Source organism: Xenopus tropicalis, chromosome 3 (assembly GCF_000004195.4).
Source record: "Xenopus tropicalis strain Nigerian chromosome 3, UCB_Xtro_10.0, whole genome shotgun sequence".
NCBI classification, from domain to species: Eukaryota; Metazoa; Chordata; class Amphibia; order Anura; family Pipidae; genus Xenopus; species Xenopus tropicalis.
Genome location: NC_030679.2, coordinates 96501148 through 96759930, shown reverse-complemented (window position 1 = coordinate 96759930; position 258783 = coordinate 96501148). Strand labels below are relative to the sequence as shown.

At 38.2% G+C, this 258783-nt stretch overlaps 2 protein-coding genes and 1 long non-coding RNA gene across 5 annotated transcripts; 2 read left to right on the top strand and 1 right to left on the bottom strand.

Moving 5' to 3' along the window:
• Positions 1–34744: 34744 nt before the first annotated feature.
• otud7a (OTU deubiquitinase 7A) lies at positions 34745–172702 on the bottom strand. 3 transcript variants are annotated; one of them, XM_012970864.3, is made up of 16 exons: positions 172487–172702; positions 122976–123084; positions 109713–109843; positions 98488–98694; positions 97941–98091; positions 83092–83274; positions 81381–81599; positions 77369–77470; positions 76516–76643; positions 71730–71842; positions 61704–61831; positions 60648–60797; positions 41372–41486; positions 41101–41185; positions 40957–41007; positions 34745–38883 (listed from the first exon to the last, which is right to left on the bottom strand). In XM_012970864.3, the coding sequence occupies exons 5-16, from the start codon at positions 98023–98025 to the stop codon at positions 37456–37458; spliced, it is 2787 nt and encodes a 928-aa protein (XP_012826318.2). In that variant the 5' UTR covers positions 98026–98091; positions 98488–98694; positions 109713–109843; positions 122976–123084; positions 172487–172702; the 3' UTR covers positions 34745–37455. The 3 variants fall into 3 exon arrangements, with proteins under 3 accessions (XP_012826318.2, XP_004917978.2, XP_004917982.2); XM_004917921.4 differs by lacking the exon at positions 98488–98694 and having other exon boundaries at positions 172487–172701; XM_004917925.4 differs by lacking the exons at positions 40957–41007; positions 98488–98694 and having other exon boundaries at positions 172487–172700.
• Positions 60676–62010, top strand: LOC116409767. Its single transcript, XR_004222032.1, has 2 exons — positions 60676–60761; positions 61616–62010. It is a non-coding gene; the product is annotated as an uncharacterized LOC116409767 (long non-coding RNA).
• Positions 172703–189807: 17105 nt separating the features above from the next.
• Positions 189808–250450, top strand: LOC100486641 (proprotein convertase subtilisin/kexin type 5). The gene is made up of 16 exons (XM_002937893.5): positions 189808–190647; positions 192195–192398; positions 200014–200082; positions 200793–200835; positions 201562–201707; positions 208715–208909; positions 213196–213282; positions 215268–215469; positions 215595–215818; positions 221396–221638; positions 227292–227537; positions 233847–234042; positions 235814–236019; positions 238472–238572; positions 246394–246565; positions 248355–250450. Exons 1-16 carry the CDS (start codon positions 190470–190472, stop codon positions 248759–248761), a joined length of 2919 nt encoding a protein of 972 aa, XP_002937939.3. The 5' UTR covers positions 189808–190469; the 3' UTR covers positions 248762–250450.
• Positions 250451–258783: the final 8333 nt, after the last annotated feature.

The following is a 258783-nucleotide window of genomic DNA, read 5'->3' as shown; positions in this document are numbered from 1 at the left end:
AATCTATACAAGCACTTTTGGTTCACTTTCACACAAATAACCTCAAAAAAGGAAAAATTAAGAATTACTTTAACCTTTTCTATGCCATGGGTCTTTGACCTTGTGACAGTATACATCTATGTGATATTCTGTTGTGTGGCATGTAAATGGTTTTAATGTTCAGTGCTCCCAGGAATTGGCAGAATGTATGCTTAGTTATACCAAGTAAACTCTTGTGATCTGGCATTTTATTAATTTAACAATAAAGCTATTACAGCTGAATTCAGTGGCATTTATTAGAATGTCATGTGAATAGAGCAGGATTCAGCTGTATTCTCTACTAGAAATGGGAACATCAGGCCAGTTGTGCATGAGAACTGAGGAACTCATTGAACACTTATAATGATGCCCCAGGAAAAAAGGAAACCTGAATTTGTTTTATACTACCTGCACCTGGCTTTATCTGCATTACATGTCACATGCTTAAACTATCAGCTTCACTCATATTTGGGTACTGCACTTTGGGCTTTTATTGTGTTTCTGTATATGAAAACAATCTGCAATATGGCTAACATAGCAGGATCTATGGAGCCACACTTTACATTTTCTGGGTCTTCTCATCCATCTCATTGAGTAACTCACTAATCAAAACTGGGGTCTTACTTTTGGTAAATATTATGACCTGGTTGACAAAAAGTTATAGCAAATGGACAGAAGGGTCTAAAGAATTACCTGCCTGTGAATTTAAATCATGGGAAGTGCCCAGAGTTTAAAGGATTTTTTTTCATAGTGCTAAAGTAAGTATAATTCTTTGAAAAGATGCCTTGTGTCCCCGGACATCATTTTTATAGTTTGGTCAAAATGGCAACCACAGGGTATAAGCAAGACCTGATAAAGGGTCAGTGCTTTTTCAGCTATATAAGAGTTTGTACTTAAGCCATTTTAGGGTACAAACTGCTTTGAAAATTATAAACTAGAGCAGGTTTCTTCAGCCTGCAGCCTTCCAGCAGGAAAGCAGTTGGGATGCTGCTGAAGGACCTTGAGTTGGACAGCTATTGAGTATACATACAGGCTTATTGTAGCTAAACTCGCATAGTTGAATCACAGATGTACTGTAGGCAAACACATATTCACATGAAATCCAAATTAAAATAAAAAGCAGGATATCGCAACTACTCTGTAACTTTAACTGAAAGACTACATATATAAATGTATATATTTGATAGAACATACTATTTCTTTCTATGGCAACACTGGTTCCTTTCATTTTGCCTAAAAATAGACAAAGCATAGGTATAATTATTGCATAGCAGAAATACTGATAAAATGACCAATTCAAACACAAACTTTGCAATGTGCTTTTAGTTCCTTTATGTGCAGTGGCAAATGGGGAGCCTGTAGGGATATAACTTGTACTTGTGGAGTAGTAGGCAATCACTGAAATAGAACCCCACAACCAGATAGATTAAAATAATCAATGCGTTAAATGAATGCTATCCTACAGCTTGACACATTTACCAAAAGTACCTACTCCATAGACGCGCTGAGTAAGTGCTCTTGATAGACTATTTAGATTATTTTGATAAACTATTTTTACTGGTCTGGTAATGGGGTTCCACTTAAGTGCCTGCCTGCTATTAAACAAGTATGGGTTTCCATTCCTTAAACTGAGATCTGAAGGCAGAGTGCTTGTGCCCCCCATTTGGTGAGTATACAATAACCTGTTCTTGTTAGTGGCTTTATTTTACTATTTAGTGTAGAATTTAGTCAGAACTGAAAGAGCCTGTTCCGGTAATGTGTAATTCCACTGGCTTTGATTCTACTTGATGGATTCTTATAGGACATATAAGTTATGTACATGTTGCTCCGATGTGAAATAGTATTTTGGATCATTAATGATTATTTAGAAGTTTTCATGCCTTTGCAAAACTGTCCAGCATATATACTTTCCTAAGAGTAATATATTTTTATTTACTATAAAAATGTAGCTGTTGTACCACAGTTGTATGAGATGAATGAATAAGAATATTTGGTTGGAGAGCTGTCACTCATGTATTACTAAAAGTAATCTGGTCCCTGTAAAATGTATAGAGCTCTAAAACATGAGTGTTCATATTGCATTACCTAATTAGCCTAAGGCTATGTCACAAATGTCTTCTTATACATTCAACAATTCTAATCTGGTCATTTTGTACAAAGTAAACACAAAATTATGCGTCTGAAGCCAACCCTACTGAAAAGTATACTATAGAGCGACAGGCTGTCATTAACTGGGAGAGAACAATGTTCTTTTGCACTGATCTCCCAGAGCCATGTCCTGCTTTATATTACAAGAGGAGGCCAGGTGCATCTTTCTTGCAACACAAAAGGTAGTGAAGCCTACTAAGAATTATTTCCCTGTGAACAGACAGTAGAGATTCAAATTATTTATGAAAACTATGTTATTACAGAATACTTTTTCATAAAGGAGCAATTTGCATTTTTAGATACTGTTTCTTTTAAGCAAATCCGTCAGTTAACTAAAACTTAAAGCAAATATGAAGATAGTATGAAATATACTAGAAATATTTTTCATTTGTATTGTGCCAAGCAATGAAACCATCCCACTAACAGAAGAGCCTAAGGCTGTTTCCAAAACTGCAGGGGTTTACATAAGAGCCACTCATATTAACTTTATTTGGAGAATATGGGACCAACCATATAGGTATAGGCTATTATCAGCTGAAACACTTGCTTGTAAGATATATAGCTGCTACAGATACTTCCCCACTATTACCGACTCACATATTTAAAGCAAGGAGATGACAATCTGCATTCCTGTTGTATAGACTAATGACAGGCAAGGCAGCCAAACACTTTCAGCCCAACAGGGATTTCTGCACCAGTTCCAATTTCAAGTGCATACATGCTGTCTTACAGCTCTTTCTCACCAAAGCAAGCTACATCATATAGGGTCACATCAGTGTACCAAACTCACCCATATGACCCCCCCAGTGGTAAGAGCACACCAGAAAATGTTGTTACAGTGATTTAAAAGGAAACTTATAAGAAAGAAAAATTCTCTAGAAAAGACATTTACCATGTCACAGCTGTCTAACCAGAGATAACAAAAGGTTTCAGGCAAAGCGGATTGTCAACCTGCCACAAAGCCTTGTAGCTTCTGTCTGATTCCATGGGGCTGTGGCTTAACGCTGCTTATTAATTGGCATCTGCAGCTGTTTTAATTCACCCAAACATTACATTTTTGAGAAGACAATGATTTTATTGCAGTGATTTTTCTTCTTCAGTAAAAGAAGTATAATACTGAATTACCTCTAGAACTGCAATTCATTTTTCTACTACATGCATGGGTGGATGTTGGCCGCTGATCTGTATGGGTATATTTTCATAAAGATGGGCAGTGAGAAAATGCCATGAGCCATGGGTTAAATCTGTCCCATGTCTGGGATGCACTACATCCCCCAGCATCCCCTCAACAACCTCTGGCTTTCACTGGGATGCTGGAAGCTGTAGTGTAGCAACACCTGGAGGTTTGCAGGTTATTTATCTTGGGTGCATGTGCTCCTTACCCAATCTCATTACATTGGCCCTACCATATATACCATTATTGGCCGAAAAGCCAAACATTTAGATTAGCCCAGTCTGGCTGACCACAGGGGTGACCATATTGGCTAAAGAATCTGGTCATTTGGGCAGCCTTAGTCTAGTTTTAAAGGACAATGTTCTTAATGTGCCATTTGATCTGAGCTCTACACAGCACACACAGCTTCCATACTTGAGAGAGTGTAAACAGGGTGTCCTCATGATGTTCAAGAGGTGTTTTTATATGTAATTTTCTTGGGGTTGATGAACTCCCTTCTGCCTTACCTGAAAAATGGAAACCTTTTGCAGATGCATATTTTCCGGTCTCAAGTCACACTTTTGAAATTTCACATGAAAAATACATTTTGTTTGCTGGTTTAGAATGTGCAGTTTGAGGATGTTTTATACTTTATAATACAAATTTTTATTCTCAATTTTACCATAAAACTATTTTTAGATTTTGCAACTGCAGAGTGTAAAATAATAGCCATTATCTCACAGAGAAGCTGTAAATTCTCACTGTCTTTGTGTTAAATATGTAGCAGGCGTATTTTCGTATTATTCTCATAGTAATAATATCAGATAGTTCCTAAGGTATAGAGTTCACTATTACATCTACAAGTAAATACCATATTTGTGTAGATCTGAGACAGCTCTACTCAGATTACTGCATCAGTACCTCTGTACTCAATATGTAATGGTAAAATCTCTTTAATTATAGCCAAACACCTTCTGCAGGGTAGTAAGTGTGTTCTACAGAAATTATATATATATATATATATATTATATATACATATATCAAAGAATTTACAGCATAATAAATATATTGATTATTATGTGGGCATTGATACATAAGATTCCATAGAACTATGTCTGGGCATTTAGATACCATTTATTTATCATACAAGTGCAATGCGGTGCTATTTCAGGTTTGTTACTGCCTCTTAAAGGTAAATAAAGGCTCAGGGAAAAAGTGCTCCCAAGAGAACTGTTGCTATTTACTTTAAAATTTACATTTTTTATTTTCTGTACTTAATGTAATATTAGCAGCCTTACACTAAAAATATCATGATTTTGAAAAGCATATCTCCACCAAGGGTTAAGTGCCTGATGCAAGAAAAAATCAGTGCTTCTCTGCACAGTTTTCTCGCTAATTGTAAGAGGTTACACTTATAAGGTAAACCACGTAATGAGGAGAGAGAGCTGTGCAAAGAACTAGATCTAGTAATACTTCATGCCACTTGGAGGCCTGCCAGCCCAGTATTGAGGAGCTGCATTATTGAACATCATGATACTGGCACTGTAAAACTGCTAATATCATGCAAGCTAAAGATAATAATTGAAATAATACAAGACCATTACACTTCTTTTACTTCCCATATACATTTTTAACTTATCCTTTTTTGATTTAAAAAAAAAAAAAAAAAAAAAAAGACTTTGCTAAAGGGGTGGGGGCACCACTCTGGACTTGGGGACGCTGCAGGAGCTTACAGAGGAAAACAGACTTTTAAGAACTTTGTTTCTCAAAATTGTCTGAATTAAAAAATGTAAAGTAAAATGCAAAGTGCTCTTGGGGAAAACTCTGTGCATATTTCATTTTATCTGAGCCTTTAGACCCCTTTAAGCAAATTATTTTATAAATACTATATGAATATATATAAATATGTTTTTGCTTGATTTATCTCTTACTAAACACTCGATGCGTTGTAACACTTTAATAACAGTATTTCTCCTGCTTCAGCTTTCATGTGATTTGTCTCATAAAAAGGGAAGTTTTCATCCATCTTTGGGAATGAACCACATTAGTGACAAACGTGCGTAGCTAACTGCTGCATTCCGACAGAAAACAACCGTTGCATGCAGGAAAATAAGGACTATAGTCTGTGTAATGTTTGCTTTTCACAATGTATAATTGGTAATCTTACAGTTTTGCGGCTTTGTGGCAACTACAGTTTTAAAAAGGTTTGGATTTTGCTTTAAAAACTATTTGTGTAGCAGTCTAAATGCTTCATTTGGTTCTTTGTTTTTTTTTAATGTATAAAAAAAATCTCCCCACATTCCAATTTTTTAAATATTATGTTAACTGTTTTTAATTATTTCAGGGTTTTTTTGGGTTTGATTTTTTTTTTATATAAAATATTGTTTTGTATGCATTATACCATTCCGTATGAAAGAGAATTGCTGCAGTAGACCTAATGGTGTAAAGAAACACCATTAAATGTTATGTGAAATATTCTGTTTGTTTTTCTTTGTGGATTTATACAACTGGGAGATATTAACCTTTGCAACACGTATGTAGAATATTTACACTATCTAAGTGAAAGTTACTTTAATGGGTTAGATCAAAGGGGAAATGGAGTTGGGGGATCTCCCGCTGCAGCGTCCACTTGGAATGATGAAGAGAGCCATGAATTTATCTGTATATAGAACTTAAGATAAGTTGTGTTATGCACAATTTTGCCACTGTATGCATACATTTTAATAATAAAAGCAACAACGTTAAATGGAGCAGCTGATACAGACTGTTACTATAACAACTGCCACAAGATTGTTCAAACAAAACACTCCTACCTGGCCATAAGGGCATTAACAGACCAAGAATTCAATTTATCCATGGTTTAAGTAGAGGAAAGGACTTTTATGGTTTACTAACCTGTCCATTTTTAAAGTTAAACTAATGCATGTTGAGGCCTGAAACTTGTTGATCCTTGGGATAGAACAGCGGTTCCTTAACTTTTTAAGTTCATGGACACTTCCAGTAATTCCAGACATTTCATAGACCACCAGAAGAGCGTGCTCTTCTGCAGTTCCACAGTCATGCTACATGCTCATTGAACACCACCATTAATAAAGGTCTGCCATATAACTGTACTTTTATGTTTAATTATAACTGACAGGCATCTAATATGGTTTAATTTTATGTTAAGGTTTTGTTTTATGATAGGATATTGATCTCAAAAGCCTCTGCTGGCCATGTGCCAGTAAGAGTTTATTAAAGCACGCACAGCCTTCTTTAGTCATTTAGCTATTGCTGTAAAATAGCCTTAGGCTTTTAAACCCTCCATTTTGCAGCATTAGGAGCTGCTGATATTCTGAGGTAATGCCTAACCTTAGCTACAGGGCTGCAGAAGATCTTTACACAACCTTACACTTTCATGTTCTTCTTGGAATGTCATGAAAGAAAAAAAATAGCTCTAACTGTAACAGGAAGTAGTGTGGGAGCAAAAGATAGAAGTTTGCCCATTAACGTGTGCCCTTGGTTTGTCCTTGGAGGGGGGCATAAGCAAAGGTTTGAAACTTTGATGAGAGATTAGAGTTTATCCCAAAACACACTCTCTTTCTATTCATTCCTATGGGATTTTTAGAAGTGTATTTATCAGTGGGTGAAAGTTAGTGGTGAGTTCACCATTTAATAAACAGACTAAAAATCCCATAGCAATGAATAGAAGGTTTTTCTGCGGTAAACGCTAATCTCACATTTTGATAAATCTGCCCCTTAATGTGCTTGAGTAATGAAAGTCATAGTTACTTTCTCACAAATCATCAGTTACATCATGCTGTATGGCTAAGATTTGTGCTGTTAGATTTGTCACAGTGGTTTTAGTAAGATAACAACTCATAACAGAATTGAAAGAAAACTATACCTTCAGAATAAATACTTAACCAAGATTATATCATATTAAGTGGCCTATTAAAGAATTTTACCAAACTGGAATATACATATCAGTAAACACTGCCTTTTTACATCCTTTCCCTTGAGCCACCATTTAGTGATGGGCTGGGTGCTCCCTCAGAGATCACCAGACAGGAAATAATGCAGCTTTAACTGTAACAGGAAGTAGTGTGGGAGCAAAAGAAAGAACTTTGCAGAATTAACATGTATGTGTGCCTTGGCTTGTTTAGGTGCTGCATGAATCGCATGATCCCAGGGGGCAGCCCATATGACTTAAAATTGCAATTTTCTATTTAGGATTACCCAATGCCACATACTAATAAAAAAGTACATTTTTATGAAAATTTGAATTATAAATGTTAAATATGAGCTGTTTTGTGAGATAAATTTGTATAAATCCCTTCATTGTTTGGAGGTATAGTTTTCCTTTAGCATGATGTCTGTATCTGTTCTAACCCACACTGACTTCTGAAGTGGTTAATTTTATACATTCACCCATCATAAAGGCTAATTGCTTGCTTTCTTTAGACTGGGAGCCATAAGGAGGTATGAAACAGAGCCAAAATGTTCACTTTATACTGGGGAAATAAAGTGGTTCCAGCTGTTAAAAAAAGCGCTGCCATCTTTATCAACGTATATGAGCGTTGCATGTTACAGAACAGTTGTGATTTACTATCCTGTTTAGCCCACTCTTGTGTTTATGGGATGAATTAAGGTGTGTAGTTAATAGCATAGCTGAACGACTTGGCAATAATTTGTACAGCTGCGGGCAGCATCCCTGTTTATAATTTAGCTGAATCTCAAAGCAAATCAGCATTTATGTTTAACATATATAATAATCAGTTAAGCAGTGAATTGTTTCAAACCTAGTTCTATTAAGTTCTATATTCTATATATACCATGGGTAACAAGAGTCATGACAAGGTTGGTGGCAGTTTGTCTAAACTGGTCGATTGACAGGAGGATGTTTGTAGCAGCAGCCCAGGGCCCATAGTTGTGAGTTACTAATAAACGATTAGTACCTCTGGATAAATAACAAGACAATTGCCTTCATTTGATCAAAACTACCACCCACACCATGAAATTCTGCATGGTTCCTTTTAAAGTGATACTGACACCAGAAATTAAACCTTTTTTACATCTTTCATAACATTGTCTTTGCATGAGCTTTATAATATTGCCATAAATGTATCTCCTGAGGCTTTTACATTTCCTAGCTGATCCCCCATGTTTCTCTATGAAGGGGCGGCCATATTTGTGCAGCAGTAGGCTGTTAGCATTAGAAGCTATAACTGACAGGCTGAGAAGGGACAGTCAGGTTGGCAAAACAGTCAGGTTTAGGAATTTCAAGTAATAATTACTTACAAAAGCAGCCCTATCAGTGAAAAATGATCAACATGATCTATAGGCAACTTTTTATGTAGATTCATATTTTAAAAAGTAGTTTTTTCGTGTCAGTGTCACTTTAACGTGGTTTAAACTGTGAGCAGTGAGACACTCTTTACCCTAAAACTTCTCTCTTTGTGGTGGTGCATTTCAAACCACATTTTCTTGCTTCTTTTCCTTAAAAGGGGGCAAAAGGTATTGAATGTTGCCATATTATTCAGAGTTAGCATTGTTTTTAACTTCCTAAGCTTCCTAATATAAAGCTTCCTAATATGACATTGAGTAAAAGATCGCATATTTCTTATAAACTGTTTGATAGATAACCGCAAAAAAACTTTAAGAAAAGTTGGACTTGGTAGTAAATATGTTTCCAACAGCAACTTAAATTCCAATGTAAACATAGTTATGGTACGACTCCCCCAGAGCCACACTTGTTACCACCTAAAGGGTAAGATTGGTGGAACTCAGCATACTTCACCAATAAATTAATACTCTGCCTCCCTTAATTCAAATTTTTTTGTGTTCCTTAAAACTGCAAGCTGAGCCAGAACTATACATTCAACCATTAATATATTATACATAGAGAAAATATTCGACTGTACACTTTCACTTATGTTACAGCCCTTTGTTGAGTTTTGTTGACTGGTAGAAGATTAATACTTGTTATTCATATGAGGACCCTGGGATTCTATGTCCTACACTGTTCCCAGCCCAGCTTTATATTATGAAAATATTGTACATTTATTTCCTAAATTCTCTCTGAAGTGCTATTCTGTCTCTGTGGTTCATATGTTTCTTTGTTGGATCTTGTCGTTTAAATCCCTCTGGTAGATGCCTTTGCTGCCACTGTCTCTGCCCTGTCTCTGCCAATTGTCTTTTATGTTATGATGTATAATATTTCAGCCCTTTTTGTCACTACCTGTATATTACTAACCAATGCAGATTCAAGCCTTACCCTGTATTCACTTAACAGAGTCGCTTCTAATTTAAGACTGAAAACAACACTCACATCTTACAATAACATAGCATTATGATTTAAGCTATGGCGATAAGCCATAAAGAAGTGTGGTAAATGAGGATGCCTTCAAACCACTGAAAACATTAACTAAGAAACATTATTCACAATAACAAAAAATACACAATTCTGGACTTAAAAATAAGATGAGATGATATATCCATAAATGCTTAACTTATTATTATTATTGTGACTATCATACTATAATGCATTATAGTGAGGAACAAAGGGTGCTATGGTGGCATATGGGCTGAAGAGTGTATAATGATCTTGTGTTTATATCACGGGTGATCACATGGTGGGCTTATTACTACCGTCTGCTTGAAAACAAAAAACGAGAAGTTAATAATCCCTTGCTTTGAAACTTATGTAAATAATCAGTAACAGTTTGTGGCTGAATAAATATTTGCAAGGCATGTACATGGGTACAGGGAAAGTAATAAACTCAGAGGGGTGAATGACACATTGCACAAATAAGCAGCACGAATAAAAAAACCAAATAACCCCCCAATCATTCCAGGAAAAGAACAAGTGAATCATAGGATAGTAAAACTAAAGTGCAAAATCGAAATCAAATAAAAGTTAAATCTATTTATATTCTAAAGGTAAAGGTATCTGGAATGCTTGGGAACTGGATTTTTCCTAGATAATATGACTTTCCATAATTTGGAACAGTATACCTTAAGTCTGCTAAAAATCATTTCAACATTAATTAAATTCAAGAGGATAGTTTTTGCACCACTATGAAATCATGTAGCTTAGATACAGGGCAGTATTTACCATATATCCAGTCAAAGGCCTGCACCTAGGGCAGCATTGCTTATATAACATTAAGTATTAGGCACAGTTTTACTGATTATTTCTAAAAATTAAAATGTTTTTGTTTAAAATAGAGTCCAGGGGAGATGTTCTTCTCGTAATTCAAAGCTTTCTGGATAACGGTTTTCTAGATAATGGATCCTATACCTATTCTCCTATTAGTTTGATGGTATTGGTTTTTTACCTGCGTCTCTGGGTTCTGTACAGACCAGGTGAAGTAGTGGGTTGCTAATATGCACTTCCTGCTGTTAAGGGCTCACATGCATGGAAAATCTAAGATTACCACTTCCCTGTGGAAAGTACAGAAAAGACAGAGCTGCAGGTAGAAGGGTGATTTCAAAAATTAACTTTTAAACTACTGCTATTGTCTACAGAAGCATAGCAGTGTGAAAGTAGAGTATGCTGTTGGAACTAATGAATTTGAATGGGGGTTATATATTTTAAAGGTAGCATATAAAGGATCATTTGAGTTGACCAGGAACCCTCAGGCAAGTGGCCGCTGGTATTTCAAATACACAGAGGCCCAAACAGCCCCTCACCAGCCCAATAAATAGTTACTATCTATGGCATCTTACAGCAGCCTCTCTGGCATTGCCGGAATCTGCAGATTGGCAGTCTAGACCTGCTAGTTACGCAGTAATGGTCCACCATAACTACATGATTGGATTCCTCTTTATCTAGTACCCAGTCTACTACATCAGAGTTCAGTCCTGCACACATTTCTAAAAAAAAAATTAAAAAAAAAAAATCTTTTGCATTGCTGTCATGAATGCAATTACTCTCTACCTCTTAAGCCATAGCTTCTGCTGCCTTAAGTCAAGTGGGCTTTGAGACATTTTCAGTATTCTACAAATTGCACTGCATGTGCCAAAATGATGCTTTTGGATTAAAATCTACTTCACTGTTAACTGTAGCTTTACAAGAAGAAGGACACTTTGGTGGCAAAAGAAAGCATAACATATGCCTATAAATGAAGTGAATAGAGAGATGCTCCAACAATCACATCCTAACACACAGTTCTCCCATTCTGCACATAATTATCTGTTTGTGGGTGCAGAAGCCAACATTCTGTTTGGATGCTCCAGTCGCACAGAAGGACTTTAGCAGAACGGCAGGATCATATATCCTAGCTGCGTTCATTAACAGTTCTACCTCACATCATTGGTTTTTAATGGCCGCAGCTGTATTCAATTCCATCTTTATTGCTATTCTGACACTTTCTTTTTACCTCTTATTTTGTAATCGTAAATGTCTCTGTCTGGCAAACAGCAGTGTCTTTGTAATGAGAAGATATTGTGAGATGACCTCACTTTTGGCACGACTGGCATTTATTTCTCTGGCTATGCGTGTTACATGGTGCCTGAGTAGATTTTGTTTCCTCTGCAAAATCCAGTGTTGCATTAGCACCTTCTAAAGTTTGACTTTAATTACGTTTCATTTCCAAGAGCCGAAACCGCTGTGTTCCACGCAGTTTCACTTCACAGAAACTAACTGTCTTTATTCAGAAATATGCAAACATTTCCCTTTTTCTTGCAATAAATGTTTATTAGCAAATAATGTGTAATACTTGCAGTGACAATCTGTAGTCAGAAATTCAAGTGAATATATCAGATAATATATCATTTGCTTGGGAGGATAGCAGTTCTCTTTTCTTTAATAATATTTGCACTTTCATTCAACTCAAATATTTAAACAGCACTTCTAGTGAGGGGTTACTGTAAACAATTTAAAATGGCATGGATATTATAAATTCCTTGTCTAAACATTGAACTAGAATTTCTTGGTGAGTTTTCTTTATTTCAGAAGGCATGAAATATCTTTTTCAATTGGTTATCTTATGTAATAAAATAGATCCATCTACTCACATTACATAATTCTATATGGAAGTGTAACATAGTATGACAGACCTTTTAAGGACAAGACACACATAGATTATAGAAAAAACTTTTATAATATTATGATCATAATGCTCTCATTGCCTATAAAAATATGGGGGATTGCATCGACACAAACACGTTAAGAGCCATTTTTGTACACTTTACTGATTTCTATTCTGTGACATAAATAATATAAATACCAGAAGAGAAAAGCATCACTATAGGTAAACATTTAAACAATTTTAACCAGATTTACTAAAGGATGCAAATGTGACAAGCAAATATCTTTACCTAGCTTGGATATGTACCAGGATCTAGTCCACTAGTGGTTGTTGGTTTGTTGAAAATAGAGGAATATAGGTGTGCCATCTTAGGCTATAAAGCTCAGATGCCCCATGCTACCCTATTGTTGGGCCACCCTGACCTTGGCAGAGGGTAGGAGCACATCACAATCTCCTCCACTTGTGTTGGGAATTCTATTCAAGGCATAACTGTATCTCTTCAATGCAAAACACACAATAGTATAGATATAAAGGAAAAGAATGGAAGCGAGACAATGAAAATTTGTGTATTTTATGTTATTTAAGAAAAAAATCAGCAGCCTCCCTACACCTTACAAACATCAATAGGCAGGCACTCCGGGATTTCAGGTGTAAAGAATGGCAGAAGTTCACGAAAAATAAAGTAAAATCAAGGTATATTTATTAAACTAACACATGTTACAACAAGCCTGTTGAGGCTTGTTGTAACATGTGTTAGTTTAATAAATATACCTTGATTTTACTTTATTTTTCGAGAACTTCTGCCATTCTTTACACCTGAAATCCCGGAGTGCCTGCCTATTGATGTTTGTGATGTATCCATGATGGCTCCCTCTAGCTGAAGGTCTGGGGCATGAGCACCTGGGCCCAACTATACTACGGGTGAGATTTGATGTAAACTCTCTCTTCTTATGAGCATATGTATCCCCTTATTCTTGTCTCCCTACACCTTAAACAGAAGTACTAATGTATTCAGTATATTCCCGATATTTGCTGTCATTTCAACAAATGTCATCATAAATAGTGATGAGAGAATTTTCATGGATGGATGGATTCATGGCAAAATGACGCATTCTGCCATTGGTGAATTTCTTGCGAAACTGCAGCGAAAATTTGCTTCATCAAAAAATGTGCCAAGAAAACCACCCATTGACTTTAATGCATTTGGACTAAGAGAAAACTTGAGAGAAAATGCCAATTGACTGCATTTGGAGAAAAAAGTTGTTCATTGATTTTAATGCATTTTAACTGAGAAAAACAGCCATTGAGTTTAATGTATTTGGAGTTAGAAAAAAAGTGGTGCGCAAAAAAAAATTAGTCATGCATGCCCAAATAGGCCATAGTCATCTTTGGTTTGTTTTTTAATTGTTTTTTGGTTGTGGTGTGGTTACACAATTGCTGCCCCCTACTTTATAATTTAACAACTTTTTTATATAGGAACCGTGTGAAATGCAGTTGAGAGACAGGTAATGTTTAAACAGCTGCTGTTGCCTAGCTACAGTTTCCAGCAGCTCCAATCAGCTCAAACTGGGGGTAGGGGTAAATATTAGAAGTTGTATCTGGAGTAAGGATGATGGCTATTTTCTTACTATAATGATGGCTCTGCACCTTATAAACAATATTTACATACCAGCACTAGTTATTTTTTCCCCTCTGTTCTTGTGTTGGTTTCTCTTTTTTTTCCCCACTTCAAAAACATACATTTGTGTTAATTGTCTTCTGATAAAAATGAACTCTGTGCATGAATGTGATAGGTTCCACTGGGGTAGGGATACATATGAATTATTTAGAATCTCCACAAACCACTGCAGAATATGCAGGCACTATATTGATAAACAATAATATTGTTTTTGCTATATAGTGGGTACTATATAACAATGGTCTGTGCCCACTTATGCCTAGCAGTGCTATATATTTTGCATCTCCATATATCAGTGCCTGGGGCAACCAATTGAGTTTGGCTGTTTAGCACTTTTAGTTCAATATTGTTTGTTGTTTAGTGATGTTTAGTGTTAAAGCCCTTGAAGGCCAGTACCTGCACATATACTGTACCTTGCACCCTCCAATTACGTGACACCTTCTAGAAGATAATGCAACTTAAGGTGGCTGCCGATATCGGTCCCTTAGACCGATTCGGCAGCTAATCGGCCCGTGTATGGGCACTACCGATGGGCCTGCCCGACCGATATCTGGCCTGAAATCGGGCAGATATCGATCGGGCAGGTTAAAAAATTTAGTTGGATCGAAGGTGTATGGCCACCTTTAGTTTATTAGCTGGAAGTGGATAAGAATGCTTTGTTAGTATACAAACACATTCGCAAATGTAGCCTATGGGTGTGTTCTTGATAGTTTTGGTCTCCAAAAGTCTTTGATTTAAAAGTCTGTAGGGGAATGTTGGCTACGTATGTATCAGTGTGAGTAACATAAAAATTTTTTAAAGGTATCCACATAAAGAAATGCAAGTTTCTCATTGCCATAAAAAGTGTTTAATAAAGGTGTTTAAGGTTGTTTCTTTGATTTTGTGCTGCAAACTTTTGTTCTCCGTCTAGTAGTACTGGAAAAGCAGGTGAAATCAGTGGGGCATATTTATTTATATTTATTTAAGGGTGAAAGGACAATTTGCTTTAGAAGAACATTTGAAATCCATTGAATAGAGCTGTGGCTTTCACAAATGGTAAACTGTGGTGAACTTTTTGTTCACTCTTTTATACATATACCCCTTTGTGAGAAAAAGAAATGCATGACTATGCCAGACTGGACAGACAACAGTGCATGTTTGTGCTAGCATCGTTTGGGCTCAAGTAGACATTCATGTTTGGTGACAATGACTTTCAGTGATTTTGTGCACATGTAAAGGTTGTCTATAAAATCATTTTTGCAGTTTATTTTAGGAAGCAGTTGCTTTTATAAGACAATGAGCAGCACTCTCTAACGTTACAGAACCAGAAGTAAATATCAACTAAGGCAGAATCCTTTCCAAAATAAAACTAGAAATCATTTCAGAAACAACACTGGTGATTCACAGACATTAAATAGTTACATCCACCAACATCTGTTAAAGGGTTAGCACATAACAATGTAAGGTTGTCACATTATATTAGGGCATACTCACTATGAAGCTTTAGGAATCCCATCTGTGAGGTTATAAACCAAATGTATATGGACATGAAAACACTGACCCCTAGAAAAATAAGTGAGAACAGAATTCCATCACTGAAACAATAATAGGAGTGTTATTGCTAGGCAGTGTATGCTAAGTGTTACTGTAAGTTTTCTAAAGGAAAAACTGTTATCCAACCTTAGCTGCCATATTAATTAAAATCTATTCACTAGGGCTTTTTGATTATCTTAATTCTGACTACAACTACAACAGTTATTCTCTTTACTCATACCTAATGCTAATACAAACCTATTTCGTTTATAAAGTATGTAGCATACATGGACCAGTAAATCCTAGACAGACATTTTGGTCAAGACCCAACTCTGGCCCCATATAAGGTTCAGCATTTAGTTAGGCTTCCTTAGGTCTTAACAAATGAAACCATGGTCTTTGCAGATATAGTGGCAGATATAGCCAATACTGTAAAATGCACTTATGGTTTTCACCCTTATTGAACCTTAGCCTGCACTGTATTGAGTTTTTGAGCCACTGTTCTTGAACATAGCATCAGGCAATAAATATGGCAAAGAATCAGGGGAAAGGGATGGTCATAGTAATAAATGAGCTATTTAACACTTTTAAAACCAACTTTTTAAATGTCCCTCAGTGTTCATTTCAGCGTCACACATACCTTTAGAATGTTCAATATAGGAAAACCTAACTGGTGGCAGTCCAAAACATGTAAGCATTTGCTGTAAGTATTATTAAAAAGTTCAGTAGAGAGGGAGAAAGCTAGAGTAAAGCAAATATTGCTACTAATGATTTCCCCACATATTGTAAGAAATAGTACAAACTCAGCATTCCTCACATTCATCATCCCGTAATTGGCATTTGATCATATGCAAAAGGAAAGATTTGGGTTTATGAAGCAGTCTATAGGCTGCAGTCGTTTTGACTGATGTTTTTCGGATAATGCAAAGATCTGACAAATATGCTCGTTAGCAATAATTGCAACTGGAGGTCTGGCAAAGAGCAACTCTTCAGCATGCGTTCCATAGACTTTGTGTTTGGCAGTCTTAAGTCAGTGGAACAATAATATGATGTAATAATGGTTTGATCGTAGAGTTTAGAAAACACATCATGTATCATATGGCAAGACAATCTTTGGCACTCCGTCTGTTGCAGAACTGCAACCATCGCGTCCTCCCCAGCTATTAAAGGGATGCTCCTGCAGCAGCCTAAGAACCAAAAGTTGCTTATGTGTTCCATATGCGTTTAATTATTCTTCCAATATGAGGAGTGGAACATTGCTTAGTTTTAGCTAGAAAATCTGTTGTAAGGTGCTGGTCATGCTTATAGAACAGTGTTTTAGGATGCCTATATGAGTGTGTTTAAATCTGCATATAATGTGCACAACTGGCCGTATAAGTCTCGTGAGTGTCTAGATTGTACTTATGTAGATTTATATAAGGCTTCAAATTTATCTTTCCATGTTAGTGTCTTCAGAAAGTATTCTTATTGTACAGACATGGTCTTTTCTCCACTATAGCTTTTTTAATGTATTTTGTATTGCATATAGATTATATATTGTGAAAATGTCTATTGCTAATAAAGAAATATAGACAAAATGGTTACCCATATTGTTCTGTATGCATGCTTATAAATGTTTGATTTTGAAATAAAGTTTCTTACAAAGTAGAAATACATGCATCTTGTGTCTGTCTGACGTTCTGCTTTGCTATAAAAGGAGACAAAAAGGTGCCAGTTAGTGATGAGTGAAACGTTTTGTCAGGTTTCGCCAAGAAAAAACGCCCATAGACTTCAATGGGCGCCAAAAAAAGGTGCGGTAAAAAAAGGCACAGTATCTGCGAAAAGCGCATTTTGACTTACATGCGTTTTGTAAATTTTTTCCAATTCACAAATTTTTCAGAGAAACAGACCAGATTTGCTCATTACTACTGCCAAGAAATATATAGGCAGGAATTACAGAAGAAACCATTCAGAATTCAGATATCTACTTGGAAGATCCTTTTAAAGGATGGTATATGAATGTGATGTAGTGGTCATTTCTTGTTAATGTAATCAGAAAATATATGTGTACAATGTATCAGAAAACCTTTTTTTCTTCAACCTTGTACTGTACATCTCCTTCAAAAGACCTAAGATTAGATGTCTGGCAAGCAACTTGGGAAATACTGGCAATTGTAGCGACTTGCGCTTCTTGCCAGGGCTGTATTTATATATAGGCACTCGAGGGCCTGTGCGACAGCTTTAGAGGGGGTGGCCCTGTTGTGCCTATAGATTCGGTAAAATCTTTTTTTAAACAATAAAAAAATCACTACAAGACCTGGTGGGGTGCGGAGGGCCAGCGCCAGATTTTACTTTGTGGCCCCAAAAGTCTGCCTCATTTTCTGCCCCCACCCCCCAAGGATCGCGGCCATGCACATCCTTTCCAGTCAGCACTAGGGACAAGACACACTGAAGTTTATGCGCGTCCTGTCCCCAGTGCTCTGTACGTGAGCATATTTTACTTGCGGCTGGTCAGCATGCCACCCCTAAATTTATGCCGCCCTAGGCCCGGGCCTTTGTGGTGCCGCCACAAATACAGGCCTACAGAGGGGGGTGTGTGGCTAAAGTGACGTTGCTTCTGCCAAAGTGATGTCACAAACAGCCATTTGTGTGATGTCACTTCTGTAACCAGGAGGGCACATTTGGTCTGCTGCCTAAGGTGCCACCGTACCTAAATACAGCCCTGATTTTTGCACTTCTACAGTAAAAAGTCTCATGTATAGCTCAGCTAGCCCTGTCCAGACTGGGCCCATTCTGGCCAAAGACCTCTGATGCTCCATAATTTGAATGTCTAAATGATGTGCAAATTAGAGGACTGTAAGGGAGATGCCTACCTGCCTCCTACTCCTCAACAATATAGCAACGCCAAACGCAAGCAATGCAATATTCATCAGGGCATTTCAGGACCAACAGAGAAATTGGCCCTTATAGACTCCCCCTCAAATTATTCCTGGGTGCCCTGGGCAGAATCCATATTATATAGTGGCAACACATGTTATAGAGCTTAACAGAGATGATTCATCATTCAGTTGTACACTATGCTTAAATCTATGTATCATTAGAGCCTTCATATCTAAAGAAGGAAGGAAAGGTGTGTGATATCAGGCAGGCTTCTCTGATCAGTCTTCTTGAGTGCACATTGCTCTCTTTGTAGATGTATAAGACTGAATGCTCCCAATAACAGTGCTTAGTTGATATTTAAGTTACAGTCACACTCAGCAAATGTGTCAAGCTCCGTGAAGTACCATTGATCACAGAGGGGAATTTTCCCATAGAGCTTACTCCTAACAGAAAAGCAGGCTGTGTGATGAGGATTAAGGCTCTAGTTTGCCTTCAGAGCTGTTTTTCGATAATAAATTACTGACATATACGGATATTCTAAAGAAAAGGAGGAACGTATGCACAAGGCCATATGGTTTAACAGATGGCAGAACCATGCATTGTTTCATCCCATTCTCATTTTATATTTTATGTAACCAACAAATACAAGAAAATCTTTTTATTAATGTTGTTGGATGTTGGAAAAATGGTAGATTCCTTTTGTAATTGCTTTTATTAAAAAAAAAAAAATAATAGGAAAAGAAGGCATTTTATATATATATATATATATATATATATACAGTGGAGGAAATAATTATTTGACCCCTCACTGATTTTGTAAGTTTGTCCAATGACAAAGAAATGAAAAGTCTCAGAACAGTATCATTTCAATGGTAGGTTTATTTTAACAGTGGCAGATAGCACATCAAAAGGAAAATCGAAAAAATAACTTTAAATAAAAGATAGCAACTGATTTGCATTTCATTGAGTGAAATAAGTTTTTGAACCCCTACCAACCATTAAGAGTTCTGGGTCCCACAGAGTGGTTAGACACTTCTACTCAATTAGTCAACCTCATTAAGGACACCTGTCTTAACTAGTCACCTGTATAAAAGACACCTGTCCACAGAATCAATCAATCAAGCAGACTCCAAACTCTCCAACATGGGAAAGACCAAAGAGCTGTCCAAGGATGTCAGAGACAAAATTGTAGACCTGCACAAGGCTGGAATGGGCTACAAAACCATTAGCAAGAAGCTGGGAGAGAAGGTGACAACTCTTGGTGCGATTGTTCGAAAATGGAAGGAGCACAAAATGACCATCAATCGACCTCGCTCTGGGGCTCCACGCAAGATCTCACCTCGTGGGGTGTCAATGATTCTGAGAAAGGTGAAAAAGCATCCTAGAACTACACGGGAGGAGTTAGTTAATGACCTCAAATTAGCAGGGACCACAGTCACCAAGAAAACCATTGGAAACACATTACACCGCAATGGATTAAAATCCTGCAGGGCTCGCAAGGTCCCCCTGCTCAAGAAGGCACATGTGCAGGCCCGTCTGAAGTTTGCCAATGAACACCTGAATGATTCTGTGAGTGACTGGGAGAAGGTGCTGTGGTCTGATGAGACCAAAATAGAGCTCTTTGGCATTAACTCAACTCGCTGTGTTTGGAGGAAGAAAAATGCTGCCTATGACCCCCAAAACACCGTCCCCACCGTCAAGCATGGGGGTGGAAACATTTTGCTTTGGGGGTGTTTTTCTGCTAAGGGCACAGGACAACTTATTCGCATTAACGGGAAAATGGACGGAGCCATGTATCGTGAAATCCTGAACGACAACCTCCTTCCCTCTGCCAGGAAACTGAAAATGGGTCGTGGATGGGTGTTCCAGCACGACAATGACCCAAAACATACAGCAAAGGCAACAAAGGAGTGGCTCAAGAAGAAGCACATTAAGGTCATGGAGTGGCCTAGTCAGTCTCCGGACCTTAATCCAATAGAAAACCTATGGAGGGAGCTCAAGCTCAGAGTTGCACAGAGACAGCCTCGAAACCTTAGGGATTTAGAGATGATCTGCAAAGAGGAGTGGAGCAACATTCCTCCTAAAATGTGCGCAAACTTGGTCATCAATTACAAGAAACGTTTGACCTCTGTGCTTGCAAACAAGGGTTTTTCCACTAAGTATTTTTTTGTTAGAGGGTTCAAAAACTTATTTCACTCAATGAAATGCAAATCAGTTGCTATCTTTTATTTAAAGTTATTTTTTCGATTTTCCTTTTGATGTGCTATCTGCCACTGTTAAAATAAACCTACCATTGAAATGATACTGTTCTGAGACTTTTCATTTCTTTGTCGTTGGACAAACTTACAAAATCAGTGAGGGGTCAAATAATTATTTCCTCCACTGTATATATATATATATATATATCCATGGGATAGAATCTACAAGGGTAGAAGGGTAGATTCTGTTTTTTTTGTGGGACAGATTAAATCTGATCCTCCATGCAACACCACGTAACAGCACAAGATTTTGTAGGATCCTACAAAATCTCATCTCCATAAGCTGTAATGTCGGATCAGATAAAATTGGATAAAGTTTTTTGTTTTGCTACAGTCAATATATTTCAATTTCGAATGGATGCAACAATATTGCGTCGTGGATGCAGCATGCCGCATTCGCATCTGACAGTCGCATAGCATTGGAGAAACTTACATTTAGTTGAGCATCTGATTTTTAAATCAGTCCAGTTATATTTTGACGCACATGACTACATGTGATTTTAGTCTTTCCGACACCATCCATGAAAACGCTTACAGAATACAGCCCATGATATTGTATGTAAATAGTCTGCCAAAAGGACTGGTCGAAAGTTTCCATTCTGTCACTGAAAGAGGTGGCTGTGGCTGGCAGGTCTAGCAGCCCAGGTTTTAATATTGTATTTAAAACAATGAAGCTAACATACATGGAAGTTAAGAATTCAGGGCAGAGCATGTAATCATAGTGATGCATAGGAAATGCCGACTAATCAGTTTAATTGCACATAAGATTAAATATGTATGGATGCCATTAAAGCAGTAGTTCTTATTACCATTTTACTCTCTCTCCCCTCCAGTGTTCTGTGAAATGTGCTGTAAAACAAAGAATGATTTGTGAGGATGGCGTATCAGAAGTGCTTTAATCATGGATTCATTATTTGTATAGTGAGCCTAATTAACTTCTTTACTCCTGTTGCATTGTAACAGAACTGTACTCATATACAGAAAGGATACACCCATATACTATTGTATTTGGTCATACATGAACAAAAAGGTATTCATATTTCATTTCATGTGTGCATTTTCTCAACATGTATTTCCCAGTATTGCCCTCTATTAAGCATGCTGTGCCACAAACAATAATTGCATTTTTAAAAATTCCTCGTGGAGCAAAACATACAGTAAATGCACGTTCCATGCCTGGGAGTACATTGTTGCCTTCTTTCTAGGAAAGATCCTGTTTGTACAAGCCTTCATACGCCAACTGCTTTGGCTGAAAGTAACATAGTGTAATTTACATACCTTGACAGATCCAGATATGCATGATAATGCCGGTTTTCAGCAGGATGAAAAGGCAATTACTTTGCTATATAAGGCACAGCAAGGAGAGATAAAGGGAAATTATACTTTGCTACAAGGCTGCTGATAAATACAAATATCATATATCTTGAATCCATTAATTATGGACTGGGGCAAACATTGCATCTGTATCAACATAACCTGATTTTTTTAATGTGTGATTAGTCATTTTGATTAAAAAGATACCATTGTTAGATAATTGCCCCATTTTTAATAATATTATACCAAACTTTTCAAAACAAGCCTTAATAGACTTGGGTTTTATCACATTAGAGGTTCAGATTACATATACAGCACCTTGCAGACCCTTGACCAATTTTTTATTTTGCTTGGTAAAAAAAATCTACACTGACATTTTGTACTTTGTGATATTTTTATTTCAAAGCACAGAAACTCAAAATTAGAATTATGTGACAGTGTTTTATGGGTTTTTTTTATCTGTACTGTTATCCAGCACTGGTAAAAAATAGTTTCTCCTTCAGCAACACTAACACATTTCAAATAAACCAAATGCTGTGTAGCCATGGGTGCAGCCATTTCTACTGAATAAGGCAAAATGGCACAGGTTTAATAGTTAAGCTCCGCAGAATAGAAAATGATTTAGTTTCTTATAGAGGAAGATGGACAGGGGATCAAAAGCCTCTCCAAACGCTATGTACAGGGCAACAAAATGAAACTATCCTTCATGCAACATATCAAGATTATAGTGTGTTTGAAGGTGCTGAATAAACATATAACAATATACAAAAATATATAAACCTTATGATGTCACTGGTCCTTTAGGGAATAGCGAAATGGAACATGAGGAAATTCCCTGGGTTTTGCCGCCCATGCAATTTCCAGTTTGGCAGGTGGGCAGCAAAACTTTAATTTGCCCCTCCATTGACTTAGATGTTAATCGTCTGGGCCCTGCCCGTGCATTCACAGGTCAGGGAATGATTTGTGTTGTACGTTTTCACTGCCATGTTTCCAAGCAATAATCATCGGACACACAATTGCACTGCAGAATCCAGTTGATTACCATTCAAGTCAATGGAAGGGTAAATCCCAGCATTTTTCCACCCACCAATCTTGCTGCAAACAGTATTTGTGGATTATATTTTATTCTAAAGCAGGGATCCCCAACCTTTTTTACCTGTGAGCCACATTCAAATGTAAAAAGAGTTGGAGAGCAACATTAGCATGAAAAATGTTCCTGGGGTTACAAATAGGGGCTCTGATTGAGGATTTGGCAGCTCCTATGTGGACTAACAGCCTATATAAGAGTATGTTTGGCAGTACACCTGGTTTTTATGCAACTAAAACTTGCCCAAAAGCCAGGAATCTAAAAATAGACATCTGCTTTGAGGCCACTGAGAGTAACATCCAAGGGACCGGTGAGCAACATGTTACTCCTGAGCCACTGGTTGCGGATCACTGTTCAAAAACAAAGCATTACTGACACCTGCAGAATACAGCTTTTGCTTGTGTGTAAAAATCTTTAGCTCCAGCTTTAATGTAAGAAGTGCCTTTAAATCTGTGTAACATCAGTCCTGTGCCATATTTGTCTCTTCATATCATTAATGTCACACATCAATCCCACAGGAGACAATATGAAGCTCATGTTACACACAATTGCTCCTAGCTTCATCAGGCAGAACCAGCAATTAAACTCATCATGAATAGTCTGTTTCTGACTGCATTGATGAGGGTTGATTAGTGTAGTTTTTTGAAAAACTCTCTTTATACGTTTAACCCTATAGTTATGGTTACGGAAACAACAAGATAAAAAAGGGCTATAGAGCAAACCAAAGCTGACTAAAGGTATGCCGCAATCACGTACCTGTAGATGTCCTGCAAGCCTGCTGTTTTTTGTTAAATTAGGATTGATGTTCCTCAATGCACCCCAAAAAAACGTAATGTGTTTATTTGATACCAAAACAGATTTAGTTCGTATCAGCTCTAAATAATTTTAGAATAAAGGAATATATTGGGCAGAGCTCCTGTTTCATTACAAATCATTATGCAGCTGCAGGGAAAAGTCCTGAATATATTCAGTTACTTCTAGACTTCATGGAAATACAATATTTGTTTAGGTTTCTCGTGAGGGTTTGCAAACTGGCAATTCAAAGCGCTCTTCTAAAGTCAACACCCCAGGGTATTCCAGCAGGGGTATTCACAGACATTCAGAGGCCTTTCTGCCACATGTCTATGCCAAAGATAGCATTTTTTTTAAACATTTACAGCACTTACAGCACACGTGCAACTCCAGAAAAAATATTCCAACTTCATTCAGATTGTTTTCCAAAAAAAATATGCTTGCTAAGGTTTGCCATTTGTTTTAGTAATTGCTTGGCCATTTGGAGGATGTTTAAAAAAAATGCCTTGTTGAAGGGAAGTTTCATAATTTCCAAACTTAATACATCAAAACTCTGCAGACATTAATAATAATATTTAGATTCACAGAAGCATCAAAAGAAAAGTACAAAAAATGACAGTGAAGCTAGGTTAGTAGCTGGGTTAGTGGCTGATTGAATAAAGAGTCATTTCAGAATCACCTCTGTGTTATAAAGCTTAGCTATAGATCTTCCCATTATGTCTACCAACCAACCGCTTTATGCCCATATACCTTACTACCCTTTAAGCCTCTAAACGCAGTCTTTGCCAGGTTTGAGTCTGACATGATGACCCTTCTTGGCATGACTTCAATTCCCCTAAATGGTAAAAGATGTTTTATTTGGCTGGCTTCAGGAGAAAAACTTAAAAGGTGCTTCATTATTTCCATCTCTATCTTCTCCACAGTATTACCACCACCTGAATATCTGAATCTACAGAGTGGTAAAAAACAGACCTACTGTAACTCAAATAACCCAAAAATCATGTCATGAGCAGAGAAAGCAGTAACCCATAGCATTCAATCAGCAGGCAGCATTTACTGGTCACCTGTTTGAAAGCAGACATCTTATTGGTTGCTATAGGTTACTGCTCCTGGGCAAACTTAGTGCCCGGGGCTGCTGTCCCAGGGCCCCCACACCCCCCACGATGCCCCTGCCAGCCGCGGCACCCACAACCCCTGCAGGGGCCCCTGCCACGCCCTCCCTAACCCCCTGCAGGCCCTGCCACCCACCCGACATCCTCCCCTGAGCGTGCGTAAGTGAAACACGTCAGTGGAGGACATCGGCGGCCAGGGGAAGCGGCAACAGGGATCGGGTCTGGGCCACTGGGGCCCACCAGGTTTTTTCCCGGTGTCCTGGAGGCCCAGTCCGACCCTACATGCTCCCTCTCTGCTTTTTAGTTGGTTGAACTGGGTGAAGAATAAGAATATATACTGGAGCTGTGCATTTGCAAACTGAGCACATCTTCCATTTATTTAGCCAAGGAAGGACAATACTTTCATTTAGGTTTCCATTAGGAACAAAACATTTGAGAACCATTGATCTATGTTGGGGATTCCTCATTCTCTCACGTGCAGCGATAGAGAAAATGCTTCATTCATAGATAATGTAGGGTACATTTTCACTTACATATAAAAATAAGACCTTTAGGGAATGGGCAAACCTGAGTGCAGGAAAGGGAAAGATTTCTCTAACTTTTTCCCAGATTGTCAATAGGCATGCCTATGTGTTCTTTTCTACATAAGGTCTCATTTGCAACTACTACAGGTATGGCACCCATTATCCAGAATGCTCAGGATCTGGGGTTTTCCTGGATAAGGGATCTTTCCATAATTTGGATCTCCATGCCTTAAGTTTAGTAAAAGATTATTTAAACATTAAATAAATCCAATAGGATTGTTTTGCTTCCAATAAGGATTAGTTGTATCTTAGTTGTGATCAAATACAAGGTATTGTTTTATTATTACAGAGAAAAAGGAAATAATATCATTTTTAAAAATTAGAATTTTGCTTATAATGGAGTCTATGGGAGACAGCCTTTCTGTAATTTGGAACTTTCTGTATAATAGGTTTCCGGATAACAGATGTGATACCTGTACTATGATTCTGCTGCTGAAAGATTGATCCTGGATGAATTTATGAGTTGGCTGTGCTTTTCCAGTTCCAGAATATATTTTCAAGCAACAGGTTCTGGTAGGTGAAGTGTGATATAATACTGGCAAAACCAGCACATTCCCTTTGAACCAATGCCCAGACCCACAGGCCCTGGTGGGCTGGGGGAATCCATTTTGCTCCTTGAATAACATAATATTGTTCTTGTTTGATCAACAATTCAAAAGAATTTCATTTATTCTGATTAAGCAATTGATAACCCATACCAGTTTTTTCGACTTGTCTTTTAAATATTATTAAAGTGTATTTTGCTGCACTCAATAATTCAACACAGTTGTGACTCTGAGCATCTCTTTATAGCGCCTCTAGCAGCAGGAAATATTTAATTAGAATAGGGAAAGCCATATGGAAAATATATGTGAGCAGCCTTACTTTTGCAGATCTGGCTGGCTTTCAGTGCAATTACATTAGGCAGTAAAGCATAACCTCAGCTGAACTCTGTAGCACAGAAAAAGGGCAAGTTATCTGGCTATAAAGTATGCATACTGTAAAATGAATCTCTATTTAAACAGAAAAATATCAAAAATGTGTTGAAAAATTATACAAATTTAATAGTTACAACAATATTTAAGGTATTCTGTAACAAACTATAGGGTTGATTCACTAAAGTGCGATAAGCATTATTGCATGCTTTTTTTGCATTAACATTGACGCGAAAAATAATGCTCGATTCGCTAAAGTATTATCGCGTGTGTTAAGACGCATATTACATGCACTAAATAACGCATGATCGCAAGGTGTTAATTTTAACCCACTGCGTTAATTCTCGCATAGAAATAATACTAATGCATGATTCACAAACAAATAAGAAGCATTAGACGCGCTAAATATTGCATTAGTCTGTGCGAAAATTAACACCTACTTGGGGCAGGCGGTACTTGTAGAAAATTGTGGTTGGTGAGCTTTTGGCAACACAATATGGACTTTGCAGTGGGATTTATTCAAGTAATGTTGGCCCTAGAGTGATGCATCCTCCAGTTTGCAGGGAAATGGTCATTTGCAGAAAAGTAGTTTTACAAACGCAAAAGTTACATTAGCGTTAAATCGTGCGCTAATATAGCAAGCGGCGAAATATATTGTGCGCAGCGAGAAGTAATGCATGCGTGGAAAATAACGCAAGGAAAACGCTCATTGCAACTTAACACAAGCAACCTTGGGCCCGATTCACTAAAGTCCGAAATAAGGAGTGCTATTTATAGCATGCGTTAAAAATCTTATCACTTCTTATTTTTCGCTCGATTCACTAAAAGGACACTTGTCATAATTAAGAAGCGATGTTCTTGGCGTTATTTATCTTGTGACGACATATTTTCAAGCAATATATTACGCAGCGCACAACATATTACGCAGCACGCGATATTTTACGCAGAGCGCAAAATTTTCAGAACGGTAGTCTTCAGAAAGTAATGGTTACATGGGTAATATATTGCACGCTGCGTAATATGTTGTGCGCTGCATAATATATTGCTTGAAAATATGTCGTCACAAGATAAATAACGCCAAGAACATCGCTTCTTAATTATGACAAGTGTCCTTTTAGTGAATCGAGCGAAAAATAAGAAGTGATAAGATTTTTAACGCATGCTATAAATAGCACTCCTTATTTCGGACTTTAATGAATCGGGCCCTTTGTGTCTTAATTAACGCGAGCATCCTATAGTAAATCATGCGTTAAGTCGCAAAAAATAAGCGATAAAATTTTTACCGCATGCTATAAATAGCCCTCAAAATATCGAATTTTAGTGAATCAACCCTTATGTATTTTTAAAGTTTTAACAGAATTAATTGTTATTTTCCCCTTTAAAACGTCTCCTTTATAGAATACATATAGAATACATATAGAAGTTCTAAGCAATGCAGTTCTTATCTTCAATCATTACATACAATCTTTTTAGCGAAAGGAGTATTTGCTAGAAAACCAAGAAACAGCAGGCTGTTAAGGGGAATGAAATTAAAAGTTTGTTGGCCCAGGTGTAGTAACCCATTGCAACCAATAAGATGATGCTTTTTCAAGAGGTGACTGCTAAATGCAAGCTACTGATTGGTTGATATAGGCAACTGTATGAAAGACTGAATGCAGTTTAGAATAAATGGTTGCATCTGGCAAGAGACACACATGTCTGATACTGCTTAAAAGCATTTTTAGAATGTAGGGACTATAGCTGCTAGGTTATGTGAGTGCCATTGGCCAAAATGGTAGTGCCCCTTCTTAGGTTAGCTATTTAGTGTTTAGCAGGCAGTAGAGGTGCTGTTTGCAGCTGAGTATTCATTAAATTTATCTCTGAAAAATTAGATACTTTAGAGATACTATGTTGGCTGGAGTTTTAGAATATAGTTATTAGAATATAGTTATCAGGAGTGGGAACAAACCAATACATGAAATAACTACTGACAGAACTAACTCGGGAGACAGAAATACTTTGGGGCTAATAAAATTGTTCTGGATTGTTATTATTATTGACTATAACTTCTGGGATGCATTGAACTAATGGACTTATAAATAAACGTCAATACTGATAGTATATTGATAGGACTATTTATCCATTGGCTTAGAGTTTAGTTGGTTACCAAGGAGGCTCAGAGGTTCTCCCTCTATGTGCTACGAATTTATGCTGACTGAAGAGCTGTGTATAATTAGTATCACTGCATTACAATATTATATATATATATATATATATATATATATATTTAAACATCACCTTTCAAAGTAAGCTGTGCTCAGCCTAAAAAGAGTATAGTATGCCTTTTATGCCTGTGTTTAGATTGGAATACTGAACTAAATACTATGGTAAGGTTATTTTTGTCTAAAATGTGGTTTTAAAGGAAATGTATAATTAAAGTAACATTATCAGTGCTATGCCTATAATTACATTTTATATAATCGCTTAAGCAAAACAAACTCTTCATTCAACAGCATTTTTTTATATAAACATCGATTTCCAGATGTAAATTTAATCTATTCCTTCTTGTACATGTTAGCCTGGCTTAGCATATTAAATGTTTCACTATTTTATATCGGGATGGGCAGAGAGTGGAAGGGGTCGGGAGCTGTATAATAAGTCATAAACACGGAAAAGTGAGAGATTAGTTAAATGCATAGCAACCTTTATGAGAGATTGGAAAAATCCATTCCCACCGTCTAAAGCTCAGAGAAGTGTGCAGCAGGACTGGTCACAGTAGGAAAAGAAAATAGTACTGTGTAATAGAAACAACAATATTTTCCATAGGGTGCAGTTTAAACTGGAAAAGAAGAGCCTGTGGCATTGGCACTGCTGGTAGTTCTGTGTCCACAATATAGATTCTGTGATCAGTGGAACATACAGGGTTGAAGACTGATCAGAGACAACCAGACAATTTCTCAGATTCCTTACTGTTATACTTTCTAATCTGATTGCCCTGAACCACTTAAACTTGCCATTTGTTACAGTTGCCACTGTATTTCCCAAACCATGTTATCACTCATACAAAAATGAGACCTGTCAATGACACAGACTTTCACTTGCTTTCTCTAGTTATTTGGATTAGGCATCAAAGGCAAATACCTTTAATCAGAAGTCATATACCAACATAAAATTACATCTTCTCATACTGTCTGAGGGATTGACAATCTTAAAATTATGCCATACAAAGAAGTATGTGGAGCCCTTGAGCAGACCAGGGGTCTTAAAACCATTTAAAGAACCATTTCCAGCCCATAGGTTTACAGCTGGATAGCCCTGTCAACTATTTAGTGGAGCATACATAGTACTGGTCAAAATTTATAATCTGAAATGTTTTTAAGAAGTATCGCAAATCAACAACTTTGGGATATATGGTCACATTCTTCAGATAAATACTAAATAAGTACAGAATTAGCATCACTAAACATTTACATGGTAGCCACCCAACAAGACCCCAGAGTTTAATAAGGATCACAGGAAGGTAAATATGGTCAATATAAATATGTTGCAAAACTGGGAATATGGTTTCAGGATATAATGCAGCCAAAAGTAGTAACTAGGGGTACTTGTAGCACATTACATTTTTTACTCCAAAGGTAAGCATGTATACATACGGTGTGTATAATACATCCAACACATGCGTTAAAGCACATATTGACCATGGGGGGGCTAGACATAATATAGAATGGATGGCAGGCACATTATAAAGTCTTATGTTTTTGACCCAGGTGCAGAAGTTTGCCTCCATCTACATTATACCCAGCCTCTGCTCTACATCAGAACTATAGACCCAGCCATTCAGGGTGTGCTCAGACACATCAATTGGCACACTGTATGACAAAAGTAGCAAAAATGGCATATAAATAAAACTATAATGCAACACGGTTTCTATATTAGATAACAATTGCAAGACAGTCTGGTCTGGTTTAAAAATGAGACGCCCGGGGTGGTCTGGAATGCAGGGATCAAGCCGAAACTGCCAATCTGTACAGTCTGGCATATGCCAGAGGGGCTGTTGTAAGATTCCACATTTGCTATGTATTGGGCCTGTGGGGGCTGTTTGGACCTCTGTATACTTGAAATTCCAGGGCCTGTTTTGAACCTCAATTAGTACTTAACAGGTTTCACTTTACTTGAGGGCACTAAGATCTGGGGAATCCTAGTTGACAAATTGGTTTAGGGCCCTGCCAAATTAAAGTAATACCCTGAACACTTTTAGCCAAATGAAAATGTTTGGAGCATTCCATATTAGTATAAAACTGATGACATCATTATGAAAATAATTGAATAGGAAACTGGCTTGACATAATTTAACCATGCTCGAGTCCATCATAACTCAACAGCAGTAACTGCTTTGTTTAAACAGATTGGCTGCTAAAATGGACCAGTTTTTCTTGGGTTTTTCATGATTTAAACAGCAGGCAAAATCCCTGTTTATTGACCTCATGTTGGGTATACAGCCCCTTTAATTGCTCAGAAATAGGGACTAACGAGTTAAAGGAAAGCTGAATGATAGATATGCCAAAGTTTATATTTCTCTGATTCCGAAAGTGAGGTGACCCTCTGGATCATTATAAAGCAGGGAATGATAGAGCATAGTCACGTTTACTCTTCTTCAAAGAGACATGGTTAGGAGAAGAAAGAAGCTTATGGTTCCATGGGAGCACTAGAGAAATTGGGTCTCTGGATAAACATTTTCTCGTTCTGGCCAAGGTCAAAGAGGACACACCAAAAAGAGTTAATCTATGGTGCTAATATAAGATATTTAACATGTTACAGCTCATTTACCATCTGTACTGGGGCAAGTGCTGGAGCCCAAAAAGACACAAATAAGGGGCCATACACATATTTTTGCTTCTGTACACATGGTGCGAGTTGCCCTGCAAACAAGGAACCCCTGTAGTTAATAGCTGCCTATGGCAGAAATAAAACTATTGGCTCTCTTGTATCCTCTGGCACCCCTGCCTTGAAAAACGTAAAGGGGAATGCCAGTGGCTGGCCCATGCCCTGTAGTTTGCAGAGCTGCATTATGTAATCAAACTCTTAAGTGATCCAGGCATCAATATGGATATTTCCCTTCCAATCAACATAGGTGATAATTCCCATCCAAACATAAACAAGGGTGATGTTATTTCTCTTGATTTTACTAGATATGATACCCCCACAGAGATGACCATCTGAATATCCACCTATTGCACAACTATAATGCTTAGTGGCCAATGGGATACTGAGAGATGGAGTTGCTCACCAGATGGAGTGCCAAAGATATCCAAATTCTGGAGTAATCAAACATGTATTTAGGGGACTCAAACAGCTTATGAGGATGGATAAACTGGAACTGTGGTTGCTGGGCTGGGGAACAGATACATCAGTACAAAAACAAATGGTTTGAAAGGCAAAGGTATTGGCTAATATGTACCCTTGGCACAACAGAATTAATTTGGGACATTGGTAGAGGCACTTAACCATGACCTTCATCTGTAGCTAAATCCCAACTCCCATCAATCCCAGCTGTCAGGCCGTACTTGCAGGAATACTGGGAGTTGTCAAACAAATGACTGTAGTTTAGCATGTCTGGATTAATATTTATCAAATGATCTCATGTTACCTCATACTCGGAGTGTTTCCCAAGAATGTTTGTTACAAAAGAAAGCCATCAGACAAGCGATGTTTAATAGAAACCATTCATATATTTCAACTTTCAATAAACATTTGGAGTGCATAACAATAAATAGCATTCATAACTTACTAGACTGTTTACAAAGCTTCTCCATGTCATTGTTATTTCTACCAACGGCTCTGCAGTTAACCTACTAAAATGACAGACCCTGTATATAATAAAGGCGCAAAATATTGCTCTATAGCATATTTTGTAAATCATATAAAAATAAGTTCTATATTACAATTTAAACTTGGCTTGTAAAATTTCAACATAATACAGCCTTTATTCTACAAACAGAACACATACAAACACCTTTCGTTTATTTTCTTGACAATATACTATATTTTCTCATGATATAGTTAATTCTGTGATGTGCAAATGAACTGAGCGTAAATTACAAAACAAAAAAAATGACATTTTCATTTATTTTGTTAGTCAGTACTGGAAGTATCTTTAAGAGCTTGCCATACAGAGTGAATGACAGATGACACAGAAGTATCTGTGGGAGAATGGCTCCTTCGCTCTATAAATTCCTACATTTAAAAAGGTTTCAAACAAATTGTTTAATTCAAGTGGTTAAAGCTGAAAAGTCACTTACAGTCATGGTCAGGATTTTTGAACAGGTTTGTTTGATATAAATACATTGAGAAGATGCAAAGACACTAACTAGACCTTATGAGCTGAAGTCAAATAGTGTTCTCTCTCCTAGGTTACTGGGTTCCACCTCTGACTTCCTAGTACTGCAATTAACATGCATTTCTTTAAGCAGCAGCGCCATCTACAGGAAAGAGCAGGCACATACACAGAAACCGTTGTTTTCCCTTAGCAGCATATAGGTTCCTATTAGCGATGGGAGGCTTTAAATGCACTTCGCCACGGCTTTGATTATTCTCAGAAATATAGAAATATTCAATATTAGTCTCTAGTGGTAAAATTGCTGAGATTGTTCTAATTAAACTGCAGACCTCAAGCACTCTTGAAACGTAGAGCCATAGCACACTGCAATGCCTACTCTCTCCAGAGCATTATTCATCAGCTCTCTATACTATGCCCTTGCTAAGAATGTGTTCCAGCCTCCTTCAGACATGTATTTTTTTTTATACAATCTATACAGAGGCATCTATTTGCTTTAAATGTATATTATATAGATCTCACCCTATTGCCTTGTTGTTGAAATCATATGCCAGGCAAATAGACAACCTTTCTAAGGATTCAAAACATTAAATGCTTTTAAAACTCAAAATAATAGGCACAGTCAAAAACCACTGTGCCCTGATGATATCCCCTAGATCAGGCTTCCAGTGAGGCATGAGTGAGCTTCTTGCACCACATTTACATGTCATTTTCACTGTATTGTTTCAAATAAATAATGCCTAGGTGTTAACTATGGTCTGGGTTTGGTCAGAAAAGTCTGACCTCCTAAAAATGAATCAAGTGGAACTTACCCATTAAAAGCACAATGTGTCCTTGAAAGTCCTGTGAGTATGGCCCAGGCCATTATTTTCTTCTATGGCTCGTAAATACTATATGGTAGCTATTCAACTTTACAAAGCAGCACCACATTCATTGGGAATAAATAAATATATAAGCTGTATCCAAAAAGTGTGCTTCAGTGTATTTGTGTGATCACACTTTCTGTATACATTTGTGTTTATTTCTTTTTACAAGGCCTACTGAGGGTGGTACTATAAGGCTCATGCCACACCAGGCGTAGGGCTGATTTTTTCGGCAAGCGGAAAAACGCTTGCCGAAAAATCAGCCCTACGCCTGCTACTTGTGCCTGCACCCGAATGAATGGAATACGCTCGGGTGCAGGCACATGTAGCCGATATACGCACGAAAACGCGCGAGAATGCAAAGTCTCGCGTTTTCTTGCGTATATCGGCTACATGTGCCTGCACCCGAGCGTATTCCATTCATTCGGGTGCAGGCACAAGTAGCAGGCGTAGGGCTGAATTTTCGGCAAGCGTTTTTCCGCTTGCCGAAAAAATCAGCCCTACGCCTGGTGTGGCATGAGCCTTAAGTGCTTTACATTAGCCACTCTTCCCGTTGCTTCAGTTAATTTAGGAGTCCCCCCCCCCCAACTGTGTTTATATATATATATATAGCTTCGCACAGGACTTGTGAAAACAACCGTTATTTATTGGTAGTATAACAAGACTGACGTTTCGGCTGCTACTGCAGCCTTTCTCAAAGAAAGTATAACAAGACTGACGTTTCGGCTCAAAGAAAGGCTGCAGTAGCAGCCGAAACGTCAGTCTTGTTATACTACCAATAAATTACGGTTGTTTTCACAAGTCCTGTGCGAAGCAGCTTTCTACTCAGTGCTGCATACACATTGTGGCCTTTTACATAGAGTTGTATATTCATACACAGTATATATGTGTTCCTATGGATATTTAACAGTCTTAGCAAAAAGCAAGATCAACTTACTGTGCATTTCCCTTTACCATCCCTTAGTCACAGAAATAATACAGGAATCCCAATAAAAATAATGAGCCTTCCTTCATAGCATGGTGTTACTTCAGACAGCTGACAGAACAGAACAAGAAACATTTGCATAGCAGCTCTAAATATACAGGATCAGATTAGTAACAGAACAGACACATCCAGACTCTTCATTCACATACTTTTTTCCCTTCAGTATTTTTATGTGCAATATGTAAATTAAATAGCATTTTAGATATGAGTAACACGTTCAATATTTATTATTATGCATTTAACTTTGTCTATGAGAACATTTGATGAACTGTTCCAAAGGGGATCTGTATATTGTATGTTAGCCTTCTGTGGATCCTTAATACTTTATGCCTGATGAACAGGTGTCATTTTTAAATCTTTAACGTTTGCATTTTTTACATAAACCAGTTATCCAATAAATGGCACTCAATGCCCAATCACTAGCACTCAGTGCCCCAGAGGTAGAGGCTAGAGGTGATGCAGATGTTAGGAACTGTAGCTCACAGAGGCCAGGAGGCACAAGTCCAATATCTCTCGGCCTAAATATACTGTGAAAATTCTGGTGGAAGTGAAGGGGGGTAAAATGGTTTGATATCACTGGTTAACTGTAAAGCAAGGACTGCACTATGTAAGAATTATAATAATAATGGGCATTTTTTATTTGTAGAAATTGACTGGTTTGTGGTCTAAGGGCAGTGGGAACCATGAATCTTCTCCAGGTCTTTCAACTGACCTCTTCTCGTGAGACATATAGAAATATTTGTTTGCAGAAGCATGGGCCAATTGTATTGACAGGGTACATTTTGCTTTAGCTTCTGTCAGCGGATTCCCAACTGACTATCTAGAACAGTGACAACTCTATGTCTGTGCCAGTCACTAGAAATGAATGTTCAGTGTCAATTGCAGTACAAGCACACACAGAGATATTTATTATTACATGTAGGCTAAACATTATGACGTTTTTTGTAACTCTTGTTAGCAATGTGTATGGCTGGAACATATCAAGCAGCGCTGTTCAGACGCATCTTGTCTGGTGCTTGTCATAGGCACATTCTAAAGCAATGAACATCGTACACTGAACAGATGCTCTCAGCAAGACAAAAGGGAGTATGCAGCACACATGAGGTTCCTAAACACCTCCCTAGACTAGAGGGATATTTAGGACGATTTTGACACTGAAAGCTAATGTTTGGAATTGTCCCTGAGCCAAGCAACCAGTGCAGTTTGAGTGTGATGCTAGAGTACAATTATCATTTGCCATTCAAGCCACAGAGTAGTTGCAAGGGCCAGTGTGCATTTATAACTCAAAAATACCAAAAAGGAGGACCTACAGAACACTTGTATACTACACCATACTAAAAGGTCTTCGGTTTTAAACTTTTGAAAGGTTTACTGACTCTTTAATGAAAGGAAAAATGTATGCAGTGTCACTTGCAATGGAAATGTTATGGAAATACATGTGATTACACCTCAGTCTCTTTTGTGATACAAATGACATGCAGAGCGCTATGCAAGCCTAGAGGCCCCATATAGTTAGCTGAAACCTTAATATTAGGGAAACTGATAATTATTTTACTGACTTAGCATCTATGTGCAGGTTTCCACTTGGCACTGCCCACAGAATAGTGGCGACAAAGACTAAAAAATGGGGATTCAGGCCTACATGTGGGCTTATTTACTAAGACGTGCTAAACGTTATCACTACAGTTACCCATAGTGACTAATAGGTCTTTGCTTTCATTTTATTACTTGTAGCAATTTGATCAAAACTAGCTGCTGATTGGTTGCTACTGGCATATGGGCTGGTATTTTATAGCATCTATGTTAATCAGCCCCAGTAAGTCATTTTAATGACTAGCCTAATTACGAGTGACCTCAAAATGTTTAGCCCCCAACTATTGCTATGTTGAACTGCAGCACAGTTCTTAGCCAATCACTGGTTCAGGAGAGTCTGAAGGTGAGTCTGACATCACTGCAGAAAGTATTGCTGATCAGCCGCACAATGGCAGGGTATCTCTGCTCAAGCTATGACATAATTCCAGTATACTCGTCCTTGAAATATTTATGAGTTATATTGTAAAAAACATGCAGATTATTAGGTATGGTTTATCATGTCACTGGGCGTTTTTCTCACTATTGCATTCTGGGTATTAAAGGACACAATGGCAGTTGTGAATATGGAAACGGCTGCATTATATTCGAGTAAGATGAATCGCCCTGTTTGTCTGCTAATGACCTAATTAGTCTTGCAACACTAATTCCCCCTTCAAGGAAACACATTTTCAGGATATATTAAGCTCTGATTCATAGGGACTTTGGAATTTAAAATGGTTTCATGCAGGTATCCAGCCTTACGAGATCTTTTTCTCATTGTCGCCAGGATCCACAAAAGGGAAGACCAAATTACAAAACCCTTTAATGTAAAATGTACATGAAGTGACTAAAAAGATAGTAGAAATGTATGTTTGTGTCACATAGGAAATCAATAAAACCATGAAAGCCAAAGATCATCTCTGACTGCACAAAGCCAATAGTGATATTAGAAATATTTAATGTTTCTTTCTACTTACCTGAGTGATAGAAAAAAGTTCAGGCACCTTAGTTAATAATAACCACATTCTGACTGTGATATAAACAACCTTTCAGCTTAACACATGAACATGAGCAGGGATAAACGGAATATAAAGGTATTATTATGCCTTTACATTGTTACCAACATATTGATGCCTGCTTTTGTATCAAAACAAGCAGATGTGTCATTGCATCCCTGTCTTTAGTCTAATTTGGCTAATTTGTTCTATTACAATTAAAGTGAGTTTAGTATAGAAGTCTTGCATGTATAAAAGGATAGATCTTATGTGGTATGGGCCATTCAGTGCCTGTGAACTTTACTTTCCCTATCCCGACGCTTCAGCTCCTCTTTGTAGCAGTAAGAGCAGTAATTTTCAGTCTCAGGGCGCCCATAAAAAGAACAATTTTCTTTTTTACACCTGCTCTGATGGAGTGAATAGATTGGACAACCTGTGCTTCTGCCTCTGCTGTTTTTATCATTGTTCAACCATGTCTGAGAGGCTTCCTCATCAGCATATTCTAAGCAGTCTCGGATATCACTAGAGTTGAACCCATTTGTATATGTCTGAGATTTATGCTCCGAAGGCTTTTCATATGTAAGAGATTCCACTGTGTTCACTGTGCGTATACCCGATAACCTTGCCGGGCTATAACTTTGTGAAGATAATGACCTGTTTTGTTGGGGATATGTAGCACAAGTTTTTAAGGAGCCTATTGTTGGCTTATAAGGGTCATCTTGGAAGCTGGACGACTTGGAGTTGACATCATGTAAATGGATAACACTTTGCCTTTGGACTGGTGGTGTATGGCTATAGTGTGCAGATACTGGAATGGGGCTGCATTTTTTAGCACCATTGTTGGGTGAGGGATAGGATGTTGGGGTTGGACTGGAACGTTCTTTGAGTTTTAGAACAAGTTGTGTTGTATGGCTTTGAGGCAAGATTGGTGATGCCCTGTCCTGAGGTGAGGAATCCAGCTTATCTTTAGCAAAACCATCTTGATCTAGCTTTCGACACGATGATCCATTTAGAGAAGCTTTCTTCTCAACCTCCTTCCTTTTCTGCTCTTGCTCAGCATTAAAACGTTCCTGGGCACTGGTTAAGTAGAAACCAATCATTTCCTCATGGAACTGATGCCGGTGACTGGTAAGAAGAAGCCCTGCAAAGATAAACTTACGTTCCCCTTGCATGGCTGCTCTCAATATATTAAGGCTGAGTTTTACATCTGTGCTATATTTCCATGGGTCAGACTTATTATCTGACAGTGATCTGTTGGTTAGTTTATCAACAGGAGAAATGCTAGCTTTATCGGTGGGTGATGGAGTTGTTTTCTCAGAAGGGGACGTACTGGCAGACTGTCCTGATTCCTCTTTGCTCCCCTTCCGAGATTTGGACTTTTTAACTTTGTCAGTTGAGTCCCCGTTCTTCCCATTGCCTGAATTAGCTCGACTGATTTTACCATGAACTAATCCTCCAAGGCCCCCCATGTTCTTTTTCAACTTAATACCCAGTGTTTTACTAAAACTTCCAAGCTTATTTGCCACAGAATCAGTTCTATTCTTTTCCTTCTCCTTCCTTTGTTTTTCTTTATCTTTATCTTTCCCATTTTTTCCATTGTTGACATTAGAATTACTACAGATAGAGTCTCGATCAGAGTCCATGGAGTCCGCCAGTGACTGCACATCTTCGCCTGTGGAAGCTGTTGGAGATTCTGGTTGGGCCAAGGGTGCCTGAATGTAAAACATAATAAATACCTTTAATATTAAATAGCAGATCAGCTCAATTTCCTTTGTATCTATTCTTTCAATATGCAAGTTCCCCAACCTCTTTACTGCCATCATCCTGGATCACTTCATCTGTACAGTATTTGCCATTTCTAAACACTGTTTCATATTGTGAACACTAACCTCTCCCTGCTAATCAAGAGGCCTGTCCCATGATTTGTATAGAGCAAACCCCAGCAAGCTTTTCATGTTATCTGTTTTTCTGTTTTTTAATGAATTCCTATATTTTCTTTATAGCTTATTTAAACCACAAATACATTTTAGTTTATATGTTGGAACTTCTAATTTTTCTAATCATACTTTCCAATACAGAAGATATTGCACAGTATAAAATATAAGTGTAGAGATGACTGGGAGGGCACAAAACAAAGAATATTAATCCCATGGCCAGAAGCAGTTGCACAACTTGCAACAAAAGCTTATGGAGTATGCTACTATCCATGTTCTCTTTCTTGTTAAACCTTCCTGGGAATGTTTCTCTAATGAGAAATACAAATAAAAGTTCTTTCCATTTTTCACAATGCTTTTTTTTTTTTTTTTTTATAATAACCGTCATCCCAAAGTCACCTATGAGTGGCATCTACATGAAACAATGAGGTTTTTAAGTCATGAAAAAAAGATTTCATGTGACTCCTTCACAGCCAATAAATAAGTAGGCCAAATGCAAATGTGATCAAACTTTATTGTAAACATACTAGAATATTGACAGCTGTAGCAGCAGACTAGTGAAGAGAAATCAGTAAGAAGGAAGATATTACACAGCAAGTCTTCAAAAGATAAAATGTACAGTGCCAGCCATATGTCAACTTACACTGCCTGATTAAAATGCAATTTGTTTTATTTTGTGTCATGTCATGACTTGGGACATTGTAATTTTAGCATTACTGTTATCAATATATATAAATATTCATGAGTATAAAATAGTGCCTTTGATTGCCCAAAAAATTCTGGGTTTGGCTGCCGGTTAAAGACAATGGCGTGCATTGAAAATTTTATGTGACAAAAAGGATCCTGCTGAAAAGGGCTGAAAAGGGCTGAATCTTGCGCAAATCCTGAACCGAATCCTGGATTTGATGCATTCCTGATATATATATATAAATCATTTCTTGAATAAATAAGTGCCAACTACAGCAGATTTTAATGAAGCATTTCAGGCACATCATTTATTTGAATGCACACAGCTGTGTATACCACTGATTTCAATTAAATTAAATATGCGAGGTTGTATTCCAAATTCAAATATAGTGTATCCCATGTACTTTTTCAGTAAATGCATTATATCAAGTCATTTTTGCTACAACTGAGATAGGTAGCAAGCCAGCTAAAGAATGCTGGATAGCAGTTTAGGGTTGTATATGGGTTAATGTATACAGTGGTTATTTGTGGACTATAATTTGAAGGTGCTCTCAAAAAAGAAAGAGTTAAAGGCAGGTGAAGGAACTGGGGACTCTTTGCAGTCAATGCCCTGCTCAAATTACTGGCTGATTCTCATTGAGAGGTGCTTCAATGAGACCAATAACTCCAAGCTATTTTACACACACATATCTGTACATGATATGGTGGTAGCATAATCTTAGTTTGATTGTTAATTCATTTCAGGGCCAAGAAATTATTGTATGTCTTAGGGACAAAGGTTGCTGCCCACCCAACATTAGTAGGTGTCAAACTGTAACTATATTGGTGAATTCTTGGTTCCACTGAACAAGGGAAGGGATATAATTTGACTCACTGCACCTTTAACCTTCACATGAATCTGTAGTAGGCATTTAATCACTTTCCGACTGGAATCCAATGGGTACGTGGTTGGAAAGAGGTTATGTACTTCTAGCAGTTATCAAATGGTAAAACATAAATGTGCAGTGAGTCCATAAATTAACCAATTTCAACCCTGCAAGAAATCAATTCAATTTGCTAGTTGTCTTTACAACACCAGATATATAGCTTGGTACTGCTTGGTAAAATAACAATTTATACATGCACAAGGTTAATGTATACATGTCCCAATGCCCTAGATCTGACCTGACAATCCCCACTGCTCAGAGGCCTGGGTGCTGACCAAGATGTGTGGCCCTGATGAAAAAAAAGGTCAGGAACCAGTTGTATCAATGTCTGTCTCACTTTGATTTAATGCACATTGAGCCTTTTAAAATTGCTAGGTCTTACCCGTGTTTCAGAGGGGATGCGTATCCATGTTACATTCATGTAGCTGTGCAGAAGGTTCAGTTTGGCCTCCAGAGACAGGATCAGACTGTAAGGGGAATACATAGTGACAGTGAATGCAGTACAACTATAAACTTTACAACACAAGACAATGTTACGGGCAACATGCACTGCTGAATATGACCTTTGTGCCCTCTTAATCCTTGTCCCAACGACTTGGTGATACTGTGCATGGCTGCCGTAAGCAGGAATAGCACATTTGTACAAGTATTACCTGGCTAACTTGATGTTATCATTGTCATCCTTGCCCCATTCCCAGTCCTTCCCAGGATCAACCGCAAAGTGCAAAGGTAGAAGCTTGTGTTCTGAGTCAATTAAAGGGATGACTGCTGTGAACGAGAAGACACAAGAAGTACTTTACTGTATAGGTATAGTGTATTTTGCCTTCACTACTTGTTGCACCGCATGATACATGTTGTTGCTGGCACTCGGAGCAGTGAAAACAATCATTAGCACTTTAGCCCCAAAGCAGGTTAGCCTTCCCTTTTTATTTGCTGGGTAATCATTATATAGATAAGAACAGCATTTCTGCATCAATGCCTTATGCTGAGCCACAAAAAAATTATAAATCATTTAGAAAAAGAAAATATTGACCAACACCCTTTCCACTAAAATGTTTTGCATTCGGCACTCTTACTGACCTGCGGCTTATTGTTACATGATGAGTTTTCTTTAACACCATCAGCAACAGTTTATTGATTCACCCAGCCTGTCATAGTGGCATGCCCTTTAGTTACCGAATAAATGGAAGTTATTGGAATCCACTGATATATTGGTGGTATCAATAAAAAAACTAAAGCAGTCAGATATAACCAGCAGGCAATGTTTATTAACTGTTTAAAAATAAACCACCTAGACTTCGGGGCAGGTTTATTATAGATTAAACTAAGGAATCCAATTTCAAGATTAATAAAAACTTGCCTGACTGTCAAGAATGTTTTCCTGAGAGTCCAGAAAGTTTGAACTAACTGACATATTTATGAAACCTGCGTCAACTTGGCAGAATGTGTTCCATTGCTTTGAGCAGTCATACGCCATTCTGTTCCATTGGATGGTAGCGCGCAGAGCTGCACAGCAGGAGCACTGAACACTATTACCCGTCCAAATCTTTTCCCCACATGCGGGGAGAAAGGAGTAGCAAAATTAGTTTCCATCCCGCAATGAAACATTTAATTGCATTAAATTATTATTTTATGGGCAGAATGCATCAGTATTACATGTTAAAAATGACTGATTAATAAATCAGCTGCCGAGTGTTAAAGTCTTTGGATGCAAGTACAGGTATAGAACCCGTTATCCAGAATGCTCGGGACCAAGGGTATTCTGGATAAGAGGTCTTTCCATAATTTGAATCTCCATACCTTAAGTCTACTAAAATCAATAAAACATTAATTAAACCCAATAGGATTGTTTTGCATCCAGTATGGATTAATTAAATCTTAGTTTGGATCAATTACTAGGTACTGTTTTATTACTACAGAGAAAAGGAAATCAGTTTTAAAATTATGAATTATTTCATTAAAATGGAGTCTATGGAAGACAAGCTTTCCGTAATTCAGAGCTTTCTGGATAACAGGTTTCCTGTTATCCCATACCTGCATTCCTATAGCTAAAATACTGTAGCACAACTCTGATTATAAATGTGCATAAATAAAATAAATATTGTAGTTCCAGTAAACACCGCAAGATGGCAGAATACAGCCTTGCAAACCGGCAGCCTCTTTTATTTATGTGCATAACAAACACATCGCTATGGGGATTGCTAACTCTGACGACCATTGTGGCTGCTGACTCAAAAGGGAATGGAATCTCTCCCTTGTATTTCCCAGGTGCCGGGATGTTGTAATATTGCACTGAGCAGTTTTGCACTAATTAAAAGGATGACTTTCCCCTGCTATCATCCCCAGCACACTGTTTTAGCTTGCCCATTACTCAGCAACTTACTTCATTCATTAAATCATTTTATATATACACTTTTTTTTTTTAACATGAACAAAATAAATAGAACTTGTGCTGAAAATACATTCTGCCTATTATTTTAATTTTAAAAAATCCATATTTTTTTTAAATTATAAAGCAGTAATAGAGGATTGTTTTGCTTTAGCTGAATTAGTTTAACTAGAGATAATGAGCTCTGTATAAACAACCCACATTTTTCAGCCCTTTGTTTGACTGTTTTGTCTTACAGATAAGCAGAAGTCCATTATGCAGGGGGTTTTATGTGTGCATGGGCAACCTAATTATTAACCGTAACCAGGAAGTTGTATACACAGAGTAGCATCAATTTTCCTGTCTTAGGGTGTCTCAGGGCTCAATGCTGCAGTGAGGCACCCAAGTCAGTGCTGCCCCCTGCGCCATCAGTACCATCGCTAGTGCAGAGAAGGTAACTTTTAATTAGGAACTCTCACTTTTTAAGTTACCAGCAACGGTTTATTGTCACCCCTGGTAACTTGCAAAAAAAATGTGCCTTGTCAAGTGACTTGACTCTCCCAGGGAGACATGGAGTTGAATGTAAACTATTCATTCTTATGTATGACATTGCTCTAATAAACAATGAGGTCTGGAAGGTAATGACTTCCTCAGGGAATAGTAGTAATGACACTACATGATCAGACATTAGGAAATAAAATGCAGCATAAGCTCGAGACAGAGGAAGCTTTATTGAAGCACCTTCCACAATCACTGCCACACCCTTTCTTACACCAAAATGAATGGAGTGCAGTGTGAAACCCAGATGCATCAATAAAGAGTGTTTGATCTGTATATCCAAAGGCATTTTATCTTGTATGTGACTCGTATGTCAAAGGCAAATTCATTTTTATATTAATTAAAAATGCAAATAAAACCTGACTGGTTTAGTTCCGTGAATGCACTGTTTCTTAGGGTGTAACGCCTACTAGCTAATCTGGCAAAGCTCCTACCCCATGCATGGCACTAGCTACTGCTACTTCTAAATACATATATATATACAGATCTACAGTTCCATAACACTGTGCTCCGCTTGTTCTAATTGTGGCTCTTTCAGTAAAGGGAACAGTGTTGGACTTGGTCAGTGGGACAGCTGGAAAAATCCTGGTAGGCCCAAGCCTTCATGTGCCCTGCTGACCCAGGCCTTGCTCTCCTACCCAGACCTTCCCCTCTTTTCTGGCCAGGCCTGATCACAGTGCCAAATTAAGTATATGTATAACATTATGAATTAAGTACACACCACTGCTGTTGCATGCACGTGCATCGGGGGGGGGGGGGGGGGTGTAAGCTTGGCCACTGGTAGAAGAGCCCTTAAGTTTGCATGAAGGGCCCTTAAAGTTGCACTCCCAGTGGGCCCCAGACACCCCAGTCCAGCCCAGCCCAGAGAGGAAATGTGTGAAAAAACCCACTAGAGGGCGAGTCAGGATCTGGGAACGACAGGGCTAGGAAGGACTCACTTTTTCCCCTCCCTCCTCACCATCTAATTGTGTAGCCAGTGCATGGGAATGTGCATAAGGTCGCCCATTCTGGAACATAAACAAGATTTTGGCATGATGCCTATATTGCCTGAATAACAGTGTCCACAAAATGGTGCCTGCCTGCTTGCTGTGATTGTGAATTCCAAGACTGAAGCAAAACAAGATTTATATTATTTATATAGTATAAGTAGAGTTTATTGTGCTTGACAAACAGAATTTGGAATTATTTCTTAGGATGACAGGTCCCCTTTAAGCTTTAGTTCTCCTTTATCTGACCAACAAAACAGTGGTACTGACTGGATACAATACTTGTCATACAGTATACAGTTAAACGTCTATGTGGCAGGCATGGGCCATAATATAACCTTGAAGGGCCATATCCAGTTTATGCGCCTCCAGTTGGGCAGCCCTGTTATTTGCACGTGGAAAGCAATGTAATAAATAGTCTAAAGTTTCCCAGCATCTAGTAAGCCACAGCAACCAATCGGAGTTGTGTTTTCATGACGTCCTAGAGGCTGATTGATTGCTATGCGTTATTAGACAAGTGGCAAACTTTATACCATATTTTTACATTATAGCAAAAAAAAAAAAAAGTGGAGCCAATAAAAGGGCAACCATATGGGGGTTTTAACCTTGAAAGCAAGTAAGTTGCAGGTAAAACTTAGTCCCTTTGCTAAATGAATATTGAAGCAGTAGAATTCTTAATGAATCACATAAGTCAGTGTAGGACTGGCCAGAGGGATGACTTTGACGCAGTTGGCCAGCTTGAAGTATATTGCAATATATGGACAAACAATCCCTGTTTTGCTTAAACGGGAGGACATTTCTTAGTAGCTTAATGCACAGAATTTCTTAATGTCCTATATATATAAATAAAGGGTGAGTGCAGAGGATTTCTTGTTGTTGTTTATATGTATTTTGTGGTCACAACCTCATTGCACCCCCGCCTAATGGTTTAAACTTTAGTGGTTAAGCACAACTTTCCCTTTTTTTGCTATAGTTTATACAGGAGCAGTGGCCAGCTCCATGTAGTAGCTCCCACCCTTCCCAGCTGCAGTCAGGTGATCCCAGTGGAGCCAATAAAAGGGCAACCATATGGGAGTTTTAACCTTGAAAGCAAGAAAGTAGCAGGTAAAACTTAGTCCCTTTGCTAAATGTATATTGAAGCAGTAGAATTCTTAATGAATCGCATAAGTCAGTGTAGGAACTGGTCAGAAGGGATGACTTTGACGCAGTTGGCCAGCTTGAAGTATATTGCAATATATGGACAAACAATCCCAGTTTTGCTTAAAGGGGAGGGCATTTCTTAGTAGCTTAATTCACAGAATGTCTTAATGTCCTATATATATTGATAATGGGTGAGTGCAGAGGATCTCTTGTTGTTGTTTATATATTTTTACATTACGCCAATAAACATTACAGCATTGGGAGGATGTGAATGTGTATATACAATTTGTTACCCATTAGCCCATAATATTTACATACTGTGTGCTGCCTAATTCTTAATTATATACCTAGTATTCTTGTATAAATATACAAACCATTAAATATTAACACTGCAGAGCTAATGAAATCTGAGAGATGAGAATAAGGAACCTGTACAATTTGTGCTATGCCAAAAGGGCATTTTAGCAGTATGGCTCTGCTGTGCTATGAATGAAACGGGAGCCTCTCAGAAACAGGTGCTGCACCAGCATGACAGAAAGAGCTGACCATCCGTATCCCCAGGGCTGGTATGCAAGGAAGGAATAACATGTTGTCGCTGTCAGTGTGTGCTTGCTGTAGTCACACTGTCAACTGAAACTATGCCTCAGGCATAGAGGCGGGGCAGAGAGTTACTTAAACTTTCCATTCAGCATTCACATTCCCCTACCTTCTCACCATCTAATTGTGTAGCCAGTGCATGGGCATGGGCATCAGGTCCCCGATTCTGGCACATACACAAGTTTTGGGATGATACAAAGCTTGCCTTAATAACAGTGCCCACAAAATGGCAGCTGCCTGCTGGCTGTGATTGTATATTTCCAAAACTGAAGGAAACAAGATTTATATCATTTATATAGTATGTGAAGTTAATTTTGCTTAACAAACACAATAGAAAAGAAACTGGAATTATTTCTTAGGGTGACAGGTCCCCTTTAACGAGATTGTCAAATGCCAAAATATAGGGATTAGACAAGACTAATTAAGCACTGGAGAAATTGTAAATATGCTAGTTTTTCAGATATATAGTACCTACTTTACCATAATGTTATTATTAGGGATTGCATATGTGGCCAGAGACCCACTTCTCAACCCAACATCTCAACTAAAGCCTCCTAGGCTGCCAGTTTTGTTACAAGGCAACACTGCCTTTAATTCAGTGGCCAGTTCCTGATTTGCAGCAGAGATCAGTTTCTCCAGAATTCTGCACAGACCATAAAGGTCTTTCATATTAATTTCATCTAATCCAGCACCATTTATGTAAGTGTTTCTGCTTATAACAACTTGAGGGGGTGATTTATCAACGGTTGAGTTTTTTATTATTCAAGTTTTTTAGCGCTAAAACTCACAAAATTCGAATTATAGTTTAAAAACCTATTTTTCTGATATGTATTTCATGCAAAAAACCCAAACACTCGAATGTAAAACCTCGCCGCCTAAAAGCCTGCGAGTTTATATAGAAGTCAACGGAAGTTGTCCATATTTTCAATTCAAGATTTTTGAGTTTTTCGAGTTTATAAACTCACAAATTCAAAGTATTCATGTTTTTTTTTATTCAAACGCGTAATCCATATTAATAAATATGCAAGCATTCAAATGTTTGTGAAAGCGAGTTTATTCCAATTATAAAAACACTCTCAAATTCACAGACTGGGATTGATAAAGAAGCTCATAAGTGAAAAGTTCAACTCATTGTAGAGATACATTTGGTGGTCACAGCATTTTCACAGACACTTACTGTTAACCCTGTGTGTTGGCTAAAATTAGACTCAAAAGAGTCACATGCTTGAGGAGCGGGCCATACTAAAGCATTATTAGAACTACTAGTGGAAACACCTTTAACCTTTAATAAGTGAAAAAAGTATAGCCCTGCAGCTTGCATGGGAAAAAGTAATATTTGCTAATAATTCTACAAACACTGCAATATAAACAATATATAAGATGTATTTCTCCTATAAACAAATCCACCATAGTTACATACATAGTTGAAAAAAGACCAGAGTCCATCAAGTTCAACCCATCCAAGTAAACCCAGCACCCACAAACCTATACTTACCAATCTATACACTCACACACATAAACTATAAATACAACCACTAATACTAACTGTAGATATTAGTATCACAATAGCCTTGGATATTCTGCTTGTTCAAAAACTTATCCAGGCCCCTCTTAAAGGCATTAACAGAATCTGCCATTACCACATCACTAGGAAGGGCATTCCACAACCTCACTGCCCTCACCGTGAAAAACCACCTATGCTGCTTCAAATGGAAGCTTTTATGGGAAAGAAGAACACCCCCTATCTGCCTATAATCCCCTCTAATGTACTTGTACAGAGTAATCATGTCCCCTCGCAAGCGCCTCTTTTCCAGAGAAAACAACCCCAACCTCGACAGTCTAACCTCATAGTTTAAATCTTCCATCCCCTTTACCAGTTTAGTTGCACGTCTCTGCTCTTTCTCCAGCTCATTAATATCCTTCTTAAGGCCTGGAGCCCAAAACTGCACTGCATACTCAAGGTGAGGCCTTACCAGGGACCTATAAAGGGGCAAAATTATGTTTTCATCCCTTGAGTCAATGCCCTTTTTTAAGACAGCATTTTATTTGCTTTAGTAGCCCCAGAATGACACTGCCTGGAATTAGACAACTTGTTATCTACAAAAACCCCTTTTAGGATACCCCCAACAATCTACAATCTACCATTCAGGAGATAGTTCGCGTTTATATTATTTCTATAACTTTGCACTTGTCAACATTGAACCTCATTTTCCAGCTTGCTGTCCAGATTTCTCTGCAAAGCAGTAACATGGAACTTATAGTTTTGCACAATTTAGTGTCATCAGCAAAAATAGAAACAGTACTGTCTATGCCCACCTCCAGGTCATTAATAAAGTTAAAAAGCAAAGGACCAAGGACTGACCCCTGCGGTACTCCACTAACCACACTGGTCCAATTAGAAAATGTTCCATTTACCACCACTCTTTGTAATCTATCCTTCAGCCAGTTCTCTATCCAATTACAAATATTATGTTCTAGGCCAATATTCCTCAATTTGATCATTAACCTTCTGTGAGGTACTGTATCAAACGCTTTAGCAAAGTCCAAGTAGATGACATCAACTGCCATTCCAGCATCAAGGTTCCTGCTCACCTCCTCATAAAAGGCGACTAAATTAGTCTGGCAAGATCTGTTACGCATAAAACCATGCTGGCACAAACTTATAATATTGTGAACTGCAATGTATTCAAGTTCCCTATCCCTCATTACCCCTTCCAAGCCAAAGGTTTCCTACTACTGATGTCAGACTAACAGGCCTATAGTTTTCAGGCTGAGAGCGGGATCCCTTTTTAAATAACGCTACCACATTAGCAATTCGCCAGTCTCTCGGCACCATGCCAGACCTCAACGAATCCTGAAAAATTATGTGAAGAGGCATGGCAATCACAGCGCTCAGCTCATTTAATACCCTGGGATGAATCCCATCCAGTCCTAGACCAACATGAAAGCCTCAAGGCTAACAAGTCAACCTGTACCATCAGAAATAAATACGCGTATTTCCAAAAGAAACTAGAAAGAAATCAGCCATCATTTGCAGGAAACATACAATAAATCTGAAAGTATACTTTTACACAGTGCATGTTAGACCAGACAACACAACTGTATCAGCATATCTTCTCAAGCCTTTAGTAATGCAGAACTGATAACATTATATTGCCTGAAAATGAACAGACCTTGCTAGTTAAACTGCACCGTAGGTAAATCCTGGTAATAAAAACGAGAGAAATATTTCATATTGTGCTACTGTTGCAATCTAGCATACAGCACCCACATAGGTGCACATTTTGAGTCATTTGTAAGAGCTACACATCTAAATAAGGGAGCATGAAAGCAAATCAGTAAATAATAAATGGAGTAGTTGACAAAATCACCTTTCCAAGTGTGTGAGTGGTCATGACTGACAAGTGCCACCAAATCCTAACTGGATTGTCGGTTTGCAGCGAGAGCCCTGTGCTCTTGGCCTAACCTTTATCATAAATGAAAGAGCTGCTTTCAGCTAAGCACTAGCCAAGAGCAACGTTCTCTGCTCAATCCTTGCATCCTTGATTAGCTTTGATTTAGAAACGAGTATGGGCACATGATTGCATTTGATTTAATCAGCGCCTCACAAAAAGCTTTGTAGCCTTATCGAAGGTAAATTCAGTTTTAGTTTTATATATATATATATATATATATATATATATATATATATTTATAGATACAGATAGCCAATAAGCAGCACACCATCAGCATAGGATGATACCTGGGTGCCAGTGCAAAATTGTAATAGGCATATCAATAGAGAGTGACGGCACACACAGGAGTTTCCACACAAAGGTATCACCAGACCCCAAGGTGGGAAACTGTCCTGCCCGCAACCCCTGTGAAAGTGCGTTCAAAAGGAGGATATGTTCCCACCCAGTATCCCGTGCCTGCGAGTGCGATGACCAAGGTTTCCCCAGTGTGTTGCTAGGCAACCCACCCAGAGGTGACGAGCATATATTTATAGATATATATCTATGGGAACTGTAGATTAATAACATATATACAAAAATTGTATAAATCAAGATATCCATGGTTAATAGAACCTGTAGTGACCAGCTTTGGCTTTGGCGAAAACTAGTACAACCCCGCCTTTACATTCCTGTTGAACACTTGGGGCATATTTAATAACACTGGAGGGAAACATCACTGCTAATGTTGAGCAGCAACCAATCAGATGTTTGCTTTTGGTTTTCTAACTTGTAGGTGACCGTTCAAATCTAATTGCTGATTAGTTGCTAGGGGCAGCATCACCAGTGAAGTTTGTCTCCAATGTTAATAAATACTTCCCCTAGTATATTGTAGGGTCAGTACCAACAACAAAAGTAGAATGCACCAAGTGCACATACAGAGCACACATTCTCCATTTCCTCCCAAAAACTGGCGTTATTCTAGAATTGTGTTCAGTTAAATCTCTTATGGGCAGGACCTTCCATTTGTCTGTACATGACTTGTTTTCAAAACCCTTATGTACAGTGTTAAGGAATATGTTGGTTCTCTATAAATAATTTCTGGACACCATAGACCGGGGACTCCTGGGCCACAGTCATAAAAATGTTATTATCACAGGCTGCACAGAGCTATGAACTGGCAGCCACTCAACTCCATCTGCAATTAAAGAGCAGATAAACACAAACTGCAAAATACATTATGGTGAGCTGATAACTTATAAATTCAGGAATACATCTAATACATACATGTTGCAGGGCTGAACTGATTGCATTTAGATTAAACTACAATTTACAGTTTAGCCTTGCTAGTTGGATTTTCTAAATGTGTCCCTGAATTTTCAAGTGAACTGCTCACCCTAATATACATCAGGACTTTTGACACAACAAAGATTATTGCAGTTTGTGAAAGGTAATTACAGGCAAGTCAGATGACTGTAATCTGACAAACCTGTATTCTCTTTCAAGAATTTTCATCTTCTTATCATGTTATTCTTAGGTGCTAATAATTCTATATTATCAAAAGAAATTACAGCCATAAACCTTCCACATACAAGTATTCCTTATTGTTCTATACCCAAAGAAATAAAGCAAAGAAACGGGTTAGTATCAGCTGGGTCTACTACAAAAATGATTTCTTATATTTTTCAGTTTATGAATGCATTAGATTCATCTGCATCAGGAACTTTTACCCTCTACCTTTTGTTCCATTTATTGTCATATTTAGGTGGTAAACAATTATAGACAACCACACTTGTCTGTCAAAATGCTGCATAATAAAATCAGATTTCTGCGTTACATAAATGGGTTAAATTAAGAAATCAAGATGTAATACAAGTGTTGACTTTCAGCTTTGATTCAAGCGGTTTAACAAAAATACAGTATGTGCCATTTAAGAATTACAGACATTTTTATACATATTCCCTCTGTTTTAAGGGGCTCAAAAGTAATCAGATAACTTGACATAATCATAAATATAATGCACATTTTTACTTCTTTGAAAATCCTTTGCAGTCAATGACTACTTGAAGTATGGAACCCATGGACATGACCAAACACTGTTTGTCTTTCTGCCTTCAGTTTTGTATTTAATAGGAATAAGTCGGGTGACTGAAGATAATAGACTATTGGTGCTGCTGAGCTCACCAGTGGGTTCCTTATTTTTAAGAATCTACCGAATTGCTATTTGGACACTCATAAACTTTCTGCCATCTCTCTGATGGACTTGTTTTCTCAGTCTAATGATGGCCTGCTTTACTTGCACTTATCAGCAGGCTGACAATCCGCCCTTAGTACCTTATATTAAGATCTCAGCAACAGCTTTCAAATACAAATTCCAGCCTTAGCATTAACTCCAGACTTTTTACCTGCTTAATAGTTAAATAGCACCAGTGCAATTACACATAAAAGGTCTTGTATGCCACTTTCAAGGAAAATATATAATGTGAGATATAAACCCTTCATTAAACTGTCCCACTGTTCACCCTACTTCTCTAAAGAAGTATAAATGGGATTCCTATTGGAGGGCTATTTTGCATCTTAATGTGGCTGCTGTCGGTAGAAAGATGGGGAAATATTTGATTGAGCAATACCCCAATGTTGCTGAACTAACTACAGCTCCCAGAATGTTTTAACCCTTGACAGCATGCATACAAACTAGCAAGAATTTAAGTGTGGCTAAAGTGTACCAAACCTAAACCTTACAACAGTGCCTATGATAGACCAAACACAGTCTCATAAATGTATGAATCCTAATGTTGATATAGATTATCTTTAAAGCATCAAACATTTTCCATATTTTATCTTATGGTTTTAAAAATGCTGCCATGGAAACATCTGCAGAACCTTTTTCTTTTTTATGATGCCAGAACTTACATTAATTAACAGCAGGCATCAGTAACAACATATTCTAGGTCATATGATACAAGAGGTGTGGGCTGCAATGATGCCCAGGAGCTTAGAAGTCAAGCCAATCTGGCCTCAGAATATGTGTGGACTGAAAGTGCCTTCTGGGCCATGGGCCAGAGTATGACTCTTCTTTGGCTCTGCATCAGCCAACCTTTCTTATTTAGGCACCTTCTGAGGGTTGGCTTACACTGATGAAGAAAAAGGGGCAAAGAAAATGGGAGAGTACAGGCCATTCTGATATGGTACAGAGCAGATACTGTAGGTAGTTACACTGGTACATATTATGAGGGCCATGACATAGTTGTGATTTTCTTGTTTCTATGACAGATAATTCTGGCATTGTGACCTTGTCCCCAAGTAGTTACCTTCATTCTCTTTGTTCCATACCTTCAGAGTTTAAATACAACTATAATGTAATGGGAAGTGACTGCGTTAGTGAAAACTTAAATATCAACTAGACTTAAATATTTGCTAGATGTATAAAAAAGGAAAGGAAATAATGACTGTGGTGCTCTCGTAATTTTATGCTTTTAGACAGATTTCAACTCTCTCTGTAAACAACAAGGACTATTCCCCAAAGCCTTTTTCAAGCCTGTCACCAACAGCCTCCTACATGGGGAAGGGAACGATGATTTCTCCTCTAATCTTTTGCATATTCAAATAAAAACACAAGTCCTAGCAGATATGTGATTACCCTAATCAGCGAGATGCAGCTGTCTGCCGGCATGTACATCTTGTACAATTAGCTAGGAAAGGAATACACAGAGAAATAATACCTGTACGGAAATCCTTAACCACAGTTTGGGGGTGTGCAAAGCGAGCGTAAACCGGTTACATTTAGTTCCAATGGCAGCAAGTGTCTTTTCTCTAATTAATGTGCTGTTTTGCTATACATGTAGCTCAGGCTTTGACTACAAACAACATTTATGCACTTTGGTAGTGGCAATACTATACATGTACCACAATCATAAGCAGATTTTCAAAAATGCTAGGGGAGGCTAAGCCAAACTGTTTCTGCACTGCTCTGGAACCTTTAACATTGGGGGAAATCTTATTGCATTCCTGCAAGCTTCGGTTCTCTTGTAATCAGCTGTGCTCTGATTTGATCTTTTATCTTGTGGCTTCTTAGAGCACAGCTCTCTTGACAGACAGTAAAACTGACCAATCAAGGCACAGATGTGGGCAGGGCTGGGGAGATATAACAAATTGAAGGCACTGCAAAAATGAAGACTGATAAGAAGGATCTGCAGGCTGTAAACTTTACCTAAGAACCTCACCAACTCTGAAATTTTGCAGCACATTTCATCCCACTCCCACAGGTACTCTACTGTATAATCATCCCACTCCCACAGGTACTCTACTGTATCATCACCCCACTCCCACAGGTACTCTACTGTATCATCATCCCACTCCCACAGGTACTCTACTGTATCATCATCCCACTCCCCCAGGTACTCTACTGTATCATCATCCCACTCCCACAGGTAATATACTGTATCATCACCCCACTCCCACAGGTACTCTACTGTATCATCACCCCACTCCCACAGGTACTCTACTGTATCATCATCCCACTCCCACAGGTACTCTACTGTATCATCATCCCACTCCCACAGGTACTCTACTGTATCATCACCCCACTCCCACAGGTACTCTACTGTATCATCACCCCACTCCCACAGGTACTCTACTGTATCATCATCCCACTCCCACAGGTACTCTACTGTATCATCATCCCACTCCCACAGGTACTCTACTGTATCATCACCCCACTCCCACAGGTACTCTACTGTATCATCACCCCACTCCCACAGGTACTCTACTGTATCATCACCCCACTCCCACAGGTACTCTACTGTATCATCATCCCACTCCCACAGGTACTCTACTGTATCATCATCCCACTCCCCCAGGTACTCTACTGTATCATCATCCCACTCCCCCAGGTACTCTACTGTATCATCATCCCACTCCCCCAGGTACTCTACTGTATCATCATCCCACTCCCCCAGGTACTCTACTGTATCATCATCCCACTCCCCCAGGTACTCTACTGTATCATCATCCCACTCCCCCAGGTACTCTACTGTATCATCATCCCACTCCCCCAGGTACTCTACTGTATCATCATCCCACTCCCCCAGGTACTCTACTGTATCATCATCCCACTCCCCCAGGTACTCTACTGTATCATCATCCCACTCCCCCAGGTACTCTACTGTATCATCATCCCACTCCCACAGGTACTCTACTCTATCATCATCCCACTCCCCCAGGTACTCTACTGTATCATCATCCCACTCCCACAGGTACTCTACTGTATCATCATCCCACTCCCACAGGTACTCTACTGTATCATCATCCCACTCCCACAGGTACTCTACTGTATCATCATCCCACTCCCACAGGTACTCTACTGTATCATCATCCCACTCCCACAGGCACTATACTGTATCATCATCCCACTCCCACAGGTATTATACTGTATCATCACCCCACTCCCACAGGTATTATACTGTATCATCATCCCACTCCCACAGATATTATACTGTATCATCTCGCCACTCCCGCAGGTACTCTACTGTATCATCATCCCACTCCCACAGGTATTATACTGTATCATCACCCCACTCCCACAGGTATTATACTGTATCATCACGCCACTCCCACAGGTATTATACTGTATCATCATCCCACTCCCACAGATATTATACTGTATCATCACGCCACTCCCACAGGTACTATACTGTATCATTACCCCACTCCCACAGGTACTATACTGTATCATCATCCCACTCCCACAGGTATTATACTGTATCATCACCCCACTCCCACAGGTACTTATACTGTATCATCATCCCACTCCCACAGGTATCATACTGTATCATCACCCCACTCTCACAGGCACTATACTGTATCATCATCCCACTCCCACAGGTACTTATACTGTATCATCATCCCACTCCCACAGGTACTTATACTGTATCAATTAGGGTTTTGCTAACTGTACCCACTGAAAAGTCTTTTACTGTACATTTAAGGTGTTGAGAGAGATGGAGCGTGAAATGTATAAAAAGAAAAAGATGGTTTCCCTGGCACAAAGGTGCTGTACATTTACACTGCAAGCCTGGCGTATTAATTGGGGCCACTTCCAAGCAAAGTATATGCTTTTTTCTTAATGTGTACTTTTTTGAGTTCAGTCACATTTATGATCTGTCAGCTGACATATTTTCAAACAGCGACATGTTGAAACCTTTGAAAAAGTTTGCAGATTAAAACTACATAGCAGCTAATAACTTATTTACAGGCAAGACGCTTGTTTCAAAGTCTATCACTTGTACATGCTGCAGATAAAAGCCCAAAGACCAAATAGTGATGTGCCTTCAATATGTTTTCAGTGCGTTTCTTAGGGGCATATTCACAAAGGTGTGTAAAATGCTGTATGCCAATGTTGGTGTAAAATAAATACAGTAACAAATGGTGTTGTCCTGAGTGATGTTATAAGCACCATGCATTGCGATCAAGGAATTAAATGGCAGCTACCTGGCATATTTATAAAGCTGTCTAAATTATTTATACCAGGCTAATGCAGAAAATAATACCACTATTTTGCACCACTTCAAGCCTAGTGGAAACCATTAGATATATGTGGTGGCTCTAAATGACAATTTTGTGGCACTATGGGGCAGATTTACTAAAACTCCATCATTTCTCAATTAGTTTTTTTTTGCCAAATTTGACTAAATTAATTTTCCCTAATATTTACTAAAAAAGACGCTGTGAGAAAAGTTGTAAAAAACTCGTCTTTTTCGAATTGATGCCACGAAAATCCCGGCTTTATGGAATTGTTGCTACGACAATTCAAAAAAGTCGAAATCTCAAAAGTTTTGAGACAAAAGAAAGAACTTCATGGAAAGGTAAGGGACCTCTGTCATTGACTTCTGCAACTTTTTCTAAAAAAAAACCTGTAATAATAAAACAGTACATTGATATATATATATATAAGATATAATTAATCCTTATTGAAAACAAAACAATCCTATGGGGTTTATTTAATTTTTTAATGATTTTTAAGTTGACTTAAGGTATGGTCATCCGAATTATGGAAAAACCTCTTATCCAGAACACCCCAGGTCCTAAGAATTCTGGATAACAGGTTCCATACCTGTATTTGAAATAAAAATATGTTTCACTATTACATTCTATGATATGTGAACTCTGCAAAAGCATTTGCACAGTCTGTCACCCCTTACTTTACTTAACAAAAGGAAGGATTGGGAAGTGTGTTTTTGTAAGTTCTGACATTAAGGTTTGACAAACAGACAGGCAGTTTCCATGGTGCGATTAGGGCTTTTCTGGCACAGCAGTGATTTTTACTGAAACCTTGCTTGTAATTAGGGCATTCCCAGAAGTGGAAAGCAGTAAATAAGTGAGGGAATATCAGAGCAGTTCTGTTTGTTAGAGGAATAAAAGGACATGGTAACAGATATCTCACTAGGCAGCACTGGTAATTGTAGATAATCTGCCATTCGTACAAACTGTGCACATAAATGTCATATTTAGGCCTGTTCCACTTACAGGGAAGACCTGTGGTAATTACTCAGTCAGTTTGCTTGTCCATTCTTTAGAATTTACAGGTTAGTCGTGGTGTTTATAACCAATTAAAGCCATAGACAGGCAGCACAGACAGCACTGCATGCCTTATTTCCATAGAATCTACCAATTGTTTGTGTGCTTCAAGACATGCTCTCTTCTGTCTTACTGGAAAATACAGCACAGCTTACAGGATCAGCCTGCCCTGCGAAATAAAGCCCAAAATACAGGATCAACCTTTCTAACCTAGAGTACACATATGTACATATAGAGTGCCAGTCATAAACTGCGCCAGGAGTAGAACTAGACACATGAAGGATCGACAGTAAAGGTGGCATGTGAAAGCTGCCAACTTAATTCTTTCAAACCGAGTCAGCAGCTTACTGGACCATATATGGTGCCATCTGAGAGACCTGCCCAATCAATATCATATTGCTATAGGCTGGTGCTATTTGTCATCGGTGCAAAGATGGCCATACATTAACATATCATAATGTTTGGCAAAAATGGGCTAATGACCTGGCCAATTTTTGGGCAGATATGGGTTGGGCAGGCCTGTTGGAGGGCCCCATTTACCCTCAAATAAGCTGCCAACTCAGTCTGCATTGGCTGAATCAGTAGTTTAAATCTGCCTGTGTATTGCCACTTTTAGAAAGCAGACTGTTAGTGAAATGTAATTGAGAATGAATGATAATGTCAGGGGCAATGTACTGGAAAAAAATACCAAGGCAATCTTACAAACTGATATTCACATTTGAATATTTTATAATACATGTCCTAACAGGATGGCCTGGGGCTCTGCTACTGCCAGATCTTCCCAGCCTTCTGTAGGGACTGAAGTACCCTAACATCATAAAATAATAACTACAGCATGTAGTAACTGCTCATCATCAGATTACTGCACAGCATCCCTCACTGGCTTCATTCTAGTCCCCAACTTTGCCTGAGACAAATGCGTGCATAACACATGGCATTGCTACATCTCATGCATATTAACAGCTCTGCCTGCAAGGCAATGGAACACTGCACGTCAATGTGTGAAAATCATACAATATAGCAAGAGCAGTGGCCTTCATTTTGTTCATTTCATGCTAGCACAACATTTCTATGGGGCCATGGTTTCCTATAGAACTCTACTATTCCAGCATGAGCTCATATACATCCAGGGAGTGTACACACACACTCAGATTAAAACAGGCAATAACAAAATACTGATGGAAAGGAAGATTTTATTTTTTAAATTTCCTCCATCCATATCCTTTAAATGCTCGTATGCTGCCAGAATGTAAAGTATTTTCCAGGCTTTGAGCGATGAGTTAAGCTACAGACATTAATGGTTCTTCCGTTTCGCGGATCGTTAAGAAGGAGAACATTTCAAGTGCTCTCATTTGTTAAAGGAAGAAAGGACAGTGCTTAATTTTAATTCTGTTCGTCCATTTAAAATAATTTCTTTTCTCTTCAGATTCACATTTTTCTTTTTCTCCTACATTGCAGTCAGTTGTAGGATACGGAGAAGAAATTATACACTGCATGGCGCAAAGTTGTACATAGCCTTTTGGTGCTTTTTCCAGATGAGAGAAATCTGCCTCTATTCACATAAATAACTGTCCTATTCAGTTTGTAAAGCAGGACACTAAACTTGTCCCTTAAATTAAATGCTGCCTGCAACAGGCAGAGGGGTTGGGGGAGGCATATAGATGTTCCCCTCTTTTGTACACTAACATTTCTAGGTGCAAGTAAGGTAGCATTGGTGCTCTGCTCTGCCTGTTGACTTTGCTCTATGCACAGAGTACAATATTTTTGATTCAGTCTCGCAGAGAGCAGCATTTGCGTCGCAGAGAGCAGCATTTCCCGAGCAGCAAGTGCTTGGTTCTGTTCAGTTGTGCTTAACATACATGTTCTTAGTAGGGGCCAGCAGGGGCAACAATACTGGAGCAGTCTATACAGGGCCCTTTAAAGCAGCAGTTGTATGTAGAAAACGAGTAAAAAGACATCCAATTAATTACTTCAGGAAAGGGAGTGAGGCTAAAGAATACTTATTGTGTTTAGTCAGAAATAAACGGAAATAAACGGAGGCTACCCAAGCTGAGGCCACCAGTTATTTTTTTTTTAGTACTACCAATCATCCACTGGCAAGTGAAGGCTATCAGGGATTGTTACTAGGTAGTTTAATAGCAACTACTTTAATAAAGGTATCCCACACAGGTTTTTGTACCAGTCCTAACACCATTAAGGAGAGCCTGGTTTACATGAGCTAACATGTTGATTAAATGCAACAAGAAGTCACCTGAAATATAACTGCCTTCTATAGAGCAAGATAGACCCCCATCTTCTAAGTGGCTGTCAACTGTATAAGCAAGTCAGAATAAATCAAGCATATACATTGTAGGCACATAAGTCACATTTTTATGAGTCACAGATCAAGAGCAACCAATCAAAATAAGCATGACTGATGCATTACCATGACTAATATGCAAGCCTGCCCCATGCCTGTCGTACTGCAGAATGAAATCGAGTGACAGTACCAATACAGATAACAGATAGAAGCCTATAACTCAGTGGGCAATTCTGAGCAATTCAAAAGAAGAAACTGAAGTCCAGTTTTAAATCTATAATTTGTTTAAACATAGAAACCTATCTCCAATAGCTGAAAACAATGTAATTTGCTAGAGCAGCCTTGTTGTTTAAGTAAATGCCTCCCAAGTTTAGCTGGTGTCATCATACAAGTACGTAGCACTTGCAATAAAATATGTATGTCTTACCCTTAAAATTCTTATTCTACAAATGTTTGTAACACAGATGCCTATTAACTCAACTAGCATGTTTTAATTCAAATTACCAGACGTATGGGGTGATTTATCAATGTTCGAGTCTGATTTTTTTTTCATGATTCAAGTTTTTTTAGCGCTAAAACTAGAAAACTTCTCATTGTGGTTCAGAAACTCAAATGTCTGCTATTTATTAAGGGAAAATAATAATAATTAAGGGAAAAAAAATCTGAAAACTCGAATATGCATAAGTCCAGTTATGTTGATAACTGTTTTTTTTTTTTTTTTTTAAATAATGAGATTATCATATGAAATAAATGTAGAAATGTTGCAGCAGTTAAAAAATTTCAGAAAAAGAAAAAAGGTTTTGTGGCAATGTGATACCATTTATTAACTGATATATGTAATTATACAAGCTTTCAAGAAAAGACAGAAAAATGTCATATTTTATCTCTTAATCAGGCACCATCATGAAAATGTCTGATGAAGAAAAACGTTGCTTGAACCTACATGTACGTGGCTCAACACTGTGCCTACCCTACCTTGCTCTCGTTGTTGATCTTTCTGCTCCATGGACACAAGTGCTGAGAAATGGGCTTGATCGTAGGCCAAGACCAGGGGTGAGCAGTGACACCTATTTGGTGGGACTTCAAGAGGTAAATAAATTCCGCCAAAAGGGATAGGTGCAAATGCTGCAAAAGAGTAAGAAGAATATATTTTATACAAGGAATGATTTGGTATTATTCCTTCTAAAAGTTATGGTCAGCACTGCACAGTATATTGAAAAAATAGGTAAAGGTGCACACAAAAGTTGCAAGATTGTGGCCTATTACAAGATGCAATTTTATATATACAGAGAAAGCATTTGGCTATTTTCAAAGATCTGCAGGATAATTTTCCTGTTGTGCCATACTAACATATTTTCCTTTGAGAAAACCATTTCTCACTTTCCTCTTCTATTGCTGTTGACATTTTCAAATGTAAATCCATTTTTTTTTTTGCTTTTTATTTGCTTTCGTCTCTCCTCTGGAAGGCACTGCATAATTAGGCTAGTCTGTGGAGGAGGAAATGCTTTAAACCACATTAAAACTCAAAAGCAGCCATTTAGATGTGTCATGTAGCAAGTCAAACACAGTTTGTAGAACCAGCACATGTGCTAAACTCCTACTTCTGTAGTCCAGTGAGGAGAATTAAAGCAATTTAGTAGTGATACATGTTTCTTTTGTTATCTGACATCTCCATTCTTTTTACTTCACGGAAATGAAAGACGAATGTGCGAAAAACATGGCCTAAACTAAGTCTCATAATTGAAACTCAAAGTGGAAACACTGAAACATATAAGATCAGAGGAAAGGACAGCATGTGGCCTTGCTGAGGGGTAATTGTGTCAAAGAAAGCTGTTGAACTCTGCTGAAACATTTTCTAACACAATTCAGATTCGATTCAATTCTGTCTATTAACTATGATATAGAACATCATTTACTACATTTTTCTTTTCTTTCAAACGCAGGTCATGCACATTTGGTTCCCCTTGGCCCCTTAAAGGAGGACTACACTGATGACAAAGACTGTGTACTGAATAAAACAAGTGTGCTTACCTTCTCCCCCTGAGTCCCGGAGCATTGTATCTGCAACTACAACAATTGGTCTTCTCAAAATATGGGCCAGTACAAACACATGGAATTCCTCCAGACTCTCATACACTGGGTCTTCTGCATTGTCAACTCTGGAAGACAAAAGGAGTTTCCTTATTTATTTAATTAATTAATTACAAACAATTCATACATCAAAATATATAAAAAACATCTTCAAAATGTTGACTGATTACCGTATTGTTGCAATTTGTGGTGTAGTTATATAAGCCAACAGTGCAACTAGAACATTAAACTGGATACCTATAAAATACCCATACTATATGGATGAATATTATTTGCCCAAATTCTGACAACAAAATTACATAGAGACAGGTAAAAATGTACACTAATGTCTAACAGCTATAATGGAGATGGTGGCAATGGACTAGTAACCTGGACAATCGATTGCTAATAGCTAACAGATACCAATAAATCACAGAGAGAGCAGAGGTTGCTAGATAACAGTAACAGCTTGTTTACTATCTATAAATACTGACAACATACACTGCAATAACTGTAACTTTGAACCTAGCTAGCCGGAATAACAAATCTTTAAATCAGCTTTTAAACTCTCATGGCCTCCTTAATACCTGGCAAGGAGCCTCAGGTATCATATTTTATTCAATCCTGTCCCAAAACACTACTTACCTCAAAAAACTTTATAAAGTCCCTTTTCCCCCCAACTGTGCTATTATTATAAACCCCCCAACAACCCATTTCCCAGCTGCAGTCCTATGTTACCTACTGGCCTAATTGAGGCCCTCAGTTTGCAATCTCTTACCATAAAACAATTATATATAATGTTTACCTGAAGCCTAGGAAAAAAGCAAATGTTTATGCTCTTTGGTCAAAAAAATATTAAAAAAAACAAAAGCACAAACATAATGTAAGGATATGTGGGGGTCTTAAAGACACTAGATCCTTATAGCTACACATTACTGTCCCTTTGACACTCTCTATAAATACCCAAGTCACTCTGAGCTGCATATTCAAAAAAGTCAAAAGATGATGCAGGGTGAAAGGCACATATACAAATAAGAGGGTTAATCAATGCACATTGCCTAGACCCTCGTTTTATTAGTGCAATGCACATTGCCTAGACCCTCATTTTATTAGTGCAAGTGTACTTTCAAAAAACATGGATTTTAAGTTTATAAAGACAACATTGCCACTGTACTATGTCAAGGTAAAAGCAAAATGCATTAAAAGCCAGATTACAGGGGCTTGGTAATACAGGTGCTTACATATTTCTGCACAACATTTTCCTACTAGCATGCAAGAAATAATGTGAACACTATCCTTCTGATGACAGAACTACTCAACAAATATATTTTGACAATGCAAATCTCAATTGGTTTAAAGGAAAAGTCACCAAACAGAATAATAATTGACTCTCCTTTGCTCAGGGGACATTTGTTTTGAGCTGCATGTGCTTGTACAGCTGCATAGGAAGTGTCTGAGTGCCGGCACGCAGCGAGCCAAAATCAGCTACAATTTGGCTGCGTCTTCTCACAAAGAACCTTTATATAAATCTCTGCCCGGAAGTACCCAAAGCGATTCAGAGTAATGCAAAGCCAGGAGCTGCCTGTTTGCAATGGACTATTCATCACAAGCCTTCATTAACATAGTATTTTCTTTCGTGTAAGAACTAGTTTATCCCAAAGCAACATTAAAAGAAAACAAAATAATCCATAAGAAATTATTTATCACAGAGGGAGTACTTATAATTTGAAGAAATTAAAAATATATTCTTGCCTAACATTAACTAAATGAATCTATGATAGTTGCTGCTTACTTTTTTCAACCAAAATGAAATGTATTCCAGTAAAAGGCTCAATAAAACCCATTATATTGTGAGGTGAAGCGTTACAATATCTAATGATAATCATGCTTGTTGCCAAATATCTCTGGACCAGCAGTCCCTCTGATACCTTGTAAAACACCTGCACACCTGTGTATTTTATTTAAAAAAAAAAAAGAAGCCAAAGTACTACAGAAGGTGATTATACAGTATTGTATGTGTGCTCCACTATTGTTTGTGTGCCCTGGTATCATAGCTTGTGTGTGTGCACACTGCTGAAGGGAATATTGATTTTGACTATATTTATTAGCTGCTAATGGTGCTTCCCACCTAATGATAAACATTGTGAGAATAGTATGCTAGGGTTTATACACATGCACATCTGTAACAAAGGATTTAAAGGTATTTCTAGATGCAGCAACATGGGTAATAACAAAGTATGGGTAATAACATAAAGGGTAACAATTATAATTGCACTACAAACACAACAATAAGAACTTACACACTCATATGTTACAAGTTATGTGTGCACATTAGCTTAGAATGATAGCATAAATGAGACTGCCACTCTCTCAGACAGACATCTGCATCCTTTGAATTACCAGCTGTAAGCTGACCTACAGTGTTATGTGCCTAGTATTTTCTTATAGCCATTGAATGATGCTGAGAGGGCAGATTCAAATTGTTTCAAAGATACCCAAATGGTCTTGCAAGAAAACCATGAAAACAAAGCCAGAAAGCAAACTTGGTAAGTTTAAGGGCAGCCTGTGGGGAATACAGCCTTTTGGTTACCATTGCCTTTAAAATGGAACTGCTACCCTCGTAAAAAGGGGTTTTATGCAAACACCTTATATTCTCCTTAGAGTTGCAAAAAGATAACTTAAAAAAACAAAAACAACCTTATTGCTTGAGACTAAAAACTTGAGAAAAGCTCATTCACTAAACTAGTGTAAGCTGTACTCAACTAGGACCCTCACTGCTCACTTCCATACCTTCGTAAGGCAGTATGCAAAATAACATGCAAATATAGTTCCTATGGAAAATACCCAAATATACATTATGAGAGGCAGACAAAATGGTAACTAGCTTGTACAAACGGCTCTAAAGTTGGACAGATTAGACACGGTTGAAGGGAAGAATTAACCATTGCTCACTATATGGATGCTTTCCATTTGAAACAGGTTGGAAGAGAGAAAATGAATTACAGTGGTTTTTACCAGCTCATTAATATCATTTTGGTATCTGGTATATTAAGGCAGTGGCAGTTTTGAAAGAATGGATTTTAGCAAATGGACGGAAGGATAATAGCAAAGCTAAAGGCAATGGATAACTAAAAGCAGCTCTAGAGGCCACCAATCAGCATGATTAATCTTTTGAGCCATGCTACAGTGTTAAGACTGAGATGAAATTTTGCAGATGGCTGGTTAAAAAAACACCAACATAATAATGCCCACTTAATGCTTTCTAGTCCCCATTTAGATTCTTGGCAATCAGAGAGAACAGGTTGGGAGCAAGTATCCCATGCTATGACACCATTATGATTTTTCAGCTTTCAGACCAGATAGGAAACTTGGCTTTGCTATTTAAAAAGCTGCTAAGGCTTCCAATCAACAAGGAAATGGATTTTAAAGTGCAAGAAAGAATAGACTCTCAAATATCTATAAGACATTTATCTTCTTCCTACAGACTGAATCTAATCACTCTGGCGCTTGATGGAACATCAGAAATACCTTAGAATGTTATTACTTACCGCATTGTCATTCACAAAGCATATAAATAAGGTCATGTTTCAAGTCAACATGGCTTGCACTACCAACTCTAATCCATTTGATCCAACATGAAAAGATTTTTTTTCATAAATATTAGATATTTACATAAATATTTACCATTAGTTTTTAGAGGTTTTTGGTTCAAATAATCATTACGGGCCTTTTTCAAATTAAAAAACGTTAACAGTATTGTAACAATTTGCCTGCTTATTCTCAAGCTCTATTAGGGACTGAAACAAGCATTTATACCCAACCTCACTATAATCTGCCTTCTGCCTGTTCTCCCTCCCTATCACCAAAAATATGACAGAATCCAATAAATTATTTGAATGTCTCTTGGTTATCAGTAATTTTATTCTGAGTTGTTCCAAGCTATTTCTTTCAAAATACTTAGCAGTTATGCTGCCAACACATATGCTGCAATGGCTAACAGTTCAATTAAATATGGCTCATTGTAATGCATTATGTATGGTAAACTTGAATTTACAGTTAGACATTTGTTACCAAGATCACAGCCTTAATAAATATGTATATATAAAATGAAAAGGCGGAAAGGCCGGTTACTTTGCTACAGTGTGGGAAATCTGCACTATGATATAGGTATAAAAACAAGCTTTGCACATGAGCATAGTAACAGAAACTCCCACATTTCACCAACAAGTTCAGGTATTTCAATATACACTCATTTTATTTTATTTTCCTTATTTACTTCCTATAGGTGACAATGGGGTGAGATAATCACTTTACATAAGTAGTTGTAGGATTTTCAAGTTTAAGGTGATTCTAACACTTCTAAATCAATGCACTGGGTTTTAAGGATGAATATCTCTGGAAAAGCCATCATTCCAAGGTATAAAATGACATAGTACATACCAGCTGTGCAGGCTCTGTCCCAGTGGATAGAATAACGTGTTTTTTTGCTCATTCTGCCTGAGGCTATGATAGCGGCCATGCAACTCCTGCAATACCCGAGGAAGGTTTGTAGTTCAGCAGTAACAGAAGACTCAGGGGTTTACGGGCTTTTATTAACAATGTCCTTACAGAAGCAAAATTCATTTGCTGATACGAACGTGTTTTTACCTGACTGTTCCTAACTCTGCAACTGAGTAACATACAGAGACTATTTATAGGAATCTTAAAGTAAATTCCTCTGATGCCTTTAACACTAACACTCATTTACTAAGGAATGTTGTATGCCCCAAATTTTGATCCCAAATGACAAGTGCCATATTTTACCTCTGAAACATTAAAGGAGAAGGAAAAGTAAATATCAGTGGGGGGTAACAAATGATTGTAATCACTTACCTTTTACCCCTGGCTGGTGCTTCTATTAGGAGAAAACCTCACCAGCCGTGGTATCTGCAGCGAGTGTTTCCTCTTCCTTCTGTCTTCTGAATCCCAGGCCGGCGCATGCGCAGTGGAGCTTTTTTGTTAAAGTTTGGCTTTTCACTCTACTGCACATGCGCAAGCGCACAAAGACAGAAGAAGGAAGAGAAGACACTCGCTCAAAGTTACCCTGGGCTGGTGCGGTTTTCTTCTCACAGGAGCACCAGCCCAGGAAAAAAGGTAAGCAATTAAAGTCACTGGGGGGGGGGGGGCACCTTCTTTCTTCTCCTTTAAGGGGCCCATTTACTAAGGTTTTCTGAGAAAACTGACAAAAATTACGCCAGGTTTAAGATGGTGAGAACAACAGTAAAGGAATTGAATAGTCAGTGACAGCCTGTCCTTGACTCACTTTCAAGGGAAAGTTAATCCCATCATTATTTTCTATCTCACACAGTTTCAAGAGGAAGTTAATCCCATTACTGATTTCTATTTCACCTAGTTTCAAGGGGAAGTTAATCCCATCATTGTTTTCTATTTCACTAATTTTCAAGGGAAAGTTAATTCCATTATTTTCTATTTCACACAGCTTCAAGGGGACATTAATCCCATCCTTGTTTCTATTTCACATATTTTTCAAGGGGAAATTAATCCCAGCATTGCTTTCTATTTCACCCAGTTTCAAGGGGAAGTTAATCCATTCATTGTTTTCTATTTCACCCAGTGAAACTTAAACACATTATAGTTTTCCAAGAATGGACACCAATGCTCCTAAAATGGCTACCGGAGCAATTCCTGTTTGGGAAAAATAAAGAGAATTCACAAAAATGAATGTCCATTTAAATTTCTCAAATTTGACTAATTTTTTGGCTCAAAAAACTCATGATTTTCAGACAATGATCTTTTTTTATTCAAAAACATAGTTAAGTTTATACGAGCTTCAAGACCAGAAAAAAATCTAGTTTTAGTAAATCTGCTCCTAACACCAAGTATCAGGTGTATTGTCTGTGCAGTTTTATGCTAGTGGGATTTCAGTCAAGTAAATGATAAGCTGCACAACCACATTTGGGCAATTTGCTACTGCAAAAAAACTGGAGGATAACCGAAAGAAATGTGATAAATGCTATTATCCTGATGCACTAATATCACAGAAATCAAAATCATAAAAAGTAGTCTAGATGGCTCATTTGGCTTGTGGCTCTACATAAATATAATAATAATAATGCCTGCTAACATTTGCCAAGTTAGTGTGACACAATTGTGTGAGACTTCCCTATATAAACCCCATACCTACTTAATGCAAGATGGAAAATGTATTATCAGTTAGCATTCTGGGTGATTATATGTGACTTAATGCAGAACATTGTTCTTTTTCATTTGATGAGTAGGGTTACTGCAGTGCTGTGTTTATTTCATTTGCAGTGCAGATTCATTTGCATTTTATTTGGATTCCTGCAGTGACACAAACACTTGCTCAACTAAATAGCTAATAAAAGGTGCCTCGCCAAAAGATTTTTCTGCACTACTATCAGATACCCCCTGCAGGGCTAATGGTGAGGCATTTGCAAATTAAAATCTGTGTGCTTGCCATATATTTTAATTAAACTGATGATGAACCCATAAATATGTACAGAAAAATAAACATTTCTTATACAGAAAAAATATCTAAGCTAGTACTAAGCAAACATAGCATGCATGATATTACTGACTAGCTAAATGGCAAAAGAAATGGTAACAAAAGGAGGTTTTGTTGCCAATCTTTTTGATGTGAAATTTTGGTCTTGAGGTGAAAAATAGAAAGAAAGTAAACCCTAAAAAACAATATGGCTGGTATTTATATAATGAACATACTGCACCAACCCACCCGCATCCCTGTTACAGTAATTATCCAAAGTTGTCCAAAGCAGCTCCACATATGAGATCTTTTTAGGCCATATTTGATTATCAGAAACACAGTACATGACCAGTGTGCTCCGGGTTGCAGTTGAGAAGCTATGCTTAGGGGGTTGTACGACCATTAAAACATTAGGCACAAGCGAGGTCACGTGTCACAGAAGCTGAGGCTACAGGGTTTTTATGCTGCCATATCATGTAAATATGAATAACTTGTCAATCTGGATTACTATTGTCAGATGCACATTATTATTATGTATATAATAGGAATCACCACAGACTCCATTATCAATCTCTTGTATCTGATAAATTTGTTGACTGGGTGAAGGTTTAATACTGTCTGTCTTTTTTTAGCACAATTAGCATGTTGCAGTGGAAGACTGTGAAGCCCTGTTAAATTGGAGTTGGTACTTTTACTCCTCTTAAAGGTAGTTTGTGAGTGACAAATAATAACCCCTCTCGTTTACCTGTCAATCAGGGAACTGAAATGGGGATCAATCTTTTTTTTTTTTTGTAGGTGATCTTTTAAAATCCTAAAACCTTCTTATTTAGTACCAAAATGTCTATGTAAACTCTTATTTATATATGCTTGTAGAATATGCTGCAAGATTCAGATAAGAGGTGGCAGTGAGTGAGAGATGGTGGCTCTAAGATGTAGATCTGAGGAGTGCAGTTCCTCTCTAATAGCAGTGATCTGCTTAGTTTCTTTGTTAAAGTTGTCATAACTGTGACAGGGTTCTTCCGTTCAGGTGCATTTAGTCTTTCCTGTCTGGACACCATATACGTAAATGTAAAGATCTCAAATAGTGGTTTTATGCGCTTGCCAATGTGAATGACAATGTGAAATAGGGAAGTTTGGCCAGGTAAGTTAAAGTGGAAAAACTGATTAAGTGCATTTTGTTGGAAACATGCTTTGTTGGAAACATTAGGGCCCTAGAAAGGGGGTTGTAAGTACCTACTGTCCCAGTGAAAGTACTAAGGAAAATGGGGAGAAAACAGACCAGCTATTTGGGGTGTTTGACCGGGTAGTCAGTGGCTAAGCTTTCTTTTCTGGCATCTACTCCTTTAGTAAAGTATTTATTTTCAAACTGTGTAGATATTTATGATGTTTGCAGTATTTCATGCCTGTTCCTGGTGTATGAAGATACAACATCTCATAAACAGCCTGGGCATACCCTCATTGATATTTTCTTCAACTGGCATTTGCAAGTTATAAGCTACAACAGAACAGTATGCACTAAATCCTCATTCAGGTTGTTTCCACTATTCCATTGCCTTCCTGTCTAGGATTCATAATTTTACAATGACTGTCCCAGCCAATTCAGACTTGTAGTTAACTTATATCATAAATGAACTATGTTCCTAATGTTCTTAAACGGACCAGATAATTACAGATAATTGTACCACTGAACATTATTATAAATAAGATTAAAGTAAGCCATAAGTAAAGGGATTTCTTGCAGTGCCCCATGATGACCAGCAGAGGGCTTTGAATAGTTACTTGGCCACTGCAAGCCAGATGACAGTCTGAGTCATGTAACATACATATGGCAGTGCAAAGTAAATCAGGAGCAATTTATAATTGCCCCAGTGATATCAAATCAATGCTCTAAATGTTTCCAATTTTTTTAAACAGTTGCATAAATTATCTCTTTGGGGGCACTTTTTTTTAAAGCAGGTCCTGCTGTTAAATACAGCTTGCATCATCCTCAGTATGCCATTCATGTGTTTGGATTTATATTCACAACACAAGAGAGGGCTTGATACCCAAAGCTGGATGAGGAGGGTTGCAAGATATTATTGCTTTATAGTATATATATGTTCTGCTGCATTAGGTGCAACCCCTATGATTAACTAAAAAGAATGCTAAGCATCTAAGCAAGAGCTGTCAAACCCTGGTTTTTCTGGGACTCATTTCAGATCCACTTTTCTCAGCTTTCCATCATTATATTGCAATATGGCTGCCTGTTTTTTTTTTTAATTTTCCCTGTAGAACAGTACATGTGCATTGGTCATTCAGTGTCAGCAAGGCTTTCATGTCTTGTAATAAGCCACTCCCACAAATATCAGTGGCACTCTGAGGTTAACATTATGTAATATAGATAATATGCCCAATGTGCACAGAACCTCCGCTACTCAAGGCCATTGTCTAAGTTTAGATCTATATTATTCTAGTCACGTATAAAGTAAGTCTCAACTGGCTGCCTCTGTACTATATTTGCAATTGCAATAGTGCTTTACAGTCACATGCAGATGATGAGGATACATCATATTAAAAATTCATATTAAAAATGTGGTTTTAATACTTCATTTTAAAGAGTAAAGATCAATTTCCTGTGCATTATACAAACCAAAATCTATATGCTTGTCATGGCACACAAGGGAGAACCTTTGTTTTAATCTGCATGAAGAGCAAGAAAGGCCAAGCATTTAAAATCAGCTACGCAAACACAAAGCAAATCATATATTTAGGAATGATCAGTACAGGTTAATGTTCTTATCTGCGATGCCTAGGTATTCACAAATGAATATGTATACTACCATAATGCATACACAGAAGAAAAAGTAGGTGAAAAAAACTAAAAAAAAAATCATATCTTCAAAATCTTTAACTTGGCCACCAATAATGAAACTATATACTGGGGGATTTAAAATAGTACCGGCATTTCTAGTAACCAAACCACTATATAGTGACTGCCTATGGCATCTTACAGCAGCATTTTTCAGAATAATTTTTCAGTGATGATAGCAGTGCAGCTCACGGGGGGAAGGAATATATAAAATTAGAGAATATTACAAACCCAGAACACCCGATAAACATATTCTGTTATGTTTGGGGGGGGGGGTGGTTAGATAATTTATTAAGCTTTGCAATTGTCACTGACTACTGGGGTCAGGATCCTTCCAAAAACAGTGTTTATCACGGAATAAGAGGACGGTTACCCAAACTTTTGCACATTCCCCAATTACTATTTACTTTGTTATAATGTTTTAAAGAAGATGAATTAAAATGTAATTGTGCATTAACATTTCCAGATATGTTGGTTTTAACACACTGATTCCTGCAGCGATTTTTTTCTACTTTTCACTTACAGAATGAACTAAACATGTCATTTGGCCAGGGGTGCCCACACTTTTTCTTTCAACTGTACATGCATATTTCCGACAATAATGCTGGAGGAATTGTAAGTGCACAATACTTACCCACCACCAGAGCCTCCGTTCTTGCTGAAGTGTGTCCGGGGCTCACTAGATGCCAACTTCAGTAGTTCATTCCACTCCCGTTCCCACTCATCTTCTGTGTAAACCAACCCGGACTGTATAACAAATGATAAGCAGAGACAAGCTACAAACAATCTTTTTTATGGATTGGTAGTTAAACATCATTTAAAGGAGAATGCAAGTCACAATTTAAAAAGCATACTGCCCAATTGTCCTCCTATTGTTTAGTAAAAACGCCACACTTTTGGCTCACCTAATCAAATATTTAATCAGTCACACTTACTTCACATTTTCTAGAACAGGCAGCCATCTCTAAAAAGGTATTCTCCCTTCCTTTCCCTCCTTGCTTCATACTGCACATGTGTTTCATTCCCTCCCCCCCTCCCCTCTGCCAGATCTGCTTCTGATTGGCTGGTGGGCATGTGTAGCTCAGAACAGGAGACAGGATCAAGTTACACACATGCTCAGAGAATAGGAAGGCTGCCGCTGGCAGTCTACAGGAAGGACAGAGAGATTTCAGTGATGTCACTGTAGTCTTCACACTGCTGTAGGCTGCCAGCACCATATCTCAGAGAAGCAAGCAGGGATCTGGGAATTTAGATATGCAGTAAGTACTTAAAAAGAATGCCTTTAGACTTACTTTTAATTTATATTAACCTTTAATTGTCCTTTAAGGGAGGAATGGTTTAGGCCTTAACTGCAGATATCTGTCCCTGTTTGGCAATAGGGGTAGCATGGTGGCATTTTATAATAAATGTAAGGGACACCCCTATTATTGCAATTGCAAGCTGCTTATTTAGCTAGATAAAATGGATACAAAAAAGAATATCTGTTGCCATAGTGGAATATTTATGAAAGTAGGTTATTGAATAAATTCAGTTATGGGTCCCCTGACAAGCCAAATAACCTTGGACCAAGTATTCCTTCCCTCAGGCAGTCAGCAAATGGCTGCTAACAGCTAAGGAGTGTGGACCCCCTGTGGGACTGATATAATAATACAGTTTTGAAGTTTGAGGTCCTATGGAATCTGTTGCAGCAACATTAAGATTGAAATAAAGCTTGCAATATGCCTGCACAAAAAGAGACTGCAGGGATAGCAGTTTTTAGATGTGATGTTACACACATTCAACAGTTTCAGTCTTGCTCTGGTAAAACTTCACATGCTGTTTCAATAACACTTCTAATCTGGAATCCTGAAAAGATAACAAATCTTGCCAGAACTAATTGCACTAAATGTGGACATAGTTGGCCATACATGCACCGATATACTATGTGTTTTGTACGATTTTTAGATAGGTTAGGAAATTTCGTTCAGATAAAATCTGCGCGAGTATTGTGTATCTGTTCTCCTTGGGGACCTACAATGCATTTCCAGGAAGTCACTTTCATTGGTGTCAGCCAACTATTTCATCTTTTGAACATCCTCCGATTTGATAAATCTTACAATTTCAGTGTTTAGATCGTTGCATTTAAACGTACAATCAATATCCGAACGTTCATCTGAAAAAATCTGCATATGTATGGCCACTAGCTGTGTCTGTAACCAAAGAAATGTTGCTTTCATCTGCTGTTTCAATGTATTTGATTAACTAATAAAATGAATCTGGCCCCCAGCACAGATCCCAGGATCATTTTCCCACCAACACCACATTCCTTTTGTTAGCTCAGATGCACACACACCTGAAATAATATATTTATTTCTGTCACCATATTACTACAGTAATCGATAAGACACAGATGGGGCATTATAGTGAATGTGTTGTTTCAATTACTTGATATATTATGACTGATGCCAATAAAGAAAATGTATCTGGAAGAAGGCAAAAGTGGAAGTGTAAATGGAGTTGTATTTGTGCCTGGGACTTGCAGACATTTGAAAAAGCTGATATAAAGAAGTACTATTCTTTCCAAGGTACCACAGCACAAGAGGTATTTGAGCATTGTTGAAGGGCAGAGTAGAGTATAAAACATTCAGGTTTTACCCATTTCTTATTTAAAGTTCAAAGATGTTGTCTTTGGTCTTATTTTGAGCACCCTACTACATTTTAAAAAACAAGTCCTCATATATTTTGCAATGTTCCATGCTATGATACTGGCGCCTTTGTACGGTGGAAAAGGATAATAATATATGTGGATACTAGTGCCGTTATTTTACACTTGTAGTTTAATCTACACTTGCGTTCCTCTGTAATCTTACACTACAGAACAATGTTCAGTCAAAGACTAGAGAGATTGGACTCTTGACTAGAGTCAAAGAATATGAACTGTTATTGATCAACTGTATTACCAGTTCATGTGCAGTAGTAGAATAGGAGTTAATTTCTGTTGCTCCACTGGCAAAAAAATGAAAAAAATCAAAAACAAAAATCAAAAACAAATCATTTGCTTTATTCACCAGTCTAATATTTACCCTAAGAATACAGAAATAAACCTAATGCCCTAGGAGACAGGGCAACAATTACATTGTTTTCTGACAGTTGTTCAAAATTGTAATCTTACTAAAATGTGCGCTACATCTGTTGGCCACAAGCACATTTCTCTAGTGACTGGTAACCCCCCACCCCGAATGTTGTATTCTGGATCAGTACTGTATCCCAACCTAAAGGGGAAGTATAGGCTTCCCCTACACTGTGGGGAAGTGTACTTTGGAATATATTCCATATATAACGTGCCAGATAAAGCTGCAATTTTCAGCAAACCAATGCACTCTTGTGAGCAGAAGAAGAAAAGGCTTACATCCCCTGAATATATGCATATGTATATGGTATTCCAAGTGTATTCTATTACTTTGGGAAAGCCTTTACTTCCCCTTTATGTACAGTATGTTTATAAGGGGAACTTCAGCTACTAATAGGTGTGCTGTTCTTTATGTTCGTAGATTCCAAGGTCTGCTGCTACGTTGGTCTTTCTCCTAATCCTTGCTCTCTGTCCATAGTTCTTGCAACCATTAGAATTATTATAATAATATTCCGCTGCAGTATACATATAAACTTCATATCTAGATTGCTTATTTAGCATAGAAGAAAATCTCATCATAAGAGGAAGTTGTACTGCAATACATTACGCAGGAAATAAATAAAACCACTAAGCTATTATAAATAAAATCAATTCATGAATGAATTAGTTTTATTTACTAGGCAACTAAAGTGAAATCTGCAGTTGAATTGATTAAAATGACCACTTCATTTTGTGATTAAAATGAGCTACTGAAATGAAACAAAGACTGCCTCAAACAATGAAAGCAAATATTGCTTTATTGTTAAATTCAATTATACAAAGAATGAGTCGATTTCCACTTGTACGGCTACAGTGCTTTAAACAAGGCTTGTATTCTTTCCTAGATAAAAGGTGATATGTGTGGGCATGTGCAAATATTCACATTTAGTTGGGTTTAGTTTTCTAAAGGACAGGGTGGCACTGGAAGAAAACAATATATTATATTCATTAGGTGCTCTTGTATTGCATCCGCTTGCACAAATTATCAAGTGACAACTACCTTTAAAATTAACATTTACCCTAAAAATTTTTTTTTTTTTTTTTTATAGTGACAGGTCCCCTTTAAACATCCTGGGGTTACTTCTAAAATAGTGGGGGGTACTATATAAAACAACCATGCATGCTAATGATGAAAACGTGGGTGAAACTTTGGCTGAAAGTCAGCCTTCAACCATCCTTAAAGCCCTTTGATACAAACACATCCTAATTAGGCTGACACTTTGTAAGACTTTCCTAGAACAGTATATCTCTGACTTTGTGGCCAGCCTCCTCCCTTGTAAGATGTTCAGAGAGACACAAATGGGCACCTTGTTCAGCATATAGGGAAATGTCAGACACAACTGGACACCTTGTTCACCATATAGGGAAATGTCAGACACAAATGGACACCTTGTTCGCCATATAGGGAAATGTCAGACACAAATGGACACCTTGTTCGCCATATAGGGAAATATCAGACACAAATGGACACCTTGTTCACCATTTAGGGAAATGTCAGACACAAATGGACACCTTGTTCACCATATAGGGAAATATCAGACACAAATGGACACCTTGTTCACCATACAGTGATGAAAATGGTACTTAGACAAGGAGTCCCAATGCTGCATTACAATTGTTCTGATTGTGACTTTTTGTAAAGGCTATTTAACAATGATGTTTGCAGATACCTAGTTCTAAATTTGCATGCACAATTTAAAATTGGTGAGGCCTGCTAGTTAATTAAACAAATGAGACTTTGTTTAACAAAGAACTGAGAAGTGCTGTTCTTATTATTACATTGATGTTGTCCATCTGTGCCTGTTGTCTGATCATCCATGATCTACCTGTCTCTTTCTGAGCAATACCCTGTATTGCAAAAAATATTTCCCCTTCCTAAATTGCCCTGTGCCTAGACATTAACACCCTGCCCTCCCAATAAATGTATGACTGTATAAGGTGAAGTTCACCAGGACCTCTAGATATACTATTTTGAGGTCATAGGAGTATTCAGAAAATGCAAAGAAGCAGTTCTGCACAAACCCAACTAAAGGTAAAATACAATGGACAAATTAATGAATCTTAACCTACAAACAGGCCTATACCTATAGGCACATGCAGAGTACAAACACAGCAATTTTTCAGGCACTGTATAACGACACACAAAGAAGAGTGTAACTAACACACAGGGATGCATTTTTATGTTGAATTGAGATCAAATCAAAGCATATTTCAGTATTATATACAATTCACTTACCAGCAGAATAAGAGCAAAATAAAACTAGGTGGTTACCTCTTTGTTCTGCTGTGTCTGTTGCCACCTCCACCGTCTTTTCAGTGCTTCCCTCTCAGCTCCACTCCTCATCATGGTATAAAGGGCTTTCCTCAGAACCAGATCTCTATCATGAAATCCCCACATTCCTAGGAAAGGGAACATTAAAAACTCAGAAAACTGGCACAACCTTTTTCCCCTTGGGACAATGCTACTGTGTCCCTGCTTGGGGGCCAAAGCAGTAGACAGAGTTACTAGCCTGGGTGGGACTGGGGAGAATGCCTATTTGTTTTTCTAGACATTTCTATATCTCAAGCTCGAGAGTTTCATTGGGTGAGATTTGTCATGAAAAGTAGTCCTAAATAAACCTGAATCTATACCAGGATTATGAAAGGACAAGGAAAGCCCAATAAACATTCTTTCTTAACTAGAATTACTAAATAAAATACCTTATTAGATGCTCTTGTATTAACGTTAAATCTATTTCTTTGGTGACTAGTTATATCTCAGTTACCCATAAAGCAGCAGTCTGTACTAAAACTAAGACCACAATTCTGCTCAGTTTAATCTTGCAGGGAATAGGAGCATGCTCAGAAATCAATAGATAGAGGGAGCTTTCAAACCTACAGTCAGTGGGCAAGGTAATAGTGGCACATGCATACTAACAGCACAAATGTCATATCTGTGATGAGGGACAGAAAATGTAGCAGCACTTTAAAGCGATAGTATCAACTTTCAATATTATCTGTAAAAATTATTATAATGAGCTCCAGTAATGGCAAAATGCTGTATAAGTCAGACAGAGTCCATGATATTTAAGTACTCTGTAACAGACTGCAGTTCAGACTTTACTTAATCACTCAGCAGCTCTTACCCAAAGAGGCAGCATGTAAAAGGCAATTTCCATCTCCAGTTGTTGCTAAGGGCAGAAGACGTTTGCAACTTGAGCATGTAGTTGACCACCAGTTTAGTCTCCCTACATGGAAGAAAGAAAAACATACATTTTTATGATAATTATGTTGTTAACCATAGTCAGGAATACCTCTAAGGAGATTTTTTTTATTTTTGAGGAGAAAAATATGCAATATTACTATCATGGAAGGGGTAATAAGGGATATGTTTCCTGAATACATTGCAAAACACCATAATATGAGTGTGTTCCAACATTGTACTGCAGAGCCCTTTGCTTTTCAATTTGTTTATTAATGACCTTGACATTGTAAGTACTGTCTCTATTTTCTTGATTATACAGGTATGGGACCTGTTATCCAGAATGCTTGGAACCTGGAGTTTTCCGGATTAGGGGGTCTTTCCGTAATTTGGATCTCCATAACTTAATTCTACTAAAAATCATTTAAATATTGAATAAACCCAATAGGCTTGTTTTACCTCAAATAAGGATTAATTATATCTTATTTGGGATCAAGTACAAGGTACTGTTTTATTATTACAGAGAAAAAGGAATCATTTTTAAAAATTAGAATTATTTGCTTATAATGGAGTCTATGGAAGATTGCCTTTCCATAATTCTGAACTTTCTGGATAATGGGTTTCCGGATAAGGGATCCCATACCTGTACTAAATTGTGCAAAACTATAATTTCCGTGCAGAATGTTGCACATTGCAGAACACTTTGACTAAATTGGAAAACTGGGCAGCAAATTAGAAAATAAGTGCAAGGTTATGAACTTTGGTAGTAAAACATAAATGTAATTATACACTAAGGGGCCAATTCATGAAAGCACAAATTTTGTGTGGTTAAAATCATGATTGGAAAAATTTCGGAATAACTACAATAATTCCTGATGTGAAAAATGTCACAAAAATTCTTTTCTCGGTCATACGAAAATATTGTGGTTGCGATCCGAAAGCCACAAAATTTGTGGATCCGAACGATCGTAAACGGCGCGAAAACCTTTCTGGCTTTGAAACTTCAATGTATGATTTTGAAAGCCTTCCATAGGACTCAATGGCACACAGATCCAACCGGCCCAAAAGATAGTTACGATACCAAAGCTTGAATGAATTTCGAAATGGTTGTAGTCTTTGCGAAAAATACAACTTTCTTGCGGAAGTTAACGAAGACGCGCAAAAGTTGCGCAATTTATCGTGCTCATTACGCAAAGTTCTATAAATTTGAAAAAATATACGATTTAAAAAAAAAAAAATTGTGCTTTCATTGGGGTTATTCTTAGTTTAAAATGATTGCAGGGGAGGGGTTGCCTAATTTAAAGGGGATCGGTCACTCAAAGGAATAATTTTATTTTTACTTTTTATTTTTACCTTTCTATGATGTTAGTTGAGCAAACTAAATTTTAATTTAACTATATAAATTATTTAAATTTTTTTTCTGTCAGTCTTGAAATTCACAATCACAGCAACCAAGCAAGCAGGCGCCATTTTGTGGACACTGTTATTAAAGCAAGCGCTGCATTATCTCACATTACTATCTTGATTATGCACCACATAGGGGTCCTTATTGCCATGTCCATACTCACAGTGAACAGAGAAGGGGCATGTGAGAAGGGCATTGACATCTAGGAAGTGCAGAATGGCAAGTGAAAGTGATTGCTATGTCTGAGCCATAGAGGCACGAAAGGCAGTATGTGATTGACAGATGAAAATTTTGAATATACGTATAACAGGTATGGATGATTAATTTAAAAAAAAAAAAAAAAAAAAAGAATTTATGTTTCATGTTTCATTTTAAAAGAAACTTTATTATACAGCTTTTTATATCTGTGTGATGTGTACTCTTTAAGTGTAAGCCAATAACATTCTTCTTATATCAAATCTCCTCAAATTTCATGAGTAATTCCATCAGGCAGTGGGGTTTCTCTGTATAATGAACGCTATGTGACCTGCTAATTTTACAGTAGTTATCCTAGGGTAACTGTATTCATATTGCATTTATCTTCATCATGTAACCATTTACTGCAGACATTATACTTTGAGCTTAAAACTGAAAATTACTGTATAATTGCATGTCTGGGACAGCTGGTTCTGATGCTATGTCTCTTTACCTACCTAGTCACAAGTATTTTGTTTGTTTTTTTTTTTTAGTCAATATTTACTAATAAGATACACATAATAGGCAGAAGCTTTAATTAGGGATACGTTGATCTAGATTACATGATCATAAAACATTATAAGAGGCTGCTGTTTCTCAAGGCCCAGGAATAAGTCAGTTCAACATCTAGGGGTTTAATTAGTAGGTTAGGGTATGCGTTATCACTGGAATCTATTCTTGTAATGAAAACCCTGAAAACAACATTAGCTTGTGGCACTACTAAGCACTGTATAATAAAAAATAGATATGATAGATTTAAATAAATTTGTGCACTAAGTAAAAAAATGGTATTGCCATATTTCAGAACTTACTGAAAATATTTACATGACATTTTTTTTAAGGTGCTTCAATCTGCCATTCATTTACCTTGAAACCACAGGTCTGCCCTTCTGATCAGTGATATAGCACTATAATATGGTATTGGAGTTACCAGTCTATCTATCTATCTATCTATCTATTACATTTTCCAGTAAACACTGGGTACCTCAAATGGATTTATACATTACTGACACATATTCTTGATTCTTCCCACCAGTCTGGTCTTTTCTGAATTCTTGTAAATTATTACATAATTTAAATATGTCCCACTGGATAGATAGGTTTTTGTTACCTAAGATGGTTAGGTAAGAAAATGCTACTGAGAAAACCGATAAAGCATAAAAAAATTATTTTTGCAAGAAATCAATTTTTTGTAGGCAAGCTTAGTAAATTTCCCCCTTAGTATTGCGGGCTTAATTTCAAACTAAACAAACAGCCTGAAACCTTATATTCACCCAAACTAAACTTATGTCTACATCAGTCATGTAGATGAACACAATAACCAAACAGATACTGCCTGCTCTCATAGCTCAAAGTACTACCACCATACAATATATGACAAAGTCAGGAATTCAGGGTAACAATGACCTTCAAAAAGACTTCCAAACATAATTTTCATGTTAAACTGATGCTTATGGAATCAGTTTCCCTTCCCAGTGGTGTCTGTTAGGTAATTCATCATTTAGATCTGTCCTTGAAATACAAAATGTAATGCCACGCATGAAAGTATAAGAGAGACCATGTAACCTCACTTTACTGGTAACCCAGCATGGATGCTCAGCTGATTCTGCTGCAGGGATAGTGATCAAAATGCAACTGCAAGCAAGAAGGCTATCCAAACTAGGTCACATGAATAACTACTCCTATTTCCCAGAGGGTAGCAAGGCATTCATTGGGGTTTGTGCTTTAGAAGGTGTAAAAAAAATATCACATATATACTAAAGGATTTATTTGGAAACTATAGGAAAAAAACTAATAAACAAAATCAAACCTAGCAGTTATATGCAGCTATGGGATCCATTATCCAGAAACCCTTAAATGAGAAAGCTCAAAAATAAGGCAATGTAATTACCCACTGCGTTGTTTTCAAATAAATACTTCTTCATTTTTGTCTGGTTTGCCTACTTTTAGCTTAGCTAAGGGGTGCAATCTTATTAATGCTAATGCATGTCGACTGCAAAATGATCCAATGTTTAATGTTTTTCTTATCCTTGAGAATTGTGTTTCACATAGAAAGACCACTTATCTGGAAAACACCTGGCCCTAAGCATGCAGGATAACAGACTGCGCATCTGTGGAAATTCTGCAATTAAATTATAGGACCAGAAAATATATTCCTAATTTAAAATAAAATTATGGAAACCATGTTTTACTTAAACAATTACTTAAACAACGAATTTACTTAATTTAAGTCGGAAAGGATGATTTCTGGGATTTCTCTCTTGCTAACTTGTTTAAAGATAATCAGAAACAATTATAAATATACAAATTTGCTTACCTGCCTGTTCTAAAGCCACCATTGTTGATTGCTCAATTAAGTCCCGTTCAATAAAGCTTCTGAAGTCTTCACTATACACACTGAGGTCTGGTAGTTGGAATGTGTAGATGGGCATTTCAAGAGGAAATGGCTCGCTACTGCATTCATTGGCCACATGAAGCCGAGCAAGGGAAACAATGGCTGAGCTGGCATGGGAAATGCCTCTGGAGAGTCTCTTTTCTAGACAAAACAGGCACAGCATACTCTCATACAAGTGAATCATACTGTACAATTTCACCATTAGGATACATAGACAAAGTATATAAATATCCAGAGCCTTCTGATGGTACTATTCTGCATGAATCAAGCTCAAGCTGAGAATTTAGTTGCAATGTTTAGTTATTAAAGGACCATTTTACATTTTAAGTCTGCATATGTTTATCCAGCACCAACAAACAATTTCTAGGCAACATGTTATCATTTATATGAGAAAGAATTTCATTTTTACTATTGAGAACCATTCTTGCTATTGAGAACCATAAATGACATAGACTGCATACCACACAGTCCTTCCTGCCTCCTGTTGCGTCTATTGACACAGGGGAACCTTGTATCTACTGCCATCTCTAGACCAGGTGATAGTTCCTGTCCAGGGCTCACTCAGTGCCCTGCATCAATTGCCACAGTTCAGTTGTGCAGAAAGACTAGGGTGCACACTTCACTTGCAAAACAAACACTTAAAATTATGGCAGACAAACTGGTATGCAATTGCGGTAGCAATGGGTAAAAGCCCTTTAAGACCACCATGCAATGTTCCCTCTAAATGTTTTCATGCGCATGCACAAATGTTTAGTACAGCGCACACAGGACATTATGGTGTGCACAAAGAATTTCTTGTGAAAACGCATTTATTTTTATCTGAGTACGCAAGTTTGAAATGTGTGCGCAAAATCATTTCTTTGCGCACACAGCCAAGAAGGATTTTGAGGGAACATTGCTGGTATGACATTGGAATTCTGGGAAAAAAACAGATTTCTCTCGCACTTGTGGACATACATGAGCCCATATACATTCAAGAAGAGAACATGATTCTACATTTACTAATACCAAAATAGGCCTCAGACAGCAAACTATGGGTTAAATGCCAATTAAGTTGGGAATTACATGCCACATTAAGGTGGCCATACACTTGGCGAGGTCGCCAAGTGAGCGAATCTTCTCCCGAAATGTAAGCTAATTACAACGGCGGCAATGGGCGCAGTCGGTTAGGGGACCGCATCAACGAGCCAATGCGCCCGATCCGACTAAATCTTTTAACCTGCCCCATCGATATCTGGCCAATTTCAGGCCAGATACCGGTCAGGCATGCCCCTCGTTGCTGCCCCTACACGGGCAGATAAGCTGCCGAATCGGTCTAAGGGACCGATATCGGCAGCTGCAATCGGCCCCTGTATGGCCACCTTTAGAACACCTTTAACGTTGGGCATTCTCCACTGAACATCACATCTGTGAGTAACAATACTATACCTTTCCTGCTGAATTTTCTATTTGGGAAGTTATAGAGGAAAGCATCAACATCTGCAATAATTTCTCAAAATCACTTTTCTTGTACTAAGCAGAGACAGATTCCCCCTCCTCTGTGATCTCTTTCAATCGTTCCTACAGTAGATTGTGTATTGTTGATTGTATAGCTGAGCTGTGCAAGGTTTGTTTATGTGCTATACAGTATTACCTTGAGCAATGTCATCCTGTCTTTGGAGGTTTGGTTTCTCGATCTTGTTGACATGCTGGGTGATTTCTTTCTCCTGCTGCTTGTAGTATTTACCTTCATTAAATACTTGAGGCAAATTTGCTGTGTGCACCTGTCGAAGTTGTTCATAGTCACTTAAAGCTGCAGTGAGATCCCAGTTTTTTCCTAAAGATAAAACAATATCAAGAACACATTAGTGACCTACTTTAAGAAGCTCAAAATACTAAGACTAGCAGTATGTGTATTAGAATTCCCACTTTGTACAGATATTAATATTGTAACCAATATAAGAATGAACTCCTAGTAGCTAATAATAAAAATCTTCAGAATTGGGCCTGTCAAGGACAATTACAGGTTTTATGAGCACACACTGACTGCAGCTTGGCTTCTCAGGGTTTTATCAGTAGGGTAACCATAGAGAAAGTACTGAAGTAGAATTACCCAGTCAGCTCCTGCCTTGGACCTCTTCCTCTGATGCCTTGTTAATTTTATTCCAAATCTGGCAGGCTGTGTAATACAAGTTAAAGGAAAACTATGCTCCTAAAATGAATACTTTACCAACAAATAGGTTATATAATGATAAGTGACCTACTACAGAATCTCACCAAACTGGAATATAATATATTAGTAAATATTGCCCTTTTACATCCTTTCCCTTTATCCACCATTTAGTGATGGGCTGGGTGCTCCCTCAGAGATCACATGACCAGAAATAATGCAGCTCTAACTGTAACAGGAAGTAGTGTGGGAGCAAAAAGGCAGAACTCTGTCCATTCATTGGCTGATGGGGCCTAACATGTATGTGTGCCTTGGCTTGTTTGTGTGCAATATTAATCCTATGATCTCAGAAGGCGGTCCTTAATTCTTAAAATTGCATTTTTCTATTAAGGTGTACCCAGCACATACTACTAAAAAAGTATATTTTTATGGAAATGGTTTATTTCGATGAAGCGGGGTTTACTTGTTTGTTAGCTTGTTTGTGTAATATATTTTTTATAGAGACCTACATTGTTTGGGGGTATAGTTTTCCTTTAAATCATTTAAAAGATTTTTTTTTATAAATATCTTCTTGCTTTCGGGTGGCAAAGGGTTAATCTGAATAAGTAGTGTACAAAAATTTTAAAATGTTATATTGCACATGCACAAGACAGGTATGAAGGTGGTGTGGTGAAAAGGATCCATTTTTCATTCATTGTGAATTCCTATTGAATTAGGCTTTCGTTATCATTTACACTGGTCAAAATTAAAGAAAGGAGTAACATACAGACATATTTGTATTGAATATATCAGCAAATATTGTACAGGTATGGGATCCCTTATCTGAAAACCCGTTATCCAGAAAGGCCATCTCCCATAGACTCCATTATAAACCATTTTTTAAATTATTTCCTTTTTCTCTGTAATAATAAAACAGAACCTTATACTTGATCCCAACTAAGATATAATTCATTCTCATTGGAGGCAAAAAAAGCCTATTGGGTTTATTCAATATTTACATGATTTTTAGCAGACTTAAGTTATGGAGATTCAAATTACGGAAGAATCCCTTATCTGAAAACCCCAGGTCCCGAGCATTCTGGATGACAGGTCCCATACCTGTACCTTCTAAACAATATTTTTCTGTTTCATACATTTTTCAAAACAATATGAAAACAACTGGAATTTATCGTAATGTAAGCTCTATGGGGCAGGGACCTCCTTCCTACTGTGTCTCAAACCACATGGCACTTATATATATATATTTATTGTATTTATTTATTATATCACTTGTCCTCCCTGTGTGTAATTTTGTATTCTGTAAGATTGTACAGCGCTGCGTACCCTTGTGGCGCTTTATAAATAAAGTTATACATACATACATACAGTACATACAGTGGCTTGCGAAAGTATTCGGCCCCCTTGAACTTTTCCACATTTTGTCACATTACAGCCACAAACATGAATCAATTTTATTGGAATTCCACGTGAAAGACCAATACAAAGTGGTGTACACGTGAGAAGTGGAACGAAAATCATACATGATTCCAAACATTTTTTACAAATAAATAACTGCAAAGTGGGGTGTGCGTAATTATTCAGCCCCCTTTGGTCTGAGTGCAGTCAGTTGCCCATAGACATTGCCTGATGAGTGCTAATGACTAAATAGAGTGCCCCTGTGTGTAATCTAATGTCAGTACAAATACAGCTGCTCTGTGACGGCCTCAGAGGTTGTCTAAGAGAATATTGGGAGCAACAACACCATGAAGTCCAAAGAACACACCAGACAGGTCAGGGATAAAGTTATTGAGAAATTTAAAGCAGGCTTAGGCTACAAAAAGATTTCCAAAGCCTTGAACATCCCACGGAGCACTGTTCAAGCGATCATTCAGAAATGGAAGGAGTATGGCACAACTGTAAACCTACCAAGACAAGGCCGTCCACCTAAACTCACAGGCTGAACAAGGAGAGCGCTGATCAGAAATGCAGCCAAGAGGCCCATGGTGACTCTGGACGAGCTGCAGAGATCTACAGCTCAGGTGGGGGAATCTGTCCATAGGACAACTATTAGTCGTGCACTGCACAAAGTTGGCCTTTAAGGAAGAGTGGCAAAAAGAAAGCCATTGTTAACAGAAAACCATAAGAAGTCCCGTTTGCAGTTTGCCACAAGCCATGTGGGAGACAAACATGTGGAAGAAGGTGCTCTGGTCAGATGAGACCAAAATGGAACTTTTTGGCCAAAATGCAAAATGCTATGTGTGGCGTAAAACTAACACTGCACATCACTCTGAACACACCATCCCCACTGTCAAATATGGTGGTGGCAGCATCATGCTCTGGGGGTGCTTCTCTTCAGCAGGGACAGGGAAGCTGGTCAGAGTTGATGGGAAGATGGATGGAGCCAAATACAGGGCAATATTGGAAGAAAACCTCTTGGAGTCTGCAAAAGACTTGAGACTGGGGCGGAGGTTCACCTTCCAGCAGGACAACGACCCTAAACATAAAGCCAGGGCAACAATGGAATGGTTTAAAACAAAACATATCCATGTGTTAGAATGGCCCAGTCAAAGTCCAGATCTAAATGCAATCGAGAATCTGTGGCTAGATCTGAAAACTGCTGTTCACAAACGCTGTCCATCTAATCTGACTGAGCTGGGCTGTTTTGCAAAGAAGAATGGGCAAGGATTTCAGTCTGTAGATGTGCAAAGCTGGTAGAGACATACCCTAAAAGACTGGCAGCTGTAATTGCAGCAAAAGGTGGTTCTACAAAGTATTGACTCAGGGGGCTGAATAATTACGCACACCCCACTTTGCAGTTATTTATTTGTAAAAAATGTTTGGAATCATGTATGATTTTCGTTCCACTTCTCACGTGTACACCACTTTGTATTGGGCTTTCATGTGGAATTCCTATAAAACTGATTCATGTTTGTGGCTGTAATGTGACAAAATGTGGAAAAGTTCAAGGGGGCCGAATACTTTTGCAAGCCACTGTACAAAGTGCTAACCTGGTCAAATAAAACATTCTGATTTACTGGCATAGTAATGCACAAATTTGGTTGTTTTCTACAGAAGTGTAACAATTTCCATGTTATTATATAAGTTGACCATTGTCTGATACTTCTATAATGTATTTGCACTGAAATATTTATTTGTTTTTAAAACTTTAACTCAACTTAGTGTAATGATCTTAAACTAAATAGTGACTGCATGATTGAATTTCCATTTAGACAAGGATATTAATGGTGCCTGCCTGTTAGATAATGGTTGTATATAAATGTAAAGAAGAACCTAGTTGTATCTGCTAGTTTTGTCTCTGTTGAGAGAGTGTACCTAAAGGAGGCCATACACATGTGCAGACCGACAGCCTGAACATTCCACTTTAGGAAGTGCAGAGGAGGTGCAGTACTAATCTAGCATAGTGCAATACAAGTTGTGACATCTGTCTTTGTTTAAACCAAATATTAATTGGGTTGATGTGAAAGGAAGACAGATTGTGGTAGATATTACAGCTATTAATTTTCAACACACCAAAAAAACAAACATATTTGTTAAAAGATAAACATGAGCTAAATATGTCTATTGATACTACTTTAAATTCATAAAGCAGGACTACAGCCTGTAAAGTGTTCCTCTGGGACATTTGGGCAAACTTAGTTAGTTTTCAATCTCAATTTGCAACCTGACAAAGGGAGGTGTGTACCCCTGAAGCATTGTTTCTATTTGGTATGGTACAATAAAGCTTATACTGCAGTGAATATTGATGTGAATATTGAACCCCCTTTATCTACAGTATACACATTCATACAGAACTTTCTCTGCAATAATCTACCTTGGTTTTATGAAGAGCAGAGCTATCAGGCTGTTTGTGGCAGTAACCACAGTCTGACTTACTATTTCCACATTGCTCATATCACTGTACACAACAGTGCTTTACAGAAATATAACATTACATTTCCTATGGCTTCTTACTACTATTTAAACTATTTTCTTTGATTAAAAACCTCCGCTGTACCAGAATGAGTCATCAGTCATCTAACCTTTAGCACCCTCACAGTCATCCCCATAGGAAAGACTTAAGTGCACGGTTTACAATTAGCTTGCGGTACACCAACCTTCTCAGTCTAAAAATGTTTCCTAGCATGTAAACAAACATGTAAAATTCAAATTATCTGACACACAAAATCTAGTTACACAACAGCAAGATTTTGTAGCATCCTACAAAATCTGATCCCCACACCTTTAATGCAAGTTCGATCAGATAAAGTCAGATGGTGAGTTTTGTTCCTGCATCTACATCTGACAGTCAATGTATTTCAAAGAGAGAAAAACACCATCAGATTTTATCTTGCTGGATGCAGACGCAGCATGCAGGGTACCCTTCCCACAGGCGCATTGTGTCTATGATGGCAAAGCTTCCATGTAGTATAAATCACTTCCATGTAGTTTACTATCAGTCTCTATTTTTTAACCCATGCAACTACACCTAACTTGTAGGATACGTTCTGTCGATCCAACACATCCTACAAAATCTCCCATGTAGTTAAGCTCTATAAAAGTTATTCACATACATATTTCCAAATATGTTTTCATAAGGATTCATTTCACCCATATGGTTAATACATCCATAATGGGGCCTGACTACTAAGGTGGCCAACACTCACTCTGCCCATCAATGGATGATTTTCAGTTTGAGGTTGTCAGGCTCTGCTGGGGTTTGATCCCAGGACCTACTGGTTCTTGGCTGCTCTCTCTGACTGAGAGGGGATTGCTTTGTAATCCCTTTCACCAGTGTCCTGGGTTTCATAATATTACCCCAGCAGCCTTATTGGCTAGGTGGGGTCAGCCAATCAGGGCTGACTTTGCCCTATATAAGCCCAGCCCTCCTAACACTCAGTGCCTGAACATTGATTACATTCAGCACTGTGGCCTGACCCTAGCTGGTGTTTCCCGTTCTGGCTCCTTTGTCTTGTTCTTCTTTTCTCTGCTCCTTAGCCTTGCTTCCTTGTCCCTACTCCCTTTATCTTGTTCTTGTTTTCGCTCCTTGCTCCTCTCTCCTCAGTCCTTACTTTTTGCCTTGTCTAGCCTTGCCTGTTCTGTTTCTTTGGTCCTGCCTGATCTTGCCTTCGTCCCGTCCTGTGTCGTCTAGTCTACGTCTGCTCCTGTCCTGTCCACGCCTCCTCTGTCCCGTAACAGCCCCTGCCTGAAGGACTCACCTTCCCTTCTCCCACTCACCACAGTATTGACTCTTGACAGAGGTTTTGACAGCACTTAAATGGACTTAAAGCCATAGCAGTGTCATAAAAAAATATTTAAGAATTTAAGCACCCCAAAGTAACTTCTTATTGTTTTCAGAGCTTTGGAGACCACGCCATACTACCATTGCAATGCACATATGATATATAATTGGTCTGGTCTAGTCAGTTTTGATATATAGCCAGACAAAGAGACAGCCATGCAGTTATGGCTTAGTCTGGTTAGCTATCTCTCTACAGAGCTGTGTTTAATTAAGCAACAGCAGCCCCCTAAAATTATAAACATAATGTTTCTTTATTATGTTTATTAATTAATTCATGCCACAATAAACAGAGCAAGATGGACCAATATTTCAAGTTTGTTAACACTTCCCTAAATGATGAATACATCTCCAGGCAATCATTTTGTTGGCACGCCAGATACTGTAGAATAGAAATAGATAGAAATAGATTGTCTACATCACAGAAACCTGCTAAAATGAGCTGATGTGCGAAACTGATGTTATCTTGATCAACAGAATGACTGCTATTCTGAGGAGTTAGTTAGCAACTTCCTGATAATGACACGGAAACAAGCAGGTGTAAAGTTCCTCTGGCTTAAGGCATTTCAGAAATATAATTAGGTTTAACATAAGATTTTTCAGATGTGGTCTCCTCCACTCTTTCATGGAAACAGCTCAGATATGAAAGAATAAAAGATCTTATTAACCAAAACTAAGTACTGCTGTCATAAATTATGTGTAAAGGATGAAATAGACAAATCCTAGACATGCGTGTCGTGTTTGAAAAACTGAAGCAAAGCAGGTAAAGTTTACTTGGATTTTGTTTTAGACTATGCAGCACATTCATCAAAGTGCAAATTTTCACCAATTAAAAGCACGACTGGAAAAAATACAGACTAACCACGATAATTTCTGATGTATGATAATTGCGTGAAAATTCGCATCGTGGTCGTACGAAAATATTGTGGAACGATCCCAAATTTTCGCATCTGAACGATCAGAAACGGCGCGAAAATCTTTCTGACTTTGATCCTTCAGTGCATGAATTTGGAAGCCTGCCATAGGACTCAATGGCACTCTGCAGCTCCAACCTGACCCAAAGAAAGTCACGATAATGAAGCTTGAATGAATCCGAAACGTTCGTACTTGTTGCAACAAATACGATTTTGTTGCACAATTTGTAGCAAAGTCACGCAAATTAACGAAAATATCACACAGAATACACGAAATACGCAAAACTGTATTCGGACCTGTCGTACTTTAATGAATGTGCCCCTAAGTCTCCCTCCTGCTTTGGTATAAGCTGTGAGCCACGATTTTTGCTCAAGAGAGGAAAAAAGTTTTCACATAAATACAAATTATATAAAACATTAAATAAAGTACAGGTTAACTTTTACATACTAATTTCTTAAAGGAGGTTTTTTTTCTCCTTGAAAAAGGAGAGGCTGGCCACAGAGGTTCCTTCACATTGTTCTAAATTAACACAGTTTGCAAAGCAAACACCTCTCAAATACTATCACACTACAAATTTTCATTTTGTACAAAGTTTTTGCTTTTAGTGGTGTCATGTCAGGAATAAGGCAGCCCTATATTTAATTCCTGCCATAGGCAAACACTAAGTTTATCTCAGATCGATCCTTCAGTGTCTCTTACAATGGTGAATCATCTTCTCCCTTGCCTCTTTCTGTCGGGTTCCTCAAGGCTCTGTCCTGGGCCCCTTACTATTTTCTCTCTATACCTCCTCACTTGGCAAACTAATCAGTTCTTTTGGTTTTCAGTACCACCTCTATGCTGATGATACTCAGATCTATCTTTCCTCTCCTGATCTCAACCCAGAGCTTTTAACTCGTGTCTCTTCCTGCCTGTCCGCCATCTCCACTTGGATGTCCCAACGTTACCTTAAATTAAACCTCTCTAAGACTGAATTGGTTCTCTTTCCCCCATCCAATGCCCACATTGTTCCCAAGGTATATATAACGGTTAACAATTCTACCATCACCCCATCTTCCCAGGCCCGGTGCCTTGGGGTAATCCTTGATTCCGCCCTGTCCTTCACTCCTCATATCCAGTCACTTATCAAATCATGTTACTTTCACCTAAGAAATATTTCCAAAATACGATCATTTATCACCCAATCTGCTGCCAAAATTCTTATTCACTCTCTTATAATATCTCACCTGGACTACTGTAACTCCCTATTAATTGGCCTTCCCCTCCAAAGACTGTCCCCTCTCCAGTCCATAATGAATACTGCTGCCAGGCTCATACACCTCTCCAGCCGCTCCTCCTCTGCCATGCCACTCTGCCAGTCTCTCTGCCATGCCACTCTGCCAATCTCTGCACTGGCTTCCCCTACCATCCAGGATAAAATTCAAACTAATGACTCTCACATTCAAAGCAGTTCATAACTCGGCCCCACCCTACATCTCTGAACTCATCTCTAGGTACCATCCAACCTGCTTGTTACGCTCCTCAACTCCTCTCTCATTCCCTCCTCACACACTCGCATTCAAGACTTTGCAAGGGCTGCCCCCCTTCTATGGAATTCGCTACCACAAACTGTCAGACTTTCTCCCAATCTCTCTGCCTTCAAGAGATCTCTAAAAACGCATTTATTTAGAGAAGCTTACCCTAGTCAAGTTTAACATAACCTCAGCGTACTGCTAAAAGCAATACCCTGTGACACAACTCTAGTCAACTCTGGTCTCTCAACCCTTTCTCCTTGTAGATTGCAAGCTCTTTTGGGCAAGGCTCTCTTCACCTCTTGTATCGGTTATTGATTGCGTTATATGTTACTCTGCATGTCCAATGTATGAAACCCACTTATTGTACAGCGCTGCGGAATATGCTGGTGCTTTATAAATAAATGTTGCTGGTTGCTATGGGTTATTAGACTAGGAGAAAACTCAGAATTAGTTATTACACTACCACCTGCATCTACTATAATTTAAACATAGAATGTGATCCACAAGGAAACCTAAGCTACCAGTTGTAGATCTGCCAGCTAAATAAGTTTGCGTTGCTGAAATGGTTGTAGTACTTATATGCCATGATGTATACCAGAGAAAATCTATATCAGTTCTTAATGTGATTTACTGCCGGTGTGCATTGCACCACTTACTTCATCTGGAAGGTGCTTGAATACAAAAGAGGATGCTAAAGCATTCAGTATGAGAGATGAGCTTTTTGCCAACGCCATTAGTAGAAATTAGCAGCTGACAACATGAAAAGTACATAATGTAAAACCAGCAAATGTGTTGTCTGGAACACTGGCAAGAGCCGCTAGCCGAAAAATGCTAGATAAATCTCAGAACAGTTTACCAGTCACAAAGATACCATGGTTTATTTGTAGATTTAAGGAACAATAAGTATAATATGTCTGCCAATTTATGCATTTTAAAACTGGGAGTGTTTGGGGTATTTTGCCAATCAAGCCTTTTTTTTAGCACAAAAAAGGCTTGAGAAAGTAAAGGTTGAGCAATACACCAAGAACACATTGTTCTGTATCACATATAATATTTACACATTTACATTTCATTTGAATTTTTCCCCCTAATAGTGCCACCATACCTGCGTTTATAAAAATAAGGTTTACGTACTATATATGACTGATTACTCAGTTGTCCTTCAACATTTGTAGAATAAGTAAGTAACCTTTCTTCTAGATTTGTAAGCTAATAACATGATGATTTTCCATTGGAAAATGGAAAGAAGAATTCAAAGAACTCAATAACAGAAACATTAAAGAAAACAGCTATAATTCCATAATTTTATATTATTATACGTCACTGTACCAGGGTTCCATAACTGGGTGGTGCATGTACCAATTAAAGTACATAGCTAAATAATGCCAACTAGTTGCTTTCCTCCAACCCCCACTGTTGTTGTCCCAGTGTGTTATTTAAATACTTTTAAAACACACAAGTGGATTTTAGAATAAGACCGAGAAATAACAGTAGCACGAGACGGTAAAGGTATAAGAAAAGATAAAGTATACTTAGGGGCACATTTATCTAAGTACGATTATTTTCAATTACAAAAAATTCATATTTTTTCTACTGTCTGTATTTTTTGAAACCTATGGGAGTCCTATGGGAGGCTTTAAAAAACATGCACAGAAGGATCAAAGTCATAAAGGTTTTCCCGCCGTTTACAATATATATTTTAGGCAAGCGGAAAAACGACTTTGCCTACTACCTGTGCCTGCACCGGAATGAATGAGATATGCTCCAGTGCAGGCACATGTAGCCGAAATACGTATAAAAACATGACACTTTCTCTCGCGTTTTTATGCATATTTCGGCTACATGTGCCTGCACTCGGTGCAGGCACAGGTAGGAGGCGGCTGGCACTATTTTCGGCAAGAGCTTTTCCGCTTGCCAAAAACATATATGCCAGACGCCTCGTCTGACATTAGCCTAAACAACATAATGGATCAACCTACTTTGTGAGGTATGAAATTATGCAATTTAAGGAACTGCCCAAACCCAAGAATTTAGTAATATCAGGCAATAGAAAAGCTAACACACAGCATGTAAAATTACTGTACAAAGATTTCTTCTTTGCTTTTCTAATTATCAAAAGCAGTTCTGTCAAGAGACATTCTTCTAGAGCTGCTCCTCAATTTAACATTTGCAGGACAGAAGATCCCTCAGCCTCATGTTACCTGTGTCCCGGCAGCCTACTCTACTCCCCTGCTACCCCTCGGCCCTCCATCCTGAACCCTGGATAACAGTGAAAAAAGTTGATTTATAAACCATGGAGCAAGAGGAAGAAAGATCAGTGCTTTGAGATAGTCAGTCTCAGCAATAGCTGGGATATCCACACAAGTGTTAAATATTTTTCTGTGATGCCCTCTCTTAAACCTCCTCTACTTTATGAGGAACTCAGGTACAAGGCAGCGGTAAGAATGGGCAGGACTTGTAAGCTGTTTTTGGTAACACCCCCTCTGCCACTTATATAGGTCATTGGTTGTTTTTAGTATGTAATCTATATATTCAGTATATACATCCATGTCATGTACAGATATGAAGCCCAGGAGGAGAAATACTAGTCCCTATGGACTAGGAACACTCAGTCTTTGGTACGCAATGCTTTGACACCAACCCCCACTGCCAGCAGATCTGTAACTGTAAAATCCACTCTTTGATCAGCATTTAACAACAACCATATATTTTATTAACACCAAAAACAACTGGTACCTAAATGTAATTAATATATTCTAGGAGAAAATGTTTCATTCTAGTAGCAGGTTTATAAGACATATAAAGAAATGTAAGTTTTATGTAGCTAGCCTTATATAGGGGAAGTTATTTATTGGGTTTATTTGAATACAGCCCAGTACCTCTGCCAGAAACCATTCAGATGGAAGGCAGGCATGTAACGTCTGATATGCAGCTCTTTCAGAAGATTATTAGTTCCCATCAGAGCACAAAGCCTTTCATTTTATCCCTTCCAGTCAGCCTAGCAATTACATCAATAGCTCACAAGACACAGGAACATTTCTTAAGGACATAAAATAAAGCAATTGGCAGTTATGATTAGGAAGTTCATTTTGTAAGTACTCAGTGCCAGTCCAAAATGAAATCTGAACCACACAAAATCTGCAATGAATTTTCCCATAAAGCTGATTAACAGAGGAAACTGATGTTAAAGCAGAATGTCAGCTGCAATTCACACTCATACAGCTAGCAGAAGAATTTGCTGTAATCCTTTTACTGATTTAGAAACATCAAGCATTTACCAGGAGTCAAAAGAGGGATAAAATAAGAATTTATTTGTGGGTAAAAAATAAGGTGATGCTAACAGCATTTCATCCAGAACAGATCACTGCCAGCAATGATTTCCCTCACTCTAAAAAACAATACCCACCACATTAGAAGTAAGGAATGATTTCCACTCAAGTATACTGGAGAATATACTAAGCACAGCATCTTATAAGGCTCAAACAGATATATGGAGAATATAAAGAAAAATAGGAATAGCACATTGTTAAAGATAAAGAATAGCAAGGGTTGTACAGTACCTGAGCTCTCTGCTGGACTGGGAAATTTGTAATAGATATAGAAATTAGTTTGTCAGTGATCTGTATAATTATTCATTTATTGAGATCACATATGTCTACACCTGTAATTAAGTTTGGGCCTCCTACTTGGAGGGGGAAGAATAGGACAGTTTTACAAAGTTTTTAGAACCCTTGTAGGTGACTTAATATTTGCTGTATTAAGTTACAAGAGTAGTGGTTCGGGACACAAAAAATGGATACTACTATAAATACATACATACTAGTCACTTGAATTATGATCTTATTATGCTATTCCACTGCTTTGGAAGAACAAGCGATTAGGTGCTGGAAGGGTGGGGAAATGTGACTTATAGTGCCTATGTCCCTAAAGAGTACCCCTGTGGTTTTTCTGGAACAAACTGGCATTAATTTTGTGGGTTCACCTGACATTTCACCTACTTTTAGGTCATTTGAGAGTCACTGATACAGCCTGGGCAACCGCTTAGATATAGGCACAAAGAGAAAATTTATTTGGTGGTAAAATGATTTATTGCGGCTTCTGACATAAAATACCACAAAGCCAGTACTGCATTACAAAAACAACATCGGTACATAGTTCCTTCCTTTTTAGCATTATGTCGTTATTACATCTACATATTTAAGATGGTAAAAAAAAACACTAATGCACATTCAGCACCTCAATTGCTAAAACATACACAATTTCCAAAATAAAATCAGGAGGTGACAACAATTTAATTTGTTAAAAAGCACATGGATGCTTAACACAGAATGCAAAGAAAACCACAGCAATTATTGTGTCTTTTTGGTTGGATGTAAGGTGGAAAAAGTTTTACATTGTTTAAAAGCAACCTACAGAGAAACACTATAGGTTCTAAGTTACACCACTAAATATAATAAAGCAGGCCATCTGCTTCTGTTTGCAAACACTAGTGTTTTCTGCTGCAAAAGCAAATAGACATATGTCCTGCTCACTTCACAAGAATTTTCTGCTGATCTGAAGTCAGCATATTAGTTAGTTACAAAGCCAATGGGAGCATGCCTAGGTATGGAGCAGTCACAAATTCTAATTCCTCTGTAGCAGGAAGTGCCCAATGGGGTATTATAGGCCAAATTGTGAGTTGTGTACATGCCACCTTGTATATTGTGTATATGATTTTGGATTTATTAAAACTCACTAGGCCTCACATATAAAGTCCTGGGCAAGGTTCTAAAAAGAAATAGACACAAAGCACCATGCAACGTACAAGCCATAATTCCAATATGTTCTTTTTGTATTATTACCATATTGTGTTGTATCATATCATTGCTCTTTACTATCTTTCCATGATTCTTTCCTTTTAAAAAATTTCTACAGGTTTAACCAGCTTGCCATCTATTTGGCTCTGGGGGAATGTTATAAAAAGTAAAAGTTTAGTCACCAATAGCATCCAATCAGAAGTTTATTCAGTAAAATCAACCTATTGATTGGTTGCTAGAAGTAACTAAACCTGTAAAATGTGCACCTTTTTGTTTTACACTACTCCTAGTTTAGTTCATTCTTCAGTATTTTCCATGTGGGATAATATATTGTATGCAATACTATATCACTCCATTTTACAATAACTGGAAGCTCTATGAGAGGCTGCCACAATATAATTATATAGATGTATGTCGAGAGTAGTCTAATAGATTAGGCAGGCAAGCCATGGGGGAATACATGTGACCTAGGTTAGCAGGCATGTAAGACATACTGGCAATTCAGTCCATGCATGGAAGACCAACCACTTGAGCTATTCCTGGGGGTTGCTGAGTTTTGTCTCCTGGGCTAATGTGTTTATCTGCAATAATAGTTTTTGTAGTACAGTAACTCAGCTTGTAGTACCACTGTCTTCCCCAAAGATCATGGACTGAAACACAGCGATACACTTTTTCAGGTGTAACTGCATCTTTTGCCTGTACAAAACGATGGCCACTCTTGGATAATTAGTAGCTTAACAGGCTTCTTTGTCTGGTCTGCTCTAAGTGGCACTTTTTCAATCTGACATCAAAATGCAGTGGGTCTGGATAATTGCAGAACACCAAAGGGACCCTGTAAAGAGGCAATACCCCACTGGGGTTCGCAATCTAAGGCACTTATCACATTCAAGAGAGTAGGATCAGCTGCATCTGAAGACAATTAACCTGTCTATAGAGTTTTGGACACTATGGGGCTGATTTACTAACCCAAGAACGGGTCGAAATGAGTCCGATTGCGTTTTTTTCGTAAAGATCTGTATTTTGCGATTTTTTCGTATTTTTTGCGAATTTTTCGGCGTCTTTACGAATTTTTCGTTACCAATACAATTTTTGCGTAAAAACGCAAGTTTTTCGTAGCCATTACGAAAGTTGCGTAAAATCTAGCGATTTTTCGTAGCGTTAAAACTTGCGCAAAAAGTTTCGCTTTTTTCGTAGCGTTAAAACTTACGCGAAACTTCGCACCTTTTAAGTTTTAACGCTACGAAAAAGGCGCAACTTTTCGCGTAAGTTTTAACGCTACGGAAAAATCGCAAGATTTTACGCAACTTTCGTAAAGGCTACGAAAAACTCGCGTTTTTACGCAAAAATCGTATTGGTAACGAAAAATTCGGAAAGACGCCGAAAAAATCGCAAAACATACGAAAATGTCGCAAAATGTTCGTTTTCAAGTCGGAACTTTTCCAATTCGGGTCGGATTCGTGAGTTAGTAAATCAGCCCCTATGGGGCATATTTATTATAGTGTGGAAACCAATAATAAATGTTGGCTTACACACTGTGCTTACAGGTTAGTAGGGTTACTGCAGCTAAAAGTAGCAAAAATGCCAGGCTAGATTTTTAACTTTTATCTTCCTGTCAACATGTTTTTTTTTTTAAATAAAATCCCCCGTTTTTTAATTTTGTCCTTTGATTTATATCTGTATTCTGGCAATAAATCACAGCAAAAAATAACCATTCACAATTTACAAATGTTTGGGAGAACATCCTACGTAACAAAAAATGTACTAAGGAGATTCATATTTTCTTGTGATAAATAAAAATCTAGTGTTGCTAAACACAGGATACAATTATTTCCTTACCTTCCAGCAAGTCCCTTGCCAGACCTGGTTCAGCCCCTGTCGACCGAACAAAGTCTGACAGGACTGAGTCCATATCCAGAGTCATGTGATCATGTAGTGGCGCTGCTTTGCAAGCAGCAGGAGCAGAAGGGATAAACTAGAACACCTCCATCTACAGACAAGTAAGAAAAAAAACAGAAACTAACCATTAGCCATTTTAAAGCAATATTTTATTCTACATTATATAAATTAAGGCACCTTTTTGAAAAATCATTTTTTATATACCAGAAGCTCTTGTAACACTATAATGATATGTCTGCGTAAAACTCAAATTAAATTGATATACAGCTGTCAAAATGTAAGCAGAGTTACAGAAAACATCAAATTATGTTAAATAAAGATTGGTATAAGACATTTTCAGTTAATGCATGCATATTAATGGCAGTGAAATAATAACAATCAGCACCCAGTGAACTAACCACTAGCATCAAAGTTTCCTATAGTAGAAAAAGACAAAAATAAAGAGGAAGCCTAACAAAGGAACAGTATATGAGGGGCTGCAGCTTACCGTGGGCTGCCTGTGCCATGCTGCTCGTAGAAGAGCAACAATTCCTCCACTGTGTGACAATGACTCACTGCCCCGCTAACAGAATAGCTGATGGGATCTCACTTATTATAGCTACTAATATGCAAATACACTGTTGTTTTTCAGCAGGGCTTGGAAATTTTGATTCTTGACAGTCCTCCGTGACATTTCAAGCAAAGCGAAAACATTCTAGACAAGTGAAAAAGTGAAATGTACTTCACAAACACAAATAGTTTCTTTATTTTCTTCCACAGTAACTTGAGATAAGATCTGCTTTGTTTTCCTACATAAATATAACCAAGAAATTAAAAGTGCTTCCTATTTTTGAAAAGGAATTAACCTTTCATTTAGATTCTTTAGATGAAATGCAGGAATGTGCGAGAAAAATGTCAAAATACAGGTATAGGATCCTTTATTCAGAAATCTGTTATCCAGAAAACTCTGAAATACATAAATGTTATTTCCTATAGAGTGCATTTTAAGCAAATAATGTAATTTTTTTTAAGAATTTCCTTTTTCTCTGTAATAATAAATCTGTGCTTCATACCTGATGGTAACTAAGCTGCATGAATCCAAATTGGTTGCCAATAAAATCCTCTTTATTTAATGTTTAAATGTTTTTAGCAGATTTAAGGTACGAAGATCCAAATTACAGAAAGACCCCTTCTCCCAAAAACCCCAGACCTCAAGCATTTTGGGTAATATGTCCTGTACCTCTACACTATACTGACCCACCAAAATGTGTTTTTTTATTGCTTTCTAGTCATTTGTCAACAAACTCACATATATTTCTGACCATTGTTATCACATACAGTAACCTAGATATTACTAAATACCAATATGTGAGACTGAATTACAAATGTTCACACAAGGCTCCAGTTAGCCTAGAGCTGGCCATTAATAGAGCTTCTGTAAAGTACAGGATAAACAACAGTTTTTTGTAAATATCCATGTCTTGTAACCCACTCCAAACAAACACACTCTAAATAAACTTTATCCAACAGGTTTGTCTTTGTCACCTGAGATAGAAAGCAGTACAAAGTAACACTGGGCTCTTGCTCAACTCATTCTGTAGAACTCATTCAGCAGAGGGAAAGCTAAGCAGAGTGGTAAGTGGGAATAGTGTAAGGAATTTTGCCTTCTGAATAGAGCTGCTGTACATGCTTCCACCCACAAGCTCTTTCCAAGTAACTGAAGTACTAGCTACAGTTTCAGTACAAGCTGAAATACTCAACACATTCCAGCATAAACTGCCACCACGGTGTAAAGCCCAGCCCAACAGTCTCTGCAAATCCACTTTAAACTAAAACACAAGTTAAAAGGGCATAGCTAGAATATTTCAAAACAGATCTCAAAGCCTCCAGCATTAGGCCCAACAAGTAAGAGAAAGGTCCATACATTATTTTATGAAGGCATTTTCTTATTTATTAAAAAAAAAAACCTGAGTTTTGAAGCTGCTTGAAATACAAATCCCACCAGCACTAGCAAGACATATAGCTTCTGCTCAAACCCCAAGGAACGTATTAATTGCTGAAGTTGAAAGCACCATTGCCCTTATTCGATCACTCGTCACAGAGTTCTTTATATTTCATTAATATTCTTTGCAGGACTGTCAAATATTTTGATATCACCTTTGCAAACACCCCATTTCCAGAAAGAACAATTCAGTGTTTGTCTGTTTTCATAAGTTGAATGTTTGACTTCACATATTTTGTAACTAACATTTGCGATTTTCAATTCAATATGAAACTAATAGGGAGCAAGTGAAAGCAGGGAAAAGCCCCAGCTCAAACAAACACATATTTTTATCTACATTATTATAGTCAGGTCCATAAACATAAAGTATTGGAGTGGAAATTATATGATTGTGGCCAGAATGCAAAGACTGCCAGTTTTAACTTGAAGGTATTTACAAGTAAATTGAGTGAATGGTTTAGAAATTACAGCACTTTATATATTTAGTCTCCTCTTTTTTAAGGGACCAAAAATAATTGGAGAGTTGACTGTTGAGCTGCGCCATGGCCAGGCGTGGGCAGTTCTACCATTATTTTATTAACAATTAGGGCTTTTACCCTTGGATGCTTTGCCTTGCGCAACCACCACAGTGAAACACAGGGCAACATAAGCTCCAAATGCAGGTGGAATGCAACAGGATTGGTTTCTACCTGCATTTGGCTCGTACACGTGCCTGTGTCAGTACAGCTTAATAAGAAAGAACGGATTGCGTTTCATCCGGACCTCCCCTGTGGTGGAATGCAGAAGAACTCCACGCAGGGCAAAATGCCCCTATGTACAAGCCCTAAAGCAGGCAAAAGGTCTAGAATTGAGTGTGGAATTTGCATTTGGAGTTTCTTTCTGTGAATTCCCAATATGAAGTCCATAGAGCTGTCAATGCAAATATGGACCTCACTATACCTTAAAAATATAAAAAACAACACTCTTTTAAAACTGAATGGTCAATAATTAGTAGCAAAATAAACTAGAATTTTTAGTGTCTAAACTAGTGTCTAAATATGTTTCACATAAAGCACCAACAAATATTAGACTCTGCAAAATTTTATTCTGCATGGCACATATTTTAAAACTTGCTTTAAGGTGGAATAGCAGTTAGTGTCAAAATAACACTTTCATTACACAAACTGTGCACTAGCACATACTAACGCAAAAAGTTCTGTCTTTCACACTTCTTTCTGTTAGACCTGCATTACTTCTGGTCAGATAAGCGCATACAAACCGTCACAAAATGGTGGCTCAAGGGGTAAAAAAAAAAAAAAAGTAAAAAGAAAATATTTACTGATATGTATATGCCAATTTGGTATGATTCTTTAATAGGACACTTAGGGCCTGATTCACTAAAGTGCGATTTAACGTGCGCTATTTATAGCGTGCGTTAAAATTTTTACCGCGTCTTAATTTTGGCGATTTTTCGCACGATTCACTATAAGCATACTCGCGCTTTTTTACGAGCGATATTGCATGCGTTATTTAACTCGCGAAGACTATTTCAATGCGGTATTTGCTGGTACATGTGCTAAATTACGCCCGCGAATAGTCACCGCATATGAATGGTAGCTTAGAAATAGTGTATAAAAATTGTCGCCGCATATAAATGGTGTATATAAATATTAGCCACATATAAATGGTAGCATATAAATGGTATCATATAAATAGTAGATGCTTATAAATAGTAGCCACTAGTGATGAGCAAATGTGTTCTGGTTATCTTTAGTGAAAATTAGCAAATCTTTCGAAAGATCCACGAAACGGCAAAAATGTTGTGCGGGCAAAAAAACTGTTGCTGTGACTATTATTTTTTGACGCTTGTATAAATTTTTGTATGTGCGGTGAATTTTTGCGTGGCAAATTTTTTCAGGCGTTTCGCCATTGGCGGATTGTTTTGCGAAACGCATGAAAAAATCCGCCGCAAAAAAATTCAACGCACATCCAAAAATTCGCTGCGAATCCATGCCTGGCGAAACATTTCATCACTTGTAGCCAAATATAAATAGTCGCGCAAATGAACGCACGCCATGTTAGCCATACACGCCAATACTTGCGGAAAATTACTGTATTAAAAATGACCATTTCCCTGCAAACTGGCGGCTGCGTCACTCTAGGGGAAACACATACTTGAATAAATAACACTGTAAGTCCATATTTTATTGCAAAAAATCATTTACTGTACTTTTGTATAATTTTTCGCCTGCCTGTAGTAGGTGTTAATTTTCGCATAGCCGAATGCGATATTTAGCGCGCAAAAGTTATAGTGAATCATGCGATCATATTCTTTTCAGCACGGAAATGAACGTATGCGGTAAAACTAGCGCGAGAAATACCGCATGCGAAAATGCGACTTATCGCATGCGGTAATGCTGTAGTGAATCGCGCGCTAATTGTCGCGTCTTTTTTACCGCAAAAAAGCGTGCGATAAACTTTAGTGAATCAGGCCCTTAATATGATATGTTGTTTAAAGGAGAAAATGAAGAATGTGTCAGTGCAGGAGCGAGGCATTATGGGAACCTTCTTTACACAGCTCAGCGTTTTTTCTTCCTGCTTGGCTTCAGATCTTCTGAACAGGTGAAACATGGGGAGACTTAAGGGCACTATTGAGACAACTGCAGGTATGCCTGCAGCTTGAGATTAACTCTTTATTAGCCTTTCCTTCTCCTTTAATGTTTGTATGGCTTTTTTTCAAAAGCTCTTTTACTTTTGATGCCTACCTCAATATGCGTAGGAAAACACTCAACTCTCCCTTTTCATTGTGCAGATTTTTACACTAATAAGATTAATGAAATTCCCTAAATATTATTTATGCTAAGATGGAGAATGATTTATTATTATAATGTGCTACTTTATCTGGCTTGAGAGACTGTGGGGTTTCTGACCTTTTAGCAATACAAGAAGGCTCACAGTCTCAGACCTTATGTTTTATCAAAATGCCTGCCATAAAGTCAGATTGTAATTGTAACAGTAATGTTTACCATCTTTTCCTCCCTCGGACAGCAATACAAAAGCAAAGGGCACCAGCAAGGGATGTGTACCATAAGAATACCAGGGATAATTATTCTGTGCAGAGCAATCTTCCATTCTTGGGAAGCATAATATAGAAAGCTTGAAGGCTAGACATGGGTTTGTGCCCTTTCTTTTCAGAAACTTCAACGTTTACTTTTTAAAGTTAAACAGAATCAAGACCGGCATTTAAAAAAAAAAAAAAAAAAAAGGTACAGTTATATAAATTATACATGGTTGAATAGAAATTCTCCATCCAAAGCAACCAACTAAAGTTATAAGGATCTATAGTCATTAAAAGGGTGCCAAGTTTTGCAACTATAGAGCCCCTTTTCTCCCATTGGCCCCATTGTACTTCTTGGCAGGCCCATTCTCACAGGAGCCCAGGTAACTTAACCAGCAGGTTAAACAAAGTAGCCCTCCGATAGTTCGCTTGGAGGGAGTTTGGCACTCTTTTCTATTAAGCAGGGCAGCAGCAAATGGGACATGAGTGGATGTTTATGTAATTGCAGTCAGCAGGCTCTCACTGACTCCCACTCTGCTCTATAGATTGGAGTGCCGCCAGCCCTCCTAGGAAGAGGATAAGAGCACCTTTCTGGTTTAACCTGTATTTGAGGGTACATTTTACTGACTACAGAAACCCTTTAACATTTGGCTAAGGGGAACCAGGGTTATCTGACTGAATTACACAGTGAGGTTAGTGTGTCAGCGGGCTTGGGGGTATATCACATGGTCACAATGCTCTCTGTCCCTATGGGTTTCCATAATAGAATGGAATGTTTGCATCTGAGTCACATCTGTAGAACTCAACTGTAGAAAATGATGGAAGGAAGACCAATTTAAGTGCTGAGAGGTACAATTTATGAAGAGTTTAAGACAGATATTATTGTTTTGTGCTCTGCTCTTCTTTAGAACGGCAACTGTTTCTTTACCAAATGTAATTCTGTTGCCAGAGAACAGTAAATGCCACCTTTATACTTCACACAAATGCTTTAAAAATAGCTAAACTACATATTAACTCCATTCAATGTGAAGGTCAAAAGATAAGGGTGATTTCATGATAGATTGTTCCTGAAAACTGCCAAGCGACGCAGGCACAGCCATTTTAAAAATAACTCTCGTTGTCTTCTTGGACCTGAATGTATAATAATCACATATAAAACCATACATCGATAGAATAACAAATAGACTGTTAATATAGAGGCAAATAACACCATAAATACCATTTATTCTTCAAGTTTTCAATGGCAGATTTCTGAACAGGCTGTGGCATCTGAATTATAATTTATGGATTATTTTTCTTTAGATTGTTTAAATTAAAAATGTTCTCTTTAAACAAGAATCATTCTGAAGCTGAAATGTTTTATTCCTGGGCTCTAATTTTTATTCCTGTTCTTAATTAAACATGGTGCTTGATAACAAGAAGCAGGTTTGGTGCTGAGATATGGTATGAAGTGGAGACTTCTAGTCTGCTGCTTCCGTCCAAATAAGTCACACAGAGGAGTTTTCTGGCTCTAAAAAAGGAAACATTAGCATTTCATTCCAACCACATCTTCTTTTAATACAAAGTTATAGCTCTGTCTGCTGGAATGTAGCAGATGTGCCTTCTGGTTCATCGCGTCACTGAATTAAGCAACCTGCTTGGGGCCTTACACATGTACATATAAAATTAAACAGGATTTATATTGTAAATCTGTATAATAAACACGTAATTTCCACATTAACAGATTCATGGTAACAAGTACATGCAATAACACTTAAAATATAATTGTAGAAAAAAAATAGCACTAGGTGGAACACCATGGCTCATTTACAAACACTGACAATGTGCACAGTGCAAATTTCATTTTTTACCCACAATGCAGCATTTTCTACATAGTTCCAGAGCACTGTGGTTGCCAGAGGGCAAATCTTTTATGTCTGGGGCCCTAGAGGAACCACCTTTGTGGTCCAGCTCCAGGGCCCCCTGCGTCAATAAGGTTCACAAGAGGGGGCAGGATGGAATAGATGCTGAGCATGATAATGCTAAAATGCAAAAATACAAGGAGACTGGGGTTTTTTTGTGCAACTGGCTGCAGCAAACTTACTCAACCACAACTGCACTTAGTGGTAGTAAATGAGCCCTATAAACTAAATGTGTGTAGAAAAACTTAAATTAAAGAACTTCAGGTGTACAAGTCTTAATTCCCACATATAGCATACCTCAAGAAGCTAAAATGCACTAAAATTAAGAACAAAAATGTGTAACAAATTTAAGTAATCATCACAAAAAAAAAAAAATGAAATATAACTTTTGACTTAAGTGTGTTGCACCTGGTGACAGAGGACATCATTTGGCAAACGTATGTGGTAATGAGCCAAAGCAGGACTGTGTGTTGTGCCTGCAGTTGACAGTACCGACTGCACCAATCACCTTGTGAGTTAAATGGCCTAACTAGTGATTATGGTCATCCACATGTGCAAACATACTACTGTACTATCATCTTACCAATTCCTCTGAGAGCCAATGAAATGCTGCAGTATATCCTTGAGACAGGTAACTTAAATTCTTGATACTTTCGAGTCATTTTAATGCTTTAATACAGAACCTCTTTTTGAGGTTTTTGTTTTAGATTTTTTTGTGTGTGCAGATTTCAGGCTTCATCTATCTGTTTGCTAAGGCTTAAAGGAACAGTAACACCAAAAAATGAAAGTGTATAAAAGTAACTAAAATATAATGTGCTGCTGCCCTGCACTGGTAAAAGTTGTGTGTTTACTTCAGAAAGTCTACTATAATTTATATAAATAAGCTGCTGTGTAGCCATGGAGGCAGCCATTCAAAGGAGAAAAGGCACAGGCACATAGCAGATAACAGATAAAACACTATTGTATTCTACAGAACTTATCTGTTATCTGCTATGTAACCTGTGCCTTTTCTCCTTTTTTCCAGCTTGAATGGCTGCCCCCGTGGCTACACAGCAGCTTATAATATAAACTATAGTAGTGTTACTGTAGCAAACACACCAGTTTTACCAGTGCAGGGCAACAGTGCATTATATTTTTATTACTTTAAAGCTCTTTCATTTTTTGGTGTTACTGTTCCTTTAATAAACCTAGCAACCAAGGAAGCTGTTAGGAAGACCAAAAAATAAATGGAATCCGTTATCCAGAAAAGTCCAAGTTACAGAAAGGCCATCTACCATAGTATCCATTTTAATCAAATAATTTAAGTTTTTTTTAAAAACAGGCCCAACAGTACCTTGTACTAGATCCCAGCTAAGATATAATTAATCCTTATTGGGGACAAAACAATTCTGTTTTCTATTAAATTCTATTTAATGTTTAAATGACTTAAGGCATCGTGATCCAAATTACAGAAAGACCACTTATCCGAAAAGCCTCAGGTCCCAAGCATTCTGGATATCGGTTCCCATACCTCTAGCAGAGGGCCTGAAAAAAACAACAAAAGCTTCACAACTGAAGCTTCACAGTCAATCTGTATTTAGGTTGCTGGGCTAAGTGAACAGATTTTCAGTAGGTGGCCGGAAAGAGGCACAAAAGGAAGGCTACTAATTCAAAAATCATTAAAGAGAAAAAAAGAAGAACCAGTTGAAAGGTTGCTTATAATGGGTCCATCTGTAACACACTAAACATTTCTTTAAAGGTGAGCTTACCCTTTAACACTTTTCTGTTATGCATTTTAGTTTCTTAGCTTCTCTATAAACATGCATTTGCAAAAGTCTGTATGTCTGTACATCCATGTGTTCATGCAACAGAAATAGTAAAGACGTACGTCTGTATTTTCTATTTCCAGATCTAGATCTGGGGTGTGAAATTCACACAGTACAGTATTATGTTTCACATACTTAACTATATATCAGATTGTGCTCTCCGCGCTTCAATTCAAAACATAAATCAAACTCATTTGAGCAATATAAGGTTTAAAAAGGATAAAGACGACAGACTGTTCTATTAATTGATGATATGCTAAAATAAATTAATGACTTCCTACTGCATGAGATACACTCACGTCAGTCAGCCCCAAGGGATCTCACGTGGCTCACACAAGGCACAAATGAAAATAAAGCAAAGTAAAGCAGTAAAGTGACTACTCAGCATTACACAGCAGCACTCTACAGCTGACTGTAACAAATGCAGCCTTCTTATAAATGCCATGATTAATGTCAGCCATGTAGGGAAAACCAAAATACAGATAAGCAGAAAAAGCAGCCTCAAGTCACACTTGTACAAGCAACCATTTATTAACCACACAATAAAAAGTAATAGCGGACTGAAATGGAAGGTTGCAAAAATCAAGGAAATCTTATAAAATAACATATAGGGGCACATTTATTAATGTACGAACGCTCTGAATGCGACCTTTTCATACTAAGCATATTTTCTGCAACAATTTTGTACCTTGCGCGACTTTTCGTACTTTGCGAAAAAATTTGTGCAACAAAATCGTATTGTTGCGCCGAGTACGAAAGTTTCGGATTCATTCAAGCTTAGGTATCGTGACTTTCCTTGGGCCAGGTTGGAGCTGCACAGTGCCATTGAGTCCTATGGGAGCCTTCCAAAATCATGCACAAAAGGTTCAAGAAGGATCAAGTCGGAAAGGTTTTCCCGCTGTTTACGATCGTTCAATACGAAAATCTCATGACTTTTGGAGTGCCAATACAATATTATCGTGACTATTTCGATTTTTTCGTAAGCATTTTTGTGACATTTGCGATCATCAGAAATTATCGTATCCAATCCGAATTTTACCCATTTTGGAATTCGAACTCGTGATACCTCGAGCTAAAAGAACCCTGAAATCAGGAGGCGGTAGGTTTGGGGTTTCCCCGATTCAGTTGGTGCAGCAGTGCTCAATTCAGAACTGAAGGCATGAGCAGCTCTGAACTCAGCAAGGAGCACGTTTTAACACAAGTACCTTAATGACAGAGGTTTTACACCCAAATGACTGTGGGGAAATTTGCAGGACTGCAACTGCACTTGTGATCTTACATAACCCTATATATATTTATGTGCTGCGTTTCCTCTCTGTTGAAATGCAATTTATTATTAGACAAGACAATTAACAGTGTTCATATTATTAAGGGTATTGTGGGTTTTTAGATTTGGATACAGATGATCTCATACTTACCTCAGCTTTTGGTGAAGAATAATTATATTTAACTAGAAACAATAAAGCAGAATTCAGTTTTCCTCCAGGTCTACTAAGCAGCTGGTTTGGCTTTCTGTTCTACTGCACATAATACAAACATCCAGAGAGATGCTGCTTTAATAGCAATTATCTTTAAAAATCACTTTAAACCTCCTGAAAATGTTTAATTCATGATTAATCAAAAATTGCTTAGAATAATAGTTGCTAGTTATCCACCACCCCCTGCCCCAGAGTAATGCACCCACTCCCTTAACTGGTTCCTTGGTGAAGTGCTAATTTTGGATCTTAAAGTCCCTCTGCTTTCCATTGCACCAAGTCCAAGAATGAATTTTTCAATGGAACAAGCTGCATTACACTGTGAGCCTAAATAGGTTTTCTTTGGCTTCTCCCCTTTTGAGGATTAAACTAAGGTACTAAATTAACTTTTAGTATGTTAAAGAATGTCCTATTTCTAGTAACTTTGCAACTGGTCTTCCTTATTTTGAAGTTTTTGAATTATTTGCCTTCCTCTGCTACATATTTCCAGCTTTCTAAAAACTAGTTGGAAAGTAAAATGTTGGGCTTTTGATGCAAGGCTTGGGTTAAAGTCCCTGAGGACTAAGGTGCTAAACAGTTCAACACTGTCACAGGTTTAAAAATGGCTCCTCTGGGACAAAATCAGAGCTGTTCCATTTAGTGGAGGATGCACATTGTCCTTTATGGTTGAATGACCACTGAAGGGTCAGCCGACTTGACTTATCTGATTTATTTTTTCATTATTGACCCCTGTAGGAATGTCTATTCTGAATGTACACAGTTATGTTAATTAATAAAATGTTTGGTTTTTTTTGCCACAAGTCTCAAAGATTCTATGCATTAACGGCACTTATAACTGGCACATATAAAATGATACAGTGGAAGCTTTTTATAACCACTGTGTTCCTGGATTTTATTACAAAAATACATTTCTTACTGTGTGTAGCATTTTATATCTTATACCAGGCAACTTTGTCTGTTATAGTGCATCTTTGTCTGTTAAGTTGCATTATTGCCATACTGTGTTTGGAAATCATGTTTTTGGCACAAACAGGAAAATATATGCCCACTGTGCTTGCCAAATGATACAGCTTAAAATTCTGGAGTCTACTACAGCTAATTTGCAGCTCCCACTGTAATAAACTGCCATCACCTTTAGCAAAGTGAATCTGATAAATTCACTTAAGCATGGAATGCCCCTCTTAATGCTTCACTTTAAGCTGTATGAACTGAAGACTAATCATCAAAACTAAAGGAAACAACACAAGCTCCATTCTTCAACACAATAACAGTCACTGATAGAAACTGATCTCTCAACCAAACCAGTAACCCATGCACCCATGATATAAACCTGTAAAACGCTGCCCTGCCCGTTTCAACCTAGATCCGATAATATCAGACTTCTAATGCATACATTAAAGGAATTACAGCACATGTTAACAAATAAAATAACAGGGTCCTTGGTATTTAGTCACACTAACAATGACTAACTTTACAGCTGCATAACAATACTAATTATGTAGTCTGCACTTACCTTTATTAGAACTATGGTTGCATTAAGAACTGTTCCAATTTGGTAATATTCTGTGTAGCTGCATTCTGAGGCCCATGGTTTGTAGAATTTTTCTTTTCAAGCACAAGGAATTAGAAAGCTTCTGGAGATATCTAAGGGACAGAAAAATAAATAAATGTATGCCTTCCATATAAATACTAATATATATAATAGTTTCAATGTGTGCAGTCAATATAAACTGTTTATAAACAGTATAAATATAAATTGTTTAAATAATAATGTAAGCAGGTACCTCTTCTTTCACTTACCCCTAATTTCGTGCCATTTGCCCCCCCTCCCGTGGGTGCATGCTCAAGCGAGAGCGGGGGGGGGGGGGGCACTGGAAGATGATAAGTTAACCCAGTTCAAAAACATATGAGACTGGGGTCTGGGTGGTGATCTGAATCAAGGCATAGTATTTAGCGACTGCCCCAATTTTTATGTTGTTCTCATGAACAATCAGCTAAGACCTGATAGTATAATCAGTCAAATGTTGGAGCCTGAGACCTTTTATTTTCGGTCAAAAAACTGAAATTCACTGCAATACAGATACTGTATGCCCCATAAATGACAGGATTATGTGTGTGTAAAACAACAATGTTCACTGTGTATCAGTGAATATCCTTTATATTTTATTTTACTGTACACAGCCACTGTAAAAAATTTACAACAATTCATAAAGCACAAGAAATTAATATCATTCAGTAAATCCAAAATAGGCAAAAGACGTAATGAATATTAAAACACTTTATTCTATTCTAATGTAAAAGGAAATGGTGATAACAAGATCAAATAATGACAAAGTTACATCCTAATTCTTTTATGAGAATTGGCTCATTAGCTTTATTAAGTTTAGTCTTTACTTACCGTAGTAGTTAAGTACTTTTTTAGTTTACAATTTACAACCAACAATCAATAATCAGTCGACACATAACTGTGTACTGCAAGCGCAGCCTTACTTATACATTATTGGTCAAACATGGACCATGATGTTCAATTCTGACTTTATGTGCAACCTTGAAAAATATCAAAAATGTATTTTCTTTAATAATAGGCAAATATGTTTTTTTCCCACTGAGATATACATAAAGCAGGCTGTAATGGTGCTTTTGGATGAACATGGTATAATGCAACATGTCATTTGTTCATCATAACAGAGATCTTTATCTACAGCATATATCATCACTAAGCCAAAATATGCTATTAAAGTCAGGTTCATTTGTAGGTTTATGACTTTAATACATTTTGTTTGTTTTACAAACAAGAAGGCTTTCACAGTTGATAACCCAATAGCATCAGGTACTGCAGAGCAATACATAGGCCACTTTTATGTACTAAATAATGATAGATGCAAGAACCTCCTGAGCTTATATGCATAGAAATGTTCACTTCAAAAATGTTACTGAGAACTAAAGCTTAATAAAAGACGTAGGCTAGAAATAACGCGCATAATGTCAAAGGCTTCTGTACCAGCCCAAGGCAACCCAGCCCTTTAGCAGGGAAGATCTGTGCCCCCAAAGATTCCCCCAGTAGCTCCCCATCTTCTTTTCTGCTGAGTCACTACTGCTTACTAACAGGCTGGTGGCTGGTTGAATCAACTTGCTTTCATTTCAACTAAAAAGGGATAAGTATTCTTTACTAACTTTATCAAAACCATTGTGTTTTTTTTAACTGTTGGGTTTTATTTATTTTTTTCATAAGTAATTGTTGTTTTTGGAGCTAATTTACAAAGTTTGTGGGATCCATAGGCTTACAGCAGGTTACATTCCCTTGTAATTACCCTCAGCTTGAGGAGGGTGGGGTTTGATTAGTTCACCTTTACAGACTGCATAAATAGAACCACAGGCACTCTAGTGGAGCTTGCTCTGGTGATAGGTGCTCTGTAAGTGATTGCTCTTGAAGTGGGGGTTCTGTAAGTGGAGTTATAAACTCAGGGAGTTAAACACTAAGGGAGTTAAAAACAAGGTATTTACTACAAGTCCTTACACCTTTTTTTTTTTGTTTGTTTAACTGTTCTTGTAACTGGGAGAATGAGTTGTAGCAACATTGAAGGTCTGACACAGTGCACAGCCTGCCACATGTATGCAGTTGTGGAACAACAGTTACAAAGTGCATACCTCTGTTGTGGATGTGAGCGAATTGCCACTTTAGAGGCTCGCGTTAGAGTCCTAGAGGAACACGTCGCAACACTGCGTTCAATCAACAATCTTGAGAGGGGTCTCTTGTTAACTGAACAAGAACTAGTGGGGTCAGATAGTAGGGGGGGAGGGGAACAGCAAAAGGATGATAGGGCAGTAAGCTGGGTGACAGTTAGAAGATCTAGTGTGGGGAAAAGGAAAAGGGAGGCTGCTCCAGGGTTTGCGCATCCCAACAGATTTGCCAGATTGTGTGAAGAAGATGGGAGTGTGAACTCTGGATTGGCGGTTCTAGGTGAGGCTGATCTCTCTAACAGCCGGGAGACCAGTTTCACTAGTAGTGGTGGGGAGGAGAGCAGAGCTAGGACTAAACAGATGGTGGTTATAGGGGATTCGATCATTAGGAAAGTGGACAGGGTAATCTGTCAAGCGGATCGCTTCAACCGGACAGTTTGCTGTCTTCCTGTTGCCAGGGTTCGGCATGTGGTTGATCGGGTTGACACATTATTGGGAGGGGCTGGGCATGACCCGGCTGTCTTGGTACATATCGGTACTAACGACAAAATGAACGGTAGGTGGGGGACTTTAAAGAGTGAGTTCAGGGATCTAGGCTCTAAGATTAGGCAAAGGTCCTCCAATGTAATTTTTTCGGAAATTTTGCCGGTGCCGCGTGCAAGTTTAGGGAGACAGCGGGAGCTTAGGGAGCTAAATGCGTGGCTAAAGTCTTGGTGTAGGAAGGAAGGGTTTGGGTTCCTAGAGCACTGGGCTGACTTTTCCTTGGGGTACAATCTATACAGCCCTGACGGATTGCACCTCAATGGAAGGGGGTCTGCTGTGCTAGGGGAGAGAATGGTTAAGAGGTTGGAGGAGTGTTTAAACTAGACAAGGGGGGGGTGGGTGAGCTAGAATTCCATGGGAAAATTAGTGTAGACGGGGTAGGGGGACTAGCAAAGGGTTGTGGGGGAGGAGTGAGGGGGGCATATAGTTTATCAGATAAGGAGCTTCCGTTACAAGGAAAGCAGTCTCAAAATTGCCTTAGCTCTAATTCTCCCTTAGCTAATGTAAACATCAGAGGGAGAAGTAAAAATCTCCGCTGCATGCTGGCTAATGCGCGTAGCTTGTCGGGTAAATTAGGGGAGCTGCAAGCTATTGCATGTATTGAAAATTATGATTTAATAGGTATCACTGAGACCTGGTGGGATGATAAATGCGACTGGGCTGCGAATTTAAATGGTTATACACTTTTTAGGAGGGACAGAGAGATTAAAAAGGGTGGAGGGGTTTGTCTTTACGTAAAGTCAGACTTAAAGCCATGTAATAAAGACATTACCAATGAAAACGTCGAATCTCTTTGGGTAGAAATTTCTGTAGGGCTGAAGGTCACAAAGAAAATGATCATTGGTGTATGCTATAAACCACCCCGTATAGATGAGGGGGATGAGGCCCAGCTATTGTTGCAAATGGAGGAGGCTTCAAAACTAGGTCAAGTTGTTGTTATGGGGGACTTTAATTATCCGGACATTGACTGGAGTAATGGGGTGGCTAAGTCAGAAAAAGCTAGTAGGTTTGTAAATATGCTAAATGACAACTTTTTTATTTCAGGCAGTTCAAGAACCCACTAGGAATGACGCTATTTTGGACCTGGTGATTTCTAATAATAATGAACTCATCTCTAACATTTGTGTGGGTGAGCATTTGGGGAACAGTGATCACAACATGGTCTCCTTTGAGATAATGCTGCAGAGACAGCGCTATAAGGGAGTAACTAATACGCTCAATTTTAGACGTGCAGACTTTGCCAGTATAAGGGCATCTCTGCAATGTGTCAACTGGGAAAGGCTTTTCATGGGGTTAGACACAGAAGGAAAATGGAACATCTTTAAAACATTGCTTTGTAGGTATACACAACAGTATATCCCCCTTGTAAGCAAGGAGAGGCATCGCAAAGCAAAACCTTTATGGCTGAATAAAAGTGTTATTGTCGAGGTTGGTAAGAAAAAACGTGCTTTTAGGGCATTCAAGTTAGCTGGGACAGCAGAAACTTTCATCAGGTACAAGGAAGCAAATAAAGCATGCAAAAAAGCTATCAAGCAAGCTAAAATAGAAATGGAAAAGGATATTGCAGCTAGGAGTAAAAAGAATCCTAAATTATTTTTTAATTATGTGAATAGTAAAAAAATGAAGCAAGAAGGGGTGGGAACTTTATTATCACGGGGGGGTAAGTTGGTTGATGAGAATGGGGAAAAAGCTGAAATTTTGAACTCTTATTTTTCATCTGTCTATACATCTGAGGAGCCAGATAATGAAGGCTTCCCTTGTAATATGCCCAGTTCTAGTAATTTAGCTACTGGCGCATGGGTCACTCGGGAGGAAATTCAAAAGAGACTTGAACATGTAAAGGTAAACAAAGGTCCAGGGCCGGATGGGATTCATCCCAGGGTATTAAATGAGCTGAGCGCTGTGATTGCCAAACCTCTTCACTTAATTTTTCAGGATTCATTGAGGTCTGGCATGGTGCCAAGAGACTGGCGGATTGCTAATGTGGTGCCGTTATTTAAAAAGGGATCCCGTTCTCAGCCTGAAAACTATAGGCCTGTTAGTCTGACATCAGTAGTAGGAAAACTTTTGGAAGGGGTAATAAGGGATAGGGTACTTGAATACATTGCAGTTCACAATACTATTAGTTTGTGCCAGCATGGTTTTATGCGTAACAGATCTTGCCAGACTAATTTAGTCGCCTTTTATGAGGAGGTGAGCAGGAACCTCGATGCTGGAATGGCAGTTGATGTCATCTACTTGGACTTTGCTAAAGCGTTTGATACAGTACCTCACAGAAGGTTAATGATCAAATTAAGGAATATTGGCCTAGAACATAATATTTGTAATTGGATAGAGAACTGGCTGAAGGATAGATTACAAAGAGTGGTTGTAAATGGAACATTTTCTAATTGGACCAGTGTGGTTAGTGGAGTACCGCAGGGGTCAGTCCTTGGGCCTTTGCTTTTTAACTTGTTTATTAATGACCTGGAGGTGGGCATAGACAGTACTGTTTCTATTTTTGCTGATGACACTAAATTGTGCAAAACTATAAGTTCCATGCAGGATGCTGCTGCTTTGCAGAGCGATTTGACAAAATTAGATAACTGGGCAGCAAACTGGAAAATGAGGTTCAATGTTGATAAGTGCAAAGTTATGCACTTTGGTAGAAATAATATAAACGCAAACTATCTACTGAATGGTAGTGTGTTGGGGGTTTCCTTAATGGAGAAGGATCTAGGGGTTTTTGTTGATAACAAGTTGTCTAATGCCAGGCAGTGTCATTCTGTGGCTACTAAAGCAAATAAAGTGCTGTCTTGTATAAAAAAGGGCATTGACTCAAGGGATGAGAACATAATTTTGCCCCTTTATAGGTCCCTGGTAAGGCCTCACCTTGAGTATGCAGTGCAGTTTTGGGCTCCAGTCCTTAAGAAGGATATTAATGAGCTGGAGAGAGTGCAGAGACGTGCGACTAAACTGGTTAAGGGGATGGAAGATTTTAACTATGAGGTGAGACTGTCAAGGTTGGGGTTGTTTTCTCTGGAAAAGAGGCGCTTGCGAGGGGACATGATTACTCTGTACAAGTACATTAGAGGGGATTATAGGCAGTTGGGGGATGTTCTTTTTTCCCATAAAAACAATCAGCGCACCAGAGGTCACCCCTTTAGATTAGAGGAAAGGAGCTTCCATTTGAAGCAGTGTAGGTGGTTTTTCACGGTGAGGGCAGTGAGGTTATGGAATGCCCTTCCTAGTGATGTGGTAATGGCAGATTCTGTTAATGCCTTTAAGAGGGGCCTGGATGAGTTCTTGATCAATCAGAATATCCAAGGCTATTGTGATACTAATATCTACAGTTAGTACTAGTGGTTGTATATATAGTGTATGTATGTGAGTGTATAGATTGGTAGGTGTGGGTTAGGTGTGCTGGGTTTACTTGGATGGGTTGAACTTGATGGACACTGGTCTTTTTTCAACCCTATGTAACTATGTAACTACACATGCTCTGTGCTGTCACTTACTGAGCTTAGGGGCCAGTGCACAATATACTGTATATACAAAAATAAACGTCACAGTATTAGGCTAAAATAATACATACTATTAGTACATGGCAGTGCAATTAGCATCAAAATTTAATAATCAGCCCACTACCATCAGCTTCTATTACAGGTAAATCTTATTTTCTGCTTGATAGTTTGCAACATCCCCTAAGCTTAGCTTCACAACAACTGCCCAGAGCACATTGAGCATGTACAGTGTCACTGACACTTCAAACACAATTCAAGATGGGGAGACCTGTTACAGCTGTAAAGACCAGAATCTTGACTACTATAAATATTTTCTAATGCAAGTGAACACTGGTCAGATTTGTTTTTAGTGATACTTAGTGATAATTCCTATCATTGACAGGAATATGTCACTTTAAGGTCTTCTTAATTTGGTCCAAGTTCTCTGCTTTATAGTAATAAGCTCAAGTCTGCTTCTAGAATCACTAATCTAATTACTGAAGAAAAATTGTCACTTTTCGTTCCGGAGTATGATTTAGGAATAGATATGCTCCCCCTCTAAACACACATCAGAAATTGAAGACAAGGCACACATTTATAACAAAAAACAAAGGGGAAGGAACAAGGGCAAGAGAAAACAAAAGACAGCCAATGGGGTGCAAGAGAGAGAGAGATAGAGGAAAAGAAAAAAGAAAATGTTCTAAATAAAGGCAGTAAGAGAACAGAAGGAAAGAGATATGGCAGACACTGTATGGCAGAATATGAAAGCAGACTTGGTTAAAGAAAAACAGCTAAACGTGAAAAACAGGGAACAAGGTGACAGAAAGAGGGAACAAAAAATTAAAGATCAGTACAGAAAAAGGGGAAAGTCAGAGAGAAAGCAAAGGTATAATACAGGTACATGGAAAGGAAGTACAAATAAACTAATATTACAGCAAACACAAAAAGTAAAATTATATTTTATTAACACATTCCATGTTCATCAAACTTGTGACAATTAACTAATATATAGTATATATACTTATTATATGCTATTTTATTTGGTTTGCACCTCGCTAGAAATGAAATAAACTTTTAAAATGTAGCTCCTCCATCTTTGCATTTTGAAAATCTGTGACTGTTGCTTTTTTGAACGATATTAAAATATTATAAATATTTCTGCATGTTTGTACAGGTATAGGACCTGTTAACCAGAATGCTCAGGGCCTGGGGTTTTATGGATAAGGGGTCTTTCCGTAATTTGGATCTCCATACTTTGTCTACTAAAAAATAATTTAAACATTAAATGAACCCGATAGGATTGTTTTGTATGCAAAAAGGTTTAATTAGATGTCAGTTGATATGAACTACAAGGCTCTGTCTTATAATTACAGAGAAAAAGGAAATCATTTTAAAACATTGGAATTATTGGCTTAAAATGGAGTCTATGGGAGAAGGTCTTCCTGTAATTCAGAGCTTTCTGAATAACAGGTTTCCAGATAAAAGATCCTATACATGTAATGGCGTGCACAACAGGTACACTTGAACACATTATAAAATAAATTTAAGCAGTGGCAGTCAAATTATGTTGTTTACATTTTATCATGCAGAACATTCCCATCCCAGTGCAACTGCAGGTACACTATTAATTTAATAGATAAGCCATCTGTGTATCATATTAAAAAGTCTTATAATCATAGCAATCAACCTCAGTAGCCTCTAGCAAACTAAAATGATTCCCTATTTAGAATCTAGCTAATGATCATTTAGGTGCTAATTATCATTTCTTGGCAGAAATTAAATAGATGACAAGAAATTGTGGGGGGGGAAACTGTTTTGCTATCCACAGAGTGGGGTACAGAGCCCATTCCCAGTGCATCGCCAATGAGTTTGCTGGCAGTGCTATACAAATCAATCACAAGGCTGCTGTAACACTGTAGAATAACTCATGTACAAAGTCGTTTGCAGACATGGTACTCTCGCGCATTGTGTCTGTATGCTTTCTGCAGCACTGCACCAGTATCTGAATGAACGGCACTGCTGTTTAAAGAGGACACAGCAGCTTGTTGGCAAAGGGAAAACGGAAGCAACAACAATTGTAATGACCCATAGAGAAAGACTCTTACCGTAAATTAGCTGTTAAGAGCAATTACAGGAACAAAAAGGTACAAAGTGGCCCCTCCGGCAGCTCACCATATGCTTTAGTGCAGTGTGTGAATATACACTGAGAGTCATGATGGATTTGGAAGCAAGCTTTGCAATGAACCCAAATACCACAGCTGATATTAAGGAAAGATGTCTGGGGTTTGCATCTGAGAATAAATTGCCATTGGACCATATGTTGTGGAGACAGATACATCAGTAGTTTCTCTTAGTGCACGTGTCACAGACAAAGGGAGAAATGGACACTACATACGCAACCTGTTTACAGAGTCTTTCATTTTATATGGAAAAGAATCAAACATTAATCACTAAAACATTCAGCACACAGATCACTAATAACATCCGCAGATGTAAACAAACCCTATTGCAGCTTACATTGCAGTGCCGAAAACAACAGATTTCTGATACATAAACAGTTATGTCAAATCTAGAAGTCGACAGCTGGTTAAAATAAATAATATTGTTCAGCACAACTTTTCCTATTCTACCAACATGCACTTTCCGTTTTTACATACTGTCCCATGGAAAATGAGCACCGATGGATCCTTTCAAATTGGTTAAAAGTACAGCTATAGGAGTCATTATCTGGAAACACATTATCTAGATATCTCTGAAATACAGGAATGCCATTTCTCACAGAGTCCTTTTTGAAAAGGCAATGTTTTATTTTCCAGAGATTTGCTTTTTACAGAAGGATCCCTTCGGCATAAAACACTATAGCATTCTTTTATGACAGCAGTTGGTCTCACAAAAATGGACATAATGTGCCCTTTAGACTACTTGTGTCCAAAGTTGCTCCTTGCCTTTCCTTCTAATGGGAATCATGCAAAAGTGCACCTATTGGTGCTGGGGAACCCTGGAGCTACCACCATCTCAAACAAAATAATGCTATTTACACTTGAAGAACAAGAACAATTGTGGATTTTTGATGTATCAGTGATATGTCTCACTTCATGTCCACAGTCAAGCTGGGATTATGGAAAAAAAAAACAACATCAAAATAATATTTTGGAAAATATTAAGAAACAGTGAAAACAAAATACAGTACTTTACTGCCAACACACCAACACATAGAGCAGCATTGATTAAAGAGAAACCAAGAAACGTAGATTCTATGATGCCTTAAACACAGGGGATTAGACATAAATCACAAAGGGAATACCAACTTCTAAAACAAAGGTAGCATACATATTACCTGCTGGAGAGTAATAGTGTTACTATACTGTCTTGACAATATAAAGTGTTTCCTGAAAATGCATAAAATAGTACAGGCATAGGACCTGTTATCCAGAATGCTTAGGACCTGGGGCTTTCCAGATAAGGGATCTTTTCGGAATTTGGATCGCCATGCCTTAAGTCTACTAAAAAATAAAAACATCATTTAAACCCAATAGGATTGTTTTGCCTCCAATAAGGATTAATTATATCTTAGTTGGGATCAAGTACAAGGTTATGTTTTATTATTACAGATAAAAAGGAATGATTTTTAAAAATTAGAATTATTTGCTTATAATAGGGTCTATGGGAGATGGCCTTTCCGTAATTTGGAGCTTTCTGGATAACAGGTTTCCGGATAAGGGATCCTATACCTGTACAACATACATGTTACCTGTGGTAATATTGTTTTTTCGATAAAAAGTTTTATTTGCTAACAGAAAAGTTATTGTTCATTTTATACATAGGTACCCATTTGCTAGTACTCCTGTGAATTTGTGGCAAACAGCAGATGTCCTATGTTGCTATAGGCTAAAGATTCTAGGCATAGTCTCTGGATCTGGATTAATTTATTTCTCTGTTATAATAAAACAGTACCTTGTACCTGAATAATTAATTCTAATTAGGGATGCACTGAATCCAGGATTCGGTTCAGGATCGGCCTTTTTCAGCAGGATGCGGCTGAATCCATGATCCTGGCCAAGCCAAGTCCAAATCCTTAAAATCACGTGAGTTTTTGTCACATAAACACAGAAGTGATAGATTTTTCACCGCTCGTTGTGCTGCGGGTTCTTTTTAACCCCTTAGTTGCTTAATTTGCATATGAAAATTATGATTCGGGTTCGGTATTCGGCCAACCCTTTCACCCAGGATTCAGAGTTCGCCTGAATCCTAAAATAGTGGATTCAGTGCATCCCTTATTCTAATTGGAGGCAAAACAATCCTATTAAGTTTATTTAATGTTTAAATTATTTTTTAGGTATGGTGATTCAAATCACTGAAAGACCCCTTATCCAGAAAACCCCAGGCCAAGCATTCTGAATAATAGGTCCCTTCCAATATGTAAAAAAACAGCATTAATGCACTGGTATTAAAAATTAGTTAAATAAAGTTTGTAATTATCTGAGGATAGTTTAGGCTTTAAAACTTGGCTATGCATTTTTATAAATGCTTTGTGGGTGCTGTTATTGAGTTTGTATTCCGTGCCAAAAGTGTTAACAAAAAAGGATCCGCATTTACCGTAAAGCTAGTTAACATATTCCATTTCTCAGAGATGGATCTGTCAGACTCAAGTCTGGCAGATTAATGTGCACTTATACATAATAAATAAAGAAAATGCACACAAGTATCTTGAATTGTTCAGTACAAAGTGTGAGCAAAAGCAGAGCTCACTAAGTTAAACAGCTATGCTTATACCCAATGAAACAAACAATAAAATACAATTTTACTGGGGAAATAGCAGGCCACTTCATATCACAATGCTATAAGGCCTCACTTGCAAACACAAGTCCAAGCACAATATTGCGCCCTTTAAAAACCTAGTTGCCACCTGTCCCATTTTAAACCAAAGGTTATGGATTTTTCTGGGGATTTCTGTTCTAGAAAACTGCCCACTGGTTGCTTTGCCATGTCCCCTGATGTTACCATCATGCCGCAATATGCGATTGTCAGGATTAAGAATCCAGCACAAATGGCTAACCGTGCCCTAAATCACTGATTTCACCTGCTTTGGTGCATGCGGTGCCAATTACAGGGTACACTGATGGAGCCACGAAATAAACATTTACTTTGAGAAGTTGTTCATTCCAATGCTCACTCTGTGGTACGCATCTACCATGCAACTGACTTGTACCTAATGAACTGCAAGCAAACGTATAAAAAGGTTACCACTCTCATCATACCATGCTAGCACCAGGCTACATGTGACAAAATTGGATAATATTGGTAAAGGGGATTTGTGCTGCTTGTATTCTTCTATCCTTTCATAGTTATTTGTTCAATTTATATTTATTTTCATTGTTAGGTGGAGAATATGCACCACAAACCAAGCACATAACACATTTCAGTAGTATCAAAGACACACAGGTAGATTGTTAAACTGGGATCAGAATAGGCTGTACTTCTATACATTGTATATTTAATGAGATTTTGTGATTTTTTGAACCCACTCTTGTTTTCAAGCTGCTGTTCTAAATGGCTTTTTTACTCGTGCACTTTTCTGACTAAGCAGTTTGCAGTGCCCTACCGACACACAGCATGGCTGAGTTGTTTCTAGTAAGAAAACATGTTAGGTTGAGGAAGCACACTAATAATTTATACCTCAAAATAAAACCTCTTAGTGAAACAAATGATCAAACATCCATTACAGTCTGTAATGTCTTATTTTATTATGTATGCATACCTCCCAAAGGTCCTGATTTAGGGTAAATCACTGACAGAGGGACAGAGGTATCTGGGCATAAATACACATTGGCCGGTGGACCAGGGGCATAGCATTTTACTTTTTAAAATATAAATGTTTATGGTTTTTTTAAATGGTATATCCTACATCTGACATATCACAAGGCATTAAATTCCATACATTTGCTGCAACAACACTTTCCATAGTATTTTGGATAATGGATTTCCAGATAATGTAATGTAAACCCTTATAAGCAACTATGAGATCCATGTAATGCAACAGAACTGGGGTTTGCTTGATAAGGGAGCTTTGACTTTCTGTTATCGGGAAAACCATACCACGAGACATCTAAAGCAATCCATAGGATACCAGATACTGTATTGTTATTACAGAGACAAAGTAAATCATTAAATAACGTGCCAGAGACATGCAGCTCTCTCCTCTCTCCCCTCTCCTGCTCCCCCTCCCTCAAGACTGCTAAGAACTTACCCCCCGCCTTAGGAATGTGAATCTGAGCCAATCTGCACAAATGGGTTCTGTCCAATTCAACTCAACAGGAACAGTCTTCCTGCTTTTGAGACTGAGCAGTTCCCACAACCACTCTGCAGACTTTCATAACATGGGTGCCTGAACGCACTACCCAAACCTGCAGTTCATTTAATTGTTCAGATCATCCAAAACTTAATTGAACAAGGGCAGCTCTCTTATGTTTATTTCCTCAAGTCCTTCAGAACCAGACACACTAGTTACTGGCACTGTTTACACCTTCCCGGGATAAGAGGACTTTTCCTTTAACCCACAGCCATACACACTGTCAGCATAAACACTGATACTGTTGATTACACCACCACCTAATATCCACTTGTGTTTCCACTTAAAAAAGGTGCCATTTTTAAACAGAGAATGCATAGTTTTGTGAGTGTGCTCCTTCCTTTTCACTCCCATGATTCCTTTAATCATGGGCCACTATATATTAGAGATGCCAAACTGACACAGTAGAAGTATGTGCTGCATGCAGGGACCCCCTTCTAGTCATCCCTGTAACATACCATTTTTACCAGCTGCTGCAGATATATGTACACACATGCAATGCACAATACAGGTACATTTAAATAATCTCTGTGAGTGTCAAAGACTGACTGCTTCAGACACATGCAGTAAGGAACTTGCTCTGTCAGGGAGGCTTCTGGTTAACAATGTTTACAGAAAAAGCTTTAATTTGGAGAATAGGTAACTAAGGCTTCTAAGCAGGTAATTCAGTGAAAATGCTGAATAATACACTGGAAAGCAAAGAAACACCAACACTACTCACTTTTATTCGCTTCTGTCAGCGTAGCCAATTCCAGACATTGCTGCTGATTATGCTCAGAGGAGCAGAAGTACTGACTCCCATCCAACTACTGTTTTGAAGACTGTCTGCCCTGCAAAACAAGGGAAAACAATTTTAAGAAAACCAGATGCTACTGTGGAGAGAAGTGAATTACATATTCACAAAATATGTGTGAAAAGTAAAAATAGAGCAGCCAACCTCTCACATACAGGCTGAAAATAGCAAATGATTGCAAAAGTGGCATGGATGGTGGGTGGAAGAAAATAAAGGTTATGACACATCTTGTGGTATAAACAGGACATAGCTCATAATAAAGGCATATGGTCATTGCTACCTGAAAAACAAAACAGCTCGGATCTAGAGGGAAACATTGCAGCCTACCGCAGGCCGACTCCCACCAGCCCGTGACTGTGGCAGCCCCGATGAGCCCTGGGCACCCAGTCCAACACTGTCAGGGGCAGAGCACAAAGTTATTAAAAATATACAAGCAAGTAAATTGCAGGTAAATTTGTGATACCGGCCCCAACCTTGGATAGTATTTTACTGGGCAGTAAGGTAAAAATTGGCTATGTGGCAACCCTACCTACAACTGACGTATGCATCTTCTACAGCATCCATTTTAAGCAAATAATTCTAATTTTTAAAAATGGTTCCCTTTTTCTATAGTACCTTGTAGTTGATCCTAACTAAGCTGACTAAGCTGCATAACTCCATATTAGTGGCAAATTCCTATGGGTTTATGTTAAAATGATTTTTAGCAGTCTTAACATATGGTTATCAAAATTAAAGAAAGATCCATTATCTGGAAAACCCCAGGTCTCAAGCATTCCTTGGGTAATAGATAATTGACTTCCTGTAATTAGGAGCTTTATATGTAGCGGGTTTACAGATAAGGTATCCATGCCTTCATATATACTGTACATATATATATTTTACATGACAATACATAATTGGAACATGAAATATTTTATGTCAATTATATACAACGACTGGGCTACAGAATCTTGAATAACCAAAACCAAGTAAGAGGAAGGTTTCTTCTCTCTACTTAAAAAGTAAAGTGAAAGTATACAGTGGTGTGAAAAACTATTTGCCCCCTTCCTGATTTCTTATTCTTTTGCATGTTTGTCACACAAAATGTTTCTGATCATCAAACACATTTAACTATTAGTCAAAGATAACACAAGTAAACACAAAATGCAGTTTTTAAATGAGGGGTTTTATTATTTAGGGAGAAAAAAAATCCAAACCTACATGGCCCTGTGTGAAAAAGTAATTGCCCCCTGAACCTAATAACTGGTTGGGCCACCCTTAGCAGCAATAACTGCAATCAAGCGTTTGCGATAACTTGCAACGAGTCTTTTACAGCGCTCTGGAGGAATTTTGGCCCACTCATCTTTGCAGAATTATTGTAATTCAGCTTTATTTGAGGGTTTTCTAGCATGAACCGCCTTTTTAAGGTCATGCCACAACATCTCAATAGGATTCAGGTCAGGACTTTGACTAGGCCACTCCAAAGTCTTCATTTTGTTTTTCTTCAGCCATTCAGAGGTGGATTTGCTGGTGTGTTTTGGGTCATTGTCCTGCTGCAGCACCCAAGATCGCTTCAGCTTGAGTTGACAAACAGATGGCCGGACATTCTCCTTCAGGATTTTTTGGTAGACAGTAGAATTCATGGTTCCATCTATCACAGCAAGCCTTCCAGGTCCTGAAGCAGCAAAACAACCCCAGACCATCACACTACCACCACCATATTTTACTGTTGGTATGATGTTCTTTTTCTGAAATGCTGTGTTACTTTTACGCCAGATGTAACGGGACACGCACCTTCCAAAAAGTTCAACTTTTGTCTCGTCGGTCCACAAGGTATTTTCCCAAAAGTCTTGGCAATCATTGAGATGTTTTTTAGCAAAATTGAGACAAGCCTTAATGTTCTTTTTGCTTAAAAGTGGTTTGCGCCTTGGAAATCTGCCATGCAGGCCGTTTTTGCCCAGTCTCTTTCTTATGGTGCGTCATGAACACTGACCTTAATTGAGGCAAGTGAGGCCTGCAGTTCTTTAGATGTTGTCCTGGGGTCTTTTGTGGCCTCTCGGATGAGTTGTCTCTGCGCTCTTGGGGTAATTTTGGTCGGCCGGCCACTCCTGGGAAGGTTCACCACTGTTCCATGTTTTTGCCATTTGTGGATAATGGCTCTCACTGTGGTTCGCTGGAGTCCCAAAGCTTTAGAAATGGCTTTATAACCTTTACCAGACTGATAGATCTCAATTACTTTTGCTCTCATTTGTTCCTGAATTTCTTTGGATCTTGGCATGATGTCTAGCTTTTGAGGTGCTTTTGGTCTACTTCTCTGTGTCAGGTAGCTCCTATTTAAGTGATTTCTTGATTGGCACAGGTGTGGCAGTAATCAGGCCTGGGGGTGACTACAGAAATTGAACTCAGGTGTGATAAACCACAGTTAAGTTATTTTTTAACAAGGGGGGCAATCACTTTTTCACACAGGGCCATGTAGATTTGGAGTTTTTTTTCTCCCTTAATAACGTAAACCTTCATTTAAAAACTGCATTTTGTGTTCAATTATGTTATCTTTGACTAATAGTTAATGGTTTTTGATGATCAGAAACATTTAAGTGTGACAAACATGCAAAAGAATAAGAAATCAGGAAGGGGGCAAATAGTTTTTCACACCACTGTATATATACACACACACAATTGTTTTATGTAATAGTACAGCACCCTGCAATAGAACAAACGTGGTGCACGTCCCCAACAGGTTCCGATGTCCTTGAGCTGCACACACCAGGACTTGGCAAAAATATAATAAGTTTATTTAAGAAAAGAGATCCAACGTTTCGAGCACTAACTGTGCTCTTCCTCAGGGAAGTGCTCGAAACGTTGGATCTCTTTTCTTAAATAAACTTATTATATTTTTGCCAAGTCCTGGTGTGTGCAGCTCATTCTCTTGCTTTATATATATATATATATATATATATATATATATATATATACATATATACTCACACTATGGGCAACACACCGCTATGGCATTTACAAGGGTGCATGGTAAATGATTAAAATAGTACAAAAAAGACCAGACCAGCAAGCAACACATGGAATTATAGTGAAAAAACAAAATTTGTATTTAGGATGGCATGAATAGTCAATGTGATGTTTCGGTCAAGGCAACACATATATACAGTACATACAGTGAAACCTCAATGTTACGTACCGTCGTTTTTAGGTTTTCCCTCATTTCCCTACATTTGGATTTTACACTGATTTTTCCAAACTGGCTGCCAATCCCAGTGGCGGCCAATAAAAGAGCAGTAATTTGGGAGTTTTAACCTTGGAAAGCAAGTTGAAGGTAAAACTTAGTCCCTGTAAAAGAACATATGATGATGCAGCAGAATTCTTTAATTCTTTAAGATGAAAGTGAGTATAGACCAGACCGAGGATGACTCTGACATAGTTGGCCAGCTTGAATATAATGCGATATGTGGACAAATAAATAATAAAATAATGTCATGTTTAAAAGGTATTTTTAGTAGCTTAATGCACAGAATGTTTTAATGTCCTATATGTTCATAATGAGATAGAGAACCTTGTTATGAATGTTGTGGTTACAGCCTCGTTGCACCCCCGCCTAATCGTTTAAAATTTAGAGGTGAGCAAAACATTCCATTTTTTTTTTTTTTTTTGCTGAAGTACACACTGATATAGACTAAATGTTGTCCCTGACATTAGCCAGGAGACATCCACACAAAAAGAATAGCTACATTAATATCTTTCTTTCCTCATACATGCCCTGCAGGTTGTTTCTCCATAGAGAAAAAGGTCACTACACGCCTTGCTGAGCTACAAGAAGCATGTAAACTTTTGCTTGCGGCAGTGCCATTTACCCAAGTGCTATGAGTGCTACAGAGAAAGGAATAAGTGAAATATCCTAATTGCTCTTCTTAAGTTCTCTATACTGCCAGTCTACATAGGAGCTACCAATAACCAATGACAGCCCATATTGGACACCCACAGGAACTTTTTGCATCCTTGTGTTGCTTTCCACCTTTTTTTTTATTTTTGAATGTGGCTCATGGGTAAAAAAGGTTGTGGATCCCTGCCTTAACCTATAGATGAGAAACTTTATGAGCTCTGCTAAATTTTAACCAATATAAAAAAAATTATAGGAACAAGGAAGCTTAACAGCACAAACATACAGTCTGAAATCATTTGGACAAACATCTTGCAGTTTACCTACTCTCAGGAGCAGTACACAAGGCAAGAGGTGTTCGCAATAGCCTACAATGGGATTTGCTTATTGCTACTGTGCCCTGCTAGATATTTCCCAAACACAAGAACTAACAGAAATAATAATTGCGAGAGCCCATCTTGTTCTCCAAGGTACTGAATGAAACATGTGATGAGTGCAGAGCAGTGAAGTATATAGACAGTCTTGTGTTGCTTTGACTTTGGTACATACTTTGATTGTATTTCAGTAAGGTACAAGATACATAGGCTTGCTGGGGATAATGCCTTTGTTCCTGTCATGAGGATTTAAAGGCTCTGCTTTTAGTGCAACATATTCATTTTTTGCTTTTACAAGGCCTTCTTATACTGGTCCCCATTCCCTACTCCCTTATCTTAGCAGTGGCAGATTTAATTAAATTGAGTGCTCACCTCTTGTACTTGTACTTGTTGCACTGAAAGCCTGTGCCTATGATTGAAACTTTGGCTGGTGTATCTCCCTAGGGCACCCTAACAAAATGGCTGGCCTTTAAAGGAGAATGAAAAGGTTAAACACTGGGGGATGCCAACATGTTAGGCACGTGCTCTTATATTTCTATAATTTGTCCTTTCATATATAACCTTATAATGGGTTACCTTTAAAAATCTGCAACCAACTTCCAAATAGCAGCAATCAACTAGTGTAATAAGATTGTCAGAGGAACGATCATGATAATGAAAAGTTTGTGTGAGCTTCATTTAACAAAAAAATACATTTCCTAATTATAATCAGTGATAAATTCTGTACTGTTTCTGAACTAATTGAGTTATTATTCACTACCCCCCTCATAAACCCATATGGTACAAGATAGTCTGGTCAGGGAAAATACATGCACTCGTGTGGGAAACAGGTAAGGGTAGTTTCAGCATGGTGTACAGTATTGACTATTATGACCAGCCTAAGGTCCTCCATTTATAGCTTAACTGTAAACTTATCACGGTCAGTAAAGCTGGCATTTTTACTTCATTCACCACTCCTGTTTCACCCTGGATGCTGATACTCTGAACCCATGAGCAATTAGTCTCTATTGCTAGTAATGGCTACAAAGTGGCACACATGTCATGCACTCATCTAGAAGCCACTGAATAAAAATAAGATTCGCTGGGACATAGGTTGTCTTCATGGAATGGGTGGACACAAATAAATGAACCTGTGGAGAAACGATGGTGACCAGTTAAGTCACTGAAAAGTGATTCTGCAGCTTTTTAATACATATTTAGCAGGGGGGGGGTGTCTAATTATCCCATAAGAGAATGGGGGGTATGTTTAGGTTGATGAAGTAGACCAAACAACCTATACGGCATTTGTCAGAATAAAAATACTGTGTGGAAAAAAAAATGTACATCTAATAAAAAAAAAAATATCTCCAGTTCTATGTGCACAGTTATGCTGATGAATTTTTGAAAAGTGACTGGTAGCGGAGAGCTATTGTACTAAAGAAAGTATGATACAGAGTAAACTTCCTACCTCCTACAAGTGCTGCTATATTTAAAGCCGACAACCTTTTTCTGGCAAGTTGTTTTGCATTGCTAATGTGTAATGGAAAAAAAAGACTGACTGAGTAAAGACAAAGCAGATATGTTTCAAATGTCCTATTATAGTCTGCTGTTTCCAAGAAGGGCAAGTCAAACGGCCACAATGGATCCCACACAGTACTTCTAAATACTGAGCTACCAAAAGTTACACTACATCACTTAAGAGAAAGTGACTCAGTCGGCTGAGACAAAGTTTTGAATCAGGGAAATTTACTGGTGATTCATTCGAATCAAGACTGCAGTTTTTCATAATAAATGAATGAATTTTAGAATAGTAAAAAACACACACACAAAAAGAATAGATTCTAAGGTCGATACCTATGCAATATTTTTACATAAGCTATACTAGACACTACAGGCAGAGGTGCCCACACACTAATGGGGAAATGCAATAAAAGTAGCATTTTGCAATGTAGTATTCTTCATCAGATTTATTAATTATTTCATTGTAGATTAAAATTCTGCATAGTGTATTATTAAGACCTGTTTAAAGGTGGTCTATTTCTGCAACAAAAGTAAAAAAGAAGTTTAATTAAATTATTAAATATGCTATAAAAATCTTTTTCAAAAATTACATTAAGGGGTCTATTTATTATGCTGTGTAAAAAACAGCAACAAAATTCGGCACATAAAAATCAGCTCAATTTTTTTACACATTTTTTCTTCCACCGGAAATGTAAAATCTGGCATTTTGAGCTTTTTATCATGTTTTTTCTGCGAATTTCGTTTTAAATTAGCAATTTTATGGCATAAATTACAGAGTACTGGTTCTGTAAAGGCTTGAATCTAAGACCTGCAGAAGGCTGGTCCATTTAGCCAGTCTGTGAGCTAAACTGGCAGTTGCCTACATGGAACCTATGCCATTTCTGACAGCAGCTATATTACAGTAAGTTCTTTTGTAAGTTACTTGTATGTGCTGAATTAATTCCCTAACACTGCACATTCATAGGTGCTTCCCAGATTCACTTCTGCTTTATAAGTTCTGATGTACTCGATAATCATTTTTCAATTATACATCCCATTAGTCATGAGTTTGTGGGTGCTGTTCTGCTGTTTTGTTGTTTTTACATTAGTTCTGGTTTCCAGCCTGTACCCAGCCATGACTATTTGCCTTGACTGATGATATGGCTCTCTAGCATGTCCTGGTTGCTCATTCCACCTGTGATACAAGCAGTTTGTTTGCTGTTTCAGGTCTTCCAGGTTCAGACTGGGCCAGCAGGGCATCAGGAAAGAACACGGTGGGCCTCGGCACTCAAGAGCCCCACAGCCCCTGTGGGCCAAGGCCAGCTCACCCCCACCGGTAACTGCAGGCACTGCGATTACACAAATATATAATTTATACGAACTCTGGACATTTATGACAAGATTTAGACAGATGGCACATGTGATGTTTTTCAATTTTAAAGCATTTTGGCCAGATGCTACCAGTAAAAATTTGTTGTGTTGCTATAGTGAATGTCAGCACCTGATAATTTACTTAACTGTCAGCAAGTTATTTTTCTAGAAAAAATATGTTTGGTTTGTGAAAAACATAAAACACAGCTTGTGCAGTGTATCTGATGTAATAAATGAGATTGTGTGGTTCCTTGCTAAGGGCTTCCTTCAGTCCTTCATGTTGCAACCCAAAGCCATCCCTCAGCAGTAATTGTTGAAAGGGTCATATATGAAACCACTGATTTGTCCGAGATAACAGGAATAATTTACTAACATTCTAAATTACCCTGCTGCAGTTAAATTATTATGGAAAATGGCAGAATGTTCAAATCACTCATTCCAAAGTAGAAAAAGGTTTATGTGCAAACCATAGGAGTAAAGCATATCCACCATAAAAGAAAGCTGGAAGTGGAGATTCTTTTATTCTTAAGGATTAAATAAAAACATCTTTATTTTTTAATTGTTTGTATCAACAAGGAAATCAGTTGCCACTGGAAACTGTGCAGGTGCAATTTAGCATCTATGTTAGCAAAGAGCCCTATCATGCAGTCAGGACATGTATGCATACATACAACAGGGGGTTCAAATAATAGATAAATACAAAGATAATAAATATGAATAAATACAAGTTACAGTTCTGAAAAAAGGGAGGATTCTGTCGGCAGGAACTCAGGAATGGCATTCCAAATGTAAGGAGCAGCAAGGCAGAAAGGTTTAAGGCAGGAAACGGAAGTAGTAGTGGGGAGTGCAACCAAGCGGTTGTTCTGAAAGGACGGAGGAGTCGGCCAGGGCATATAATAAAGAGAAGCAGAAAACTCAGTGTTTAATCAGTCTATGAAACAACACAGATCTAGATTTTTTTCAGTGTAGTCACAGGCATTTACATTAACATTTATTTATAAAGCGCCAACATATTCCGCAGCGCTGTACAATAAGTGGGTTACATACATTGGACATACAGAGTAACATATAAAGCAATCAGTAACCGATACAAGAGGTGAAGAGGGCCCTGCCCAAAAGAGCTTACAATCTACAAGACACTTTTTATAGGAGTACCAAGGCAGTGTGCACTGCTTTCTCATGCAAACCAGCAGGTCTGTTTCTACTGAACCTTTAAGGATTTCACTGATCCCCTGTGACATATCCTGCCACTGATGTATATAATTTTTCTGCCTAAAAAATAAATTAATTTAAGGCTTATGATAATGTTTTTAAACATTTAGAAGGTACATACTGTACGGTACACTAAGCACAACCAGAAAAATGTTAACTGTAAACAGAGAAAGGTTCAACTGTCTCTTTCCTCAGTTATACTTGCTTGACTGAGATAATGTATGTTCTGTTCTTGGTAGACATTTACTGGTTCATTGCAAATGCAGTTCCACCTCAGAATGATATAAGGTAGGTCCAACATTTACAGACTTGGAACTGAAAAGCAGGATAGCTACTATGGGCACCAAATGACTAATATCCTGGTGGTGAAAACTGGTGGAGCTAGCCATCATGAGCAGGAATTTACACAATACTTTAGGGTTGATTCAAAGGTCGATATTTCGAGCGCTATTTATAGCATGCGTTAAAAATGTTATCGCTTCTTATTTTTTGCAACTTAACACACGATTCACTAAAAGGATACTTGCGTTAAGACACAATGTTGTTTGCATTATTTAAGTCGCGATGATCGTTTTTCTTGCGTTATTTTCCGCGTGTGCATTAATTCCCGCTGTGTGTGATATATTTCGCCGCTTGCTATATTAGAGCACGATTTAATGCATGTAACCATTACATTCATACTTTTCTGCAAATGACCATTTCCCTGAAAACTGGAGGATGCCTCACTCTAGGGCCAACACATACTTGAAAAAAATCACACTGCAAAGTCCATGTTGTGTTGCCAAAAGATCACAAACCATAATTTTCTTTAAGTACCGCCTGCCCCAAGTAGGTGTAATTTTCGCACAGACTAATGCGATATTTAGCGCATCTAACGCTTCTTATGTGTTTGTGAATCATGTGTTAGTATTATTTCTATGCGAGAATTAATGCAATGCGTTAAAATTAACACCTTGCGATCATGCGTTATTTAGCGCATGTGATAATACTTCGATCGATCGTTATTTTTCGCATCACTTTTAACGCAAAAAAGCATGCGATAATGCTTATCGCACTTTAGTGAATCAACCCTTTTGTATTAAGCCGCCCATACTGTACACACACCGAGCAAAATCTACATTTAGGGATGAATCGGCAGGAGGATGTATAATCCCTATTTTTTCTACCATCATATCTGACGATTCAGCCCTGTGCGTTAATGGGGGAAACGAATGATCGCAATTGCTACGTTTATGGCCACCTTTAGTCTGAACGCACAAATCTCCCAAGAGTAAATGCACTGTAGATAGCCAAAAATGATGAAAAATGGTGAGCAGCACACCGGTTGAAGGCACTAAATTTTCACATTTTTTTTAAATGAAACAGTGTGCTGCTATTTTCATCATTTTTGTACTTATTTGCCCGGACGGTGGGTACAGCGTGCACCTGGGGCTACAAGAAGCTACTCTCACTGTGTAAGCACATGTTAACTGATTCTATTTGCACTGTAAATATCCAAATTACTTTTTTGCTACATGTGAAAATTTTCTACTGTCACAGAAGAAAGTTTGTTGGTTTGTACAGCATGACAATATGGAATGGAGAATAGACAGCAAATTGTCCTTATACAGCCTGCCTAAAATAGCTTGCAAACTTATATATATATGCAAGCACCACCACAAGCTGGCCAACAGTTATAGGTCAACAAAACATATCCAAACCTACACCCACAGTATAATACACACACAAACATTTTGAATCATGAATTAATCAACTAAATCAAATCCATGTAAATCTGTCAGTGAACGGAACAAATCACTGATAATTAATATGAATTGCTGTGAGTCATTGTGCAAATAAGGTAGATTAACATGGTTATTTATATTCATAGGAAATACAAATCTCTTAGAATAAAGCTTCAAATTTCCCCCTTTTAATCAACCCATATTTGTATTCTCGTCATTTTGTTTCTCGTCTCTCTTGCACATCCCCTCAAGTGGAACGTATCTATCATTGTTTCCATGTATTACACATACTACTATTATTCTATATAAATGTGAAGTGAACACTAAGGGGCACATTTACTAATCCATAAACGTCCGAAAAGCGTCCGAATGCGTTTTTTCCGTAATGATTGGTATTTTGCGATTTTTTTTCGTCGCCGTCGCGAAAAATTGGATTGGTTTTTCCGCCATTTACAGTTGCTCAATCCGAAAAAATCGCGTCGGCCACGGAAAAGTCGCGCAAAATACAATAAAGTCGTGACGGCGATGAAAAAATCACGCAAAATACGAAAAAAACGCGACAGCAACGAAAAAGTCACAAAATTTTCGTTTCCAATCAGATTTTTTCCCCATTCGGGATCCGGATTCGTGGATTAGTAAATGTGCCCATAAGCTACCAGCTCTTTCGGTTTTCAGACTCAGACCCTAATATCTGTTTAAAACAATAAAACCTTGTTACCTGCAAAAAAAAAAAAAAAAAACGGTTCATACTGCCCCTCCTTTAAGTCAAATGGCACCTATGTGTAAGAAACAAGGTCACGCGCACCTGTGCTTGTATATGAAATGGCTAAGTGAATATCAAGAATTAGCAAACCAGCAGTAATTCAATTCGGATTCAACATATGATGTAATGTCACTGCCACAATATATCAAGTGAAATGGGACTAGTTCTGTCAGGTGGTTTGGGTGTTGTAGTTCAACAACAAGGGGAATACAGGTTGGTTAAATATGACCCAATTTTTGTCTCTTGAAACTATTCTACAGATTATGTGACCTTTTGTGGTTTCCAAAACGTAGTTGTTTAGCTACATTCTGAATGTATGACATTAGATACACAAAATGCAAGACAGGAAATTCTGAGAAACATGGATTCCTCTCCTAAAAACAGCTCATGTCCAGTTCAATTATTTGCAGGGCAAGGACAAATGCTAATTACATTATCTGTCCATCCTGAACCTCTGGCAAGGAGCTCATCTGTCATTGTTTTGGGATAGACTAAAAACTCAATATGCCAAATAAAATCAATGTTTATTATGTGCTTTCTAGCTGGAAGCAGGCCCTACTGACTCATGTGTCCTTCTTCTTCCTTTTTAAGAAATGGTTATCCATCAAATAATAGAGATGGCTTTGAACACAGCTATCTTATATAATGATCACAAAAAAAATATAATTCCTTCAGCAGAAGGTATATACTATATATATATATATACACATATATATACACCCATATATATATATATATATATATATATATACATATATATACACACATATATATATATAACATCCAGTTATCGGCACTCACCACTCCATAAAGTCAAAGGCGCAAGGTGCAAACCAATATATCATATCCAGTCCATAGAAGGCACTCACGGCATCCAAGCTGCAAAAATAGCCCTTTATTAAATGCCCAAAGCAACGTGTTTCGACCCACTCCTGACGACGATCCTGAGTGGATCAAAACGCGTTGATTTGGGCATTTAATAAAGGGCTATTTTTGCAGCCTGGATGCCGTGAGTGCCTTCTATGGACTGGACTATATATATATATATATATATATATATAGTTTTTTATCCTTGAGAAAGGTCCTAACAAGGACCGAAACGTTGGTTTTAACAATATATCTGCAATAAAAAATTTTTTGATGAAACATTGAAGGGTGTGCTGGCCACAGATGATTATTTTCTATGCATACATAATTTTGGCTAAGCACCCCGCAGAATATTGAGCCTTGGAGTGCGGACACCATTTGGATTGATTATATATATATATATATATATACAGTGGCTTGCAAAAGTATTCGGCCCCCTTGAACTTTTCCACATTTTGTCACATTACAGCCAAAACATGAATCAATTTTATTGGAATTCCACGTGAAAGACCAATACAAAGTGGTGTACACGTGAGAAGTGGAACGAAAATCATAAATGATTCCAAACATTTTTTACAAATAAATAACTGCAAAGTGGGGTGTGTGTAATTATTCAGCCCCCTGAGTCAATACTTTGTAGAACCACCTTTTGCTGCAATTACAGCTGGCAGGCTTTTAGGGTATGTCTCTACCAACTTTGCACATCTAGAGACGGAAATCCTTGCCCATTCTTCTTTGCAAAACAGCTCCAGCTCAGTCAGATTAGATGGACAGCGTTTGTGAACAGCAGTTTTCAGATCTTGCCACAGATTCTCGATTGCATTTAGATCTGGACTTTGACTGGGCCATTCTAACACATGGATATGTTTTGTTTTAAACCATTCCATTGTTGCCCTGGCTTTATGTTTAGGGTCGTTGTCCTGCTGGAAGGTGAACCTCCGCCCCAGTCTCAAGTCTTTTGCAGACTCCAAGAGGTTTTCTTTCAAGATTGCCCTGTATTTGGCTCCATCCATCTTCCCATCAACTCTGACCAGCTTCCCTGTCCCTGCTGAAGAGAAGCACCCCCAGAGCATGATGCTGCCACCACCATATTTGACAGTGGGGATGGTGTGTTCAGAGTGATGTGCAGTGTTAGTTTTCCGCCACACATAGCGTTTTGCATTTTGGACAAAAAGTTCCATTTTGGTCTCATCTGAGCAGAGCACCTTCTTCCACATGTTTGCTGTGTCCCCCACATGGCTTGTGACAAACTGCAAACGGGACTTCTTATGGTTTTCTGTTAACAATGGCTTTCTTCTTGCCACTCTTCCATAAAGGCCAACTTTGTGCAGTGCACGACTAATAATTGTCCTATGGACAGATTCCCCCACCTGAGCTGTAGATCTCTGCAGCTCCCCCAGAGTCACCATGGGCCTCTTGGCTGCATTTCTGATCAGCGCTCTCCTTGTTCGGCCTGTGAGTTTAGGTGGAGGGCCTTGTCTTGGTAGGTTTACAGTTGTGCCATACTCCTTCCATTTCTGAATGATCGCTTGAACAGTGCTCCGTGGGATGTTTAAGGCTTTGGAAATCTTTTTGTAGCCTAAGCCTGCTTTAAATTTCTCAATAACTTTATCCCTGACCTGTCTGGTGTGTTCTTTGGACTTCATGGTGTTGTTGCTCCCAATATTCTCTTAGACAACCTCTGAGGCCGTCACAGAGCAGCTGTATTTGTACTGACATTAGATTACACACAGGGGCACTCTAATTAGTCATTAGATCTCAGCAGGCAATGTCTATGGGCAACTGACTGCACTCAGACCAAAGGGGGCTGAATAATTACGCACACCCCCTTTGCAGTTATTTATTTGTAAAAAATGTTTGGAATCATGTATGATTTTCGTTCCACTTCTCACGTGTACACCACTTTGTATTGGTCTTTCACGTGGAATTCCAATAAAATTGATTCATGTTTTGGCTGTAATGTGACAAAATGTGGAAAAGTTCAAGGGGGCCGAATACTTTTGCAAGCCACTGTATATATATATATAAATGTTTTATGCATTTTATATTGATGGGGCAACAAAACACTACAATATATAATAATTTTCATAATGCAACCTCAACAGTGGAAAGCAATCAGCAATCATTATGCTTCTCATTGGAATATTGCAGAGAACATTATAAAATAAATATAAAAAGTAGGAAACCACGGGGAGGGTCACAAATGGCTATAATGGCTGTGGGATCTGCTTATTTCATACAAGGTAATAAAATGTAAGAGCTGAATGGACTAACACAGGAAGAGACTACTTCAGAAATACTGAATCATTATATTTTAATGACTGGGTCAGAGGAAATGAGATAAATCTATACAAGTGGAATAAATAAAAAGACTCATTGGTGTCCCCACAGGTGCTGCATTAACTTAATACTATAAAAAAAAACATTTGTGTATGTAATGCAGTGATCATCACCCATTAGTGTAATATCAGTATTTGTGCAGCTAAACAGCATAATATTCTTTACAGACAGAGGATCCCTGTGTTGGCCCCAAGCAAGGACAATTCACATCTGCCTTTTTTGTGGTGAAACATTAAAGATTTAGTTCTTTCTATATTGGGCTCTGGATCAAGTTCTTTAGTGGGTCATAGAAGCATCAGACCTCTTTATGCTTGGAAAGTGGTAAATACAAACAGTGGAAAAAAATCCAAAACTCCTTTATACAGAAAGAATAGCATACCATAATGTAAGGTTTTCTTAGACACAATTTATTGTTGAACTAATAGTGACCATTGATTAAGGAATTTACTGTTAGATTAAAAAGGGCTGATTCTAATCTGAACCCTCAATAAAATATCCCACTGCCCCCAATAGTTCAAAGAATAAAAGAGTACAAAGAAGATTATCAAAAATGCAATTACAGATGCAAGAGACATTATTTGTGTAAACTTGTAATCACACTACATTGTAATCCAACATTACAAAGGAAGACTCACTTTAAAGGGGAACTCCAGCTCCCGAATCAAAATTTGTTAAAAAGCCCAACACCCCACAGAAACCACTAATATACCTATTACTGTAATCTGTTTCCTCAAAAAGTATGAATAAATACCCTTTTAAATGCTAAAATCCAACTGTAAAACAGTCATTTTCTTTTTGCATCATTTAAATCATGGCAGGGGAGGAGGGACTCAAACATTGTAACAACTGTGTAACAACTTCACAGCTTGCAGACAGCATGCAGAAACTACATAACCCACAGCATCACTGGTGCTGGAGAGCTGGGAAACTGTTTAGCAATACTGCTTGAATACAGTATAACACTGATGTTGTTGGACAACAGTTTTTAACCCTTAATAATATGTTAAAGTATGCTGGGATTTATAGCCCAGCAACAATTAAGAGTAAATTATACAGTTTGCCATCCTGCTCTGCTGTAAGTCTAGCGCCATCTGTGTACATGGTACCTGCCGATGAAGATGCACACAGGGCTTTCCTGAAACATTATAATAGAATATTAGATAAAACTTAGAATATTAGGAAGGTACATAGAGAGATTTTTTGTTAGTATTACATCTTTCTGTATAGTGTTATTGTACTTAAAGGAGAAGGAAATTCATTTTGGCATTTTACTGCTAACAGATTTGCCACATTAGTGCCACCTAGAACAATATATTTATTCTGCAAAAAGCTTTAGCATACCTGAGTACTCAGCCCTAGAAGCTTTCTCTGATTGCAGCTGTAACCCTTTCTTGGCACATTCACTTAATTTTGGGCTGTATATAGGCTTAGAACAGAAGATTTTGGGTTCCCTTTGCAGATGAAAGGTACTGGGACTGGGATTTTAGTGCAGTGCCTCCACCTAGTGGACACTGAGGAGCACACCTCAAGGGGATTTCCACTATGAAATAATCACACACAGTTTGCAGCAAATATCACCTTTATAAAATGAAGTGAAAATGAAATAGCATTAACATGCACATAGTATTAGCCCTGCTTTGGAAACCTGTGGGTATTTGTCACTTCTGGCTCAGTCTCTTCCAGAACACAGTCCCACACTCCACTCTTGGAGGAAATACCCTTGCCCAGTTCAGTCCTGGCAAAGTCCCTTCCCCAGAGCTCTTTCAGTTTCCCCAGGTAGAGCTACCATTCCCAAGGTACCTCTCCCTTTGGAAAGGCAGTTGCTCCCATGTAGCAGGCACACGGAAAACACCTGTCCTCACCCAGGGGACACACACAGGAGACTTTCAGTACCTTTCCTCAGGTGGATCAATCAATCACTTTGAGATTTAAGCATCTAACCGCAGTGCAGCAGATCTCTTTTTAAAGCTGGAACAGCCGTTACAGCCACTGCTCACTCGATTTCAGTCTCAACTGCTTGCAAACAGGGGATTCCTCTTCCCAAACTTCACTAGGCCTGGGCCCATACCCTGGGCTCACCGCACACATCCACCCTGTTCATCAGATGGAAGCAAACAGGAAGGTGCCACTCATTTCCCAGCACTATACCAAAGTGAGGCAGGAAGTGGTCACCATACCTTATAACCAATAGCACACAGAGGCAAACTCTAAACTGATACATGGGTCTTTTCCCAGTAACAGCACAAACCAATGAAGCTTTTAGGGTTTAAAGCCATAGGGACCATATTAACCCTATGGGTCCCTACACAGCTGCCAATTTAGCTTGGTCTTCATAGCTTCCTGCTTGCAGTCTAGCCCTTACAGCTCAGATCACACATTCCTAAGGGTGGGGGGAGGGAGTTCTTAGCATTCTTATGGGAGGGGGGTCAGGAGAGGGGAAAGAGAACTGTGCAGATTCTGGCCACCAGAATTAAGGATTTTTCTGAGAAGATACCCAAGAACATGTTTACAAAAAGCGAGACAAGAAATTCTGTGTTTCTTTTGATAGAGGACTCAGTGCGGCATTTCTGTGAGAGCTTATGACTGTATTTACATAGACCTTTCTGATAAAGCTTACTTAGTTTTTACCTTTCCTTCTCCTTTAAAAGCTATTTAAACCTAAATGTTTATGATCTGCTGATACCAAACATGCACTGTCTTGGATTTAATTAGAAAAGTGAATGTAACCAACAAATAAAAATACTCACTTTCCAATATACAATAATTGCAAACTTTAAATGGTTTTAAAGTTGTTGTACATTTTTCAACAACTTCCTGTCTAGTCTCTGCCCTGGTGCATGTGACTACAGAAAAAATGTTTATTTTCAAATAACCTAAAAACAACTGAAATACGAAAGTTGTTTTGAATTACAATTTCTTTTGTAAAGTAAAATTGTATTTTTAGACTTAAAATCTCATTAAAAATTAAAATATATAAAGTTGTTCAGGTTAGAAAAAATCCCATGTATAACAAATTCAAGTTATTTCACTTCTATGTAGCTTTTAGGTGAAACAGAAGAGAGAGAAAGAAACAGTTTTAGAACCAACAGCTCTTAGATGAAATCATGTAATCTTGTTCTGTACACGTCTGTACCCAAACACTTTGCAAAATAATGACATCACATCTACTACACTACTACTGTTCTTGATTCCTTTATTTCCTATTCTCTTTTCTGTAAAAGACAAGAGCTGTTTCTAATAAAACCATACTGACTGCTATTTTTAATACCATTCTCAATCTTCCCAATTACAGATGCCAAAATTAGAAGTCTAAAATTATCAGGCTAAGACCTTATTCCTACTTATGAACACTGTACGTACATCAGCTTTCATATAATTCACTGGCACATACCAAACAAGAGAGTCTGAAAACATTTTTAATAACACAGTAAAGGCCTGGCTGTACTCTGCTAAACTCTCTGAAGATTTGCAGCTGGTGTATTTAATTACGCCAATAGTTTCCAATAATAGAAAAACAGTTCCAGGGATACTTTTGCTATTCCACTTCACAACATGATAATTACAAACAAATCATACATGAGGTGCTATGGTCACAAATATGACATTCTTAATACCCTGACAACTGCTCAGTGATGTTTTATGCGCCCCTTTTTAATAACTATTGTGATAGCATGTTGAAATACCCCTTTTATTGTTGAAAACCTACAGTATGTGCAAGAGCAATTCCAGGGCCAACAAATAAACCAATAACAGTCCCTGGATATTAAAAGCAACTGGAAACTTTGCAGGGCCCGGGATATCTGACTCAGTATGTCTTTTAACCAACATCTCAGCTTTCATCTTTTTTTCTTCTAATACAGCTAAATGCATTTGATGGATAAGCCATTTAATATTAGTTACAAATGTCTCTGCCTTAAGTGGTTTGTTGCAGTATTTACAGTTTCACAGTAAGTAAATAGTGTTGAATTTGTTTAATTAGTTACCGGTAGTGGTTCATTAAAGGAGAAGGAAAGGTATTTTGGCATTTTATTGCCAATATATTAGCCACAATAGTGCAAGCTAGAACACTATATGTATTCTGTAGAAAGCTTTAGAGTTAGAAGCTCTCTGTGTTGTTTAAGATAGCATCTACCATTTTAGCTTGATCTCAGTAAATTCTGTGGTGCTGGTAGCACAGATTACAGCAGGAAGGGGGGGGGGAGATAGCAGAGAGGGGAGGACAGAGAAGGGAGGGAGAGAGGGAAAGAGGAGCAAGCTGCGTAGACTCATGCTGTGCCCTGAAGGATTTTTCTGAGAAAAGGAAGTCTGACACAAAAGAACATGTTTACAATAGAGGACTCAGAGCAGCTTTTCTGTGATTGTTTATGACTGTATTTCTGATAGAGCTTACTTTGATTTACATTTTCTTCTCCTTTAAGGACCAGGAATCTTTTGTTCTTTTTATATATCTGTTTGGTCTAAATGGTAGAATGAAAACAAGCTCTTACAGCCTGTTATAAAGATGTAAAATGGCAAGTCTAGATAGTTGTGGATATAGCAGCAAACTGTACTAAGTTTACACCCCATATTGCTAAGGACTTTGATTATATGTGATTTTTTATTTTCAGGAGGTTCAGGGCATCATGTTAACTGTGGAAAACATCATGTTACCTTTTTGTTCAGGACCCTCATCTACTACGCTAAAACACTGACTGGATGGTTACGTACGGGAGCTCCATCAATTGAACTGTGGGTCTCCTTGATCAAGTCAGTTCTTCCCTCCATTAGGCTAACATACAAAGCACGTGGGTGCCCCTCAAATTTTGACAAAATATGGGCCCCCTGGCTAGATATACACCTGGGTATCGCCAAAGTATTATGCTTTATGCTGCTCTCTATTATATGTATGTTCCCAGAATTGCCCAGTAATGTATGGTATTTTCTATGTGCAATTGTTTTTCAATACTATGAACATTGCTGTGCCTCACACCTCTTCTCAACTGTACTGTTAACTCATTGTCCCCTTCCCCTTTTTCCCTTTTAAAAGTTAAACAAATAAAAAAGTTACCTATACGTCATGTTGATCATTGTTTACTTATATGTCTGCTTTTGCAAGTAATTGGTACTTTAAGTAACAAAACCTGATTTTTTTGCCAATCTGGTTGTCCCTTTTCAACCTGTCAGTTAGAATTTCTAATACTAGCAGAGTACTGCAGCACAAACAGTGGCATAACTATAAAGGAAGCAGACCTTGTGGTTATAGGGGGCCTGGGGGGCAAGGAGGCCTGGACTGTAGGGTCATCTTCCTCTATAGCAGTGATCCCCAACCAGTGGCACGGGGGCAACATGTTGCTCACTGACTGCTTGGATGTTGCTCTCAGTGCCCCCAAACCAGGTAGTTACTTTTGAATTCCTGACTTGGGGGCAAGTTTTGGTTGAATAAAAACAAGATTTACTACCAAATAAAGCCCCCTGTAAGCTGATAGTGTGCATAGAGGCTGCCTAATAGCCAATCTTAGCCCTTATTTGGCTCCTTCATGAGATTTTATGATGCTTGTGTTGCTCTCTAAGTCTTTTTATATTTGACTGTGGCTCACGAGTAAGAAAGGTTGGGGATCCCTGCTCTATAGGAACCTTTCTCTGTGTGCGCACACAAGCAGTGTGATGGCCTGTGACTAAGATTTTTTGTGGGGGGCTGAGCTGAGCACAAATATTGCAGCCCCCTCATAGAGGAACAAGGGGGACCATACAGGTAATGTAAAAGCATCAAGCAATGGAAAGTAGCAAGATTATAAAGCTTATGCTAAGACAATGTTATGATAGGTGTAAATAACACTGGTCTCAGTATCTCTTTAAGTTCCAGGACTGGACTAGACTAGATACTGTTCTAGTGCTCCAAAAGATAGAATCTGAGTCTTTTTAAAAGGTAGAGAAGGCATTCCCTATGGTGAAATTCAGAAATGAAATTACAGAGGTAAAGAGCAGCAAGATAGAAAGTTTTAGACAAGAGATGGCGGTGGGTGTGGATAATGGTGGCACAGAGAGGAGCAGAAGAGACAGCCAGCAACATACGGAGAGACAAGTGAAGAAATATAATGAGGAGCAGAGAAGAGAAAGTAAAATAACCTACATTTAAAAGACGATCATGCCTGTATCAATAATTTTTCATACTGTGTATTTCATACAAGAAACCAGATAAAAAAAATTATTTCAAGCATGCAAGAATAAAAACCATTTTCAGTCTTGATACAATCACTAGTTAAAAGAGTTTCCAGTGATTCCGCACACACCATCTCCAAGGCAAGACTTGACAGAAGACTATTGGGAATTGTGAATGTGTTTTCTTACAAACAATAAGAAACAATATAAAACATTTTTTAAAAAAAAAATCCTTGCTTGTGACAAAACACTATTGACAAATACACCTCTAAAAAGTAATGTTAAAGGGAAACTCCGGCTTCTGAACCAAAATATGTTGAAGACCCCACACAACACAGAAACCCCAAATATACCTATCACTGTAATCTGTTCCTTCAAAAAGTGTAAATAAATATCATTTTTATATGGTAAAATCCAGCTGCAAAACTTCTCTTTCTGCATAATTTGAAATCCTGGCAGGGGAGGAGGGACTAAAACACTCATGTTACAAATTGTAACAGCTTCTCCTCAGCTTACAGACAGCATGCAGGAATGACATAACCCACAATACACTGCACTGTGATGTCCCTTTCCCTACTAACATCATGTGGAGTGTGGGATTTGAGAGATGCGGGCTGAAGGCAGGCTACTTCTGCTCTAAAGATGAAAAGTGTATTTTTAATTGTTTTGTCATTTATAAAAATAATGTCCTTTTTTCTGAATGCCATTCCGAATTCTACCAAAAGTAGCCTTATTTCAGGCATGGATGCTACTGTTCTACTGTTACGTTAGCAAACACGTCTTTATTCCCCAAAAACAGGAGTCATCTGATCAGTCAAGCAAGCAGGTCACGCTAGAGAAATTAAGCAAAGGAAATTGTTCATAACTACATTCTGAAACATATACTAATGTAATGACAAAGCATTATAGGCACTTTAAAACAGGAAACACCAATCTTTTATTGTATTTATTGATCCTTGTGTTAACTGCTTCCAGTATTGCACTAGTGATAACCCACCCCCCCAAGAGTTATACAAAAAACACTTTCCAAAGCAAAAATGTTTAGTGACGTTATATTATTATTACCAAGGGAAAGCATGGAAGTTGCTTATCATACAGAGCTACACCTGTAACAGTAAAGAAGACACAATTTAGGTGAAAAATGCAAAGTCCACAAATAAAAAGAAGAATCAGCTATTTTTACAAGAACAGCCGCTTTACACATTTTGGATGCTTAGTTAACAAAAGACTCAGCAAGGGAGGGAATCCAACTGCTAAATAGCTTTTGCCTTGCAGTATGTGGCTGCTGTTCTTAAGGCAACCCCAGATGGTAAAGTATATCATAATCACAAGGGATTTTTCCTTATTTATTTTAAAGTAGTGGATACAAACATGGCACTTTGGCCATTTCTCCAAAAGCCCAGTCAGCTGAGAGAAATCAGAAACCCTTTTACAAGTCTGTCCTACTGGTATAGAATGTAGTGGGAAGATCTGGCTCCCATCTAAAGTACCTACCTAGTAAGAGCTCTATGAAAATGGTGCCATAACTGCTAAAGCTGAAGATAAATAAAACAGATTTAGGTAGTTAAGGCTTCTTGTTCAAAAGAAGCAAAGGAGAAATCTGCAAAAATCCATTCAATGTATAACAAAGTCTACAATATCTCTAACAACCAATTTGAACGAACGACTCAAAGGCTCAAACAGGTGACACAGAAAAAGTGGTGAGCATCTAACTTTATTGTGACTTAAAAGGAAGTTTAAAAGAACTCATCTCTTTTCATTACAGTTGGAGTTTTTTACTCACCTATATTAGTAAAATAATATTGCCATATTGGTAGCTTTGGGTGTTGTCTATTTTCTTCATCAATTTGGAAAATATTGTTATATTTTATGATAATTTATTTTTTCAGAATACAGTCATTGTGTGTGGTTACCCTTTAAGCTTTGAGCCTACAATTTTTAAGATTAGTTCTAATGCCAGCAAATCTGTGCTCCATTGATCTCCATGTAGCAGGAACTTGTAGGATTTAGCCAAGAGCACACTTGCAATAAATATTTGTATGGGTGAAACATGAAAAAAGCATCTTATGCTGTATCTTTACTTGCAATTCTACTCAACATCAAAGTAAAACCTCAGCAATACTAAAAAGAATGGATTGCATATCTCTAGACATAAACATAAAATGTATAGGATTTGTCAATGTCTTTGGCCACAAAAGAGAGTCTCTGCAAAATATATCTCTACACTATGTGCTAAAAGTTTACACTTCTTTAAGATCTTACCTAGAAAGCAACAGGGTAACCAAATGTAGTAACATTTGGTTACCCTATTGCTTTCTAGGTAAGATCTTAAAGAAGTGTAAACTTTTAGCACATAGTGTAGATTCCACAGCAATATTATTTCAAAGCTCCCTTAAACTAGAATTTTCTTTTTTTTTTTTATAAAGATAAACTGAAACTGATTATCCCACCAGGCCCGCTATATATTTCCCCCTGCATTAACAGACTCTGATTCCATTATAGTTATACCCCTATTAACATCTACCCTACCAATCTTGACACCCCACTGGTACAATATGTTTCATTGCCCAAGAGCTAATAAGTGATTCCACAGAAGGTTTATAAACACTGACAGCTGTTTGGCACTAAAAAAGTTCAATTGGACAGAGCTGAGTGCCTTTTCTGTCACTTAAGTAGAAATATCATGATAGGAGTAACTTAATTTGTGCCAAGATGTCAATATTATTCTTAGATTTAAAGTTATACTTTGTTTGAAAACTCTTTACAACTGAGATGATTTATGGCATCCAGCAAATTTTTTCAAACTCGGATCTCCAATAGTATGGCATGTGACAACATGTCAAAGTTATCACATCATCATATGTGACTTGCATTTTAAAAAAAGCTTTATTCTGCACTATAATGGCCCCTATGCTAATGAACACTTGCATTCAAATAAAGGTATTATTGGGAAAGTGGTGAAGGTGGGGGTGAGAAGATCACTGACATTATAACTACCACTGGTGAGAAATAATTGGATAACCCATTGTAACCATTAGGAAAAGGGTTTAATAATAATGAAAGGAGATGAGCATCTGTAAGGGGTATATTTTTCATAATCTGAATATCAAACACAAAATTATTTTTGTAACAAACCATTTGCATATGTTTTTTTGGAATATTAATAGTTTCATTAGACGTATAAGCACACACAAATCTGGTAGGTGTAACCACGTTTCATGGAACGCACAGAACTACTGATGGATGACAAAGGTTACACAACTAGAGACTAATGGCCAGATTTATCAAAAGTCAGATTTGTGTTGTTTTAGAGGTTTTCTTTTACCATAACTAAACTCACAAATGAAAAAAGCAAAAATGTTTCCTTATTTATAAAAATTAGCCAAAAACTGCAGATGCCGAAATGGGTAAAAAAAAAAAACACACAAATAACTTGAATTGTGAACACAAATATCTCCTCAAAAAATCGAATACCTTGAAGTGAAAGAACCACAAAAAATTGCCTAGAACAGCTCCCACTGACTTCTACATGACTGTAACAGCTTTTATATGGCGTATCTTTCAATTTACTATTTTCACACATAATAAATGCTGAAAAATTTGCATTTTATTAAATGAAATCTGATTTTTAACAAAAAAAAAAGAAAAACCTTGGGATAAAAATAACGACCTAAGATTCTAATTATTGTCAACTTTAATGACCACCAGCACCTAAACTAGTAAAATTAGATTAGACTAGATTTTAAGGAACAGTACAAGACAGCTCATCAGCTTGGGAGGGAGGAAACACTACAAGAAATTAACCAAGGGATATACAGGTTTGGGATATAATATTTTTAATTTAAACACCATATCTAATATAATATTTTTTTACATTAAAAAAAATAATCAGTCTTATACTGGAGACCCATGGACATTCCGAAGGATTTGATCTCCAGGGCCCAGCCGCCACAAATCACCACTCCCCCCGCTGATGCTACCTTTCCCCAGGCAGTGAGCCCCACTAGGGTTGGGGTCTATGTCAGTCCAAGAACGCCAGGGTATGCAAGGTGCTATAAAGCTGTATATTTTACCAAGGGATGTTCCTGATATTGTAGGGAGGGCATTCTTTTCATAATTCCATATTTTCACTGCCCTAAAATATTATGTATATTATATGTTTAAAAAAAAAGGAAGATGTGGTACCAAAAGCTTGAGACAATTGCTAATTAATGTCTGCAAGTAGACAATGAAAGTCCCAGACAAAATAAGGCAACTTAACCATAATTGATTTTGTCTGCAGTAATGAAATGCAATTATCCCATGCTGAAACTAATAACAACAGCACAAAATACAGAGAAAAAGCACTTTCAGGTACATCTGATCGACAAGGGATCTGGTTCTGTAACTGATTCCTACAAATGGGCAGTTGCAGAATTATGGCACTACCTATTACTCTATACCAAAGTACAACACTTTATAGAGTGTTACAGATAATATTAATCAAACTGTTTTATAACAGTGCTCTTAAGTAGAAACCAAGCCAAAAATAAAAATAAATTACTTTAAAAAGTACATTTCTTTTAGTTTATTGGTACGTACTGCATTTCCACACTGTACCAATTTAGGTATAGAATATACCTTCTACACACAAAGAGATTATATGCTGGTAAAAGCAAGTATAACATAAGTGGGGGAAAGCCAAACATCTCAATTTCTTGCACACGTATTCTCTCCAAGTATAACATATTGGTAAGCATTTTTTAACAGCAGAAAATAAAATGCCAAAAAAGCTGTTTACATCACGCACAACTATAAAATCAACCATCTTACCCATTGTCTGCATAGTACTTGGCAAACTCCAAACATGGGGGAAAAGAATGATGCTTTAATTATTATAATTATAACCCAATTAGCGGAATCTGCTCACTTTGAAAGGTTAAGCACGGAATAAATGGTTCCGTCAATGGGAGAGAAAAACATGAACCTAGTAATCAAAAAATCACATGTCACAAGTCACATAAATGTGAAAAAGTCTTGAGAGTGAATAGGTTAAATTATTGTGCAGGCACAATGACAGATGTAATAGTCAATTAGACTTCAAAAAGTCAAGAATGTGTAATACTAAGTAGGACGCCGAAAGCAATGAGCATTTGAAGAGTGAAATGTACTTCATACTTCCATCCAATATCTTGTAGGGATAACCCAAACCCAGGCACCATTCAGGATTCAAAGGTAAGCTCTGGAATAATACATTTTACAAGGCTGCAAGGTTTCAGGCCAGCTAGGAAATATGCAATTTACATGAGAAACCTCATTCAAAGAGGAATACTACCAGCAATATATAATAGACTGCAAAATGCGGACTGGTGGTCTTATATGTAAAATACTTTACCCACACACTACAACTAATCCCTGCCTGCATAGGAATAACTGTATTATGTACATGAACTGTATTTGGCTGAATAAAACTTCAAAAGAACAAGCTATAAGTAATTTTAAAAAAAGTCAAAGAAAAAAAAAAATCAATGCACAAATGTCAGATCATAACACAATCGACATAAAATTCACAATGTTCCAGCTGTCTGCGGCTAAACAAGGCAAACAAGCCTTAAACCACCTAAAGTTTCTTTTTACTGAGCAGCTCCGGAGCCCCAAGTTACATAGTAACATAGTAACATAGTAAGTTGGGTTGAAAAAAGACATACGTCCATCAAGTTCAACCATAATGCCTATATATAACCTGCCTAACTACAAGTTGATCCAGAGGAAGGCAAAAAACCCCATCTGAAACCTCTCTAATTTGCCTCAGAGGGGAAAAAATTCCTTCCTGACTCCAAGATGGCAATCGGACCAGTCCCTGTATCAACTTGTACTAAGAGCTATCTCCCATAACCGTGTATTCCCTCACTTGCTAAGAATCCATCCAGCCCCTTCTTAAAGCTATATAATGTATCAGCCAGTACGACTGATTCGGGGAGGGAATTCCACAACTTCACAGCTCTCACTGTAAAAAATCCTTTCCGAATATTTAAATGGAACCTCCCTTCTTCTAAACGGAGTGGGTGCCCTCGTGTCCGTTGGAAGAACCTACTGGTAAATAAAACATTAGAGAGGTTATTATATGATCCCCTTATATATTTATACATAGTTATCATGTCACCTCTTAAGCGCCTCTTCTCCAGTGTAAACAGACCCAACTTGGCCAGTCTTTCTTCATAACTGAGACTTTCCATACCCTTTACCAGCTTAGTTGCCCTTCTCTGGACCCTCTCTAGCTCAATAATGTCCCGTTTGAGCACTGGAGACCAAAACTGAACAGCATATTCTAGATGGGGCCTTACCAGTGCTCTGTAAAGGGGAAGAATAACCCCCTCCTCCCGTGAATCTATACCCCTTTTAATACAGCTCAGAACCTTGTTTGCCCTTGCAGCTGCTGCCTGGCATTGCTTGCTACAGCCAAGTTTATTATCTACAAGGACTCCAAGATCCTTCTCCATTATGGATATGGACCTTACATTTATCCACATTAAATCTCATCTGCCACTTAGCTGCCCAGATTGCCAGTTGGTCAAGATCCTGCTGCAGGGATGTCACATCCTGGATAGAATTGACTGGTCTGCAGAGTTTTGTGTCATCTGCAAACACTGATACATTACTCATAATACCCTCCCCTAAGTCATTTATGAACAAATTAAACAAAAGTGGACCCAGTACAGAACCCTGAGGGACCCCACTGAGAACCTTACTCCAAGTAGAGAATGTACCATTAACAACCACCCTCTGTACCCGATCCTGTAGCCAGTTTTCTATCCAGGTGCAAACGACTTCACTAAGACCAATAGACCTTAGCTTAGAAAGCAGTCGTTTGTGGGGAACGGTATCAAATGCTTTGGCAAAATCCAAATAGATTATATCTACTGCATCCCCACTGTCCAGCTTCTTACTTACCTCATCATAAAAAGCAATTAAATTGGTCTGACATGACCTGTCCTTCATAAAGCCATGCTGATTACTGCTCATAATGGCATTCTCCACTACATAATTTTGAATGTGATCCCTTAACAAGCCTTCAAATAACTTGCCCACCACGGATGTCAAACTTACAGGCCTATAATTGCCAGGCTGAGATCTTATTCCCTTTTTAAATATGGGAGTTACATTCGCCTTCTTCCAATCACTAGGTACCATACCTGATGAAAGAGAGTCTGAGAATATCAGAAACAAGGGCCACTGCAATTCTGCCCCTAGCTCTCTCAGTACCCGAGGGTGTATTCCATCTGGCCCAGGTGCCTTGTTTACATTTATCGTGTGTAACCCTTTAAGCACCATATCCTGTGCCAACCACTGTGTAGTTGGAGCTGAGGCAACAGTGAAGCTATTGGGTGAGACTTGGCCCACTGGCTCCTCTACTGTATACACAGAAGAAAAGAACTGGTTAAGCACATCTGCCTTTTCTGTATCCGCTGTAACCATATTGTTATTATAACTTAATGGGGCCACACCCTCAACCTGCATCTTTTTACTATTAATATACTTAAAAAACTTTTTGGGGTTAGTCTTGGCCTCGGCCGCGATGCGCTCCTCATTTTCTATCTTTGCCTTCCGGATTGCTGTTTTACAACACTTGTTATAGTGTTTATATTCATTAAACGCAGCTACTGTCCCCTCTGACTTATATTTCTTAAAAGCTTTCCTTTTTTTTTTAACTAACCTCTGGCCTCCAAGTTGGTAAAATGATTTGCTGTCTAGTTCATCTACTGGCAATTCCTATAGAATGACAGCATTCAGCTTAACAAAAACATTTCTGATTTCTGATACAAAAAGAGATTGCATTATAAGTTTAATTACATTGCTGAAATGACAGGGATGTGCAAGCCTGAAGGGGATCTACTATCAAAATACAATCTTTCTACACAATTGGATTCAGTGCTGGGTATGTTTTTCTCAGTCTCTGTATAAATGACACTGTAGATGGCTTAGAAGCTAAGGTATCCATATTTGAGAAGGTTTATAGATTTTGTTATAGATTTATTCACTGCAGGCTGCATGGACATTATGCTACTAACATCACACTGACTACAATGGGAAGTTGCAGGAGATTTAAAAGCAACAGTACATATATGAATTAATAGTGATTGGAAGGTACAATATAATACAACTGGAGTTGCTGGGCAATATACTAATAATTCAATTCAATAAAACAATGTCAGATACAATGAAACAATATTATTTTGGGCAATAATTACTTGAGATTCCTTTCATATGTTCCACTGTATTTTTATTTATGTCTCAGCAGTTTTTTGGGGGGCAGTGATACCAGTTACATATGTGCTGTTTAGGTATAAATACCTAGTCATTTTCAGGGAGTGTATGCCTTATTTTTTCAGCTTTATTAAGGGAACAGTTTAGTGTAAAAAATGTAACTGGGTAAAATAAATAGACTGCACAAAATAAAAAATGTTTTCAATATAGGTTAGTTAGCCAAAAATGTAATCTATAAAAGCTGGAGTTAGGGGCTATAATAGCCAGAACACCACTTCCTCCTTTATAGCTCTCTAAGCTGTTACCAACCAATCAGTGACTTGAGGGGAGGGGCATATGGGACATAACTGTTTAGTTAGTTTGCTTTTAAATCTGACCTGCATGCTCACAAACTAACTGAACAGTTATGTCCCATGTGCCCCCCACCTAAAGTTGCTGACTAACTAAGAGGTTAGAAAGCTGAACGCCGGAGGTAGTGTTCTGGCTATTATGTTAGACATCTGTTCACTCCAGCCTTTAAAGATTACATTTTTGCCTAACTAACTATAATAGAATTTTTTTTTTTTTGCACAGGCTGTTTTACCCAGTTTCATTTTCACACTGAACTGTTCCTTTATTGTGTGGCATTCTGTCCCTTACTTAACCGCTCTAGTTTAATTGTGACAATCTCTACAACATTTTCTGTGTCTCTACTCTCTTCCAAAATTGACCATGTGAATAGCACAGAATAATATTTTTTGGAGCCAAAATAACACACCTCCTGAGCTATATAATTCGGCTTCTAGAAAACCAAGTTAGACTCCATCTGATGGCATTACCCAATGAGACAAAACAGATTTAGTTACATTTTACTATGTTTTTCGGCAAAATTTTTACCCACATCTCAGACTTTAAGAAATGAGCTGTAGGTATTAAGATCGAGTTGGAACATTGGCATTACCACAGATACTACTGAATAAGCAAAATAATGTACAAAAATATATATTTAATGTAACATGGGGATAATGCTTCTTTGATCCAGAATTTTAAAAAAATGCAAAGTAATAATTTCAGATATTTGTGCTTTAGGCCAAGTATACACATAAATCTATGGTTATTTACAAATGTTACTTTTGCTTTGAGACAGACATGCTTTCTACTGAAACAGAACACCAGAGAAGCATCATTCATTCACAAGCCTCAGTGACAGTTACAGTCTTGTTCATAAGTAACATAGCAAGTTACATGCAAAAAAAAGCCATTTAAGCTCATCATGGTGAAATACAAGTGCTGAAGAACTAAGGGGCTCAAAGTTGCACCACTTCTGCTCATTCACTTACCACTTGCACCACTGCTCATGGTCTAAGCAGCTGGACAAGGTGCAAAGAAAAGAGCTGATGAGAGTCAAGTAGCCCATCATTTATAAGAGGTAAATACCTTGCATACCCTGGTGCTCCTGGACTGACATGTCCAAAATGACACACATACTAGCAGTGTGCAAGAGAGATACAACTTTTTGTGGCCCGTTTTGTGGGCTTATATTGGTGCTGCTACAAAATTCTGGGGGTCCAAGGTCCAAAAAACACGGTGCTCTGGTTTTTTGCCTCTTGTCCCCTATTTGTAAATGGGCCCTACTGAATTTGGCAACTTCAAGGTATATCCAGAAGAAGAGAAAAGTAATCAAAACAGACCATCGTGAATTGTTTGTTAATCACCCTCAGTTACTTGACTCATCAGGGAGGAGCTCACGATACCACAGGAACACGCACACACTTACACACGTACAAATAAAATATCCAAAAAAGAATTTTTACAATTTGAGCAACATCACTATGAACAAAATATTAGCAAGCACAAAAGAAAAACACAGCTGATGGCGCTTCTGTAAGCAGCTACAGTGCCAGAACACATGATCCGATCTATAACCTTGAGTCTGCTGATGAAAATGTATTATGTCTGGATTGTGCTAACTGCTGTGTCTGGTTTTCAGTGCAGTGGCAGCAGGAGACAAAATGGAATACTATGAAGAAACACATTTTACAAGAAGCACCAAAATAAAAAAAAAAAAAACTAAAGCAAACATAAGAAAAGTAACATAGTAATTATATTCTTGCATAACCTGCATAACATTTCTCAATACACAGTTCAGAACATTTTCCATTTTCTAAAACTAGTTGGGATATTATATCTGAACTAAATGTACAATATTCTAGTACAGCAAATAAAGCTAAATTTGCTGAATGGATGTTATTTCTCCTGCTTTCAACAATAAGCAATTCGTACAGCACATTAATGGAAGGTACTTTGTGAAAAAACAATTACAATGGGAACAATTCTTTCTACTGTAACTAAAGTACTTGCCAGAAAAATCATTTAGGGATACAGAACACAGAATATGCTTGGTGCATCTTGCACAAAGAATATGAATAAGGCTCATGTCTTAGAGACATTTTTATTCAAAAGTTATTGATTAATGAAGCAAGAATCCCATTAGCCCAATGGTGAATGTAATTTTACTGGACTCTGTTTAAGACAACTTGACCAAGTTGTAAGGCATTGTCTAGTGCATATCATTGTAAAAAAAAAAAACCAAAAATAAATATATATATATATATATATTATATATATATATATATATATATATATATATATCCTCCTTCAGAAAGCACTCACGGTATTAAGAAAAAAGAAAATATTTATTTACACAAAAATGTATTACATTTTTGTGTAAATAAATATTTTCTTTTTTCTTAATACCGTGAGTGCTTTCTGAAGGAGGATATGCTAATTTGTGGTTAGCACCCGGTTTATATTTTTTGCTTTGGTGAGTGCCGATTTTGGGACTGTATATATATATATATATATATATATATATATATATATACAGTGGTGTGAAAAACTATTTGCCCCCTTCCTGATTTCTTATTCTTTTGCATGTTTGTCACACTTAAATGTTTCTGCTCATCAAAAACCGTTAACTATTAGTCAAAGATAACATAATTGAACACAAAATGCAGTTTTTAAATGAAGGTTTACGTTATTAAGGGAGAAAAAAAACTCCAAATCTACATGGCCCTGTGTGAAAAAGTGATTGCCCCCCTTGTTAAAAAATAACTTAACTGTGGTTTATCACACCTGAGTTCAATTTCTGTAGTCACCCCCAGGCCTGATTACTGCCACACCTGTTTCAATCAAGAAATCACTTAAATAGGAGCTACCTGACACAGAGAAGTAGACCAAAAGCACCTCAAAACCTAGACATCATGCCAAGATCCAAAGAAATTGAGGAACAAATGAGAACAAAAGTAATTGAGATCTATCAGTCTGGTAAAGGTTATAAAGCCATTTCTAAAGCTTTGGGACTCCAGCGAACCACAGTGCGAGCCATTATCCACAAATGGCAAAAACATGGAACAGCGGTGAACCTTCCCAGGAGTGGCCGGCCGACCAAAATTACCCCAAGAGCGCAGAGACAACTCATCCGAGAGGCCACAAAAGACCCCAGGACAACATCTAAAGAACTGCAGGCCTCACTTGCCTCAATTAAGGTCAGTGTTCACGACTCCACCATAAGAATGCGCCTTGGAAATCTGCCATGCAGGCCGTTTTTGCCCAGTCTCTAACCACTTTTAAGCAAAAAGAACATTAAGGCTCGTCTCAATTTTGCTAAAAAACATCTCAATGATTGCCAAGACTTTTGGGAAAATACCTTGTGGACCGACGAGACAAAAGTTGAACTTTTTGGAAGGTGCGTGTCCCGTTACATCTGGCGTAAAAGTAACACAGCATTTCAGAAAAAGAACATCATACCAACAGTAAAATATGGTGGTGGTAGTGTGATGGTCTGGGGTTGTTTTGCTGCTTCAGGACCTGGAAGGCTTGCTGTGATAGATGGAACCATGAATTCTACTGTCTACCATAAAATCCTGAAGGAGAATGTCCGGCCATCTGTTCGTCAACTCAAGCTGAAGCGATCTTGGGTGCTGCAGCAGGACAATGACCCAAAACACACCAGCAAATCCACCTCTGAATGGCTGAAGAAAAACAAAATGAAGACTTTGGAGTGGCCTAGTCAAAGTCCTGACCTGAATCCTATTGAGATGTTGTGGCATGACCTTAAAAAGGCGGTTCATGCTAGAAAACCCTCAAATAAAGCTGAATTACAACAATTCTGCAAAGATGAGTGGGCCAAAATTCCTCCAGAGCGCTGTAAAAGACTTGTTGCAAGTTATCGCAAACGCTTGATTGCAGTTATTGCTGCTAAGGGTGGCCCAACCAGTTATTAGGTTCAGGGGGCAATTACTTTTTCACACAGGGCCATGTAGGTTTGGATTTTTTTTCTCCCTAAATAATAAAAACCCTCATTTAAAAACTGCATTTTGTGTTTACTTGTGTTATCTTTGACTAATAGTTAAATGTGTTTGATGATCAGAAACATTTTGTGTGACAAACATGCAAAAGAATAAGAAATCAGGAAGGGGGCAAATAGTTTTTCACACCACTGTATATATATATATATATATACACACACACAGACAAAGAGAGAGAGAAGGAAAGAGAAAATGGATGGAAGTCTGGCCAAATATTGAACTGTCTGTATTCCATCCGTGTTATCGCACAAAAAAGTCAGACTCAGTATAAATCCTATGTGCTTCATGGTCATCCTTCAAGCACAATTTTTCTGCTTCAGTGAGCTGGAGTCTATATAAAATACCATTCTACTTTCATGGCTTACTGTGTTATACTTTTAAATATTAAGAAATGAATACATACCTGTATACAGGTATGGGACCTATTATCCAGAATGCTGTGGACCTGGGCTTTCTGGATAAGGGGTCTTTCCATAATTTGGATCATCACAACTTATTTTAACGTTAAATAAACTCAACAGAACTATTTTGCCACAAATATGGATTCATTTTATCTTAGCTACCATCAAGTACAACTTACTGTTATATTATTATAGAGAAAAGGGAAATTATTTTCAAAAAATCTGAATTGGTTAAAATGGACTTCTTATAATTTGGAGCTTTCCGAGTGACCTGTAATTACTTTTCTTTTGCTTGTTTAAAGCTATGAAGAAGTTTTAATTGTTTAAGCAATTACTTTGTTAAATAACATTTAATTTGTTACGATGTAGACATGAGAGCTTTTAATTTTGTTATTCTGCACAACCAGCAGAACCATTTCCAAGTCCTTTTGGTGATTCTACAACTGTCAAAGCATTTATACAGCAGGTAGAGCAGGGCTGGCAACATTATGCCTACAACTTAGCACTATATTATGTACCTGTGGACCTTTGTCCACAGATCTACTATTCTGACAGAGCAGGGCTAAAAGCCATAAAGGTACATGGTCAAAAAACGTTCCAGAAAAACAAACAGGTGTTCACTTGTGGAGTAATACTTTCAAGTAATAAACGTCACTTTCTGATTGCAGACATGTACTCCATTCATATGATAGTAGACAGGAGGCAATGCAGCTGGAACAAACCCAGTTCTTTATGGGGAGAGGAGAAAAGGTTCTTGTCATCCAGACTGTTCACTTTTGTTGCAGAACTGTCCCTCAGGTAGCATGCCAGAAGCATCATTGGGACTTGCCCCATCCCTTGCCAACCAAAGCACCACCCCTCCTATACTTCAAATTCCAAAAATATACAGACACCAGTTTTTGGATGAAAAGGGCCCCAGAACATTTATTATCAGCTGAAGTTTTAATTTAAAACGTACCATAAAGAACAAATGGCATATTATAAACATATCATGAACATATCATAAACATAGCCCAACGTAACTTGAATGTTTGTATAACAAACAATTAACTCTTGAGCAACCATTTACCATAACAATCCAATAAGTGCACAATGCCACTAGCGCCTCCAGCTTGCATCCTAGCCCGGAACCACCTACTCCCCAACAAAATTAACTTCCTGATATGCCTCCTTACCCCTGAGCTGCCAGGCATGCCAGCCACCAATTAACTCCCTTCCTAATACAACCATTACTTCCCAGACTCAACCACCCCCTCATCAATACTTTAACACCAACACACCTTTATAGCTGGGGAGGGTGGGCGTTTTCCTGTACTGCCTAAGATGGAATAGGAAGCGGAAAACTCCAAATTCACTTTTTCTTACCCCTACTGCCTGCAACTTCTAAAACCACCAATCCCTCACTAATTGGGACTGACTTTAGAACCAATACGGCTTTATAATGCCATCTGCTTCCTTACACGAAGCTAAAACTAAGATGTTAAGCTGAAGACCTTCAACAAATGTAAATTTTATTAATGATACTTTTTAAATTAAGATATTTATATAATATGATGAACAAATAAAAAGCTAACTTTAGAAAGGTCAACATAAATAATTACAATGACAATGAGAGAACATGAAGAGCCAACATTATGCCACATCAAAAGATCAAAAAATAGTTTAAAGCCAAATATTTATCCAACAAGAATAATCAGTTACATTTATTATAAAATGGCTTTAGGATTAAAAAAAAAACCCATTAGATGATACTGTTTTTAAATGTTCCACAAGGTAAACAACTAAATGACATTTCATTACATTAAGAATAATAAGCATTTATTCTATGTTCGAATCAAGTACAAGGTAGTGTTTTATTTTTACAGAGAAAAAGGAAATTATTTTTAAAAACTATAATTATTTTATTAAAATGGAGTCTATGGGAGATGGCCTTGCATCTTTTTAGATAACGGGTTTCTGGATAATGGATCCCACACCTGTATCTTATTTAAATTTAATATTTAAATGTTGAAAAAAATGCAACTAAAAGGGGTGCTTAAGGGGGTGATTAAGCAAATATTTAGAATATTAAATTTATATATAATTTAAATATTTAGATTCTAAATAGTTTAGAAACATTAATTGGACTGTATATTCTAAAAACCCATTTGTACAGGTAGGGGAATCTATAATCTAGAAACCTGCAGAAAGATCATAAATATGGCAGTACTATCTCTCATAGTGTCCTCTTATTTAAAAAAATAATTTATATTGTTTTTATACCTTGTACTGGATAATTCCTGAATCACACGCTTGTTTAAAAGAAAATTTAGTAGAGCGTACAGTACCTTGTTTATACTATACAGCAATTGACCACTTAAACCACATAGACTTAAACCTATTCCCCCTGTTATGACCCAATCGTGCATGGGGAATAGGAACATTAATAAACCCAATCAATATAAATTCTACTCCTACACCTGCTCAAAAACTAAAATAACTACATAATATACAACTTCCAGGTCAATGGCTTTATTGTAACAGTAACTGGCAAACAAAACAGCTATCCAACTTTTATCTTTTAAAAGCCTAAAGGTGGCCATACACAGGCAGATTAAGCTGGTCATTTGGGTCCCTCAGACCTATTTGGCAGCTTATCTGCCTGTGTATGAGGACTCCAAATGACCCCACCTGAACGATATCTGGCCTAAAATTAGCCAGATGTCGATCGACAGGTTTGATTTTCTCAACGGATCAGGGACTGTCCCGGCTCATTGATGTGGTCCTTGCTCCAACGGGTCCTATTCCCAACATTGTAATTCAATCATTTGGCCCGAGGCCAAAGGATCAGATTACTCCAATATTGTGGGCATATCGGATTTGCTGGTTTGGCAACCTCACCAAACATATGGATCTTATAGTGTGTGGCTACCTTTATTCCATAAAACATTATGAGTTAATTAAATATATAGACTGAATGAGATATATGCTCTCTTCTACAGTAATATATATTACCTTGCAAAAGTATTCAGAGCCTTGACCATTAAAAACTGAGTCAGCTTTTGCAGTAATGGAACCCAACAAAAAAAAGACAGACAGACAATACACAGCACTCAGACCATCCTTGCATAGAAAAATGATCTTGATCTTAATTAGTGTATGGTGAATCAACTAATTCATTAATATAAAATCAGTACCCCATTGTCAAAGACCCAAAAGACCCACATAGGAGATAGATACCTAAATTCATGCATTTATGGGCACTGTTAGTGACGTCACTAAAGGTGAGATTGCTGGCACAAAGTATAAGAAAAATGTGGGTAGCTTAAATCATGGCTTTATAAATCTGAGCCAAAATTATTACCCACACAAAGTCCACAGCAGTCCTGACAAGAACTGCCAGAAAATGAATCCGAAAATAATAGCACAGTCACTGCAGAACTATACGGCACACACAAGGCCATAATTGCTGCCTATAGGACCACATGACACCGACCACATGTATTGCACAAAGCTAACATAATGCAAAAACACCATGCATACAGTAAAGTAAGGAAGGTGGTAGCAACATGTAAGGTGTTTTTTTTTCAGTCTACTGATTGATAAAAAGTAAATCTCTCAGGATAACGATGATCCAAAACACAAGGCCAAAGTAAAATCAGCACAGTTATAAATCGAATACTTTTTTTTTTTTTTTTTTTTTTTAAATTGAAGCACTCTAAACAAGGTGAACAGTAACACCTTAGTTACCAACAATAACAATGCAGAAATGTAGCAACTATGTTACTAAATTAGCCCCACAACCCTCATCTTGCTCTGATTAAAAAAATCTATGGCACCTATTTAAAAGTTGAGGTGCACCGTCATTAGACAACTATCCTGAACTACCTGGCACAGATCTACCAGGAAAAATGGACCAAGGTCACTCCCAAACATGTATAATGCTGGTTCATACTTGCCCCAGAAGACATAAAACCATGTAATCAATCCTTAAAAATAAAATTATCACAGAGGACAAAGTTTCAGTGTAGAATTGTGATGCGCTTTGTCAAGGCACTGCATATATTGATACAGATCTGTTGAGACAGATATCAACCAAAACGTTTAACCACATTAGTATTCCAGTCACATCATCTTCCCTATAAAAAAGACAGCTTCACCTTAAATAACTTTTGTTTAAAAATCACAAATATATTCACAATTCGAAATGATCTCTCTTTAGATGGTAGTCCTTCATTCTGTGCTAGATTTATCAGCTTATAAACCAGATATACATAGCCATAATTAGCACTTGGGAGTAACAAGACAAAACAAAGCCAAAAGGCTGTAGGATAAGAACTTGGAAAGTTTAGATTCAGGTAGAAAGTGGCAGAGATAGTGGCTTTCCATCACTGTTCCATCAAATATACAAAACCATACCGCACTAAAAGTGTCTTATGGGTGCTGAAATTTTTTTTTCTGGCTGCATTTCTTCTGGATTTATATGTTATCCATAAAAATGGGAATAACTAAAAAGTGTTTTTCAGTTGAGCTTTGTAGCAGTTATAAGTATACACAATGCTAGATGTGCTGTGTGAGCACTGACATAATTTGTCATTTCAAAATCTCCTCTTTTTTTACTCTTTAGGTATCACACACAAGATCAATTTGATTCAATGAGGCACACCAGCAATTATATTATGGAAGAATTCTGTCATTGGACTTGAGAATTGTTTATCTGGGCAAGTAAATTCATTCAACAGAAGCCTAATGAAATGTTGTGAAAGTCAAGAAAAAATTCTCTAGGTTCTCAAATAAAAATAAGGTGTGAAAAAAGAAATGTTTTTGATTTCTCATGAGTGAGAGTCAAGGTGGCTTCACCACTGAATTTATAAACGTACAATTATAAAATAGACTTAAATATAAACAGCTTCTACTGGAGCTTATTTTGCACCTAACACTCTCTGGTGTCCCTGAGCAATAACGTATTCAAGATTCCTGTATGATATCAGTGTGCTGGGACCAGAAGAAGTACAAGAAATAAAAGAAATCCCAGAGTAATTATACGTGCTCAGAGAAGACTGACATTTAGCATTTAAGCTCTGTTTGTCTTTGCTGGCCACCAATAGTCCCACATAATTCTGTATTTCACAGTTATGAAGTTAAACAGAAAACAGTATTCATCCTAATATTTTAATGACTTTTCTGCATTATCCCAGTTATACAAAATGATGTTATGCTATTGCTCTCATGGGAAGTGACCTAGATTTTTAACCCATTCTAATAACAAACTATTTTAACAAATGCAATTGCTTTAAACAACAAAGTTGTTGAAAAATGAGCACATTTTTGGCAAATAATTTGCATTCATTTGAGGAACTTGAGTCAATATGTGCCCCTCCAAACAAGGATTGCATCAATTGCTGCAGTGTAGATGCGTCAAAAAAAGAAGAATAGAGCACAAATGTCTTAAGTTGAATGATGCAAACGTCACCAACCAGAAACTTGAAACGGAATTGCATTTAATTTGCAATGTAACTGCAACATAACTGTGTCTATTGTATCTGGTGCATCTCTCCTGCAACTACAATTATGCTGGAATCAAGAAAAAATCTGTGTAAAAAAAACATGGTAATTGTGTTTGAAACTGCACTTAGCCGGGGGGCGTGGCCAGGACGCTGATGAGACCGGACGTGTAAGAAGAGCTCCGTTCCTTAACCATTAAAAAGAAGCGGCTACAACCCAACTTGAACAGTGGAATTTGTGCGGTCCTCTCCTACTCTGTTCAGAGATGCCAGGAAGAGGAAACAAAAGACAATCGCAGCCCGACTTAACTCCGTTTCTGGCAAAACCGAAACAGTTAGTGGCGAAAATCCAAGATGGCGCCGCACCACTTGAACAAACTACGCCGGACAGTAACTCCGAAACGGAGGAAACGGAGATGGTCAACTCAACCCCAGTAACCGTGAGTGTTATGAAACAGTTACTTGGTGACTTTAAAAGCTCCTTGAACGCGGACATAAATGAAGCTATACAGCTTCTACGTTCCAACGTGTTAAATATCGGGCAACGGGTAAATAGCCTAGAACAAACTACTGAGGAGATTCGGGCTACGCAAAATCAATACTCTGACTGTTTGGAATCTTTTAATAAGCAACTTCTGACCATAAAAGATAAAATGGCTGATATAGAGGACCGCACTAGGCGAAACAATATTCGTATAAGAGGCATTCCGGAACAAGTTACACAAGAGGAACTGCCTTTATATTTCCGCACCTTACTTGCCACAATCATGCCCCAACTAACAGGCACCGATCTAATGACTGACCGAATTCATAGAATTCCAAAACCGAAAAATCTGCCAGTGGAGACCCCAAGGGACATTATTGCTAGAGTGCATTTTTACACCACTAAAGAGCTCCTTCTCAACCACTTCAGAAATAAGACACAGCTACCTCCTCAATACCAAAATTTACAAGTATATGCTGACTTATCTGCACACACTTTGATTCGTAGGAAAGAATTTATGGTAGCTACTAATATATTAAGGAATCAAGGAATACCTTACAAATGGGGCTTCCCGGTGAGACTAATCATTCTTAGAAACGGCTCCCAACACTCTTTCTTTAGACCTAAAGAAGCTATAGCTACTCTGTCAGAATGGGGCCTATCAGACCTACAGATGGATACTTCCACACCTAAAATTCCAAAAAAACGACCACTGGACTGGTCTACAGTATCCCCACGTAAAGACAAGCAGCAACAACGACCAGCTCATGTGTGAAATACTTTATTTATCCTACTTATATCCTGTATGCCTAAAAGTTAAAGTATTTAACAGTTTTAGTATTTAGGATAACTATAGTATTGAAATGGTTTAAGGAATACTTGATGATTTACGGTACTACTTTCTCCTTGTTTTGGTTTTTTCTTATTTTCTTTGTCTCTACACTGTATTAGAGTAACATAAAGATATTACTTGGTCAATCCTCCCACGGCTGGACTGTGCAGCTATATCACCAGCCAGATTTGGTTGTTATTTAGCCCTAGCAAGCCCTTAGTGCTGCAATTGGGCAGTTTTACTGCTTTGTTATAGTTTAGATATACTTAATTCTATTTGTCTTTTTCTCTTTCCCTTTTTTCTCCTTCTTTTTTCCTTACTTGAGAAGTTTCATTCAAGAAACCAGGACTTCTCATTCAATTTTGAAACTTGTCTTATATATTTATTTTCTGTACAAACCATATATTTGCTTTCATTTGATATTCTCACTGTGACTACATACCTTGTAGGTAAATTATGCATCTACACATAGCCTCGGTGAATGTTAAAGGTCTTAATAGCCCTCAGAAAAGGAAAAACGTACTTAATTGGGCAAGAAATGCTAAAGTTGATATTTTGTGCCTTCAAGAGACTCATTTTAAAGTGAACTCATTCACTAAGATTAACTCCCCGTTTTACCCAGAAGTATTTTATGCTAACGCCCCGGTTAAAAAAAATGGAGTAGACATCTTAATTAAAAAATCCTTACCGATCTCTATTAAGGAAATCCAACAGGACCCTCATGGCAGATTCTTACTATTAAATTTTGAAATATGCTCACTTAAATATACTATCCTTAATATTTATGCCCCTAATGCTCACCAAGTCAAATTTATAACCAAAGCATTGAAAATTCTGCCAGAATCTCCTCTAGATCGTAAGCAGCTGATAGTAGTAGGCGACTTTAATGTTGCCCCAGATCCCTATTTAGACAAACTTCCAATCCCTAAAGGCCAAGCGCTGCGTACCCCTATGAATTTGGCTAAAGGTTTGAAATTACAAATTAAGAAATATGGATTATATGATGCTTGGAGAGCTGATCACCCTAATGGTAAAGATTTCACCTACTTTTCACATGTTCATTTATCTCATTCAAGGATAGACTTAATTTTCTTAGATCCCTTTCTGTTGCAATCCATGGAAAAGGCCTACATAGGCATAGCCACCTGGACGGACCATGCACCAGTAGGTATCCATCTCAACTTATCCGCAATCCCAAACCCAAGTGCCTTATGGAAATTAAACAACTCAATTTTGTCCACTCCCGAAAATATAGACCATTTGGTTAAACTTACAGAAGACTTTAAATCCTTTAATCCACAGAATGACTATAGTCCAGATTTGCTGTGGTGCTCCTACAAAGCCTTTATAAGAGGCCACATAATTGCATTGACTTCTAAATTAAAAAAAAAACAAACAAAAGACTCTAGCTGAACTGCATGAGCAACTGACTAACGAATTAGCTAACCTAAAGAAAAAACCTACTAAAGCTATTTCCCAAAAGGTGGCTATGCTAAAACAAAAAATTAACGACTTAAATGCTGAAAAAATCGCTTACCAACTACTAATGCTAAAACAAAAGTACTATTCAGAGGACAATAAAATGGGAAAACTGCTGTCCAATAAACTTAAGGAAGCAAGAGCTAAATCTAGAATAGAAAGTATTAAAACTGCGGACGGCAAAATGCTTACAAATCCAAACCAAATTGCTCAAGAGTTTGCAAATTATTATGCTACACTTTATAATTTACGTAATTCTCCTAACACCCCACAACCTACGCAAACTAATATTAAAAATTTTCTAGCTTCCCTAGCTCTACCAACTTTATCTCAGCAACAAATAGAAAACTTAAATCAACCAATTTCCCCAGAGGAAATCTTACAGGCGACCAAAATACTAAAGAATAATAAAGCCCCAGGCCCTGATGGTTTTACTAACAATTTTTATAAAAAACTATTACCTGCCATTTCTCCACTTTTATCTCAATTATTTAATAACTTAAGTAGCAACCCCTCCCCTCGATCTGAATTGTTTCAAGCTACTATTACTACTATTCCAAAATCAGGGAAAGACCCAAATTCAGTAACCAATTATAGACCAATCTCTTTATTAAATTCAGACATTAAAATTTATGCGAAAATTCTAGCCACTAGGTTGAATCCACTATTGAAAACCCTTATAGTAAATGACCAAGTGGGATTTGTTCCTACTAGACAGGCCCCAGACAATACCAGGAAATTAATTAATGTTGCTCTTCACGCTAACTCACACAAAACTTCATGTTTGATCCTTTCTTTAGATGCTGAAAAAGCATTTGATAGAGTTGCGTGGCCCTTTATTAAAGCAGTATTAATTAAATTCGGTTTTTCTGATTTCTTTTTGAATAGTATCTTAGCGCTATACATTAACCCATCAGCTAAAGTATACACAAATGGTTTCAGCTCAGCCCCATTCTTACTGACTAATGGCACCAGACAAGGCTGCCCTCTATCCCCGTTAATATTTGCCCTGATAATGGAACCTCTAGCAGAAACTATCCGGAACTCCGAGAAAATTCAAGGTTATACAATTGGCTCCCACACCTGCAAGATCTCATTATTCGCTGATGATGTGATTATTACTCTTACCGATCCGGTTAACTCATTACCTGTATTATTCCACACTCTTCAGCAGTTTTCAGTAGTCTCATACTATAAAACAAACACATCTAAAACTGAAGCATTGCCTATCTGGATACCAAACCATATATTACAAGATTTAAAAGCTTCCTATAAGTTTGAATGGCAGCGGTCTTCCATCAAATATCTAGGCATTAATTTAAGTTTACTCCTATGTTAACAACATTTACAAAAACAACACAAGACTGGATGTATAAGAATATTTCCTGGTTCGGCCGTCTAGCAGCAATCAAATGTAATTTACTTCCGAAAATTCTATATTTATTCAGAACCATTCCAATATGCATTCCAGCTAAATTTTTCTCCTCCCTGCAAGGATTATTATCCAAATTTATTTGGCAAAAAAAGAAACCCAGAACTGCTTTCACCACAATGACAAAGTTAAAAAACAAAGGAGGCCTAGCTCTGCCTAACTTCAGAAAATACTATCAAGCGTGTCACCTCAACTTTTTGCAGCGATTTTTTGATTTAACCAACCCACCTCAATGGACACTACAAGAGAAGTCAATCTCACCATCTCTCGAGCTCCCCATTACCTCCACTATATGGATTCCTCCTAGACTCCGACCAGGAAAAGAACTACTTTTACCAACAACCACAGCGACACTTAAAATTTGGGATTCATTAATGCATACGGCTAACCTAAAAGATGGGCTATGCCCACTATTTCCACTATCTGGACTTCAAAAATTGATAGACAATTTAACTCTAACCTTGTGGACAGAAGCAAATATACTTACCTTCGCCGATTTATTCCATAACTCGATATTCCAACCGTTTAATTATTTAAGAAAGAAATTTAAGGTCCCAAACACAACTTTTTTAACATACCTGCAAATTAGGAGCTATCTAAAAATGCACTCTCTACAGTCTCTGAAGGAAGCATCACCAGAACAAAAACGCCTTACTACGCAAATACAACTGCCATCAAAAATTTCTCATTATTACAGGACTTTATTGGATATAAATTTACCAGAACAGGACTCTTTTATCACAAAATGGGCAACTGATATGAACACAATAATTGACCCTATAGACTGGAATATAGCACTTTCTGTTCTTTTTTCATCCATACGATCAGTTCGCTTTCTTGAATCCAGCGTGAAACTAATGTACAGATGGTATTTCACCCCGGCAAAACTATACAGAATCTATCCAGCCACAGCCTCAAATAAATGTTGGAGAAATTGCAATCAGGTGGGAACCTTTATGCATATATGGTGGGACTGCCACAAGCTTAAAGAATTTTGGCCCATGGTATTTTCACTCCTAACAGAAATACTTGAAATGACTATCACCTTTTCTCCCAGAACTGCTCTCCTAAATTTAGACATGGATCACATCCCGTGGAACAAAAAATGTCTGATAACTCATATTTTAGCAGTTGCTCGACTCCTACTAGCAAGAAACTGGAAATCAACATCAATTCCTTCCCTAGAGGAAATCTCAGCCCTAATCAACAATACCAACATCATGGAATATTATAATGCTAGGAATAACCACCTTTTGCATAAATATCATGCTAAATGGAATCCTTGGAACTCTACTAAATACTCAGATAAACGCAATCCAGCCTGTTTCTATTAATTACCCTCAAGCTTCTTTATCTACAAACCCCCGATTCACTAGAGAAATTCACCTAGACCTAGTAGCGCTTTTTATTTTTTTTTTCTCTTGGTTTACTACATATTTGCCTTCTCATCCGTAGCATAACAATGCTTATACTTCTCTCTTCTTTCTATCTTTTGCCCCTTCTATCAGTTCCCACTATTACCATTATTGGTTTGGTTTTCTCTTTTCATTTTTCCCTTTTCTTTTTCTTTTTTCTTTCGTGTTAGTTCTTATTTTAGGCATAATTTCGGTGAAGCCATAACCAAGTTAAGCCTTTTGTAAATGAAGATGTATTCTGTATCTTTGCTGTTGTATTACTTTATTGAATTCACATTGTACAAATGTAACAAATGTTATGGATAACATGCTTCATCAAAAAAATAAAAAATAATAAAAAAAAAAAAAAAAAAAAGAAATTGCACTTAGCCCATACATGATCCAGTTTACTGTATGTGACAAACAGTGCAAAGTATGCTAATCACCAATAGCAACCAATCAGCAGGTAGCAATTGATAAGTAAATATCCTATTGACGGCTCTTGGTTACTACACCTGGGCATACTTTGCATATGTTATTAAATATGGGGTACAGCTGTCAATCGTGTACAGCCAGCGTTATACTGTACACTGTATGCAGCAGACAATCTTTAAAGGGGATCTATTGGACAAATAAACAGTTTTGTTATATATATTTACTTTTTTATTGCTTTTCATTTTTTTGCTTTTGTTGCTTTAGTTTTAAACTGTGTAATACATTGTTTATGGCAGAGCAGGTCTGAACTGCTTTGCTGCCCAGGAGCCTGGCCACTAGAAGGTTAAATGCATGGCTACTCTGACCAGTTATTTCCTAGTCAGCAGCTGTCAACTTTTACTCAGACTTTTCACAAAATTTTAGGTGTTTTCTCTGCATACCTTAGTATTGCTAAAGATGTTATCTAAAAATGGCTTTTTTAAGAAATTACATTTCAGAATGAACCCTAAGAAAATAACAATGTATCAAAGCATATAATTTATGTTAAATGAAATTACAAAGGAAACCTTGCACTCCAAAGTTAAAGCCTAAGACATTTGGGGATGTTTGACTCCTAAGTAGCAGAAAAGCTGAATATATCTCTGTGTCTAGGAAGATTCCTAAAATGAACTTTCACTTTAGATGTGGTATACAATACATTGTGGGTTTCTATTTCAAGGTTTGTTCAGTTATTCCAAACCTGTGCTATATTTATAGATGCATGAAACAAGGTGTGACATCATAAAAATAACACATACAGCCTGAGTAATATAACTGTATTAAATAACATTATATACCCAAAACCCCATCTGCCCAAATTAAATTGATTAGGGTGCACAGTCAGTTGCATTTGGACCTGCAAATTAACTGTAGAAAACACAAGAATAGTTTTGCAGATCAAACGTAAATTTATCAGATTCACAAATATATATATCTGTTTTCCAGTATCCAAGATAATTATTTTCCACCATTAACCCTTTGTCTTTCCAGTTATGAACACCACAAGAATGTTCCAAAGCTCACCCATGGGTGCAAACTTGAGACTGCATAGACCTAGGATGTTTTTTATGAGGGTTACTAAATATCATACATTTAGCTGCCTACATATCTATGCCCAAGATATCTATGCCTCATACTTCCCACTCAAAAGGCACTTGGCACATACATCTGTATTCAATTTTTTTTTCTAACCTGGTTTATATATTAGAACTTTAAAAGGATTTTTTTTGGCAAAATTAAATAAAGTGTAATTCTAAAACAACTTTCTACTACACATTCAAAATGTCTGTGGCTTTTTATATATATATTATAAAATATATATATTTTTATAAATAATGATTCCAGTTACAATCAAACATTTAAATTTCCGTACTGAGCTTTCATATAACAATGCCTTGGCACCTGTGTTGTGCTGGTAAAGGAAAAGGAAAGTAGGCGAGGCCAAGCACTAATTGCATTGTGTGCCTCCTACAATATAAGTTCAAGCAGAAAACCGAAGGCAGAGTAAAATGATTCCATCCACACTTACATTTTGATTGTTGCTAATCAACACTCATAATTCCTGTAGGACAGTGATCAAGCAATAGTAACTGCCATCTCCAAAACCAACTGGAACCAGGATGTAAATGTATCTGTATACTGCAAAAACCCCATACAAACAATTGCATATTAGAAAACAAGATGTGACAAAATACACCAGCTCTATTCTGACAGTACCGGAAGACTCAGCAGCATTTATTACCAGCATCACCATCATAAATAAAAAATAGAGAGGATTAGAAAAGTCCACAAAGCACAACCTCTCAAACACCTATTATCAAGAGATCCACAACTACATTCTTGCCACTATTATGCACTTTTCAGGCAATACTGCTTAAAGCAGTATGTTGTAACACAGTGATCCACAACCAATTGCTTGTGAGCAACATGTTGCTCTCAGTGTCCCCAAAGCAAGTTATTTTTTAATTCCTGACTTGGTGGCAAGTTTTGGTTGAATAAAAACAAGGTTTACTACGAAATAAAGCCTCTTGTAAGCTTAGTGTACATAGAGGCTACCGAATAGCCAATCTTAGCCCTTATTTGGAACCTCCAACTTTTATGATACTTGTGTTGCTCTCTTTTTACATTCGACTGTAGCTCAAGAGCAAGAAAGGCTGAGGACTCCTGCTGTAGCACCTGAGAAAGCAGGTGTCTGCATTACACAAAGGCCCCATATTTGTGCTCATAGCAAGTCCAGATACCTTACACTTCAGAAGTTCATCCTTCATCCTCTGTGGAAATTTCCCACTGACCACAGCCCCTGATCTGCAAAGAGCACAGTATTTTATCACCTTTCCTAAGGGTGAACTACAATATGACATACCAAAAGTTATGCAGAAGCACTGGCAAAAAGAAAAGGAATTTTACAAAAACTACAATAGGAAGCCCAAACTAAATGTGAATTATTGTTCAAATATTGGAGAAATCTTATTTGCTGACATAGATATCCTTATAACTCTATCTGAATGACTGCTAAACCAGTGAATGTAAATAGTATATCAACCCTACACAAATGTTGAAGAACCACTGACATAGAAGAAGGTAGGTCAACACTTGGGGAAACTAGAAGTTTTCTTTGGCTTCCGAATATAAGATTTATAGATCCAAGGCTAAGAAGTGGTTGCTTAAATGCTATTAATACCTTAACTGAGTCAACCCCACAAAGTTGTAGGACTTTCTCTACATTCCTCAGCTCAATGAAAAATAGGTGGCCTGGATTATGCTCAGGTTGGGGTTAAAAAACATTTTCTTTAAATAACAAAACATTGCTTTGAGTGAGCGTATGATTTATGAGATATATGGAAGTCTCCAGTGTCCTGCTAGGCACAGTGCCAGAATATGCAGGGAGTGAAACATAAGTAAGAGATTTTGGTGTGTGGTCACAGACTGAGGTTATGTAGTCATAAGATATTTTAAGTGAATGCAGTTTCCCATTACAGGCTCTGCCATACATCCAAGTCATTCCTTCTCTGGTGGCTTACAACCATTTTAATCTTGAACTCTACAATTAAATTAATAAAAAAACAAATTAAACTTTTACACTCTCTAGCGAGCGTGGTTAAAATTCCAGCTTAGGGAATTCTCTGTGTTGATCCAATCCCCTTCATGAATGCATATACAGGCTGAGGTGGATTGTTTGAAAGAATGCTGGGTAATTTGGTTAAAGAATACAGAGAGGGCCAGTGGTTGGACATCTTTGGTATAAAGCATAGTTGTTGTATATTTTAGATTAGCCAAACCTTTCCTGGAATAGCAGGTACAGTATACAAGGGGGCAAAATTGTGAGAGCTTTGTATCAGTGTTGTCCATCCTAGGGCTTGTTAGTTGCTGCCTTACAGCAACTCTCAACACTCACTGACAGCAATAGGCTGTTGATGGGCACTAAAAGATGTAGTTAACAACAACTAGAGGACCACAGCATTGAAAGTCCTAATAAATTATGATTATATAAATAATGGGGCCCTGTTCTGTCGTGCCAATACTAAGTATCCCTTACGTTACACCATTTTCTCTGGAGGGTCCATTGCACTCACAGAGGGTTAAACACTTCTTCACTGCTGCAATCAAATATTTTATGATTATTTCCGAGACCATAAAGATACGCCATTGATTCCAAACAATCAATCACAAGCCTATGCCAGATAGTCATTATCTTACCATAACTCTTTGCAGGATATAAGGAAACATGTAGCAAGTAACTGAATCAGCATGCGCTTAAAAGCCACTTAAATCATTAATACAAACCAACACAAAGAACTATGATGGCAGAGGAAATACTCTATCAAGGAATAATAGGTGTTGAGTTACATGCACATCAAACGGTGAGACTGCGGCCAAAATACTTTCTGCTATTACTGTGGCCGGCAGTGAGGGTAAACAAGCCATTAAAAAAACTCTTCCATATATCCAGATATATACAAACAAAACAAACCTGTATACAGAATGGTTAGCTACACTGAGGAGGAATTTTTGGCATTAGGGTTTTTTGACACACCAAATCTGGATCAGAGTGGCAGTGGCAGACAAAGCCAATAATGTGCCTGGCAAGCAGTGGAAGGTTACGGCTGGAGGCAAAAAGTCACAATCCCTTCTAAAGGTTTAAACAAATCAGCATTTGTGTTTTCCCCAGGACTTCTCTTTATGCACATCCATGTACACATTTAAAGTGTAACTAGACACACCACATACATCACCAGTACTCTTCATTGGCAAAATATTGTAATGACTTTTATAAAAAGCAACCAAAATTCAATAAGATGGAGTATATACTATAAAACACACAGCTATAATAAATCCTGCCTAATGATGCTCAACCTGCTTCCATCCAGCTTCTGCTCAGCTACTGCTACAAGCACTTAAAGGCTGCCAGGGGTCTCTGGGAGTTGTAGTCTCACAAGAGCTGGGGAAAGCAGCAGTAAAGGCTGGTGCTGTGATGGTGCACACAGTGATGCGGAGCCGGTTTGGATGCAGAGGTCACAATCATAGAGAGTGGAAGCCCTAGCACTGCATTGCTCACTGATAGCCCCGACACATGGATTCAAGGTGAGCACACAATGCAGTGACCGTGCAGCAGCAGCAGCAGCAGCAGTACTGAGAGGATGTACCGACCCTGTCCCATCTCTGCTGCTGCTGCAGTGCAGACACAAAACAATCTCCATCCTGCCTGCCATATATCATGTTTCCCCAGCTCACCTGCCTCATGTGTGCCCCATCTAATCCGTGCGCCCTTCTGCATCCAGCCGCTGGGGCCACGATAACGGCTTCAGGTCACCCAGCTCCAATCTCAGGCTCTATCAGCAGCACCAGCAGCATCAGATGCCTTCATACTTCACCCTGCAGAATAGAGGGCCCGCCCCCATGTCTTCAAGGAGCGTGACATCACCAGCTCAAACACCGCCCACTAGCCGGAGAATCAAAACACAAGAGATGTGGAATGAAAGGCAGCAGGGGAGTTACAGCGTATTGGCCCAAGCACCTGTCTCTCAAACACAATCAGTGGGCCTTTCCCGAGACTGGCCGGCAGGTGGCGTCTAAGAACAGAGTACAAATGAAGGGCGGGGTTTTCTTAGTGTCAGGTCCTGCTTGGCGTGCTAAAATGCAAAGCGGCTTGTTATTGGTTGGATCCACATGCGTTGTTATAGTGGGTATGAGGTAAAGAGCGCTACGGTGTACACGCGTCTGGTGGGTTTTAGTAGCAAAAGCGATAATCAGCGTTTCAGGGGAAGACGGCAGCTTGAGCTGCAAATCTTTCGTTATAAATCACAGTGTTACTAGAGTTCGGGCGAGGTGTCTCATGTTACCTCAGCAGAGACGCTATTGAGGCAGTCCGTATGCTCATTAACCCATGAAGCAAAATATACTCGGATTAATGGCTCTGAAATATTAGACTCGATAGTTCAGTGTAAAACAGCTCTAAATGCTGGTGTGTGTGCAGCTATGCAGAATAACATGGAATCAATCAGCTGATGCAGAAAGGTGCACCCAATGCTGCCATTAAATGCATGAAAAAATTGTCCAAGCAGAAGGGCCAAAAGATGATTGTTAAAGGAGACATATCCTATAAAAATTATGAATGTACCAGGGAATTATACTCCTCTAGATATAGAAGGATTGTGCTTAAAAAAGTTGTGTTTCTGACTGATTTATTGAGAAATTCGCCCAAAACCCCACTAGCCCCGCCCATCTGTTCCACTTCCTGCTGGCTGAATTCTCTGGGTGTGCAGGGGAGCCTGCGGCCCTCCGTACCCTGCACTGTGGGATAGGAACCAATCAGCAGCTAGGCTGACCTGATAGGGAACTGAAGCCGGTCTGTGCTTGTGGGAGTGCAGGGCTGTGATTGGCTCTCCCCCTCCTACTGTGCTTCTGGCAGGGACCGTTAGGACACGCCCAGTCTTCATTTCAAACTCCGACAGAGAAGTGATAGGATCTATAGGGAGCTCCAGTAAAGGGGCCATTGTTACAGATAGGGTTAATGTTTAGCCCAAAGGGAAACCAGCACCGGATATTATTCATAATTGCCTACAGGGTTAGGGGTTTCCCATTTATCCAATATGTCTCCTTTAATAATTCTATGGGTGGGGTTCAAAGTTTTAAGGGTATAAGGTTAACACCTACTTGATTGTCATCATTGTAAAGTGGCGTGTGTCCTGAAATGCATTAAGCTATTTACTTGGCTGCCCATGCACCATGCTATGATCTTGTTATTAAGTTTATAAATTAATAAAGGATTTGAAAGGATATAGTTATAAAAACACCGGACAAATTTTCTAGCTTCATTACATTTAGAAGGGAAACATGAAAAACCTGCCTTCACAAAGCAGTATGGCTGAATGGATATGCAAAAACCTGACTAAGTATGGCCATTCACAGGCAGATTTAAGCATCCAAATCAGCCCCTTCAGTCGACTTATTTGCGGGTGTATGGGGCCTACCCAACTCATACCTGGGTGAAAATTGGGCCAATATCGATCAGGCAAGTTTAAAAATCCATTGTGGTGAGGACAGCATCAGCATATTGATGCGGCTCTTGCAAATAGGAACAGGGTACTCCAATCAGCAGGATTATCTAGCTGTCTGCAAAATAAAATTGAATTCTAAGCACCTTTTCAATACATACTAAATACAAAGTTTCATTTACAGTATGTTAAAATTATATGCTAATGCTATTTCACTTGCACTGCTGCTTCTGACTACATGTGTAATTGGAAAAAGTAGCAGTATTTAGCCTATTTTCAGCATTGCAAATACTTCAATGTCTATCTGTCTGTGATTCTCCTTCTTTAAAGAAGAATTTAACCTTCTTTTTTCTATCTTTAAAATTACTCTAAACAACCCCCAAAATAACATACCTTAGTCCCTGCATTTAGTCTGTTCTGGTGTTACGGTCTGTAGTATGAGGAAGCCCGTAGACTGCTAGTACCAACCTTTTAGGTGAAATAGAAGGGCCCTGGCAACCCCAGTTTTCACCAATGCCTTTGGGGCCCTGGGCTTTCTGCTTTGGGGAGGATCTCCAGGCAGTGAGTAGACCAGTGGCCCATTCAATGGTTGGATTATGTTGCCTCGTCCAGGGAGACCGAAAATTATTGGAATGGCAGGACACTTAATGATCAGGAAGGAAATCTCTTCTGTTGAAGTGTAACCATCCAACTTGTAGCAGCAGCGGCACAGTAGCCGAGGTTAAGAGCCCAGAAGAGACAGGTCTACCATCTACAGCTTGAGCAGAAACTGGAACTTTGAGGTTGCGGAAAGCCGCACATCACAACAAAGGAAGCAGCAATGAAATTCTCTGCTGCCCTGTAATCTAAAAGTGCTCAACAGGGAAAGTACTTGGAGGAGTAGGATAAGAAAGCGGGAACAAAAATTCTTGAAGATAGTTTTTCTGGGAGTGAAATGATTCTGCCTAGGGGAGACTCCCTACTCAAACCTAGCCGGGAGCGTTTCCCTTAAGTTTAGGTCTCACGGAATAGGATTTGAGAAGGCAACCACTGTGCCCATGGTATAAGCAGAGACCAGAGGCCCTCCTGCAAATTCTCTTTTCTCGGGATAAACAAGCAGCCCCTAGCTGCATGGGCTCATGTGAGTCAATGAGTGCAGGGAATGGGGGGAGGCTCCGACACAGGGTACAGGATTTTTGATATTGGCTCTCCTTTAATCTGGTGTCAATGCCGCTGGGGCGGCAGCTCTTTAGCGGCCAACTCATCCTTAATATCATCATTAAGACCTTGCCTGAATACTGCTACCAGGGCATCATTGTTCCAGGTGACCTCAGCAGCCAGAGAGCCAAAATCAATGGCGTATTTTGCAGCAGACAAGGTACCTTGAGAAATCTTCATGAGATGAACAGAAGCATTGACAAGAAACATGAAAAATCCAGTAGAATGTTGAGATAAAGGTCGAAGAATCATGTACAAGGGGACTGTCTCATTTCCACAGTGGTGATGCCCAGGCAAGAGCTTTGCCATAAAGTAGGGTTCTATGCATTAAAGCATTACTTTGAACTGGTGAAAAAATCAGTGTGTGCTTCAGAAACACTGTTAATGTTTATATAAATAAGCAATGGGGACAGCCATTTCTACTAAATTGGGCAAAAGGAACAGGTTACATAGAGGATAGCAGATAAACTGTGTAGACTATAATTTAGTTAATTCTTACACAGGAAGATAAACAGGGGTCAAATGTAATTCATGGCTTTCTACAGGACCTCTTTTATATAAAATAAGATGTGTTTTGCCAAGAAATCCTTTGTAGGTGTAATGGCACGCCGAGTCCCCGTCCAGGCGCGCAGTACGCGGTGAGTGCAACACACACGTCATTTGTGTTCCAGCATGCGCGTCGCTTACATTTTGACACACGCACAATGACGCCGTGGCTGACGTCATGACACCCGCTACATCGGCGGGATGCTTTAAAAAGACAATGCAAGTAGCCCACAGTGCTCGGTTATTGCTTCTAGTGTGCCCAGTGTTTATTTCTAACTAGAATTTGACCTTCTGCCTGACCTTCTCACTTGTGAACACTGCTGCCTGCCTCGACCCGGACCTGTTTTGACTACGCCTTTGCTTACTCCCTGGTACTTAGCTATTTGGCCTTCCAGCCTCTCTCCACTGCTGTGCTTCCTGTCTCACTTTCAGGTTAAGCCTCCAGCCTAGTGTGAGGTGCTTGTGGGTGGCAATCTCGTCGGACATGCCTGGCTTGACGGTAGGTGCTAGATCAACAGATGCAAACATTAAATGAAACAAACATTAAAGTCTTGGCTTGAGAGAGGGTGACTACTGCTAAATAGTTTTTAATGTTATATATAATAAGGATGAGCAGTAAAGGTACAGACAGATACTGCATTTGGTGACAATTAAATGTACAAATAAATCACTTAACTTTAGATTTACTAGGCCTTTAAATAATGCTGTTTGCCTTTTGGCCAACTCCACAGTTACACTGTGAAGTGTTATGATTTTACCAAGTAATGGTTTGGTATGTGTGAACCTATATAAGCTTAAAAAATTCCACGAGAGAGATAATAATAATAGTCAACAAATAATTATATGGCAGTTGAAAATCTGTAGACTGACCAACAAGATATTTTCCTGGTCCACATTATAGCAGTTCTAATTCACTTGATAACATTTCAGGAACCTCTTCAGGTACCAAAAATGGGTTTACCAATTTTCCCCTTCGTGGATTCAATGGGAATCCTCTTCAAATGATATGGTTGAACACTGAACCAAATCTCAACTCTAATTTGTATATTTAACTCATTAAACAATCCACCCTTGCCAGAGATTGCATTACAGTTGCATTCTGCTGTCCAGAAATCTAAAGTCATTTGACTTTAGGTTTCAGAACTCATACAAATTATTGGGGCAGATTTATCAAAATGCGAGTTTAGAGCTTAATACTCACCCACATTTTATTTATTCCTATGGCATTTTAAGAAGCACCTTAAAATCCCATAGAAGTTAATAGAACGTGGGTGAGTTTTTATGTGTTAAACACCCTAAACACGCATTTTGATTTGCTTGGTCAACCTTTACATCCTGCTAACAGACACGTAAGTTTTGCCTTGATTAACTCAGAAGTCGTCCACCAAAATGAAACCAATGAAAAAGTTAAAAATACCTTTAAAATCATTGTATTAAGATCGGGGGTAAGGGAAAAAGTTAAAATATATGACCCAAGTACCTGTCATAAACTTCTTTCTGGGCTAGTTATTAACCAATGGTCAATGCTGTTGTTGCTCAAATTGTGATATTAGTGGGTTTTCTGGTGGTTAAGCTACCTTGCTCATAAAAAAGAATGAGTGTTTTCACTACATAGATAAGGGTTAAATTCTAGATTTGTTAGGATCTGTACGATACTATTGTTATACTTTTGCTGATCTAAGCTGTGTTTAATGCTTAATACCCACACCTCTCAACATGGCTATAGCTGATTCACACCAAGTGCAGAGTCACTGCACATGCTATAACTGTGTATTTATTAATAAACTGTTCAACACTGCCGGATTGAACATAAAAAAGTGTCTCAACATGATCCGAACTCCAGTATTATCATACTTTATACACAGGGCAATCCCCCTTAATCGTTGGACCTTTTACGAATTAAGAGGGATTGCCCACTAATATCACAATACCACAACAGCTATGACCATGTTATAGCTCACTAGCCCAGTAAGAAGTTTACGACAGGTACTTGGGTCATATATTTTAACTTTTTCCCTTACCCCTGATCTTAATACAATGATTTTAAAGGAGTTTGTATTTTATTGTAGGTGTGCCATATTTATTGAAGGTGAAAGACAATTTACATTTTGTAGTTTGAACTACATAATAACTTCCTTGGATATATATAATAAAGGTTTGAATTGTATGTATGTATGTATATCTTTATTTATAAAGCTCTACTTATGTAACCTCATCTCCAATTCCTCTTAATGTGGGGGTACCCCAAGGCTCTGTACTTGGGCTGTTGTTGTTCTCCCTCTACACGCTGTCTTTGTGAGATCTTATCCGTTCATTTGGCTTTAAATATCATCTGTATGCTGATGGTATCCAAATTTATTTGTCAACCCCTTCGTTAACAGTTGAAACTGAGAGTCAAATCTCTAACTGCCTCCTGGCTATCTCTAATTGGATGAACCAACGCCACCTCAAACTGAACCTAACAAAAACTGAACTAATGATCTTTCCGCCTAAGCCTGGTCCTACCCCCCCCCCCTTTTTTATGTCTATTGATGGCACCCTCATCAACCCTGTCGATTCGGTGCGTTGTTTGGGGGTGATCTTTGACTCCAACAACAGCCCTTCTCTGACCACATTAACACCACTGTCAAAACTGTCACTTTTTCTTATGCAATATTGCCAAAATCCATCCCTTTCTTTCTACTGTAACAGCTAGGTTGCTCATGCATACTCTCATCCTATCCCGACTTGACTACTGTAACCTGCTACTAACCGGCCTCCCTAACTCCCATCTTTTCCCCCTACAGTCTATATTAAATACTGCTGCCAGAATTCTCCTCCTCTCATCCAGGAGAGTTCAGGCCCTTCCCCTGCTAAAGTCCTTATCGTGGCTTCTTATTAAACAAAGAATATCTTACAAACTCCTTCTCTTCAAAGCCCTCCATTCCTCTGCTCCTCACTACATCTCTTCTCTTGTGTCTCCGTACGTTCCTGACCGACTCCTTTGTTCCTCGCAGAGCAATCATTTGGTTGCGCCTCCCACTACTACTGCTGTTTCCCACCTTAAACCTTTCTGCCTTGCTGCCCCTTACATTTGGAATGCCCTCCCTGATTTCCTCCAGAGAGAAAACTAAACTTAAAGACTACCTTTTGGAGCACTCACCCAGCACCTGATGTGGGAATCAGCACTTATATTGTAGTGTCACCCACTGTGACCTTCAGCACTTATACTGCATTTGCCTATTTGTCTCTGTAAGTTACCCTCCCATATAGATTGTAAGCTCTACGGGACAGGGACCTCCATCCTCCAAGGGGCAGCAAGGCAGAAAGTTTTAAAGCGGGAAACAGAATTGAAGTTTTATTTCACAGAATTGGGAATCTTTGGATTATTTAGTGTGATTCTAGCATTGAATAGAAATCTCTGTGACATCTGCATGCTAACCTACTACAGGAACAACATATTGTTCAGCACCTTATTGGGAAAGCAATACACTCAAGCAGCACTAAGAAATAACCGTGGGGCCTGACAGAAGGGAACATTGAAGATTTGACTCCTTTTGGGCTATGGAACACCAAGCATTTTTCTTTTTTTTTTTTTTTTACAATTGTGGCATTCTACTGTATATTTTGCAATAACCAAGGAAGAGGGGGCACAGGAAACCAGCGTAAATACACCAATATACCAAGTGGAAAAGGTGATTCAGGTGCATCAGCCTCAGTGGGACAACCAACAGCAGCAAAATAAAGGGGGGGCACTCCCCACAACTTCCTCGGATGTTGCATTAAAAGTATCAATAATTTGATAAAATGTGTGCGTTGTGCAGAGTTGGACTGTACCTGTCGACCCTGGGGCGGTAGCCCCAATGGGCCCTGCACCCCTCAGTCCGATCCTACCTTCGTAGTCAAAAGGAGATGTTGATTCTTTAATGTAACTTCCAATAAATATTTTTAAGTTAAAATGGTCAAACATACAAATTACATCTGCAGCACTTTAAACAATACACTGTTTTGCAATTGTGATGACTGTATTTGTGATGTGTATTTGTGATGTAGTAATTTCAGGTGTTCATTTGGAAATATTGCTTTTTCAGCTAGCAGCATTTTATTTTGTTTTAAGAGCAAAGAAGACACCATTTGAATATCTGTTTGCCATTACCAGCTGCACATCCACAGATCAGATACAATATGCAGAGCTCCCAAAGTGATGAATAAAGGCCTTTCATGGAACACTGGGAAAAAGAGGCCATCTGACTAAATCATATAAGTAAAGCATCCTGCCATTCAGTGCCTTTCTTGAACTTTTGCTCGAGGTAGGTTCTTTTATTCTGGTGAAAGCCAAGCTGTTAAAGACTTTCAGTAGACTGTTTGAGTGGTGCTGAGTAGATGTTTCTCTGCATATCTTCGCATATAAACAATAGTGGTTTTTATGTACAGCAGGGTAACAGATGCAAAAGTGGGAAGAAAGTTTCTTGAGATAAGAGATGCTGTTCATTTAATGTGGGCAATTCAAGAAAGTTTGCCTGAAAGTTCTTAGTAATAATTCATCTTTTCATACAAATTATATTGGTACAATTTCATGCACGGTCAGGAATCTTATTTTTATTATTACTATTGATAACAATTTGGACTTTTTAGGCAAGTATTTCTTTACAATCATGAACAATAACTTTTACATTTTGTTCAAAGCAAACAATGTAGTACTGGCAAATAATATATATATAATATATTATTAGGAGGTTAAGTCCTTATGCACTGATTTATGAGAAAAGATATATATACAGATATGGGATCTATTATCCGTTAACTCATTATCCAGAATCATGTTTAAATTAATTTGTAGTAGACTTAGGGTATGGTGTTCCAAATAATGGAAAGATCCATTATCCAGAAAACCAAGGTCCTGAGCATTCTGAATGACAGGTCCCATAGCTGTATTTATATACCTTGACACTTTCTGCCGAAATGGACCACTGTCTAACAAGAAAACAAAAACAATGATAATACAGGTATGTTATTCAGAAACCCATTATCCAGAAAGCTCCGAATTACAGAAAGGGCATTTCCCATAGACACGGTTTTAATTAAATAATTCAGATTTTTAAACATGATTTCTTTTTTCTGTAATAAAAAACCAGTACCTGATCCCAACTAAGATACAATTACCGTATTTTTCGCCCTATAAGACGCTCCGGAATAAAAGACGCACCCAATTTTAAAGGAGAAAAATCTAGAAAAAAAAGATTCTGAACCAAATACTGTAGTAAAATATTTTATATCAACTGTATAAAGTTAATTGTCTCTGGGCTCGCACATAATGAGGCTTCCCCCAGGGCCCCCCCAAGCATCATTCAGCTTCCCCCAGGGCCCCCCCAAGTATCCTTCAGCTTCCCCCAGGGCCCCCCCAAGTATCCTTCAGCTTCCCCCAGGGCCCCCCCAAGTATCCTTCAGCTTCCCCCAGGGCCCCCCCCCAAGTATCCTTCAGCGTCCCCCAGGGCCTCCAAGCATCCTCCAGCTCCCCCACGGCACCCCCAGCATTCTTCAGCTTCCCTCAGGGCCCCCAAGCACCTTCCATTTCCCCCCTAACCTACCCCCACCGGCCTCCGGCTCCTGTGATGTCTTCCTCTCTGTGCCGCGGCTCCCAGCAGCGTCTGTGCTTTTATAAGGTTGCGCCCTGTGCGTGTGACTTCACGGGCGCAACCTTATAAAAGTGAGGATGCGGCAGAGAGCCGCGGCACAGAGAGGAAGACAGTTCGCCGTATAAGATGCACCAACTTTTTCCCCCCAGTTTTGGGGAAGAAAAAGTGCGTCTTATACGGCGAAAAATACGGTAATCATCAATGAAGGCAAAACAATTCTACTGGGTGTATTTAATGTTTAGATGATTTAATAGACTGTAAGGTACAGAGGTCCAAATTGCAGAAAAACCCCTTAAACCCAAAAACGCCAGTTTCCATGCATTCTGGGTAACCGGACCCCCATTTACACAGCCACTGTACAGTTCCATGGTTTATGATGGGCAAAATAACTTTCAGTATTTGGACATCTGGTTATGATGATGCCTTTGAACTACTCCATGTGGCAACATTACCTACTGCATGGGCAACAAACAAACAACAAGATATCTTTTGTATTCCAAATCCCCTTGTGCAAATTCAGTGAAATTGCTCCCTTTCTCATTTCCATGCGATTACACAATTGGACTGCCTTGCATGTGGAGTTTCACGTAGTCCGAAAAATATTTTGAGGTATTTTGTCATCCACACAGAAGGCCATTTCCCCCTTGCCAATGTTCCTTTAAAGGGGAAGGAAAGGCTAGTAAAGAGTTAATCTCAAAATGCAGGCATACCTTCAGTTGTCTCAATAGTGCCCTTAAGTCTCCCCATATTTCTCCCATTCAGAAGATCAGAAGCAAAACAGTTAGAAAAAATGCTGAGCAGGGTAGAGAAGATTCCCATAATGCCTTGCTCCTTCCCAGACTTTGTGACTTGAGACCTTAGGCGGCGCATGTGCACCCCCCCTTAGCATCCGGTACATGGCAGCGGCACAGAACAGAAGCGGCAGCGGCACAGAAGAACAGACAGCCGGCAAGCAGGTGCTGGTGGGGGGAGAGGCAAGCGGCGAGCGGGTGGTGTGTGGCAGCGGCAAGCAGATGCTGGAGGGGGGAGAGACAAGTATGTAGAATGTAGCAGGTGTATCTCTGTAAATCTTTCATTAGGCAAGCCAGAATTATAGCATTTTTACACAGCAATAGTAGTACAGGTATAGGACCCGTTATCCAGAATGCTCGGGACCAAGGGTATTCTGGATAAGGGGTCTTTCCGTAATTTGGATCTCCATACCTAAAGTCTACTAAAAAATCAATAAAACATTAATTAACCCTAATAGGATTGTTTTGCATCTAATAAGGATTATTTATATCTTAGTTGGGAACAATTACAAGGTACTGTTTTATTACTACAGAGAAAAAGGAAATCAGTTTTAAAATTCTGAATTATTTGGTTAAAATGGAGTCTATGGGAGACAGGCTTTCCGTAATTCGGAGCTTTCTGGATAACGGGTTTCCGGATAAGGGGTCCGATACCTGTACTATTTAATAGTGTGCTTCATAGATTTTGACTTTCCTTGTCCTTTAAGTAATTTATTGATTGGTTAAGAAGCACTGCTGCTAATCTGAGTGATTTTGCAATACACTGAGTATGAACACTATTCTTTTAGAAAAGGTTTATACTTGGGTGTAAGAAGGGGTGCTACTACCATGAGGTGAGTTAAGAAACTTTCCTCAGGAGGTAGTGCCTGGGAAGTTACCAGGGGCAGCAAAAATCCACTACTGGTAACTTAAAAAGCCAAAATTCAGATTTTTAAATCAGAATTTTGGCTTTACTAATGCAGAGAGTGCTGTTACACTCTCTGCAGAAGCCATGCAAGAAAACAAAGCATGGGGCTGAGGAGGGAAGCAATCAACTTGACCGCCTCAGGGCAGCAAGGGCCTTGAGACAGCGCTGGATGTTAAAGGTCAACAGAGTGAGCACTATGTTCTCCAAAGTCATCCAAAAGGGCCTAGAAGGGTTACACTTCACTACACTCAGCTTAAAAAAGGTTAAAATGCTGATTTTTCCCAACCATCCTTTGTATAGGCTTAGACTTGTGCACTCAAAAAAATATTTTTTTTATTATATGCACAAGTCTTAATTCTACACAAGGGTAAAAAGACAGTTAACATGGTGGCACATTACTGCCATTAAAGAAAGCACAAACCTGATTTAGTAGCACAGACCCGGGGAAGAAAATTAGCAATTTAATTCACTTTGAACTCCCCAGTGAATGCCTTTCCTTGTCCAGATATAACCTCATGTTTTTTTTCTCAATCTTATATTTTACCTTTCTTCCTAATCTATTTGCAACACAGAGCTAGAATGTACAAAGCTGCTAGGCACTGGGAGAGGGCTTAAAATATTAACAAAAAAGGGAAGATTCAGGTGCAACTTTATAGTTGTAGATCTTTACTCATAGTAAGTTAGGTTGAAAAAAGACATCCATCATCACGTTCAACCATAATGCCTATATATAACCTGCCTAACTGCTAGTTGATCCAAAGGAAGGCAAAAAAAACCCCATCCGAAGGGAAAAAATTCCTTCCTGACTCCAAGATGGCCTTCCTGACTCCAGTCCCTGGATCAACTTGTACTATTTCCCATAACCCTGTATTCCCTCACTTGCTAAAAAGCCATCCAACCCCTTCTTAAAACTATATAATGTATCAGCCAGTACGATTGATTCGGGGAGGGAATTCCACAACTTCACAGCTCTCACAGTAAAAAATCCTTTCTGAATATTTAAACGGAACCTCCCTTCTTCTAAACGGGGTGGGTGCCCTCGTGTCCGTTGGAAAGACTTACTGGTAAATAAAGCATTAGAGAGTTTATATGATCCCCTTATAAATTTATACATAGTTATCATGTCACCTCTTAAGCGCCTCTTCTCCAGTGTAAACAGACACAACTTGGCCAGTCTTTCTTCATAACTGAGACTTTCCATACCCTTTACCAGCTTAGTTGCCCTTCTCTGGTCCCCCTCTAATTCAATAATGTTCCGTTTGGGCACTGGAGACCAGCATATTCTAGATGGGACCTTACCAGCGCTCTGTAAAGAGGAAGAATAACCCCCTCCTCCCGTGAATCTATACCCCTTTTAATACAGCTCAAAACCTTGTTTGCCGTTGCAGCTGCTGCCTGGCATTGCTTGCCACAGCCAAGTTTATTATCTACAAGGACTCCAAGGTCCTTCTCCATTATGGATTTGCCTAGTGCAGTCCCATTAAGGGTATAAGTGGCTTGCATATTTTTACATCCTAGGTGCATGACCTTACATTTATACACATTGCCACATCCTGGATAGAATTGACTGGTCTGCAGAGTTTTGTGTAATCTGCAAACACTGATACATTACTTATAATACCCTCCCCTAAGTAATTTATGAACAAGTTAAACAAAAGTGGACCCAGTACAGATCCCTGAGGGACCCCACTGAGAACCTTATTCCAAGTAGAGAATGTACCATTAAAAACCACCCTCTGTACCCAATCCTGTAGCCAGTTTTCTATCCATGTGCAAACGACTTCACTAAGACCAATAGACCTTAGTTTAGAAAGCAGTCGTTTGTGGGGAACGGTATCAAATGCTTTGGCAAAATCCAAATCGATTATATCTACTACAGCCCCACTGTCCAGCTTCTTACTAACCTCATCATAAAAAGCAATTAAATTGGTCTGACATGACATGTCCTTCATAAAGCCATGCTGATTACTGTTCATAATGCCATTCTCCAGTACATAATTTTGTATGTGATCCCTTAACAAGCCTTCAAATAACTTGCCCACGGATGTCAAATTTACATGCCTATAATTGCCAGGCTGAGATCTTACTCCCTTTTTAAATATAGGAATGATATTTGCCTTCTTCCAATCCATAGGTACCATACCTGATGAAAGAGAGTCTGAGAATATCAGAAACAGAGGCCACTGTAAATCTGAACCTAGCTCTCTCAGTACCCAAGGGTATATTCAATCTGGCCCAGGTGCCTTGTTCACAATCTTGTGAAACCCTTTAAGCACCATATCATGTATCAACCACTACGTAGTTGGAGCTGGGGCAACAGTGCCGCTATTGGGTGGGACTTGGCACTCTGGCTCCTGTACTGTATACACAGAAGAATAGAACTGATTTAGCACATCTGCCTTTTCTGTATCACTGTTACCATATTGTTACTATAACTCAATGGGGCCACGTCCTTCACCTGCATCTTTGTACTATTAATATACTTACCATAAAAAACTTTTTGGTGTTAGTTTTGGCCCTGCTGTAATGCACTTCTCATTTTCTATCTTTGCCTTCCGGATTGCTGTTTTAGAAAACTTGTTATAGTGTTTATATTCATTAAACGCAGCTACTATCCCCTCTGATATTTCTTGAAAGCTTTCCTTTTTTTCCCCTATTAACTTCTTTACCTCAGAGCTAAGCCACATAGGGTGGTTCTTAACACTTCTACTTTTTCTTATTAATTGAATAAATTGACAACAGTAATGATTTAATATCATTTTAAATGACAACCATTTCTGCTCTGTGTTTTTATCAGAAAACATAATGCCCCAATCTATACCCTGAAGCACTGCCCTTAAGGTGGCCACACAACGGTCGCACGAAAGATCGTTCCCACCTTCCACAGACGTTCAGGGCTGAATCGTCAGATATAGAGGTAGAAACAATAGGATTTCTACCTCCTTCTGCCGATTCAGCCCTGAAGGTAGACTTTGCTCATGCGCCTTCAATGTCACCTGATCAAAATCTTTTAATCCGCCTGATTGTCGAGTGGACCGATAGCCGCAGTCTTTTGCGATATCGGTCTCCTCGCCGACTTGCCATACACGCACCGAATATTGTATGAAATGAGGTTTCTTACGATATCATCGGTGCGTGTATGGCCAGCTTTAAGGATCTAAAATTTGCTTTTCTTAAATTCAGGGTCTTTGTTGCCCCAGTGTAAATTAGTTTCCTGCACCAAAAATCAAATGAAATAACATTATGGTCACTATTACCCAGGGGTTCAACTACTTGCACATTTGCTATACGCTCTGGGCCATTAGAGAACACTAGATCCAATATAGCATGGTTCCTGGTTGGCTCCTCAACAACCTGTGACATAAAGTTGTCATACAACAAGTTTATAAACTTGTTCCCATTTACTGTCCTGGCAGTACTATGGCTCCAATCAATATCAAGATAATTAAAATCCCCCATTATTATCACTTGCCCCAAACTAGCAGCCTTTTCTATTTGCAACAGGAGCTGAGCCTCCTCCTCTTCGCTTATATTAAGGGGTCTATAGCATACCCCTAAAATTAATTTGGTGGATTCCTTACTATCTGTGAGAAGTTCAACCAATAAGGATTCAGCTTCCTTTGTTACCCCCATCGTTTCCTCCTTAATATTTGCTTTTAATTCCTGCTTAATGAACAGACACACCCCCTCCTCCTTTTCTATTGCCCCTGTCCCTCTGAAACAATGTATAACCTCCAATATTAACTGCCCAGTCATGTGACTCATTCAACCAAGTTTCAGCAACGCCAAACACATCATAATAACGCTAGTCCCTCCAGCTCTCCCATTTTACCAGTTAGAGTCCTTGCATTAGTAAACATACATTTAATACTAGTACCAGTGTGAGAATGTCACGTAAACAACATATGGTCCTCCCTGCCATTATCAGTATCCCAAATCAAGTCTTCTACCCCATTTTCCCTTACTATGCCCACTACCTCATGTATCCTGTCTACCACAGAATTACTTTCTGCACCCTCCCCCCACTTCTAGTTTAAAATCTCCTCCAACCCTCTAGCCATCTTCTCCCCCAAAGTAGCTGCCCCATCATCAATAAGGTGCAGCCCATTCTTGGCAAAGAGCATGTAGCCAATTGAGAAAACAGCCCAGTTCTCCAGAAACCCAAAGCCCTCCTCCCTGCTCCAAGCTCTCAGCCACACATCAATCTCCCTAAGCTCCCGCTGCCTTGTGGCACAGGTAATATCTCTGAGAAAATTACCTTGGAAGTCCTCGACTTATCACCTAGTTTTTTAACATCGTTCTTGAGGACTTTAACTTTGTCACTGGTACCTATGTGTACCAAGACCACCGGGTGTTCCCCAGGTCCATTACCGTAATGGGTAATATTTTGCTCCAGATAATTTAATGTCTTTTTTTGTTGCTTGCTCAAAAATTGTTACTATGGGAGATAAAAAATGTAATACTTTATTAGCAGGGGCATTTTTATTAGAAGAGATATAAATACAATATACTGAACAAAACATTTATTTGTGAGACTTCTAGATTACTTTAAGGCCTACCTTTTTTAAACTTAGCCCCACATGCACAGAACAGATTGATTTCTATTTATCTTCTATATAGACAGCTAGGGAGGGGGAATAATCTCTTCCAGAAAGAATGTTTTACAGTAACTCATGAATTGAACCTACACAAAGGGACTTCTGAAGCATGATAGTCTTTAACTGTTACTCATTTCATATTACAAAGGCCTCCTGTGAGGAACAGTTAAGTCACAACCTCTGTCAGAACAGATCTGAAACTGGAAACAATTCCTTGAAGAACTAAATAAAGAGAATATAGTGTCAGTTTTTCAGGCCGAATAGACTTTGAACAAACTTGGTGATGGTTCACACACTGAAAAAAATTTTTTTTCTTACTTTTATTGCTTGCTGTGATGCTAAATGTGTACAGAACTACTGCCTATGAATAATTATATGGCAGCCTCTAAAGCCTCAAGAGAATCACTTTAAGTGATGGGAGGGGGAAAATATCCTACATGGGGTAACTCATCTCACAACAAACCACAAAAAATTAAGCACCAAGAGAAAAACATAGGACATCCACCTATATGTCATGTGTGTCCTAGGGCAGAGTGACAAGTAGGCTAGAAGTTCAGTATAATTGCCTTACTTAGGCAGTATCATATACTGTAACTTCACAGTGAGTAATAAGCATTGCCCAAAGGTGCAATGGAAAGTCTAATTGTAACTAAAGATAATCTATAATTCATACACCAGTTCATATTATTTGGCGTATTTGGAATGACAAAATACATTTTTTTCTCCATGTGAAAAAATGCCTGCAATATTCAAGTTGCCTGCTAATACCTGTCAAGGAGGTATATGAATATTTTAAAAGCTAAATTAAAATGCCTTTAGAATTACCTTTTCAAACTTGTGATGTTAAAGCTAGCCTGTGGCCAAACAGCACTGGTCTGATCAACTGGCCTCATTACCAATCTGGATGACAAGGTGGCATAGAAATGATCCTGTGGGTAATGATCACACTATACCTGAAGTTTTCTCACTTGACATTGTTTCAGGATGACTTTTACCTGACTTTGGTGTTGGGAAAACAGGCTTAGAACAGAGTGGTGTTTTATATTCAGATTGTAAAGCAGCCGCCACTATTCCTGTTAAGTTATATATCTGGGTATGACTAAAATGACAATGACACACCTTATGTTAAATTCATTCTGAATTTTTTTAAAGGAATACTGTCATGGGAAAACATCTTTTTTTCAAAACACATTAGTTATTAGAGCTTCTTCAGCAGAATCCTACATTGAAATCTGTTTTTCAAAAATGCAAACATATTTTTTTTTTTTATATTTAATCTTGAAATTTCACAAGGGGCTGGCCATATTCTTAATTTCCCAGGGTGCCACAGCCATGTCACTTGTGGTCTAATAAACTTTAGTCACACTTTACTGCTGAGCTGCAAGTTGGAGTGATATCATCCCCCCACCCCCCCCAGCAGCCAATAAGCAGAACAATTAGAAGGGAGCAAGATAACAGCTCCCAGTAGATATCAAAATAGCACTCAATGGTAAGAAATCCAGATCCGGCTTGGGACTCCTCCAGTTACATGGGAGTAGGAGAAACAGTAGGTTACCTGAAAGCAGTTCTAATGTGTAGCGCTGGCTCTTACTGAAATATCAGAATTGTGTACAATGCACTGAGATGCCTACACATCAATATTACAACTAAAAAATATATTTTGTTGGTTCAAGGATAAAATTTTAAATGATAGTGAATTTTTTGCTATGTAAACAGTGTGATTTAGAAATAAAAAGTACATCATAAAAATTATGACAGAATCCCTTTAAAGTACATGTCAATTTGCTCTATGATTTACTGCACGGCTTGCAAGTAGTGTAACTTATGTGCATCCCAGACCAGGAGCTGTTCACTAATGTTGGAAAAAAGGTGGCACCTAAGTCTTGCTTCATGTTGCTGTTTTGAAAAAGAGCTCAGACATTACAATGGATACTTTCTATCAGTGCAGTCTTGAGCTGTTGACCTGAGCTACCTTGTTGGAATAGAGATTGTAGCATTCCTCATGCACAGGAGAGCAGCACTTGAAGTGGGGTTTTTTTTTTTAAAAGGAGCAGTATATTTAAAAGCTGGCATAACTTTATTATCATTCCAGATGTCATTAAGTACAGTTATAGCTCTTAAACCAACAATTTTATAAACTGTAACATGGATTTTCTAGGTCTTCTCTTATTTAAATGTTAAATGCACAAAAATTACATTTGGAAAAACATTGGGAAACATTTAAGTGAAAAATTTCAAGTAAAGCACCTAAGGAGTTGGAAGCTTTCAAAGCATTTGCTGTTAATGGGAGTTTTTAATGAACAAGGACACAACAGGTATAGAATAGGTTAATGGCACACACTTTTTTTTTTTTTATCTCTGCACTGTTTTCCCTAAAGAGCTCTGGAAGGAATGTGATTTTAACATTGGAGGGACTTTGGCACAAACCGGTTTGACCACTTTGTGGATTGTATTTCACAGTGGAAACTCAGATTGTATCAAGGAAAGCCCTACTTCCTACCTATTGTGAGGGTGCACCTGTCTGTTGGTTTTCCCTTCACACTGAAGAGATCTGCAAAAGAAGAATATGAAATCAACAGCAAAAATATGGTTCCTGCTTATCATAATTATGTGCTTTAATCATATATGTGCCATGGTATGCCCGAATGGACAGTTTGCTCTCAGCAGCCAGTGTGTGGATTGCCATTCGAGCTGTGAAGAATGCAGTGGTTATGAGCCTTATGAATGCATTGAGTGTGGCATAGGTAAGTTAATCACATCTTGCACTACATAATTTGTTGCTTAACTACAATCTGCTCTGCATGCTACAAAACAACCCTAGCACTGTCTTAAACAGAAAAAGGAAGAAGGAGTCAATAGATTGGGTTTCCATGTTACACAGGAATATATGATTTGAAATGCAGCCAAACAAAAATCCAATTTTTCGTTGTTTATTTTTATAGACAAATATAGTGAGCCTTAATCACAGGGGGGGAAATACATATTATAGTGTTTAGTTATTTAAAAATTACTCTGACTGCTATTACAGGCTTTGATATAAGTTGCTGTATAATGAGTTACCTGCTGTGACATGTATAGGTAATACATCTGCAAGTGGCTAGTTGCCTTATAAAGGCACAATACTGCAGAGCAATGAAATATCAAACATATTTTTGTAAGTTTTTTTATTATTTCCCTATGTTATTTGTTTACAGTTCTTTTGCAGATTTGTAGGCTTTTGTTGTCCTGTGTTCTTTTTTGTCTTAAGCTGTTTTCAATTTATTCTACCAGAGCTCTACTGCCTGGCAATGAGGGTGAATTAGTCTGGAGTTTGGTTAAAATGCAGGAATCCATTAAACAGTGAAAGGAGCTATTATGATGATGGAAGTTTCAAGCTCGTTGTTTCCACCAGCATTATGCTCTACACCTTGCATAATGTGCAATGGGCAGCAGTATCCAGATACAAGTGCTGGGTTAATGACAACAAAGGGTTGCATCTGAGTGTCTGGTGCTTTTATATATGATCCCTATTGTCTGGGATATCTATCACATAGGAGACAACATGTATTTCTAAAAGCTCAGAGTACTAAGCCACAGTAGAGAATGAGTCCAAGGGTATATTTATCTTGCTGTGTAAAAGAGTAAAGCATTACCGGTGATGTTGCCCAGGGCAACCAATCAGCAATTAGATTTCAACAGCATCTGACTGGCTGCTATGAGAAACATCACTAATAATGTTTTACTCCACGTTTTACACAGCATGATAAATACATAAATGGGAGAAATGAGTGAATAAGGCCTAGCCAAGGGGGGCATCTAGTGTTCCAGTATAAGCTGTTTTGATAGGCCTTTGCAGAGTAAGCAGTCAATGCACTAATGAGATAGTTTATACTCATGTTGGGACCCTGTGTGGATATGAAACATGATTATAGTGAGAATTAGCTCTGAAAAAAAGAATTTGAATATTTCCCTGAAAAAATCCCAACTAAGTGCCATAGAAAAGAAAAGTAGCACTGGTACAGAGAACTATGATTACTGAGATACATATTAAGCTAAAAGTAGTAAGCATGTGGTAAGTAACTGGATGTAACATGTATTTCTACAATTAGTAGATAAAGGGGCATTTGTAAAAGTAGAACTAAATTAACAATATCGTAGGGAACTTATTAAAAACTGTTGTGTGTTCATTTGTGTATACTGAAAAAGAAAGGCAAAATTACACATAGTCAAAAAATGACTGGCAAAATTCACATTTCAGTACACTATTTGATTTATGTGGATTGACAAGCATACCATTTTTTCCCCTTTGAAGATCAAGATGGAATAGAGCGGTTTCTCCACCGCAGTCGCTGTAAGATACATTGTCCCAGAGGTTTCTACAAGGAGTATGACACCTACACTTGTGAAACATGCCCAATAAACTGTGAGCTATGCACTGACTCCAATAACTGCCAGAAATGCAAGATCAACTACAGGTTGCTAAATGGGGCATGTTATTTAACTCAGTGCCTGCCAGGTAAGTCCTATTTATTTTTTGTAACTTTTATGATATCTTTCTGATAAGTGCAGCTATTCAAACTGTGTGAAATGTGAATGTTTTAAAATTTAAAATGAAGACTCATTGTATACGGTGGGGGCAGCTGGAATGGCAATCGGGATAAAGTTTGGGTTGAATGAATATTTGAATATTCCTGAACATTAAACCAGGGTGGCTATAATAACTAATCATGCATGTATCTCCTTTAAAAGGATAAATAGATGCCAAACGTGAACTATAGGTTTGAACTCACTGTTTCATTGCACAGAAAAACCCTATCCAGCAAGCCTTGGGTCACAAGGATTCTAGATAAGGGGTCTTGTACTGGTAAAACTTATTGCTTAATAATTGTCTGCCTGGGATTTCATTACTTTTTTAAACAAATGCCAGTATTGAGGCATCCATCCTGATAATTAGAAGTCCATAATTATTAAAAATAGTGTCTGTATTACATAAATGCATGGGTTGATTCCATCAAGGGAAAGTATTTTATCATCATTATCCTATATAGGGGCCGATTCACTAAAGGTCGTTAACGCATAGTTTTTGCGTTATAAAGTGTGCGATAATTAAGTACCGGTTCATCAAAGTCATTTCATATGCGTTAACACTCGTATCGCATGAGCAAAAAAATGCATTATCGCAAAGCGTTATTTTTAATACATTGCGGTAATTATCGCATAGAAATAATAATAATGCATGATTCACAAACACATATGAAGCGTTTCACGCGTAAATGTTGCGATAATTACTGTGAAACTTAACACCTCCCAGAAGTAGGCGTTACTAAATTGCAGCTGGTGATTGTCTGTGACAAGATGGAGTTTGCAGTCGGATTTTTTCAAGTATGTGATCTTCCTAGAGTGATGCATGCTTGTGTTTTCAGGGAAATGGTAATTTTCAGAAAGTAACTGCTACATGCGTAATAGCGTGCGCTAATATTGCATGCTACGAAATAACGCATAAATATATCGCATGCGTTAAAATATCACTTAAAAATCGCTCATCGCCAGATAAATAATGACAAGAACATCGCTTCTTAATTGACACGTGTCCTTTTAGTGAATCAATCATTAACTTGCAAAAAATAAGAAGTGATAATATTTTTAATGCATGCTATAAATAGCACTCGTTTTTTCGGACTTTAGTGAATTGGCCCCATAATCTTTTTTGATGGGTGATTGAATGTAGTGAACCTGGGAAGGGATGTTTGCTCTCTGACAACCTTGTTTCTCAAACTTCCATCAATTGCTATAATTTTATAATATATATAATATAATTACAGGCCCTTTCCTTGTTTGCATTTAAAGTGACACTGACATGAAAAAACTACTTTTTAAAATATGAATCTACATAAAAAGTTACCTATAAGTCATGTTGATCATTTTTCACTGATAGGGCTGCTTTTATGAGTAATTGTTACTTGAAGTTCCTAAACCCGACTGTTTTGCCAACCTGACTGTCCCTTCTCAGCCTGTCAGTTATAGCTTCTAATGCTAACGGACTCCTGCTGCACAAATATGGCAGCCCCCTCATAAAGAAAGATGGGGGATCAGATAAGAAATATAAAAGCCTCAGGAAATACATTTATGGCAAAATCATAAAGCTCATGCTCATGTTATGAAAAATGTAAAAAAATGTTTAATTTCTGGTGTCAGTATCACTTTAAGCTTGTTGAACTACAGTATTTTCCTTACTGTATTATGTCTAGCCATTCATAATGAGCCAAATGGCATGTGTGTGTATGCATGTAATTCTGGTGACATAAGGCTTAACTGCTGTAACAAGATATTCAAAGACAAACTGTATGTTTGGATTTCTACAACATAATGCATATCTCATGGGTTTTTAAAAAAATAAAATAAAATGACAATCTGCAGAAGTAACTCAGTGAACAAAATAACAATTAAATACATTGATCAGACTATTGCCTGCACTGCCAAGATAAGATAGCCCTAGTGGAGATGACAGTAACAAAAAGATTTTGTGCATTGTTGTTATCTGTGCAATACATGCTGAACACATGGCTATTATGTTGACTCTACAAACTGTATTGTATCAAAGGCCTTATTACTAACTACAGAGAAAAAGGCTACATATCACTGGTAGATTTTATGGCAATAAATTATCATTAAATCATTCAGGGTCTCCCCAGTGTGTGCTGAAACAGAATTAATAGTTTATATAATTTGTGCATTGTCATTTTTCTGTTGGCCTTCAGACCAGTCATTACTTTATAAGCAATTATTTGTTTTATTGCAAAAATTGTATTTTCCCAGATAATTCACTTGGTAAATCCAAGTTGTAAATGTCTAAGCAAGCAGATTTATGCAGAACAATGAATTTAAATCACAAGGGGCAAAAACACATCTCATTGCATGATCCTAACTAATCCTCATCACTTGCCTACACTAATAAGAGAAATCTCTGTTTAGGGTATAAAATAGAAGAGAAGATAATGTAGTAGGTACAAAGGAAAACAACAACAACTACAAACTTATGGCATATATTACTGATAATATAACAAAATTAATTTAGTCTAGTTATCATGGAGGTAGCAATTCCAGTTAGCCTCCACTGACACTAAAGCTGGCCATACACGCACTGAAGATATTGTATGAAACCTTGTTTTATACGATATTCGGTGAGTGTATGGCAAGTCGGCGAGGCGACCGATATCGCAGAAGACTGCGGATATCAGTCGACTCGCTGATCAGGCAGGTTAAAAGATTTTGATTGGGCGCCATTTCAAAGACGATTCAGCCCTGAACGTCTGTGGAGGGTGGCCACCTTAAAGTGGAAGATTCCAGCATCTCTATATGTCCTCCATAGTCCAGTCAATTGGTTTTCTAACTGGGATACAAATATCAGTAGCCAGTTACTTAGGGTGTGCTTTTAGGTTCAGTAAAATTACTACATCAGTACTGACTGCTTTTATTAACACAGTTTTGATATTGTATTTACCTTATCCTATCCAGGGGCCCAAGTGCAAGAGCAGTAAAGGGCACAAGAGTGTGCCCCTGCATGCAGTGCTCTGCACTGAGCACCAGATTAAAAATCCAGTGCTGAGTACGAAGCACAGCATCAGGATGTGCAGCGTAGCCCTACCCTTATTGCCGATTGCTGCTGCATATCCCTGTCCTTATTGCCGAAAGCTGCTGCATAGACCTGTCTTTACTGCCGATTGCAGCATAATAGCCCTACCCTTATTGCCGATTGCTGCTGCATAGCCCTGTCCTTATTGCCAATTGCTGCTGCATAGCCCTGTCCTTATTGCCAATTGCTGCTGCATAGCCCTGTCCTTATTGCCGATTGCTGCAGCATAGCCCTGTCCTTATTGCCGATTGCTGCTGCATAGCCCTGTCCTTATTGCCAATGGCTGCAGCATGGCCCTGTCCTTATTGTTGATACCTGCAGCATAACCCTGTCCTTATTGCCGATTGCTGCAGCATAGCCCTGTCCTTATTGCCAATTGCAAATGAGGCCTGTGTTCTTTCCCAACCATCTTATTTTTGCACAGGTTGTAGCAAAACCTGGAACTTACGAAGGTACAATTTGCGTATGGCAGAACAGTTCAGTGTAAAAAAGAAACTGGGTAAAACAAATAGACTGTGCAAAATAAAAAACATTTGCAATATAGTTAGTTAGGCAAAAGTGTAATCTATAAAGGCTGGAGCGGACAGATGTCTAACATAATAGCCAGAACACTACTTCCTGCTTTCAGCTCTCTAACCTCTTAGTTAGTCAGTGACTTTGGGGGGGGGGCACATGGGACATAACTATTCAGTTTGTGAGCACGCAGGTCAGATTCAAATGCAAACTAACTGAACAGTTAAGTCCCATATGCTCCCCCCCCCCAAGTCACTGAATGGTTACTGACTGCTAACAGTTTAGAGAGCTGTAAAGGAGAAAGTAGAGTTCTGGCCATTGTGTTAGACATCTGGTCACTCCAGCCTTTATAGATTACATTTTTGCTTTACTAACTATATTGAAAACATTTTTTATTTTGCACAGTCCCTATCTATTTTACCCAGTTTCATTTTAAAGTCAGTCAATGTTAGACACAATACTAGTCATGGATTACCTCCCTTAATATGAATTTGAAGTGTTGCAGTTTGCCTGGTACTGACATTCTGAGTAATAATCAGCCATGCAAGGTGGTGGCTCTTGGTCCTATTCATGTAAAAAGAAAGTGATCTGTGATATGGTTGAACTTCAGAATGTTGTCAAGGCAAGGCCTACAGTATAGAATGAAAACTATGAGTTAACATTCACCCAGTTGCATATACTTATGCCATGTAATAATGATTGTGTACTTTAGAAAAGAGATACCCTGCTACTTTTAAAGACCAGTGTGCATGCGTCTGGTTGATGACGAAAATGGATGTTAGGACCACACGTGGTGTAGCAGACAACAACACTGAGCAGTTTTGCCAGGGAGACTTTTCCTCCTATTTAAATAATGATTTACAAGACATTTTTACAATAAGTGAATACTAGCAAAATAATGCAGTTGTGAATTAAAATACATTTTAAAAATGGTATAGCAGGCATTTTTATGCTATTAAAACAGTCCTAGTTAATTCTTTCCTAGTTTATAAAAAAACATTTAAACCAATTGTTATTTTAGGGTTTAGGTGGCCATACATGAGACGATGAGTTGGCAGCTTATTAGACCATGTATGGTGCCAGCCGACGGACCTACCTGACCATTATCTTCACACAAATCAGCCTAATATCCATTGGAGGGGTTTGATTTTCCTGTTGGATGGAGTGCCTCATATATGCGTTGATGTGGTCTTCATTCTGCCAGCCTGCAAAATGGCAGTTATGATGTGGCCTGAGGATCACACGATTGGATTAGCCTGATATTGTGGTGGATATTTTGGTAAAAGATCTGCTCGTTTGGCAACCTCTGCAAACAAGGGTATCTTTACAAGTATGGCCAGCTTTAGACAGGTCCTGGGACTTGTGCACTGACAATAGACTGCAAAAAACTGTCTTTTATTCACCAAACAATGAAATCTGCAGACTGAGTCTGAATTTTGGAAGATTTCTGTTTGTTGATATAGAAAATGTATTTACACCTGTTTTAACACCCCTTATCTGTCCCCATAAAATGCTTTTGCCACTTTTGTGAATTCCCCCTATATTGTGCCAGTTGATAACTCCTATGCTATGATATCTTTTTGAAATTGTAGGAATCATTTACGAAGTGTTGTGCAAAGTGATAAGTGCAAAGTACCCTGTTTTTGCCTCTTTCGCCACAGGTGCTAGAATGGAGTGCAGAGTTAAAAGTCACTCTGAACACAGTGCAGTCTGCATTCAATGCAGATGTTGCACAATCATCTCCTGGAATGCTCTTAGCTTACATATCATCCTGATGCACAAAATAGGGTGTGCCAGTGTAGAATTGAGCAATCTCACTGGTCAGATTAGAAGGTGTAATTATAGGATAAACAGATGACACTGTGAAAGCACTTTTGAAAACCCCTAGGTACATATTTTGTTACATTTGGTTGTACTCTATGGAATGCAGGTAAGAATAGCGGAGGTTTTGCATTGACTCTCTCCCAAATAAGGAAATGTTCCCTGAAAGGTTTTATTATATGTTATATTGAAATTTAACTGAGATGGGGGCCTGAGATATAAGAGTCTTTCCTTGCATTTGTCCTTGTTGATGCCCTCATGAGAGGATGTGTCTTGAGAAATTACATTTGGTCATAAAGAAACCCAAACAAACAAACAAGCAAACAAACCTTCTTCTTTAGATATATGACTACCAATTTATCTGCTGATCAGCAGTTGTATATTTTGGTTGCAGGTGGATCACTTTAAGATTTTGTACAGTTTATATTCTATCCCCCATATGTAATAAAAGGCTCGAAATGAGCCCAGATGCAGTAACCCATAGCAACCAGTAAGATGTTTGTATTTAAACAGGTAACCAGTAAATGCTACTTGCTGATCATATTTGAATTTTAGACAAGTATATGTAATTTTGTGTCAGGCAATTTTGTGTCATGTGTAATTTTGTGTCAGGCATGTATAAAAGAGATATGCGTTAGAGTCTATGTGAACTGGGCTTCTAGACAAGAGGGCAAGGCCATATTTATATCTAGGCATCCAAGGGGGCAGGCCTCTGGTGCCTATATAATAGATATATTATTATCTTTTGAAAAATTTAATCTCTCCGGTGGCTGGAGACTTGGGGGGTAAACCCAATGGCCGAGCTGGGGGGGGTGAGGGCACTTTATCACAAAAGGGAAGTGACGTCACACACACGGCTGTGTGGTACATATCTTCCGCGAACAGGGGGTGCGATTAGGTCTGGTGCTTAGCATGACACCAGACCTAAATACATCACTGAAAAAGGGCACATATATGTAGAATGCTGGTTGAGCCAAACATGTAGTGCTGAAAATGCTGCAATAATAGTCACTTTGGGAAAATGATAAGTTACTTTGTCTGCTCTCTGGGTTATCTTTTTCAAAATACTTGGAAGTTTTGCACCAGCAAATGGTTGTTACCTGTTGAGGAGCACGTATACAAGGACTGATTAGTGTGTGAGCGACACTTGTATGTAGAAATCGCTACCTAGATGGAAATGAATGACACATTAAATGGGCTGAATGTTTTTTCTCAATAACAGTCACAGATGGAGTAGTTATGATTATTTAATCATCAGTGGTACAGACAGAGCAGATTTTTTAGACATTTGTACTGACACAGCGCCAGTGGATTCAATTTTTTTTTCTATAATTAGACCCAGAAAACTAATTTGATTAAGCAGGTCATAAAACTTTTACCTTCCTTTGGTGCAGCTAAAAGATCAATAGAAATAGAGACTGACTTTTTTACCCTTAGTAAATATCTGGCTACATATTAACCATACAAAAAGGAATACACCATCATGTCTTTATCAAGACATTGCTTTTTTTGGAAAAACTTAAAGGGGACCTGTCACCCTAAGAAATAACTCCAAATTATTTTCTATATTGTTAGTTGAGCAAAATAAACTTTACTTACTCTATATAAATAATATAAATCTTGTTTCCTTCCCTCTTGGAATTACTCAATCAAAGCAAGCAGGCAGGCACCATTTTGTGGACACTGTTATGAAGGCATTGTATCATGCCAAAATCTTGTTTATGTGCCAGAATGGGGGACCAGATGCCCAAGCCCATGCACTGGCTACACTATTAGATGATGAGGAGGGAGAGGAAAAGTGAGTAGTGCAGTGACATCTAGGTAGTGCTGAACGGAAAGCTAAAGTTATTGCCTGCCCCGCCTCTATGCCTAAGGCATAGAGGCGGGACAAGCAACATATGATTGACAGCTGGGATTTTTAAATGCCTTTATAATGGGTTTGGATGTGTTAACATAAAAATGAATTTGGGTTTCATGTTTAATTTGAAAAGGACTTTTATTATACAGTTTTTTATGTCTGGGTGACAGGTCCTCTTTAATGCATCAGCTCAGTTTGGTGAAAGTTCCATTTCTCTTTTTCTAAATAACACAACTGCATCCAAAAGGTAGGTTAAGAGTAAATGAAACAATGGTGGTAATTATGTGTACTCTATTTGTCCCTTAGGGCAAGTAGAAGATCCCGAGACAGGAGAATGCCTTGACTGTGAATCTGGCTGCAAAACCTGCACAGTAGGTAATACATATGCTATACTGGGTTTATTCGTATAAGAGTATATATATATATATATATATATATATATATATATATATATATATATGTATATATATTGTGAGTAATTATAACGTACATACAGTTAAACTCACAAAATTCCCTTTCCCCATGATCAGGTGTATTGAGTCTGAACCCATGGTAAACACACACAGACAGAATTAAATGGTTTAGCCTGCTTCATCCCTTATATTCAGTGACTTTGTGGGTGCAAAGGTGCCAGTTTATGAGTGCAAATCACTTCTCCTCCTCGGTATGTCATCCCAAATGACCATCAAAAGTCCTTACGTGGTAGTAGTCTATCTCCTTCCCAAGATAGTGGCATAGCTTAGAAATCCCATAGACTTGGGTCTTGAAGCTGAGAAACTCTTGACAGAATTGACACTAAACAGTCTAGAAGGAAGCATAAGTCTCAGTAACCATCACCCATAGAAAAATTCACCAGTTACAAATATATTCACAGCTTAGAACAAAACACCTATATTATTTTACTCGTCACATTAAAACATCTGAATAATAACAGGATATAATGAAATGTCCATTATAACTTTATATATTACATAGAATGAAGAGCAAAATATATTTAATATATGTTTTCAGTATTCAAATTTAAAATCTTATTGGTTATTTATGATTTCATGGTGTTACTGAAATGCTTTATATTTCTATTACAGATGATCCCGAAATTTGCATCAGCTGCTTAGAGGGCTATTTTCTGTAAGTTCCTTTTTCTTCCATTTTAACTTAATTGTAATTGTGCTACACACATCCCAACATTCTGCGTTTAATACTGACAATGAAAAATGCACTCTGCAGTGAAGTGCTGACATTTCTTAGGTTTTAGATAAGGTGTAGTACATTAGTCTCCCTCAGCTAATTGGGCCTTTAGAACAACCTATACCTAGAGTGCAGCTACAAATATCTAACACAGAACTCTGCTCATATTTCCTGACTCCAAAGCCTTCAACCACACAGAGCACTGATTTTACCTTTAACTGACAGCTATCGGAACCTATATAGCTAAATATACTGTGGTCCTTAAAGAAAAACTAGTTTTTAAAATATGAATGTACATCAAACGTAACCTACAGGTCATGCTGATCGTTTTTCATTGATAGGGCTGCTTTTGTAAGTGATTGTTACACAATGTGAGTTCTCAAGGTGGCATTCTACACTTCTTAATTTGTCTTGAATGTTTTTTACCTGTCTAATCATATGGCATATTTTTCTCAGCATGGTTTCTACTAAAGTAATCTGTCCATCAAAGTGCCCAAAGGACATGCCAATATCCTGACATTTAAGCTGTTACAAGCACAAAAACTGAACATTACACTTTACTTTTGTAGTTCTTTGATGAGAAACTATTCTTCTGACCTTATATGTAAATATAAATCATCTCTTGAATATTTGTATTTATATAGCCTGGATGCATTATTTTTACAGTTATCGTCATCAGTGTCGCAAACACTGCCCCCAAAAAACATATGAGGATATGAGCAGAAAACTGTGTTTTGCATGTCCATCAGGATGCATTGATTGTAAGAATGATACACATTGCTTCTCCTGCCAAGCTGGATACTACTTACATGGTAAGAGTGGAAAATGTCAGGGGTGCTGCATTTGATGTGTCTTTTAGACAAGGTCATTTTAAAATTCAGGTGGTAAATGTAAAATAGTGGTAGCCTTTAAGAAATAATTACAAGAAATAATTACAAATTGTTTTCTATTGTGTTTATCAAGAAAAATAAACGTTACTTACACCATATAAATTATTTTAATCTCATATTCTTCAGCCTTGGAATTCACAATTGCAGCAAGCAGGCCGGCACCATTTTGTGGACACTGTTATCAAAGCAGGCATTGCATCCTGCCAAAATCTTGTTTCTATGCACTGGTTACAAAATGACATGGTGCGAAGGGAGGGGGAATGTGAGGAGAGCAGCAACATCTAAGAAGTTCTGAATTGAAAGTGAAAGTAACTCTCTGCCCCACCTCTATGCCTAAGGCATAGACACGGGGCAGGTAATATATCAGTGTTTTTCAACCTTTTTTGGGCAAAGGCACACTTGTTTCATGAAAAAAATCACGAGGCACACCACCATTAGAAAATGTTAAAAAATTTAACTCTGTGCCCAGCAGCAGTGCCCCCCTAGTACATTGGTGCCCAGCAGCAGTGCCCCCTAGTACATTGGTGCCAAGAGCAGTGCCCCCCTAGTACATTGGTGCCCAGCAGCAGTGCCCCCCTAGTACATTGGTGCCAAGAGCAGTGCCCCCCTAGTACATTGGTGCCCTGCCTACGGCACACCAGGCAACATCTCGCGGCACACTAGTGTGCCGCGGAACAGTGGTTGAAAAACGCTGCAATATATGATTGACAGCTGGGATTTTTAAATGCTTTTATAATGGGTATGGATGTGGTAATAAAAAAAATAATTTTGGGTTTCTTGTTTAATTTGAAAAGGGCTTTTATTATACAGCTTTTTATGTCTGGGTGACAGGTCCACTTTAAGAAGGAAAAGCTACAAAAAGAACTTGCTTAAAATACTGTGTTTTATACTGAATTTATTTTTATGTAAAAAAACTATAGGGTGGGGTGTAGAAGGGGTTCTCATATCCCCACCTATTGCTGCTTTATACTGAATAGCAACCATTTTCCTTTAATACTAGAAAAAGATACATCTGCATATGTTCTCAGCATGCTTCATTTTCTACATATGCACTAGTGATTTTAAAATGATAAAAAAATATAAAAGACCCAAGTAATTTTCTAACTGTTTCTCAATAGGTCTAGGATTATGCAAGTTTGTTATATAACTGGTTTTATATGAAACATGTCAATGTCAGATTTTACTACTAGGGGCTGATTTACTAATCCACGAATCCAAATCCCGAATGGGAAAAAATGGGATTGGAAACGAACATTTTGCGACTTTTTCGTATTTTTTTCGACTTTTTCGTCGCCATCGCGGCTTTTTCGTGAATTGTCGCGACTTTTTCGTAGCCGTTAGGACTTGCGCAAATTGTTGCGACTTTTTCGTAGCCATTACGACTTGCGCGAATTGGCGCAACTTTTTCGTATTGAGCGCCTTTCTGATTTTTTCGCGACGGCTACGAAAAAGTCGCGACAATTCGCGCAAGTCGTAACGGCTACAAAAAAGTTGCTCGTGGATTAGTAAATCGGCCCCCTAGTGTGCTTTTGGCAACATACAGCCATCGCTCAAAGGATTAAGCCAATACCTGTACTGCATTAATACTTATTACTGTCCTATGAAATACCCCCTCGCCACTCAACTGGTACATGGCATTACAGTCATGGAATATAATAATAGTAGGCAGTCTTGCAAATTAAACTTTTTAATTGCACAAAACAATTACAGATTTTCCAACATTCAAAAGAATGTAACCATGCCAAAATCAGGCTTAGGGTTTGGAAAAATGAGAGGATTTATATATATACAGTATTTAAATTGAAAAAAAGACCAGTAACACCAAGTTTATTACAGTTGTGTATTAAAATATGCATGAACAATCAGCGTTATGTTTCGGTCTCCATCGGGACCTTTACCAAGGCATATATATATAGATGACATCTTGAATAAAGTCCTAGACCAGGACCGAAACGTTGATGTTTTTTAATTATGAAGTAAAGTGTGAATAAACTTGATTGAAGGATACTGGAGTGCACATAATCATTGGTAATGGATACATGATACAACTACAGTAAGTGCAGCACCCATTTGTGAATTGTGAACGTGAACTGTATATGGGAGTGCGGAGCCTACGGTGTAATATATATATATATATATATATATATATATATATATATAGAGGTAAAAATTGTCAGCACTCACAGGATTTCCACAATGAAGTTCATAAAGAATGAGTCAAATATACGATGCAATTACGTGTGGTTTATTGATCCAACGTTTCAGTTCCCTACTGGAACCTTCGTCAGGGAAGCAAGTATGTGCACAGAGCCGAGTTTAAAAACAGTTTTTGGCGCCAGAAAGCGCGTTGCTAGGCAACCATATAGAATACACAACCCAAACCCGAGTGATACAAAAAGAAAATAGATAAAAGAAAACTATTTACAAACCCTTGTGTGGTGTCATTACTTGAGCCTGAGATTCAATAGAGTGGAATTGGCGTTTGTAAGAATCGTGTGTGCATGAGTACCTGCCAGGAGCCGCGCTGTCCATCAACTGTCAGATCCCACCCACGTAACCCCGTGGGGTGCCCCATAGCAACGGCGCTAGAAACATTTGCACACCCGATATCGGTGTGTGCGGCCTCACCTTAATACTCTTGTAGTATCTAGTTCACAAAGTCCCCTGCCCGTCCTGGGCGCAATATTTCATGTTCGGTGCCGGCATAGTCTGACATCACTGGTTGTAGCCAGGGGTGTCGACTCGCCGCACCGTAACTTTCACCGGGGTATGCGAAGGTATGTAGAGGCACATTAGAGGAGCACGTACGGAGCCGTGGTTGTGGTGGGTATGCATATGCCCCCCGCGGGGCTAGCCAACAAGAATAAAGGCACACTTTGGAGCGGGTTTCTCATCCAGAGCTTGGTACTCGTATCAGCACAGAAAGTTGGTTGGGACACACCTGCTACCCCAGCCATATGTACAGGCACCGGGTACACCTGCTACCCGGGTTGAAATATGCACAAATAGAGGCCACATACCAGTGATCACCAGGCAAATGAGCACCAAAATCAGAGGGGTTTGGAGAAAACAGGGAAAGTGTAAAAAGATTACAGGGAGAGTGTAGGTACGTTCAAGGATACATAGTATCCATAAGTTATTAGCAAAGATATGGATACATATTGTCACTTTAGACTCAAACCCAGTACATCAGAGCATGGTTTTATATAGGTATATATTGACACGCAGGGGCAGCGCTGCGGATGCGTGTCGCCAATTGCCCCATAAGTCCAATACGTAGTGGCAAAGGTACAGTGGGTCTGAGGGAACGGGTAATGCCAAGAATAAATGTTCATGGGGCCCATATTGGTGGGATAGTCAGTCCGTATAAAGCATGAGTAGAAACGTTTCGGGCTAGATAGTGTCTAAATAAAACAGCCCAGTGGCAGAGTCTCATTGAGGCCCCTAGGGGTCACACAGTCGAGTTTATGAATCCATCTGGATTCCCTTTGTAGGAGGGCTTGATCTCTGTTGCCCCCCCGTACGAGGGGGGGTTGGAAGTCGATTGCCATACATCTAAAGGTGGGGAGAGAATGCTTCATTTTGAGAAAATGTCTGGCCACAGGTTGGTCCGCCTTCCCTTCTTTGAGGGCCCTGCTTATAGCTGAACGATGGTTCCCTATGCGTTCCCGTAGTGTAGTAATGGTTTTGCCCACATAATAAAAACCACAGGGGCAGGAGATGATGTAAATCACATAGTCCGAGGTACATGTTAGTCTATGGTTGATTTTAAAGCGTTTACCCGTATGTGGGTGAGGAAAATTAGGACCTGTCAACAGGCATCTGCATGTGACACAATCGGGACATTTATAGCACCCCAATTTCTTCTGTGAGGATAGCCAGTTCAGAGGAGGAGTGGATTTATCCTTAAAGTCAGTTTTGACCAGGAGATTGCGCAAACTGCTGTTTCTTCTATATCCCATCATTGGTGTTTTAGCTTGACAAAGTGACAGAGTCTCGTCTTGGCTAATCATTGGCCAATTGTTGTGGATACTTCTTGACAATTGCGGCGATGTGGAGTTGTATGTTGTTGTGAAGATCAGAGGGGTAGACAGAGTTTTGTTCTTAGTAGTCTTTTGTAATAGCCCCTCTTGTGTGTGAAGTAGCGCTTTCTGAAGCTGTGGATCCAATTGGTTCTTTGTGTAACCCCGTTCTAGGAATCTATCATACATTTCACTTAATTGTATTCTGGCTGTGTCAGGAGAGCTATTATTCCTAATAACCCGTAGGAACTGGGAGAAGGGGATACCCCTGATAGTAGCAGGGGGGTGGTGGCTAGCAGCGTGTAAGATAGAATTGCGGTCTGTGGGTTTTCTAAACAGTCTTGTTCCCAGACCTGTGTCTGTTTTGAAAATGTTAAGATCTAAGAAGTCCACATTGTCATAATGGTAATTGAGGGTAAGTTTAATTGGGTTATTGAGGTCATTCAGTCCCCTGTGGAAGCTGAGCATGTTTTCTTCCCCATCAACCCAGATCATAAACAGATCATCAATATAGCGGAAATACGTTAGAATCTGTTTACCTAGTAGGGGAAAAATGTATTCGGACTCGAAGTCCTGCATGTAAAGGTTGGCATATGATGGTGCGAGTGCACTACCCATTGCCGTACCAGAGATCTGTAAATAGTATGTGTTTTCAAAACGAAAGTAATTCCTAGTTAGTGTTAGTTCTAGAAGTTGCAGGAGAAGTTCAGTTGGGGTATTGGTAGATGGTTTGGAAGTCAGAGCCGTTCTCATAGCGCTGATGCCCTGTTTATGTGGGATAATGGTATAGAGGCTTTTGACATCCATTGTCACTAGGATGCTGTCAGGGGGGATGTCACCCAGGTCCCTTAGTCTTTGGATCACATGTGTGGAGTCGCGTGTATATGCATGGATTTCACCAAGGGTTGTAAAAAGGAATCAATGAAGGTTGAGACGGGTTGGTACAGGGAACCCACAGCCGAGATAATGGGTCTCCCTGGGGGGGAGGACAAGGATTTATGAACTTTTGGTAGAGTATAGATGATGGGGATACGGGGGTATTCTGTAATCATATACTGAGTGGAGTCCTCTGTGAGCCAGCCTGCATTACAGGCCGAAAGTAGAATGCTATCTAGTTCTTTTTTGTATCTCAAAGTAGGGTCACCAGGGAGGGCCCTGTACGTTTCAGTGTCGGCAAGCTGTCCCAACACCTCATCCCTGTAGTAGGAGTAGTCCAACAGGACAATAGAGCCACCTTTATCGGCGGGTCTAATTACCAAATCCTTATCGGCTTTAATGGTTTTAATGGCTTGGCGTTCCGCCAGTGAGAGGTTAGGATGGGATTTAGTGTGACTGGCATCAGTCTTGGCCTCCAGACTGAGAACCTTGCCAAAAGTACGTACTGCGGCAGGGGTGTTGGGGGGTTCAAATTTGCTCTTGGCCCTAAATTGGGGGCGATCAGTCTCTTGGGAGTTTCTGAAATGTTCTTTAAGTTTTAGTTTACGCTGAAATCTGTAAATGTCAACTAATGTATCAAACGTGTTGGGGATCGTGCTGGGTACAAAAGAGAGGCCCGTAGACAGTAGTGATATTTCACCCTGTGTAAGGATGTGTTTGCTAAGATTAAAAATTATGTTTTCCTCCCCCTGGGGGGTTTTCCCCTTATGTTTGCGACCACCCCGTCTGGTCCGCCTTCTCCGTCTGACCCCTTCTGGGATCTGGTTTTTACGCCTAAAAAAGGCTTGGAGGAGGGAATGCCCTCCAAAGTCGTATCTGAGTCCGTAGATTGGTCCGAACTGTCAACGGTGTTAAATGCCCTTGGGAGTCTTTTGCGTCTAAGTGGCTGACCTGTCCTCCCCCCTTGTCTGAGTCCCAACAACCAACCGTATACTCGGTTTGTATCACTCGGGTTTGGGTTGTGTATTCTATATGGTTGCCTAGCAACGCGCTTTCTGGCGCCAAAAACTGTTTTTAAACTTGGCTCTGTGCACATACTTGCTTCCCTGACGAAGGTTCCAGTAGGGAACTGAAACGTTGGATCAATAAACCACACGTAATTGCATCGTATATTTGACTCATTCTTTATGAACTTCATTGTGGAAATCCTGTGAGTGCTGACAATTTTTACCTCTATTCTGTGCCTGCTGCTCTGGCACCCAGGTATTGCATTTAAACTTTGTGTGCTCTTCATCCTGCATTTTGTATATATATATATATATATATATATATATATAGGATGTCTATTAAAGCAGGGGCCTCACAGGACTTAAAAGTATTGTAAAAAAGAAATAAAGTTTATTTGTTATTCCAACTTTTGGTATTCCTTGAAATCTGGAATAACAAAAAAACGTTATTTCTTTTTCCACCATACTTTTAAGTCTTGTGAGTGCCCTGCTTTATATGACATTCTACATTTACTCTGTTTACTGTCGAATTCTCCCACCCAGTCCTCAGTTCAGTTCATATGCGGCCAGTGGGCGGCATGCCACCCCCAGATCTTTGCCACCCTAGGCCCAGGCCTTTGTGGCCTGCCCACAAATCCAGTCCTGGTTCCACCCACGATTGAGAGTACATTGCCCAACATTATAGGTGGAGCAGGGGACCACATTGGCCATTCCAATGCATGGGAGAACTAAGGTTCAATACAACACTGTTGAATAATAACATTTTCAAAATATTTTTACAGATTTATCAAAATTGGAGTTTAAGAAAGGTTGGAGTTTGTGGTTTGTCATGGAAAAAAGTTGCACACCAGCGAAAATTACATTGTTCTATTCATTTTCAATAAGGTTAAAAATCTCATGTTTTAAACATCTAAACTAAAGCTAGAAAACTATTCCCATTGACTTCTACTATCAGAGGAAAGTCTAATATAATGATATGAAATATCACAATGATGTAATAAAATGTCATACATTTTACTTACAGGAAATGTGTGTTTGCCTAAATGTCCTGATGGCACATTTCAGGACTCTAAAATATGGCAATGTGAAGAATGCCATGGATCCTGCAGGTCCTGCCATGGTCCATCAGCAACAGATTGTGACTTATGTCCTGACCAGAAGAAACCAATTTATGGAATGTGCCATATTCTAGCCTGTTCTGATGGTCATTATTTTAATGGTATGTACGGTGTTCTTACCAGCTTCTATATTCATATTTGATAGACAGTATAACCTGTCTAGTTGTTGCCATATAAAAGGCAAAAATAAGCTCCCTTTTATTCCCATTGCTCCTTTCTGTTCAATAACATTAATTATTCTAGTTTCAAATGCAGCATTTAAATAAACACATGCAACAATAAGCAAATACTGTGGATAATAAATTATGGTGAAAATTTATTTTCATACATTTAGACCTCCATGTTGTACTGCAACAATTTGTGCGTGCTTACATTAATTTGCCTTGTAACTGAACAAGCAGACATTGCCATGCCACTTTACCTGCCTATTGGCCACTGTCTTTATTAAATTACCTTGTATAATGGCAGAAAGTGTTAATAAAATAGGAGAAAAGTATACTAAGGTAGTTTAGTTTAGCTTTTAATATGATTAATCAAATACTGTGGTCTTCATGTTGCATACTGTATAAGCTAAGTGAGCAAAATATTACATAAATAGGTTCCCTAAATTTCTAGGTAAGACAATTTTTACATTTCTTTAACCAAATCTATCCTTCCCTGTCTTTATATAATTATTAAGATAACTGGTAAATAAAGCAATACAACAGCAAAATCCCACTAAATTGTTATATTAGACTGATCAAGAGAAACACAGAGAGAAATAAAGAAATTAAATTAGGGGACATTTGTTTACAGTGGTGAACCATACTCTATCCTTTTTTACCTGGTAACTTGTCCCCCTCTGAGTTGGTAGCTTATTGGACTGTGCATAGGGTGAAGTCAACAGTCTGCCCAACTGGTTTGTGAATACAATTTGACAGATTGAAAAATGTCATTGGAGAAGGACAACATTGGTCCATGAATGTGTTCTACTGCAGACTGGTCTGAATATGCTGCTGTAATGATGTCATCATATGCCCATAGGTTAAATGATTGGATCAGCCCAATTGGCCACACAGGACTCAGATCTGCTTGTTAGGTGACCATGTTAAACATTTATGGCCACTTAAATAGACTTAAATTAATGAAATGATTGTATTATCAACTTTGTGTTTTCATGGGTTTTGTCTGCCCATTGTTTATAGTGCATCTTAAACCGTAATCTGTTTATATACTACATATTGTAAAATCAGCCTGTTATTAATATGTTGTCATTAATATATTATGTGGTTTACATTGACAAATCAATAATAACATCTTGAAACTAGAGTTCAAGTAAAAAAAAAATCTAATTTCCTCTAAAGCCAACTGATAACCTTGTGCCTCTGCACAATTTTCTTTATAAAAAGCATAACAGAGTTAAGCAGGCATAGCATACAAATAGTCTTCCACCAACCAAAATATATATTCTATATACTTAGTAAGAAGAAGGAAGAAGAAGTAGACAGAAGTGGTCAGTGAGAAAAAAATTGTGACCATATATGTAAAAAGTAGGTAGGAAGGAGTCAGGAGCTGTTTTTAGGTATGGTTTGTTATGTTATTATATGCAGCAAGAAGATACAAATGGTAAGAATACAACTTATTTTCAGATTTCTCAACATTTATCCCAGGTAGTATACCTCCTAACTGTTTCATTGTGTGCTTGTTGTGCTGTGTTTTCAATGCCAAGTCCTGGCCAGGGATTAAATCCTTCTTCCTAAGGCTTTTGAATAATTAAAACAACCATTTGAAACTACTTAAACGAAGATGGTAATAACATGGTAAATGCACATTGATGCATCTAAAAGCACTACTCATGTATCTCTTTTCAGAAACAGAAATGTTCTAAGACCATAAATTCTGCACAGCTACTTTATCCTGATGCACAAGACAATCAGGGAATATTGATCTTCATTTATAAAGCACCTAGCATTTTCAGTAGCAGTAAACCTTACAGCAAGGATTCAAAATAATGAAACCCACTTGCATGCAGGAATCAATATATGAGAGGGTCCTGCATGTAAGAGTTTACAATTTACAGGGGTTATGGAAATGCTTTAAAAATCATAGTATAATATAAATGTATAATTTATAAAGATAATTCTTTAGAATACTTTGCTTTAGGTAAAAACAGAAGAAACATCCATAAAAGCATGGAGTGAAATGAGATTCATGAGTTTAAAATCAGAGAATTGCGCAGCTAATAATACTCTAAGGGGAGTTAAAATAATCTGTGCAGTTACCAGCAGTGTACAACCTCTGCATGCTTCTGTAAAGATTTTTTAATTGCTTAGCACTCTTGTGAAAATGCACTGGAAGGCAGGGTCGGATTATGGGTGAAAGGCCCATCGGGACTGCCGCCCCAGGGGCCCCGCACCCCCCAAGGTGGCCCTGCTGGGTGTGTCCCCCATAGGGGCCCCAGCCATGCACCCTAACCCCCCCAACTGGGGCCACAGCCACTGCCCAACGTCCTCCCCTGATCGCACGTAAGTGAAACACAGGCGGGGCAGCACCGACAGGGGTTGGGCCCAGTCCAACCTTGCTGGAACGTGCTGGTCTGGTATATAGTGGGCCCCAAATGAGTGCCAGTGAATCTTGTGTACTTAGAATGGGGGTGCATAGTGTAAATGCACTAGACAGTGCTGCTGCTGATACACAATGGGGGCTTATGCTTGGCATATCGCTGATATTGAAAACACAGCAAGAGTCAGTATGGATGCATTCTACATCTGCAATATAACCCCCCATAGTGTTAAAGCAATATCCTGTCAAAAAACAGACATGTGCAACATTAAGGCTAAAGGAACCCATAAACAAACATTGTTAATTTTACACCAAAAAACACAAATATATACATAAAATAAACTACAAATTTATAAAAGCTGTACAAACATGTACAATATAACTGTCTCTAAGTTCCCTTTGCACATAAATTCCACATGGACTCCCTCTGGTGTGCCTATTTATAAACATGTATATACTAAACCTTTGCTAAGAGACTGCGCTCAGGACTTTGCAAAATCTCACAATTGCAGTGCAGGCTCTATTAGCTTGCATCCCTGGTGGTAGAAACAATTTTCCCTAATAGGGGAATAAAGGGACACAATCACTTTGTTTTTGATAAGTGTGCTGACACTTTGTTTACTTTATATGTTCTAACTTAACCATAAGCTTAAATAATATTTTTTTTAGGAGCAAAAACTAGCCATCTGACCATTGCTATTACTCCCTGATAGAAAAACTACAATACAGATTGCCTTTATCTAAAGGGAAACTATTGTGAAAATGAAAATGTAATATAAACTTCATCTAGCGAAAAACTTCATCTAGTTAAAAATCCTGTACCATTTCTGAAATAATCAAGTTACTCTTAACTATCCCCACTCTAAGCATCTGTCTTTCTTCATTCTCCCTTTGTGCAGGTGTCAGGAGTCAGATTTTGATTGACAGTTAGAATCTACTATATCTTTTGAAAGAAGGAGTGTTCCATTCCTAGCAAATGTGGTACAGGTCACCCACAAAACTGACTTCAGCAAAAATCCTGCATGTAGAGAGACAGAATATTTAGTGATTTTGAAAGAGTGAGCTTTAAATTATCTTCTAAGCAAAAGGAGTCCCCCAAAGGGCTGTATTAGACCTAAGTGTCAATCAACATCCGACTCCTGACTCCTGCATAAAGAGAGACTGATGGTAGGGAAATAGTAAAGATAACTGATTATATTTAGAATGTTTCTTATCTCGTATGATTTTCATTTTCATTATAGTTCCCCTTAAAGTTAATTTGCCATGATCAGAGAATATATTATCTCAAACATAAACCAACAAGAATGCTTGGTTATCTATTTGTTTGGGTGTGGACTAGTCAGCAGGAGGATGGACATGGGTTACCTACTCTGGTTTTACTTTGCATTCATGCCTTTCCCAATATCTCTGTCATCCTAGCCTTTCAGGCAGCTGCTAATTCCTTGACAAAAGCAAAGCTTCCCCCTCTCCTTTCAGTCCACATTGATGTAACATTTTATTTTATTGGGTCCACAACTCTGGGGATTGGCATCAGTACATGGTTTAGAAAAAAGTGATTATAAAGGGCAGCTCAAATTATTTTCAGAATCCAGGTTTCCCTTAAGGATTAGGACAGTAGATTTTTCTTATGCAGGCTAAATATATTGTTCGGACAGAACACAACTTAATAAAATAGACAAACAGCCTGAATCCAAATCAGAATAAAGGTAATCTTATACTAATTAAACTTAAATATGCTTCAAAAGGCTATTGATTAATTTATACCAGAAGGCATAGCTCATGAATGAATAAGCTCTGCTTTCCTATTTTGATTGCTGCTGTACTGACTGTATATTCTGCTTACTAGTTCCGGATGGCAAATGCTACAAATGTCATTCATCTTGTCAAAGTTGCTTTGGTCCAGAGGAGTTGAACTGCTTGTCCTGTTACACTGGTAACGTACCACTGTCTTCTTTATCTAACATTGTTAAAACATCTTTTGATTTACAAGTACTCCAAGTGATACAGTAAAATTACTCTAAATATGTTTGACCAGGGGTGCTTCAGCTATAAGCCAAGAGAACCTGCCTCAGGTAGCACCTTTGCACAAAGGGCAAATTGCTGTCAAGAGGTGATGTTACATACAGCCAAGATACAATCCAGAACTATGTAAAAAATAACCGGATTTATATGATTAATATAAATGAAAAGCCAGGTTTTGTATGTTTGTTCCAAACTTCCTAGGAAACTTGACAATCTGACAGTAAACTCTGGGGAGAGGGGTTGTCTACCAATCAAAAGAGCATTACCATATGCAGTACATGTACACACGGAGAAAAAATTTTACCTTGAAACTTTTCATTTTATTTTACTTTACTCAAAAAAAAGGACACATAACCTCTGTTGCATACTGGTTTCCTCACTAACATTTTGAAACAAGTCTTAATTTCATTCAGATATTATCAGTCTTCTGTTACCTTGCTTTCCCTCCTAGATTTCAGCATAAGGCTGATATCCCATAGAGAGATTTAGTTGCCCGTGATCTCTGCTCTCAGTATTACATATCCGGATTTTAAGTTTTCTTTAATTTTCCACCATTTTTTGTGGTCCCACCAATATATAATGCATAATAAATTTTCCTGCATTTTACACCATTTTTTTCTGGACCCCTGAAGAATGTAAAATGGGGGTTCTATTGTGTATAGATTATATTATCTACTAAAAAATCCAACATCCGATAGTTATTCATCTTATTACAGAAATTTACATTTTGAATTATATGGTGGTGCTGATTTTGAAAAATATAAAACAAAATGTAAAAATGAAACCAGGGGCTTTCTATATTCTGTGCTCTCTTTATTCTATTTTATGGGCATGGGAATGTATTTTATATCATTTTATCATGTATTTATATCATTATGCAAAACATTTTCTATAAAAATGATTGACAATTGCTCCATGGGTATACCATTTACTGTTATTGTCCCTTATTACTTATTTTTCTACTCAGGCCCTGTACTGTTCATATTTCAGTCTCTCATTCAAACCACTGCTTTCTTACCAGGATACATTGAACCCTAGCAACAAGATAGCTACTAAAACTCCAAACCAGAGGACTGATGAGCAAAAAGGAAAATAATTAAAACAAACCTTAAAAAATAAAAAATGAAGACCAGTTGCAGGTTGTCTCAGAATATCATACTGAATATCATACTGAATATCATACTGACACTGAGGTCATTTAAAGGTGAACTACCCCTTTAAGTCTGGAAATCATTGGTCGAAAGCCACAATAACCAAAACATTTCAGCTGCAATGTACGTTGCTCTCCTGGAGACAAGCTTTAGATTATATTTTATATTTATATAATTTTATATTTGTTAAGTCTATAACAATACGAACTACAACTAAATTGGATGAAATTGTATTCAGTACTTGGACTGTTCTACAGAATGAAATATTACACTGCAAACGCGTATTTTGTTTCAATTAATTTTATAAAATGACATATAAAAGCACTATTGTGAGAGACTTATAAAGTGTAACTAAATATACTTCCTATTCTTTGTTCTGAAGAGAATATATAGATGAATATGAATGCTGGGAACAGTAATTCTCGTGTATTACTCTCTGACATGTGCTTCTGAAGGTCTCCCTTCTCGACCAGACACTCAACCTTCTAAAGAAAAATGCTGAGACTATTTATTCCTCCACGTAGGAGGCCAAATCCTGACTATTATGCCTTCACTCTGAACAATAGGTCCTTCCTAACGATAACCCAGCAAGTATAGATTACTTCTTAGAGTCTGGACCTTGTCCATCATGCTTCATGTATTTTGCCTGACTTATCAATTCTAGCACCCTCACCCTCTTTAAGGAAAGGTAATGTATCAGTAATAGCACATTCACTAGCCTGCTGTATTTATATTCTTTTTTCAGGTCACTTCTTGAGCGAAAAAAACAAGTGTCATGTGAACTGCCCGGAGGGATTCTTTGGGGACTTGAGCAGCAAAACATGTGTAAAATGTTCTGCAACCTGTGAAATCTGTAGAGGTTACAGTGATGACTGCTTAAAATGTAAGGGAGATGATGAGCACAGGTTATTTCTCCATAAAGGAAATTGCCTTCCCAACTGCCCAGAGTAAGTAGCAGCTTGTCAGATATGAGTATCTTCATTCATTTGATGGCTCTTCATGAGGATCACCAGATTGAAATACAACCATCCGTTCATTTTCTACCAGCTAAATACATGTTTCTTTCTTGCAGAGGCTACTTTGAGAATGCGGCTGGCTCATGTGAAGCATGTGACACATCCTGCTGGGCTTGTGATGAGAATAAAATGAAATGCTTGTCATGCGTGGAAGGCTTATACCTTGAAAGCAGCAAGTGTAAGCCTAATTGCTCTTTGAAGTATTTTCCAGATGATGATGGCATCTGTAAACGCTGCCCGGCCCACTGCAATTTCTGTAAGGATGAAAACACCTGCTTGGGTAAGTGGATATACACACACAGCTTTGATTATCACCAATGTCATCATACAATTGTGTTATCATTGCTGTTTTTAACATTAATAAAGTTGGAGAGGTTCAGTAATGAGTAGTCTATGGCCAAAGACGATTAGGTCTTCTAAATAATGATTATCAATCTTCTTCAATCTCCTCTGCTATCCATCTCTCCATCCAAATATGGGCAGGTTTAAAAATTTCCTTAGGGGCAAGGACTGCATCGGTGCATTGGTGCAGTGCTCATCCTTATGGCCTGCACGTTGATGTGATCTGATCGTTTGTCCCCCCATATCTCCCACCTCAATGTGGGCATACTGGGGAAATATCCACTTCTTTGGCTAACTCACCAAACAAGTGGATCTTTTTGCATGTGCCCAGCTTTATTTGCAATACTGCCTTTTATGTTAATACTTTGTTTTAGGTAAAGGTAGGCAAAACCTCATTTAGGAGATATCATTATGGTGGGTTGAATGTCTTAATGCAGCAATGTAGGTTGTATCTTTAACTGTGATCTCTTTTATTAGTAGATAGCTCAGATTAGAAGGCCCTTTACATTATTTCACCTAAAAGTGATAATATCAATATTATTTGTACATTTAATTGATAATTAAAGAAATAATTTGAATGTGTTGTGATCGTTTCATTGTTTCCATAAAGCAAGACACATTGTCACACAATGGAAATAGCAGGCAATTGATCAGTTTATTGGACCTCCCCTTTTCCAGAAGTTGGTGCCTTGACAGGTAGATGATTAGCTGCAGATAGCTCCCTAAACAAAGGTTCTTAAAAGAAAAAAATAGCCAGGAGTAGAAGCACTAAAACACATTGGTCCAGTCAGGTTACCCAGTCAAATGTTTGTTTTTACTATTCTAATACCACTAGAACAGAAAAAAAAGTGTCCACAAGTGAGCGTCTCCTTTAATATACCAACGTAGTTACACAGGGTTGAAAAAAAGACCAGAGTCCATCAAGTTCAACCCTTGCAAATAAACCCAGCACACACAAACCTATACTGACCTATCTATACACCCACATACATAAACCATTTATACCAACATCAATTCTAACTGTAGATTTTAGTATCACAAAAGCCTTGTATACTTTGCTTGTTCAAGAACTCATCCAAGGCATTAACAAATCTGCCATTACAGCATCTCTAGGAAGGCCATTACACAACCTCACTGCCCTCACCGTGAAAAACTACTTACGCTGCTTCAAATGGAAGTTCCGTTCCTCTAATCTAAAGGAATGACCTCTGGTATGCTGATCATTTTTATGGGAAAAAAGAACATCCCCTATCTGCCTCTAATGTACTTGTACAGAGTAATCATGTCCCCTCTCAAGCACCCTTTTTCCAGAGAAAACAACCCCAACGGTGACAGTCTAACCTCGTAGCTTAAATCTTCCACCCCCTTTACCAGTTTATTTGCACGTTTCTGCTCTCTCTCCAGCTCATTAATATCCTTCTTAAGGACTGGAGCCCAAAACTGCACTGCATACTCAAGGTGAGGCCTTACCAGGGACCTATAAAGAGGCAAAATTATGTTTTTATCCCTTGAGTCAATGCCCTTTTTTCTACAAGACAGCACTTTATTTGCTGTAGTAGCCACTGAATGATACTGCCTGGAGTGAAACAACTTGTTATCTACAAAAACCCCCAGATCCTTCTCCATTAAGGATATCCCCAACACACTACCATTTAGTAGATAGCTCACATTTATATTATTTCTACCAAAGTGCTTAACTTTGCACTTGTCCACATTGAACCTCATTTTCCAATTTGCTGCCCAGTTATCCAATTTTGTCAAATCGCTCTGCAAAGTGGCAGAATACTGCCAATTTGCACAATTTAGTATCGTCAGCAAAAATAGAAACAGTACTTTCTATTCCCACATCCAGGTCATTAATAAACAAGTTAAAAAGCAAAGGACCAAGAACTGACCCCTGCGGTACTCCACTAACAACACTTGACCAATTAGAAAATGTTCCATTACCATCACTCTTTTTAATCTATCCTTCAGCCAGTTCTTTATCCAATTACAAATATTATGTTTTAGGCCAATATTTCTCAATTTTATCATTAACTTTCTGTGAGGTACTGTATCAAATGCTTTAGCAAAGTCTAAGTAGATAGCATCCACTGCCATTCCAGCATCGAGGTTCTTGCTCACCTCCTCATAAAAGGCGAGAAAAAAAAAGGCAAGATCTGTTACGCATAAAACCATGCTGGCACAAACTTATAATATTGTGATTTGCAATATATTCAAATATCCTTTCCCTTATTACCCCTTCCAAAAGCTTTCCTACTACTGATGTCAGACTAACAGGCCTATAGTTTTCAGGCTGAGAACAGGATCCCTTTTTAAATAACGGCACCACATTAGCAATTCGCCAGTCTCTCGGCACCATGCCAGACCTCAATGAATCCTGAAAAATTAAGTGAAGAGGTTTGGCAGCGCTAAGCTTGTTGAATACCCTGGGATGAATACCATCCGGTCCTGGACCTTTGTTTACCTTTACACGTTCAAGTCTCTTTTGAATTTCCTCCCCAGTGACCCATGCCTCAGTAGTTATATTACTAGAATTGGGTCTATTAAAAAGGAAGCCTTTATTAGCTGCCTTCTCAGTTGTATAGACAGATGAAAAATTAGAGTTCAAAATTTCTGCTTTTTCCCTGTTCTCATCAACCAACTTACCCCCCCGTGATAATAAGGTTCCCACCCCTTCTTGCATCATTTTTTTTACTATTTACATATTTAAACAATAATTTTAAATTCCTTTCACTCTTAGCTGCAATATCCCTTTCCATCTCTATTTTAGCTTGCCTGATAGCTTTCTTGCATGCTTTATTTGCTTCCTTGTACCTGATGAAAGTTTCCACTGTCCCAGCTAACTTCAATGCTTTAAAAGCATGTTTTTTCTTACCAACCTCGACACTAACACTTTTATTCAGCCATAAAGGTTTTGCTTTGTGAAGCCTTTCCTTGCTTGCAAGGGGAATATACTGATCTGTATACTTGGTAAGCAATGTTTTAAAGATATTCCATTTTCCTTCTGTCTAACCCTATGAAAAGCCTTTCCCAGTTGACAAATTGCAGAGATGCCCTTATACTGGCAAAATCTGCACATCTTAAATTGAGTGTTTTAGTTACTCCTTTAGAGCTGTCTCTGCAGCATTACAGTGGCTTGCAAAAGTATTCGGCCCCCTTGAACTTTTCCAGATTTTGTCACATTACAGCCACAAACATGAATCAATTTTATTGGAATTCCACGTGAAAGACCAATACAAAGTGGTGTACACGTGAGAAGTGGAACGAAAATCATACATGATTCCAAACATTTTTTACAAATAAATAACTGCAAAGTGGGGTGTGCGTAATTATTCAGCCCCCTTTGGTCTGAGTGCAGTCAGTTGCCCATAGACATTGCCTGATGAGTGCTAATGACTAAATAGAGTGCACCTGTGTGTAATCTAATGTCAGTACAAATACAGCTGCTCTGTGACGGCCTCAGAGGTTGTCTAAGAGAATATTGGGAGCAACAACACCATGAAGTCCAAAGAACACACCAGACAGGTCAGGGATAAAGTTATTGAGAAATTTAAAGCAGGCTTAGGCTACAAAAAGATTTCCAAAGCCTTGTACATCCCATGGAGCACTGTTCAAGTGATCATTCAGAAATGGAAGGAGTATGACACAACTGTAAACCTACCAAGACAAGGCCATCCACCTAAACTCACAGGCCGAACAAGGAGAGCGCTGATCAGAAATGCAGCCAAGAGGCCCATGGTGACTCTGGGGGAGCTGCAGAGATCTACAGCTCAGGTGGGGGAATCTGTCCATAGGACAACTATTAGTCGTGCACTGCACAAAGTTGGCCTTTATGGAAGAGTGGCAAGAAGAAAGCCATTGTTAACAGAAAACCATAAGAAGTCCCGTTTGCAGTTTGCCACAAGCCATGTGGGGGATACAGCAAACATGTGGAAGAAGGTGCTCTGGTCAGATGAGACCAAAATGGAACTTTTTGGCCAAAATGCAAAACGCTATGTGTGGCGGAAAACTAACACTGCACATCACTCTGAACACACCATCCCCACTGTCAAATATGGTGGTGGCAGCATCATGCTCTGGGGGTGCTTCTCTTCAGCAGGGACAGGGAAGCTGGTCAGAGTTGATGGGAAGATGGATGGAGCCAAATACAGGGCAATCTTGGAAGAAAACCTTTTGGAGTCTGCAAAAGACTTGAGACTGGGGTGGAGGTTCACCTTCCAGCAGGACAACGACCCTAAACATAAAGCCAGAGCAACAATGGAATGGTTTAAAACAAAACATATCCATGTGTTAGAATGGCCCAGTCAAAGTCCAGATCTAAATCCAATCGAGAATCTGTAGCAAGATCTGAAAACTGCTGTTCACAAACGCTGTCCATCTAATCTGACTGAGCTGGGCTGTTTTGCAAAGAAGAATGGGCAAGGATTTCAGTCTTTAGATGTGCAAAGTTGGTAGAGACATACCCTAAAAGACTGGCCGCTGTAATTGCAGCAAAAGGTGGTTCTACAAAGTATTGACTCAGGGGGCTGAATAATTACGCACACCCCACTTTGCAGTTATTTATTTGTAAAAAATGTTTGGAATCATGTATGATTTTCGTTCCACTTCTCACGTGTACACCACTTTGTATTGGTCTTTCACGTGGAATTCCAATAAAATTGATTCATGTTTGTGGCTGTAATGTGACAAAATCTGGAAAAGTTCAAGGGGACCGAATACTTTTGCAAGCCACTGTATCTCAAAGGAGACCATGTTATGATCACTGTTCCCCATATGCTCACCCACACAAATGTTAGCAATGAGTTCAGTATTATTAGATATCACCAGGTCCAAAATAGAATCATTCCTAGTAGGTTTTTGAACTACCTGAAATAAAAAGTCCAGATAATTAAAGTCCCCCATGATAACCTACGGTAGTTGTGAAGCCTCCTCCATTTGCAATAGTAGCTGGGCATCATCCTCTTCACTTATTGGGGATGGTTTATAGCATACACCAATGATAATTTTCTTTGTAACCTTTAGCCCTGCTGAAATTTCTACCCAAAGGGATTCCACATTTTCCTTGGTAATTTCTTTTGCACATGGCTTTAAATCTGACTTTACATAAAGACAAACCCCTCCACCCTTTTTAATCTCTCTGTCCCTCCTAAAAAGGGTGTAACCATTTAAATTCACAGCCCAGTCACATGTTTCATCTCACCAGGTCTCAGTGATACCAATTAAATAATAATTTTCAATACATGCAATAGCCTGCAGCTCTCTCAATTTATCTGACAAGCTCTGTGCATTAGCCAGCATGCAGCGGAGATCACTACTTCTCCCTCTGATATTTACATTAGGTAACAGAGTTAGATCTAAGGTGAATATTAGGCTGTTTATTTTGTAACAATGGAAGCTCCTTATCTGGTAAATCTGGTTAATGTAAGCACAGTATTCCCTGCTGCTATTCCCTAGCCATATTCATACAGTTGAGTACAATGCATTAAAAATGTGACTGTCTCCTTAATTGTAGAGTGCAGTTACTTGTATTTTCTCTTCAATGGCACCTGCAAGGCCACTTGCCCTGATGGCTACTATGAGGATCTGGATGCCGTAAGGTGCATTCCCTGTCACTTTAGCTGCCAGACATGCTCAGGAACATCTGAAGATGACTGCGAAACCTGCCTGGACTCTACCCATAAATTGTACCAAGGACGGTGTCTAACAGATTGCACAGTTGGAACCTTCTTTAATTCTGCCATCAGTGAATGTCAAGGTACTAGTTATTCATATTTGCAACTTGATAAATGTCACACTTAAAGCATAACTTCCCCTTTAAAGTAAAATAAATAATGAATTGTTTTTGAAGAAAAATAAATAAATATGTTCAAGTTCTGTCTGTCATCTCCTGCAGTGATGCAAGGAGCGTAGCTGGTGGTTAATTCCTTATGCAATAGGCCTCATAGTCAGAAGCCTCCTGTATATGGAGGCCATTGATTACTGTTACTTTAGTGTGCTTCCTCCTGAAGGGAGGAAGGAAGAAGCAAAGCTGCAGCCCCACTTATGCCAAAATTGTGGCCCTGTCAGATCACATACTAGTTTTTTTCAGAAATTGTTTAAGTTGCAAAAGGAGAGAATTATTTAACCAGATAGTATTGCACAACTACAAAACCCCTCTGTTTACAGTGAACAGAGCTGATTTTCATTATTCTTTCTTTAGAAATACATCAGCAGGTTGGTAAGAGTAACAGGTCAGATGTGCTACACCGCAGATGCCTGTAAGTGCCAAACACTGTGTAAAAGTATTGAACACATGATGCCTTAAATGGGACCTGTCACCCACACTTAAAAAGCTGTATAATAAAAGTCTTTTAAAAATTAAACATTAAACCATTTTTTTTAATGAAATCATCCATACCTGTTATAAATGTAATTTAAAAATCTGAGATGTCAATAATATATTACCTGCCCCACCTCTATGTCTGAAGCATAGAGGCGGGTCAGGCAATATATGATTGTCAGCTTAGATTTTTTTCATTACAATGACTTTAACTTTCCAATCAGCACTTCCTAGATATCACCTAGATGGCAAATGCATACAATTTTGGCATGATACAAAGCTTGCCTTAATAACAATGTTCACAAAATGGCACCTGCCTGCTTGCTGTGACTGTAAATTCCAGGACTAAAGGGAAAAAAAATTAAATAGTTTATGTAGTGTAAATAAAGTTTATTTGCTCAACTAACATGATAGAAAAGGATTTGGAATTATTTTGTTTAGGGTGACAGGTCCCCTTTAATATTCTTTTGCAATTACCATGATTTAATCACCCACTAGACTCTTGGTTAACCTGACAGAGCAGCAGGTTCACTCGGGTCATAGTCTTGGTTGCTTTGGTTCAGGAGAAGCTGAATTAGTGGAATGGAAACAATTTGACACAGAACATAAGCAAAGTAAGAGAAAGGATTGTGAGTTGGCAGGAGAGACAAAAGTAAGGCTGACAATATTCTCCCCTGAAGAGAAGAACATTATTTAGATGACTCAGAAAATAAAATGGTTTAAGCTCTTTCTATGAACACACAGGCTGCTGCAGTGCTGGTTTTGTCCTCATACAAACCCTCATTGAGGAACATAATCAGGGTTCTGGCACCAGCGAATGGGCCTGATTTAACATGCAGCACAATTTAATTCTAAAGGGATAATATAATAACATGTTCAAAAGCAAACCTACGATTGGTTGCTATGGGTAACTCAACCTGTGAAAACGTTGTGGCTTTTATCACATTATCCCATAAGGATTCTATGGTAGAAAAAAACAAACTGCCCTCCAATAACACAAAGTCCTGGTGGCAGTCTGTATCTGGCAGATTTGGCACATATATAAGGGTGCAGTTTAGAACCTGAGGTCGTCATGTATGGCTAATGTTCTTCTACAGTTTGCTCCCTATGTCATGTTATGCCTAGTCTGTCTGCATTATATAAATCTGGACCATTATAACTACGTATATGTTGCTTTAGTCACTTTTTTTTCTGAATGAGAGGAGCTTCTTGAAAGAAGGTATTTAGAAATATTCCTTTATAGTTATGAATACCTTGGGTATTTGCTTATTTTTGTGCAAAAAAAAAAAGGTGCCCTGTTTTTTTGTATAATAATATAGCAGCTATCCTTTACACCAGTAATATAGAATTCAGTGGGTTCCTCCAGAAGTAGATAGAATGACAGATCCACCTGGAGGAGCCTGGTTATTATGGACAAATTTATTTAAATAATTAGTTATGGGAAATCCATTTTTGTGCAGTTTACTTCAGATGAATCATTATTATTCATAATTATTTATTGTTATCAATGGGCAAATCGATTTGTAGTGGTTTCCATTGTAAATTAAACTGACTGCCATGATTTACCTGCAAACTGTGATTTTGAGGGCTGGATTCTATGGAATTGATTAAGGGGAGTCAAGTCAGAGCTCAGTTTTCAGCTGGAAATATATTTTAAATACATACATCATGACCAATAATTTCAGTATAAGGCAACTTTCCTACTAATAAATATCAATATTTAGGGATGGATTGCTAATCTGGAAGACTATTTGGGGGGATTACTAAGGAACCAATGAGAAGAAGCATTTCTGGGTTTACTAGATCTTGTGCAAACTTTCAACTTTTTATTACTTTACCCCTAATTTTATTATTACGTTCCACCAAGAGACACTTTTCTTTGTTACTGGCATAATGGCACTTCACCATGGTACAAGTCACCATAATTTATGTCCTTGTGCCCTGCCATTAGCTCCTCTATCAGGTCTAGAGGGTAAGGACATGTGTTCTTCCCATATATACAGTGCTGTCACCTGGTCAGACTGAGCTGGTAGGCCACTGGGGAAAACCTTGGTGGGCCTGGGCCAACCTACTAAAGTTAAGGGGGAGAGGGGGGTACACAGCACATGGCACACAGATGGACGGGGGCAGACATGAGGAGGAAGGCTCTTGAAGTTGCAGCGCTGGTGGGCCAACGAGACACTGGCTGCCTCCAGCTGCATGGGGCTGGTATTCCTCCTGACCTGGGTCTCCTAGTCAAAAAAATTAAACATGCATGGAAGTTTTTTTACATTCTTAACTTTTCAAAAGTAAAAATGTATGTTGTATGTGAAAATGGCAAAATCTTTGTTTTAATTTGTATGTACTATGCGAAGAAGACATGTGAATGCTCACTTTCAGCAAGGAAACAACATAAAAAATGCTCCTTGGCCTAGGAGAAAAAATGTAGAAAAATAATTACTTTTACATATTGTTCTGTTTACATAAGATGTGTTTGAAGTGTTATTTTGCTTGTATCAAGCCCCCCCCCCCAAAAAAAAGTGGTCACAGATTAGGTTTCCCACATAAAATCTATTTAATTATCTGAATTACTAAATTACCTTTCTTGATCCCATAGTCATTGCCCTGCTAAAGAATCCTGCATATAATTAACACTTTATATGCTAGCGATTCAGCTTTTTACTGTTTGAAACACATTGAGAAGCTGGCAAATATGTCTCATTATACATAATTAGGAAGGTCAGAAAGTCTCTCGACGGAAAGAATAATAAAGGGCTTTGGGAAGGAAATTCACACTTCCTTGTGCTACTTGTCTGGCAAATAGTGCAGCTATAGATTGGTGGCCAGGAACTCTCCTTGCAAGGAAGATGGTGTAGTCAATCATTACTGCTGCATGAATAGGTCTTTTATGAGTTCCAGTGAACAGGAACTAGTCTGAGAGAGTAGCAAAGGGAAAGAAGGAAATGGATCATCAAAAGCAAATAATAACAGGTTCTACTGTGTGCTATTAAATAGCCACTTTCTGAGCGTAGACACCTGGCTGCAACAGAATACTGAATTGTGACTTCGTATGTGAACCTAATTCTAGAAAAAAAATCATTCCCTTAATAGTTCAGTCTCCCAGCTGGTTATACATAGATGTAAAATGCAACTCACTCAACAAACTAGGAAAAAAATCCCAAGGTCCTATATTCTGAAATGTTCTTATAGAAAATAGTTTGGGGGATATTGCTTGTGTAAGTGACTGCATTTTCCTGAATTAACATCTTCCTCTATAGATTCATCTACAGAATGATTTCTCTGTATTCCTGTTTTTGTGTTCATAATAGACACAAAGTAACTTACTTGAAAGATGAATTCATGCAGTCTCTAGGAAGTTTACAAAATCAGAAGCTATGTTGTTGAATTTTTTGTGTTAGAAGACAATTCTTGGATTATCATAGGGCAATTTTAAGCAAACTGACAAACCAAAGTTCCTAAACTGACATCATTAGTTATATAGTCCAACTGAAGTACCATTTAGTTTGGAATTGTCTGACAAGATGCTCAGGTGCAGAGGCACCCTCCAATGAATTTACTGCCCTGTAGCCTGCCCATGCCTTTCACTTTTTTCCCTGGTAACACTTTCATATGCTGCAATGTCAACATGTTTTATACAAGATAAATACTAGATATACTAGATCACACAGCATTGACCTAGTCCATCCATCCACCATATTCATCTTCTCCATTTTATGTTTGTTAGGCAGTTCATCCTCTACCTACAAATGAACATACAGGTAGGCATGCTGTTTCTTGGCAAATTCAGAATACACAGCCATTAGAAGCAGCTTTGAAGAGCCCCAGGAGACCAGCGTGCCTGCATGTGTACATCCTGACATGGGTGTGTGTCTAGACGCATGTGTGCCTTGATTTCACAGTGTGCACTACACTGTGATGTTAATTTGGTGCCAAACTCAAATGTAAATGCCTATTTCTGCCTTTATTCATTGCCCAAGCTGGCTCTGGGTTTCTAAAGTCCTGCCTAAGCCTTGTTCCTGTATGTTTCCATGACTTTTTGACTTTGTTCCCGTTTCTGACTTAATAGTTCCTTGCTTGCTCTGACTCCGTGCCTGCCTTGACTACAATTCTGTTTAGACCTTGTCTGTAGAATACTTTGGATCAAACTTTGCCAAGTTCATTTTTTCCTTGTTAGTCCACAGCAGGGCATTGGTAAAGACTGGTAAACAGAAGATCCCTGCTGGGACCAAAGGGTATGATCTCAAAAGCAGTCCCAGGGTTCCTGCCTCACAGTATTTCATGAAATCATCAGGCAGGAAGGTAACATAGGGGCATGAGCCTCAATCAAATACATAAAAGTAAAGGAATGGATTACTTCCATGCTCAAAAATATGCATACCTCCGTTATATTCTTCAAATAGCAAAATCTGACTTGCAATGACAGAATGCTATACAACCTAAATGGTAAAAATAAATAAATAAGAGAATGTAGTTTAAAGTGAATAGTTAATACTCATATTTATGGCATGAAAATCTTTAGATCATGACAAAAAAACACCACAAAGCCAAAAACTAAATATTTTACTACATTACATATATAAACAAGTCAAACTCTTTATTGCAGAGATGTTTTGACAACACAAGGGAGATGTATCAGTGGGATCTGGGAAACCAGTTCTGCTCAATGACCTTTCTCTTTCCCTACTAGCTATGTGCAACAAATTGTAGGTGCTGTAGTAGCTATAACTATTATACTGAGCTAGGAGTAAGCCTGCCTTGGTCTATCTCACATCGTGCTGAACCAGAACCAAGATTTATCCTCACATCCTGTGCTGGATGGACACAGGAAAATTAAACAGTACATAATGGATTGAATCTTGTGCCCTTAAAAAACAAAACCTACACATGTCAACGTTTACCAGAAAAGTAAATGTAATAGATGTTTTTACCAGGGAAAAAACCTTAAAAGCAAAACCCTTGCAGGGTTTTTAATTTACGCATATGATAACTACTGATTTTCTCATCCTAATACATACAAAAATGTTCTATAAACACAAATATAAGAGGTAATGCATTATACTAGCCATAATATAATTATTTTTTTCTGCAGATTGCCATAAAACTTGCTCCAAGTGTTCTGGTCCCGAGCCAACAGACTGCATCCAGTGCCAAAACAGCCTTTCAATGGACCCAGAAAGTGGCATGTGTGGGGTAGAAGGTGATGCAAACTGCCCTCCGAAGACCTTCCTTCAAAATGATCTATTCACATGCAGCTCTTGTGATCGCACATGCAAATCCTGCAATGGACCATCTCCCAAGCACTGTCTTACATGCACTGTGCCTTTTTACTTACACAGTAAGTGCAGTATATAATATCATCCACCGGCTCCATTATATGCCACACACAGCTTTTCTTTCATTGGAAAATGTACAGAAATAAATAATAATGAGTACATAATGCTATCCTAGGAAATAATTTTTTGCTTCCCTAGTTTTAAGTATTTCATTTTGAGAACATAAGAGATAATTTAACATCTCTACATACCAGAGCCTTCCGTTAAGAAAGCCTCTCTAGACGTACTGGAGCCTTCCAAACACATTACAATTTATTATAGACAGATAGTGGTGGATTTTTTTAAGGAAAAGACAAAAGGCCAACCCCTTAGATCAAGACAAGGCTTTTTATAAATGTAAATGGTTCTTCATTGTGAGGGCACTTTGTAGAATGCTTGGCCTGTGGATGTTGCAATGGGAGAATCACATTAAGGAGAACTTATAAAGAAGTAGGGTAGAAATTATGCTTATTACGCTTTGGGGTTCTGTACCATCCCAAAGCAACCACAGTGAAAATCTGTGCCTCTGAATTAGTTATTAGCTGCTCCCCATCTTCTTTCCTGCCGATTCACAGCACATGCTCCATGCTGATGTCAGTTAGCTGAGCTTAAAGGAGAATGCAAGTCAAAATGTAAAAAGCATACTGCCCAATAGTCCTCCTATTGTTTAGTAAAAACGCCACACTTTTGGCTCACCTAATCAAATATTTACTCAGTCACACTTACTTCACATTTTCTAGAACAGACAGCCATCTCTAAAAAGGTATTCTCCCTTCCTTTCCCTCCTTGCTTCATACTGCACATGTGTTTCATTCCCTCCCCCCCTCTGGCAGATCCACTTCTGATTGGCTGGTGGGCATATATAGCTCAGAAAAGGAGACAGGATCAAGTTACACACATGCTCAGAGAATAGGAAGGCTGCCGCTGGCAGCCTACAGGAAGGACAGAGAGATTTCAGTGATGTCACTGTAGTCTTCACACTGCTGTAGGCTGCCAGCACCATATCTCAGAGAAGCAAGCAGGGATCTGGGAATTTAGATATGCAGTAAGTACTTAAAAAGAATGCCTTTAGACTTACTTTTAATTTATATTAACCTTTCATTGTCCTTTAAGGACCAACGCACAAAATACAAAATATAAAATAGAATATTTATATCACAATACAAGATTGATTAATAATTCAGATTCTCATTACATGGCAGCTCAGAAACCAGTTCAATTAGTATTAGAATTTAATAATCAGCCCTGTAGCATCAGCTTATATGAGATGTGAAGCTTACTGATGACCCCTAAGCTTAGCTTCTCTTCAGCTACCCGGAGCAAACTGAGCATTTGCAGTGTCACTGACACTCCTAAAGGCCCGAATCATTACTGTTACAGAGATGCTAAACTTTTAGGCTTGTGCATTAAATTCAGTGTAGAAAATATGGCATTTCTAGCCATATTTATTTTTTAGTTCTCCTTTAATGCCTTTAATTAGGGCTTGCATATATTCTTGGCCAGGTTAAATAAATCTTTGTTTTTATCTATCGTCTTTTATAATATTATTATGTAGTGATCCAAAAAAAATTTGTCCAACCAGGGTCAAAGTCTGAAATCATTTAACCCTTCACCTGCCAAGCACATATCGCTTACGTGCAGGCATGGAAAACCCACCACTTACTTTTAACACAGGCATAAAAGAGGATTTATAGGAAGGTTCAATAAGTTGTGATTTGTTAAAGGCAATAACACTTTTTAGCCGGGAATGAAAGCAGGCTAGGATGCTATTGTTATGGACTACTAGGACCCTAGGCACATACCTTTTGCTGCCTTTTTGAACTCTGGCCTCAAGAAGCAGAATGACAAGTAAGCAAGCTCTGATTTGACCTAAAATAAAACATTTTTGGTGACTTTTTCATACAATTTGAGCAAAGTGACCTTTGCTAAATCGCCCCTGTGTGTTGTAGGAAAATGACATTAGAAATTGTATGGGGTGTGGATTGATGTCAGTGAGTAAACTGCTGCCTAAGGCTTGGGGCACATGGGGCTTATAATCTGCTTTTCTCCAGAAAAGTGGATCAGCTCCCATCTGCTTCTGTATAGTGCCAGTACTAATATACTAATATATATATATATACGAGTACTTGGAGAAAGGTACTGCTCACACAGGTCTTAAAGTTCAATTTTGAAGCTTTATTGTAGAGGCAAGAGAACTGACGTTTCGGCTGTAGCACCAGTCTTTGTCAAAGTTACAAATACGAGTGAACAAAAACCTTATATACAGTGTTTGGCGGGAACATCAACGGACAATAAAGTGAACGTGTGTGGGACACCCCCCCAAATTCAAACGTGATGACATCAAACAATACATGTAAATAAATCAAATCAAGTCAAACACAGCATTAAAATAAAACATAAAAAATAAAAAAGTGTATACCACCCAAATGAGGGAATAAAAGATGACACATTACAAGGGGATTTCTTGGAACAATTGTGAAAAAAACAAAACCAAAAATAAATAAGAGAAAGGAGGTAAAGGTAAAAGGTAAAGACCCAATGTGCCTACGTGCTAAATAAGGGTAGGTAATTTCGGTAGCGCTCATGATGTCCGGGTCATAGTCCCTTATTTAGCGCTGTGTCTAGATAAAAATCTAATAAATCTCAGCAATATTGAGGCTTCCTACGCCGTAGCAACATGAAATCATATGGAGAACATAACAAGGGCAGAAGCTAATGGAAACAAAAAGCTAGAACATAATGAGAGATGCAACAAAAGGATCCCTGTTAGAATTATGTTTGTTCAAATAATTGAAAGGACAACTATACGAGCCCAAGGTGTCAGTACTGGTAAAAAAGTCGCCAAGATTATGCTTGTTCAAATTATTGTAAGGACTCGTCTCAGAGCCGAAGGTGTCAGTATTGGAAACAGAACTGAAGCCGATATCTCACCAGAGAAAGTGGTTTTTGGTTTTGTTTTTTTCACAATTGTTCCAAGAAATCCCCTTGTAATGTGTCATCTTTTATTCCCTCATTTGGGTGGTATACATTTTTTTTATTTTTTAATTTTTTTTTTTTTCTCCAAGTACTCGTATACATTTCGTTGGTACTGCACCCAGGCACATTTATCTGTTCTACACGTGAGTGCCGGCTTCTGCTGCATATTATATATATATATATATATATATATATCAAAATAAAACAGCCAGCACCAAGGGTCTTTGTGTTTCAAAAAATCTCTTGTGTATTATAATTGCATGTACACCAATCGTATGAAAGTGACTTCCTGGATCGTCAGATACATGTGGACTGTTTTATATATATATATATATATATATATATATATATATATATATATATATATATATAAAATAGTCCATAGAGTGCACACCATTTGCAGCAACAAAACCTGGATGCTAGTACAAAAAAAATTCACTGGAACAAGGACAGCACTCCTAGGATTTAAAGAATTGTGAGCAAAATATAAATGCAAACATATAAAGGTTTATTACTCGACGTTTCAGTCTCACACTCACACAGAAACCTTCCTCTGGAGTGAAAAACAAACACCCACTCTAGATGAAGGTTTCTGTGTGAGACTGAAATGTCGAGTAATAAACCTTTTTATTTTTGCATTTACATTTTGCTCACAATTCTTTAAATGCTATGAGTGCTGTCCTTGTTCCAGTATATATATATACATAAAAGAATATATATACATAACAACAAACTAATACAACTTAAATGTTTTAAGTGTTCATATATTTTATATAAGATCTGTTTAAATGAACAGCCAATATTAGAGATTAGTCAAAAATACGTCTGCTAAAAATGCAAACTGCATAGTAAATATAACTATTTTTTTATGTCAGGCATTGTTTTGTACAGGTATTTTTCACTTCTCTTCTCCATTAGAATGGACAAATATGTGCTTAAGGTGGCCATACATGTTCAGATTTTAGTTTTCTTCCGAATATCGATCGAACATTTGAAGATTGAAATTGTAGAATAAAGTCCTAAAAACTAACAAATTGAAAGGATGTTCTGAACATAAAATAATTGGCAGACACCAATCGTATGAAAGTGACTTCCTGGATCGTCAGATACATAATACATGCACAGATTTTATTGTTATCTAACCTGACCGATCGGCGTGGTAATAATGATAATTTGGAGTCCACACACAAATATTATATTGTGCGTGTATGGCCAGCTTTAGAGTAAAGAGGATGAGTATGTTGGAGCAGCAATGGGCAGAGTTAGTGTAGGTCTGCGGGCAAATTAGAATGCAAAGTGTTCCACACAATTATGTGCCAGTTTAATGACTCATGGTTCAGCTTCTGGAATAATCTCTCATACTTACAAAAGGTACATGTTTCACTTCAGACACAGACCACACACTGTGTCCTTGCTCTGTTCTGCTAAAGTAATGTAGAACGTTTGTCTTTAGAAATGAAAAGACATTTTTATCCAAACACAAGTTTAACACAAAAACAGCCTTCATTCTTTTGGCCGTGAATACCCACCGAGTGTCCGGTGCTAACGCACATTCTTTCTTCTCCTGTGAACCTAGCTCATATTTCCCTCTCTCCCAGCAGTAGTGTTCCTTGCTTTTCTGAATGCCAGATTGGGACTCTTTACTTTGGCACCAGCACTGTTATGTAGTGCCCTGTTTTTCTTTTTATTTGACCTTGTTGTTTGGCTGTTATTATGTATTTATGGCACATAATGCATAGAAACAGTTCTCCACTTACACAACTGATTTTGACTACACATTAAACAGAGACACTTTGTGCAGGAACACATACATGCACATAGGGACTCATTTACCAGATTTAGACCTAGAGAATCATAAAGGATTTACAGTAGTCTGTTATTGTCATAAATTAGCATAACTTTCCTTATTGTTACATTTTTAACAAATCAACATGTCTATTAAACCTAACCAAGTAAGATATAATTAATCCTTATTGGAAGCAACACAATCTTATTGGGTTTAATTAATGTTTTAATGATTTTTTTAGTAGACTTTAGGTAACGAGATCTAAATGACAGAAATGCCTCTTACTATCCTGGGAAAACACCAGGATAGAAAATTCTAAATACTGTATATTAAATATTTCAGTGGATTGCAATGCTATTGCAAGCAATATTTAGTTGTTTGAATTCTATGCATCTCTGGTTTTGACTCCTGAAACAATGTAGCAGAACCCCACTGAATAACAGACCCAAAGGAGAACTGTTTTCAATTACAATGTTTCAAGAGTCAGAGATAAATAATACTTTTTAACATTTCAACAATTAAAGTTAAGAGGTACAGGAGGAAAGAAGGAAAGGAGTTACAAAGGCAAGTGTTGCCTTCTTGGTACAATATATATCAGCTTACTATATTGCCACAATATTGTAAGATGGACCAATCTAGAGTGTTTGCCTAGAGAGGAGGTTGGATAAAGAGGATGCGATGGCGGGGAACCAAAGGCTGTAAGTTATAATCACATTTACAAATAATTTCAAAAACATTGACATTTGACAATGAATGTATATTGGAAAGCTGCTTATAACTTTCATTCTGCACACACTGCTTTTAGGTAGAGATATATTTTACCTACATTGTGATTGCAGTTAAAATGCTGTTGATTCATCTGGAAAAAAATGTATGAAATAGTAAAAGGTACTAAAAAGGTCTTACAAAAATAGTGCTGCCAAAATGCAACAGTAAGAAAAATGGGAGAAGTAAATGAAAACCAGAGTAACCAATTAACCAGAATAAGACTTCAAAGCACACATCTCACTACAAGGAATTAGGAAGTCTGTTGGAAATTCATAAAATCCTTCTTGACTCCAATAGGCCCATTCCCTGGATTTAGACTAGAAGCCAATTTCAGTGGCCCTGTATTTTCTCACTTGCTAAAAAGCCATCCAATCCCTTTTGAAGTTATCTAATGTATCTGCCAGTACAACTGATTCAGGGATATGTCTGAAATGTGTCTTTGAAACAGGTTCTGTCTACATATATAATTCCATTTAAAAATGTCAGATGATATATGAATCACACTCAGATACATGGAACATATAATGTAAATATAGTGACCACCACCCACACACATTTTATATTTATCCATTCACCACTATGCCTGTGCCACCCTCTGAACTGCTGTCATTAGTAGTTCCTTATCTTCATAATATATTTTTTTAAGGTGCCTATTTAAAGTGCAAAATGCCTCCAAGTCAAATGGGTTTCTTTTGTTAAAAATAAAAAATCTCCAATGTATTATAAAACATATTGCACATTGTTTATGCCACTGTGCTTGTTTGAATGTTGCTGCCTTTATAACACTTCCTTTTATCTTCAGAAACCACCTGTGTTAGTCAGTGCCCCCCAGGTACTTACAACACAACTGAAGAAGCAGATGGCATGAAACTTGGCTTCTGTTCTCAGTGCCACCAAGTATGTACAACGTGCCACGGAGGCTCTGCTAAGGATTGTGACATGTGTTCTTCTGGATACTACAAACTTCTCCATCTCTGCATCCTGCACTGTCCCCCAGGGTAATGTCACCTGCTGGTTGCTCCATGCTTACAGTATATGATTTACATGATTTAATTCACTGCATACATTTCAATTGTACAGATATTTGGATTGTCTATTCTCCAGTTTTGCTTTGCTGTGAATCCATTAAAATCATTGCTTAAAGGTTCAGTGTAAAAATTAAACTAGGCAAATAGGCTGTGCAAAATGTTATATATAATATAGTTCAATATTGTTAGGCTGGAGTGAGAGGATGCCAGAATCCATATTCCTCATTTGCATCTCTCTAAGCTGTTAGCAGTAAGTAAACAATCAGTGACCTGGGGGTGGGCCATATGGGACATTACTGTTTGCTTCTGAATCTGACTTTGTTCTAAGGATCAAAAGCAAAGTAAGTGAACAGTTATGTCCCATGTGCACCACCTTAAGTCACTGACTACCTAAGATGTTAGAGAGCTGAAAGCAGGAAGTGGTGTTCAGGCTATTATGTTAGTATACATGTCAGTTAATAGAGCTTCTTCAGCAGAATCCTGCATTAAAATCTGTTTTTCAAAAGCGCAAACAAGTTTTTCTTATATTTCATTTTGAAATTTCACATGGGGCTAGCCATATTCTTCATTTCCCAGGGTGCCATAGCCATGTGACCTGTGCTCTAATAAACTTCAGTCACACTTTACTGCTAAGCTGCAAGTTGGAGTGTTATCACCCTGTTCCTTCCCCCCCCCCCAGCAGCTGATTAGCAGAACAATGGGAAGGTAGCAAGATAGCAGCTCCCAGTAGATATCAGAATAGCACTCATTAGTAAGAAATCCAAGCCCGACTTGGGACTCCTCCAGTTACATGGGAGTAGGAGAAACAATAGGTTACCTAAAAGCAGTTCTAGCGCTGGCTCTTTCTGAAAGCTTAGACTCAGGCACAATGCACTGAGATGGCTGCCTACACACCAATATTACAACTAACAAAAAATATATTTGTTGGTAATAATCATGATGGAATCCCTTTAAAGCATTGCTGTTCAGCTTCTGTAGTACCAAGGGCCAGAATTTCTCTGGCCTACACAGTGAAGGGCCAATAATGGAAGCCAGTTTTGACCACTCCCCTTTTTTAAACTGCACCCATATTATCACAAGGGAAGCGTTACCAATTACCCAAAATGATATAATTCTGGGACACAGAAATGAAAACTATAGTTACCTGTCCCTGGTATATTGTAAATCAAAGTTCAAATTTGTAAAACTGAAGAGAAGAAAATTAGGATATAAAAACACCATTTCATAGAAAACAGGACATGTTCAATTCTTGATTTAAGCCATGTTTGTTTTTAGATCCTTCATACAATAATACTCTCTTTGCAAACATATTCTCTTTATGTCCCGTCTAAGTTTAGACACTTGGTACCCACGTTAAAAAAAAATGTCTTGCTAAAGTTGTTTCATTTTTCTCTTTCTTTTCATCCTTATCATTCTCCTTTGGAGGTTTATGTGCCCTGTAAATATTGGCACATCAAGCCTGTCTTCCTAAATTTATATTTCATCCTGATTTTTCACGGTAGGTACATATGTAATTTTCAGTGTACTGTAAGTCTATTACATATATCAGATATCCAAGAAACAGCATCTGGGCAATGTAAGGGACTCTTTACGTTCTAATAATAGTGTGGATCTTTATTGTTTACAAGTGTGTGTGTGTATATATATATATATATATATATAATTGCCATTTAGTATGTAACTAGCTTTGTTGCCTTTTTAATAACATGATAAATTGTCTTGAATTTTCTCTTGCCTGCAGGTATTACAAAGAAAATAACCAATGTGAAAAGTGTGATCCCCATTGTCAGCTCTGTGGTGGACCTGGCTTGAATGGCTGTCTAGCTTGTCCTTCCAATACACTGCAGATAGAAGGCACCACACACTGTGTAAAGCAGTGCCCTGAAAGGTTTTACTCATACAAGGATAGGTGCAGAAAATGTCATCCTAGCTGCAGAACATGCAATGGTAAAACTTTTATATATCGTAGGTAGTCTTAATAGTATAAAGCATGTGCGTACTGATGCTCCCTTTATGATAGTAGAAGTGATTCAGAATTCTTACTAGCTATATGTTATACCTCCTTGTAATAAGATCATACATCACAAACATATAAATGCCTGAACTGGTCTCAGAGATCGCTATACATATACAATTTTGATTATTCAATCTATACAGTTCTCTTGTTGATTCCCTTGGGAATCTGGCCATCTACACTAATACGAGATTGGTAAAGCAAAAATAACATTGCTGTCCATCCACCCTCTGATTTACCATGGGAAAGCTAATAAACCATATACAGTTTTTGCTATTGTTTCTGAATGCAAACACACGCATATACACAAAACAGCTTGATGTTGCTAACTGAATTTGTGCAAGTATAGCTTACCTTACTTCTTCACACAAACACGAGACCTTTGCACACACAAATCCCTATGTACTTTACCTTACAGTTTTTCACTCCCTCATATATACTTTGTCATACTCAAATACTCATAAACAAAAATTTAAAGGAGAAGGAAAGGTATAAACGAAGTAAGCATTATCAGAAAGGTCTATGTAAATACAGCCATAAGCATCACAGAAACGCTGCACTGAGCCCTCTATTAAAATAAACCCAAGATTTCTTGTCTCCTTTTTTCCTGTGCCAGAATCTGTGCAGCTCTCTTCTCTCTCCTGCACCCCCCTCCCACAAGAATGCTAAGAACTCCCTCCCCCCCTTAGGAATGTGTGATCTGAACCAATCAGCAGGAAGCTTCCTCATAGTCTTACACACTTGGCATATACAGGGGTCTTGGTACAGAAGCGTGGGAATTTTTTTACAGAGCTTGACGGTTTTTTTTCCTATGATACTTTTGATCATCTGAACAGGTGAAATATGGGGAAACTTAAGGGCACTATTGAGAGAACTGAAGGTATGCCTGCAGCTTGAGATTAACTCTTTATTAGCCTTTTCTTCCCTTTAAACTCCTAGTCACCAAACACATTTACTCTCACTCTCTTGTGTTATTACAACAAACTACTGCTTTCACCGACACACGTTATCATCTAAATTCACTCACCTTATTCCCACACATTGGTACTGTACTCAAAGTACTCTGGACAGCCACCTATACTCATACTTACTACACTTGTGCCCTTTCTTAAAAGATTTACTGTAATCCAGTCATGGAAGGTTCAGTTGATATTTTAAATGTTAAATTGAAGTTAAGTAGAACAATTAAGGAAGTTAAGGAAGACAATTGTGATCAGTTCCTATGATGAGTGACTTGCAAGTGCATTACTAACTGGGACGGTAAAAATCAGCATGTAAAAAGACCCAGTGATGGGAAGAGGTAAGGGCCACAAAAAAAGAATAGTCATGAACATGCATTCTGACACAACCAATGAGAGAAGAGAATAGAATAGAATTGTATATAATCTCTGACCTGAGCAGAAAAAATATACATAAAGAACATTATCCACCTCTCCAATTGTAGGAAAGAGCTAGAGAGTTTCAATGAGAGTGCAATACATACATAGTTACATAGGGTTGAAAAAAGAGTCCATCAAGTTCAACCCTTCCAAGTAAACACAGCACACACAAACCTATACTTACCAATATATACCAACACATACATAAACTATATATACAAACATTAATACTAACTGTAGATATTAGTATCACAATAGCATTGGATATTATGCTTGTTCAAGAACTCATCCAGGCCCCTCTTAAAGGCATTAACAGAGCCATTATAGCATCACTAGGAAGGGCATTCCCCAACCTCACTGCCCTCACCGTGAAAAATTTACACTGCTTCAAATGGAAGCTCCGTTCCTCTTATCTGGTGCGTTGATTGTTTTTATGGGAAAAAAGAACATCCCCCAACTGCCTATAATCCCCTCTAATGTACTTGTACAGAGTAATCATGTCCCCTCGCAAGCGCCTCTTTTCCAGAGAAAACAACCCCAACCTCAACAGGCTAACCTCATAGCTTAAATCTTCCATCCCCTTTACCAGTTTTGTTGCACGTCTCTGCACTCTCTCCAGCTCATTAATATCCTTCTTAAGGACTGGAGCCCAAAACTGCACTGCATACTCAAGGTGAGGCCTTACCAGAGACCTATAAAGAGACAAAATTATGTTTTCATCCCTTGAGTCAATGCCTTTTTTTTTATATAAGACAGCACATTATTTGCTTTAGTAGCCACCGAATGACACTGCCAGGAATTAGACAACTTATTATCTACATAATGTGATTTAATATTGTTACCATTGAGAATTCAAATGACCCTTTATAGATGGAATTGGATATGAAAAAGGTTCACAATATAAAATTAAGTACAACCATATGGGACTGTAAAACAAAGTGTATTAAATTTGTACATTGTATTACAGTGTTAAATATATACATACAGAATGTTTTGGTCTTTACAGATTCATCAGTTCAAGGTTGTCTGACTTGTGACAGAGGAAGTGACTTCAAAGCAGGAATCTGCTATCCCCGGTGTGAGGAGCAACGTTACCTTGACAGCGATGTAAGAAAGATTTCCCATAACATTTTCCTAATTACTCTGGTCTCACAAGAAGCTTTGGTGGGTCAGTAACAAGTATTGGGTAAAGGTTTGCAGTTGAAACATGTTAAAAACAATTATAGTTGTATAACAAAAACCACACAGAGCACTGTAGCAAGCTTTAGTGTAAGTACATTAGATGTTTATTCTGCAACCTGAAGGGGCTCTCCCCACAGTAGTGCATTCCCTGTATAGTGCAAAGACCTGAAGCAAACCCTGCACCTTTTATTATATAATTAAAAAAGGAATGATGTTTATTATGCATATACTTAACTGTAATTTTCCAAAGGTGGGTAAGAACTACATGAATAAAAAAATTGGTGTGAATGGAGTTTGACCTGTGAAGTCAGCTACATTTTCCAAATGTTTGAATGCCCTACCAGCACTTTGCCACTAGAGGGAGAAACACTGTCACTAATGAATTTACATGTATCGCTCCTTACTTCTGCCAGACTGATAACCAGCCAAATAAAATATTAGTGTTTTTTGTTTGTCCTAATTCTGTAGAAAACTACAATCAAGTGTGAATTATAAATGCCAATTATAACTGGTAAACCAGTAATAGCACTAGGCATCAATGTCTAGTTATAATGAAAAAAGCATAACTATATGAGCATAATAATAATAATAAGCATAGGCTTTCTGATTACCCTGGGCTTTTTCTGTAGTAAAAACAAAGGAAGTGTTTTTTATCCATTTTATATCTTGTATTAGTCCATAGTGTCCATCACTGATGATCCTGTACCAATCTATAAGATACCAACCCCAAATGAACACATCTCACCAAGTGCTCCTGAGAATAATCTATTATAAGATTCAGTCCAAAGTTGTCCAAACTAGTTACAGCATACTGATGTGTAGCTAGCCTATGCCTATGATGGGATACTACCTATGCGGCCTTCCTAGGTTATAACAGCAAATGTACCTTGTTAGCTCCAGAATGCTTGGGACCTGGGGCTTTCCAGATAAGGGATCTTTGCGTAATTTGGATCTCCATACCTTAAGTCTACTAAAAAATAATTTAAACATCATTTAAACCCAATAGGATTATTTTGCCTCCAATAAGGATTACTGGTAATTATATCTTAGTTTGGATCAGTACAAGGTTCTGTTTTATTATTACAGAGAAAAAGTAAATTATTTTTAAAAATTAAAATGATTTGCTAATAATGGAGTATATGGGAGATGGCGTTTCCGTAATTTGGAATGTTCTGGATAGCGGGTTTCTGGATAAGGGATCCTATACCTGTACTGTAAACTTCTCTAGTATCAACCACTTTAATCATATTGCCCTGTGACCCATTTCAGGAAAATGTCTGAATTGTTTGAATTTTTTTTCTCTTTCTTGCCCTTATGTTGTTTTTTACTTTTCTTTTTTTGACTGGCATACATAGCCTTTCCGACAGGCACATTCTTGTAAATACACAGCATTACTTGTTTCACAGGTCACATAGTCCTTTAGTTTTGTTGTAAAGCCTTGGGAAGGATGATTTATAGTTTCTTCCTTTATAACAGAGGAACACACACAGGTTAAGGAAAGGAAAGGTACTTTTACTTTAGAAATGTAGACTTGGCATTCCTTAGTGCAAGACTCCAAAAACTGAGGGAAGGTATATGTAACAGACCAGAATGGCAAGGAGGTGGAGAGCAAAAAGAATGCAGGGCAACGAAAACAGAAGATAAAGAACAGAGTATTGGAATGGATATGAGGAAAGGTGGGGCAAAGCAAGCAAAATAGAAAGGTTAGGTTATAAAGCAAAAAAAAAAGAAAGAAAATAAGTAAGGAGAAGGGGTGAACACAAATTTAAGGGAATAAAGGGGTGAACATAATAAAAACAAGGAGAGACAGAATAATGGTAGAAGGTAGTGATGAGCGAAATTTTTTGCCAGGCATGGATTTGCAGTGAATTTTCGTGTTTCACCATTGGTGGAATTTTTCACAAAACAGGCGCAAAAAGTCACTGTGTGAAAAAAAAAGCTGACATCAAAAAAATTGTCATGCACATCATTTTTTGCAAATTTTTTCTATGTTTTGCAATTTTTTCAGTGGATCAAAACGGGACAGATTCACTCATCACAAGTAGAAGGGTATATTAAGATATACTGACAGGAAAGGAAAGGGGTTGTACATACTGTAAGAAAAAGCATGGAAGAAGGAGAAGAAAAAGGAGGAACAGTAAAGGAAAATATGTTAAAGGCAGACATAAAGCATAGGTTAACTTCAACCCTGGGAAACCTTGGTTTTGGGGGAACTTCTCAATAAATCTGCCCAAAACACATACATATAAGCACAATCATTCTATATATAGATGAGTATAATGCACATTCTTATTTTTCACACAAAAATGAAACAGAAAGACAAAAAATAAAAAAGCTTTTTTTTGACCTGTTGGGCTGTGCTTGGTGTTTACCAGCAGGGTAAGCAGCCTGCTCTCTAGATCTCAGTTACTGTACAGAGAGAAGCAGATGCCTGTAACTGTACAGACTCCACCTGTAAGGGAGATGCCAAAGACCAGCATTTTCTCTTGACAAATGCCTTGTGGATGACAGAGACAGCTATTCTTCTTGTTGCAGCACTGTAAGGGCAGCACGTTAGGTGGGACACCAAGGGGGAGGCCAAGGAGGGCATCCCACAACCACAACATGACGTTTATGGGAGTAATATGACACAGTCAAAGTCTCCCCACCTGTGGAATAATATAGGCAAGGTACATCCTTTCCTCTCATTAAAGCACCTGTACATAAGTTATATGCATGCAAAAATATATATTCCACTTTATTGGAGCAGGCATAGGATCTGTTATCCAGAATTTTTGGGAGAAGGAGTTTTAGGATATGGGATCTTTCTGTAATTTGGATCACAAATCCAATGATCCTATAAACATTAAATAAACCCAATAGTAGAGATGTAGCGAACTGTTCGCCGGCGAACTAATTCGCGCGAACATTGGGTGTTCGCGTTCGCGCAAATTCGTGGACTTTTGCCGATGTTCGCCACTTTGGGTTCGCCGCGTTTTTTTTGGTGCCGCGTTTTTTCGCCTTGGTTTTTCCGCCGCGTTTTTCCGCTTCGTTTTATCGCCTATGCATATACATAGGAATAGCTTGCTGGGTTTTTTTGGCGTTATTTTTTGGTGTTTTTTTTGGCGGTTTTTTTACAAAGTATTTTTCAGAGAAGTTTTTGCCCTTGATCCCCCTCCTGTATGCCACTGTCCAGGTCGTGGCACCCTTTAAACAACTTTAAAATCAGTTTTCTGGCCAGAAATGGCTTTTCTAGATTTTAAAGTTCGCCTTCCCATTGAAGTCTATGGGGTTCGCAAAGTTCGCGAACATTTTCGGCGATGTTCGCTACATCCCTACCCAATAGGATTCTTTTGCCACAAATATAGATTATTGCAGTTTAGTTACCATCCAATGCCAGGTACTGCTTTATTATTTTAAAGAAAAAGAAAATCATATTTCAAAATGAGAATTATTTGCTTAAAATAGGGAGATGGGCATCCTGTAATTCGGAGCTTTTTGCATAATGGGTTTCTAGATAAGGGGTCCCATATCTGCCACATACAGTTACTGCATCCACAGCAGTGAGTCAGTAAAGGTGGATATACACGGGTCCTTTAGAACGATTCGGCAACTTAGCTGCCTGTGTATGGGCACAAATGACAGATTTCATTTTTCCATCAACTGATGCCGACAATGTGCGCTGTTCTATTTCGATCAATTAGGCCGATATCGCCCCCTTGTAGGTGGGGATATCGGGAAAAGATCTGCTCGCTTAGCGACCTCGCCAAGTGAGCACATCTTACAATGTATAGCCGCCTTAAATAACCCAGTGGGTTCCACTGCTGGTATCCCTTTTCCTCACACCTAAAAATATCTGCAGTGAGACCATCCTATATAGTGCAGTGACTGTATACAGGAGCCTGATTTTACATCCCTGGATGTTAGGTTTTCCCAGGAGAACTGAAACCGTTTTGTCCCATTCAGGCAAGCTGCGTTTTTTCTTTACGTGATCTAACGTATTCCTGGAAATTACACCGTTTTAATGTGGTGCCCTGGGAAAGTAAAATCAAGGTTCTACTTCACGTACATCAAATCTGGCCCGCCTAGCTGTTTTATGTGTCCCGTGTTGAGTGTGTCTGACTGAGCAGTGTGACCAATTGCCTGACTGCCCCACTCCAGGGGCTCCAAGCGGCTGCTTTCGTTCTGCCCTGCAGGGTGCATGGTGCGGAATGACGTAATACGCATCACACACTCTGCAGGCCAGCTTTACTTACCTTTCTTACCAGCATCCTAGGCATCACTTGCGAGAAATTTTGGCAGATCTAATGTACTGCACAAGTGCAGGCACCAAAGGATAGAAGATTGAAGGAGCAGAGATGCTGGTACAGCACTTAGGTAGCTTTTCTGGGCTGTGAAGTTTTCCCCTAACAGGAGTACCGGCCCAAGCTTAGCAATCTATTTCACTGGGTGGGGAGGGCTAACATTTTGGAACCCCCCAGTGAAATAGAATTTACAAGAAATTATGCTGCCACTGCATTTAAACATCTACACTCTATGTTCTGGTGCATTATATATGAAGTTGGCATAGTGGTAAGTGTTATGATTTACATAAAAAACTATAAAAATGCTGCTTGATATCAATGTTATTAATAGGGTAGATAGATAAGGAGAAGCAGAATCAGAATATTAACATAGGTATTTTTTTTTCTATAAATAGTGGCAACCCTAGCTGCAAAGTTAAATAAAGGAAAAAAATGCTTTTCTCACTGAAAAATTCAGTATTTTGTACTAAATGACATCTTTAAGCATTCAGCCATTGGGCACATCAGTTGGTAATCCTACGTATAGCACTTTAAGCCTCACTAAACAAAAATATCACCCTTCACCTATTGTTAAAAATGAGAAAAAGAGAGTGAATTCAGAGGAATATAAAAAGCAGGAAAGAGGAAAAGCATAGCAGAAAATGAAACAACTGAAAAAGTAACAATATAAGTTTTTATGGAACATGTATCCTGGGAGTGACAGAAAGATTGTTAAAACACGGGGGTCACTGAATACTGTATGATATACACCATATTTGTTTGGTAACTCTCATTACAGACAGGAAAAAAAAACCATCACAAATTTGTCCCTGCTATGGAGAATTCTGTTTATGGCTCAATTTGCTTGGCAACAACGCTTTTTTGATAATACTATCCTAGTATATCAATGGAAGTTGATGATAAAGCTAGTGGCTAGCCTGCCAGAAGGACAGCAGCAGCAGAGGCAAGATAAAGACTGCATACAATATGTACAATAAAGTATGCATTTGTATTGATCGGTTGGTTTTACTGTATATAAATAATTTAATCATCTAATTTTCTAATCTTTCCAGGCTGATAATGTAAAGTTGAGTAGTAAATCACTGAGATTTGCACCTTGCCAGCTTTTCTGTTATACAGCTATATACTGTAAGGCTGGAAAGGGGAAGTCATACATCCCAACTGTCCCAATTTTGCGGGACAGTCCCGATTTTAACAGCTCAGCCTGCAGTTCCGGATTCTTACTGAAAAGTCCCTCATTTCCCTTTGATCTCCTGCAGTGAATGCTAAAAAAAGATACAGTTTTCTCAAACTTAGTTAAAAAAGTAGCTTTTGGCAAAAAGCCCAGAAAAGTTAACAAGCTACACCTTAGATACAATAGTAACTAATAAGCTAAACAGGTCCCTTGGGGGAACTGAGACTTGCAGCTTAAAGCGCAATTTCATCTTTTTTTTAGCAAAACTGTAATAACACATAAAACAGGACCCCAGAACCCCCCAGAAATGTGTTCAAACTTTAAATAACGTGCCAAATTTTGTAAAATGGGAGTGGTATATAGGGGGTAGTCGTCGCAAAAATGGGCGTGGCCGAAAGAACTTTTCGACGTGCTACGCACACCATTTCTTTTTGTCCCTCTTTACATTTTTTAAATGTTGGGAGGTATGGGAAGTTAGGAATAGAACATCAGAGGTCAGCACTCCAAAAGCAAATTGCTTTATATACAGTATTATTATATAATATATTTATTATATATATATATTAGCTTTATTTCTCACAATATGTTTTGGACCCCAAAGTGCCTTTTTTTGGGCCCAAAATATGACAAAAGAAAGGCATATGTTGATCAGTTTTAAAACCCATACAAGATGCCCCCAATGTGACAAATAACCTGGAGCATTGCTGTTCTTGAGCACAACCTTTTTCTTTGAATGAGACCAGCCCAGCCCTTTTTTAAAAAAATAATCTATAGAAATGAGCTTTTGAAATAGTAAATGTGTGAGTGAGAACCCTCTTTGCATAATGTTGGTAGTCTGGCCTTTTCAGAAGTTTCCTTTTACTTATTTGTACTTATCTTTTTTGCTGAGTAAAATGTCACAATGGTATTTGCATTCACAAAAGTGTTCCTCCCTACTAAAGCTGCTAGTGTATAATGCAACACTGGCATGTGGATGAGAAACTCTAACTACAGCTTTGCTTTCTGGTTCAAGTCCTTTAAACAAAAAGCAGTTTCCATTTACTCAACAGGGAGTGGCAAGGGCACCAAATCTTCCCTGACAAAAAATTTCTGGTGGAGAAAACACCTTGTCCGAGCCTAGCCTCAGGGTTAAAGCCAGTGGATATCATATAAGATAATGGAGGACACAAAACATGTAGTGGAACACACTAATAAACACTAATTGCAGCAAAGCCCTGCAGTGTCAAGTGTCCTCCATTATCTTAAATTAAGTCTACATGCAATTAGTGCTACAACAGGAGCACAGGAGTGATAGCCTGCTTGAATGAGGAATCTGAACTGGAATACTGGATTTGGAAAGATTTTGGGTTAAAGCCAGTGGGGTTCACATATCAAGAAAATGCAAAGTGCAAAATACAAATTCAAATTTCTCTACAAGAAAGACATTTATTGCATGGTTGCTTGGAAATGCCTGTGGCTTTGTAACAATGAATGTAAAAAAGATAAAGCTTAGCTGAGTTTACATAATACAGATATTTGCATGCAGAGCTTCTAATTTGACAGAAACCATTCCATTGTATTATAGTAAATAGGGGTAATTATGTGATTATACTATACCTTTACCAGTATAGAATATTTTTTGCAAGCATTTTTCTTAAAATTGCCACATATTGGAATTCATTCTGCTTCTACCACAATGTTTGTGATTGTGACATATCTGTGAGTCAGCACAGCTTGTTGGATGTGAGGTTTGTTTAACACACCCTGTATAAACAGTGTGGCACTCTTATCGCTGGATAATACCACAGTAGACCAACAATAGACTGTCACTGGGCGCACAGGGCAGATATTGGCCTGAGAGTCACACTTCACTATTTGACATACAATCAGCAGTGTGAGCAGAGACAGGTAGTTGGTATCAATGTCAAAGGCAGCCTAACCCATAGGACCAAAATATATAGTTATCAGGCAAGGGGCAGCATTTTCATGCTATTGTATTCAGTAATTAGCACAAGATGTTAGTGCCACCAGCTAGAAGGATTTACTAAAGATTTACCTAAAGATAGTTCATGTGTAGGCAAGCCACAGATAGCCTGGTTTACTGCAGTCCTTGATCTTATTGTTTCTCCGGGATACACAAATCCACTGGTGAAATTTTTCTATGAAATCAAGTTTATACATTCAACTTGTTCTAAGTTTGAATAGCCTCATAAGTATAGAATCAGTGGGAATGGAGATTTTGGAATAGTTATACCTAGTTCCACACACTAGAGTTTTTTACTAATAAAAAGTCTTGCTGATTTTTTTCAGGGAGTTTGCCAGCTCTGTGATGCCTCGTGCAGACACTGCTCTGGCCCCAGAGCCAATCACTGCATATCCTGCAAGACGAACACTGCTTGGTCCCCCACGGAAATGAAATGCATTAAATGTTGTGATTCTGAAATGAACCAAGACGACTGCTGTTTTTGTGATGTAAACTCAGGTACATAGATTGTTGTTACACTGTTGTATTGGCATAGAGGATTTTAAGCCTAGTTAAATATTATATTTGGAGCAAATCATAAACCTTCCTATAAGTTTTTCCGCATACTTTGGGAGAAACGCCACAGCAGTAGAGAAGTATTTACTTAGGGGTCAAAGTCGGGCTAGCTAAAGTTTCTTTTCAATCAATGGCAATTTTGCACTTATGATGCTAGTAAGGTTAAAAAAGCAATGGCAGATAATGTGTATGTGCCTATAACTAAATTCACAACTGCCTTTAGGGGGCCCCATATTTAATGAGGCCTGGCAGAGCAGAACCTGTAGGTAAGGGGAGTGATAGAGAAAGGTAACATGGTAACAGGCATACTTTGTTGGAAGTAAAACACTCAGTATTAACAGCTCACAGTTCTCCCTCATATAAACTATAAACCTTCCACTAAATTTGGCCCCAAGCCCAACTCACTATAGATCTACTGTTTATACTGGCGCGATACGATGGAAACTCTCGATGGAAACTTAGGAAACTCTTCTAAAAGAAATGCAGTTGGAAACCAACGGAGTCATTTATGGCACCAAGGGTGTGAGCAAAGTGCAATTTTTTCCCCCCACAATGTAGCATTTTTTTCCCCAGAATTCCAGCATCATTGCCGTTGCAATAGGGCGTGGCACCTGATCAGCTGGCCAAAATTAACACAACTGCCCATTTCATTGCAAATCGGACACAACTATGCAGGATTCCCCCTGGCGTCATTTGTGATACGAGTGACGTCTGCACTTGTTTCTTTAGGTGTAAGTGCTCTGCACCTACTGATGTTAGACGCAAAGGGAACCATGGACACCTGGTCTGCACTTTTCTCTGTACAAAAAGCACATTTTTACGCAAGCACCTTTATAGAATAGGGTTTATGTGGGGAACAAGTGCAACTGAGCAGTCATAAATTACCTCTCAAATCTTTTTAGCGTGGTTTAGTATTTTAAAAGAACTCACTTACACAGTACAAATAGTAATGGAAATGAGAAGAAAACAAACAAACTTAGAAAATCCTGTTAGGAAGGAGCAGAGTAGCTGAAACAAATGCAAATTAAAAATAATTATGTTTATATATGAATGAAAGAGTAAATTTGCACATAATTAGGGGCAGATTTATTAAAATTTGTTTTTGTTTAATTTTTGAATTTTTTTTTCTACCACAACTACTCACTTTTTAAAAAAGCAAGAATGTCTCCTCAGTTATTAAAAAATACAATTATAAAAGCACGGATGAAAACAATATTGTTTCTTGTGCGATTACTAGTAAAATAACCCCCCACCCCCGAAAAACTCTACAACATCTAAGTAAATAAATATTTTACATTTTAAAAAGGACAGCTCCCATTGACATCTACATGACCTTGCCAGCTTTTAGATTTTGTAGTTTTGTATTAGAGTTTTTACACTTAATAAATTATGAAAATTAATTTAACTACACAATTTTTTGATACAAACTTTAATAAATAACAATAACAATAATAATAAATCTGATCATTACTCACTACCCCTTATTAATACCTACTTAGTACACACACCCCAATCCACTGGTTCAGCCTAATATAATGAATAATTGTGTGTAGAGGGCAAGTTTCAATACATTCTACTTAGCAGGCATCTGTGACTACACTGGAATTTTGGGCAAAACATGGTCATTTGCATGTATAAAGAAATATATACTTTGTTGTTCCCTATACAACTTTTCATAGAGCTAGAAATTGTAGATTGTGTGCTTTTATTAACTTTTGTTATTCTTTTCTAGTTCTGTGCATAAGGCATCTACAGGCTGAAGCAGAAGAAGAGTCCTTGAAGAACCTGAATAACAAACTGCCTCACGTCATCTCTCATTATGCTGCTATAGCACCAGTTCTTGTTTTCTCTATAGGGATGGGGGCAGTTTTTGTATTTTGTATGAGACGTGCCAAAGCAAAGAGGAAACTCTGCTGGGAACACAGCTATGAAAGGCTAGGAGGAAGCTTACATGATGCCACCTTTTATGACTATGAAGATGAAAGAATGGGTCTCAGAAAAGCCACTGGGGCAGAAGAAGACAGTTTAGATGAAAGTGATGTCATATATAGCACCCAAGATGGCACTGTGTATAAAAAGTTTAGTTTTAAACCAAGCAGAGCAGGCAAAGATATGGAACATGATCAGGCATGTATATAGGCAAAGTGCTAATCTCTATATCTAGGGAGGAGGATGTGACTCACGAGTTACTCAGTTCTACAGTGTGGGATATCCTGCTTCACATTCAGATCCTTTGTGCTTTGGCCGAGTGACTTTATATTCTGGTGCCCCAGTACATTTAGTGCACCTAAAGATGCCTGCTGTGACTGTGCTCAAGCACTGTTAGATTTATGCATTTTTTTTCATTTATTTCTGTAGGTAAAATGGTGCTCTGCAGATGTACAGGGTTATATATTACTGCATATTGCCTAAACATAATATGTACAATATAATGTATACATTCAGGTGATGGGCACAGTATGAGTTGAGTATACTATTTAGAAGGAAGATATTTTTGAATTGCAGGTTGAATATTGTGCCAAAACACTGGCAAGGTCTCACATAATATTTGTATAGAGAGGGTTCAATTGCTGACTGGCAATCTAAAACACAATTCATTTCTACAGTCTAAAGAGAATGGAGAAGTACATTTTATAATGTAATGCTCTGCATTAAGGCAGACTCATCAATGATGTACTAGCCAAAAACTCTCCAAAAGTTAAAAAGCAACATCATCACTCTGAAAAGAGAGGCTCCTATGTTTTCCAAATGATAATAAAAGGAAGAGTACAGGTGTCCATTTTAAATTAAATAATACAGGTTGGAATAGGAAACATTTCCCAAAAATTCTATAAGTCTCTAGCAATGAGCCAGTGCTTTAATCAAAGTGGCAAAACACTGACACAAGGATAAACAAATAGAAGATTTCATACATTATAATGACATATTTATACCAGAAGCACACATGGAAAAATACAGCTAGAAAAACCAAGTGAAATATGAAGCTTTTCAGTTTATTTTGCCTCATCTTTTGAAGAAATAAGGGGTCATTAATGACTGCAAGTGCATTTGCTGTCATGAGTTTGCTGCAGTCATAGAACAGAAAGAGCCATTCTTTAAAGTTATTTGTATCCAAAGCTGCTCCTTGTTCTTCTCCATAGTTGCACTCGGCACCTCTTTTTTCCCCATGCCTCCTTTTATGAATTTAGCACAAATGCATCCATTGATGCAGGGGCAGTAGCTTCAGGGCTCCCACTGTGGCCTCCACCAATAGATGCAGCAAATTGTGCCTAAAGTATCACACACATGTCACTTCGGAAGTTCTGCTATCTGTACTCAGTTGCATCTAATTCCCGTTGAGACATACAGTGCAAAATTCCGGTGCAAATTTAGACACAGTTTGCACATTGCACTTGTGGGTCATAAATGAGCCCTGAAATCTATTTATTAAGCTGATCTATTCAAATGTGGAATAAGCATAGAGTAGTAGTTCTACAAGTTAAGGGTGAAGACACACAGAGCTACTAGTAGCAGCTACTTGTCACGGCTACTAAAATAGACGATGCTGATCAATTTACTGATAATTGTCTCTGTGTGTTTTAGCAGAGGCAATTCTCAGTATTGTCTATGGCAGGGTATTTTCTGGCGTTAAGTAGCTGTGACAAGTAACTGCTACTAGTAACTCTGTGTGTCTCCACCCTAATAGGTACTCATTGGAAGAACAGAATACTATCAGACAACTGAAATGTGGAGCAGGTGATGGGAAAATGTGAATGGTTGCACAGTTAATAGATGTCCATTGCCAGGGGTCACTTAATAAATATGTCAATAAATCCAATAATGCTGTGGTCATTGGTGTCTTTCCTTTCAGAATGTAATAATCTTGTGGATTCAAATGGGAAGGATTCTGAGGGGAGAAGGGCACAAAACATCTACAGAACTAAACAAATGTATTTTAAAGGCAGCAAAGTGAACAACCAATAGCAGTTTAGGGGTCATTTACCAAGAAGCTGCTAAAGTAAAACAGACTCAGTACTATCTGTGTAGTGACAAAAGGAGCAAAACCTGGATGTGCTAGTGTTACACTGTGTAGCCTTGTGCATTATCAGCTACTACTGACATGTTGTATATTTTCAGCCAAACAATTAAACGCACCCTTTTGTAGCCATTGCAGCAGTGATGTGGTTGTAGCAGCAAAGTACCAATGAGTGAAAAGGTCAACCCCAAAAATAATTTTTTGCCTAATAAACTTAATTAATAATTAATTCTAAGCAACTTTGCAATATACATTCATTACATATTTGTAATGTTTTTTTTTAGTTATTTGTATATATAATTGCTGTTAAAAGCAGTGTCTGTCTGTCCTTTCTAATCTCTGCCCTGGAGGTTCTGGCATATGAAACAATGTAACACAAGCAGCAGACTGACAGACCTGCCTTGCTGGAGGAGCCTGGCACTAGCAACATTGTTTAAAAAGTAACAACCAGGAGTTTAGCAAATGCTGCTTTCTATAGCAATTACATTTACACATAACTTTTAAAGCGCTAATATTTTTAATAAATTGATATTGGAAAGTTGCTTAGAATTATGTTTTCTTTTATTAGGCAAAAATTATTTTTGAGGTTCACATGTCTTAGGCAGATCCTCACAGCAATAAAAACACAAGGAATATACCTCTAAGAGGCAACAATAAAAATGAATTGGACCTATTGTAATTAAAATAAATTAAAATTAACTATATAACTGTAGGCTAATAAATATGTTATACAAAAAAACACATACACACATTACAAAATGGAGATAATGGAATCAATGTGAGACTGAAAGTTGCAAAATATGAGAAGAAAGCAGGGCAACGCTGTTAGTACATGTGTCTGAGACAGGGCAAGTGTTAGTTGGAATGTTAAAAGGAAGTATGACAATGTGGCTAAGCACTTATTTGTGGGCAAATGTGAGAATATTGCTACGGGTCAGTGTTCCAGCATTTGCAAATGAAGAACAGGTTGAAGAGTGCGTGTGTGTTGGTGTGTGTCCCTGAATGTGTATGCTATTGTATATGCTGCTGTACGTGCAAAAGGGAGTGAGAATGAGAATCTGAGCAAATGTCAATTTGGACAACAGGGCTACTATATTTGGCCATTTCTTACTTAGCTTTAATCACGTGTTTCACCCCCAGTCCTATACAAATTCCCAAATCTCATCCATCTCTGGTTATACAGATATCAGGCTACTCTTGCTTAAACCAAGTTTAGAAAGGGATAGTAACATGTTCAGAAAGTGCCACTATCCCTTTCCCATTATGCATCCAACTAATAAGGGAAGAGTACACAAGACTGATGAAGGTTATACCAGCATCCAGAATAGGGAAGCAGAATGTGAAGGTCAAGGCACTGCTAATTTAAAATCAAACTGTTACTCACATGCTTTGTTTGTTTTTTTTAATTGTTTTCTATAGAAACAGTATTTATACCCCAGCAGCATCAGTTCCAGTACAATACACTCTGAAGAACCCAGTCACGTCCTTCAAAATATAAAAGTTAAATAGATATTAATTCAGACAAGAACACAACCTTACCCAGCAACTGAATTTATTTAAAGTGATACTGACACGCAATATACTTTTTTTTATTATAATTTTTAAACCTTCCATAGTGTTTTTATTGTTATAAGATAGTAAACTGTTAAAAAAAAATTCAAACAAGTAGTTGCATTACCATAGGGAACGCTTCAACCAAAGCTCAACAGGGCAGCCATTTTTTCTCTCCTCTTCAGTGCTACGTTTCACACGCCCTCAATAAAAAAAACAAACTCCAGAGGAATCATCCAATCTGGCGACCTGTGCTGCCCTTTCTCCCTTCATGTGCTCCTTAGTTCGTAGTTCCCAGTCGTAGTGTAAGCACCCCGAAATGTACCCATGTTCAACAGGGTGTGGGGTCAGCTAGACTGACACATTCATTTGCTCTACTTATTTTTTGCATTCATTATGAAACTTGTGGGCAATATGGGTTAAAGCTTCTTAACTTGGATGGTAACACAGTGGTAAATGCACTTTTAAAGGAGAAGGAAAGGCAAAGTCACTTGGGAGTGCCAAAATGTTAGGCACCCCCAAGTGACTTGAATCCCTTACCTTTTACCCCGGGCTGGTGCACCTGTACGGAGAGAACAGCACCAGCCCAGGGTAGCTGCCAGAGCTTCCTCCTTCCTGCTTCGCTCGCAAGCGCATGCGCAGTAGAGTGAAAAGCCGAACTTTGAACAGAGAAGTTGGCGTTTCACTCTACTGCGCATGCACCTATTGTGTTAGTCTTAGCAAAATGCAGGCGGAAGAAGGAAGCGCATCGCTCCAGGTGCCCCGGGCTGGTGCTGTTCTCTCCTAACAGGGGCACCAGCCTGGGGTACAAAGTAAGCGATTAAAGTCACTTGGGGGTGCTTAACATTTTAGCACCCCCAAGTGACTTAGCCTTTCCTTCTCCTTTAAAGGTAGTGTTTATGGGTCCTGTATGTACATAGTATTGGTTGCTGACGTGGTGTTGCCCTTTTGCAATAACTTGCATCCCAGATGTGCTAGGTGATCCACCAGGGAATCCACCAGTGCTGTTGGACAGGGTAATGCGCAGTCAAGGTCACGTGGGCAAGGTCAATTGGGCAAAAAGGGCATTTTCCCAGGGCCCAGCAGAACGGGACAGGTGGGGGGGCTCAGCATCAGTTCAATAACATTTGAATGAAACATCTTCTTTTTGTATAGTGAATCAACTAGTAATTAGCCTAGATACACGTCTGTAACTTTACTACAGTGCAGTCCAGGGATCCCCAACCTTTCTTACTCATGAGCCACAGCCAAATGTAAAAAGACTTGGAGAGCAACACAAGCACCATAAAAGTTCATGGAGGAGCCAAATAAGGGCACTGAGAGCAACATCCATGGGATTGGTGAGCAACATGTTGCTCACGAGCCACTGGTTGGGGATCACTGGTGTAGTCTATCATTGTAAGGGTACATAACCTGCATGACTGAATTAGAATGTCCTCCGAAGCAAAACACCTGAATGCAACATAAATTACATGCATTGCCTTTAGAAATTCCACACAAAATACAACAAACAAATTGTAAAATGTATTGTGTCATTTCAATTAAAAACATTATTTATATTTCCTTTTCTGCACTGCTGTTTCAGACTCTTGAAACAATGTAGCAAATGCTGGCTTTCCTGCAAAGAGTCTGCTTACCTTTTGCTACATTATTTCAGAAGTTCAGAGCAACAATGCAGAGAATTGAAAGGGACACATAGATACTACTTCCAACAGTGATTACAATTCCAAATAAGGCTGAAACCAATATAAGCCTATAATTAAAAGTATTGGAAGTATATTTAAAATGGCTTGGCATTACATTTTTCTTTCAGTATGCAATCAGGTAGATTTCCCATTTAACTTACAACCCTATTGCAACATAATAACCAGATACACTTTGAATCATGTTTATCAATGTTAATCATTGTTAACCTTCCATGGGTGTGATTGTTTACTGTTCATCTAACCAGTACTGTAATTATGAATGCTGGAACTAGTATCACAGGAGAGGAACATAATGAATATCACAGACAGTAATCTACACAAAAGCAACACTTGACTCTCCTTGAAATCCTAAAAACAGGCTTAACATAATTGTCATGCCCAGGCAATATTGCGTGGCATGACATAGGGTTACCCCTATCAACATCTGGTCGCAGGCTCCCACAGAGATCCCTAATTAAATATGCAACCAGGGACTGTGGGAAGGTGACAACTTCAGCAGAGTGAGCAGACAATTCGAGGCCAGCCATTTGGAGGGCGGGAAACCTGGGGCTATTGGTTTCTTTGATCTGTTAATCAAAGAAAGTCAGTTGTGGACCTAGAAGAACAGCAGGGGGGGAACAGCATAGAGAAAATATGGATTATAGAAAGGGATCCATATCTCCTTTGCTTTAAGGTTCACATCCTCATATATTGGTTATGAGGAGGCCCCATGCTTCCCAATGATACCAAACAGGGACTACCTATACCCACCAATTAGGAGGGATAGTTTCTGGGGGACTGGGACATGAGGCACCCCTCATGTTTGGTATCATTCTGATCGCCCACATATGGGTTAAAACAAGCCCATATTTTCATAATAATATTGGGTACTGGCAAGTACCAATATTATATGACAAGAAACTGGCATGAGAAGTACAGCTCTACAGGGGGGGTCCTGTGACAAGTTCCTGGGCACTCCCTCCTCATGCATACGGTAATGAGGAAGGGTCCCAGCGGGGGATAAAAAGCACACAGGCCCAGGTATTCTTCAGCTCATATTTTGTGGTTCCAAATTTCTGTTGGAGGGTGAGTTGGAGTGTGAGCTCAACTCTTGCCTCAGGAGGACACAAAAGATAACTCGGTAACGTTTTTAAATGCACTATTTACCTTTGTAATATTAAATATAAAAGTTAATAATGCACTGTTTACCTTTGTAATATTAAATATAAATTTAATTAGTTCTGTCCTTTGACTCTATAAAGATCTCCACATACCTTGTTTACCTGTGAATATATTAACTGCTTGGCTGTGTGTGTCTTGAGTAGGGGGGCAGATTCTGTGTACAGGCTAATTAACTAGTTGACTGTTAGCAGGAGATTGTGTTATAAATTAACCCTAACTACAGTAAGAAAGTTTGTGTTGTGTGATATATTTGTGTATTAGGTTTCTATCGCCTGTTAATGACAGATGGTGGTAGCGAATAGTTATTTGGGGAGGTGGTGTGTTTGGGGGTGCTTGATGTCTAACCTGTGTGAAAGGTGACTGAGTGTAACCCCCTTGTACCCCGTCCCCGTGTCTCAGAGTGGCATGTTCCTGACAATAATATTAGAAGAAAATCCTGCAAATAGCCTACACCTACCATTTAAAGATTTTTTGCATACATAAAGACAGCTATGGGATCTATTATCTAGGGAAGTTTTAAAAATAAGGGATATTTCTGTGATGTAGAGCTCTACGCCTTGGGGCAATAGTACACAGAAGAGAGCCCAGGTATTATGGTGCCTGCAAAAGTGGTACACTCCCAAACATACTAAATAAGCTGATATTATCTTTATTTAGTCCAGGGTTTGTGGGAAGCATACAAAGGGCCAGGCCTCTGGTGGCAAATTTCTAGAGGTGGTATGCTGCCTTTTAGTCATAGAAAGCAGGGATCTGCACTGAGGGTGGCCAGGGGCTGTTCAATCTCCTGCCCCCAGTCCCCAGTATGGCACCTAGAGCTAAGTGCAGAGGGAGATTTGGGAATAGTTTGCAGGGGTGTGTATGAGACGCGAGCCAGGAGGGGGGTTGGTCAAAGACGTTGGAGCCTGAAGGAGCAACAAAGCTAAATCCGATGAACTGATCTGACATAATTTAAAATAGACCTTTACTAATGGGCAGCTTTACTGTAATATTTTTTCTGTGCAGCTACTGTACATGTGACTTGTATAATGTGATCTGTTTCAGGGGTAGCACTTCTGCTTTGGGGTCCTGAGTTTCATTTCAGCCAGGGCACTTTTTGCTAGGAGTTGTATATTCTCCCCATACTTGTACTGGGTTTTCTTCCTCATTCCAAAAACTCCTATCTGCTTTCTAGCGTGCACCCAGGAGAGCCGTGGCGCTTTTGATAAACAATAGAAGATGACAGTGATCATATGATACAGTATATATGCTGTGCAATTATATAGAATTTCAATAAGCAATAAAAATATAACTGCATATATAATCTTGTACCTTGTTCCTTAAACTGATAAAGTGACAGAGACATTTATATGAAACTAAACTAACTATACCCTTGACTCTTCTTGCCCCATTCAGCATTAGTTAGAATGACTACTGCTTTGACTACCCTAATACCACAGAGCATGGGGTGAGTAAATGAAACAAAGTACTGATGTCTCACTCCAATAATACAGTGAATAGGGAATGTAATGAGCACGTCTCATCTCCAGACTTAAGCACCCCATTGGGCAAGCAATGGGGTGGGTTCATTTTTTAAGGAGTGTGGGTTGTGTACTGTATTTACATTTTCGCCGGTGGGATGGCAATCCGGGGAGATTAGTCGCCCGCGAACAGGGAGTTTTGTCGCGGGCGACTAATCTCCCCGTGTGCCAGAGCCCTAAGAATCTGAACAGCAATGCTGTTAAGTCTGCTCTTTTTCTTGAACTAGTTTCCAAGAAAAAAACTAAAGCTGAACTTTACTGCAGAAGCACATGGCCCAGGGCAGCCACAAGGGAGAACAAAAAGGGGCTGGCATTACTAATTTACCCACCACTCTTTAGCTGGCCATACACGCACCGGTACTATCGTACGAAACCTCGTTTCGTACGATATTCGGTGCGTGTATGGCATGTCGGCGAGTCGACCGATATCGCAGGAAGCTGCTGATATCGGACGACTCGCCAATCGGCCAGGTTAGAAAATTTTGATCGGGTGCCATAGAAGGCGCCTGACCAAAATCTGCCGTCAGGGCTGAATCGGCAGAAGGAGGTAGAAACCCTATTGTTTCTACCTCCTTATCTGCTGTTTCAGCCCTGACTGTGTGTGGCGGATCTGACGATGTTTCGTGCGACCGATGGTCGCACAAAACATCGTCAGATCGTCACGTGTATGGCCAGCTTTAGACATCACTGAAGGGGGTGGGTTTGAATATATAAAGAAATGACTGCAGAGGAAAGGAGGCGCAATTAGAGTGTGCTCAGGTCCCAGGGAAGGAGGTGCTGTGGATGGATCTGCCTGTGCTGCAGGTTTGGCAGCCCACACAACAATACTGTACAAAGAATGGGTTTACAGGACTTCTATTATGTATACTCCAATGCAGGGCACTTGTTCTGGTTGGCCCTCTTTCTTTTAAGCAAATAATGAATTTCCACTGTTCTGTAAGAAGCCGATTCACAATGCCCCAGATACAGCCTGCATACAATGAATACTATTGTTATATTCCAGTTTGTTCATGAAAAACACAAACCAAGAGTGTGCTATACATATCAGCATATGTTCCTTTTTCTCTCTTACTTTCAGGTTCATATAAAGGCAACCTGAGTTTCCTTCTCAATGACAATAATGTAAATCGGTGAGAAAACATACAAGTTGCTTTTGCTTTCTGAAGTGGCCCTAATTTGCCTCGAAGCGTCATGTATTTTGTCTCACCAGCAAATTTACATTATTGCCAGTGGAAAAGCATTTTCAGGAGAGAAAGACACCAGCATCAGATTTACTAATGTAATGCTGATCTCCAAATGTGCTATCAGCCCAAGGAACCATATAGCCTTTCATTGTTCATATGAAAGCACATATGCCGTAGAGCTCTACTTGGCCAGATAATAACAGAGCCTCCTGTGTTCACTGGATAAAAGCAGTAAATTCCTCTCATCATTGAATCAATTAAAAAAGACAAAACTCCAGGACACTCCAGGATTTCCTTTTTATTTTATTTTGAAAACAAAATGTGATGTTTCAAGCAGTCGCACATTACTTTTAGAGCAAAACTAAAATAACAATACAGTACACAACCCACACCCCTTAAAAAATGTACCCACCCCATTGCTTGCCCAACTCTTCAACTCCATATGTGCCTACAGGTCAAACAAAAATAAAAAAAAATCTTTTCCGATGCTTTTCCCTAAACATTCGACAAAGATGATGTCATTAAAGAGCAGAAATCCTTGAATATTTAACATCTCTTCTAAGAGACCCTGTATTAATCTGTGTTTGATATGCTCCTTTCATTCTCGGCAAGTTAAATTATAATTAAATATATAGTAAAAATAGCAAAGTATTGCATATACTAAATTCCCAAAAGAAATTCAATGGATTGTTTAAAATACTTCTCAGATTAGTGAATGATAAATGAATCGTAGTAAGTAATAAGAAAGCTAACTCCTACGTCATTGGGGCGGTCTTAGAGGCAATTGAACGATTGGTTATTGAGGGTTTAAAAACGATCCCCTGGAAAGCGTAAAAAAACCCGCCTTGAAAAAGCAGTAGCGAAACGCGCGTCGGCGTTTCACACCCTAGATCTATGATTCTCTGTGCCGAGGTAATAACCTTCTTGGTAGTAGGTACAGCGGATCGTGTAGCGTAAATAATATAATTTGGAGAAATTCAGACCTAGTGTTCTAATTGGGGGTTAGCAGAATTGGGATATGAGGTAT

Excerpts from the sequence above, each read along its gene's own strand:
- otud7a (XM_012970864.3), bottom strand. The coding sequence starts at position 98,025 with ATGACTCTGGATATGGACTCAGTCCTGTCAGACTTTGTTCGGTCGACA. Across the intron at positions 83,275-97,940 it reads GGCAAGGGACTTGCTGGAAG|GAAAAAACTGGGATCTCACT; the intron begins GTAAGGAAATAA and ends TTTTATCTTTAG. Across the intron at positions 41,186-41,371 it reads GATAACATCAAGTTAGCCAG|TCTGATCCTGTCTCTGGAGG; the intron begins GTAATACTTGTA and ends TTCCCCTTACAG.
- LOC100486641 (XM_002937893.5), top strand. The coding sequence starts at position 190,470 with ATGAAATCAACAGCAAAAATATGGTTCCTGCTTATCATAATTATGTGC. Across the intron at positions 190,648-192,194 it reads ATGCATTGAGTGTGGCATAG|ATCAAGATGGAATAGAGCGG; the intron begins GTAAGTTAATCA and ends TCCCCTTTGAAG. Across the intron at positions 234,043-235,813 it reads ATCCTGCACTGTCCCCCAGG|GTATTACAAAGAAAATAACC; the intron begins GTAATGTCACCT and ends TCTTGCCTGCAG.